At 42.4% G+C, this 246,081-nt stretch overlaps 7 protein-coding genes and 3 long non-coding RNA genes across 15 annotated transcripts; 4 read left to right on the top strand and 6 right to left on the bottom strand.

The window, feature by feature from the left end:
- Positions 1 to 22,841: 22,841 nt before the first annotated feature.
- plxna1b (plexin A1b) lies at positions 22,842 to 139,961 on the top strand. 5 transcript variants are annotated; one of them, XM_049734847.1, is made up of 33 exons: positions 22,859 to 23,002; positions 27,549 to 27,647; positions 46,101 to 47,512; positions 54,920 to 55,102; positions 79,621 to 79,761; positions 87,411 to 87,511; positions 89,250 to 89,373; positions 89,714 to 89,867; positions 90,572 to 90,671; positions 95,613 to 95,727; positions 104,921 to 105,121; positions 113,461 to 113,557; positions 114,726 to 114,916; positions 119,463 to 119,614; positions 122,110 to 122,233; positions 122,312 to 122,448; positions 124,909 to 125,076; positions 127,005 to 127,098; positions 127,719 to 127,955; positions 128,397 to 128,540; positions 129,320 to 129,554; positions 130,427 to 130,575; positions 131,150 to 131,406; positions 133,263 to 133,329; positions 134,011 to 134,157; positions 134,363 to 134,522; positions 134,617 to 134,720; positions 134,793 to 134,901; positions 134,989 to 135,179; positions 136,559 to 136,728; positions 136,818 to 137,030; positions 137,101 to 137,251; positions 137,592 to 139,961. In XM_049734847.1, exons 3-33 carry the CDS (start codon positions 46,331 to 46,333, stop codon positions 137,685 to 137,687), a joined length of 5,694 nt encoding a protein of 1,897 aa, XP_049590804.1. In that variant the 5' UTR covers positions 22,859 to 23,002; positions 27,549 to 27,647; positions 46,101 to 46,330; the 3' UTR covers positions 137,688 to 139,961. The 5 variants fall into 5 exon arrangements, with proteins under 5 accessions (XP_049590802.1, XP_049590806.1, XP_049590805.1 ...); XM_049734845.1 differs by lacking the exon at positions 27,549 to 27,647 and having other exon boundaries at positions 22,842 to 23,002; XM_049734849.1 differs by lacking the exon at positions 27,549 to 27,647 and having other exon boundaries at positions 22,842 to 23,002; positions 134,793 to 134,889.
- A 12,339-nt stretch (positions 139,962 to 152,300) lies between these two features.
- LOC125977465 (uncharacterized) lies at positions 152,301 to 156,325 on the bottom strand. Its single transcript, XR_007484642.1, has 3 exons — positions 156,181 to 156,325; positions 155,909 to 156,079; positions 152,301 to 154,560 (listed from the first exon to the last, which is right to left on the bottom strand). It is a non-coding gene; the product is annotated as an uncharacterized lncRNA (long non-coding RNA).
- Positions 156,326 to 160,221: 3,896 nt separating this feature from the next.
- On the bottom strand, positions 160,222 to 165,492 carry LOC125977158 (uncharacterized). Its single transcript, XR_007484561.1, has 3 exons — positions 165,207 to 165,492; positions 160,583 to 160,692; positions 160,222 to 160,454 (listed from the first exon to the last, which is right to left on the bottom strand). It is a non-coding gene; the product is annotated as an uncharacterized lncRNA (long non-coding RNA).
- A 21,914-nt stretch (positions 165,493 to 187,406) lies between these two features.
- On the bottom strand, positions 187,407 to 193,135 carry LOC125977415 (rac GTPase-activating protein 1). The gene is made up of 17 exons (XM_049733856.2): positions 192,959 to 193,135; positions 192,646 to 192,759; positions 192,140 to 192,342; positions 191,665 to 191,813; positions 191,431 to 191,500; positions 191,288 to 191,341; positions 190,925 to 190,999; positions 190,725 to 190,842; positions 190,495 to 190,631; positions 190,186 to 190,350; positions 189,994 to 190,089; positions 189,682 to 189,880; positions 189,280 to 189,385; positions 189,025 to 189,157; positions 188,824 to 188,932; positions 188,568 to 188,676; positions 187,407 to 188,453 (listed from the first exon to the last, which is right to left on the bottom strand). The coding sequence occupies exons 2-17, from the start codon at positions 192,728 to 192,730 to the stop codon at positions 188,384 to 188,386; spliced, it is 1,878 nt and encodes a 625-aa protein (XP_049589813.1). The 5' UTR covers positions 192,731 to 192,759; positions 192,959 to 193,135; the 3' UTR covers positions 187,407 to 188,383.
- LOC125977416 (uncharacterized) lies at positions 188,557 to 189,612 on the top strand. The gene is made up of 3 exons (XR_007484627.1): positions 188,557 to 188,695; positions 189,052 to 189,117; positions 189,288 to 189,612. It is a non-coding gene; the product is annotated as an uncharacterized lncRNA (long non-coding RNA).
- Positions 193,136 to 193,384: 249 nt separating the features above from the next.
- On the bottom strand, positions 193,385 to 197,443 carry minar1 (membrane integral NOTCH2 associated receptor 1). Its single transcript, XM_049733976.2, has 3 exons — positions 195,456 to 197,443; positions 195,083 to 195,295; positions 193,385 to 195,019 (listed from the first exon to the last, which is right to left on the bottom strand). The coding sequence occupies exons 1-3, from the start codon at positions 197,433 to 197,435 to the stop codon at positions 194,825 to 194,827; spliced, it is 2,388 nt and encodes a 795-aa protein (XP_049589933.1). The 5' UTR covers positions 197,436 to 197,443; the 3' UTR covers positions 193,385 to 194,824.
- Positions 197,444 to 198,993: 1,550 nt separating this feature from the next.
- LOC125977008 (evC complex member EVC) lies at positions 198,994 to 204,138 on the bottom strand. Of its 2 annotated transcripts, XM_049733110.2 has the most exons (21): positions 204,022 to 204,136; positions 203,765 to 203,865; positions 203,577 to 203,690; positions 203,407 to 203,493; positions 203,051 to 203,277; positions 202,878 to 202,962; positions 202,672 to 202,770; positions 202,415 to 202,543; positions 202,193 to 202,354; positions 201,900 to 202,116; positions 201,454 to 201,602; positions 201,194 to 201,292; positions 200,920 to 201,132; positions 200,718 to 200,827; positions 200,415 to 200,616; positions 200,117 to 200,341; positions 199,896 to 200,031; positions 199,715 to 199,817; positions 199,529 to 199,655; positions 199,358 to 199,454; positions 198,994 to 199,284 (listed from the first exon to the last, which is right to left on the bottom strand). In XM_049733110.2, the coding sequence occupies exons 4-21, from the start codon at positions 203,473 to 203,475 to the stop codon at positions 199,133 to 199,135; spliced, it is 2,601 nt and encodes an 866-aa protein (XP_049589067.1). In that variant the 5' UTR covers positions 203,476 to 203,493; positions 203,577 to 203,690; positions 203,765 to 203,865; positions 204,022 to 204,136; the 3' UTR covers positions 198,994 to 199,132. The 2 variants fall into 2 exon arrangements, with proteins under 2 accessions (XP_049589067.1, XP_049589066.1); XM_049733109.2 differs by having other exon boundaries at positions 203,765 to 204,138.
- A 224-nt stretch (positions 204,139 to 204,362) lies between these two features.
- LOC125977007 (limbin) lies at positions 204,363 to 211,439 on the top strand. Its single transcript, XM_049733107.2, has 23 exons — positions 204,363 to 204,830; positions 204,930 to 204,999; positions 205,143 to 205,318; positions 205,401 to 205,457; positions 205,531 to 205,717; positions 205,803 to 205,903; positions 205,979 to 206,044; positions 206,124 to 206,258; positions 206,433 to 206,572; positions 206,660 to 206,984; positions 207,068 to 207,307; positions 207,398 to 207,573; positions 207,671 to 207,830; positions 208,030 to 208,206; positions 208,300 to 208,592; positions 208,756 to 208,930; positions 209,163 to 209,291; positions 209,395 to 209,625; positions 209,704 to 209,927; positions 209,992 to 210,079; positions 210,155 to 210,330; positions 210,588 to 210,671; positions 210,857 to 211,439. The coding sequence occupies exons 1-23, from the start codon at positions 204,630 to 204,632 to the stop codon at positions 211,254 to 211,256; spliced, it is 4,011 nt and encodes a 1,336-aa protein (XP_049589064.1). The 5' UTR covers positions 204,363 to 204,629; the 3' UTR covers positions 211,257 to 211,439.
- Positions 211,440 to 212,118: 679 nt separating this feature from the next.
- Positions 212,119 to 215,012, top strand: cytl1 (cytokine like 1). The gene is made up of 4 exons (XM_049733111.2): positions 212,119 to 212,404; positions 212,477 to 212,521; positions 213,187 to 213,333; positions 213,420 to 215,012. Exons 1-4 carry the CDS (start codon positions 212,258 to 212,260, stop codon positions 213,519 to 213,521), a joined length of 441 nt encoding a protein of 146 aa, XP_049589068.1. The 5' UTR covers positions 212,119 to 212,257; the 3' UTR covers positions 213,522 to 215,012.
- A 3,364-nt stretch (positions 215,013 to 218,376) lies between these two features.
- msx1a (muscle segment homeobox 1a) lies at positions 218,377 to 220,529 on the bottom strand. Its single transcript, XM_049733112.1, has 2 exons — positions 219,923 to 220,529; positions 218,377 to 219,310 (listed from the first exon to the last, which is right to left on the bottom strand). Exons 1-2 carry the CDS (start codon positions 220,362 to 220,364, stop codon positions 218,892 to 218,894), a joined length of 861 nt encoding a protein of 286 aa, XP_049589069.1. The 5' UTR covers positions 220,365 to 220,529; the 3' UTR covers positions 218,377 to 218,891.
- Between the last annotated feature and the right edge of the window lie 25,552 nt (positions 220,530 to 246,081).

Genomic DNA, 246,081 nt, shown 5'->3' on the forward strand with positions numbered 1-246,081 from the left:
CTGCTGTTACCATGGTGACTGTTGGTTTGCGCTAGCAGCAAGGTCTGGAGCAAGCCTCCAGATAACCCCCGAGGTCAGCGCACAGAGGTACGACTAACAGCACCACGGATACGCAGGTGCGCACTTAACCCTTTCACCCTGTGTGTGAACGAACGTGAGTTTGTTCGACTTTGTTTATGAGATATATTTCTATTGACAGCAATGAAGGAGAACGAGGCTCTCCTGTGTTTACTTGGATTAAACCCTATGGACCACCACGGTGGTGGAGACATTGTAAGGTAACGTCATATGCTAACACATATAGATATAACCTACGCTCATTTTTGTCGTTCTTCCACCCACTAGGTATCAATTCCGCATGTTTGGATCCAGGCTGATCTGATATTTCAGGGTTCTAAAGGTCTTGGGCTTTGGGACCCTTTATAAAAAGAAAAGTTGACCTACCATGTGCACCCCTAAATACCACAGGTATCATTTATTCATTCTGTTGGAACATTCTAGAAAATGTCTGTCTGAAAAATCACAACACTATTTTTCGGGTATTTTTTACTGTATCACACCAAACAGTCCCACCTGTCACGCTCATAATAAGTTGCATTAGTGTGTAGCTCTTAATGGACGTGGTGAGAAGTAATTTGACCTCACGATCGATAGATCAGACGTATTGATCCCAGTTTTTCTTATCAATACATCAAATGCTACACAAAAGCACAATTGGTCCACTAGTGGTCCAATGATGTCATGATAATGATGATGATGGATTCAGGCTTGCGTACATCTTGTGTGTGGGTGTGTGTCTGAGACTCAAGTCAATACCTCCTCTTCTTCCAAACGCCACCAAGGATTAGTCTGCCATGACGCCCATATTGCCTATATTGAAGCCCGTGCTGTATTTGAGTTTTCTGCCTGAGATTCTCATTTCTCATCTCTCTCCTTGACATTTCTTTACAAATACCAGCCTCTATTCACGCTGTTATTGCCTTCTCCTACTCAGTCACCCTCCGATTAAACAAGCTTCGAAGAGCCCAGCCACTGCTGTGATGCCATTTGGTTTTTATTAGAAACACGTGGACTTTAATTAAATGGACTGATTTAGAGAAATAAGAGGGATATTCAGCAATATATATTCAATAGAGGAGCACAATGGGGAAAAATAGAATGGAGGACCGGCTCTTATTGAATGTGGAAGGGGTGTGAAATTAGGCTTGGTGTTTGCTTTTTCAGGGAAACTTAGTTTTATTCCATTCAGTCAATTAGAATCTCGTCATGCACATCACATGCTTGTCATCTTATGCCCCCCCTCTCCCTTCTAAGACTTTTAAAGAGATTTTGTTGTCTGCGCCTGCTTCATTTTCAACCATGTACTTTCTCCTCTGCGCCGTGAAAGACTTGGGACTGTGGTTGCCGTGGTAACCGGCACCGCTTTGATTGGAGGAATCAACTGCGTAGTGGAGCTCGGAAGGCATGCTTCTCTATGCAGCAGTATTGATTTCCAGTCTCGAACCGTTTGCACGGCCCAATTGACAGCAATAGGTATCGTAATTGTCGGAGAAGTGAGGGAGGGAAGTCCAAGATACTGTAATTAGCAGGTATTTTTTTTTACACTTAAGTGCAGCCATCTGACAGGTAATTGTTTGAGTTGAGGCGTGAGTTTTAACCTTTCCGTCTTGTCGTTTAATGTTCTATATGCTTCACCAGCTCGCCTCCGCACTCCTTTAAGTGTCTGCTCTCCCAATCAGCTGAGGAGGTGTCAAACAGCAAGAGGTGATGTCAGACTTTGACAAACCGCTGCCCTTTAAAGCACTTAATGGGGATCAATTCACGTGAAGTAAGACACATGCAGTCACATAAAAGTTCCGAGACGTTTCCACACATCAGTCTTCCCCTTCTTTGACTTAATCCACGCCTCCATTTCTCTCTCCTTCACCCCCACCCCTTTTTTTCCTCCTTCTCGCTCGAGTCAACTTGGCTTTGTGGAAGTGAGATTTTGCCTGTGATCCTAATTGAAATGTGTGACTCCATTAATGACTGTCACCATTCACTTGCACACATTTCCAGGGAGCGCCCTTGCTAATTGAATCGGCTTTTATTAAACACGCTAAGGCAGTTCTGTGATTGCTTGCCTGTTCTCCCCAAACTTCCTCCCACATTCCAATAGCATAGTTATCGACAATTAACAGTGGTCGATTCATCGATTGTCAAAAATAATGAAGTTAATTTGATTGTCGGGCAGTTGTCGATTAATCGATGCACCTCTACTGAATTTGTGAATCTAATATCAAATATGCTCCACAACATGAACTACTCTGTACATCAATTATTTTGCTCTTAGAATTATGAGTGTTCAGTTTTCATTAGCGCTGTTAAACATATTCATTTTGACTCCTGTTGCGTTTATAAACACTACAAACAAGTCTCACTTGTCTTGTATTAGATCCCATCATCATGTTTTTATAACGTCTTTGCCTCGGTCAGGGATGCATCACATGATTTTATGGCGCTATTATGCCTCCATATGGCGTGTGTGCAATAGGATTCTATTAAAGTTAGTGTAAGGGAGATGTGTGTTCACGCCTGTACTGCTATGCAATGTCAATTTAAGCCACACCTCAGGCAGTGCTGTTACTATTTATGTTGTCCACTGCAAAACCCAAATGCACAAAAAAACATTGCATAACTGCTCTTATCAGTCAAGAGCAAATCCTGCCTGTCTTGGATTACGGACAACAGGAGTCTCTCAAAATAGAAATAATCTTAACGTTATAGTAGACCTGTAAAAGCACTCTAAAGTGTTTGAAGTGTTCTTAATGCCTCGCAAATATTATTGAAATAAAAGAATCGTGCTAGTGCGGAATATGACGACGGCTGATACCTCCTTCCACATTCCCAAAACGTGTGTGTTGTGTTCATTGAAGACTAACTGCCATTAGTGTCTGAATCTGTCAGTCAAATTGACTGATGATTAGTCTGTTGAGTACTCCAAGGATCTCTTCAAGTCATCCATTACAGCCTCCAGCAAGGTTCTTTATTAAAATACTGAAGGATCCCTAGCATATTTTTGTTTTGGCATTTTTATTTAAAATGTTTGTTCTTTCAAATGATGGAAGAAAGGCTGCCCGAATCTTGACCTGTCAGGTTTTCATCCATGTCATTGATATTGAGCAATATATGCCGTCTCTCATGACCCCCCCTAGTCATCAGCCAGTAATAGCAGCAAGTAAGGGGCCCTATACGAGGGATTTTTGACATGCAGTGTGGAACGCAGTGCCACTTGGGAATTAAAAAACGTTTTCTGAATCTCAATTGTTTTATAATTAGATATGGGCCAATGTTAGCCGTCACTTGCGGACCCCTTCACCTTGCGATTGCCTTCCCCGTTGCAACGTTTCTGCCTTTGATTTTTCTTGTGACTTCCTGCACTGACCACACCATCTGGACAGCATGTCTCTCAACCCGCTTGCTTTCCAGCCAGCATTCGCAGACTGTAGACAGAGAGTGGACATCCAAAGGGTGCTTGGTCTTTGCAGAGGGTAGAGATAACAGCAGGGGACCTGACCTTGGTGTCTGGACCGAATCGCTGCCTGTCACTGCACGCGAGCCAAAGGTTGGCCGGTGCGAGAACCTGACGCTTTAATGCCTGACGCCGGAGGGGCAAAATACCTCTGGAGAATGACAATAAAAAAAAATCAAGCACAATGAAGTCAGTTTTACAAGTGGTGGGCGGGGGTAGTGCAGCAGGAGGCGGGGCCAGCTTGTTGGTAGCAGCGCCACACTTTCTAATATAGTTGTTATAGTTGGGGGGGAAAAATATCCACCAACCTTGTGTCAGGGGGCAACGCTGCTCCTTAACCCCTCTCAGCGCTCCCCTGGATGCCACTCAAAAGGCGATTGTATGATGATGATGCTAGCACATTCACCAAAAAAAGCACACCATTTAATCCTGCCCCACTCACCAAGATAAGGCAACAGTCTTATCATCCCTTCTTTCCTTGTGTGTCCTTTGCCTCTTATTTTTTTTAACTATTGAGGCATTTTCCCTTCCTCCTATTATTATGACACCGCTCAGCGCCACACTTTAAATGCCGTATTATTTTCTGTCAGAGCTCTAGAAACTGCTCCTGCATTAGCAAAAGGGGCAAACACATATTCTGGTTCTTTATTGCGGAATTTGAGAGTTTCTTTCCAGAGGTTTTTTTTTTTTTTTAGTAAGAAAACTTAAATTGAATTGCAGATGATGCATTTTATTTATTTTTTACCCTCGTTTTGTGCCAAGAGGAAAAGCAGGACATGGCAAACTGACAACACACACTCCATTACCCTTCTGCGTATTCTTTTCCCTCTTTGTCACTCACACACTGACACAAATGCAGTGTCAATAATGGCAGGGCGCCGTTTGTATATTGATGCTATCTCGCCAGAAAGACGGAGCGCTATCAGCTTTGTCTGTCACACAAAGAGACGAAACGCAGCGCGAGTATGAGTGGATCACCCCAACACACACACACACACTAAACCTCGATCATGGCGCCCTCTGACAGACTTCCCATGTCAACATTGGATTTCATTAACTACGAATGGGGGCCTGGCCTTTATTTCAATGGGCACAGAAGCAGAATTCGCTCAAGATTTTCGGTCCAAATGGTTGACGCACCAAAATGACGGCATCAGCACGAATGCTCTAAATGTAATATTTGATTATCATACGTGAGATAATACTAAAATTTTACTACCCATGATTGATACTCTGCCGCTGACTTCATTTACAAACCATTAAGAGAGCATAAATTAAGCACAGCCAATTTCCTGTCTGATTTCACCTTAAACTTCCAATTAGCTGCCTTCACTCAAGCCATCCGTCTCTTTTGCTAGGTGGTGAATTATTATTTAGCAGCCTGCCTGTAACATGAAAACAATCTCTTTTCAAGTCTTTTTCTTGTACTATATGTGTGTATGGTGTGTTAGAGGGTGGCGGGCACTCTCTGAATGATTCCTCCCGCCTTTTTACCTGCTGCCAGGTGAGCCGGCCAGTGGCATCAGGGCAGCAGAATGTCAATCAGCTCTGCCCCACAGGTCGCTTTTGGTCAGCTTGTGTTAGATGAGGACACTTTGAGGTTGCTATGTGCTTTGAATTCTTCATGAGCAGCATATTTTGGTTGTTAGACTGCAGACTATTTGCAGGTGAGAAGGTTTGAACCCTTTTGCCTATAGATGGCAGCAATACACTCACTCAGAGAAAAATCAGTCTATCAAGCTAAGCACTCTGTGACGGAAAAGCGTGTTTGTGTGTGTGTATTGTGTGTGTGTGTGTGTGTGTCGGGGGGGAGTTTAAACCCCCAAGTGGTCCCAAACAGCACATTTGTCTTACCTCTATGTCATAAATAAGTGATCTGTACTAACGGTTGCAAGACTTGACCAACTGGCATGCACGCTAACTGGACCACGCATTCTCATGCCATGGCTATTTTCATCCCCAGCTCCTTTTAAACTGAAGTCACTCCACATTAAAAGTGTTCAAATTCTATTGTGTTCTATCCTATTCTATTAAAAAAAATCAATCAGATTATACACAAGCTTGCAGAAAATATCCCAAAATGTTGGTACGCTTTTGATATTTTCAGAGTCCACCTGCGTACCACTTAAATGCAAACTTGTTTATAAAACCTGGTTAGATTTTTGCAAAATTGTTGACCAGACTTTTTTTTCTTAATTCTAGCAGTGCGTGAGTTTAAAATAAACAATTCAATTGAGTAATACTATCCCCAAAAATGCATATCTACTGTGTGTGTGTGTGTTTTGTGTGTGTGTGTGTGTCACATAGTCATTTCATGCTTCATTTGTCGCCTCATGAGCATCGTTAATAAACACGAAGCTTTGTTGCTTGTGATTCCGTGGGACTAAGTGTGGCACCCTCCTCATCAGCGTCACATCACTTAATCACACGCACGTTCTTTTCAATTCCGTGTCATTAGGACATAACTGCTGCCACTGATGACCTTTTATAATACTGTACGTTCCCTCGTTTAGGTCTCTTCGCGATAAGATTTTAAAAGGCTATTTTGTAAGGCTTTCATTAAAGGCGAATTTGCTCAAGGGAGGCTTATTCCTCCAGCATGTGAACCATTAACACGGAGCCCTTTTCCCCTGAAAGCTCTTTTCAGCTTTTCAGTAAGGCCACCGTTGAAGCTACCTTGTGATATTATTCTTACTAGTGAGTCATCCTCCGAAGGCGTATGTATGTAACACCTTTGTGAATCATATGCGGATACCTTCTGAAGGTGAACCAGAGCGGCTGCATTTCTGATAACCAAGGAGTGACTTTTGATATATACCCTTTATAGGAACGCAATCATTGATTGACTTTTCTTTCAGTCTTCTTTTGATAATTTCCATTTTTGAGCACGGCCGTATCGGGTGTGATGGTGTGTTTGAAATTATTGCTCCAAAATTGCATGCGTGCGTGTATGCGTGCGTGTGTTTGATCTGAGGCACAATCTCACGTTGTCATCTAGTGGAGGTCACACACTAATGTGTGAACATGGCAGGTCCTGGAAGGCGTATACCACAACAACACATCAGACAGCTGTTACGTATGGGCTACACATTCATATTAAGAGATGAAGATGAGAATACTTTTAACCTTTCATACTTCATGTCATTGTTTTGTTTTTTGTTTTTCAGAACCCTCCCCCCCCAAAAAAACTCCAGCGAATACCGTACTGGATATCCTGGAGGCATACCTCAAGGTTTGGTCCACCTTTATTTAACACACTATGCACTTGCAAAACTTGCATGTAAATACAAGAGTTGTGAGGATGAGAGCAGTCAGTGTAAGCAGGTATTAAGCGTCTCGTGGTTCTGAAGTGATATTGGCCAGCAGCCCGCACACCTTTATTCTCATTCTCTTCTCCCTTGGGAGTCTCCTCTCACACACCGCAGGGAAATTGACCTGTGAGTAAAGCTGCCATTTTGGGGAACGGCTATTTATTGAAATCCTCCAGATGAGGCCAGACGGTTTTAGTCCTACACACAGCCAAACACACACACCAGATCCAATCATAGATGTTCTTTCGATATCATGTTCAGAGTTACGGTATCAAGGAAACTTCACGCACCAGAAAGAATCTATTTGTTTTCTTGTGGAGTCAATATTGTTTGCCTCCCACACCACTTGTTCTCTGAGTCACAGCGTAACTTTCTGAAGGTTTGATGTGATCCAGTCCAGCGACTATTCTATAAACAGGATCTGCCCAGACCGGTTAAAAGTGTGTTATTCCACCTAGGATGAAATCCACTACAGTGGAGCCTCTGAGGCCGAACACAATTTTTGAGACACTGATTGATTAGGTTTTGGGGTAGGGGATGCTTTTCCATTGAACAGAAAAAACCCCAAAATTAGTTGCACATTGTTCCATTTTTTGTAGTTCTTGGAGCTGGAGTTTGTCACGGCTGGCACTATGATGTCATTTTCAGTTGCCAGCGTTACAAGGAAAAATGTCCGCCCCTGAGATAAATAAAAACAGGTCGATTTTTTTTTCTGCTTAATACATGTTCCTCAAATGCAATATTAATCAAAATACTCATGGGGACGCATAGATCATATTATTGCAAATGTTTGGCTTGATTTTGAGTGCAACAAAGACACAGTGAATACCTGAAATGCGTTTCGGTGATAGCATTCTTTCACTAATGCTTCCCGCTCAGGCCAGTGGCCCAGCTGATCTGATGCTCAGCGACATGACCTTCACGTCTTGCCCCGCACTCCGCCAAGCCCCTGGGGTGACCTGCCCCTCCCCCCTCTCGCTATCTCTGTTTCTCACCTCCCCCATCATCATCATCTCTACCTTCCACGCCATTCGGCTCCTCCCTTCCTCAGGGTTGTCTCAACAAGGTGCTTGGATGATGTGATATTTTTTTGGTGACATAATTATGATAACATTCTGGTGACTGGTCCTACTTGACAGCTGTTCAGCTTATGCATCGGCTGCGTGTTTTCAATCCGAGCAAGGTTCTTCTAATCAAGCGCCAAGACGCCTTGACCCAACATGAACTGGCCGCTTCACCATCCTGAGGACAAGCTCACACTGGCAGCTCACATTATAATTCATGAGTCCCTCACCAGCCCTATCCTACACACACACGCACACACACGTGCACACTACATATTTAACCTTTGATGCTTGTCAACACAGCAGAGGAATTGTAATGTCTTCATCTGCAAGTATACAGTCACAGTGTCAAAGGCAGCCCTGCAGTAATCTTGCATCCCCTCATTTTGTTTTCATCAGCTGGTGAGTAACAATTGCTCGCTTTGATATTAATAGGACATATTTTTGCTTCTCTCTGTTTGCTCTCCACAACTTTTGACTGATTTCTATCTGCTTCTCATGACTGGGAAAAAAAAAAACCCTCTTTGTCAAAAGCGAACAGTGCATTATTATAAGCAATAAGAAGTCAGATGGTTAAGAGAGTTATTATTTCTGTCACAAAAACACAACTTAATTGGACTCGAGGCGCTGGCAGGCATAGCTTGTATAAGCAGCTGCAGGCACGTGAGACCATAAAGTGAACTGGCCCCAGTCCTCCGGCACCCCGCTGTACTGCAAAGAAAATTGTCATTTTTCACAGAACTAGCGTGTGTCCACCAAACATCATCAGAGCCACATTTGTGGAGAACCCACTGACCCAACTTGGATGATAATGAGGATCAGGGCTATAATTTTTTTTCCAACTTTTGTGATCACAACCTAGTTTGACTCATTCCAACCTCTAGTCAACCACCAGTGGCTATGGTGTCGCCATCGAGCATGTCGGAGAGCGTGCTAGCCTCAGGCGTCTTCATTCCCTGTTTGCATCTCTGAGACAAGACACAAATTGTCAGTTATGTCTTAATCAGGCGTTTAGCCGTACAGCACTGCATATCCCCCCCCCCCCCGAAAGAATACTTAGATATTCTCCAGAGTCAACAAACAAATAGACTTATTCATGTTTTCCTGTGATAATGTTGCTCAGCTATTCACGGTTTTATCGTGTTTTTCCATTAAACTGCCACCAGATGGTGCTATAGCCCTGATTCAAGGAAAGTAGTAATTGTGGAGATTGATTGCTTCCTACACATGATGATCTTTACTGTTGCATAGTCACGATTTTGTCATACTTTGTATGCTGGCCTGTTGTCGCTCCAAGCAGAGTTTTGTTTAGTCTGATTCCTTTGGCCACATCAGGCCATACATAGCATGTGTCAAAATTTGTCAATAGTCGCTCATGAGTGACCCACTCGCCTAATTTATCATTCCGCCATAAAGAAAACAAAAAGGCAGATGTGTGTTTCGAGATTGTGTTTCTTTAATTATTTTGTCAGTGTTGATTTATGAAATATTTTGCTGTGACATCTCCATCAAGGGATAGTGCAGACCAGATGTGCAAGGCACAAAAACATCTTTTACGCCAGTGTCCATGTTGCCTCTTCAATTTAAGAAATCTGCTTTCCAATAAGTTTGATTGCTTCGCAGCTGTCCTGGAACGGACTTGTTTCTGCTTCCTTTTTTACGACGATGTAGCCAATGTGAAATTGTTTGGCTGTGTCGATAGAGTAGAGACTTGAATTATGGATAACGTGTCCAAGAGTGTCCAGAGTCAATGCAACAAAGGCTTTGCTTTTTACATTTGGAGTCTAGGTGGCAAACCGGATTAATTGGTGCTGCTTGGCAAGAAGCCCAGCCAATAAAAGAACGCATATTGACTAACACAACAGAACCCCCCCCATCATTCCAAATATTTCATTTGCAAAGAGACAAGAAAACCTCTGTTCACCCCGATCAAATAACGTGTTTTGTTTGCTGATAGAAGTCGTTTAGACACGATTGGGTTGTTATGTTGCTAAAAGGACAGAAAGGGAGAAAGAGTGATCGAGAGCATCAGTTTGCGCTTGGAGACAATTGCACTCGTCTCTACATCTCTGCTCTTATCCTGTCTGCGGCATTCAGGTGGGATGGTGACGCATCGATTCAGGCAGGTAGCAGCGCGCTAACAGGCAGCCTGCGTCCCCGTGGGGCTGAATGCTGCTGAGTCATACGCACACACACACACGCACACAAACACACACACAAGGTGCATGAATTCTACTAGAGTCCTAAACGTGTAGGCATCTCAGGCTGTGTGTGTGTGTGTGTGTGTGCGTGTGAATAGTAGGAAGGAGATGATGAGGATTTTACCTGGAGCTCCCTCTCCATCACCTGTACAGCTTGTTGAAGTGCGAGAGCAAAATAATTGACAGCTCATGCTCCAGCCTCATGTTAGCCTCACTAACGGTGCCATTCAAAACCAGGACACACACACACACACACACACACACTAATGGACAGTTGTGAAGGAAGAACTGACTTTCTCCTTCGTCCTCCTGAGAAATGACTTGTTCTTCATGGCGAATGTCCAAGTGAAGAGAAGAAGAAACATTTGGATTGCTTCGGTTGATGGATCTTCTTTGTAGGACATCGATGAATTAGATTGTTAAGAAGGTTGTATGCTGTTTGGAATTATCCGATTATGCGTTCGAATGTAATTGGGCGAAAATGGAGGCCGCTAATCGGCTACACAGGTTGTTGATTAACGCTTGGGTTAGGCTGGGCATCTGCCGCATTGTGTGTCACTTCTCGACACTCATCTCACACACAGGTCGGTGAGGTGCATCACTCGAGCAACAATCCCTCTCGGAGGTGCACTTACGTTGACTTTTTGTAAAAGTACTCACAGCCCAAAATAAAAACATTGACATGACCTTCAATGTTGACTGCTCAAAGTGAAGAGCCATAGAGGCAAGTGTAAGAAAGAATAAAGCAGCCAGCGAGACTTAGGCTGAAATGATGGATGAAGGCATGACGTGACTCAGCTCTGTTGTCGGCCGCTATTTCCATGACTGGCAATCGCCCGCACCTACCCGACGAAGACAAATGACCCGGCAATGAAGGAAAATGAGGATTTTATCACCCATTTCCCCCTCACATGACTGTGGGCCCCACGGATCGCTTGCTTCTGTGTGTGTTTTTGTGCACTGGCAGGTGAACCAATGGCTTCCTGACAGGCCATCTTCCAGTCATTCGCTTGCCCAAGGGTGCAGTTTAGAGAAATCGGTCTCTCCACTGGGGGCTCGACGAGAAATGAATGCCTCAGGTTTGGAACATATAGTATATGTTACTTAGGACTGTGTGTGTTGGGGTGTGTTTGTGTGTTTGCACGCACATGTTTAAAAGGACATCCTCTGATATAATTACACAGCCACAGGGGAAGGAGAAATCCAGTCCCTGTATGACCTGTGTAAAAAAAAAAATAGTAATATTCGTAACTATGAAATCCAGTCTGGCTCTGCTGAAATAGGAAGTCATTATGGGATTATGTTATTCCCACAGTATGGATATCTTCCTTGGAGCGCCACACGTGGCTCCCAAGGAATGAAAACAAACTAAAAGTTTGTTCTCCTTTCGCAAATACAACTGAAGATTGTAGTTCAGATTTGTTTGTTGATGCTTCTGTTTGTTCAAGCTAGCATAAAAAATGGCAATAACAGCATTGGCAAACACAGGAATTTGCATTCTAGGGGGTGCGAATCCCTCTGACCTGAAGGCATTTAGGTTATGACGCCTGCCAACAAGTCCCGCTCTCACACTCACAGCGAGATCAACAGTCACGGGCTGCTCTGAAGGCAAAAGGCAGTCAAACAGCCTTTAGAGGCTTTATAATGCATTTCCATTTGTTTGGCAGCTGGTTGCTTTCACTTTTACAGGCATTAACAGTCAATATAAGTCATTTTTCCACCAAGTAGTACAATGTGGTTTTATTCAGTTCGCTACCATTTGGAACAATAAAGCTTTATCTAGAGTGTGACATTTGTATTGCTTAAAATAATTGGCAAATGTTGTTAAACCAAATCAAACCGGACAAATCAAGTCAAGTACGGTGCGATTAAAAAAAAGTCAATGTGCGCCGTTGTGGGCGTGAACACAGCTGACGTCATTTTTTTTAATTCCCCTTCAAATGTGGCAAACTCACGTCTTGTATGGATGCAACAATTTCGGGAATGTTATCACTGCCTGTGTGGCAATAAACAACGTAAGCGGGTACTCATTAACCAAATTAGCGTTATTCCCACCCCTAAGTAGGCCCGTGATACCTTAAGGTGCTTGATTTAAGCAATGTTTGCTTAGAACCACACTTTAGACTTTGTTGAGGGCTGTCATTATATAAAATGTAAAAAAATAACACTAGACAGGAAGTAGACTTTTCTGTTGTGTTTGCAGCTTGTTCCCTAAAGGAGATTGGTGCTCCACTTATTTTTTTTCCCCTTAACTAAAAATGCCACGGGGAACTCTAAACACATACTGAACTGTGCTGCTTGGTGGAAACAATGTTGTAAAGATAAGCGGATAAATGCATCACTGTCATGTATTGAAGAGCACATTGCTGTGCTAATCCTGCTGGAACTTTTTTATCATTTATTGTCAAATAAAAAAGAAAAAAGTGGTGCTGTAAAAGTTATGGAGTCTTTGAAGGAGCCATCAGGCCGAGAGGCAGCGTTTCATAAGCATGCATTGTGGACAAGTCATGCTCACAGGGCCCTTTCTCAACTTCGCCAGTGTGCAGCTGTCTGTCGCCATGCTCAAGGGCATCAAGAATGTGTTGGTGACACACACACACACACATACACACACACGCTCGAGTGTTATGTTCAAACTCAGAAGTTGTCCAAATGGGGCCATGTGGCAGACTTCTCTTCTAAAGAAGCCATCCACATTTGGTAGCTGGCTGGGCATTTATCTCGCATAATGTGATTGTGCTGACGTGCCCTCGCTCTCAGTGGCGATGGGTCACGGTGGGCCGCACGGTTAGGGGCCGGCCCCTCCCCTGGGCCTTGTTTTTTACTCACAGTAGTGCTGGCCATTGTTAGTCCAAATGTCAGGCGTCAGAGGATCAGGCCTGATTGAAAGTGAAGCCTCAAGGTTTCAGCCACGCTTCCCTTCCCATTTCCTTCCCTCTTTGTCTTGCCTGGCCGTATGCTCTAATGAGGACTATCTATTTTAGATCAAATAAATGAACCTCAAGCATGCATTTTAGGCACTTATATGTTAGTAACTGGCCTTCAGCTGCTTTTGATGTTTTTGTGACGATATATTTATCGCACGACACTTGGCCGGCGACCAGTCCGGGATGTAACTTGCCTCTAGCCCAAAGTGAACTGCGATTAGAACAAGCGATGCAGAAAATGGATGGCTATTTATCGCTAGTTCAGTTGTACGGAAAAACTGGACCTCCTTAGTGTCCTTTACTAATTTTGTGACCCGCCCATCAGCTCATTATTCTCTCCACCCATTGCAAAGCTACTTTACTGGAATGTGCACCAGACAGAAATAAAACAGTTCCTGTGCTATCATCATATGATCTGTGGTATTCAGTTAATTTCAGCAGTAAATTCCATGTTCAATTTCCTTTACCCTTCTCCCTGACTTTTTTCATTAGATCAGCCGATCTATTTCCCCTGCCTGCTCATCTTACGTGCGGCCTGCTCCAAACTTCACTTCCTTCCTCGTGTCATCCTCCCAGCTTGCTACAAAGATTCTTCTTCTCATCGAGGGAGCGACGGCTCCTTCTGAGCGAACGTCTCAACGCTTTCATCTCCGAATGTCTCTTGAGTGACGGACTGGAAGAGAGCAAAAAAATGCCAGTCCGATTGCTGTCTGAGATTGGCCAGGGGAGCCAATCTGTTCTGGCTGAGAGTTGAGTCATTTCACCTCAAGTTGAGCCGGTACATGGACTGTGAAACGAGAGGCTACGTTAATGGTTGTTCCATTTGTTCTGAGGAGGCATATATATGTATATATATATATGTATCTAGATATATATATATATATATATATACAAATGTACAATTTATAGCATTAATATAGTATATATATATACTATATTAATGCTATAAAGTGTACATGTGGATTGCCTCCCCACTCTGTGGTGGCTTCAGTTCTTGACAAGGCCCCACATCCTGCTCGTTGCTAGATGAATTAATAATACATACATGTTATAGAAGTGCAGAGGTAGTGCGATGCTATGTGTGTGTGCGTGTGTATGTGTGTGTGTCAAGGACTGTTTAGTCTTCAGGCCCAGTATGGAAAGGCCACAGCTGTCAAAGAACTCAAGCTGGTCTCTATATACGTACATCGTCTCCACTAAGGAAGATGTTTGCATTGGACTCTCCAGTCCTTTTCTCTATACGGCTTGTTCTGCTCTTGCTCCCGGCGGGTTGAAAGGGCGAGCGGGTCATTAAGATTGTGATCGACAGCATCATTTCAGTCGTGATGCCCAATAATATGTACGATGCCTCGACTGCATCATCGGCTTCCTTGAACCCGGCGCACGTGCGCAGTGAAGCTTGGCCTACATTTTATCAGAACGTCTCCGTCACTTTTGACCGAGATCAAAGCAAGGCGCTAGCAGCCAGCAGAGCGTGCATGCATGCATGCATTATCAATCACGTGTGTGCCTCTTTCCGTTTATTGGACAGGGAAATATATTTCAGAGTAAAGATCAAAAGGAATAAAAGACATTTTTAAAATGGTTTGGGCAGATGCGCACCCCCCCTCCCCCCGTCCCCATCACCCCAAAAAAATTTAATTCATGCTTTGTTGTGCTGTGACAAAAATGCATGAGATTATTTTCTGGATGTTCAACCTTGAAATTAGCCATATGCGAGCGAATGGCTTTTAAATGAGAGAGTTTATTTCTACTCCCCCATTTCTGCTTCTTCAAAAGACAATAAATTTATGATAGCAGCATGACGTGTTATCTCAATGGACACACGCAGAGGCAAATAATTTGCGCTCGCTCCGGACTAATTTCGCTTTCATAGTAAAAATGAATCAAAACACCAATGTATGTTGGCTTATTATTGATCTTTTTTTTTTTTTTTTAAAGGTGGGAAATGCGAGCTCAGCTGTTTGAGCACACTTGAAGATATCTGCGTGCAGGTTTCTGACGGAATGCACTCTGACTGGACGTAGCTCACATGGACGGGCAGCTGAGGAACGTGTCGAAGCAGCTCAGCCGCATGCTGGTGCAAACACACACCGACATGCTGTTTCTAGGCAGTGCCCATCTTTGGCCATTAAACCCTTCCAATCACCACAATGTATATTATAGATAAAAATATATCGATACATTCAATGTAATAGTGCTTGGTGCAGCAATGTTGCAAAATGATTTATTAACTGGAGCTTTTTTTTTCCAATTGCAGGCTCTGCTGTGATGTGCTTGGAAGGCTGGAGTGTGAAGACCGACAAGAGTAGCCAGTAAGACCCTTTTTTTGGTACAAGAATTGGACAAAAGTTTGTTTCCATGGCAACTGTACTAGCATCCTAAGGAGACTGCAGAGAATTTGTCTGAGTGGCTGGTGTTGAATTGAAATACCACCTTGTCCTCTAGTTGCCCAAATGACCTTAAAGAAAAAGCATCTAGGTTGAGCGTAGGAAATCATTCTTGCTCTATCTTTTTTTATTATTTATTATTTCAAATAACCAATGAGATGCAGGCAATGTGCAGATTGGTGTGTTGTGGGAAAAAAAATGCTTGTGTGAGTCTCTCTCAGAATGTGCCAGCAGTTCTTCTGAGAAGTAAAACACTGCTGCTCTGTTGTTTGCGTGGCTCCAATCATTCTACATTTTTAAAAAGATAATCTGATATTAGAATCAGCTCTTGTTTACAAGCTTGCAGTCATTTTTTTGTATGCAAGTTAAGATTAATCCAACAGAATTTTAACTAACTCATTATAATTTGTCATGTGGTTGTTACACTATCTCTAATTTTCTCGTGCATCTACCTTAGGATTCCATACGTGTTGTCGGTCATGGTCATTGGCGACCTTGTGCCATCCCATAAACATCCCGCCACAGCTATAAACTCTGAATTTGCATCAACGCCGCTATTCCCCCGTTCACCTTTCACATCCCAAGTGTCTTTTAATCGCTTGTACTCTCTGCTGTCTTTGCCTCTCTATTTCCTCCTCCTTCTCCTCTTCCTCCTCAGAACCCATTGAGGATTTACAACAATGGCGCCGTAGAGTGGATTAAGCTGTATAGTGTCCGATGGGAAGGGGAGGGGGAAATCAATGAGCATGTGTGATTTCCTGAGCTGCTAACCATCCTCTGACATGTCCGCCAATTAGCAGTGTCAACTGAGGATATGTTACCGACATCTACCAGGTCATTAGATAAGTATTTGAACTGCTTGATGAGAGTCAGATGCTGCATGTTTGTCCACATTTATTTTTCTGTCTTGATGTCCCGCTTTTGTCATGTGGACGTTAGCTTGTAGTTTGGTCATTTTGGTTGAATTCATTTTTGCTGTGTGTTGGTGTGTACTGGAAATATGAAATGTAACGTGAGCTTGTGTGCTCCCTTTGTCTTGATTACCAGTATGCGGCGCTTAATAACATTTGGGATTACACCATGCGCAGCCTGTCACACTCAGTGTAATTGCATCCACTTTGGAGAAATGAATCGAGAAGCAATTTTGCAATAATTTAGATTTTATGACGCAGTTAGTGGAGGCTTTCCCGACGTGCCGACGACAATCAAAGACAAAGCGATGCCTTTTTATTTATTTATTTATTCATACCTGGAATTTAATAGCATTCCACACCGGGTAATTGTTGATGTGGGCTAGATGAGTTTTGGACCCTCCGACTTGGATGGGGTCATGTGCAAAGGTGCTTTACTATATGAACACCGCAGCTTGATATCCCAATCTTTAGTTGCAAGCATCAAATCGATAAGATCGCAACAATCCGTCAACCTCTTTCGCCATCAGCTTCATGAATCAGACGCCGCACGATCGATCCGAGCAGGAAGCTATGCCGCTGTTCCGGTGACAGCTAGCGATGTTTAGCATTTATATAAGTCCCCGTCAGTCCATCCACTCCACGAAGACGATTGCATCTTAGCAGCCGAGAATATAGTGTTCCACTTTCTCAGGTCTGAGTTGTGCTTGGCTGACTGATTTCAGGACAGCTACGAGTGAGGGCCACTCGCTGCTCTGTCAGGGATGGAATCAGAGGCACTGGACTGAGGCCTGCCATCCTCTGTTACTCCCACTTGTCAGCTTTTCTCCCTCTAATGGCTTCCCATGTGGAGAACGGTCCAAGTGAAGAGGAAAAATACATATTCTCCCCAACGCTCGGCTGTAGGTGGCTGTCGTGCAATTCTCAGTAAATGTCAAGAACTTAAGGTTGCCGTAGAATATATGCATTCACTTGGATTGTGTGCACAACGGAAGGAAAAAAAGCAAACACTTATGTTCAGAGAAGTATTTGAGAACACTGAAAATATCCATGAAAAGCACTCTACCAAGGTGGATGGTGGTGTGCATAACAACAGGAAGGAGGCAACAAATAGTTTGAAAAAAATCACTGTGACGTGAATGTCGATTTAAGAGCATTCAGTCAGAAAAAGAGTTTTACTCCAGAGTAGATTTGAAATCAACATGAATCACGTGATTGAAATTTTCATCCATGCCTCCATGGGCTGTTGTTGTTTTTGATTTGTTGTTTTACAGCAAGCAAAAAGCCAGCACAATTTCTCTTCAGCAGAACATGTTTCTGCTCTGTTAATACTAAACCTGCCAAATCCCAAACTTGCAGTTCAACTTTCTACTTGTGCATACCTGACAAGTGATGACTAAAACTTGTACTGTCACAAAAGCTGGCATGACCAACAGTTTGGCATAAGTTTGTGGGTTTAAAGTGAGCAGTAAGGCAGTCATTAAAAGTATGTTCTGACAAGCAACACACACACACAGGTACTGCACTCTAAGCAAGCTTCTTAAATGTCTCCTTCCACAACTTTCACTGTCTTAAAGGCAGTCATCTTCAGTCTGCAATAAAATAAAATAAAATAGGAACGATATTAAAGTGGAAGTGAACCTGCGAATCATTTTAAAGGGAGCAAGCATTGTTGTCTACGTCAAGGTTGCTTAAAAATATCACTTAAAAAACAGTCATAATGGCAAGGGTTTGTGCCTGAAGCCAATGAAATCCATATTTCCTTCCTTTAGGAAAAAATATTTTGACTTGTAAGTCGACCAGCATAATAGAAGACATTGTGTTCAACAGTATAGTTGCATCTTCTCATGATGTAATGCAAGCAAAATAAATGTCAAGCCCCCCTTTTTTTATTTTATTTCTGTGTTTTCATTGTTGTCCAAATCCCATGGCTGTGGCGTGAGAAACAATCCAGACAGGAAAAGCCACAACATAAATTCCCCTAATTTCATCATAATGAAGTGCGTTGTGTTTCCTCAAAGACTGAGAGTGTGTGCTGGCCTGGAAACCTTGCACGCCCCATGGCACAAGCATCAGAGGCTGGCAAACAAAGGCTACACAAAGTGTTTGATAGCTACCGTGAGATTACAAAAAGGTTGTTTGTAGCTGATTATGTGCCGAGATTGGAATCATGATGGGGTACTTCAAATATTTCCCCTTCACTGAATTTCAAGAGGGTTTTAACAGACGGAGGCTGGCTTAGCTGCTAACTAGCATAGCATAATGAAGTCAATAATGGCCTCCGCAATCACCAAATAACTCCTATATTTCACGTGTGGCGCATTATATTGCATTTTTGTCATATCAAAGATTTCCTTATAGCAATTCTCGAGCACACACAGAATATCAGCTGCAATTTAGAAATCTTCTAGTTTACACACCCCAGTCATGTTTCATCAAAACGATCGAAGCTGTTTTGGAATATCCACTACCCCCCTAGCATATTACTCTCATTAATTCTTAATGATGTCCATCAAAGTCAACATGACAGCCAAATGTCTTAAATTGTAATGTTCATCCATCTTGTCCAGTGCTTCTACCATCTAATTGGAGGAAGCACCCTCCAGGCTCACCCGTTAATTCACCACCATAGAAAATTTTGGAACCTACTCAAATTTCCAGCATTATAATCTTACGATATGCTTTGCCTTGTTTTAGTGTTCATTTATTATTACCATTAATTAATCACTGGATTAGTGTTATTGCATACGCTAATCCAAAGGCAAAATATGATTAGTGACAAGATTTACTCAACTTTGACAAGATAATATGTGATAATATGATAAAGAGCAATTTATTTGCATCACATTGTGTGGGTGTATGCAAAAGCACAAGTAAGGTGATGAAATTAAAGAGCAACGTATCATATGACACAAATTTGACATGACGCAAATCAAATGTATTTTCCCCAGTTTTTGAATAGCAGTTTAAGCTTCTATGCTAACATTGAAATAGTCTGACCCCACGACTGGGCACACATACACAATGCTCAATGCCGTTTTTGTTCATGATCTCTCCTTTGATTTTTTAAAATCATTCATAGCCATCAATGGACAGCTTGTTCTTTGATAATGAGATTAACTATATTAGGGAATGTTGTTGCTCTGGTGCTCAATTGAAAACAAGTAGAAAAATTAAATTGACAAAATCTAATTTGTGTTTACCACTATGTGTTGTGCAAAACAGGACAGACGAGTGGTCTAATGAGAGATGACATTATTCAATGCAAAATGTTTCCTTATTATTTAGCATGTTGGCCAACTAGAAGTGGGGAGAAAACCGGCTTATCGAGCGTTCTGTATATCAGAGTGGAAGAAGCGTCCCACTTGCACACATGCTGTGGTGGCTGAAATGGGATTGGAGAGATCAGACAGGTTTAGCTAGATGAGATCCGGTCACCATGCTAGCATCTCGATGGTAGCCAATTAATGGCTCGTTAACTGGTTAGTCTGCATGAGGCCACCCAAGGTTACAAGACTAGCAAATCTGCTGGAAAGGAGATTTTTGCCATTGGCTGATTCATGGGCTTTTCGCTCTTTTGTCTGAGACAGAGGTCCCTCGCTATGGTTTGATGCCCCTTCATACATGTTGGAGGGGGCGGACATTTTTCTAGTTGACATACGGCTAGTATTTTTTCTGGCAAGAGACATTTTTTCGTCAACGAGGAGGGTGCTGTGGATTCCCCCCTTAGGTGGATTCCTGAGGCCTTTATCCCATTGGTGCCCCCCCCCCCCCTTTTTTACACATCACTGCTCCAAACTGAATTTCCACCTTAATTGGCGTTTTGGATGCACAATTAATATGCAAGCCTACTGTGTGAAAGATCTATACTGTATACACCTGAATATACTATTCATGCATACTGTGTGAAATAATTATGTCCATCTCTCATCTAGCTTCAAGAATCTGCGTGCATTCAAGGACGAATAGATTAGTCAGTTGGTGTGTTGTCCAGAAATATTTGTTCTTCTTGCCAAACACAAGCCCATTAATTGTGCATGAATAAAAAATAGAGAGCAAAACAGCAGCCGAGCAGCAAACTGGCATGTGTGACTTGATTTAATATTCTCTGTGCTTTCAGCCCAAGCTGCTCAGCCTGTGCACTGTCTAGTCGACTCATGACAGCAAAGACTAATCTGGCTCATTAAAAAAGTAGTGAGCACTACTGTATATGCAAAACAAGTTTGGATGGAGTTAAGTATGCAAAGATGAAGGTGCTTTATTTAAGCCTCTTTAAGGTGCTGTGTGGTTTATATTTGGCCATCTTGAAAAGTTGCGCTGCCTTACGTATACCAAACACACTCAACAAAGAATGAAGCGGCTTTTGCACGCAGGTTTCTTATTTGCGAATGTGTTGTATTCATAAAAAAAATATTCCCATGAGAATTTATTGTACGCCTGAAGTGTAAGTCGATCAACGTGAGTCAATCAATGTGCTAATGTTTCAGTGTGGGATCATGAACAGTTTTGTCTTGGGGGCCTTTCACGTGGTAAGTGAGCCTAATATTTTTATATTAGTAAGACTAAAATAACCATTTCTAAGAGCGCACAAGGCCTTTGAAACCAATTGAAAGCAGAGCGTTGGGAAAAAACTCAGGGGAAACGTTTTGGCAAAGTACTGAAATTCAGCTGCCCTCGCAGTCGCATAATGCACACACGCATTTCTGTCTCTCGTAACCGATCATACCCCCCCCCCCTCCCCCTCCTGTGGTGCGTACACAACACACTGGATCAGGTGCTGTTGTCAGAACCAGAGCGTGCTCTCTGCTCTCCCGAGTGCAATCAGTAACCTGAGCTGCCTGCTTGAATAACTCAGTTACCCCTAAAGCTTGCTCACTACTGAAACATCGTTGCAAAGTGCTTCAAAAAACACTTTGTCCATGTTCGTATTATCGGCTCGTATTGATACTGACATTCTGCTGTCAAAGACACTTTCACTGACTTGAAGTTGCATACTGGTAAGAGGATATAAAAGGTGTCTGCGTTAAGACTTGTATTCATTATCTGTTACTAGAGTGTCGCTCAATTTAGATGAGGCGATGTGAACGCGCCGGCCGATGGAACATGACAGGCACTTCCGGAGCCTCTTTATTTAATTAGGAGAGACTCAAAAGTATATTGTCTCTCACTGTAGCTCAACTGAGCCTCCACTCAATATTATTGACACATTTTTCTGACAAAAGAAAGTTCAGTACATTACTACGAGCTGGGTTGTTTTTTCTGGCACCCGATCAAGTGTGCCAAGCCGATATTATGTAGGTCATGGGTCATCAACATGATGCCCGTGGGCGCCAGGTGGCCCCCAAGGACCACACGGGTAGCCGGTTCTAAAAGTAGCTCACCAATGATGGGACGTTGGCATTTTCAAGGAATGATATAGAAGTGATCATTTGAGATTGATAGAAATAAAGTGTTGCGTATTGGTATTTATGTTACCTCAATATTGTGAGAAATCATTGTGATCATTTTGTTAATGTCAGTGATTATTAATAACAACATCATGCTAACATGAATTAAGCAATTATTATTATTTTTTTTACATTATTAGCCAAGAAGCAGCTCTTAGTTTCAAAATTGATTGAGCATTTGAAGAAAATGCACATGGCAGGAAATGACAAAAATAAACACGTATGTTGGATGTGCTGTATTTTTATTACTGTATACACAACAGCTTTGATGTGGCTTCATAGGCCGATTCTTTTCCTGCACTGTTTTCTTTTTACTCCCAAGTAAAATGAGTACATGCTTCTCCACTTTGTGATTGACAGGTGAACAGTCCAGGCTTCCTTCCTTTTACCTGGAGTTATCTGGGACAGGCTTGAGGCAATCTGAATATTGAGTGTCAATGGAGTATCCGAAAAGGTAATTTCAACCACAATGATATCATGTCACTTTAGTATTGGTCAAAGTTCTAAAATACATTTTGGACTTTGATTTGTTAGGGTGAGACACAAGATGTACCAAGATAACATTTTGAAAATTTCTCAATTTGATCTTTAGTTGTACTATGCATTAAAACTGATGAGGAAACTAAACAAGGGTGGCCTCTTAAATGTAACTTTAAAACCGGCATTGGTTTTCTACGCCACTTATGGACACTCTTTTCTCAACGTTTGAGTTTTGCATTTTCCCCTCTCTTTTTAGATTATATATGTACAATTTTGTATAGACAAGCGCTCTCTTCTGGAATGCTTAATAGTTAAATTCATGCAAATATTCATACCAGCACATCTCAGTGAATAAATAATTTACAGTACAAATGACAACATTATTCAGGAAAATGGAGATCAACTAGAAATTAAACAGATTTAAAAATAGCCGAAATGAATAAGTAAACGTGTATGACAGAATGAAATTCGCTCAAATGTGACGTGTTAAAAGGGTGCCTTGCATGAACCACAGACGTCAACCAGGAGCGCCCTCTATGGACTGAGTGAAGCATAGCAGAGCGCAGCGCCTGCACCTCCCCTCAATCCTCCCCACTCCCACTCCGCGTGGAGCCGGAGCTGCATTCCTCCTCTCTCCAGTCACACGCAGGGAGCCACCGAAGAGAGAACCCCAGTCACCCCCGTGACAAGAGTGGAAATGTCCCCAAGTTTTGGAATTTAAACCATGGCAAGGATTCCTTCGCCGCGGATCACTTGACCGGTAAGTGGTGTGGAAACTCACGCGTAGGGATTGTTAGGGGAGCAATTTTTTTTTTTTGGTAACCGAAACCGGCTGCAGGATTGAGGTTATTCGGCTCTTGTGCAGCTCTGCTCGGCGCAGTTACTTGCTCGGATCCCCCAAACCAGCAAGGCGCAGCGTGCTTCTCCACGATCGGGTACTGTTTGAAATGCTGGGCGCGCCAGACCGAACCAGGCGTGGAAATATACATGAGGTCCAACAGGCAGAGTCTTATTCGACAGGAGTTGGGAAAACCGACAGCGAAGCTTTGCAAACTTCTTCCGAAAGCTTCGGGTTGCGATCCAGTGTCAGAGGTAGAGAATATGATTGACTTTTGTGTCCTGTCAAAATGTTGCGATGGCACAACGAGAATGCACCCGGTGTGACGTTTGTTGACACCGAGCAGCTAGCCGCCTTGCTGGCTGTCGAAATTCCACCACCGGTGTTTGCACATCCACATATTTGGTTTGCCACTCGAAATCTGTCTCCAAACTCACTACTTTAATATTTACGGTTGCAACACAAGTCTCCCCTGAATACGGGTTGAAGTCCATTACTGGTTTTCTCCTGAGGGACGTGCCGGTGTTCCCTTAAACCCCCCCAACCCCACCTACCCCCACCCAAAATCAATCCCCTTATTAGCTTTGAAATGATTACAATTGTGTTGGAGCGGCGTTAAAAAGGGGCGTTAATGCAATTTGTACGATTTGTTTGTCGACAATAATTGAGAAGGCTGCGATCGGAGTCTGTGGGTGTGTGGATCGAGTGCGCAATGCTTGGCAGCTCAGACTCATTGCTCCGGGAGGTTCTCCTCATTCCTCTTCTATTCAAACAATAAAGGTATTATTGGATTTTGCAAGCAGACACATTTTTGAATTATTTTGAGCCTAATTAAAATTCAATTTGGGTATCATTTTCTTTTGAGGTTTACCTGTAGCCAGAAATCACTGCAGCGCGCAAAGATGCCTTTCAATGCAATTTGCGGGGTTTTGGCTAATTTAACGTTTGAAATGCGTAATCGTGATGCCGGTGTGAAGATTTATGCACCTCACTATAAGTTACTAAGAAGGGACATGGCCCGATCGTGGCCATGTTCAGTCATGTAGGAGTAGATTATTGGCCCGATGCCACCGAGCACTCAATCGAACAGGTGGCAATACAAAACATGACAGTCTTTATAAGTGTGGATGTCCACGTCTCCAAAGATGTCCAACAATGAAATCATCAATTCGTCATCATCATCTTTGTTTGTTTTAACAATTGCATCACGTGCTCCTGCGGGTGGTAAATTCCCCACCCCTCATGGTTGCCTCCATTGATTATGCACTGCCGTTATCCACAATCATAATCCAAATCAGCAACCTTGCATGACATTTACATGACTCCTGCACCCCAGCCAGAAAATAACAAGCGGGTTGCCTTCATCTAGCCTAATTATGATACATATCTTCCCACAATAGAGCAGCAGTGTCATGAATTTTGCTGGCGCGTAAACTCAATCCGTGATGTCCAAACTTTGGAATTCTTGCTGACATGTGCACTTTGCACCCCCTGGCTCTTCTTTTGTTTGGTTGCGCGCCCCCGTCCCCTCCCCTCTCCATGCATTCCTTTGGAGTATTCAGCGAGCAGGATATTTAAGGTCCAATTAGATTGCTGATGGATGAGGAACCGTGCTTAGATGAGAAATGACGGCGTGAAACAAGAAATAATTTATGTTTTCGGGCCGTGCTCTGCTGTGAATAATTGTTTTCATGTAGGCCTAATATTATGTACAGTGATCACACTTGCGGGGTTTTGGGTGTGTTATGAGCCTGTAAAAGTCTCCTCGTTCTTTTCCAGTGTGCGTAATTGAAGCATTCTCATTCTCATCCAGTTGCCTTTCCCGTGCTCTTCTTCCGACCTCGCGCTTCCACTCAGGATTTCTTCAAGTCTTCTTCCCCTCACGCTGGTGTTTTTCTCTCCGTGCGTCCTGTCAGGAGCGTCTGCCTAGTTCCTTTCACGCCGACGCGCGCACGCCTTTTTTCTTCTTTTTGCGCACTCCCTCCCTCCCTCCCTCCCTCGCTCCTTTGGTTTCTGCACTTCCCACTCTGTCAAGTTACGCGCTGATTTCCCGACTCGCGCATGGGAGACGCAGTCATGCAGCCTCCCTTTTTGACTAGTTCACCTCATAGTCTAAAAAGTCCACCATGTCACCTTCACTGTTTTCTGGTGCACTTCTAGACGAAACTATGCTCTTGTTTGTCTTGCTACACGGAGAAACCTTGAGAAGGCTGATTTCATACCCAAGTGGTATAAATCACTGTCAGGGTCAGCTCAGTTGAATATAAAATCTCTGCTCACGTCACAGCCGTTGGATCAATTTCGTGTTCAGCGTGGAAAAAAAAAAAAAAATCTCCTTTTTGATTGTTGCCAGGTAAATTAGACAGTGGGTAACTTCAGATCATTAAGTTAATCCATAATCGGTAATAAATGTACTTATATAAATGATGAATAAATAAATGAATACATACACACGTTTAACTCAAAATGTTAAATGTTTTCTTGGCTTTTAACATTGCAACGCTATTCAGCTGCAATTCCAGTTTAGATTTGCAGCAAAACTACTGGCCACTCTTGAAAACTTGTTGCTTACTTCACGTGCTGGCCTCAAACTGATAACTGCGAAATCCCTCAAATTTAAGCTCCCAGTATTGTCCCAGACCTTGTGTACCATCGATGTCCCCCACCCCCCTTGTCCCCATGTTGGTGTGTTTTCCTTGAGTCTCTGTGGGGTTGTTGTGTGGTACCCTGAGGCAAGAATCCATGCAGCAGCAATATTAAAACACACCAAGAGGGACTAGCAGCAAAGCTAAAGGCCCTGTCATACACACACCCAGAAACACACGCACACACACAGCTCGCTTGGTGCTAACACAGCTCCAGTCGACAAGCCCCTAATATGAAATAAACTCACTCGCCAATACCTGGCGGGCCTGTCTTGACTGACTGTTCAAATAGGAATGACCTCCATTTGGACCAAATGAAGAGCTGGAATTGAGATTTGAGAGTCAGTGGGCGGCGCTCAAGTGCGAAATACTGGCACATTCCAAATCATATCTCAGTGTGAACACACAGGTGGGCCCGCAGCATCAACCCTCGTCAGTGCCAATCAGAAACAAATTTAAAGGCTACCCGAGCCTTCAACACATTTTTCAAGGCTTAAACCCGGCGGTTTATTTTGTTCTTCACAAAATGCCCGAATGAAAGCGTGTGCACAGTTGGAGTTCCCGTATGGAGAATTGGAAACGAAAACAGTTAGTATTATTTGATCCTGTGACCTTTTTTCCAAAAGATCCTTTGTTCAGTCAGTATAATAAGGACACGGCTCGAATATCGGCACCAGAGGAGGGCAGCTTTATTTTTTTCCCCCTCCTGTCTCAGACTCGGTCTTGCTCAGCCAAGTGAACTGTCTGTTATGTATAATTAATTTTCTCTCCTCTCCCAGTTTATTTTTATCAGCCACTTTTAACCATTCCTTCAAAGGACCCCTTCCTCGCTTCCGTCCTCGGCGGTGCCTGCTGAAAGTGACAGCTGCTCGGCTAAGGGGGACGCTGTTTGAAGCAGATAGTAGAAAGGTCCCTCAACTCGAGATGATTTGGAACAGAAACATCTCTCTCTGCTCCGCTGACAGTATCAAAAAGGTGCCTGCTAATCTGGCTGCAAATTGAAAATAGCATCCAGCCCCACTCAAATCTGCGTTGGCCTGTTGGGAACCGAATTTCCATGTTGAAAATGGTTGTTTGGTGGAAATTAAGTTTGTACCGTGAAGCAGGATAAGGATGCAACATCTATTAAGCCTGATAGACAGATTTTTTGGCTTCCCATTTTATTCGATTTTTTAAGGTGTGCTCTTTTCGATGCCGATTACGATTATGGTCACGGATTGAGTTAAACTCATATCTCAAGACATCAGTGTGTTTTTGTTTAGTGGATTCTAATTCAAAACAGAGGCCTGCTCTTCGAGGGTCTGTTAGCTATCTCATCCTTTGACATGTCAACACCGAGATTTAGTCACAGTCCAAGTGACAATTGTGCCTGAAGGTGCAAAGAGTCAGTATTGACTCTGTTTCCTTTTGTGACCCGCTGGCCTCAAGTCCAAATCCCAGCGCCTCCTGCAGCTTGCGGGCGCAGCTTGACTGCGCGAGGCTCCCTCGCTTGCATGCTAACGCCCTCGTCAGCATTCTGTCCATCTCGCCAAACTCTGAGTCAGGCTGGCCGCTTTGGTCCCCCCCCTGCTTGCGAGTCACATCAAAACGTCTTCCCTTATTTCATTTTCTCCACGGCTCGGGTGGGACCTTCCCATCGATCGTCAAGTCACAAGTTCTTCCAATAACAAACGCCGTGCTTGGTCATTTGTGTGGTTTTGATTACGTTAACGGTTTTATTTCTCATGTTGAGCTCCCACGGATAGCACAGTGTTTCGTTTTTTACTTTTGATGTTAAAAATAATACATAGAAGGCGTAATCAGGCTATGTTCTGCCTTTTCAGGTGGTCCTTTCCAAACACACCAAAATCTGCTGGTCTGGAGAAAACCTTTTCTTCTGAATGGATGTCTGGACCCACCTGTCAAGCTCATTCGCGGAAAGTGTGCGTTTCTGATGCTAAGATATTCTGAATGTTCAGTGGAGGGAGCCTGCCGGTTATTTACTATGCTCACTAGAGTCTGTCTGCCTCTTTAGGCATGTTTGGCTTGTTAATGAGAATCACCATGCGAGCGTGCGTGCGGGAGAGAGAGCGAAAGAGCGAGAGAGGAAGAGGAGACAGCGCAATCTGTGCAATGTGTGCATGTATTTGCATTGAGATAAGCAGCACGTCGTCGGTGTGCTCGCAGGAGGAAACGATACGGGATGCTATCCGAAAGTACACCGGGACTTGTGTGTGTAACGTAAGGCAACTATCACAGTAGAGGAGATGAAAAGGGAATCAGGTGGACAGCTATTTATCCTTGTGATTAATGTTAATCACAAGGAGCAACTCATAATTGCTCACTTATGATTTTTTCTAGCCTTTTCTCTGTCTCTGCGGCTTTCCGCTCCATTTCTTTCAAATATCATCACCTTTCCTTGTTGCACACTCAAGCGGCTGGTTTCTGTGGTGTTTACCAGAGGAAATGTTCAATTATTCAGCTACCTCGTGCACGCTTTACTCTACATAAGACTTATAGGAGGCGGGGCTTAAAACAAACGGCTTCACTGTGAAAAGCTAACCTACATATATATCTGCACCTCTTAATAGGACTTTTATCAGAAACTAGCCATCAAATATTGTCTTGTTTCACAAAAGGATTTAAGAATATAAATACTGTCTTCTTAAACCCTTTTGATGCTTTATCTTAAATGCTAGTTGGTTTTACTCTATTTAGAATTGATTAGCCGATCTACAAAAGACCATTCTTGAAACCTTTTGTTGCATTATCTTAGTTGCTAGTTGGTTTACTCTTTTTAGAATCGATTATCCTATGAGTTATTCCATCGATTACTCAACTGTGACGGAGAGTCAATTTGTTCTGTGTTAATTCATTTAAAACCACTAATTTTACGCAGCGTTGTTAACTCTTGCGGCAGGCGGCTGCTCAACTAGTCGGTCTAATGATAGTAATACAGAAAACCACATTTTTTCTCTCTTTTGTAGTCTTAAGTGAGCACACATTTTGGGTCAACCCTTGCGCATAGTTCACAAGTTCTGAAGTTTCCCATGCTCCGGAGAGCCCGTGAAGGCAACGGTAGTAAGGATGATGTGAGGGGAAACTCACTGTTAGCGACATTACACACCAGTTGTTGTTGTTGTTGTTGTTGTTGTTGTCTTGTTGTGGTTAAAGTCAACTGCAATTCATTAAAATTACACATGCAGTTGCCCATAACTGCCCAGATGTTACCAAAGCAACATGTGCAACATGGGCCACACATCCTCCTCCTTCATTTATTTCTACAGCCTCTTTGTCAGCTTCTTCTTTTGTGCTCTTCTCAAAGGGTTAAGGAGGGAGAAATGATGAGTAGCCCGCCAATTCGGGTCTTCTATTGTGCACTGGATGTCAACCAACTTTTGGATTTCCGTGGCTATAAGTGACCTTCCAAAATAATGTTAGAATCTTTCCATTCTTCTTCAACCAGGTCAATGCACCTTCCCCTCCCATCCAACGCCATGCAGCAGAAATATTCCTTTCTCCTGCCTCTGTGGAAACATGCACGTTTGGACCATAAAACACATTCCCCTCCCTTTCCTTCCTTCTAAAGCTAGTTAAGAAAAACCACACAGCGCCCCCGCCATGTTGTTTCAAACGCCGGTGACTGCTCAAGTCTCTTTTGGCAGACTTTGGTTGTCGCAATTCTACAACAGTGCAAGTCCCGGGGGGGCTTTTAAGTCCGCTATCCTTCCCTGACCCCCTGCCGAGGCGAGGCACGCAGAGCAGGAGGCTTCTGGGAATAAGTACTCCAGGCCAGACAATGGTGGACTGCTAGGATTGGGTGGGGGTATGGATTTTTAGCTAAAGAGCAGTGGGAGAAAGATGCCATAGATCTATAAGGAGGGTTGAGATAGAGGGGGTCAAAGGTTATACTGATCCCTTGTTTAAGGGTGGAATTCAACCACAGAGGTTTTATTGGCGGCCACGGGTGAGACACTGAATAGTATCGTGGGGGTTGGGCCTTACTAGGAGGCACACATTAATGTCCTATTATGATTGTCAGCTGTGGCCTGGCTTTCCAGACTAAGAGTCATTTGTGTCCCTCAGGCCAATAAACATTATCATTAAAACCAGTTCGAAGGATCGTCAAATGTTTCCCAGCATTTGTAAATCTGTGCCACCAAGTCCTTTGGTGATGGTGAATGAGCATGTGACAAAGCAGCCAGCGAGCACGGCGGCGGAATGCGCCAGCCATTGCCCTCTGAGGGCCACTGCATTCCAAATGAAATGGGCTGTGTAACTTGTGACTAGTGTGACGTGCTGATGCGTAGCGGCTGGGAGGAGTTTCCTCCTTTCTCGCCGTTCATCCTTCTCTCAGGACTCCCCCCCCCCCCCTTGCATCACTAAGATGTATATTTTCCATGGTTTCCATCCCATGCAAAGGAATGTGTCCCGGGCTCCTTTCCTAACGCCCACTGTGACCTCACTTGGCTCCGTAAATAAATAAGTGACATGGTGTGCCAGCGGTGTGACTCGCTGACTTCCCTTTGACAGCTGCCCAACTGAAAACTCAGGCAAGACTAAATGTTTGTTGGCGCCATGACAAGACAGCGGTATTGTGTTTTGAACACACCCGTTTGCGAGTAAGTCACATGTCACCAAGCTTTGTGCCATAGTTTGTCCTTCCAAAACTAAATATGTTGCTCACCACAGCCATGCTAAACGAAACACGCTCTGACTTTTTATATCGAAGAGGCACACCTCATCCTGCCCTCGGAAATCAGTCAAAACTTGGCCGCAGTACAGGGACCTTTGAACATCTCCCAGTTTGCCTGTAGGTGAATCGACATAAAAGCCTGGAGCATTTTTAGATTTGCGGATGGGCGGGAATGGGGAAATGTGAACAAAACGACGACGGAGTATGCACCTCGGCCAGGCACAGCTGCGCAAAACAGACAACAGAAGAGTGGGGGAGGGAACTTGGCACCATCGGCACACTCGGAGAGTCGGAGCAACAAGCCAATAATAATATTGTGACGAAACGCGCTTGTGAGGAAGGTAGGGTGGGGGAAGTAGAAGAAAAAGAGGGATGGCAAACAAATTAGAAGCGGAGTCAAAGTTGGAACTGATGCTTTATTTGTTTGATTTGGAGGGTTAACATTTTATCAGACCAGAAATTCACAGAACAGGAGGTATATAATGTTCCAGACCTCAAATTCAAGATTTCAATAATTAAATGTAATTTAAAAGCTTAATTTTTACCACTAGATGACACGTGTCAATGGAATGCCTTTTTTTTTTTTTTTCCTAAATGTGGTCACTCATCCATGGGTTAACGCTGCACATTCCCACAAGAACACAATACCCATTGTGATCTCTGCTGGTGGCAGCAGCTCGATTGATTTTTCTCCAGTATGAACCGCAGTCATGAACATTTCCAGAATTCCAAATATCAGTACACATTTGGAGCTTTTACAAGAAAGAAAAATCATATAATACCAAGTGGCTGAAAACAAGCTTCATCCAATAAGGTTTTAGTTAGAAATGATTTATTGCGGGCTCATTGTTGTATCAACACAATTCTTGTGCTTCACGTAACTTGTTTACCAAATGGTGAGTTCTCGTTTTCCTTGGCTCCTTCACCTCCTTATCAGCCGGCCTGTCTCTTCCCACCTCACGCTGTTACTCTGCTGTGGAGGATGTGATGAAAATGGCTGTTTAATCATGCAGAGAGGTCAACCAATCAAAGGGCCCGGCTGAGTGATTTAAGGGCCTATTCAGAGCACAGCTGGAGGAATAGGGAAAGGGAGAATGACACGGTTTGGGTTTTTGATTGCGGTATGGCACAGGTCGCCTCTCATCCACTTACCACCGCTTTTGTTTCGCCAATAATGCTTTGCGATGGATTGATATTTAGACAGACAGATGGACGGGCAGAGGGGGTCGACAACAGATTGACACCCAAAGTAGCGAACCGAATGACTGCTTATCCGACGTTTAACGTCATCGGCGTTCGTCTTATTTTTTATCAGGTTTCTTCTCATAACCACACAAATGCACTCGGATAATTACGATCTACATATTCTGGCTTTAAACAAGATCGTTCTTACCTGTATGTTAATAGTAGAGAATGACAGATGGTTGGCAAGAGCAAGGGAGGTTAGCATGGACAGAGATTATGATTTAGTTCTAAGTCCCTTTCAACCTCCCCCCAATATCCATCTCATGATTTATCACATGGCTTGTCATTGACTTCACCTCTACTTTAAACACACCGCAGCTCGGACAATCTTTAGTTAAATAATGTCTCCAAACAATTACTTGATTGTTTAATGCGATTAATTTGATAATCGTTTTGTTGTCGATTAATTTTGACACCTCTATAGACAAACCTTGTCTAGAGTAGAATGGATAACCTGTAACCCATTCACATTAACAGCTCTTAGTATTTTGAATCCTTATTAATTATTAGTTCCCTAATCAAAATGTGAAACTAGCTCACGAGCTGTAAAGTAGAGAAGAGTTTGAGATTACATCACTTTGAACAGCTGCAATATTCTGCAGCAGTAGTGAACGCATCTTCCGTCTTTGCGTGACGGATACAGCCGCCGAGTTAGCATGAGTGGAGTACCACTCCAGGAGATAGCTGCCCTCTTGCTCTGTCTCTCTTACTGTGCCACCTGCCCCCCCCTAAATTTCCCTGACCTTGCGTTGGCGTGTGCTGATGAGTACTGAGTGGATACACTCGTGAGTGGTGGTGTGCACGCACTCGTGTGAGAGTTGGAAAAACGTGGGCGATCCATTTGTTGTGTAAATGCGAGCCGCTAATTGACTGCCAGCTTCTCCTTCAGTGGCTGAACCCTGCCCTCCGCTGTGTCCCGGGGATCCTGCCAGGGGAATGCATGCCCCCCTCCTCACACACAAACACATTCAAAGCACCCTCCAGTTCTCCGCGTTCCTCTTTTGGAGCACGACTGGCACGGGGCCAGCACGAGGATGGTTGCACGGCGCGCTCATCTGCTCCCTCTGTCTGGCAGTTGAACTTCTAACGAAAAGCTGCTCAGCTTTTACGCATCATCACTCGCTGCTCTCTGACATTCTGGAGCACAATCAATTATTGCGTAAAATACAATGGCTGCTCGCTTTGCCGCTTTTGTGGTTTTTATAATGGTCAGAATGTTTGATCTTCTTTCAGTCAAGCAGAGGATAAAAATTAACTAATCTGACCTGTTGCAGTCATCGGAATTAAGCTCGAGTCTATTTAAGGCGCATTGTAGCTTTGGTAGCCGGATCACTTTTAGCATCTGCTCTGATGGAACTGTTGGCCCAACAGTTAGTTGGCTAAAAGCCCAGATATCAGAATAAGACATCATAACAGTGCAACAATGAGGTGTTGATATTACTATTAAGGTAATCGTCCAGCCCATTTAATTCTCTGATATTATCTCTTTTAAAATGTGCGAATTTATTTGGTCAAATTTAGCTCTTTTCTTTCTTTTTTTTTCTCTTCAGATTACAACATAAAAAAAATATTAAAAATGTTTTTGCAATGGTCAACTAACAACCATACTACCTTGAAAATAGCCAAACATTAATCATGGAACCAAAACAAAGTTCGACCTGGTTAGTGTTTGTATGCAACAACGCCGGGAAATACTGGGTGTTGTAAATTTAAGTTAAACTTAGCTTCACACATCTAGTTTTCTTGCGGTTGTCGTGACCGCTCACAATCAGTGACCAGTCCAGGGTGTAGTTTGGAACCAATTTATTGTGACTTGATTCTGGAAGACCAGACTAATTGTAGATGCTCCCTAGCAAGTCAGTCTGTGAGTCACTCAGAGAAGACATAGAATCTAATTTTGTACACAATGATGTTGAAGAAGTTGAAGAATGAAACGATTCTTAAACTGCAGTCAAAATTATAGCAGCCCAGAAAAGAAACAAACACACAAAGGAAGGATCAGGCTTTCATTGTTCGGATTCTCCCAGGCTAGTCCATTGTTATGCCGAGGTAAACATTTGGGAACACAGAAAAGAACAAACAAACAAAATGACACACTCTGTTTCGACTGAAAATGAAAACGAGCGACTGTGTTTTGTATGCAATGCATCACCGTAGACGACAGTTCTGGAAATGACGGCAAAGTGGATGGCATTGTATTAATGCATAAATCTCCACAAAGGCTGTCAATCAAATTGCGCCATTCTGCCATAGTGACATTTGGCCGCTTGGCAGCAATCTGCTCTTTTTAAAATGTGCAATAAATTCCAATAGTATGAACTTAAATCTGGACAGTTGTGTCTGATGTTAAGAGGCAGAGTGAAGAGCAAGGGTTTAACATCAAGTGTGCCACTTTGGTCCCAGCGACAACAACAACAATGGGATTAGCTGGCACGCTAAATACGCGGGGCCCAGGCCAAGCCTCTTAACCTGTCACAATGCACGTTTGATATATTTTGATACACTCACCTGTGATTTCAATGTGGGGTGGGACAAACCTTAGCTTCTTTTACTAAACTAAAATGAATAAATACATCTAACGCGAAAACGCCCCAAAATAAAGCCAGACGAGTATTCAGTTTGTTTCTTTTGGTCAGCGTAAGAAATTGTCTCGTAATCACAACATAATTTAGGCCTGCATAAAGTAAAGAGTAGCTGCTGGAAAAGGACTTTGGCTGAAACACAAATGATGCCGCACCCTTCTTCTCTTTTTCTTCGGTTTAGACAACAGAAACTTTCATGCAAAAATGTTAACGCTTGAAACGAAGTACTTCGAACATCATATGCATGCAATCATAATATCTTGGATTGGACATATTTGGAATTACATTGATTTCTTCGGTATGGTTCTCATCGCAAATTTTTGAGAGTTATCAATGACTAACAACATTTCCCCAAACCTAAAAAAAAGTGGAGTCAGTGGCATGACGTTCATCCCAGGATATGTTCGACTTTGTGCTTCATGAATCTGTAGACTTTATGTCTAATGTGTGATTTCCAGCTCAGCTCATCATTTTTAACCACTTGCCTCAAGTAGACGAGTATTGTCCCTAAGTCTGAAGATATATGAGGACGTGCTTCCGTTCTATTTTTATCTCGTGTTTATGTGCATTGGGCCAGTGGAGCAGTTAATTCCCAATGTTACCCAACAAGGTTGTCCGCCAGGTATATATACTATCCAAGACTTATTTGAAAAAGAGAGAAAGGAGATTGCTCTGAAGTATATTTGGCAAGGGAGTGTTAATCTATTGTGCAACATTTAGCAAATGAATGTCCTGTTTTGAGCTCCACTCTAATCCCCATGTCTGTGTCAGTTGCCAATAAAGCTTATTGAATCACTTGACTATGTGCTGCGGGAGGGAGGAAGCGGAGAGTGAGGATGTCAAATATGGGTGAAGAAAAGAAAGTCACACAGACACAGAAAGAGCAAATTGCTCTTCCCGCTGCCTGCTGTTACAGCAGTGTTGCAGCCAGAAAGGCTGTGTTGACGCTGAGTCAGCAGGACTTGAACTGGGGGGGCCTGGTCTGTAGCTGCAGGCTTGTCAGTAACATGTGCACATACAGGCATAGTGTCAGACATGTTGCCCTATTCTCCTCAGCCCTGTAGCACCGGCGCTAACTATAGCTACTCAGCCAAGCACTCTTAATTAGTAGCTGCTGCCGCCCGCCGGCCGTGCTCCGGCGCCACTGTGGTAAAGACCCAGCCCCGTGTGTGTTTGTGATGGGAGGCTTGTTTACGCTCTATACCAGTGTCAATGTTGACAGTCAAAGCGTGATCCAGCTTTCATTTGTGGAGGCCACTTTTTTCCCCCCTTCGATTGTAAATCGAAGGGCATTTTCTGACTGTTGTTTGTAGGGTTAGGGTTAGGGTCTAAAATGTGACGTCTGTAACAAGTTCCGTTCATTGAAAAAAAAATTGTGTATTGAATTCACTCAATTTAATTTCATCAAGTGATTGCACAATATATCTGGATCCAGACATTTTTTTAAATAAATGTGTAGTGTAATTACAAAAAGTGTCTCTGGGATCCAGATGATTTATTTCATGTAACCTTGATGAAATGAAATGGAGTAAAAACCACAGAAACTTCTTTCAGTTTAGGGTCTGGGTTTTGTTTTCTTATTAAGGTTTGAGTGTGTGCGTATGTGTGCATCTGGAACTATTTTTCTTCCTCAACTACTTCTGGAGACATATTATGGCCCATTTCTCAACCCCATGTTTTATGATACAAGGTTTTGGGGAGTGCTGATTTTGTGCTTGTCGCTATAGGATTTTCCCCAGAGGGCACCCTCTCAGATTTTGGAATAACGACCATTAGATCACCACGGCCAGAGCTCTGCCAAACGCAACCTAACTAACTGTGCCAGCAGACCACCACAGCCACTGATCTGCTAATCATGACTTGAGTAATTTTACCGCCAGACTGCCACAGCCACGGGGTCTGGAACCGCATGCAGCTGGAGAACAGACGTGATCGAACGGAAACAAAAGTGCATGCGCACACGTGCACACTGTCGGCAATATGGCACCACGGTAACCCAGATTAGCTTTCAATGAAGCTTCATTTAGGCCACACAAAGTCACAATTGCTGGATGAGACCTTTCAGGAGCCATGACAACCGCTTCGAGAGGTTTTTTTTGTTTGTGTGTTTGATGGACTTAGCAGTTGCGGTTGCTCTGCATAATCTCTTGATCTCGTTTAGTCTGGTTCTCATTTCCTTATCCCTCCTCCCCACTCGCTAATAAATCTGCTTAAAGAGGAGCTTGATTTTCAAGCGTGCCAATAAGTTTCTTTCCCTTAAATTCACACTTTGCTCTTCAAAAAATACAAAATGAAAGATGATTCCAATTTACACACGCAGGTTGGTTTGCTTTAAAGATGCTAATGTTGCCTTTTGGGTGAGCACGCTTACCCCCCCTTGACAAATCACATGATGTTTTAACAAGGCAGATCAGACCACGGAAGCCATTGTGCAAAACATCAAGGGAAGGGTCAGATGACCCGCAGAGGAAAGTGGATTGCACTGCTGCAATGGAGACCGGTTTAGCATTCAATCCCATTACCAAGCAGTGGCTGTGAAATACGAGGTCAATGCTCATTTGTATCAATGACATTTTTGGGTTTTGTTTGTTTAATTCACTCTTTGTATAGCCGATTATTTTCTTTGCCAAGTTTACAAATAAAATGTCCTACTAAAGTCATGCATGACATTGGCGTATTATCACTGTTGAGCGGAAATCTCCGAAATCCAAATTTAATATGTTTTCACAATTTTCACAAGAGCAATATTCGGATTGCAGATCAAATTTCTCTTTGTTTTGAGTCAGTTCTGTCATCAGAAAGTGAACTGCCTGTGTGCAACTTTAGTTTGTGGTTAACCCAAAAGCTATCGTTAGTGGCTTTTAGCCGTAGTAGGTCTCAGCTCAGTGTCATTTCCCTCTCCTCCTCTTTTTTTCCCCCCTCTCACTCTCATCTTCCTTAGCTACTAGCCATCTCTCCTTATCACTCTTCGACTCTGCTCACATTACTCCTACTGACATGGTTTTTAGTTTTGTCTCCGTTCTCAGTCCACCTGCACAATGTGGTCCCATACAAAGTAGGACCTCTGAGTTTCCACTGGCAGGAAGATAGTGACAAGATCTATGGACACAGTTTTGTTTGACTCAGATTGGCTTGTTTTTCCCCCACAAGTTAAATAAATCAATCAAAATTTACCTATAGGGTCCGTTTGTGTTCAAATCCGGCTTCCCCCGCCCTTTACGAGACTCACAATGGCGATGATGTTACTCGTCTTTCTGGACTGACCAGTAGTCCCGCTCCCTTCCTTTTGGGATTTGCTCCAAGAACAGGCAGGCACATCTCAAAAGGTTGCCATCGTTCCTCTTCACACAAACGTGCTAAGTGACTTGACAGTGTTCTAATTTGCGCCATCCATTTAGAAAATTACTCCTGTCAATGACTTTATAATCGAGACTTTTTTGACTGACAAGCTAAGAAGCGTCCACATTATGGACAAATGCGTACTTCTTCAAGTAGTCTCAAGTGGTCGAGCTATGTGACAGGCACTCAATTTCCTATTTGCTGTAGAGGGAAAAGCTAAACATGCACAGACTGTTCTGTTCTTATCTCTCTTCATTCCGTCCCGTTCTGCCTGGCTGGCTATCTGAAAAGGTATCGTTTGACTCTTCTCATCTTTCCCCCGCTTTCATTTTCCATTATTTTGCCTTTAATTTGCATCCCTTTTCCCTCTTGTCTCCTTGCTATTTTACTTTTTTTTGAAACATGCAATTGTATTTGTGAATCTCGATCTCATTGATAAATGCACTAACATACCGTATTTTCTGGACTATAAGGCGCACCGGACTATAAGGCGCACCTTCAATGAATGGCCCTTTTTAAAACTTGGTCCTTATATAAGGCGCACCGGACTATAAGGCACACCATTAATGCATCATGTCAGATTTTTAATCCAAATCAAATCATTCTCCATTTTCTCTTTTTTGATTTCAACTTCAGATGCAACAAATTACTTTATAATCACAAAATAATGATCCATAGTCTTTTTGATTCATGATTCATAGTCTTCAGCGGGCCACTTATGATTGATTTCATGACACAATGCTTCGGGCCAGTTTAAATTTAGGAATTTGGTCCATATATAAGGCGCACCGGACTATAAGGTGCACTGTCGGCTTTTGAGAAAATTGTAGGTTTTTAGGTGCGCCTTATAGTCCAGAAAATATGGTAGTTTTGAACTAGGTCAAGTGTACTTTCTCTCACAGTTGACTTTTCATTCCAATAGTGTGGAATGGACTTCCACTCAGTGACCGTCAGCGTGGATGCAAGTGTGAACGGTTGTCAGTCCATATATGCCCTGTGATTGGCTGGCGATCAATGCTGAGTGTCGTCTGCCTTTCACACAGTCAGCTGTGAGAGGCCCCAGCTTCCCCATGACCCTGAAAACGATAAGCAATAACAAACGGATATACACTATGGATGGATTTTAAACTGTGCACATCAGTCGGGAAATATAGCGTGTGCTGCTTTTACACAAAACAAAGTTTTCCAGGCTTTTTGTATAAACTATACAGATTATAGTTGCGTTGCTGGTTTTTCATTACAATGAGGCAGCGTTTTTATGAATACAAAAAAAAAGCGATGAAGGATTCCGTTATTCAGCTAGAGGAAATTAGTTGTAACGTGGTATGGTTTCTGTCTCTTTGAATATGCTTAATGAAAACAGACATATCACTTGCGACTGCAAATGAGAAGCTATGAGCCAGAGCAAGACATGGACATAATCCTTTTGTGGAATGTGTAGGTCAGCTAATGGCAAGCTACACCGTAAAAAAAGCTTTGAGTTTCAACTTCAGTGTGGTCCAAGAGCAAGTTGACCGTGCAACCGCTACAGATGATTTTTGGCTCAAGTCTCACACTCAATCTGACAAGGAGAGACGATATTTATAGGATCATTAAAATATCAGCATGGAAGGATTTTCTTAATGCCTTTCTCTTTGAAAGGACCCATTTATACCTGCTAGCTCATTGACAATGGTTCAAAAAGTTTACCCTGACAAGCAGTATTACCAAAGAATGTGCTTTTCTTTAGCTCCAGGCTAAAATCACACAGCAATTTTTTGCATAGTTGTGTGATAATAGATTTGTCCCATAGTCGCATCTTTATTTACGCTTAATTAAAATCTTTATATGCATCGTAATGTTCACTAACTAAACCTGCCACCAGGCATTTTCCGCCCTTTAACACCTATCCAACCAGCTTGGGAAGCTCAGACAATGACATTGTGGGAGCTATGAATAGCTTTTAGAAACGAAGGGCTTTGTGGTTGACCTTAATTGTGGCTAACATTCTTCAATGTTGATTTAAGTAATCGGCTGTCTTGTTTGAAACGAAGCAACCGTTCACACATGACAGGGGTGTATTTGCATGCAGTTTCCACACTGTTGTGTTTTTTTTTTGACAAAACTGTACCATGTATCGGTAATATCTTAGGGTTGCTCAAATTGAAGATGTTTAACTGGATTGGGAAAAAACACAACTCTTGACAGTCCAGATAATTGCACGAGTTTATTGAGATTTTTATTGAGACAAAAAAATATTTCTCCAAATCATGTGGGTTTGTTTACATTGAGAAAGTTTGTCATGATTTGTCATCGGTACCGGTTCATCTGGTTCTTTTAGCTGAACTTTTGTCTGTGCTACTACTATTTAAATTGAATCAGGCTTGCTCCGGCCTTGACCTACATTCTCGCCACCTTCTTCACACACTGACACAGACGCACACATTCACACAGACGGAGGATTTATGACACAGAAAGAAAGACCCAGTCGAGAGAGATTACAGCGTAAACCGCTAATCTGACGCTGCTTTTATCGTTTTGTGTGGCGACTAAAACGTGGGCCGGCTTTATACGGGTGTAGAATTGGCACAAACGGTGGTTGAAACAATTTCCACATCATTCTTTTTTTCGCATTGCAATAGTTGGGAATGATTTTTTTACAACTGTATTGTGTCCAAGAATAATACCTGAATTCTAAAAAAAATTTGAACAAAAAACAAATGTTTATTCTCCCATCTCATAAGATTATTTTTTGTTGTTGGTTTTACATTTGCATGGTGGATACAATCAAATGCTCTTGTGGGTCATATGTTCGTGGTTCATAAGACCACCGCATTGACTTTAAACTATGTGTGACTCTTCACTCAGGATTCGATTCAATTCGATTCATACTGTGATGTCACCGACTCAATTTGATGTCACGATTTTACTGGTTTTGCTTTCATCAATGAATCCAAACAATCCGATTTACTATAAGCTTCTATTTTATCTCAAACAAATTAAACTGAATGACATCAAACCTTAACATAAATTATTTGGATTGGCCTCACAAATCATACCAGAAATACTCGCCTCGCCCAGTTGTACTTGCGGTGGTGACGTTTTTTCCCGAGCTGTGGTTTCGTTGTAATGAGAAGGTATCACCTTTAATGTAAAGTGGTCACACGACAGAATCTTGTCGCGTCTCCAGTGTTCTTCATGGATGTTCAGTTGAGAATCTTTCATTATAGAGCCTCCCACAGCTCGAGTAGGTTGTGTTCCCGACATATCCCCCGCCTGTTGGTAAAATCCATAATGCGTCCAAACATCCGCTTTTAAAGTATGTAGCATCCTTAGCTGTTCGCTGGCAACTTCCACCCATCATTTTGTCCCGTCACTTATGTGATGAATGATGTCAGTTCCATGAGACCAAAAGCTATAATCATCTGAATAAAACTATCATTGACAACTGGCACAGTCAGGACAGACCATAAGAATATTTATCTAGCGCGCTGAAAATTAACAAATCATTATGATCGATTATTATCTGCCACGGCATTGATTCCCAATCGTTCATTGCCGCATGATGCCACCGCTTCGACGATATGATTGATTCCAACACCCCGAAGCTAACTTATCGTTTCATCGACCTACCACTACACACTATGTCGCGGTATTGTTCAAAAAAGCCAACTATGGGCTCAAGACCAATTCCTGATTGATTAAATGTCCTAATATTTCAGTCCATTTTATGTACCTATAAGGAAATATTAGGTCTCTTTAGGACTGTGAGTCTTAACAGGAGGAGAAAATTGGCGAAATGTGTGACTGGCACCACTGAAAGAGGATATATGAGGATAAGATAATTCAATGAAGCGAGATCCACAGGGGATGGAAGTCCATATAAAGATGCAGATGAAAACAATCTGTCTGCTTGCCATGTGTTATTGTAACCACAACAGCTCTATGCCTCGGAGATACTCGACTCTGTCTTCACCAGCCAAATCTGGCACGGACTATCCAAACAAAAAATTGAGAAACACCGGCACGGTTTTGCATGCTGTCAAAATGAATGTGAAATATGGAAAAAGTTCCATGCATGGATATACTTGTCACAATTTATCTTTCGCTTTTCATATTATGCCGCGGAATATTGGAGGTGATAAATTCCTCATTGAGGTGTGGCTGCAACACATTCCCTCTGCATTCTTGTTCGGGGCTGATTTGAGGTCAGCGGTCAGACTAACAGAGCTGACATGAGTGTGTTAAATGTGTGTGTGTGGCTCTCTTTGTCCTATATTTTGCACACGCTGGTGGCAAGGACAACTGTGCTCTGTTCAGACACATTTCCAACTGCCAATAAATCTACTATTTTCTCTCATTATATGTAAAGTAGCCTGTTCAGGCATTTCACTGGCTACGTCAGAGTAGAAACTGGAGTGTCAGGGAATGAGAGCAAGAGGAATTTATATGATGTCGTGCCCGCAGTCGGACTGTGGTCTTTTGCTGGCAGCTGGCAATTGTCACATGCACTCAAGAAGTTTCAGCTACCTCTCTGCGAGGGTTAGTTAGATAACAGGACGGTTTGGATACTAGTAGCCGCTAACTTTTTTTCAGGTCAGCGGAGCTGTAAATGTTATTTTGTTCTATCAACATCGATAAAGATGTATTGATACATACATTGATATAATTTATTTTTAAACTCTATTTCATGGGGCTTTAAATGTTTCTTAAAACAGGAATGAAGGAGTTCAATTTCTATGATTTTCTATACAAATATTTTTTTGGGCAGATTTTATAAATCCGGTGTTGACCAGATGGTGTTCAACCTTTTGGCGCTTTATTGTATTGGAGCGACACACTCTTAAGAAACACTTTTGCAGTTATTAATACACATGATGTAGTTGTTGGTCTAGGATCAAATGGCAAAATTGCACACTGACAGATGGGCTTGGATGATTCCTGATCGTAGTCCAGTGATCCTTTGCAATTATGTAGACATTTTCTGATAATCCCATGCCGTCAGGGTAATGGCTCTGTCGCTGTTTTCAGATATTAGTTTATTGCGTGCGAACTCTCTTACAATCCTCACCATCTCCTGGCTCTCTTTCTTTGAAACTGACTTCTTTATCGGCCATATGTTCCAAATACAAATGCAAATTTCTCAAATGTTGGCTCGGATTTGAATGAGACTTGTTCAAGGTAAAGAATAAAACAACTCGTGTTGATTTTTTTTTCTTATGCGATTGTTTGTCTGTCTAGGGATTGCTCTCCCTCTGTCATCCACTCGACAGTATCTTGGGGGATGGTAATCCATTCTTTCCATATGCAGATAGTGATTGCTAGATTAGGCAGACCCTGAGAGAGGATTATGGCTTCAGGACTTGGCCCCCCTACTATCTCACCTCCTCTCTAAGCATGCAACCCCCATCAGGCCACCTCCGTCCTTGCTTCCTGTAGTCTTCTCTTGCTCGTCTATCCTTTACCCTTCTCTCTCTCTTCTCTTGGGTAAACCTCCAGTCCCTGGAGTGTGTTGGTTGCTAAATGAAGAGGTGGGGAGTAGATTAAAAGCGAGAACTGTTTTTGGTTGAGCCATGTGTGTATTTAACGTGCACTCATTCATGAATGGTATCTATACAGGGCGCAAGCTTACGCTTTGGGGTGTGCGCACAAACACACACACGCATGACACACACAAACACAAACACCTCATGTGCCGAGGGCGTGCATGGGTTGGAGTGTGTCCAATCAATGCGTGTCTTTTAAGTCGTACTTTTTGCAGTCGCCTCTCCAAATATGCTATGGCAGGGATGCATAATTGACTTGCCCACGAGATATGTGAGTGAGTGTGTTTGGAATTTGCATTCATTATAAGACATTTCTTTATTTATTTAACCAATAGTGCACATTTTTTGATAAATACATTTACTGTAAGAAGCTGTGGTCTATTTTAGTATGTGCTAATTTTTGTTGTAATAAATTAACATCATATAATTTAGCCTGTGTACAGTGTAGGTGATTGTATGCCAATACCCCAAACTTTGGAACTAGCTCATTTTTAAATTGAGTGTAGATAAGGCAAAGTCTGTAAAAGCCCAACTTGGCCGAATCCCTATTTCTGGGTCATTCCACTCCTATTTTAGTCTACTTACTTAATCTTTGGCACTTAATGTTCTCCTGTACTCGACGTGATCCACATGCTGTGATACGGTGCAAGGGGCAGAGAATTTGTCTGAGCACCCTTCCATTTCTTCCTCCTCCTCCTCCTCCTCATCATCTTCCCTCCAGCGCAACCTTCTCCTCCTCTTTCTCCCCTCCAGTTGTGAATGCTGTAATTGATATGCCACTGGCAATAAATCAGCACTGCACCGGGGTGAGCAATGACCATTATCGGAGCGGACAGGTTTGAGGAAACTGGAAAGAGGGAGTGATGACTCCCCCTCCCCCTCGCCCACCTCTACTCTCAAGAGACTCTGGAACCTCATCACTTGACCTGAAACGCCACCATCACCTCCTTTCGGGATTCCCACTACCGTCAAGCAAAACAAATTTATCTCGGGTTAAGGCAATGACCCTTCGAGCTTTTCCCGCCTTTCCTCACCTCACTTTGCATCCCCCATTAGTACTCCAAGTGTGTTTTGACGTACGGAGGTTCTCCGTCAATGCAAAGAGCATCCGGATCTCAAATCCAATCAAGTTGACCCCTTACTGCCAGTTCACTGTAATGCTTTTCCCTGATGTGATAACATCTTCTTTTCCTTTGACACGGTGGCTGCACATTCCAAAGTGTCACTCCTGCCTTGGGATGATCGACATGTTCCCTGCACGGTGCCGGATGTGGCTCACAGTCAGCCAGAGTGCTTACTTGCAAAGCCAGTCATTGCAAAACGGTTTTATTGATTTATTTTAATTTGGTCTCCTCCATATTCACTCATTCTTTGTTCTGCTTCTAGTCTTAATTTTAAACTGTCCATCTGCCAACACTTGAGAGACCTTTTTTTTGGAGCTTGTTCGTTTTAATAATGTGGCAGTTTGTGTCCAAGAGACAATATGGGCCCCGGCCATTGAATATTTGGTAACTAGTACATCAAGTGTTGTGTTCAAGTGCCTCATCCTTGGTCTCCTTCTCAAGTGCATGTGGAGCGCTAATTAAAATGCAGGAGTTGTCTTTTGTTTGGCTCTGGCTGGCCCTCACCAATAAATCACCCACTCTTTTTTTTCCCTCTGTCTTTTTGAGCATCACCTGCTCCACCTTTTAGCGTCTTTATAGTTGTTCTTGTCTTTCTTGTGTTATGTGAGATGCACTCATAATTTATTGTGGGGATCAACCACAACAAATGAAATCAATTATTATTATTAGCTTTAAGTAATAACTTGATATTATTTTACATACTCACATTTACAAAATGTTTTATTATATTGAATTGTATTATATTTTATATGCATTATCTACTTACGTTGACGACCGTGGCAGACGCCTTTCCATCCAGTTCCGCTGCATTAAGTACGAATTGATGCCACACCAGCTGTGAGAAAACGCAACTATGTGGAAAACGCCGCCATTATTAGTCATTTAGTTTGCCATCACATCATTTTGGACAGTTTGATCAAAGTGAAAATCTTTACCATCTTTTCTCATTATATGAGTAGAATGATTGAAGTCTCTTTTTTCATTTAAACAACACAACGCTCTAATATCTTCGTAATATAAGTCGAAAGAAAATTCCCCGAAGCTTGTAAAGACCAGGTGGTTTGCTCTCGATCCACGTAGGACAACAAATGTAGATTTGACAACACGCGTTCAGTCCTCTGAGCTTGGTTAGCTGACAACTTGACCTTCTCCCTGATTGATTGATGCTAGTCAGATAGCCTTGCTCCCGCCACCACCCTTGGAGCAGGAGGCAGAAACCTGGGACTCCATTTGATTATCCCCTATGTTACGGCTTTTGCCTCCCCCCTCATCTTACCTTCCCGGACTCCATAATGATTCTCGTCTTTTCCGATTTGAAGTGGTCATAAAACACTGTTTGTGTCGACACTTTGATTGTCAAGGTAGTCGTGAATCATGGCTTCCCTGGGACTGAAGTGTTCAATTTAGCATAATCAGCATTTACAGTAGATCTCTGCTTGGTGGCAGAAGAATTGGTTTGTCAAAATAGTCGCGCACACATAATACCAACTCTAAATTTCATAGTTACAAGGTGACTATTGCTGTAATGTAACAATGCGCAGTGGCATGTGATCAAACATTTGCCTCCTCTGATTGAAGTTATGATATTACAGATTGGAATGTTATGTACGTTACTTCTTCCAGAAAGTCTTATGGCTTCAATAATTGGCTTATGCCTCCCCTGCTATCTTCCCTCATAATTAAATGCCAACACACATTTGCCTTCCAGACTTGATTTGATATCATTAATTCATCAAGGTGGCAAATGTCAGCTTTTTTTTTTCTTTCCCACCCGCCTCATTTTGTCTGTTTAATTTGTGAGCCTTTAAGGTCCCTCTATGCTTGATGCATAATCAATGGGAAATGTTCCTCAGTCACTAACGGTGTTTTTCTCTCTGTCTTGCAGGGCTCACACAGCGTTCCTCTGTGGATGATGTTCCTGATGATGGCGTGTGACGCCGCGAACAGGGCAGTGGATCAATAGAAGTGTTTGTTCCCCACTTCATCTTTACATACTTCTCTTGACAGTAGACCTGAAAGACTCCAAATCCTGACTTGGAAGTCAAGTTTGCACTCCTCCTCCTCCTCTCTTTCTCCTTCCCCTCCCCCCAAGCCTCTCCTCGGGACAAACCAAACATGTGCTCACAAGCTCGAGCAACAGTTTCCCCTGCTCTCGGGAACTTGTTTCCTGTGTTTGGGTTTTTACTTCTCATGACTTCATCCTTCTGCGGAGGCCAGCCGCCAGCTTTCAAACGATTTGCACCTGCAGAGTGGGGGCTTACGCATTTGGCCATTCACAACAAAACCGGAGAAGTCTACGTGGGAGCTATCAACTGGATTTTCAAGTTGTCCAGCAATCTAACCAAGCTGCGTAGCCACATGACTGGACCGGTGGTGGACAACGAAAAGTGCTACCCTCCGCCCAGTGTCCAGTCGTGCCCTCATGACTTGGCTCAGACACCCAACGTGAACAAGCTTCTACTCATTGACTACCCCCAGAATCGCCTCATTGCCTGCGGTAGCACTTCGCAGGGAATCTGCCAATTTCTACGTCTGGATGACCTTTTCAAACTGGGTGAGCCTCACCATCGCAAGGAACACTACCTGTCCAGTGTGGCTGAGTCAGGGACCATGTCAGGAGTCATTATAAGCTCCCCTCATAGTTCAACGAGCAAACTCTTCATTGGAACCCCCATCGATGGCAAGTCCGAATACTTCCCAACCCTCTCTAGCCGGAAGTTGATGGAGAACGAAGAAAACGCGGACATGTTTAGCTTTGTCTACCAAGATGAATTTGTTTCCTCTCAGCTGAAGATTCCATCCGATACTTTGTCCAAGTTCCCCGCTTTTGACATCTACTATGTATACAGCTTCAGCAGTGAACAGTTTGTGTATTATCTTACAATGCAGCTGGATACTCAGCTCACTTCTCCCGACGCCAGCGGCGAGCAGTTCTTCACCTCCAAAATCGTACGTCTGTGTGTTGACGACCCCAAATTTTACTCCTACGTCGAGTTCCCCATTGGTTGTACTAAAGACGGCGTCGAGTACCGCCTGGTTCAAGATGCCTACTTGGCCCGACCAGGCCGTCAACTGGCAAATTCTCTGGGTATCTCTGAGAACGAAGACATCCTCTTCACGGTCTTCTCTCAGGGTCAGAAGAATCGTGCCAAACCACCCAAAGAATCAGCGTTGTGCCTGTTCACGCTGAGGAGAATAAAGGAGAAAATCAAGGAAAGGATCCAGTCTTGTTACAAGGGAGATGGCAAGCTTTCCTTACCATGGCTTCTCAACAAGGAACTGGCGTGCATCAACTCGGTAAGTGTGTTTTGACTTTTCACTTTTGGGGCAGTTTTCAGCAGACAAAAATGTTTGGTTACTGTATCGTCAATAATTAAGCTTCAAGGTACTCGTTCTCATTCGTCTACTGTATTTTTCGGACTACAAGGCCCACCAACAAACCTAAAATTTTCTCAAAAGCGCGCCTTATAGTCCGGTGCGCCTTATATATGGACCAAATTCCTAAATTTAAACTGACTCGAAGCATTGTGTCATGAAATCAATCATAAGTGGCCCGCTGAAGACTATGAATCATGAATCAAAAAGACTATGGATCATTATCTTGTGATTATAAAGTAATTTGTTGCATCTGAAGTTGAAATAAAAAAGATAAAATGGAGAATGATTTGGATTAAAAATCTGACATGATGCATTAATGGTGCGCCTTATTGTCCGGTGCGCCTTATATAAGGACAAAGTTTTAAAATGGGCCATTCATTGAAGGTGCGCCTTATAGTCCGGTGCGCCTTATAGTCCGGTACATGTTTTGTGGACATTATGAATTTATTTTATTTATTCTTTCTTAAACCATATGAGGCAATTGCGAAGAGTTTATTTATGTCCAACCCCTGTTTTGGTTCTTCAACCATTTTACTTTTTGAAAGCATTCTACTCCACCAGCATGCTCAATTTCAGTACATTATAATTGAAATCCCTTTTGAGTTTTTTTTTTTTTTCTACGAATGCACGTGTCCTTCATTTAGAAGGCCTTTTTGCACATTAACTACTTTCCACTCTGTTGTCTAAAAGAGATGGTTGCTGTGCCGCAAGCCTTCTCTTTATGCTCGTTCATTTGCCTGTGTTCAGATTTGTTTTGTTCGCTCGCGTAAGTGATGTGAAGGACCCAGCCAAGTCCCTATTCACCCTCCTTTATCCTTCTTCATCATCAAAACCTCTGTAACTATCTTTCCAGTTCAGTGGTCGTCTCATTCTTTTCTGGTGGATTTTTTTATGGCCTGCCACACAGACAATAGCTGTGATTCAGAAAACAGGATCTCATTTATTTCAGTTGGACCCTTGCCCTTTTGCAAAAGAAACACATAAGTGTGTGCTTGTGTCCAAAGTATGGAAGTGTAAGGAGTGCACGTTGAGTGTGAGGTCTATCGGTATAACATTCAGTATAAGATCACGTGACTCTTTTGATGATCAGGTCCTGCACCTAGTGCTCTCATTTAAAAAACAAAAAAGATATATACTGTGTGTGGTGCTGAAGGCTTGGCTGTCTTGTTCCATGAGCCTGATTACCCTGACCTCATATTTTATTCATGTGGGTACAGAGTTTTGCTCATACATGGCATCAGAATTACCGTAGGTAATCTAAAAAAAAAAAAAAGGGATTTGTTGACCCTCTTGTTAAATGACAAAAACATTAAATCAGTATTAATCTGCGTAATCTTCTTTAATCAGGGTATTTTACATTCTTGGGAGCTTTAAATACTTATATCCCATCTTGTGTTCCCCATCTTGTCTGTCGCTCAGAATTATTTTGCTCATATCTTAGATACGATATGCTCGATATCATAACCCCACAGCACAGATGGATAATATTGGATCCAAGATGGCCGCAGCAATGATTTAAGATGAGCACAATGGCCAAGCCGAATGACAGCAGTGAGGCTTGAGGGTCAGCTTCAGGTTAATGATGCCTGCTCCACTGCCCTCAAGCAGTGACCTCATGTCAGCTGCCCACCACTGACTGGAGACCATAACCACACTCAGTGGACCAAAGGACCTTAAATCTGACCTCACATAAATGACCGATATAATTTTCCTGTGACTGGGACCTGGTGTAATCTAAAAGAATAGTCAAGACACTTTCAACCGGTTTGCCAGGCTCGCTAATGGTGACAGACATTTTTTCCCCACCACTATACCTTCAACTCCATCCTCCTTTCCAGTTCTTGAACCCTTAAGCTAGTCTCACCCGCTGTTTCCCGCAACTTCAAATGTGCTTCCGTCCTAAGTGCCTCGCCTAAGACTGCGTTTGACTGAGCTGTGTGGGAAAGCTGTTTAGTTTGACCCTGCGTTACAGCAGCACAGACGGCAGGCCAGGGAGGAGAGCGGGAGGCCGGCACAGCTGCTAGACGACGCACAGTCGTGATTGATGACCCCCCGAGCTCCACCAGTCCCAGCGTGGACTTCCTATTTGTGCTGCATCATAATTTCTGGCCTCTGGCAATCATTAGTGTGATGTGTTTATGGGCAGAATGAGATGGTGGCTGGTTCCTGTTACCTGGAATGGTCTTTGGTTTTTACACACACCACCTTCATGCTACGACCTAGCTATTTTTTCCCCTCCTTGTAGGCGTGTGTTTGTTCTGTCTTTTTGTGATTAGTGAACCTCTGACCTTTTCTTTGGTTCGAAAGTGGATCGATACAAACCAGTTCCACCGAGAAAGTGCACATGAAAGCGAGACAAAGTTAATGTGGAGCAAAAAAAGAAGAAAACAAGACAATTGTTGAGTTTAGAGAAGAAAATAAGCCATGTGAGTAGGAACTTTAAATAGTCAGAGAGCACTGAAGAGCTCCAATCACAGCGGAGATGAAAGACAATTTTAAGGACAATTGTAACATGGCGAGGCTGAGAGTCAGTGAGTATGATGAAAAAGCAAATCATGGACTCTCATTGCAATATGAGTCATGCAAGTGTGTGAAGTGGTGAAGTCCTTACATCAGAGAATCCCTCACTAGCCGCGTTTACATGAAGCTTTGTATTCTGATAGGAACAAAACCCAAAGGCAAATAAAAAGCATCCATTGAAACGATTGTATCGGAATAAACAAGCCAAATCGGAATTACATTTCAGTCTGATTCAAAGGGTTGGCATATCCTTCCTTCCAATCCAAACAAAAGTAATTTCTTGCCATCAATCGGTACGCCCTGTAATGATGCGCAGTGATGTCATCGCTGGTCGGTCAATGCAGAATTCTCCATAGCAACGCCTCCCGGAAGGTGGCCCACCTCTGATCTTGGTGCAGAATCCGTACGGTGGCATCAGATTCCGTTATCGTCAACCGGTAGTAAAACAGGCCTACATGTCGTTGAACTAAACCCAAAAAATAGGTCGCCATTTAGGAGATGTCCTAGCAAAAATCAAATCAAATGATCATTGGCGTTATGCAACCGGATCCTTTTTCTTACTACGATTATCGATCTCACAAGTACAAGTTGAGTAAGCAAGAAACATTGCTAATGTTGTCCCAGACAAAGTGAAGGAGAATCGACTGTGTGAGACCCGCTCTTAACCTGATTAAATCCATCATGATAAATATCATTTAATGGGTGTAACTCACTTGTGGACCATGTAATACTCAACCCGACTGGAGTGGAATACCCAGAATGCATGTGTGTGGGCAAAAGTGTTGAAGTAATTTGCCTTGATTAATTGAGCCCGACTTGATGAGCAGAGTTAATTGGCAGTCTAAATGAGGTGAGCTCGGAGAACACTGATTGTGCAGGTGGCTGTTTATGTTGCCGCTGTTATTAGGTCACCTTTTAGATTCATAATTGTGGAATTTGGTTTTTTTTTACCTTCACAAGATTGATTTAGATGAACATCTGAGCACATGAGAAAGCCCCCATGTGTGAGCCAACAATGTCAAAGCCGCTCTGCACTCCAACCTTCTTCTCATCTCGTTTATTAGGGGACATTTTGCAAGAGACATCATGCAGCTAATGTGTGCGAGCAGCTCAGTTCTTCATGTTGTTTGACCTTTCTGTTGGTCTCTCTGAGGAGACTTTAGCTCAACAAATCCCCTTTCCCTCGCCACGCTTTAATGATACTAATTGTCAATGTAATTGGGTATTGATCTGTGTTGTATGTGTGTGTGGGTGGCGTGTTGCTTACATCGTTATCAGGAGTAATTAGAAAATGTGGGCCAGACAATGCGCCTGCAGGGCTGACATTCAACTGTTTTTAAATACTTCTTACACTATTAGTTCATTTTTATCTTTTGCACACAGGAGAGATATTTTTCATTGCCTACAGTGGTTCCTTGAGATATGAGTTGAATTTATTCGCCTACCACGCTTTTAACTCGAAACACTGTCAAATTGAAATGAATGTCATTCATTCATTTTGTGCCCTGGCCCAAACTTTGGCGTCAAAGGATTGTTGAAGTGGACAAACGTGTTGGCAGTCTTTACGACACAACAAAAGCAGCCTCCAGTGGGAGCTTAGAATACACTTGAGTGACAGATAACTGAAATGGGACATATCATCGGGTGTCACCCCGGTAACCGGAACTGGGAATGTCTGGGCAGCCATTGACGGCCACGCAATTGTTACCTGATCTCCTTTTCACATGCAGATTTTTCAACGTCTTCATTGTCACGTAGATCAATTTATTAGGGACACAATGTGGAGTTCTCCCTATTAAATTCATTATATTGTTTCTATAAAATGTAGCTGCAAGAAAAGTTCTTCTAAACACATTGAAAACCAACGTTAGTCATCTCAACGGATTTGCACGCAAAGAAATTCAGCATTATGAATATGTATTCTCCTTACCATTAGATGCTGAGATGTGCCTTGGTAATAAATCACTCGAGTGTTTGTTGTAACACACACACGCACACAAGCACACACACACACTGCAGCACTTCTTGAAACAACTCTAGCAATTTCTCTACAAGTTCAAGGCTCCCGCTGAGACTTCTGGGTAATTTATGAGGCGGCCTCACCCTCAATTCTTCACTCTGCTATGCACATTCAGGTGAAGGCACCTGTGTGTGTGTGTGTTCTGTGAAAACTTTTGCCATCTGATAAGAAAACAATGTGAGAGGCTGCAGAGGAATTGGCCCTGTGTTTGTTGCCAGATAATTCATTTCCTGTCAAACCTACGGCACGCACACACACAGACACACACACACACTCTCACAGAAGAGGATTATGTAGCGTACTTAGCGGCCTTATCTACAACCATCATGCTATACCGATGCCTGTTATGATGGTCATGAGACAGTGGCCGGAGTTGGGTGTGACCTCGGAGTGAATTTTTAAATTTTATTTTAACCAAATGTTATGCTGTTTCACACGTAATGTGTACACAGCGCAAGTTATTTCTACTTTCTTGATTCAAACTAATATTTTCCCTGCAATTTTAAGCTTCTGGTATGTTTTTCTTTACACCGGCATTGGTCATCAAAATCACATACACAAGACCCTTGCTGTTTCTTTTCAAGGAGCTGACTATTGATGAATTCCACTTGAGGTGGGCGTAATATTTGCTCACGCATATTTTACTAGCATGAAATGTAAAAGAAATAGCAATCTCCTTTTATAGCACGACTTGGCCCGCGTGCATCCGTAATCAGTGGGTCTAATTGCGGGCGGTTTTTCGTGTACTGTCCTTGAATATTTAGTGCCGCGTGAATGACTACATTTCATTGGTGTGTTCTCAGTGTGATGTGAGTACAAATAGCTCCTTCCAAGAAAAACTAGACCAGTGACCATTTGCTAACATGTCTGACTGAAGATCTCAAGTTAATTTGAAGTAGGCAGAGAATTCTGGAACAAAAGCGTCTAAACGAAATCATGAAAAGAACAATCTAGGTTATAGTGTGACATGTAAAAGAGATGCAAGATGAATAATAAATGTTCTGGGCCACTATAGGAGAAAAGCCGCAACAATGCAAGCCGCAATGCACACACGGAATCTGTCTTTATTTGTTTGTAAAAGCCCGCTGTTCAACTCAGCAGCAGGTTGTTGGCTTAACTCTTTCTTCCCTGCTGCTTGTTGTGCGTCCTTGAGAACACAGCAGAACCTTAAATATGCTCTCTCATCAATAAGAGATCACAGAGGGGAGTATTCTTTCCAGATGGAAACTCTTTTTTTAGATGTGGGTGCTGTCGTTGTCTATTTTTTGCTTGGTCATTTTTTAAAATTGATTCCATGTGCAAAATCAATGTTGAAATTAAATGAAAGCGCACATGCAATTTTTAGTTCATCCTTCAGAGAATGTTATGGGACTTTTCCCCACCAGTGCCCCATATAGCACCATGTATACGTGTGTTTTGTGTATGTTAGGCCTTTATGGACTTCAGGGAGTTCTGTATACAGCATTTCTGAGACTTGGTCTGTAGAAAATGGATTAACCCTTTAGACGTTTTCCCTTGGGCTGTGAAGTCATGGCTTTACTTTGGTGCACGGATGGGGCGTGCTTTCCCATAGCTATACGTTGAAAACTTTTGCCCGCTGTCTTGCTCTCTGACATAAAATGGCTTTTTAGCTTGTTAAAGTGTCTATATACACAGCAAAGTAGCTCACAGGTTTCTGCAGTCTAGTTTTGTGTGACGATAATCACAAGAGAAAGTTGTTTGAGAAAGGGGCTGCGAGTCTCACTTACTTGAACACACAGCCATAAATATCCATCAAACAGTCCAGAATTCCTTCGCACCCTGAGACAGAGGTCGGCAGAGATCAAGCTCTCTGTTGATTTTAGAAGACAATTGACTCTACCCATACGCATGCGCACATTTGGACTCCAAAGTGGATGAATGATAGATGCAGATTTGCCAAGAAGGGATGAAACCGGAAATAGAAATGAAAAAGAAAGTATAATAATAATAATAATAATAATAATAATAATAATAATAATAATAATAATAAACTGATTAACAATGTGTTGATGTGTGCTTGCTCAAAAGGCCATTTAGTCAGATTGTGAGGGTGTGTGTTGCGTGTTATCTTTTCTTCTCCGTGGATCAATTAGATAATGTGTAGCGATAAGACTATGGATTACGCTGCCAGTTACTCACTACCCAAGTGTTTGTGAGAACCTCGTTTCCTGCACTTTGGCACAGTTATGCTAAAACAGCAAAGAACACATTTGATATTAATGATAATGAACATAAGAAGACGAATGAATGAGTAAATAAATAAATAAATAAATAAATAAATAAATAAATAAAAAAAATTTGCATTTCCCCCACCCCAACTCGTTTTAATGCTGAAAATACATATGACAGCTAACAAAATGTGGAAACGTGCTTTTTGTTGGACAGCAACCAACACGTGACTGTGTGCGAGCACGCCTGACTGTTTAAGGCGTCATATGGGTCAACGGAGTGCCTGGGGTGATCGTCTCTCTGGTGACACTGGAATGCTCCAAATATTGTCACATGGTCGCCACCAGCATGTCTGGGCACTTTACAATAAGCTTCAGCCATGATAGGGCTCTCTTTCTGGAAGGGGTGGGGGTGGGGTCGGGTTTCTGACTAGATAGGCCGCTTAACATGGAGCATCACGGAAAGTTGATTGTTTAAGTGATCATTTTGTATTGCTTTTGAAAAATAATTACAAAACATAGTGACCAATACAAAAAATAAACAATTCTTATGCTATACTTGCATCTATACCAACTATGCAATTTTTCTCTTACCAGCCTTTGCAGATTGACGACAACTTTTGCGGCCAGGACTTCAACCAGCCTCTTGGTGGCACCAGCACCATCGAGGGCATCCCCCTCTTTCTTGACAAAGAAGATGGCATGACCTCGGTGGCAGCGTATGACTACCGTGGCAACACCGTGGCCTTTGTCGGCACGCGCAATGGCAAACTGAAAAAGGTATGAATATGATAATACGATATGTCGATTGTCTCTTGCTCAAACTGATTTGGATCAGTACTGTGTGTGTTTTCAATCCCCCCCAACACACACAAATGCAAAGATTGAACACAGCCAGACTCATTTTCCTCATGACATTTCAGGGCCGATTTGAAGCCCGTTAGTTTAATGAGGCGTTTGCAGCAACTCCGTGGCTTTGCTTTCATTGATTGTCATGTTAGTCACGCCAGAGTGTAAAATGTTACCGTTACCGCATTCTGGCTGGCCTCTAATTCAAAGAGCTCGCTTTCAATCAATCCATTGGCAGGGAAACTTAAAAAGACTCTTTGCTTTCGTCAGCTCTGTGATCAATTAAGAGGATGACTGAAAAATAATAGAAGCGACTTGCGGAACAACCCGAGTGTGTGTGCTCGGGTTTGTGGGCTCATTCCATGAACGAGCACCCTCTTGGGAGTCATGGTGAGAATTTATGCCGGTTTTGCTCAAGACCTGTCAACAATTAAAGATCATGAATATGAAATTAACTTTGTTGTTTGAGGACTTTTGAATGCTTCTTTGCGACCCAGCAAAGCATCTTGGGATTTGCCATGTGGTGTTCAGGAGGGTGGAGAACAATGCACGCCCGACTATGATTTAGTGTTGCACATTTGTCAAAATGACAGCTATTCACTGTCTTTACTTTGTTATTCTTGTGGCCTTTTTCAGTGTGATTGTGCTTTCTGCTTGATAGATGTGCGTGTACGTACATCATGTCGGCCAGCAAGGTGTGTTTATGGATGCACACGTGCACAACAATCCCGATATTGATTCCTCGGAAAGTTTAGACTTTAGGAAAAATTGAATAATGAAGGGGAAAGGGAAAAGAGATGATTGAGCTAGAACTTTATATTCTCTTTATGAAAGTAGGACTGGATGAAAACAAAAAATCAATCCATAGTGTGGAATTGATTGATGACTATTTGGGGTTTAATACAACCTAGGCAAAATGGCGCCGTTGATTCAATCTTGACACGAAATGTCGCAAACCTCCACTGTCGCGTAGATTTGTCCGTTTTTTTTCTGGTAAATAGAACTCTGGTTTTTCGACAAACATTTAATCAATTGGAGACCGAATGTTTAACTCATTTAACTTCCGTGCATTCAAATGATGGCATCGTTAAAATGGCGCAATGTTTTTAGGTGCTGACAGTTTTGTGGTGGTTCATGCAGAAAATACAGAGGCTGTCCCTGTTCTTTATGCTTCCCCCTGGGGAACACGGCTGTATAGTCATGTTTATATAGCCATGCCTGAAGGCTTCTCAAAAGGGGGGAGCAAGAATATCTGTCCAATGGATGAATAGACTTCTAGAGGGCATTTTTCTGGTGTTTTGTACAGTCACAGTTTTAGAGAAAGGGCAGGAAAAGATTGATAGAAAGCAATTACACTCACAGTGCCAGTGGAAAAAAAATACAATTGTATACGTCTGTATATTTCCCCACTTTTATTTCTATCAAAAGAATATTTTACCTTTGATATTTTTTCCCATTTGGCTTGTTGGGAGTGAAAGAGAGCAAGTCCATGAGGGATAGAAGTTCTGAAAGTGTAGTACACTGCTGTGATGAACTAATTCCAGCGGTCATCTGGATTCCACCGCAGTCAAGGACACAGCGGTGGACCAGCCATACGCCGCATTTAATATTTCGGATTAAAAGTCTCCATTTCATTTGGCTGCTTCATTATCTGGAACTGCTCGATTTGGCCCGACATTGGTCAGCGTGTGTCCTCATCTGTCAGCACCCAAGCTTACATGGCTCCTTAAGTGCAGATCACGCCGTGTCGGCTTGGCAAAGTGAGACGTCGGCTCTGTCTCTCTGGGAGTTATGGCTTTGGACACCTTGGAAAATTAGAGTCAGGTACACTCACTTTCATAGTGATGACATGACCAAATAATAATTAAAATATTGCTTGTTGATAGATGATGTGGTATTTTCATTTATTTCTAGTGGATAGAAAAAAGAGGTCATGTGTTTGACAGAAGAGGTTCTCCCGTTTTTCAGCTATGTTCATTTATTGGTGGTTTTGGTGAGGGGGCGTTCAAATGTGAGCCATCTGCTATGCGTGTGTGTCCAGTAAGCCGGATGGAGGGTGATCCCGTAGCCCACTGTGTGCTGCTAGTTGTTGCGCCAGGCTCAGTTGGGTTAGTGCTAAGGTTCCTTCCAATTCATCCACCCTGAATGAAAAAAGAAAATAGACATGAAAAAATAGCTGCCAATAATCGGTGGCATCGTGCCCCGCCCACTCCCCTTACCCTGCACTTGAAAACAACTTTTTTTCTTTACATAGCACACCACTTTATTTGATGCTAAAACAGCAACGTTATACTGTTGGTTGATCATTTCAAATCAAAATCGAGTTTAGATCCCATGTATGGATGGGTGTGCATGTGTCATCATTTGGCTTGAGCCACTGAGCCACGAGTTGTCTGACCCGGGCAGCAGCACAGAGGTTGGCTTTGTGCGGGCGTTTGTTGGCTTTCGGTCATTAGTTCACACAACTGCATGCGGTCGCACGCACGCACACGCACGGAACGGATGAAAACGAGACGGGAAATGCAGAGAATGATGAAAGGGATCAAATAGTGCTCAGACATACTGCTCAAGACAAAACAGATAATTTACACTTTGCTTAAGTACATCTTTTTCCAGTTAATTTAACTCCTACCCGCAGCGCCATCAGTCATCCAATCTTATCAGGATGTTCCCAAATTAACAGCAAAATGTGTCATTTTCTCCAGTTATTTCTTTTTCCTCTTGACGGGGCAGAGACTTAATGGCATTTTCTTATTAGATACAGCCCAGTTAAGCCATAATGCGAGTGTGACAAGTCAAGCATGTCAAGCGAGTTTCTCTCTCGCTATCTCTCTCCGTGGCGATCTCCTTTTCTTTCTTTCTTTCAGTCACTCTCACGCCCACTCAGACAAGAGTTCTCTCTTGGCATACAATCTTGGATCAAATCAGCTCAATCACATGAAGTCACAAGCTGACTATCTGCTCCAAAGCATGCTAACCCAGCACAACACACCACACTGCATATTATTCCAAATTGAATGAATTTTCTGTGTATTTTCATATTTGCATCTCCAGATAATGATTTTATTCAGAAGTCACCATAATCTGCTAACAAAAGTACAATCTACAACCCCTGACAAAACTTACGGACTCATCGTTCTCAAAGGATGATCATTTAAATATTTAATTTATGCGGGAAAAAAAACCCCCTCAACTTTATTTATAGAGCACTTAAAAATAACAGCAGCATACAAGTGCTGTATATGAAATAAAAATCAGACATGGTTTACTGTACGATAAACTTTTGCGTGACTCAAAGGCAATCTCATTCTTGTTTAAATTGCCATCGTGTCACCACAGTTATAAATTAATAAACCGGCTTCTTAACATTGTCTCTGCTTTTGCTCTCTCATTTTCTGTTCCATCCACTGCTGTTGTATTCTCTTTCCACTCACAATCAATGACTCCGATTCCTCTCTTGATAACGGTTGTGTAATGTACAGTACGCGTGGAGGTGTCTCGTAATGATCGTCGCTCCCCCATAATCATTTCCTCCAATTAAAGCGAGCGGCTTTTGTCGCTCCAAAAATCATTGACGACCATTTTACTAGTTCTTCCAGCACCCTCATGCCATCTTTTTTTAAAGCACGTGCTCATTGTTCTGGCATTTTTACCTCTCTTGTGACCGCACATAGCACTCACTCACTACTTTCGAATGCCAGCCGTAATTCGCCACTTTCAAGGGTTAATGAGGCACAATGAAGAGACCAGGCGAGAGGGAGCCTGAGAAAAATCTTTTTGAGAAGAGGAGATGAATAATGAATACGTCAGGCTAGAATCCAATTTGAAAGGAAGATCAGATGAGTGGATACAAGCTGGAATATTCGCATGATCCCAGCAAGGCCCTGGATGGCATTTTTCTGGGTCATCTCCATCACTGTTTTCATCGTATTTCTGTAGCGTGTTGTCAAATGACATATTTTGTATTAGAAATAGAAATTTTACGTCATCATTTTATGTTTTACTTATTTTCATGTTTCATGTATTCAAATGTTAAAGAACGTGAACATATCTGCTCTCAGCTAAATAACCAAAACTCATGATCAAATTCTAAGTAAGGTGTCCATCAGTCATGAGACTCAACCGTTCCATTCTTATCAGTTGGAACGTGGTGTACTGGAGCAGCCAATTATAAAAAACAGGACATCATAAAATGTGATTTCAACTGTCTTTTGAATCTGGTGTGTCAACAAGACGTGGGCGACAAGCCTGAGATTCAGGTAGCATAAAATACCATTGGGCAAGTACCGATGCCAGTTATCTGTAACGGTCATATTTCAAGGTATCGGTACCTGCAACGGCTGACATTTTAAAATCAGAAACTAGAAATTACATGAATGCAAAATGATGTAATTGTCTGGAAAATTGTATTTGGTACAGGTCTTGGTATCAGTGATTAAACCCGATGGCAAGTTCAAAGAATATGTTCCCACTGGAATGTACAAAGATTCACAGTGGGAAAGTTGGACGCTAGCAATGTCCAGAGGGTCAAGCGCAGTAGGCCGAGATTACCTTTGGCCCGCGCTCTCTCTACCTCCTCGATGTTCGTGCATACTTATTTCCTTGCAATTAAACCCAGCATCTCACCATGTATGCTTTTGGCTAAGGCTACCTTGGCTGCACACCTTCCATCAGCCCTTAACTAGCACATACTGAAATTACATAAAGCTTTTCGTCTCGGCACAAGATTTTCGTGGTACATTAGCATAGAGGTAGGACATAAGGGAACGCAAGATATTTAGGCATTTGCTCACAGCTTCCTGATCCTTCCAAATTTGGAGTGTAAATGATTGTAAATATGTTGCTATCAAATTAGTTAATCTAGTGTGAAGAATGCAAAGAGACAGAGACGCTTAGGGATGCAACAGGAGCAAGCTTTTCAGATTAGCCATTGCCACGCTAATAGATTTACAGTAGATCATTTTGATGAGATCTTCTGGGGTAAACTTGTCAGGATGATTACGCTCCTTTAGGAATACGTGCACATTTGTATACACCACTTTACACTCAAGTATTTTATGTATGAAATTAAAGCATAGTTAAAGCTACAGATTATATGCTTACGGGTGCGATTGGTTTTGAATGTTTAACTGTGGCGTCATGTGGATGACATCTGCTCAGGGACCATTGTATGTGAAAGCCACAGTGTTCTGAGCAGTTATGGTGCATGCATGAAGGATATTACCCATGAGGTATGGCTCCCTCACATTCATCATTCCGCCATAGTGGTGTAGTTGAGTCTCTTGCTGGTGAATTAATTACCCCCCCCCCCCCCCTTCCCTTGGGCCCCCCAATTGGAGAATACCTTAAAGCTACCTATAATTTAAATGCATAGCATACATTACTTCATAGCACCACTTCTTCTTCCCACGTTACATTCTGTCCTCACATTCTTGCGTGCATTTTAAGTAGAACACTTAGCCCTTGAATTAAATGGGCTAAAATTCACTTTAAAGTTTACTTGCGTTGAACTCTTTGCCCAAATTTGCAACCAAAATAAAATTTCAGAATGAATTCCTTGCTTGGTATTTCAAGGTACTGGCTTCTACTTCTCCAGCATAATGTATATACTACTGCAAATAGGAGAACCCGATATAGTTTTCATCATACTGCGCTAAACTAAGCTAGGAGATGTTTGCCTTTTGCAGACTATTTCTTGGCAATACTCAAAAGTCATCACTAAAAGGCAACTATAGGGTTAGGGCCTTGTGTCACGAATGTCCTCTTGGGTTTGCGGTTTTGGAACTAAAAGTGGACTAATTATGTCCACCAGCTTAAGGCTTTATTACAGCATTAGTGGACCAAGGAAAAAAAAGATCATGGCATTATTTGTGCATTAGTTGACTTTGTGGCGATGTGATTTTCACCCATTAAGCTGTTAGTAATTAAAAACGGCTCAGTCAATGTCACGCAGAGGGTGGTTTTTGTTTTCTCATTCCCTTTTGGAACTTTTTGTTTTTATCCTCCTTGCAACAGCAAATTTATTAAATTATCACTTTTATTTTTCAAATAAACATTCAATCATTCCCGTTTCAATGACTTTGATTTATTAGCTCAAAAGCAACCACCTTCGTCGCGTCTTCCGCTTTGGCTGTCCCTCATCACTTCTCGTGTCTTTGACCCAGAGCCTGTTTATGATTTTGATTCATAGACATGCATGTCTCCTTTCCTCTTGCTACGCACTTCCCCTGTGGAATTAGTCATTAGCTGACTGACTGAGCTGATTGCATCTATTCCCAAGACTAGCATTTGTGAATCATCTTTCTTCCTATTTTTTTATGCCTGTCCCCATCTCACCACTTTACCTCTCCCTGAGCATCTTACGCCCTTTTCTCCACATTCCAAGTTTTCTCCATATATCCTCCATAGCTTTAATTGCACGTCATCCTAAATTGGCGAACACCAATTAAGCCACAGCTATTATATTTAATTGGTCATTTAGCTTGGCTTTCTCTGTGACTGCAAAGTCTCTCTGGAAATGGTTTCGCTGGCCTCCTACAGCACATGTGGTCATTTCAGAAACAGTTTCCACCTCCCTGCAGGTTTAACAATGGCTCGGCCAACGACCGACGCTGCCAAGACCGAGGGGTGCTTTGTGTGTGCGCGTGTCCGTATGTGTGTGGTGTGTTCGGGGGGTAGAAACAAATGGTGGAAGAAGAGATATTCTCCTCTGTGTATCCTCAGTCACCTCGCCTTCCAACTATCGTCAAACCCCTCTCATTCACAGCTCCCCCATCCATGTGTTGCTGGTGGATTAAGCTAATTAAAGCACTGCAAACAGCGTCCCAAGGGAAAGGCCAAACACACACACGCACACACACACGTATATGTTCGCGGCCGCGCACCCTCATTAATGACAGAAAGCATACAATGGAATAAACAAGGAGGAAACATGAGAACGGGCTTGCATTCATATCAACTAGCGCGGATCACGTTGACTCGTTAGGTATAGGTTGTACATGTTAATAAACCTGGCCACATTTCTTTTCCATGGAGACCATCCTAAATCTGCAACCCATCTGCAACATTGTGCGTGTTGCTCGGCTGTTCAAAGCAAATGCTCAGTGTGTGATTGCTCAGAGCTTCAGCCCAAGGCCTCTCAACTATGTGTTATCATCCATAACAGCCTTGTGCTGCCAATTTGTGGGTCACTGGCAGTGAACTAGTGGCCTAGAAATAACACAAGACCCACTTTCTTCAAATTTGATACATGCTTTTATGTGCCCAATTTTGAGGAGTCACCATGCGTGCATTGCAGGTATATTTTTGTGGACCTTTTGTTACTATACTCGTCTCTGCATTTTCTAAATTCATAGCATGGCTTGAAAACATGCTATATCTGTAAAATGTGTTTCGTGGAACAACTGAAGTTCAAATATCATTATATATGAAGTCAACATTAAGTCACATGACTTTGTTTTGTTATTTCTATGACTTGGAAGTTGACTAACGTCAAATAATTCACACGTATGAATCATCGGTTTGTCATCAGCGCCAACAAGAAACAAGTGGAACAAATGGAAGAAATAACTACGGCCAGCAGGAAACATTTCATCCTGTCACATAGATGGACGGGAAGAGAGCAAACGCTGTGTCACTTAGACGCGATTCCTTCCGGATGTTTCCGCTTACAGGATATTGGCTGCGTCTCTGGAAACTTGCCCGCTTTCAGCAAAACCTATTGGATTACTGATAACCTTGGAATGGAGAGGACCAGCACAGATGGTGTGTACATGCACATCTAACATCGTCTGGAAAAAGACGAGCCCGTTGGTTTGGCCACTTCTGTTCTCATGTCGTTAAATAAACTGGTTGGTGATTTAGTATTACATTTAAATAAGTAGGTGATATTAGACTTGCTCCTCTAGTCGCCTTTAAATTGTATTCGTCCCGTGGTTTACGACTGTGTCAGTGGACCTTGAGAGACCTGCTTCATTATTGCGGGGAAGACGTCAATGCGACACACAAGTCGCACCCAAGCACACACCCAGTAATAAGCCTCCAATAACACGGGGATCTTTACTCCAACTTGCCTGAAAATCCCTCGTGGCGGGGCTTGCTCCTTGGTTGCTATGGCAACAGTAGTCAGGGCAGCCATAGATACAGATAGTGAGGAAGAGGTACAAGGAGAGAGAAAGAGCATTGATGTTTTGCAGTGCAAGGTAGAGGGATCCAAAACGTTACTGGGTTGAAGTTAGTGCTAGAACTAGACTTTCAGATGGGCTTGGAAGTAAGTGGGCTTGTAGGTCATGTTTACCCCGAAGTGCGCATGTGTGTGGATGGGGATGGGGGGGGGGGTGCGAGCGAGCAGGAGACAGTACAGAGATGAAACTGCAGAGACGGCACACTTGCTCATTAAGTCCCTTGGCATGTTCGTTCCGTCTCCGTGTTTGTGTGCTGGCAGATGAGCTTCGTCTTTGTGCTCATTCATGCGCAACGCAGTGGTTGTGAACAGGATCCAGTTCACCCTCTGCGCTTCTTTTGATCCCGCTTGTAATTACAGCCACAATACGGGCGTATGCATGAAAAGACACCCTATATGTTGATGAAATGTAAATGTTCGGTAACCGCTCAGATGCCGTTCGATATCATTCACCGGTGACTGAGATTTTCCTGTGGGTGTGGATCTTACTGTAAACATTTTTTTGAAAGCTGCCTCCCACTTGACTGCAAATCAATATATAGTATATGGTTATTGCTATCAAGCTGACAAACCATTGCCACTGGCAGAATGATGTGAAACGAATTACAGAAGCACAGTTGAAATCGCCTCTCCATATACAGTACAGAAGAGTACGGCGGCGGGGACTGGATGCACGGCAAACAGGCAGTTAGTGTCGGGACTCTGATGGAAAATCCATAGTTTCATTACAGACTCAGTGGTATGAATGTGGCTGCGAGGCGACCGAGGCTCCATCATGGGCCCTACGGGAGCCCAAATGGCTGCATTTAGTGATGCAGAGGAGGCACCGGGGTCAAGGCGGCCGCTGCCGCTGCTGCTGCGGCGAATGAAGTGTGTCCGAGTTTAGAAAAGAAGATCTTATGGTGGCCACTTTTTCAAATGCACTCAGGCTAACTGTCGCTAGGTACCAATTACACTTTCTTTGGAGGCATTTGAAGGCAGGTCATGTCAAAATGGTGTGACAGAAGCCCACACCCCCCAAAATAAATCTGATTTCAAGTTCTCAGTGAATTTTAACACTGCATTTTGTTGTGTCGCTGAAAATATGCAGCCACCAGAAGTCGTAATGCTAGACCAAGGAACATTCAATTTGTTTCACTGACAACGCAATTGCTCTACTGTACAATACTGTTTGTAACCAGGATCTTGGGTTGGGTTTTAGTTCCTTCTCATTTATAGCTACTTGATGACGGAGCACGCTATGCCGCATATCAGTATAAGCTTGCACCTCCTACACACACAACATACACACACACACACGTTTAATGAGCATATTAAAGGCATAGAGCTATTAAGGGATGTTGAAATGGGCCTTAGGTGAGTTAATCTGCAGCAAGGTAGCTCTCAGGAGCTCCAGGCTGTTGTTTGCTCCTCTAGGTGATTAGAGTTTAGAGGCTGGCTTTAAGGGAAATTAGCTTTCGATTGGGCCTTCTGATAAAGAGGTGCGCTTGTAATCGTTAGCGACCCCGAGGACTACAGAGTAAAGATCAAATGAGACTTATTGTTCAAAGTAATGTGGATTGATTTGAAAATGTGGTTTATTTTGTCTTTAGGCCTCGCACTGCAAAGACGCTTTAAATAGTTGCAGTTGGCTCTCCACGTTGTCCATTTATTGGCAAACAACAAATAACAGCTTCCATTTAAATCTGGCCCGCTCGGTTATTTACTAAGTCTCTCGTCTCCGAGTCGCTACCAATTTGATCGTTAATTTAGTTCCCAGCCTTGGTAGGTTTGCATGTTCGCATTATTGCTCATTTCGTAATAGTCCGTTTGGAATAAACCGTCAACTCCCGGCACTTGATTGATTGACTCTTGTATTTTTGTCACACTTGCGTGTTTCCCCATCTACCTAACCCGGTGGTTTTGTGTCAAACCTCAAAAGTACAGGCAGGGAATCATCGCTGAGTGGCATGGAGGATAAAATAGATGACACAACACACACACACACACACACTTAATCAGACTGATTGCTGCTCGTGTTGCATCATTTCTCTAATGCATTGGTCCTACATCACTTTCTCCCTTGGTGTGGCAATTCAAAAAACATTCTGGGGTCTCGGGAGAATCAGAAGCCACAGGGGGCAAGTTCTGGCGTGCAAACCTCACCTGTACACTATTTACACTTGTACACATCAATTTCAGTTGTTTATAGTCAAGGCTGCTTTAACATTGCTCTTACTAACATTACTACTTTTTGGTTGCACACTTTGATTAGGTGCCTTTTAATCCATCATGACTGAATGGCTGGGCATATGAAGCATTTGCTTTGCAACAAGAACCCCCAAAAATCTTTTGCTGATTTAACTGACAAACATTCTACCATGTTCTCCTTGGTAGAGACATCCAAATGAGACAAAAACATTCACACGCAGATATATACACTGCGTCGACTTCGCTCCACCCAAGGGAAGAGTGATGAAGCCAGCAGCAATGCAAATTGGGTAAAATGTTCCGGAAAGTGGTTTTTCCCGCCGGGACTCATCCACTCCAGCTTTGGGTTAGAGCTCACTCAGCTGATAAAGAGACCTTTGTTGGAAAGAAAGGTAAAGGTAATGAGGTAAAGGCAGAGTGATGGAGTGCTAGGATTTGTCGAAGCATATTTATTACATTGCTAAGTCGTGTCTTTTCAACTTTGCTATACAATAAATCCTCTTGTAAAAAAATATTGAATAGAAATTATTTCTATCCTCCATTGACAGCGTTTATTACAACAATTACAGAATTAAATAAATCACATTCATCCAAGTGGTGGTTCGAGTTAAACCAGTGAAAAAGCAGCCAAATTCCCGTCATCGTTTAATTGAAAAATAGCATCACATGCCTTTCTTGTGAGCGCTATTCAACTTTACCTCCATTTGAACTCTGGGGCGTGCAGTTTTCTCTGGCATAAGCCGTCAACTCCCACCTTGTCCGTTGCGGGGGGCGGATTGTACTGGATTCAATTTATTGCCTTCCGTGAACTGTATGTGAATGCGCGCGTGTGTGTGTGTCACTTTATGTGTGTTAGCCCAGCGAGGCTGGACAGTGAAGCATTTCCAGTCCACAAATGGGCCATGAAAAACCTACAGGTTGCACCATCTGTGTTCTGAATGGAGCGGTATTGTCAGTAGAGACTTTGTGCCTCGGCCAATAGCAATTTGAGCAAGCACACAAACAGTCGGTCGATTTATGCGGAGGCTGACTCAACAAACTTGGCATCACAGCACCTTGAGGATAGCAAAGAGGAAGTCAATGTGAATATGATATTTAGTTTTGCAGGAAATGACACAGTCCAGGAAGAGAGACAATAAGAGTGAGTGGATGTGTTTTCGAAAGAGCCGCTTGTAAATACTTGCAGCCCTGTCCAATTGTGAAGGATGGAAAGAAAACAGTGTTTGCCAAGATGCAGTGGCTTGGCAAGTCAACAAACATTATCAGAGGGATTTCATGCAAAATAAGAGAATTTGTTTTAGTATCTAAAATGTGTTGCTTGGATGCTGCATATATCAGGCACTTATCTTAACAGCCTGGCAGACACCGCACCATTAGACATATTTACATTTACTCCCTCCCTCCTTGTTACCTCTTCCTTGTGCTGTCTCCTGGGGAAAATATTTTGTCTCCCTTTATTTCATGCAAACAGCTTGAAACACAGCGTGTGACACGTTTTGTAAAAATATAAGTCGATTTGAAATTTTTAATTGTTTCAGAATCCAAATTCTGTGCGTTTGTGTTTTGCATCTGTTACAAGTGAATGGTTCCTGTGTTTGTTTGTGTATGAGTCAGGAAGCAGGCAAACGGGAAACTGTCAAAGAGCCATTCATGCGCTTGTTGGGTGCGTTGTCCAGGTTTTGTTTTCAACCAATTCGAACCAATTTACTGTTTGGTTACCACGGAGGCAGGTTCATATTCACAAGAGGTTCCATTTACCCTCTAGCATGTCGCATCAAAAATGGCAGTAACTCGTATTCTTTAGTTGCCTTCAAATCAGGTCAGTAAAACTCGTCAGTAATCAATACGTTTATGTGGACCTGTCTAATTACAAGTACGTTTTAATCAAGCCTTTATTATTTTGATTGCATCTTGGTGTCATTCTGTGATCTCCCCATGTGCGTGTGAGAGAAAGTAATCCAGGATAAAGGATTTCCTTTAGCCTTCTATATGGACAATTTCCCAGACTCATACACACTTCCTGTTTCTTTCTGACAAACAGTGGGAAAGAAACGATAGGAAGTGACAAGGTTGGGTAAGAGTGTGTGCGTGTGCGTGTGTGTGCTGGATGCAACGTCAGAATAAGTAGCACTTCTATAAAAAGCTGTCTTGTGACAATCAAGCACACTCAGCTGACTGTCTGGAAACTTTACCGTGCATTCCTTTCAGCTCACCACATTTGATTCATGGCAAGCCTTTTCCTGATTTTACCTTTTTTTTTTAAGTGTATGGGGAAGGCTGACGTAGGTCATCGGGCTTTTGCTCTATTTTAAGCAGAATGACCAGTATGCAGGTGGTGAGAAAACGGGCTCGAAAGCAAACTTCCATGGAAGCAATAAGCCATGTAATTCAAAGAGACATGTGTCACGAGCCTGTATGGTGTACACACACACACACACACACACACACACGCTCACACACACACACCTACCTGAACTCATTTACACAAGGGTCCTTCTCTTACATATTGATGGCGGTGCTCGGTACGCTGTTGCACGTGTCGTTTTATATTAAGTCATTCATTATACGGCGGACCCTACAACGCAAGTTGTTAATCCCCAAAGGGAATCATGCTAAGTGAATTAATTTGTTCTAGACTCAAACCATCTCCAGTCGTAAATCATTTATTCACTGTTCAATTTTTTAAGTAACCTTATAACATTTCTTGCTGTCATCAAAACACTGTGTAGGAACACCAAACGGAACTAAAATGAAGTAAAAATCAAAACACTTGTGGAGTTAATGCTTAAGATGTTCACTAAAGTTAGTCGTGATGGTTCAAACTCCCAAGTTTGGTTTTACTTTTATGGTGTGATCTCAAAACTCTTGATTGAATTCCAAATTGTAGGAAATGAAACCAGAGGGGTCCCTACTGTTTTCATTACATAACATGTTACCATTTTCTTTAAGTAATAGCAAGAGTAAAGTTCCTCAATTTTTTTTTTGCTGCTGTGATGTTTATATGAAGGTTACATAAGCAACATAAAGTATTTATCCTGTCTCACTTTCTTTCAGTTGAAGTCAATGCTGTGATTTCACCCCGTTCCATTGCTGAAGCGAAAATAACGACCAATCATCTTCATGTGCTTTCATTGAATTTGACAGTTTTATGATTATTTGCTTCAGACTATCCTGGTTTCCCTTCCTCTTGCTGTCCCCCATTCTTATCTTTCCGCATACCTCTTTTATGTCCTCCCTCATGTTGCTCTTATGTGAATTACTGAAGCCAGTTCGCCGCTCACATTTACCGCGTTTAGTTTTTGTGACTTCCTGTACATGGAACACAAAACTATTCAAGTGTTATCGGTGTATGTGTTTGAGTTTATCCCTCCCGAAACGTTCAACACAATTACACAACATGTTGGGTATGTTCCTTTGTGGGGAGACGATCATTATTAAAAATCAAGGTTCGGAAGCAGTCACATCCGGGTGTTCCAGGCTTGGTCCCCGCTGATTCAATCATTGCCAGATTTGTTCATGCTAATTGCACGCATGCTGGCCAGCCCTGGATGACATCATGCGCCCACATACAGCAAGTCGGTTACAGCTTCTTATTGTCATAATCTGGCAAGGCTCTGGCAAATGTGGGTGAGCTGGATCATTTGATTCGTCTCCTGAACCCATTCACATTCCTCTCCAGAGACCACAGCAATTGGTCGGACACCATTGTGTTTCCATGGCTACGGTCCAAAGCAGAGGCGGGGAATGTGTCACCACCTGGCCATACCAGCTGCTCATGCACTTCTGTTGTGGCATGACAGGAATATGTGTGTGTGTTTGTGTGGCACCCTCAGTGAGAGCCGAGGATTGTCAATGGCATTCAATGAACATCCTTGGCCTAAATCTATCCCAATCCTTGCACTCGTTGACCTCTCGGTTACGCAAGGTGATGTCGTCCAGTTGTGTCGTATTTATAGATGTGTTTTAGTACAGCACAGCAAGTTTACGACCCACAGAAAGGGGAACTGTTTGATGTTGTCCATGTATCTTGTCTCAGAGACTTAAAATGTGCAAACCTCCTTATTGTTCTTACAGACTACCTACTTTTTAATTCTTGTTTGACATTTAGAATTTGGTGTGAAGTTTCAGATAATCACAATCTGTCTTTCTTGTGCACCATCATGATTTGTGCGTGTGTATGTGTGTATACTGGGTGGAGATCCAATCATTCTTCCGACCCAATTCCTCTCATTCCATTCCGTTGTCTGTTTAACAGATGAAGTCTTGATTGCTTGCTGCAATCTGTGGTGGTGCATTCATAAAAATTCAAGTCTATTGAAAGTGCAATGCAGAGCTGTGATCAAGATGAATTTTGCTTTGATGCATTCATTCCATGGGATTTTGATCCTTGTTAGTTTTGCTTCACTACCTTTATTTGCCAAGTGTCGTTCTGCTCCAAATCAGCTCGCTGACCTTGCCAGTCAGTCGCAGGGCACAACCATTCACACTCACATTTGCACTATCACTGGGTGGGAACTGAAACCTCACGCCGTCCACACAGAAGTCCAACCAATGTGTCACTACACCACCAGTGTTCCGAAATGGAAAAGTACTGACATTTCTACCAAGCAGCAAATGAAGGCTTAAACAATCCACAAAAAAGACAGATTGGTCGTTTCTCAATATAAATAATGCAAAGTGCGTTAAAGTGAACTGGTCAAGTGCATTTTTTCTCGAAATGTATTGTAGAACGTCGTCTCTTTGTAACTCCTGACGTGTTTCTGTGATAGCAGCACAAAATCCATCTTGGGATGTATTCCCTGACAAGTCTTCACAAGTATCCAACCGATGCATCTTTGGTTTAAGCTAGCAAAAAAAACATCCGGGTCTCCTGTGGGTTCTTGGTTTATTGGTACTTTCAATTGGAACCGTACTTAGGCCGCAACATTTCAAGAGACCGCAATAACGTAAGAACAGACAAGAACGGCCAATTGAGAAAGATTTGGGCTTGACTAGCACAGCCCCTGACGGAAATGATGAAAAGGTGTGTCTCCAAACCTTTGTCTATATACTTTTCGTGTGGCTGTTAGTCCCAGTCTTTCATTCACAGCTCATTCTTTCTTTCTTTCTTTCCTCCCCTCGTCTGTCTTTTGATTCAGCCAGGCTTGTTGTATTATTGGACCGCGGCCAAGACTGCCACCATGGACCATTACAGAACACAGTATGAACTTGTGAGGGAGGAATGAGATGTAAAAATGTAAAACTGGGACTATTCTGAATTAACCACGCGTGGAAATGAAGTCAGTGAATGAACATGTATTTAAAGGTGTTGCTACATTGCTCCAAGTTTTATTTCCTGTCTGTGGCCACATTGCTGTGCTTGTTTTCCCTCCCGTTCGTTAGCTTCAAACTATTTCAAGCACAAGGCCTCAGATCCAAGCCAGGGACTTTCCTTTACCTCACCATGGGCTGAACAAATGACGAGTTCAGACTACACTTAGTTTTCTCGGACTTTAGAAATGGATATTTTACTGACAGAACATGCTGTAAACCAACCATAGCGTGCCGAGCAGCCTGGACAGTCATCGACAACAGAATGCTACGTCACAGTTCCTGGTCTATGGTCCTACTTTGTTTACGTCTTCCATTACTGTCTCTTTTCACTGATGATGTCACAGAAATGTCAAAACAAAACTCAGCTTACTTCTTCCATGACGATGGTACAACTATTGAAGGAGGCATATTTGAGTCAAACTAAAAAAAATAAGGTGTTAGATTTTTTACTTTATTTTCGTCAACATTCCAAGTTCATTTCGAGTAATGCCCAACAGATATTTCAGCATATTTCCACCCAGACTATCCATCTCCCTGTCCAGATTTGGAGCGTCCATAACTCTAACCTTATCCATCAGGACATTTCTGTCCAACTCACAGCAGAAGGCCTTACATTCAGCCCCACGCCAAGAAAAACAGTTCTGCCTGACAGAGAAGCACAAATACGGTCTGGCTGTTAAGCAAACAGCACGGACCCCACCAGATGTACAAATCACATACCGCATCACCATTTAACACAACACTAAGACACAGGTCATGGTGTTTTTGACTCCAACCCAATGTTAATTCTTCCCCAGGCCCCTCTGAAATGTGAAGCTGACACAACACATGCACGCGGACCTCCGTATCCTCCTCTGGTGATTGCCATGCCGATACCCGTTACCCTTGAAACATATGGCGTGCTTTGTTTGTATACTGGATCGCTGTCTACCTCCACTGTGAAATGTAGACTAACACAGACGCAGAGTTGTTGAGCTAACAGAAAGTCGTCGGATTGCATTTAAGAGCACGCGTGTCAGGAATGTGCCTCCCCTTCTCTACTAGTAACCAGCAACAACACACACACACACACATGGCATTGTACACATATCACATGTCCTGTATGGTAATCTCATAATTTCTGTCAGCAGGACTGTCGGTCTTTTGTTTAAATGACAGCTCATTATTGCATTTATCACAATTCTCTGACATTTTAAGATGAAGGCCAAGGAAAAGACACAGGTCGCATTTGAATGGAGAGGTTAATCATGCGTGTAAGAAACACATTTGAAAAAGTCTTCAAGCAGTCTCACACTCTCCAAGTAAACACACACACACACACACACAAGTTCGGAGCCAATAACTACCAGCCCACCACTGCTGTAAATTCCTCCAAACCACACCATAAAGCTGATTTTAAACACCATCTGTATTTCTTTACAGACAGACGTTATTTGTGCCCGTGTATGTGTAACATGTGTGTTCTTGTTTGATTAAATTATCTCATCTCGTACTTACCAAGATTGTCGTTGTTCCCGCTGTAATTCTTCACATTGTCAACTCATGACTACGCCAATTTTGTACCCAACGCCCACTGTCAAATTAGTTTCTCCCAGTCACAAACTCTGTTTTCATTTTTTTGCCATGAGTGTCTGTGGTTTTGGTAGGAGCTGAGTGAGGATTTAAACTTTTTTTTTTGCTTGCAAGGCGGAAAAAAAAACGCTGTTGAAAGAAAAGGCAGCAGTGCAAAATACTTGAGGATTTAATGCTTGAATGAGTGTTGAAGTATTGATAAAGAGCAATGTAAAAAAGGTGTTGAAAATCTCATGTTGGCTGTTGAACAGTGAAGTGGAGTGAAACAAATGTAAAGAAAGATTCAGAAAAAAAGGAATTTGAATCCAGGAGTGGTTTGGCACACATTATGCTGAGGTTTAGTTTTGGCCTTACTCCCTCTTGTGTTACATCCAAATGCAAACATCTTCAAAGAAACACATGCTCACTCACTAATAGTCAAAATCATTCATACATGCTGAATTGGTATTTTCTTTTTTATCCTGAAAATGTCACAGTGAAGAACTAGTGCGAGTCGATTCGATTCGATTCGATTCCCTATGGTACAGCAGAGGATATGAGACAGTGTTCTTGTCATTTTAAAATATGAATTAACTTGTAAGTACTGGACATGTGGGCTTTCATTTAATAACATATCCCTCCAATAAAAGACCAATCGATACATATCTCTGTTTTAAAGGGGAACGATTCAATTGGGTTCACTTCAATACACTCCCATCTTTTAAATCGAAACTGATTTTCTGTTTCAAATTAGTTTTCTACCACATGCCTGAAAACTTGTATTATTTTACACATCACGTTTAATACTGTAGGGATAACCGTTTTGCTGTTGGTAAAACTATTTTTAAATTCATCTGAAAGATTAGTTGCTTCAGATAGGTGGCTAGTGGGTGACACTACTTGCGGAAATCTTTTTTTATGTTTTTATCATCTCAATGTATTTATCTATTTTCCTGAGTCAAGTCAAAAAAGAAGAAAATATCTTGCGTAGATTTTATGTACCGTAAAATTCCTCACCATAAATTTGGGTTCTTCTCAAGAAAGATGCAAATCACTCATCACCCTCTCTCCCTTTCTCTAAAAGATGCTATTAGAGGCACCAGTGGCCATGTAATCACTCTGGCTTTCCCACAGGAACACATACACGCACCTACCTCGGTAATTACCGCTGAAGATGAGGTCCATAATCAGTGTAATCCCAGAGAATTGAGGATTTAGTCAGTGAATGGTGGGTCAAGTGATGCTGCGTGGCGCACCATCAGTTGTGGGATGTTGTTTGTTTTATGTTCTTAATGCCTTCTAGTTATTAATTGATTTAACGCCGCTCGCTCAATTGGGTACAAGCATCCTGTCTAACGCAGTTTGCAGACACGCACTCGACACAAACACCCTCACTGCTGCACAACTCGCTCTCCATGTAGGGTGTTTTTTACGCTCTGCAGATCTCTCATGATCCACCGACGATAGCGTCTGGCCCTTGAAATCAACTTGCTTCCCATTCTTTGTCGTTACTTCCCACTTGCCAGTGTCTGATAAAACTAGCATCTTATTAGCATAGGTCAGTATTTCATCCGGGCTTAACTCTACTTTAAACTTGCGCCGTAATCATATTCTTATTGCTGGATAAATACAAAAGATGGCCTATAAATGTATGCATGCAATATCCTGTACATTGATATTCGCTCAGCAGTTGTTAATGTGTAATGTTGTTTCAGCTGACATATTCCATAAGGGAATTTGTGCTCCGCCTCCGAGTAAGAGAAGGTCTTTCCTCATTTGAATGGCGCCGCTAAAAAGGTTCAGTTGGGACGCTCAATCTCATTTTATTGTATATGATAATGTTGTGGTGCAATTTCTTCCACCGTTTGCGAGACGGCGGATAAAATCAGGCATAGTAAGGCGCCATAAGATGCGCGTGTGTGTCTACGCATGTAATTCCTTGCAGGTGATTGAGTTAGTGTGATATAGTGCTGGCTGGAAGATGAAATGCCTCCACCATGCTGTGTGTATAGTGACTCGCTGCGCTCACTTTATCTGACAACTACTAGCTAAAGATGCTTAATTTGAACGGGAAGACGAAGGAATGGGAAAAACAGGTAGTGATACTTGAGAGACAAATGAGGGGAAGAGAGAGTGTGTGCAGCAGTGATGATAAATTAATGACAAGATACGTAAGGCTGGATTTACTCTGCAGGTCTTCTGGAGGAGCTTTGTTCAAATGTAGTACTATTTATGTTGTTTGGCAACAATTTGCAGCAACACATGGAAGTTCCATCCATCCATCCATCCATCCATCCATCCATCCATCCATCCATCCATCCATCCATCCATCCATCCATCCATCCATCCATCCATCCATCCATCCATCCATCCATCCATCCATCCATCCATCCATCCATCCATCCATCCATCCATCCATCCATCCATCCATCCATCCATCCATCCATCCATCCATCCATCCATCCATCCATCCATCCATCCATCCATCCATCCATCCATCCATCCATCCATCCATCCATCCATCCATCCATCCATCCATTTTCTACCATTTATCTGGGTCGGGTCACGGGGGCAGCAATTTCAGCAGGGAAGCCCAGACTTCCTTCCCCAGCCACTTTGTCCAGCAAAAGGTCACAGTCTCGCACATGAATAAGTACAGTGCAGATTGGCAGGTGAAGAGCCAAGCCTGTCAGTCTGAGTCGGCACGACAAGTAAACAAGAGAGGACAAAGGGATTCAAGTCACCCTTTTGGACTTGTCAATGGCTTAATGGTTGTGAAATTTGTCAGAAAGTAGCTGCTTTGGTGTTAACAAGGGCTGTCCAAATGTCTTATTTTGTCACCTGTGTCGTCAAATGAAGTTGTTTCAACTTTACTTTTGATCCCTGTGTTGCGTTTGTCCCCTGTTAATTGACAGCTCACTTATTTTCTGAGTTTTGTCATGTGATTTTTACAAGCTGAGCCAAGTGGCAAAATGGCTGCCTCTAAGATGGATAAAAACAAGTGGATTGCACTGATTAATTTTTACTACGCAAACACAATATTAATCAGAATACCGTGTTTGGACTAGTAGACTATGTTGTAATATTTTTGGGAGAAATTAAATGGTAGCGCGTAAAGATCAGGGTTGCCTGATCTTAAAATACCCTCAGGCCGAGACTGTTATGATAGCTGTCACACTAACATTCCACAGAGTGTGTTCTTGTGTGTTTTATATGTAGATACACACCACCTCCATCATTTGTCTGTCATGACGCTGTTGAAAGAAAGGCCGCGTGGTCCGGCTGACCCACATATGGTGCTAGTTTACCCCCAGTTAATCCAAGTTGGCTGTATATGTTATAAAAATGTGTACGTGCATTTGCTTGCATCTGTGGGGTGCGTGCGATGAGGGATTTGTCCGAAAGATGTGGAAGGTTGAGCACTCAAGCGTGATGCTCCATCTGCCCTCATCTTTTCACCATTAGGACATAAGCACACAAGCCGGCAGAATCGTCAAATAAACACCCTTCCAATTATTGAGGGCATCAATTATGTGTTTGACCTTAACTGCACAGACAATGATGGAAAAGCTGTGCTTGCTCATGCTCCGTTTTGAAACTGATATTTTTTTTGTATTGCGTCTTGCTCTGCCCAAGTCCAAGCTCGCAATGCGATAGGACGTGACTGATTTCTTTGCTTTATCGGAACGCCTGCTGAAGACAACGCTGCGTTAAGAAAAGATGGACACGAAGCTATCATTAAGCGGTGAGGTAGTGCAAGTCTATTCATTAGGATTTGTGTGGAATAACCTTGTGGAATAGATCGGCGACAATGATAGCAAACAAGAATCAATGGTAGAAAATGCATGTGCAATACAGCCTTGAGAGGGAGGGGGGAAAAAAACATTAATGGCCGTGCACAATACTATCTTGACAATTGCGCAACATAAATAATACACACATGTCCTTCATGTTCATTTGTGTATGAGCAAGGTTTGAAAAGCGTATTTTCTATTATGTACAGATCAATAACCTGTTTGGATTTTTAAATATCTCATATAATGGAAATAGAAAAATCCCTGTCCAGGGTCAAATTGTGTTGCATAAATATTTCTGCCTGATTCTGGCTTGATAAAGTTTGTAAAATATAATTTACCATAGAACTGGGAAAGCTTTCAAGTATGAAGAAACATTTTTATGGATGAGGACCTGGTTTTAAGTGTTTCCATCCATTGGTAACTCTTTGATCCTCCTCGTGGCTCCGAACATAGCACAGGTCCTATAGAACCCTGACACATTCCCTTTCTCTGTCCATCACGCTCTTACTGCTTTCCTTTCTTCCCCTTTGTTCTGTTCAGGGCCATAGTGAATTCCCCTTTCCACAAAAAAAAAACACACTCTCATACATGCGGGGCCTCCTGCACATCAAAGTCAGGAATGTGAGGCCTTCCGCAATTATACGGGGCCAGACGTGCTTATGTCACGTTTAAGGTGTTAAATGTGTGCATGGGTACATTTATACCGAGCAAAATATGCTTTATGTTCATCCACATTTTCCAGATCGGTTTTAAAATGTCACAGCCGTTCCCTGATCGACATGCAAAGGTTAAAGGTAACGATGCGTTGAAGATGTTCAGCAGACCTGGAACACCTGGACCCTTTTATTCCGTGTTGTTCTACGCGAGGCTAATTTATGGCCTTTGAGAATTTCACAGTTATTTATTTCCATCCCTTTTTTTAGTTCTCTTGTTTAGAATTATGGAGATTTAGATTTTTAACTGATTCGAAATTTCCCGGCCCCTATTTGTTTCTTCCTAGCATATCTCAAGTTTTATTTCCACTCGGTCCATCACTTGTCACTGCCGGCACTGACAGGCATCATTCTCATCATTTTCATGCTACTGTCTTATCAGCCAGCTCTTTCGCTGTCATGGCCCGGCCGCCCCATCACTAGCTTGCTATCATCGGTGTCTATCTCAGCCAAGCAGGCCTTGTGGCAAGATATCTTGGCACTGGGTGGGTTGGTGGGAATGAGGAAGGTTGGAGGAAAAAATCCAGAGGTCAAATTGTGGCCACATTGCTTCTTGGTCATGTGGCGAATCTCACAATCATACTAAGCAGTAATTCCCAACTGGTGTTATCGGAATTCAGTGACCAGTGCAGGAGAAATTAATTCTGTTTGTGATCAGGTTTTGTGGACTGTCTTCAGTTTTGGAGGTTTCAGATGGCAAAAAAAAGGGCTCCACCCAAATGCTTCTATGTACGAGTCTGCGAAAGCATCCATCAAGTATTTACTGGAAAGCTTAGCAATGAAGAGGAGACAATGACTGAGTAGCACTGCCTCTGGACGTTGCATTGATTTCTTGACTTGATAAACATGCACAGCCACATCATGAATACGCCTTCAATTTCGACACGCTAAAAGAAGCGACGCTTGTAGATTGATGGGGCAGACGCGTCGATTTTTAAGGCTCCACACACAGTCATATTTTATTTTTTTCTATTAAGTTTGGCTGCCTTCTGGTAAACCGGTTAATAGATTGTGTTGCTTTTATCTCTTGTGCCGTTGGACTCAAACAATGTGTCCAATTCCTTCATCCGTCCATCCATCCATCATTGTGTCCATCCCCATGGATTATGTCGTCAGTAGTACACTTAAGTCTTCTTAGTAATGGTGTTCTCCTGCTGGTTTCAATATTTTCAGCTTTGGCTGTGCTCCCTTTTGGATAAATGGATATGAAACAATTTATTACTTCCTTTCACGGGTGGACTACCTTCAATTGCTTCCATTTTTTTTTTCCTTATACATTTCTCACTTTCCACAGTTGTGTTTTCACTGCATACAATATTCCTCTTGAGAGCGAAGGTTGAATGAAACAACAGCAGTAGGCAAAGGAGCAATTTGTCCCATGGTAAACTGGTACGCAAATATTTGCTGGCATTTCGATGTCGATGGAAATCTTTGGGTTGACGGTCACGATGCGCTAATGAGAGAAGCCCGCTGACAAGCTCGTCCACCCCAGCGTGTCATTCGTTGTTTTTTCTCATTTCTTCCTATCTCTTTAAAAATGATATTGTTATTCATTTCTAGTCCAGATAGGATCCATAACGCATTCCTTGTTTACTGCTCCATTATCTTGAAAATATTGTCTTTATTTCCGCTTATCGCCAGTGCTTTATCTCTCTTTTTGTTTGGGTTCTTTCTCTTGCGGAAATAATAGGACGCCTGTCTGTTCGTTTGTAAACAAATTTTTTAATATTTATATTGAGTTTTCCATCCACTATATTTCTGAGTCCATTTACATCCTGAGATACTTTTTACGGTGTGCATATCCAGCAATAACTGACTAATATGTTTGTTTCTAATCATGCTTTATCTTCTATATCAGAGCGAGCCTATTTGTCTGCTTGTCTTTGTATACATTTTCCAACTACTCATTGCCTGCTGTCCCTTTCTTGTCATTGTGAGCTGATAGCAGAGCGACTTGACAATAACGGAGAGATGCTACCCCCCCTCCCCTCCCCACCTCCCTCCCTCGCCACTGCTTTGTGATTTTCATTTGCTGCTGAGATGACTTTGGCTCACAGCCATCCCAGCCAGACAATCTTCCATCCTCTCTCTGCTCCATTACTGTTCACGTCTTGTTGAACTGTTCAGCAAAGATCACAAAGACACTTAGACTTGCAAGGCGCTACACAATGGTCATCCCTTTTTTTCCACATCAAGATTATTAAAGAGATTAGCGTGAGTCTTTCTGAGCAATGTATACTATTTTCCACTTTGTTTGATTTCATTTGCTTGGGAGATGTGTTGTTTCTTTGAAAGGTTGAGTAGTTTCCCTTTCCATTTATCTACTTGTGTAATCAAGTCTCCATAACTATAATCAGTAGCAATAGAATCAACACACACTATTGGCAAAGGCTTGCAATTAGGCCGATTTACTATGTCGAGCAGCCACTTTTCAATCAATTGTCAGACTGCATGGTTGCAGCGCCAGCGAGATGGATAAATAGCTGCTTGTGGATACGTGTTGCATTATTGACATTGTAGAGTCTGAGTTATGAGCTACAGTTTTCAGATGGAAGGAACATTTGTCTAATATCTAAAGGGCATTGTTGTGCTTATATATGCACTCTTGATTTGGAACAAGGAAATATTAAAATGATCCCCCCAAAAATTGCACCATGATTTATTTTCCATAATTTGTTGCATTGTCTGTGTTCCTCTTTTTAGATCTTGGTGAACTCTGTGAGTCCAAACCGTCCATCAGTACTCTATGAAAAGGTGACTTTAAGTGAAGGAGGAAGTCCCATGCTGAGAGACATGCTCTTCAGCCCGGACCAGCAGTACCTCTACACACTGACTGACAGACAGGTGAGTTTGTCCTTCACGTCTGTTTAAAAAAAATAATAAAAGCAAAACAGAAAAAGACAAAAAACAAACAAATAATAACAATCTGAGAAGAAATACACCAAATAGAAAAAATGTCTGTACGTCATTCTAAGGTTAAGCCATATCCAGTTTTTTTTCATGCTTATAGTACACGATATTATTTTTATGGACATTAATGCCTACATGCAGACGTAACACTTTCTTTTCTTCGGACCATTATCAACAGATAACCCCCCAGCCGCATTAAACATACACTTCAAGCAATTTTAATGCTACCCATACGAGCACCTCCCAGCTATATGGACCACACGAGCCAGCATGACCTCTAATAATGAACATGTACGCACACACAGACATACAGAGGGTGAGCGGTCACATGTGCTGTGTGTGTCTACACACCTATGGTCATTACCAGCCCCACCGCCGATGTCGACTCTGATGGTAGGACTCAGAGAGCAATAAGACGGGGGATTGGATGGTGGGGGGGTGCAGGCGGAGGCGAGCGTGTCACAGCTCTGTCGCTCCCCAGGCCCAGCTGCTCCCCTCATTTGTCTGTCTCATTAGCGCGCAGTGAGTGAAGGAAGCAGAGCCGGTGCTTGCATGATGCAAAGATGGCCTTTTTTAATAGATCTAAAGCGGCTGTCTGATTAAAACGGCCGAGATATATGTGTGATGTTTGCTTTTATGGAAGGTGTTGGAGACTTGGCAAATCTCCTCTGTAGCGAGCCAAGCAGAGGCTATTAAATTGAATCATATTTCTCAGTTAAAGACCCGTGGGCAAGGGCTTTACAAGAATTGACATGGTCATTTGTGGTGAATGAACTTTTTAGAACTTAGAACAAACTGCACTTAGTTGTTGTACTTTCATGTACACACATGCTTGTCTTGCTTTTTGTTAAATCGCCATTAATGGCTAGCAGGCTTGAGTTAAGCAGAGCAGGAGAGCGAGCGGGTTGCCAGGCCTGCTTTTTGAAGCCCCTCCCATCACTAATGACCTCCCATCACTAATGACCAGAGGGGAGCAATTCCTCCCTCTTGCCCTCCACCCTCTCCTGATTTTATCCGCTGCCCCCCCACCCTACTTGTACAAATCTGTCTCGACTGACACACACTCACACACGTTTCTAACTAAGCCCAAATTGAGTCCTCCCCTCTCAGCTGCCTTATACTGATCCCATTGCCGTGTTTTTAATGATCTCTCGCTATTACCCCCTTTTGCACCTCTGCTCAACACACAAATACGGCAATGCAATTGACAGCGCTGGATTTTATTTGCGACACACTGCAGGTTACTTTGCATGAGTCCGACGGCCATGCTCTTCTTTTCCTATCTGCTCATGACATGGACGCGCGTGCACACACGCAGTAGCTCTCTGCTGATCCTCAGTGGAGCGCGTGCGTGTCTGCGTGTAGCTGGTTGCCTGCAGGGGCTCCTCAGACAAGCCAAGAACATTAAGGTGTCACTGGACATATCCACCCGCGCGTAGCCCAAGTCAAGTCCTCCCTTTTCTCCATCCCTCCACACACACAGACACACACACAGACAAAGACACACACTGGCCGGTGAATCAGAGTTAGGGGCGAGGCTCTGTGATTTATGACTTGCTCAATTCCAGCTATATTCATCACTGTCATTATTATTGATAGAAGATATGACATCAGGAGAGGGCAGTCTGCTGAAAGTGTGTGTGTGTGTTGTGTGTCTGTGTGTGTGCGTGTGTGTGTATGCGTGCGTGCGTGTGTGTGCGTATAGTCGAACAGGGTGCTAATACAATACAAAGTAGTAAATGTCTTTCCATTAAAGTATTTTATATTGTTATTTTTGGACTGGAATTGATGTAATAGCCCTTTTGAAATATGTTGCAAACCAAGTCAGCAGCACCTACCAAAGCTTGTAAGCAGACTTACACGACATGAATTATGGAGAGATTTAAGACCCTTTTTCACTGAGCTGCGAACAAATGCGAGTGTTTCCCAAGATAGCAAACGTTGCGCTCTCGTCGGGGTTCATTCAAGGTTGCCCACGACTGTATCCCCTTTTTTTTAGTTTGCGTCTCGGAGGGAAACCAATGTGTTGTATTGTCTGATAGATTCCCCACAACGAGGCGTAATTATTTAATGTCTCCCACATATGGTTTCATCACGCATCAGTCCGGGGTGCTCGTGTTTGTGTGTCCGCCGATCTGTTTACATTCCCGTATTACTGGTCCGCCGCCAATCTCGTTAGTACACACATTAGCACTGGCTGACATCAACACACATAACAAGGCAGCTGGTTGTATCAATCAAGACTGTCATTTAGTCAAGTCAATACAGCTAATCAGTCAGGTCTAAGTGGCTCCGAGATTAATTTGCCCTATTTATCAACATACATTCCGATAGTTAACAATCGGACAAAAAGTAGTTTAAAATAACACACATTTGGCTGCCTCTTGATCTATCCATCTTTTAAGTGTTTCACATCTTAAATTCTTGGATTTATTTATGGATAGGGTGGATTTTACAAATAATAATCAAAATATTTATTTTAATGACTTCCCGCCACCTCCTTTCAACTCCCTGGTTTATCCATGCAAGGCTTGAAAGAGCACAAACATCATACATTAGTCGCCCAGGAGTGGCTATGCACAGCGAAAGACTTTGAACAAGTCGGTGGTCTTTGTCATGTAAATGTTAATGGACGTGGCGCGGTGAGGCGAAGGCAGCTGTGAAAAGGACAGAGCGGCAAAAGCGAGTGCAGCGTTTTACTCGATTCTAAAAGTTCAAACCATTATTGCTCTTCTTCTCGCACAATGTCGAGCAGACACGCAGCAGTTTATTCAGTGGTGTTAATCATAGTGATTAATGAATGAATTTGGGCATTTTGTGTCTAAATGCACTTTTGATGATAGCTCCTGAAAATATACAAAAGCTGAATAGCAAGCAGTTAACTAGCTAGTATGCCCACACCCAAGAAAATACATTATTTAATACTACTAAGAATAATACTGTAAATAAAAATCATAGAGTTCAGTCATCATAATTCATTTAAAAACTATTTTCTTCCTTTTGGCACAATATTTTTCAATAATGTCCTTTTCAGTCAGTACCAGTATTTTCCGGACTATAAGGCGCACCGAACTATAAGGCGCCTCTGAGAAAATTTTAGGTTTTTAGGTGCGCCTTATAGTCCGGAAAATACGGTACACTATATTCGGATCTTAATAACACAATGGAATCCTAAGTATCCAAAAGGTTTGTTCAGCTGGGTAGAAGTTTGCACCATTTTGGTTAATACGATGATTTTATTGAATAAGTTGCAAATACTTATTAACAGTCTCACATTTCAGAAGATTGAGCAAGGCGTTGATCAAAAGAGAGAGATTATTTCTTGCGGCCTCGCCCCCCGTTACACTTTCCCGTTTTATCTCTTGTGGGATTTTGCGGCATCGGAAAAAGTGTGTGCAGACGCGTCTTGATGCTATCAGTTCTAACGCAAGTCTAGCTGTCACTAGATAGCTCTGTCTTTCTCTCATCTCTTGCTGTTTTACTCCACTGTTGTCTCCCAAAAGGACGGCGCAATTGTCCAGACTGATAGGGTTGGAAAAGAAGGTGAGATAGATAGGGAGGTTAATGGTTTCTCTTCCTCTCCATCTGGCCCTACTCCTCAATTGAACATACAATTGGCGATCTTGTAGCTGGATGGCGATGAGTGGGAAAATGTGCTTCTGACTGACTGCTATGGAATGATGCCAGCCCAAAAGTTGATATGGCCTTTATTGTGTCACATCACACATTTGAGCCGAGTGTCTGTTCAAAACTTGGCCAATTGTTCTGAATTGAATTCTTTAGATGAAATATAAAACTCCCTAGCGAGACGCTTTTCAGGTCAGGTTTTACACAACGGCAGCGTTATAGAGTCGAAATAAAAAGCAACCGGGTCTCAAATTGGAAAAGTACTTTATAACAGAAAGAAAAAATGGCGGACCAAGGTGCTATTGAGTGATTGTGTTGCTTAAGAGTTTGATAACACTTCTCTAGGTAAGTGAATGTCTTTTTCTCTGTGCACTGTCAGTTTTTATTTTTAAAATAGTATCTCCTCAATAGCTATCGGAAACAGTAAGAACATTGTCGCCATTTACTTCTTGGCATGTGACCAATGGCCATAATAGAGGAAAATAATCATATTTGAGGTGGTACTTGAGGGAACCAAGAAAATAGATTGCTTCAGCAAAGTGGTGTGTAATTCAGGAACATCACAGAGACACTTGGTGGAGGTGGTGTACAGGTTGCCAGCCAATCACAGGGCACTCAAAGACAAACGAACAAAAAAAAAACATTCACACTCACGCTTAAGGAGAATTTTGAGTCTTCATTTAGGCGTGTCTGAAGACCCATGCAAACTCTGGACAGCAGGTCGTAAATGTAGCAGTGAAGCTAACACAATACTCCACACTTTAAACTAACAATATATATGATAAGAAGGTTATATATAAGTAGCGCCACCTTGGAAAAGTTCTTAACCTTTTACATCATCAATCGCCAGGCAACCAAAGGATTTCTGAAAATCTATTCACTGGTAACCGATTCTCAAAAATTCCGATTTCAAATTCTGATTCCTAGACTACATTAAATCCATTTATATAGCTGCAAGATTCAGATCTTCCCAACTTCCACAGCTCATCCAAACACCTTTGAGGAATGACTGTATTGTCTTCCCCCGTCTCTTCTGCTGGCGACCTGTGTACATGGCGCTGGGTCGCTTGGCAGTGCTAATGGAAATGCCAGCTGTGTGGCTTCTCACTCCTCACAAAGTCCATTTACTAAAGTGACAGAGTCATTTACCAGGCAGCCGCTCTCTCCCATCCGCAGTTAATTAGAAGACCTCCAGGCTCGTCTACCTTCGCCACTCACATCTACCCCGTCCGTCTCTCGCTTTTTCACCCTCTGACTTTTTCACACCTTTGTTTTGGCGGCTTTTTCTTCTTCAGTCCCTGTCTTGGTCTGTTGTTTTGCTCTCTCCACTTTATTCTTCCATCTCCACCACATGCACCAACTGGCTTCACAAAGGACTGTGGAGTCGACTGACCTATAGTGAGAGATTGAACTTTCCTGGAGTTAATTGGAACGTCCATATAACAACAGCCGCAATGAAGACTGATTTTTAATTATTTTTCAACATTTTTTTTCCTTCTCATACAACCACACTTCTGTTGTCGTTAGGCTTAGCTAAAAGATATTACAGAATCCCATAAATAAATGCCCCAAGTGGCCACAAGGGATATGAAGATTACCATGATGTAATCTGTAATCAAATGTACAATATATTGACATATACAGAACAATCAATGATTAAAAAAGCAACATGTGTTCTTAATAATGGTGCGAGACAAAAACAAAAGACTAACCAATACTCTCTGCTGTCGTTTTTAATGTATATAAAAAACAGCCTCAACAAGGCAGGGCCTTTTATGTGTTTAGATTTAATAAGCAATGAAAAGCCGCGTTAAAAGCTTTACACGTCCTTTGGGTTTGGGGGTGACCGTCACAAAACCTGTTAGCTGCACTCTTAAAAGCAGGTGATAGCCCACTGTAAAAACAGATTGAAGAGGAAAGGTGGAAAGTTCACAGGCAAAAGAAGACGTCAAGACACTTCAGTCAGCCGGGCTCGAGCGGTCGGAGAAGGCCGAGAAAGGAGGGACTTGAGTTACCGTGCGGAGGCCATTGTAAATAAGAGGAGATGGCAAGAGAGAGGAGCATCCAGTCTTGCTTTATGAGGTCATTTAAAGGAGTAATGTGCTACGCAGCCTGAAATTGGCTTTCATTAAAAGAGCCATCGGGAGAGACTGGAAGAAGGGAAACTGAGAATGTGTGGAGGCAACTCATATATTATCATCAACATGGAGTATGTGTTGATTATTGGCTTGCAAGTAGACTTCAGTGACGCATTTTCCAATCCCATCAGACTAGTTCACCATAACGACTTTCTATTGCATCAATATTTTCTTTTTCGTTGTACCACATTTGCCTCATCACTTGGGATGGACAATCGGCCGTGTCTATCATCACAGCGCAATGACAAGGTGATGTAAGATCACCACGGCCTGGTAGTGTAAGCGGGATTTACGGCCCCATTGTCTTTAATCATCATCATCGTGATGTATGGAGAAGAAGAGCTGTGATGAATCCTTCTTGCGTTCCTCCTCTTTGTTAAATCACAATTCAATCTAAGAAATTGTGTCTTTTTTGCCACCACATGCTTCTTCTGCCCATTATCTGCTTATTCGTTCACTGTTGTTCTTGTAGACATTGTTCAGCTCGCCTTTCAAATGGAATCTGGCTTCAGACTCATGGCGACAATGACGCATAGTAAGCGTCTGCCACCGTAAGCCATCTCCTCATAGATTTCCCCCTCTTGCGTGTTTGTCTTCCATGACGCTTTCATTCATCCAACCAACCGGCCGCTCATGTCTTCTCTGCTCCACACCTTTGCTCACTCGTACCATTTTCTATGGACTGCTCTCTGGACCTAATTGTGTTTCTTTTTATTTTGCCTCCCTCTGCGCCATATTGTTCCTTTAAAAACATTGTAGGCAGACTTTGGGGCGCACAAATGAGTTCCATTATGTCACATCTGTCCTACATATCTGTTGTAGTTGGAGCCCACGTGGGACTCTTGGCCTCAAGTTTAATATTTCATTGCTGTTCCTTTGTGCTCCTGGATTCTCTCCTGCAGTCTGTGTTCCTCTTTTCATTCCGCAATATCATACACCCCGGTTGCACTTCATAAGAAGAAGCCACGCCCCCATTTGCCCCCACATTCCATTGAAAGCTGGTTCTCATAACATCCCTGTGTGACCACACTAGTTAGCCGGGGGATGTTTGTTAGATGTTGTTTCTCCCTAATAAGCAAGTTAAGTGCACTGCTTGATTTAAAGTAGCCTGCAGTAGCAACTCGATACAAGCGCAGGCACACACATGTTCACACACCATGACACAGGGATCGAGTTACTCAGCAACCCGGGGACCCCGTTAGCGAGGAAAAGTTAATCACGGTTCCGCTCAAATCATGTTCTAATACACTTTTTGGGACACATTCCAATATATATATTTTTTAAACAATTTTATGATCGTTCTGAAACCTCGAAACATTCACGTGCACACAAGGACATGTCCACTTTGTTGCACATATGCTTGTGATTTTCCTGTCAAACATCAAGTGAGAAATATCTTGAAATAGTCCTGCTTCCTGATCCGCAGGGAGCATGTTGTGAATCATCTTGTAACACCTTTAAGTGGAGTGAAGGACACTTTTTTGTGTCTCTGGCACCTCAGCAAGCCCACACTTCTGGCATGCATCTGAATGAGTGACACACACAAACACACATTGTCACATAGGACCTTGTTACCCCGACTTTGTTCAAACACTTGAGTCTGTCTCGCGACGTGTACACACTTTGGCTTCCCTGTCTCCCAATGTTTTTTTGGAGGTCACCATACAATCTGTGACTACTTGTCATGTGTCCCAGTATGCATTGCAGGGGGCTCACCTGCGTACGCTGTCAATTCCTCCTCATGAGCCAAGTTAATGGAGAAATAATGTCTGGACTAACCTTCTCTTTCTGTATTTGTGCCGCTTGGTTTCTCTGCAGGTGGTGAGAGTTCCAGTGGAGAGTTGTGAACAGTACACAACATGCGGGGAGTGTTTAGGTTCCAGAGACCCTCACTGTGGATGGTGTGTCCTCCACAATGTGTAAGTACCCACACTGATTATTGAGGTTTGCTAACAGTCAAAAGACTTGTGCTATATTTATCTAAACTACTTTATTAGACAGTTAATCCTGTTTCAATTTAGGATTAATTTCCCCGACCAAAGTTTTGAGTTAATGTGAATTTTTTTTGTTGAAAATATGGCTGGTTCCCTGGAAGTGTGGTCCAGAAGTGTGCCATGAGAGTCAAAGACAAAAAAAGGAAACAGATAATTCATCTCAACTAAACAAATATACATTCTGTATGCATTCAGATTTTAAATTTTGGTTAAAAATTTCCCTTTACATCCTAACACAATCTCCTGCTTAATTTCTACCTTTACGCCCAAATAATTCACCTAAAATTTGGTCAATAACTCAATTGAGTTACAATACTTACTTGAATATTGTTTTCACTATTAACAGTAAATAATTTTAATGGGGTTTGGTGCAGGGTTTAAAATGTTCTAAATGCCAAACAAAATACCAATGATGGCTTTGGCAAGCTTACCTATCTCCAATTTTTTCCAACTAAGTGAGTGCTAGTGAGTGTCAAGAGCAATTACACGTTATTGCAAGGTGACAGGAAGTTAGACTACATCCAGAAGACCGTGAGCATTTTGGCATAATGCCGTTTCCGGTCGTGTTAATTAAAACTACACAACTTATCAGCAAGCTCTCTTTGCTTCAGGCACACACAATCACACGTGTGCCGCCCCGCCATCATTAAAATGACAACATGGTGACGGGCTTGAACCAGTGATAACCTGCCATTGGGCCACATCTCGACTGTGTGTCATGAACGCAGCTCACTCATTTTCTAGCTGACTGTGTTGCCAAATCTGGCAAAGGCCCTGCGGATAAAAACGGGCAAATCTTAATCGGCAAATTATTTATAAGCCTCGTTTCGGGCCTCTGGTGCCTTTAGCCACATCTTATTAATAGCCATGGTAGTTTCAATCAACAGTAGAATTGAGCCTGGCACACATGCAGGGGTTTTGAGGAAATACGCACGCTCTTTGTGTGTGAGTTTATGAGTAGTCGGAGGGGCTTCTGGCGATCGAACAAACGCCTCGACCAGACTAACTAAATGAGAGGACGGGGGCCGCTCACGGAGGGAAGCAGTTAGCATTTTTTCCCGCCTCCCCATTATTGTCAGTCCTTCTCAGAGTGCCACATCAGCTCTTTTCACTCACCTCTGGGACCAGTTGTTGTTAACGCTGAGGTGAAGTGATAGCTAATGCATTATGAATAGCTAATAGTAAAACTGCTGCACGGCGATGCTTTTTTTTTTTTCTCCTCGTCATCAGCTGCCTGGTAATAAGCAAGGGGGAAATTGCTGACCCTTTTTGCTATGCGCTGGTTTTGAATTGTATCATTTTTACAGCTCAGTGAAACTTTAATGGTTGCATATATATCTCCTGACAAGTTGAAATTGGGCGGTACTGTAAAGTGAACAGATGAGGAGCTGTGTGGGTGTACACAGCTTAGTGTTTCTTGCACAAATGTCAAGGCCACCAGGGTAATGATGTTTAGGCCTACCGTAATGGCCGTGGCGAGCTATTAGCCAATTTGTCTTCTATTATTGCTCTCGTTTACCGCGTGAAGGTGATTGTTCTGCTTCTTTATCATGTTTAAAATGATTGTCATAACATCAAAACACTTATCTTTACCCCTGTCTCTTTCTCGTCACTCTTTTTTTTCCCCTCATCGCTCCACCTTTCCTTTGCCGCTGCTCTAAAGATGCTCACGAAAGGACCGTTGTGAAAGGGCGGGAGAACCTCAGAGGTTCGCATCAGACCAGAGACAGTGTGTGGAACTCACCGTTCAGCCCAGAAATATTTCCGTCACTATGTCGGAAGTGCAGGTACGTGTTTTTATATTTGAAGTCTCTTTGAGAAGTTCTATACAAATGAAATGTGGTACCCATTGTGATTCTAATATTGAAAATGGATCCCAACTGGTTCCTGGTGCACAATAACACACACATTAACCTTGCTATAATTATAATAGCTGCCATTGTAACAGATGCACACACAAATTACCGGGCCCATCACACACCCACACGTAGTCCAGCTTCACACACACACACACACACACACCCTCCAGTGCCCATTAACCCCCATGTCATATCTTATAACAATCCATGTACACCGTGTCCTTCCATTGATCTTGCACTGATTGCCTGGCTCTCCCTCTCTCAAAAGCTGGTCCTTCAGGCTCGTAACGTGCCTGATCTATCGGCGGGGGTCAACTGCTCCTTCGAGGACTACGTGGAGACCGAGGGACTGATCCAAGGCGGACACATTTACTGCCTGTCCCCCTCAGCGCGTGACGTCATCCCCATCACACGGAACAAAGGTCGGATATGTTTAGCGGGGTGATGAAATGACTAATCAGAGGATCTTCCATTTTGCTTTTGCTGAGTCTCTTTTAAAGTTTTGTTGCATATGCTCCCCTCTGCATTGTGCCCAGAATTTATTTGCTGCTATTAATTCATCAGCATGGGCTGATGTCTCCTCCTGAGGGGTCTTTTTTTTCTACTGTGCAATCTGAGAAGGATGCAGCTGTGCAGCTACCAGAAAATATTTTTAGCAGTATTAGATGATTTGCTGAGTGTGACTCTATCCAGAATACCTTGTCATTACCAATAATTCTTGGCCGTTCCATTTCAAAGCCTCCTAACTCAAGTTTGCATTTTTCCCCTGAAAATAGCCACGTTTTTGAATTCCCATTATCATGCATTATGCACCGTTGTCAGTTTCACTTATTTATTTTTTCTTTCCTTCTAAAGGACACTGCTTGTGCCTCTAACTTATTTTCAAAGCCAGGAATCGGTGATTATGGCTGTATTTAGACGTATCCGCTTCCTCTTGTTTTAGCAGAGATAGTGCATGTCAGCTTCTATTTTTGCCACGCAAATGATGAATGTATTCCAAGCACCAAAATATATGCAATGTGGAAGTTTTCTCCAAGTGGCACTGTATTTTTTTAACTCCAGCTGCAGTATCCAAACGTTGCTACTGTTATTTATTTATTTCTTATTTTCTATATTGTTCATTCAGGTGACAAGCGTGTGGTGAAGCTTTATCTGAAATCCAAGGAAACAGGCAAGAAGTTCGCCAGCGTCGATTTTGTCTTCTACAACTGCAGTGTCCACCATTCGTAAGTTCCCACATTTTATTAATCGTGCGGGCATTTAATATGGATTTGCTCATGGGTTTCATTTAGTTCTTCCCTTCTCGCTTTACATGTTCCGTCCCTCTGTCCTCTTTTCCCATGGGATGACTCACACAATAAACACCCGTCTTCCTTTTAAGTCCACACGGGTTATCGCATTACCTTTAGAGTGAAAAATCGAACATGATGTATATATGTAACGATTGTGATACGAGATGGTAATTCTAGTCTCATTATCATAACCCATGACACACTAATAAATCTTGTATTATTAATTCATTGCTGGGCGACCTGTTATACAAACCATGTTTCTCACTAATTCTTCTCTTTTTTTTAAAAGAGATGCTCCATCTGGTTCTTATTTATACATAAAAGACAAAATACTGTACTGGAGAGCAGTGAATTAGTCAAAATTAGTCTCCTCTGCAGCAGGGTGCCCTCCGTTTTTTTGGGGTTTTTTTGCACAGTCACAGCTCTCTAACTAAGTGTTCAGTCCAGTGTCTGATGGCGGGATCAAATAATCCTTCAGCTCTGAATCAAATCACCCCGATTACCCGCCCTTGAGTCTCAGACTCTCCCTCTGTCCACCCATGGCTGATCCAATGGAGGCTAAAACGTCTGGTGGGGTATTAGCCCCAGGGCAGCAGATGGCCAGTAGACCCCCGGGATACCGCAGGGCTCCATTCTGACTTCCCTCTGGATGTTAGCTGAGCCTCCTTCGAGGATTGCCCACAAACACACTCGTACATTCACATGCACAGCCACACTTCTCCCCGCTCAGTCACTTACTGCTCATTTAAGCACCGAATGTCTCGGACACCTTATCTGTCACTTCGACCTTTGACCTGGTTGCACACAACTTCTGTCGCTGTATGTGAATCCCTCGCCGAAACCGCAGCGATTAGCCCAGCTGGTTAAGGGCGCCGCGGTTTACAATGTCTAATCACGCTTAATTCATCTCCCATAAGGACACGGTGATATTTGCTTTTAACTCTACGTGCCTTTTCATTCCCAAGGTAGTACAAAAAACCTTTATGCTCTGAGAAAGTATACTCAATTAAAATGAAAGGTGTCACTTGGATGTATTGCAATACAAAGTCCCATTAAGGTTTATGACGTTCCTTCTCGTATGGAAGCAGCCTCAAACAAGAAGCGATGTAAGAGAGTCTCCCATTTGAGGCTATTACCCCAATGAGCTGATTAAATCTACTCCCAGGGCCGATCTAATATGGCCTTTGAGGGATGTAATGGACATGTTTAATTAAGTTACAGATATGCCACGTTGCATCTTTGCCACTGACTTTTATGGTGAGCGAAGCTGCAGAGATAAGAATCCCATTTCAAGGTGGCACTCTGTCCCATATAGGCGTAGTGGCCCTTGGGCATCAAGGTAAAAGGTATTAATGATTTCAAGTCCCTGCATTAAAATGCCAAGTTTATATATGCGCCATACTTTCACTTGCCATTCCTCTTGCTCCTTTAAGTGGTGTGGAGGAAGACACTCTCAAAACATTGACGCACATTTGCAAGCACATGCTCTTCATTAATATTCCTTTATACAGTTGTGCCGAACCCTGGCATTATCCTATTATATTTTTTAATAATTTATACTGCCACTGTTGCACAACCTCCCATCTCCAAAATGTATACACCCCTCCTGCCTGTTTATACAACTGATTGTTTCAGCCCTTGCCTTTTCAAAAATGCCATACATTTGCATAGTGCATAATGTAATTAGAATTCCCACTGTTTCAGTTAAAGGGTTGCTGAGATTGAAATAGAAAATCACCCACGGCCACGATTGCGCTGTAATTAAATATTTCCATAAGCATTTTCTCATTTCTCCTCCCTCTGTTTATTAAGATTGGGAGGATGGAATTGGGGTTATAATGATCTACAGTACCTGTCGTGGTACAGCTCGGCATATTTTGTGAGTTTATTACAATGACCAAATTTCCTTGATTGACCATGGGAAAAATGATCAAGCAAGTAACTGTCATTTTAGGCGACAGGAACTATTTAACAGTTCCAATAGTACTGATCAGAACTGGAGGGGAACTGGCTGATCATTTTGCACCTTTCTGAGACAGCACCCTGCACAAAATTCGATATTTGTTCCATTCAGCATGTCAACTGTGTATTTACTCACGAACTCACTAGCTGGGTAAAGGGATCAGATGTAAATCAACCTGTAAATTATTAAACTCCCCTTCCAAACGGTAGTCGATAAATAAGTCATTTTGGTGAGAGTAGTGCTGTCAAACAGACCTCATTAGGTCAGGTGATTGTGTTGAACACTCCAAACTGACTGCGGGTTGAGGAATGATTAGGTATTTGTGTTGTATTTTTATTCCAGGTCTGCAATAATAGTACTGGCGCTCTCGAAGCAGTGCTGGTGGATTAGCATCTGAATAGGCATTAGCATTATGAGCATGGGGCCTGTCTGCTGCTTCTCAAATCCTCTGAGTAATAATAGCTGATGGCCATTCAAGGGGTAGAAATAAGGCAACACTTGGGGGTCTGAAAGAATGAGCCCACCGCTGATACATGAAAAAATATCAAACATTCCATGATGCGCCTTGGTAGGGCTCAGGGCGAAGTTGCACCTAGGCTAAAAGAGATCTGAGATCCCAAGGAAGGGAGACCCCTGGTCACTTGAAGGGAGCAAAGATTGAGCAGCAGGGGGTTGTCAAACAGAGCTTAGTGGCCCTGGGTGGCACCCGTAATGACTCGGCTCTTATTTCAAAGAGCACAACCATAAAAGTTGGCATCGGCAACCTGCTGACATTTTGCTCGTTATTTCCATCACTGGGACACGAGCGAGGCTGATTTGACTTAAATAAAAGATGAAAGTCAAATATTATCCGGACATTGTGACAGATGTGTGTTGTTGCTGACGCTGCTGCTCGTTTTTTTGATACTTGTTAAATTGGCAAGCTGCTGAATTTCATTGAAACCGACTCTAATGGTGGGCCTTAAAAAAAAAACCAAAAAATAAGAAATATTTTCCTCATGAACTGGCATTGTGGAAACAATTGAAACTGATATTAGATGATTGCTTTAAAAGCAAAATCTTAAATGGGCTCATCATTTTGAATGTTTTGAGCTCCAATTTTGAAGCCATTGGTGAATTGTGACCCCAAAACCAAGGTAGACTGTACCATGGGTTACTTTTACCGTAACCCACCTATTGACATCCGTTTTTCTTGACAAAACTGTCTTAAGAAGCCGGGTTTAGTCTGGTGGCTTTATGCTAAGCTAAACTAGTGTGCCCTACTCATTCCCCCTCCATTTATTAGTAACAATGATAAATTCCTATTTGCTCTTGTGCGGTATTAAGAGGCCTGTTATTTCCTTAGCCGCTCATCCCTCATTGTAAATGGACAGCTTCTCTCAGCACAATGCTAAATTGGTCAATTAAAGCAGCAGTGGGATTGAATTAAGCCCCGGCCTCTGATCTTGCTCAAAAGGAGGGGCCCTCACTGGAAACGATCGCTTAAAGTGCGTACCTAACAAACGAGCCGCTCTAATTGATTCAAATGAATCCGTGTCAGGGTTTGATGGATTTGTATATAGGCTGGAGATGAAACTCAAATTTTTCATGCGGATAAGTGGAACGGTGGCTAGCGTTTCACGAAGGGTTAAAAAATTTTGAGTGCTTGTTGGAAGCGTACTCAAAGCAGCTCGGACGTACGTACTGTGGAAAGTGTGCTTGAATACAAATCGGCATGCATATTAAACATCTCTTTTCTTTTATTGTCAGAAATCCAGGTTTGTAACATTTGCCTCATTTTATTACATTCAGAATAAACCATATGCTCATTTAGTTTTGTGAACGCAAAATAAGTCATACAGAGACAATGTGCACTGAAGACGAAATACGTTACAGACCTTTGTTATTAAATGAAAGTTTTATTCATAGAGTCATATTGGTTACATTAAACTTCGAGGTTTGCATGTATATGAGTTTCTGGAAAGTGTAATATGTCTCAAGGGCCGAAAATGGCCAATAACCCGAAGCTGTGTTGATGAACTGTGCACTTGAAACTGTCACACACCACCGTTAGTTCCCCCCTCACATGTGAGCACACTTAGAGCAGCCAAATAACTTGCAGGCCAATATTTCCTCCCTTTGCCCCCCTCCATCCCCTGTGAGATCCCCACACGGAGCCCCGCAGGCTACATACCCCCTCCATGTTTTCCCTCTCCCACGATAGGATGGCGTCTCGGCGTCTATCAGGCAAATCCACCTGCTTTTGATCTCTGCTCCGTTTCCATCTCTTCTTTCTCCCATCATGTTCTTTCAGCCCGTCTATCTCCACCTCACCTCTGCCGGAGCCGGTGAATTAAAAATGGTGGAGGCATTATAGCCTCGCGGATGAAAGAGGGCTTTAGACAAAGAACATGGGGAGGCAGAGCCTATAAAAAAAAAAAAAAAAAAAACGGAGTCTGTGGCAAATGAAAGGGATTGGAGGCATGAAATGATGAAAACACAAAAAGAAAAACTCCTGAAATGGATGCACAGCAGAGGGGACATGTTGCAACGAGAATCGCTGAGCTCTTAGTGATAAATAAGGGTTGCGGTGGGAGAAAAACGAGGTGGGCGAAAGGTGTGCGGAGCAGGTCAGACAAAGTGCACATTTGACAGCGTGTGAGAAAAATATTTATTTTACCCAAAAATCGGAGAGAAATATACTCACCTTTATGTTCCATAAATACTCAAATATAAATGAGCAATCAAATTCCAGGATTTTTACTCACACACTAAATTAGGCTAAAAATGTCAAATGTTGTAAATTGCCGTAAAATGTTCAAACCAGGTGTAAAACCTTAACTGTGTAAAATTGCTTTGAATTCCATCTTTTGCTCTGTATTATTATTTTTGCCTCAGCAACATTCATACCGTCTGTATTTTGTATTTTCCAGCTGCCTCTCGTGTGTCAACGGATCATTCCCATGCTACTGGTGCAAGTACCGACACATGTGTACCCAGAACGCCAACGACTGCTCCTTTCAAGAGGGCCGAGTTAACATTTCCGAGGTAAGTTTAGCCCCAAATTGTACGTCCTACTTCCTCTGCAAATATTTTTGTCTTTGTCTTCTACCCTTGAACGTGTTATGAATTTATCCTACCCCATATGCATACCAAGGATGTATCATATTTCCATGTCGCTACCTTCTCCATAAATACTGTCCATGGGGAGCACTTTACCCACATGCTAATTTAATCTCTAGAAATAAAACCACAAATTGTTTTCTAATGCGCGCACCCACTTTAATTTTTGCTTCAGCTTTCCTTTCATCACACCGCTGTGTGTATCTGCATCTGTAACACAACAGTAATAATTCCGCTGCAGCCCATAAAGCCATAAGCAGGCCGAGAATGAATAAATGTCTGTAGAAATATTGCTTTGCTTTTACATAAGCAAATGTTGCATTAGCATAAAAGCTAATATCAATCGTGCCGAATAGCTGCTTGAGCAGGCTGCGTGTAAAACATAACAAGCGTTAACAACTGCTCAAATGTATGCACCAATTTTAGTATTGTACACAGCGCTGTTTGATCCTTTTCCTTTTTTCTTCCACCTCATGAATGTATTCAATGTATGCATATCTTCCCATTTTTAAATCAACTTCTGAATGGAAATGCGTCTCGCTCCTGACCGACGGACAGTCGTGCCTTCATCTTATCTGATTTAGGCCACGCGTAGGCTATTTGGACTCTCCCTGTTATCTCAACGTAGATGAAAGATGTTACATCGGCCTTTATTAATTGGCCAACCTTTATCCAATTACTTCCCCCTTTATCTCCCCTCTGAACCGACCCAAGGGAGAATGTCAAACACTAACATCCAGAAGCAAAGCCTCGGACTTTATCCGAAACAACACGCAGGCCGAGCCTTCATGCCTCACAGAGCCGACCGACGTTTGCGGATTAGTGCACCCATCTGCAAGGCATGAGGAAAGCGTTGCTGAGCTGAGAGAGGCCGGCGGCCCGACGGATGGGTAAACAGGAAAGGCCTGCAGTGATCATGGGAGAAGTGCGAGTAAACATACAAACTAATTGAAATTGGCACAGAGACTGACTTTGACAAAATCAAGACACAAAAGGGAGATTGCGAGATTGAGGACGAATAAAAGAGGCGAGCTGGAAAAGAAGTGATATGACCAAAACATCTGCTATCGTCTCATTGGCCCAAGAAACCGGCGGTCACATTCTCCACAAGGAAATCCATCATGTGCGCTGTCTATCTCCCGCCCATGCATGCACACACACGACAACGGTGCTTTGTGTCTTTCACGTGCTGAATTGTAAACACTTTGACAGTGACGGGCACGCACACACACACACAATCATCCATCATCCTTTTCCGGGCTGCCATATCCATTAGTTGCACTCTCTGTGGCCCGACCGGTACACCTCTTTGCTGTAGGCTAGACCTAGCCCGCCCTTCTCCGAGGCCCATCTTTCTCTCTACTCTGAGTCTCTCCTTCCTCCCTCACCTCTCCTTTACCTTGCTTCGCATGACCTGACATTATCCCCACAAATCCCACGACAAGTTGTCTAAAACACACACTTTTCATTTGCTACCATATACTTCACCCAGACTGTTTTCTGTGACTAAAAAAAAAAAATGCTCACAGACATTCCTTCCTTGCTTAACACCATAATTCAGTTTCCACTGCTCTAATGAAATGTAATCATTGCGTCTCACGATGGTTACATTGGCAATGATAAATGAATATCCAACATTTTCATTTATAAACTGTAACACAATTTGTTTCTTACTCTAGTCTTTTCCTCATAGCTTTCACAGTATGTGTTGCCATGGCAACATAATTCAGATGTCCTCCCCTCTTCTTGCACATCGCATGTGTTAGCCGTGAACTTTATGAAATGGCGTATAATATATTTTAGTAACTAACAGGGAATAGAACCTGAAAAAGAGAAGCGTAATTAAATAAGCCTACTAGTAGTAGGCAGTAAAAAGGAGGTAGATATTGATGGAGGGGGCGGGGCTTCATTTCTTCCCTTCGAGTTGCTCTTTTATCATTTCCACACTTCTCTCTTCACCTTTTGTCATCCCTGAAATGAAATGCTACAGTCTTGATGAGTACCAGACACAATATTAGCTATTTGGGCTTAGCTAATTTAAGACATGTCCTCAATGTGTGTTTGGCTGCAAAACACAGTCCGGTCTTGCACGAGCAAACAAGGCGAGGCTTAATTGTATCCTGCTCGGGGAAACTCTGGGGATACTGTGCATTCACAGTCAGTCGTCCACTGCAGAGATTGTTTGGGGCACTCAACACAGGTCAGCATTGTGTTCGGTGTTAGTAATACTAGAGATCTCCACTGATGCAGGACAGATTTTTTTTCTTGGTCTTAATGTTGTAGAAAGTCAGTATATAATAGAAGAAAATGACAAATTTATGGCATTATTGTTTAGCTTGAAAAAACTTTGATGTGTATAAGAATCCCAGTAACATCATTTGATTTATTTTAAACCAAATGGATCTAAAACCTTGTTCTTACTTTCTTTTATCTTGACATTTAGTTACGGTCTTTTTGTTCTTTCGAGCCAAGATAATTTTGTGGCTCTCCAGAACGTCACCTGCCTTTCATCACTACGAATTGGGGTTAAGGACGGTTTACTTTGACACACTAAAAGACACACACATCACCGCACACCACATGCGAGAAGCGAAATCATTTCTGAAATGATCCTGGTAGACACATGCTTACGCTCACAAAGTGCTCCTATCTGTTGCCAATTACACCCATGTAATGCTTACGTATGACACATTGCTCTTTGACACTACATGAAGCGAGGCTCCGTCTAGTCTGCGCTCTGAACAAAACATGAGCACATTTTCTCAGCCTCTGTCTTTCTATCATTCACACCCTTTAAATAAGCACGTGCACTTATAGCTCACAGCCTACCCACACATTCTTCCACAACCATAGAAATACTTTTTAACTCTCTCTCAGACACACACACACACAAAAACACACTATAGCTGAGCTGACAGGGCTATTTGCGACAGAGGTGTGAAGGCCCCAGACCGTGACATTCTGGCACACTCAGTTTACTCTGCCTGGTAGTCACGTACTGAACAGGGCAGACACACACACACACATTGTAAGCCAAGGCCACTTGAGGGGCTTGACTCTGTTTGCACGCATATGTGCAGTCACACATGCACACGTGTGACTGTTTCTTATCAGGGTACAGCACAACCAGCAGCTCAGGGCTGCGGGGTCCATCTGGGTTTGGGAGAAGGTGGTCTGGGTTGGGGGGGATGTTTGTTGAATGATACCCGGCCATTATATCCTCTGCCTGCTTTTTCCTTATTCTTTCCGTTCATTCTCCCCGCGATCATATCATGTTTGAGGTGCCGTCATTCAATCCCTTGACCACCATTCCAATGATTTTTCACTCCTTTGTTTTATCACTTCACGCAGCTTCCTATCTCAAAGCGTCAGATGTCTGTGTTTGGGCACTTAAGAGTTTATTCCCACCTAAATGTGAGTCACTCTCATGTGCGTGCCTCTGTGAAATATTAAAAACATAGTTGCCATATTTCATGAAATATAAACAAAGAAAGGAACAAAGAAGTCAATCACCAACCATGGAAGAAGTGAGTTATAATATCGCGCCATGCAGCATGGGTATTTTAAGACAGACATACCAGCCATAATTGAAACCAGATGGGTATAAACACAATGAAATGGGGGGAGAAGGAGGGGGGGGGGGGGGGGATGAAGACAATAGCAAGAAGCCACGTCAAGGAACTGTAACAAGCAGGAGATTACAGTCAGAGTGACGCAATGCATTTTGCAACTGCTGCATGTGCTTACAGAGAGAGAGCGGGAAGGGAGAAGACATGTGGAAGTGGAAGCTTGAAGTAAGCGCGTACTCTCCTCGCCAGATGGATATTCACTGGACCGTATCTAGCCAGTATTTAACCCTTGCTTTGGTAGCGGTGCACCACCTTTAGCTGTCAAGCCACTTAGACTGTTACAGCATACTTCAGACACCTCTGGAAAGTTAGAATGACATACGCATATATAGTCCATGTTATTGGAATTTGTTAATAGAGGATTATATGGGAGGGGATTAAGTGTATTTGTATTTTAGCTCTGTAATGTGTCACACATTGTGTTATGTGTGATTTGGATCTTCTCCCCCCTCTGATCATCTCGTGCATTTGAGCACGTGTTGTGTGTGTTACACGTACATGTGTCATGCATGCAGGTGTGTCTCCTCCCCACCGTCTCTTTTTAAGCTATTTATAGTCCCACAGCTTATCCGTTGCGTTTTCCTTTGCAGCTCTTAAAACATTTCCACTGCAGATTATTTAAAATGCATGTATTATTCCAAAGATGACACTGGGCAATCGAAAATGGTGTGTTCTCTTTCCACCCTGTCGTGTAGACAACAGGGCTAGAAGGCTGGAGAAATGATGCACTTGTTGGAATGGCTGCCAGCATAATGATGTTTAATTTTTAACTATCATGGACTCTCCCAACTTGTAATGAAGATGAAAAGAAAGAAAAAAAGGAGAAATGAAAGGATCAGCCAGTGTTTTGAATAGCGACTGAAATCAGTGTGATCTTACAGAAGAAAAAAATTGAGGACGTTATATAAGCACGCATATCCCAGCAAAGGAATTAGTAACATCATAGGTTCGGAACACGCATAAGTGTGTTTTAATGCGAGTGTGTGTCTGTGTCAGTCACCGGTCCCCGCGGTTTAATTATTCAGACTGTATTAAATCTTCATCTCTGCAGCCTGCCTAATGTGAACACAGATGAATTTTGCATTTTCTCGATCCAACCCAGAGAGTGAGAGGACGAGATAACTGCACAGTCACTGAGCGAGGGGGATGATGTTAGACGAAGACGGGCAAATAATACCGCAATGTGAGCCGCAGGAAAAACAAACTCAAAAGGAGGCAAGAATATGATAATAGGTAGCAGCGACTGCCTGCTGAGATGGAGAAGTATTGCAAAAGAGGGGGAAGGAGACACTCTGCTCAGTAATGAATGCGTCATTCAGCCTTACAAGACTATTTGACCTGTCTGTGTCATCTTGTCATCGTGCTGAGTTCTGAAAGCCATCAACAAAGTCAGCGGCAGTCGCTCGAGTCTGCTGCCACTGTGATTACGGGTTTTCCAGTTAATCAATTGTTTTAATAGAATTGTATCAATGTAAAAAAAATAATAATAATTTTGGGGTGGGGCTAAAACAATTTTAGTTAGAACATATATTATTGACATTTTTGGCATGTTGCTGCGTTGTTTTTACAATCTAAGTTGGGGAACAATACAAAGGACGTCATTTAAATTTGAATCAGTTTGTTGCCTTGGAATTTTCAGTTCACCCATTTTTTTTTTCCTACAGTGTAGAAACAAGAGAAATGCAAAAAGGATTCTGGGCCGTAAAGTGAAAACCTGAAAGATGTTTTTAGTTAACTCATTCACTGCCATTGACGACTCTAGACATCAAACGTTTATTTTAACTGGTCTGGCACTGAATGAGTTAAATATACATACTGCAAGTGATGCATGGAGCAGAATTCATCCATCCATCCATTTTCTGAACCGCTTAGTCCCCACGGGGGTCGCGGGCGTGCTGGAGCCTATCCCAGCCGTCATCGGGCAGTAGGCGGGGGACACCCTGAACCGGTTGCCAGCCAATCGCAGGGCACACAGAGACAAACAACCATTCGCACACGCACTCACACCTAGGGACAATTTTGGAGTGATCAATCGGCCTACCAAGCATGTTTTTTGGGATGTGGGAGGAAACCGGAGTGCCCGGAGAAAACCCACGCGGGCTCGGGGAGAACATGCAAACTCCGCACAGGGAGGGCCGGAGGTGGGATCGAACCCGCACCCTCCTAACTGTGAGGCGGACGTGCTACCCAGTGCGCCACCGAGCCGCCTTGGAGCAGAATTAAAAACTTAAAAGCGTATTTGGTCATTATTTGTGCGTTCAATTGGCTCATTTAAATCACCTAAAACCATAACGGCAGTCTATAACGATCGTACCAAACACAAGCTTGGCTAATTATTTTGACTCGTCCCTTAGAGATAAAATACGACGCCGAGAAGAGTCATTGCTTGGAAACATCACCGCGTACCTCTTGAATCAAAGTTTGTCTTTGAAAAGCATGCGACGTGATTACTGCTGACATATTTGGGTTAGCATGATAATGGGGTGCCAGGCCCCCACCCACACCACAAAAATCCATAAGGAGGAAACAAAGAATCTCACTGAGGGTGGAAAAAAAAAGCACATTTCTGCATGGCCTACATGTATGTTGAAGAGGATCAACTGTGTATTTTTTCCCAGTATGTCAAGAATAGAGGATTATAGCGGAGAAGATGAAATCAACATGTATGACATTAAAGCATGGACACACATCCGGATGCATGTTTAGGAGGTAGACACATCACAAGCTTGTGCTCGGTGTGACTTTGATAATCCCCCCCCCCCCCTCGCTAAATAGCATTCATAACACACGTTCTTGTTTCTCTGTGATTCCTCCGCACGCTGTTTTCCCTTTCACTCCTGATCTTTGGCGCTCCTTCTCCCCGCTCGGTTCTGCTCGGAAGCGAAGGGCGTAGGCGGACAATCTCAGTCCCTTTCAAGGTTCAAAGTCTCCTTTCTTCCTCGGCTTCGCTCGCTCCTGCGCTGTTCTACATGTCGCAGCCTTATTAAGTTGTTCCACGCTCTCCCGCTCTTTTTTTTCCTCAGCCCTTCCCCACATTAAGTGTCGAGCCGGTCGCAGAACATCTTTCTGCTTCCTGCCTGCTAATGAGACGACCTCCGCATTCACACCTTTTTGCACGCGCACACACTTCAACACTACAGCTCATTTTTTTGATGACACGTTTCATGTCATTTGTCATGATTGTTGTATGTTTTGCACATACCTGTGTGCGGAGGAGCATTTCTTCGTAGGACCGCCCTAAATCGTTTTATAACATCAAGTCATTCATTTTCGAGATAATCATTTGGAAATTTAAAAGTTGAAGCTATTGTAATCTGAGCAAAATGGCGGGTGTCGTTTATATTGTCCTCTGAGGTGTTTACCGAAGTCTTTACAAGGTTTTGACGTTGAATCCCCACCGGGGTTCCTTACAGCTTGCCCGCATACATTAATGTAGGACCTTTTGTTAAAAGCATGCACCAAACACCACGGTTAATGATATCTTGTTAATAATATATAATGGATCGTAACCAGCTGTGGCTAACATGTTTAGTCACCAGGGTGCAGGCGGCTCTTTCATTTTTTCTCTGTTTGCTTTTTTACGGGGGTCACTTTGACATCTGAAAGGGGATCATCCAACATGTCATGTTTTTCTGGACGCGCCCGTCCCGGTTATGGTTTTTGTACCCACGTGCCCCTCGGTCCAATCCTTTGTGACCATCCGTGCCATCTCATCCCTCCCCCCGGGCTCTCCCCATATCGCTTTACTTCATTATTTAGTGTGTTATTTTTTTTCTCCTCCCTGATCTACAGTCCCCACATCACAAAGGCAGCTAATTAATTATGGATGGACTTTGGGAGGGGAGGGGGGTTGAGGAAGATTAAAAAAAAAAAAAAAGAACGACCAGACAACCAGCCTCATTACATATGCGCAGTGTTTTTGGTGCTTTATTAATTTATATCTTGTCAGGCTATGCCAAAGCCTTCAGAACTCTTTTGGCTTAATACATTTATTTATGTATATACTATGCCGTCCTGGCTTTGGTCTTTATTCTGAAACCTTGCACTCTTCACCCTCGTTTCATTATATCTCATCTCACTTCACTTTTTTTTTTTTTTTTTTTTTTTTGGGAGAGAGGGCCGGGTATATCTCACCACTCGCATATCAGCAAGCAGGCACACACGTACGCACTCGCATGTCAGCCAACTGTCTCATTATCTGCACTTGGCGCATGTTAAAAGGTGTTTAGCTCACCTGCGAGTGTAGATTATCTCATTTGCCCACTGAACACTTGTTCTATTGAATTTTCCACATCTAATTTTTTAGTTTGCAGTGGTAAAAGTGTAGGCCGATAGTTTTAGAACGATTTGACCTAGAACGACAGCTGCTTCTGTTTTTAGAATGCTGGTGGCAATGTTCGATCTAAAATGGCACAGATTAGCAAAAAATTGAGGTCAAACTGTTGTGAGTGACAGACGGAGACAAGGTGATGGGTTTTGCCTGATCCAATACATTTTCAATCAACTCACAAAGACTGGTTGGACACGTTTAATGGTGACAAGTAAATGACATACTTTACAGAAACTTGTGAGATGCAGTCAAGTTGGAACAGAAAAGGGCCTTCCCCAAACTTTTCCCATAATATTGGAGGCATATTGCCCACAATGTTGAAGTTGAAGAAGCATTTGTGGAGAATGAAAGGGTTTGATTATGAGATATCTCGATATTTTTAACTTCAATACAATAAATGTCAGTGCTACCCTTGGGTAGCAAAGCAAACAAGCACACTAGGGTAATCAAAACCATCTGCTTACTTGGCTTAGAAGAATCAAAGTTTAAACATATCAAAGTTGAGTCGTTGCTGAATTCGATATAGGTCACCCTAGTTTCCTTTTCTGTGTTTATACTTTGGCGCCACAGCCCTCAAAGTTACTCTATATGGTCCCGTTACAAAAATAAACTCACCTAAGCTTTGTGCAAATAATCATCTGACAAGACTTGAATTGTCACATTCGCTTGGTTTTACCCAGCTTCTAAATCTTTAATCATTGTTGATTTATTTTTTTGGACCAAACACTTTTTTTTCTGCAGTGAGATCAATGGCAAAATTATTGACTCAAAAATGTAATTATTCGGAAACGATGCCATGACATTACCCTAAGGCATCTAGATTGCTCCGATTCCACACATGCACCGCTCGCTGTGGAGCCTCAACGATGGAATGCCAATTGAATTTGGAAGTTTCGCAATATAAGAATCCTACCGGGATTGCAGAAAAATTTTCAGTGACTTCATGCATGACATCAACACACCTCACCAGTTGTTATTAGTATTTGAGCATTGACGGTTGTTAAACATTAATGAAAATATCTACTGTAGTTTCATAATATGGTGATTTTTGCAATCAGAGAACTGTTTCAATTATTTTCTGACGCTCATTTGACTTCACCCCAATCCAACATTTTTTTTAATAAATAGTTTTGAGTAATGTTGGTGTCTCCCTCTACAGGACTGCCCCCAGATTCTGCCGTCAACACAGATCTACATCCCAGTGGGGGTGACCAAGCCTATCACCTTAGCTGCCAAAAACCTTCCCCAGCCGCAATCGGGACAGAGGAACTACGAGTGTGTTTTCCACATCCAGGGGGAGACGCACAGTGTCCCCGCACTGCGCTTCAACAGCTCATCAATTCAGTGCCAAAAGACAGCGGTGAGTGAGATGATCCAAAAAACAAACACATAGAATGCTGTTTAGTGATGCTGGTCTCCAAAGAATTCAAGCGACTGACTTTGTGTTTGTTTTTGTTTATCAGTAACACCATTTAGATTTGATGGATGACTTAGCCAAGACAGACTTTGTTGTTATTTCAATTTTGAAGAATTTAAAAGTCTGGCAAGAGAAAAATGATGTGCTCTGCGCCCCAGTCACCGATAAAGACATCCAATTCTTTTTGAAAACATCACATTGTGACACAGAACTCCATCCGCTGCTAAGAATAACAACTTATTCTTTGTATCGTCACTAAATAGTCTTGATTTTATCCGCTGAATGCCGATTGTGAGCTAAATCATGATAACACTGAGCACAATGACTAAATTAGGATTGCGATAATTGCCACCTACATCTATTGGCGACTTTGGACACTCATTGTTTTGGCTTGGACATGAAACATTCCTCAGTCATGGACAGACCTGCTCCATTCAACAGTGGGACACCTTCCCAGAACATTTTAGTGGGTGTTCTCATATTTGTGCCTTGACAATGGCAAATTGCAGGTTATTTTACATGTAGAATAAATAAGGAAATGAGCTTGATTGAAAGAAAGAAATGAAGTTCAACATCCCAACACTGGAGCTTTTAATGTACAAATACCGTATTTTTTAGACTATAAGGCACACCTAAAAACCCAAAATGTTCTCAAAAGCCGACAGTGCACCTTATATATGGACCAAATTCCTAAATTTAAACTGGCCCAAAGCATTGTGTCATGAAATCAATCATAAGTGGCCCGCTGAAGATGATGAATCATGAATCAAAAAGACTATGGATCATTATTTTGTGATTATAAAGTAACTTGTTGCGTCTGAAGTTGAAATAAAAAAGATAAAATGGAGAATGATTTCATTTGGATTAAAAATCTGGCACGATGCATTAATGGTGCGCCTTATAGAAACGCTCATCTTTGCACAAGTCGACAAAATTGTATATTTGTGTGTCAAATCCAAGTAACGTCTGTGTGTCGGTGTGTATGAGGCCTCAAACTAGCATGACAGATAAGAGGTAGCTAGCGTTGCGCTCCACTGAGGCTGAAAATGTGAAAAACGAGTGTTCCTATGAAGCTAGTTTGGAGCGGATTGATCTTGTTTACACGTCGACGCTATACTTCACCTTTCTTTCCGCGCTCTGCCTCGAGAGCCCATCTTTCTTTGGACTTCCACTTCTGTCAAATGTTCTCCTTCCTGCCTGACTTCCTTTGTGCCTCTTTCTAGTGTCTCACATACAAGATGAGAATTTAGTTTGCCGTGTACAGGTTGTAGGTGAGCTGTCGGGAATAGTAACACACAAGGGAATGTTGACAGATTTAAGGTTTGGTTCATGGTAGTTGTTGACGGCAGGAGCTAATTAGTTACTGACAGGGTTGTCCACATCAAGATGTAGATTTGTATTAACTGTTGATTGTACGCGGCAGCAGCAAAACCTTTATCTGGCCAAGGTTCTCTATTTAGTGTCCACAAAGCCAGACATACTGCTCACAATAATTAGCCTCGGGTTGTCAGCGCTTCTCCCTTGCTAGCAATTAGCTGCTGCACCCTGGCTTCATGACCAAGTATTGATGAAGAGTAGCCTGTCTTGTGTACAAGATGGGGAAAATTGGATAGCTGTGTTTACTTGCCGTACTTCACACACAATTATTTTTTATTAATGGCTGCAATTAGCACATGAAGAATGCCGCTTGCTTTCGGCTTTCAACATCCTTCCGCTTAGGATTAGTAACTGATCTGTGACACACTTGTAAGGTCTGATACAGTTGGAATTCTATTCTATTGGACTATGCTGGTCCTCCTTCTGGATTTCTTGTTGATTCCTGATTGTAATTTAATGTTCAACAGGTGAGGAAGTGATTCATTTGGTTTAGTTTATGATTTTTTGATTAATGTCAGATTGTAAAATTCTGGATTTGATTAAATTTTAGTTTCCAGATAAGTGTTTTAAAAACAATCTACTATTTCAATCTGTCACTAAATTCAACTAACGACTAATTTGAATAATTTTTCCGTCTCCCATATTTATTTCAAGTCAGCCCAAACACAAGTAATTCTTCAATTTGTATCAACCAGTTTATACTATGACCTAGCTCTCTAAAAAGATTTGAATTGCCTCAGTAAGACCCAAGGTGAAGGTGATATGAGTTATTCATTTGGCAGTTGTGTGTCTACACCGCACCCTTCGGAATGCCCAAGGCTATGAAGCCCACAATATCTTTGAAAGTGCGTTTGGTTCCACTGTACCACTGTTACAAGACTGAGGCGGCGAGGGCTTCCCGATCAATAAACACAAGGATGCTAATCCACAGTTTAGCCTTGTGTTTTAGAAACACAGATACGTGCTAGGAATAGTGGCGAAAGACTGAATTTTGTGTGTGTGTGTGTATTCCGATTCCTAAAAGAGCAGGTACTTCGAAAGCTTGTGAAACACAAAATCACGGGTGAAGAAATGTATAACTGGAGAGGTAAGACAGAAAGTGGACTCTGTAGAACCGAGATGGGCCCAGACAAGACCGACCGGTGAAATTGAAGTATGACTGAACAGAGCAGTGAGAGGAGGAGTCATATTGAAAAAAAACAAGAAGGAAGGGAGAAGATGATAGAATGTAAGGAAGAAAATTGTCTCAAAAGTATCTCCTGAGGCCAAAACTCAATCTCATCTCTTTCAAACACAATCCAAAAGGATACATCGAAGATGTACCTTATGACCGCAGTCGGATCATGTTTAAAGTCTACTTTCCGATTCTTTACCTCATTTCCACTGACTGTAATAACCCAATACTCCCATGTGGTATGCCCTAACAGCACACTGCCAATAACCGTATAAATGTATGTGACACACTTGATATATGATAGTGTAACATAAGCTGCATACTGATCCGGTTGGGTATCAGCGATCCATAACTGCTTGCATGGGAAAATATCAATATCGTTTTTTCTTTCCTGAACATACAGTAAGCTATAATGTACATCTGATCCAAAGGGGGGAGGATCGATCATGAAATTTCATCTTAACAAAAGGTTGGCTAGAACACATTGGAGCAGTTAAAGCAATTTTTTGGGACGTTACAGAAAGGCTGCTTTGCAAATATGTGTAGGAGCCAAACAAGCCCTCATGACCAGCCGTTATGCGAACAGTTAGCTCCAGTCAACAGCAGGTAAAATAACAAGCTGGCGTCTGAATCCCCTTTGTCCATTTCTTTTAACTCAACCTAGGAAGGTTTCTGCTGTGTGAACCAATCATAGGTCAAGGCCCAGGAGGCAGAACCAATGAGAGGGCAGTTGGTTGGGATATTGTGCTCAAGAGTGGCAGGCAGGTTAAAGGTGCAAATAAACACGGGTTCACACAATGCCTGCTCGGAGCCAGCCTGCTCACATGACCAGATTTTGGGGTCAGAAGAGCCGATGGACCTCAGCCGAGTATTATGTGAATGTCAAAGGTGAGGGAAGTGAGTTGGATGAGTTCACGACTTTTTACTCACTCTCATCCCATCTGCCATTTTTCCTCTCTTCAATTTTTAGCTCCCCTTTACCTCTTATTGAGGTTTCTCCCTGGAGGGTTGGAATGAGTGGACAGATAACATCTGTGTGGGCCGTACACCATTACCTTCCATCTGATAAACCATTGGGCCACTCCATCACCCTCTATCCCTGACTCCTTCACCAGTAAGAGGAGAAGGAGAATGGGGCGAAAAACAGATGCGGGAATGAGAAGAAATCTACTTTCGGATACATGTGTCTGTGCATTCTTCTTCTGTGGGGAGCAGCTGTTAGCTAAAGGAGAGATGGGAAGTATCAGGGGTCCCGATGGCATCCAATTAAGGGAGATAAAATGATGATGAATTGCAGTGGAGGCAGCCACTAGTATCTGTGTGCACTATTGTTCCGCTATTGTGCATGTACACAAAAAAAGAGGAGGGGCCTAAAGTAGATTGGGGGAGAACAGTGAGAGTCATACAGTAAAGTTGAATCGAGAAGAACAAGATGTAATCATTTGGGATTGTATCTCTCACACACTACTATTACTATAATCCCTGAAATACAGCATCCTTTCATTTTATCTGTTCTTCCCCCTTACCTTCTCTTTGCTGCCCCCCCTCCTTTATGACAGGTGAAAAGTAGCTCCCTCATTTTTCCTTGATAAATAAAGATTAATTGCTGTTTAGCTGAAACTATATGTCAGCTTCTCCACCCATCTACTGTCTCATCATCTATTTCTAGTAATCGCTGACCTTTACCTGACTTTGCTTTACCCTTTCGTAGCATCGTCCCACCCGTCCATGTCAGCTTTGATGGCCAATTATATGAGCAAGGAGTTCACACCATGATCTTTTCTTGTTATGCTGTCTGAGGCATTTGCATTCTCTTCACTTCTATTGTTATCTTCTCTACATGACTGGAAACCTTATTGGAAAGTCAGCCGGTATAATTTGACTTTATTTGGCTACAGTCTGTAGGGCTGCAATCAAGGGATGGGAGAATCTGTCGGAATGTTCTCAACTCCTGTTTCCATGTCAGTATTTGATTGTGCAGTTGTCTGTCCCCACCCATGTAACCTTGTTGGTATAATATAAACACCACTTGGTGATGATGATGATGATAATAATAATCTCCAATGTTGGTGTGGGGCGAAAAAGCAGTGATGGATGTTTCTGCAAATAATTAGACAAGTCTGGAAATCCTACACAAGCTTAATTCATATAACTACACTACATTTTTCCCTTAAGCCAGCATTTCTGTAACGCCCCATGCTCTTTTTATACGCCATGAATTGTGTGTGTGTGGTCCACTCCTCTGTGTGTGGAAGAGATAAGCTTGGTAACTGGGTCCGGCCATGCTCCAATCCTGTTAGCATTAGCGATTAGCACGGGCTAACAGGCCTCCATTATGAGCTGGCGCTGATTTAACAGAGCCTGATCCCCCATACACGACGTGCACACACACACACACACACACACACACACACACACACACACACACACACACACACTGGGCTATAGGACGGATTAGCACTTGATCCTTGATTGGGAGGCCACATCAGTCTTGTGCATGCGTATGCAACAGGAAGGTGCCATACGTTGATAAAAAAAAAAATAATAATAATAAAAACATAGTCCAACAGCCTGCTTGCCTGAACATTCCCGTGACTACATTCGTGTTGCATGGTGGTTTACCAGAGGTCACACTTTTTTCCCTCCCTCATCACCTTGCGAAGAACGAGTAATTCTAACCAACTCGATCTCGGCTTTGAGTTTGCCCTGGGCTGGTTTGGTATTTTTAGCGGTCCAGCTTGCACACACACCTTCAACATGACTAATTATCAGGACACGACCCCGACAGAAGGTGCCCGACGTACCGAGTGTTACTTCTTACCTGTCTCTACTCTCTATCCATCTATGCTTTCCTCTTCACCGCCACTGGCGCAGGCCATTTTGTAGCTTCAGTTTGCATCTGCACTCTGTTTTTGTTTAAATATCAGCATTTTCATTTAATTTAGTTTCAGTCAGGTGAAAGCCTTTCTCTTGATTTTTCTTTTCTCTTTGCACATGTAAATCCTGACCTTTCTTGAAATAACCTGTGTAATGTTTATATTTCCATATTGAAATTGGTTATGCAGTGAGTACAACACGCGCTATGCCTATTCCCTGAATGTGTTGCGCAAAAATACTTGGTGTGGTATGAAAGTTTAATAAGCCTTTGGTGCAATGAGAGACGATGAGCATCGGATCGTAACCTAACCTCTGTGATGCCTCCAATGCCCATTAAACACAGATGCACACACATAGTGCTTGCAGCCTTACATATTAATGTGCTGCCCCCAAACACACACACACACACACACACACACACACACATACTTGTACATGGCCAAAATGGGGAATGAAGGCAAGCTGTTGGACTGTGCTTACTTGATCTCTGCACCTACACACTGCTGCTGTGTGTTTGTGGTGTTACTTTCCAGGGAGTCTTGTTGGGATATAAAAGCAGCAGGGTGAAAAAGTTAACATGCATCTATCTATCATTTATTTTGCTCTCAGCATGTGATTCATTGTAAGGACAAGGTCACTGACTGACCAGATTAGTCAGTGAAATAGAGACGCAAGTAAAGGAGTCCACCGCTGTGTGACTGAGAGTTAATACAAGAGATGTGACTCATGGAGTCACAATACAATATTACTGTATTGCTCCTTAATATATGTTTTATAGTAGCACAATACTGCAATATGCAGCGAACGGTTTTATTGGGCAGGCTTGAACCAGATGGGTACGATTACTAAGATCATCAACTCCAAACATTATGTGATGATTCACATTCCCAAGCATGCTGGGTGGTCCCTTAGGGGGTCATGAAGAAGAGAAGAACACATTGAAAACATGTTTTAAATGTAGAGGACAGAAATTTTAGCATCCTGTGCGTTTGTGTGTTCTATTCATAATTCATGTTTCCTGTCCAGACGTGACACCTTTGCTGGAAAACCCTTTTTAAAGCAGTTCTCTTAGGACATGAAGGATTCTTCTCTGTGTTTTTTTTTGGTAGGCCTTGTGTGATGGAGGTTGGAAAGAAAGAATGGGATTCCCACAAGTGGGTGTTTGTTAAGAAGCAGAGGGAGGAAGTAATCAGAGGGAAGAAGAGGAAAAAGGGAGTGTGAAAAGACCAAGCGGCCAGACATGTCAGGGAACAAATTGAAAATGCCAATTTCACTTTAGAGCCCACCGGCTCAGCCGTTTATAGCGTAGCCGCAGCCTCTTATTCCGTGTGTAAATGAATGGTGTCCACAGAATAACGCACAATAACCTCTCTCGATCCATCTTGTGCTTGGCCATTTCTCCTTCACCCTTGCTGCTGTTATCCTCTCACCCTTTCCCAATTCAGATCACTTCACTTTGAAATGTTCTCACGTCTACACCACCACCACCATTTTTTTGTCTGGAATATTGAACACTTTTATTGTTGGCGCTAGACTCGTCAAACAAATAGCAAGCAGAACATTGTCTGAGGAAAAAAAAAGACAAAATTATTTGAATAAAATTTCAAGAGCAAACTAGGAGTTCCCATGAGATGCATGGCGACATTCTCCCTAATTTGAATATCGCTATGCCTTTAGAGCTCACTCAGTGTAAATCATCCAATCGCAAATGTGAAGAATGAATTAATCAGCCACTCGCACATTGTGACATTGCTCTGTCCTAGCTCTCATTTTCTTATCTTTTCAATGCACATTTCTCATACTTGAGGGTCCTCCCCCTCTCAAATACATTCCAATTCACTATATTGTTATTGATGTCACGATAAATCTCCCCAGTATCACGTTGGAGTGGTTGATATCAAATGGTGACAAAGTTGTTGCGAGAATAGGCCTGTGTCGTGCCGCAGCTCCGGGCACCAGACTTTCACATGGGATTTTATCGCCACTCCAGTCGAAGATAATAGTCGTGCTATCTCTCATCCAGAGGGCACTGAAGGTAGTGACCATAGTAGTGGTAGCGAGAGTGGATAGCCGTTGACTGTTAGCATGGACTGACTTCCTCGCCATCGGCCAAAATGTCATCGAGTGTGTCCTTTATTGCTAGTATTGACTATGAGGATTGTAGTCGTTCAAAAATAAGCAACACAAAAAATAAACTATTAGGTAGCTTAAATAACATGCCAGCTCAAACTGACATTACATCACACAACAACACAAACTGTATTCGGAGGGAGGGTGGATTTGGTTAAAGTTATTAACGGCATTTTATCTATGCGTGATATTCAGCATTCATGATTTATGAGTGTCTCATTAGACAGATTCTGGTTGTCTCGCCATCACATTGCTGCGTTGGAATCGTGTTGTCTCATTTCAAGTCATTCCATAAAACTGATTATGCCGCCAAAGAGTCAATTACATTTCAGCTGTTATTAGTTCAGGATGCAAAAATGAAATTAGATGTGAATGTTATTGTGGGAGATATATTAGGCATTTCATTCATCACTGAATGGAGTGAGTCATCCGGCGGTGAGGATTACAATCTCTTAATCAACTCCGTGCTCCGGCAGGCAGCGCGAATGTGCGGTGTGTTAAAATCACAATATAGCCTGTCTCTCATCACTCATTTTTATGGCCCTTCAACTGGTGGTGCAGCGCAGGTTACGACATTACCACCAGCCGCCAGCTCAACTGAATTGTCTTGTTATTTTTGGCACGTTTTCTCTTCATTTCGCAAAATTGGAGTTTCTTCTGTTAAATGTATTGTATCAAATTCGATTTGAATGAGAAACCTGAATTACTGTTTTTTTTCTTTCAGTATACGTACGACGGCAATGACATCAGTGACCTGCCTGTGGATTTGTCTGTGGTTTGGAATGGAAACTTTAACATCGACAACCCATACAACATAAAAGGTATGTTTTTCTGGTTTCAGCCAGCGGTGGCGTTGTATGCATTCTTTGTTACCCAATTTAAACATTCTTCTATTTTTTTCTTCTGTAAGAATGTAAACTAAACCCTTGCTCATCATTACGTCCCTTACGAGACATTACAGTGTATACATTTAAGACAGGCAGTTCCAGCTGTATCCGGTCAAAAAGTCTTGTATTCCCTGGATATATGATTAAAACTGAATGACGCCATGCCTTCAAGCTTCCTTGCCAACCCAAGAATGATAATGTTTAGGGTTAAAAGGTATACCCAAAGCAGACAATGAGATAATGTCTGCTGGATGTAATTGCTCGTAGGAGTGTCTTTACAGCGCTGGCTTCAAAATTATTACTGTCCGTACCGCACAGCAGGGGGGGGTGGCATTCTTCCCCTGCTGTGTGGTAAAGTAACATCATTGCCATTGTCAAGATGGCCCGCAGATAATATGTAAAAACAAATCAGTATACTTTGCTCTGTCACAGTTTGATTTTTGTGACATTTCATTTATAATTGAAGTATATTTTATTATTATATCTAATGTGTTATCTACTTGCTGTCCCAAATATTGCATATATCTATATATCTAGATATATTTCAGTTGTGTTCATCCATCCAATGGGAATTGCTAATACGACCTGTTGTCCTTTCAAGGTCACAGCATTTCTAAATGGCATATTTCATGTTCCTTCCTGGCAGTCTGTACAATTTATATGGCATTGTGCTTCCGAAAACGACAGCCTAAAGATATTTTTCTTCCTCCTGCATATCTTAGTACCCCGCCGGTCCCTATCCTATTTCTCAATCACGATAATCATCTTGTGTCGCATGAGAAATTTTCAAAAATTCTGATATGTTAATGTAATTAGGAAGGAGTCATTTAGCAGACAGTAATTGGTACGGGGGTTGCTTTAAAGCTGCTCCGTGACCAATGGGATTTGGGGATGGAATAGCGGAGAGAGAAGAAAGGATTGCACTGTACAATTCCTGGGGCATTTAGGGAAAATATTGCTCTCAGATGGTGACATTGAACCACTTTTTGAAATGCTAACCAAAAGTTGATAAGAAAATGTTTTTATCTTCAATCAAGTTGTAGCCTTCAGGATGTTTAGTCTCTCTTTTCCTGCAATCAAATATTCCACTTGTTTTCCACAGCTCACCTATATAAGTGCTACGCACTGAGAGACAGCTGTGGGATGTGTCTGAAGGCCAACCCCAGATTTGAGTGCGGCTGGTGTGTGCAGGAGAAAAAGTGCTCCCTCAGGCAGGAGTGCGCTCCCACAGAAAGCACTTGGATGCACGCCACCACGGGAAACAGCCGCTGTGCACACCCCAAGATCACCAAGGTGAGCCGTGTTCCCGACATGACAGACGATCACACATGAAAGAAGTATGTAGCGGAATGACAATGTTCCCGAGTGAGGTCACAAGAACCGCTGACAAAAGAGCATGTGAATGATTATCACAAGATTCAAGTATTCTAAAAACATTTCAGACAAGAATGTGTGAGGATCCGCCTCCAAAATACTGTGATGTACGATTTTTATGTTGCCGCAAAACTTGAATCAAACTGTACGACAGAAGAGACGTCGGACTTTCAATGTTTCTACAATATACCGTTGGATAGCATCTCTGCCTGTATTGTCTCCTGTGATATTGTATTCTCTTAGTTTCCTGTATAAACCTTTATCTCCTATTGGTTGTTGAAATAAAAGGCAGATAAAAGGGACATATCCTGGAGCCCCTAAATTGAACAAATACTTATCCCTCGCCTCCTTCCAACTTGTGTTGCTTAGCAACCGCAACATTCCAAATAACAAACATGTCAGCTTTGTGCAAGGGAGGTGGTCAAAGAGGGCAGCCCTGTTCAACTGACAGTTTGCACTTTGTAACCCAGCTTTGATTGCCTCTTGCTCCATAAAAACTCCCAAATCCACAACTTGCTAGTTGACAGAAATCCCTGACTCCCAAAGGCAAAACATTAAAAGGAGACCAAAGTTGAACTCTCCTGCCTTTGCATCAGCATTGTTTGGCCCCAGTGAGGGAAGCGAACACGGTCGAAGGCAGCGGGGAGGGTCGACGCCTTCGACACCATTACCATGACGGCGAGCACAACACAGATGGGCCGAGCGGGAGGAGGCAGTTCGCGCACACGCAACAAATCTGAAACACACGGCTGTGATTAGAGACGAGGAATACCGACCGACACAGCAAAGAAAACAGATCTTGTTTGCTTGGGGAGTGTGTATGGAGAAACAAAGTGTATGGGGAGTGTGTTAATTGGGTCTCACTATGAGTTCTGAATGTGTGTATGTGCTCGACATCTGACATGCCGGGTGGGCTAAGGCGTATAAACACTGTGGTGCACCCATCTGTTGCCATCCATAACTGTGGAGGTGGCCTATGTCTCACTGTGACCTGGGTCACTACAGCTCACCATAGGGAATGGCATGCTGTTCATCAACACACACACACACAGTGGTGAGTTTGAGGCCTTCCAAAAAAAAAAACGAATATTCATTTAATTTGGAGAGGAAGTGCTTGGAAAAAAGTGCCCATTTTCTCAAGCTAAATGGCGTGAAATATGTCTGCATACATATTCCTTGCTTGAACCCCTCTGTATATTTCCTGTGTGACTTCTGCTTCCTCTTTTTGAATACATAATGAAGGTACTGGATAATTGGGGCACGAGCACATTGATAAATCCTTTGATTAGTCATCTTTCTTTCTCTCACACTCAGTTATCTCTTTGAAGCAAGCGAACAGAGCCAAGGCTTGTGAGTGCGTGTACATGTGAGAGAATTGGCGGCGATGGGGTTGCGGTGTTTGCAAGCATGCGCATATTGAGACAAATCTTGGCCTGGGGGCAAGATGTTGGTGGCAGTCAAAAAGCAAGCGTAGTAGTCAACCAATAACGGCAGGAAGAGGAGGAACTTGGCTTGAGCGCAGCAGGGATAAAGAAAAAGAGATTCACCTGTGAATTGCTGGAGAGTTGTTTATCAGCAAGCCTACGTGTGAGGATCTCATCTCCACCTTTGACATTTACACTGTGACATTTAGTGCCAGAAGAAGTTCCACAGGCGACAAAGAGAATCCCTCCTCTGTAGCCATTTCATTGAACAGCACACAAACTGAATATCACTCCCCATTTGCTCTCTTCCCTTTTTATGCATTTTTGCCAATTTTTTTTTTTCTCTCAAGAATAAGCAGTTGGGTACTGTTCCACTAATAGCATTGGGGACGTACAACAGTCACCAAACACAGCAAATGGTGATTAAGGGCTCTTATGATTGGTGTGGCACTTTTCCAGTAATCGTTGTGAACACAGTTGAATCAGCTGACAGAGAATACGGTCAAGAAAGGTTTTGATTTGGAACGATACCGATCAAATAAGCTACAACACGCACACACACATAGACATCGTGTCCTTAAGCGTAGAGCAGCATTGTCCTAGTAATGGCCTTGGTTGCTGCCTGGTCCTCCATCATCCATCTTTTCAGGCCTGTTCTCCCCTAGGAGAATAAAAAAGCATTCAGGTTAGCCCTGAGAAACCAATTAAAACAACCCATGCCTATACTTGTGGTGGTGGGGGGGCGCCTATTTAATGTGTTTGCATGCAGCCCAGTACTTTTTGCAGACGCATTATTTTTACTTTGTGTTGCAAAAATATACCCTACAAACTGTAATGTAAGTCAAATTTTTGTTTTGAAATATTTGTCACATGTGCATTGTAGAGCTAAATGAGTTGTCTGCATTGAAGCCATCCCTGAGGAGGGGTGGGCAGGGAGTGAATTAAGATCTTGTGTCAGCACTTTGGTCAATGAAGCTGACTGGAAATTACCTTGCATGTTTGTGGTAGTCGGGGGGGACGTGCAAACGCCACACGGAAAGTTCCCAAGGTCAGGCGTTGAGACGTGTTAGAAGCAGAACCAGGGATGTTCTTGTCGTGAGGCAGCGTGCTAACTGCTCTTAACCCCGCTGTTCAACTAACATTGTAAATATTTTTAGACTTGCATTTTTGTTTTATTTTTGACCGAATGACTCAACACTAAAGCAGGGATTGTAAGTGCTAGCCCTGTAGTGGTCCGTGGCGGTATTGCAAGTGGTCCGCAAAATTAGAAATGAAAAATAATTGTAACAATTTTAAAAATAAAATTGATTAATTCTAGCAAATTTTGTGACTCATTTACCCATCCAAATTATGTGACATTCCCAAAATTGACATACAGATGAAAATAAATAGCCCGTACAGGTCTATCCTCCTTTGGTGCAAAATACAATAATATTCCGCCAAAGCAATGATCTCCGAGTTGTTTCTTGGTTATAATGGTGGTCCAGCTAACCATTCAGCAAGTAAAAACATAACGCAGGCTCTGAATATTTTTTATATTTTGCAGAAATGTCCCATGAGAAATCATCATCTGCGAACTAGCTGATGAACTTGTGGAAAGCCTCGCAGTGTCTTTTTACAGTCTGTCCCTCCTGTCGCATCAATATCCCCCCCCCCCTTTTTCTAACCAGTCGATGTTATCTCTGCACTGTTGCTCGAGCGGGCTACAATATGTCTGGCGTAAAAGCCTTTGACACAACGGGACAAGTTGTAGATGAGAATGAGAAAAAGCCACGTTGAATGGAAGTCAAGAGCTGTGACTGTGAAAGGGAAGAATAGAGCGATTGTTTGAGCTGGTGGCTTTTATGAAAGTCTGCTTTTTGTTTGTGTTGTTTCAGTGTGAAAACGACAAGGTTTGTATTTGTGTGTGTTTTGATAAGCCCGGCTGAGCAGAGCAAAAGATTTGATTACCATATCTGGAGACTTTGGATGACGCCACCACTCTGTGCCAATCATTCTTTTGTCTAATGCTAAAACACACGCCATTCATGCACGCTGGAAAAGAGGCGAGGGAGTTGAAAAGGCACAAAGGCGGGGAGGAAGAAGAAAAGGCCAAGGGGGCGAGCAGAAGATATTCACCATAAGCTTTGTTGGCATAAGATAAAGAACACTCCATCGTTCTATCGCCTCGGTGGCCTTTTGGATTGGGCCTGCGTGCCGTTGTGCTTCTGCTCAGTGTCGTCAATGTGGGTGAACGTATTTTTTTAGCAGTATGTATGCTAAATGTTTATCTGAGAATGTGTAGGTGGTTTTGCGGAATTGTGAACCCCATTCGCATCTAAAGTCATAAAAATGAGAAACTTTACTTCGGTGCTACTAACTATAAAGACACTTGCCAATGGACGTAATTATTTTATTTTATTTGAGTTCATATTGAGCAACGGGAACTTGTATGTGCTAAATCGCCACGTTGCACATTTGTATGTACTTACACTTCTGTAATGGTTTCACAACAAAGACAAACTGTACCCCAGAAACAAATCAACTTTAACTAGTGTCCAAGTGTTACCTCACGGGAACGACATGAGCACCCAACTATCAGCATATGTTTTCCCCTCCTCCCATATTGTGACAGATGACCCCACCCCCATCAATTTCTAATCCAATTAGTTTTAACCCTAATTCTCCGAGTAATGACTGATTACCAGAGGGACTATTGTTTGCGTCCATGCTGTGGCATAATGGTACGGTGATTAGCGACATGGTTCATCTTGTCTAGCCATTAGCACCCCTGCACACCTTTTACGGAACTCAAGAGGGAAACGGAGGGATCGGAGGTCACGGTGTGCTGTAATTGCGTTCAGTAAATTAATCATCTCAGGGTCAGAGAAGTGACCAAAGTGAGGCCGGGGGGGTCATGTGCCAGTGATTGACTGAGCAAGAATGAATCTGTCGTCATTTTCATTGAAATTTTGTCGCAAAGAATCTCAAGTCCTACCAAAATGAACACTTGTGTCCATGGATTTATTTATTTATAACGGTGAATTGTTCTCTGTCTGCAGCTATTTCCTGAGACTGGGCCAAGGCAGGGAGGAACCATGCTGACCATCACTGGTGAGAATTTGGGTCTCCAGTTCAAAGACATCCAGAACGGAGTCCGTATTGGAAAAGTGGCCTGCAACCCTCAAGAAGACCAGTACATCAGCGCTGAGCAGTATGTTGACGACATCTTTACTCCTTTTTTGTTTTTTACGTCTCTGTTAAGCTTCTCTTCAGGGTTCCTCACTTGCTGTGCATTCAGACCAAAAATCGGTTCTCGGGCTGTGCTTATTCAAAGTGCTGGTCAAAGTTAAGACAAATGGCAGCCAATTTAACATGAAACATTTTCTTTCATTATCAATCAGAATTACAGCCCAATCACAAGTGGATTACCTCATTTAACCCCCTTCATCACACTAACTCCCCTTCTGACAGCAACGTAATGACATTTGAGTGGGGCGATTGGTATATATATATATATATATATATATATATATACTATATATATATTCATGAAAGCTTCGCCATTTGTACACTCCGTCTGATTAATTTGTGTTTTCTAGGAAATCTCTGAATTACGATGGCCTTACTTCCTTTTAGTAACTACAGCATTTTATTAAGGACGAATGATTATTTGAGCTGATAGCATGCAAAGTTTGTTGTTTAGTATATATTTCACCGTAAGTAAGACAAACAAATGCAGGAAATGTATTCAGTCCACATTTTTTATGAGCCTACTCTCATGCAGATGTTAGGGGAATAACATAAGGTGGGGGTGGCTGCTTGTCACCCCCACTTGGGTGCTGGTGGTGTCCTCAATATTCTATTTTCAGTACTGTCTCTGTCATTTTACTCAAATGATGGTCTTGCTGAGTTTTGCACAAGTCCCAAAAGATTTGTCATCTTTGGCTCTGTCACAAGGAAGGAAACATCTCAAATTTGACTTTGATGCTTTGACAGAGGACAAACAATGCTGTGCGGCTCAAGACGGGGATGACAGGTGTCCCCGAAATGGCTTTAGAAATATGCTGTTGACATGTTTGTGTTGTTTTATAATTCATAAACTCATATTATCATATTCACGGGAAACATCTCCCGTACGTACACGGGTGCTATTTTTGGCAACTCGCTTTCACTACCACATGTTCATTTTGTCTTCTTTAGCATATCCAAAAGCACAGAGGTGTCAATTTTTAACCCTGTCATGCCGTACTGGCTCGTTGTCATAGCACCCAGAGGATGGAGGAAGGGAAGGGGGGCAGTTGGCAGTCAAGCTGTCCCGATAATTAAAAGTGATGTTAGCCATGCGACGCCATTAGCGGCCCGGATACTCTCTTCATTCCCGTGACCCTGTCGGAGCTGCCTGTAACACACGAGACGCAAGATTATGCGACTGACGCTGCAGGGCCAAGGTCAGCTGCTGGAAGGAAAGAAATGATGTGCACTGATAGTTAGGCAGAAATATAAACAGGAGAAGCGGAAAAGTGAGTTGGATTCGTTCATGGCAGCAATGACACGAGAAAGTGACAAATAAAACTTTGACGATGTTAAAAAACATATCTAATATAAAAAAAATGTTATTTGTCATCTTATTGGACAGTTTTGACATCTCTTGAGAGGTTCCAGGAAAACCAAGCCAGATCCCGCCTGGTCACAGTCACCGACTGTGCTTTGCTGACTTTTATGAAGCCAAAATAAAAATATGCCGTGCTTGTATTCTGTGATTTTCATCCCATAAATAGACTTTGACATGTCCAATGTCATGAAATCTCAATGATGGAATAAAATATCGCCTGTATTTCAGCGACTTCCCATCAATTTATCATGAACTTTCTTCATGGAGATTTAATAACATCCCAATTCAACAGATTCTCATTCCGGCAAACATGATGCAAGAGAAGCCGAGTTTTTAACTGAGAGCTGTCCAGCATTTTAATCACAGCCCCTAGTGGGGGTCCAGGGAATAAATGAAAGGAAAAACAGAAACAATGGACATAGAACATACTGCATCAGAACGTGAAATACTGCAGCACCGCAGTTGCCATGACCACGTGCTGGGCGAGTACAAACAGGGGAGTCAACTCATCTCGGGGAGGCGAGTAGATGTGTAGGATATGAGCTTGTTCAATTAATAAGCCTCGCTCATTTTAACCCGCTTACTCTCCCTGTGTCTTCTTTCTCGGTACTTTCTTCTCGCGTTGCCTTTCATTGGTCTTTCTTTCTGTCTCATTCTTTCACACTGGTTAATTAAAAGGCAAGCATGACTTCATTGGGTGAAATGTGTGGAAGCTTTTGTCCCTCTGGGATAGACTGCAGTTGTTTCTTCAGTGGATTTTTGCTCAAAAGGCCAGCTCATGTTATGCGATTCATACAAATATGTACTTTAATAAAGTGTAATTGCACATCCGCCACAGTAGATGGCAGTGCTGCTCTTATTGGTGTTTTCTTTTTATTTAACGCTGAAAGAAAAGGCAAAACATAATTTTAAAACACTTTCTACATCTATTTCTCTTTATTTTAATGTTAATAAGGATGCAATGCGATACAAAGGTCTGCTCAGAGCAATTTCATAAAACAATACTATTCAAACTTCCGGCGGAGATTTCCTTCTTCCTGTGCCTTGGTCTGATTTGCTCATTGTAATTGAAAATATGAATCTGTCCGTTGCAGGATTGTGTGCCGATTGAATGATGCCACGGGTTACCGGGTGCAGGAAGCTCAAGTGGAGGTGTGTGTGAGGGACTGCATCCATCCAGACTACAAAGCAATCTCCAACAAGGCCTTTACGTTTGTGGTAAGAGTTGAGACTTTCCGATAAAAGCATCTTTCGGTGCCACGGCCATAATTTGATTCTTTGTGTGTCCATTCTTAGTCACCATACTTCAGCCGCGTCAGGCCGTCTACCGGCCCGCTTTCTGGCGGCACGAGGATCACCATAGATGGCAGTCATCTAAACGCAGGCAGTGCCGTGTATGTCAAGATTGGACTCCATGCCTGCCGTTTTGAGAAGTGAGTGAACCCGATGTACTCTAAATATTTGTCCTACTTTACTACATTGTCATACAAACACGCTATATCATCACTCCCTTTGTTTTTTTTAAAGCCCAGCTACACCAGTTATTAGTTGAACTATACTTTAGTGTTTTGTAATTATAGAAACATCACTTTGATTTGCTGCAGATTGCAAAAGAGGTAGGTCTTGGTTAGAGCATGACCTGGAGCAATTGTAAAAATGACAGTGGAGCCTATTTTTAGCGTGATGTGTGTGGTCTACAGTGAAGAGAAATTGCTCAAACTACGGTGTTGAAAACGTTTACTTTGCTCTCTACGGTGTTATTTTGTCTTTTTCTTACATGTATGTAATTGCCAAGGTAACTTCCTTCCTCTCATAGCTCACCCTGCACTCATGTCTGCATGTAAATGTCACAGCACACGTTTGAGTGCACTGCAGATACTTTAGCTTTGTGGATTTAAAACAATAAAATGGATTGGGGATTTTTTTCCTCACAAAAATCTAATTTCCATTTTTAATCAACCACCCCTCCTACCTTGCTTGTGTAAAAAATAATGACGAGATTATTAAAATAACTTCCATAACATTACACAAAAATAATGGAAGTAAACACATTTTTTATAACCGCTGCCAAAAAGATGCCTTGTATGCTATCCAAGCTAAAACACTTTGTTCTGATTCCAAACTGCATACACGATTTGATAAATTCATATTTTGAGGTTCCTTTTTCAAAATAAATTAGAACTGATGATAAAAGCTTTCCCATCTTATCTTGTGCTTTGAAGCTCAACGTTTGACTTGTATCGGTGTATGCGGCATTTATTTTTCTCATATTAGTTTTCCTTTCCAGCCGCAACAAGTGACAGGTCCAACTAATGAGCTCGGACCTATGAAGTTCTTTTTATGTCGTAGCAAAGGCCAATTTAAAGCTTGGTAGCGCACCCTGAGAAAGGTGAACATAATAGTCTTGGCCTTTCATCCACTGAGCAGCAATAACCTTTATGGGCAAAGTAATGAACTGGTTGCGTCTGTCTTTTTAATGTGTCTTTCTATTCAGCGGGGCCTCAACTTTAATCAAAACCTATTTACCCCGAGTCACTCATCCGCTTATCTCCCTCTGCAACGCGTTTTCCTTCTTTGGTGTTTTCTTTCGCTCCGTATTCCCCATTGGCTTTCTTTTGTGTTAGCCGCAACCTTGTCAGAAATACATACGTGACACCACAGGCACTCTCAGCAGTGACAGTGTTGTGAAAATAGTTACCATGGAAACAAGGGACTAGTGGAATGTGGAAATTTATTTATTTTTTTTTTTTTAAAGAAGTCATCTTCCTTTTCTTCTATATTCAACCCCCATTTCAGTCCCTTCTCAGTTTGAGTATGCACAGAGGAAACTGTTAAAATTGCCTCCCGAGCGACGGCAGGGATTACATTCGTCGAGAGCAAATATGTTTTGCAGATATGTACTTTATATATTTTTTTATTGGGCGTGTGCATCTCTCCAATAAAGCGGATACACGGGGTGAGATACGATTCATTTCAAATCGGATCAATTCTGTTCCCTTCGATTCAACGCTATTATGATTTCACTCAAGATGGTAAAGTTTGAGCTGATGTCATTTTACAATATGAATCAACTTGTCAGGACTGTAAATGCACTTTAATCCACTTTAAGGTGGAACAATTCAGTTTGATCCACTGCCGTTTCCCGAATCAAAACGTTTTTTTCCTACACAGCTAATTTTGTCTCCATCTCACTGTAAGTCGTCAGGCAAAAGCCACACGATCATCCTCCCCATCATCTCCTTGCTCTCTGTGGATTTCAGCCTCCCCACGGACGCGAGCGGGGGATTTGCGTCTAGATCAGTGTGTTCAATTCCTATTCCGACTATCACACTGCGCCACGTGCCACTTGGGCAACTTGTTCACATTTGCAGGAAGCAAAAGCTTGGGCGGCAAGAGACTCTACCTGCGTTTAGCATATTTATATGCTAATTCGCCGACCCCCACGCTGTGCACAAGCACCTTTTTACACGCCCCGACAGATGGACTCATGGGAGGCCAATCTCCCTATTGCTTGTGTTTCACCCTGACATCACAGGACACCTAAAATAAACCTCTGGAGTGGAACACAAAGTTTCCCTGCAGGTCACAGCCGGTCGCCTGTCTGCTCGCGATGCCGTTACATCACACACAGAGACGACCAGCTTCATCTGTCACATTTGATCTTTCAGCAAGATGGAGCACAGTAGGGAGGAGAGAAGCTGACATATGAGACTACTGCTGCACAGGCTAAAAGTTGTTAGCACTTAGGCGCTACGCCGATGACATGAAAGTGTGTTTTGGCTGCAAATGTTGAATCATAATTCAGTAGGAATTATCCGTGTAGCTCTTTTTCTTTCACCAAGCAACCTTTTGTGACTAACACATCTCTCTCCCACTCTCTCCTGCTCATTCAGGCGAAACAGTAGCGAGATAGTGTGTGTGACCCCAGCCGGACAAGCTCCAGGCCCTACCCCGGTCATGGTGGACATCAACTCAGCTGAGCTGAGAAACCCAGAGGTCAAGTTCAACTACTCGGATGATCCCACCATCCTGAAAATTGAACCCGACTGGAGTATTGCTAGGTGAGAGAAAAAAAATAAGAATACTAAATAATTACGAGCGGAGTACTTTCTGCTCACTTCATGATCTATATAGAACGCAATAAAATTCCCATTTTATATGAACTGTGTTTGATCTACAATGCTGCTTGATGCATCCAAATAGAGCAGATACTACCGGCCCAATGCATTATTAATCCTATCTGACGGTTGCGCTATACATTTTCATATGAAACTCGCCAACTCAACTGAGATATGAACTCTGCGTGTGAACTCATTCATGTCATAATATTCCAGCAATACTCCCCGGCCGCATTTCGGTGAATAGGAAAACAAACATTGCGCTCAATTTTCAACCTCATCTCTCTTTTTAAAGACCTCTTATTTATGTTGTTTATAGTTCTGCATGAAAAGTAAATGTTTGTGAGCAGCGACAGCAGTAAAGGAGAGCTCCTGGAGCTACTTGATGAGTTGCAGCACAGATACTAGATATACAGTGTGTGTAAATATTACTTTATTGAAACGAGGCTCTATAGCCAAGGGAAGCATTCCTGCTCGAACACAAGCTTGCATTTGTAGGGTGTGGAAAATAAGGAAATAAAAAGATGTATAAATGAATAAATAACTTGCGGCAACCAAACACTAATAGGCTCACTAATATGACCTAGAAACTGTTCTTTGGCTCACGTGGTTGTCATTGACTCCAGCGAGAGACTTCTAGGAAATGTTTGCGCGTTATTTCCTGGCCTTTCAATTAGATTGGCATACATTAAAAAAAAAAGGAGCTGATAATCATACTTTGTGTTCCTTCAAAAAGACTTATCGACGTGAAGTGTCATGCTACAATAACAATAAAGTGTAATGCTTACCAGTCTCTTTTGTCACCCTGTTCTGAAACAGAGCTCATCCAAAACGCCCCTCCCCTATTGAAAGTCATTCTTGGGCTAACAAATGATTTTGGAAAGATTAGGCCGTATTTCAGCAATGATGAGGATTTACATCCTTCACAATACATGGTTTAAATCGCAAGTGTTGCAAAGCTTTACTCTTTTTCTGCTCTTTCTCCTTGAAAATGTTCTTGTGTAAAAATCACTTCTTGTCACTTTTACCATTGTTGTTTTTTATTGCCACTTGGCCGCCCGTCAGCCGCCTTAATGCCATTCAAAACCCCCTCAAGCCTTCTCTCCACTCTGTCGTTTTTTTCCTTCCATCTCAGCGCCCGCTATCCAGGCTTAGAGATAAGACACTGGAACTCCCGACTCGTTGGAATTTATATTCTGTTATTTATTGAATGTTCTCGAGCTGGTCCTCCCGCGATGAATACACCTGCCTATGCTGTTTCGGGCCTTGCCGAACGCTGCTCCATTTTTAAGTTGTATGTTAACTAATTTAACCGCTGTCAGAGTTGTTCGCATCAGCTAAAGTTCAGCGTCTCGGGCCAACGGGGGCTGTTAAGAAGGCAGCGCAGAAAAGGGAAGTCTCTCACCCGTGTTACCGACGTCTCTGTTGGTCAGCGTCACATGGACCCGAATAGGTCACAGGTGTAAAGGTTACACAAAATGTCGGATCACTGACAACACAGCCCTTTCTGAGTGTACTGTATATCTCATGCTGGAAATACCACAGCAAAATTTCAGTGCCTACATTTTAATATCTTCCTACAGGCGCTGTGCAGAGTTCATTAAATATTGCAAGTAGAGGTCAGACGACAGGTGATGAGTTAATTACAGGAGCAATTCGCTTTGCAGTCATTTCTGGTTGAAGCGCGCAAAGATGCTGGTCACGTTCCTCAGAGGATACAGACTGAAGTCAATTTACTTTTATTTTTGGGACGTGTTTGTAATATACACTGTGGAGTCATAGCAAGTGCCGTTCAAGACTATTTTCAGCCAACGTTTTTGCTGACGTGGCCTGTAATCGTTCTCGCTCATTTGTTTAACAATCTCTTTTAGTGGCGGGACCATGTTGACCGTTACGGGAACCAATTTGATGACTATCAAGGAACCCAAGATGAGGGCCAAATATGGAGCTGCCAAGTCAGAAAATGTAAGTGAAAAAAAAAAAGGGTGAATTGAATTCACACCGGTATGGTGTCTCTATCTTTCCTTTGTACATTCTCGTTCAAAGTAGTGATTTTCAAATGATGCACACACTCTTGGGACACATGCACACTTTAGCTGTCAGTCAAGCAGCCAAGGGCCTATTTTCTGTTTGTTTTTGATGTTGAATTTCCTTTTAGCAGCTTTAACCTTTGAAATGTCAAGCAGTAATAAAGCGGCTCTGGCAAATCCCCCCCCTCCCCTCCCCTCCTCACCTATAGCACCATGGGGCTTAGCTAACCTTTCCCCCTCACCGGCTCTTTGCTCAAAGTGAAAAAAAAATATCCCTTTTTGCCTTTGTGGCCACTCGCTGCAGTTGGTTTGGTTTTGCTTGGTTAGTTTTCCAATTGAGCTATAAATAGAATAATTTTTCTTGTTATTTTTTTTGTCATCTGACGATCATTGCATTCAATTTGTTCTGACATGACTAATCCAGCATTCTTTTAACGTTATAATGTCAACATGTTCTCTGATATCATATAGGCCTCTGTTAGCGCTACTCAATATGCTAATTGGTTCTTTGGAATGAAACTGTATGACTAATGTGCAATTTGTGTTGCTCCTCAGAACTGCACCGTGGTTAACAACACGGTGATGGTGTGTCTCGCTCCCTCCGTGGCCGGGTCTGACAAAGTTTTCTCCGAGGTGGGCAGCAGTCCAGATGAAATTGGCTTCATCATGGATAATGTGCATTCGGTGCTGGTGGTCAATGAGACATTCAGCTACCATCCGGATCCAGTGTTTGAATCACTCAGTCCCAACGGCATATTGGAGCTAAAGCCCAGCTCTCCACTTATACTCAAGGTAAATTGCCTTTTGCTTTTAGCATTGATCTGTTTTTTTGCTTTATTGTCTCTTTCTAAACCTGATTTTGCTTTACATCGTTTTATGTCATGTTTTTTTTTTTTTGTCAGCTCAACTGCTTTCAATCTATAAAATCACCTGTTCTGGTTTATTCAAGATGTCAGACATTCTCTTGAGTTAAAAAAATAATAATAAAATATTGGACCGTATAATTGCATGTTGTACTTTACATCCAACCCTTTTTATCCAAATTTATATTGTGAAATATTATGTAGTAAATTATTTTGGACCTTATCATTCTGCGGCACTGTTGCTATGGTTACCCACCCTGAACACAAATTCAAATCAATGCGTCCCACTGTTGATACATACCTGTTCGTAAAACAGAAGCCATGACACAACTGTGATTGCAATTGAAAATTACATTGTGTACTTTTCTAGGGCCGCAACCTAATTCCCGCAGCCCCTGGAAATACAAAGCTGAACTACACGGTGCTGATCGGGGACACGCCGTGTGTTCTCACCTTGTCTGAGAGCCAGCTGCTGTGTGAGTGGCCCAACCTGACTGGAGAGCACAAAGTCACTGTGAGTACTGTGCTGCCGAGCCAAGACACACCTTTTAATATCTTTCATACTCTTATATTCACTTTATAAGTAACTACTATTGCTAATAGACTTGTGTTTGTTTGGGAAATACAGATTGTACGGTGTGTGTGTTTTAATTCTCATCTCCTCAGTCTGCGTTCTTCATCTCTCTCATTTAGCTCAATCCACATCCTTCCTCTCATTCTTTGCTCCCCAAGCATAAAACGTAAATCTTTTTAGTCATTCTACATTCCTCATCCCCATTCATATATCCACGCCCGTAAAAACATACATCCTGGCTTTAATATGGCTCGGGGTGTTTGCAAAATGTATTTATATTTTAGCGGCTTTTCATTGGTCTTGGCTGGCTGGTATACTCCCGGAGGCTTTCGGCAGTATTGCTTTTCAATAGACTGGGACTATTTTCATTCCGCTTTGCTTTTCGTATTTCTAGATATAAGCCACTTGAAGAATTAAAAATACGTTAAAAATTGATAGAAACGTAATCACTTTTGTGTTTTTAGTTAAATGTGCCTCGGGGCACAAATATTTAGCTGAAGGGGTTCAGGTTGGTCTGGACTTGACACAAGTGAGAATTTTTCAGCCAATGCAGCAATCTAGCATTGTGTTGTTTTTATTGATTTATGTTGAATTCAGACTGGTTTCAGCCCATCATCACAATATATTTAATAGTAGCAATTTTTTTTCAGGCCAGTAATGTTGATTGTATCATTGGTTTTCTATTTTGCATCCAAGCGTCTACTTATTCCTCTCTCTAGGTTCGTGTCGGAGGCTTTGAACACTCACCGGGGACCTTGCAAATCTACTCAGACAGCCTTCTCACCCTGCCCGCTATCATCGGCATCGGAGGTGGAGGCGGCCTGTTGCTGCTGGTTATTATTGTGGTGCTGATTGCCTACAAAAGAAAGTCCCGCGATGCAGACCGCACCCTCAAACGACTCCAACTGCAAATGGACAACTTGGAATCCAGGGTGGCCCTCGAGTGCAAGGAAGGTAAGTTGACATCGTAGAAGTGATCGCCATCAGACCTCGCGGTGCTCTCGCAGCTTCCCTTCTACCTTCACTTGAGCGTTCCCTCTAAATAACTCCCGTGTCCCGAAATAACCGACTGCAAATCTTTCCCTTGCTGCAGCTTACCTCAAACACTGCGCAACCCCAATTAAACATCGCTATCCATTTTAGTCTCAATTTCCTCGCTTGCTCTGCCTCCCCCTCCCTCCCACTTCCAAACAGTCCCTCCTGCTGTTTTGTGGCAGTAAAGTGTGTGTGGGTGTTGGTGTGATTCTAGAGGAGTACTTTGATCTGAGCCAGCCACCAGATGTTGGCTCTCTACCCAGCGAGAGAGCCGCCTGGCTGGCCTCACGAGTGTCCGCGGGTGTGAGAGAGGCAGAGATGGAGGACAGATAGATGCGGGGAGCAGAGGGTGGGACAATGAGGGCAATAGTAAGGAAGGAGGGGCTTGGCAGCAAAGAAAGAGGGAGCCAAAGCAAGAGACTTCCACACCAGCACATTAGCATAAATTAATTTGGCAGGCAACTGCGTGGATTGAGCAAGTGCCTATTGATGCTGCTAAATGGTTTGTCTGCTATGGAGGCAGATGGGAAGAAAGAGTCGAATAATGATAATCATGAGCGTACACATCCATACTGCCTCTAGTGATCAAATAAAACATGCATGGTGACAGCTAAAAAGCATATGCGGGTTTACCAGTTCAACCAGTGCAATATAAAATGAAGCCATTTATTGTTATTCTTAATTATTTCGGTGAACCGGGTTTCAGAAAAGCAATTGAGAGATTTGTTTGAGCAGTGGATGGCTTTCTCATCCCATACACGGGCTAATAATCATTTTTTTATCTTACGCAGCATTTGCAGAATTGCAGACTGACATCCATGAGCTCACTCAGGAGCTTGACGGAGCAGGAATCCCCTTCCTGGACTACCGCACCTATGCCATGAGGGTCCTCTTCCCTGGAATTGAGGACCACCCTGTGCTCAAGGAGATGGAGGTACTGGTCAGTAGAGAGATTGCGTGGAAACACACCCACACATTTGTGTGCTGATATGCATGGAAGGTGTCAGGTACATTTCAGTATCTGCACTCGGCTATCAACTGTATTCCAAAGGGATAGTGTAGCGCGACATTGGATTTTCATTTGTATGGCCCAGGCAATCACAGGCCACAGTAGTGCAGTAGTAGGCAGATCAATTTCTTATTACAGCGCCAAGCTCACATCCACGGCTGTGAAGAGAGGAAGAGGCTAGATGGAGAGTGTGTGGGAGGGGAGTGAGGGATGAAGGGAGTGAAGGAGAAAGATAAAGACAGAATATTAGGTAATGAGAATAAGTGAAAGGGGATGACAATAAATTGGTTTATGCATGTAGCTGAAAGTGAATCAATTTGTCTGATTTTCTTTGTAAGGAGACAAAGAACAAGTGGATGTGAAGGCACGCATTGCTCCAATCATTCTTTTGCCAGTGTGTCCTTGTGTAACTCACTGCAAATTAAATTATACTCTCTTGCTCAAGCTTGCTTTCTTTCAATTTTTTTTCACTTCCTCAACTTCTTTCTTAAATCTTCTCCCGTAGGTCCCGGCGAACGTGGAGAAGGCCCTGACACTTTTCGGACAGATGCTGACTAAAAAGCACTTCCTGCTGACATTCATCCGCACTCTGGAAGCGCAGCGGTCCTTCTCCATGCGAGATCGCGGCAACGTGGCCTCCCTCATCATGACGGCGCTGCAGGGGGAGATGGAGTACGCCACAGGCGTCCTTAAACAGCTCCTGTCCGACCTCATCGATAAGAACCTGGAGAGCAAGAATCACCCTAAGCTCTTACTGCGGAGGTAGGTGCAAAGGGAGGATTTCCTTATTCTATACCTTTTGATAGAGACCAACGAAGGTAACAAAAAAAATTAGTTTGCCAAGACGTGCATTGCTGTGTGTTGTGGTGGAGTAGGATGGCAAGGGGACTCTTTTTAGAAGCATATGCGATGTTTCGTCCTCTCTCTCTGTCAACCCTGTCGCTGTCAAAAAGGATTACACCCCTGAGCACACACATTCCCAGTGGAGTTGCAGACAGACAGAAAGAAAGAAAGACCTCTCTCTTCAGCACACACACACACAGGTAGTGGGGGGGGGATTCAAGGGATGGAGTGAATGTCAATGGATAGAGGAGAAAGATTTACAAAGGTGTGTGTCAAGGTTTGAATGAAGTCAGGATTGCTAAGGGTGCAGCAGTGTGCAAGAGGAGTGAAATAAAAGGCAAAATTGAATTCGGGCTTTGTGTCGTCGGAAGTGAGAGCGAGGCGGATGGAGTGCCAAAACAGAGGATTCACACATTTATGAGGAGATTTGAGCTGGAATCAAACTGCTGGAGGAATATGGAATATATAATCCGCATCTTTTGTATTGAAGTTTAACTGTCACCCTAATGATGATGCGCGAGATGGACAACACAAGAGAAGTGAGTGCACCACTGCTACGTGTGCCACCATTCATCCTTAACACAGATGTTGCCGCCATTCCCAAAGTGGAATATTGTTTGTACGCCCCATTAGGTGTCCGTGCCATTTATACGGAATGATGACCCGGAATAAATACCGGTTTAAAGTGGTTGCACTATTGAAAAGGTGCAACATAGGCGGTCTTAATGAAGAAAAGGAAAAGAAGCAGGATGGATAGTAGTATAGTCACATTTGGAGACAAATAGCCTTTCTCCAAAGAAGTAGGGATTTGACATTAAATAATCAAAACTTCTCCCCCTTGTCGTTTCCCCCTCTCCCTGGAGAGATATTTAATTAAAAAACAATCTAATCAAATTAATGACTTTCCACCAATGTGCCTTTGTAAAGCTTTTTCTAATCCCATCCAGCGGGGAATGGTCGCAACATGCTGCCCTTGCTAAACACACAAGCTTCTGGAGATTTAACTGCTGGACGAGAACTTTGGGCCCAAAAAAAAAAACTTTAGCATTTGCTTTCCGGACAGGAATGCTACGGCATGTGTTTGAGAACAATAAGTGCTGGCACGTAGTTTCCCCTGAATGAGAGAAGGAATGGTGTCACCTTCTATCAGGACCTGACATGCCCACAAGCATGTACTGTCCAGGTGTATTCACCTCCCTCATCCTCCAGCTCTCCTTTACCCGTCGCCTCATCTTTCATGGCTTATATTTGGCTGACAGCCGTGAAGAAAGAAAGCGTTCCACATACATCAAACAACAGTCAAACAGGAGGCTGGTGGAAGGAAGCGTAGGAGTTCACGTTCCTGCTACAGGCTTTCACTGGCTGCTTTCTTTGGCCTATTTTCCCATCCCCCCCCCCCTACATACACTTTTATTTTTCTCTTTGTCCTTCGTCTTGAACAGAAGGTGGTAAAATTACATTTTCGGCGGTGTCGATTCTCATCGTGTTGAGCCCTTTCGAACTTTGTAAAGCAAATAGTAGCATTATTAGCGTGAGTCTATTTAAAGACACAAGTGAGATAATTCAACAGCAATAGTGACAATGAAGTGTTGAAGATAGCAGGTAGAAATTGGGGGCAGGGTGTTTTTCTTTCTCAGAGAAAGGACTCTGTCGTCTAATAATTGGCACGATCGCAATCTTGACGTTGAAAGTTTCACTTGGGGATAATGTTTTTATACGCTTTGAGATTGAATTTTCATCTCCTCTCATCCTTTATCATCTTTTGTCTTTCCCAGGACAGAGTCGGTGGCTGAGAAGATGCTCACCAACTGGTTCACCTTCCTGCTTTACAAGTTCCTCAAGGTAAGAAATACTCTCTCGCGCCCACAGGCACACAATTTTTTTTGGGAGTGATCCCGCTTGCAGTAGAGTAGAAAAATCCCCGGTAAACGTGCACAGCTGCAGCGTTAGATAAGGCGGAGGCCAGCGGCTACCTATCGTTTACCTCCGCCTTTCATTTGCTCAATGCTCCTCTCTTCCGAATGGACGGGCTCTGAAGCCGTGTTCAGACGCCGTCGCTCGTGTTCGTTGTGACTGCCAAAGCGCTTCACCAGATTCCCTTCCTGTCCGTCACTTCATTATTTTGGTGGTAGAATTTGGATGCGGGTTTATTTTTTCGGTGTTGTGTGGAGCTGTCTGTCTCACTTTGAATTCCTCTTGATACAAGATCAGACATTCATGGAGGCTTCAATTTTCACTAGCCCACCTACTTTGCATTCTTTTCATGTGCACATTGTATATTGCTGCCTTTAATTTATGAATCCAAAACTGTCATTTTGATGAACTTTAACCCATTCAAAATCTCAGTTGCTTCCAACAAAAACAGTCTATGTTGAGCCAAGACAGACAAAAGCATAAAACTTCAGAATACCTAGGCTTGAGTTCTAAGTGTTTATTTTGGGATGATAAACTTCTCGTCTGATCATGGTTTAGAAGAAAAATGCGAAGGAATCTACATGATGATTTTTTTTCCCTCTCTTGCAGGAGTGTGCCGGGGAGCCGCTCTTCATGCTGTATTGCGCCATGAAGCAGCAAATGGAGAAGGGGCCGATAGACGCAATCACCGGAGAGGCTCGCTACTCCCTCAGCGAGGACAAGCTCATCAGACAGCAGATTGACTACAAGACTTTGGTCAGTGCATTGAATCGTTCGTATAATCGCTTGGCGGGCAAGCAGGAGAAAAAGCTTTTTTTTTTTATTCTTTAACTAGATATTGACAGACGGATATTAAGTAGAAATTGACTCACTGTATCGTATGCATGTGCTCGGAAAGCAAATTGGGAATGACTGCAGGTTTTACAAAATCGCCGCTTGAAATGTTTCCTCCCATGTACAGACGCTGCACTGCGTGAACCCAGAAAATGAAAATGCTCCCGAGGTGACCGTGAAGAGTCTCAACTGTGACACAGTCACACAGGTGAAGGAGAAGCTCCTGGATGCCGTCTACAAGGGCACACCTTACTCGCAGAGACCCAAGGCCTCCGATATGGACCTGGGTAAGAACAAGAACTATGTCAGCGGGGATGTTTACTGGTTAAAAAAAAAAAAAGTCACAATTAATCATAACGGGCAATGTTTTGTGTGGATCAGAATGGCGGCAAGGAAGGATGGCTCGCATCATTCTTCAGGATGAAGATGTGACCACCAAGATTGACAACGACTGGAAGAGACTCAACACGCTTGCTCACTACCAGGTACACTTTTGCTTTGACTCTTCTTCAGATAGTTTTTTTTACAGCGATAATTGATCAGATATGTCGTTCCAGGTGACGGACGGTTCAGTGATTGCCCTCGTACCCAAGCAGAACTCGGCCTACAACATCTCCAACTCCTCCACGTTCACCAAATCTCTCAGCAGATACGGTACGAGAGAAGGTGTGTGAATGTGTTTTGTGTGTCTGCGAGCGGGCAACAAAAAAAAAAAAAAAATGAGACAACTCACTCTTGCTTTGCTCCTGGCAGAGAGCATGCTGAGAACAGCTAGCAGTCCGGACAGTTTGCGCTCCCGAACCCCAATGATCACGCCCGACTTGGAGAGCGGCACCAAATTGTGGCATCTGGTCAAGAACCACGATCACTCGGACCAGAGGGAAGGCGACCGAGGGAGCAAGATGGTCTCTGAGATCTACCTGACCCGGCTGCTGGCCACCAAGGTAAGAAGAAAAGGATCTTGATCACCTTGAACTCAAAGCTGACTTCCTCAGCATAGCACCTGTTGACCTTTGTTTTGTTGGTCTCCGAGCTCATTAACATTGCTCATAACCTTTCGCCCCAAAAAAATGTGTGCGTGTTAATTAATAAGTTGACCTTTGACTATCGAGTTGTTTGTTGGTGTTACCGGACGGTCTCCTGGTGGCCTCGGGGCTTAGAGGCCCAGGCCTTTACCCCTGCAATCATTACTCTCCGTATTTCCTCCATGACCTCCAGAATACACTTTCTGCTTGCATGTGGACTCACTTGCTGAGATGGTGTTTTTTTTTTTTTTTTTTTTGCGTAAAACAGCTGACATCACGTTTGTTTCATCCGACGGTTTGATTGACAGCCTGTCACTTTTATAAACGTTATCTGGGAGAGCAGATGTCGTGCTGGAGTTATTTATACATCACTGTTGTGCAAAAATGGGATATGTTACATATAAAATACGTGAGAATTTATTTTACAGTACTACTTTCCTTCCGTTTTATTTATTGACAATCCATGATCTAGTCAGTTACTTTTTTGCAGCCTCTGAAGGACATTCGTTGCCACTTTAAATCATGACATCTTCTGATTTTAAGTTCCCCAGCCAAAGTTGTGACATGCAAGGTTGCGTGCTGCACACCCACGGACACTTTCCTGCCTCCTGCCAGCGGTGTTGCGCTTGGCATTCCTCAGTGACTCATCTCACACCGATGCTTCCTCTCCCCTGATGTTTCCACTCATTAACACCGCATTCCCATTGTTCACGCGCTACGTTGAACGTTATCTGTGTTGCCACAATCAGGAAATCATTAACAAGGCGAGTCGAGGGAAGGCAACGACAAAACGCTGCTGTTTGTGCGTGCTTACGACATCCCCGCGGCTTTGTGGAAAGTGTGAATGGTTTCAGAGACACTTTTGTGAAATGTGGACAGGATGTTTGAAGATAAGTGCGTGTGAGCTTCAGGATGATATTATTTTGAGGACTGAAAAATTCCAGGAAAAAATGGGTGGGGGGTGGGGCGTTATAAAAGAGCCTAAGGCTGAACTCTCATTGGGAGCCATCTGAATGACTAAAAAGCAGACTGAGCTCTCAGCACGTCACCAAGTTGGGGTATTAAAAGCGAAGCGCACTCGCAACACCTGCCACTGACAGCCATCGCCTACGGCAACACCATTAGCCGTGATGTGATGCCTAATTAATGATTGCGACGCTACCTTTCCTTAATTTCCGTGTAACCGTCAGAATAGTCCACCCCCCAATCTGTGTCTCCTTTCTCAATTATCTGAACCAAATTGTTTTGTTCTTTCATTTTAGTCACCTTTTCACTCCCACTGCCATTCTCCTCCTTAGGGCACGCTTCAAAAGTTTGTGGACGACCTTTTTGAGACCATCTTCAGCACAGCCCACAGAGGAAGCGCCTTGCCGCTCGCCATTAAGTACATGTTTGACTTCCTGGACGAGCAGGCCGACAAACATTCCATCTCGGACTCGGACGTCCGGCACACTTGGAAGAGCAACTGGTGAGTCGGCGTGCCTTCAACGCCGTTGCTTTGCAGACACGAGTGATTCTGCAACTTTTTTTTTTTTTGTTCTCCCTCCAACCTCGCAGCCTCCCCCTGCGCTTCTGGGTGAATGTGATCAAGAACCCGCAGTTTGTGTTCGACATCCACAAGAACAGCATTACCGACGCCTGTTTGTCGGTGGTGGCCCAGACCTTCATGGACTCCTGTTCAACGTCCGAGCATAAATTAGGGAAAGACTCGCCGTCCAACAAGCTACTTTACGCTAAAGACATCCCCAACTACAAAAACTGGGTGGAGCGGTACGTTGGTCAAATGCGGGCTCTCGTTAAGACTTTCATCAATGAACTGGTCTCGTTTGCGTCCCCGCAGGTACTACTCTGATATCTCGAGGATGTCAGCTATCAGCGACCAGGACATGAGTGCCTACCTGGCGGAGCAGTCGCGACTGCACGCCAACCAGTTTAACAGCATGTCTGCCCTCCATGAGATCTACTCTTACATTGTCAAGTATAAGGACGAGGTAAGCGCTAACAGAGCTCTACTTTTGTCTAAATGAAACTCACTTCAACGTAGTCCCTTGGTCCCCAGATTCTACAAAATGGTGGCAAAACATTACTATTGTCTGAATGAAGCTCCTCAACTTACTTCAACCGAATTTATTTTTTTAATCATAAAATATTGTCTGCCTGAAAAACACAAATTATTAATTTACTCTGATAATTTCATTTTTTTCTTATCCCACTGTAGTCCTAATATTCTTTTGTCTGTTGAGTCAATTTTTATTTTGGGTGAAATTACTGCTACATTCTCATGAGAACAAGCACAACCACCTCAAGCCGGTCGCCCCTCTCTGTCTTCAGATCTTGTCGGCGCTGGAGCGGGACGAGCAGGCGAGGAGGCAGCGGCTGCGGAGCAAGCTGGAGCAGGTCATCGACACAATGGCCCTAACCAGCTGAGGACCATCCGACGTCGGCCGTCCGTCTGTCCATCTCCCTCCCCCCCCCCCTCCCTCCCTCACAGACAAACTGCAAAAGCATTGAGGCGGTATACTGCAAAACGGAGCGGGGTCGGCAGAGGTGGGCGGGTCTGTGTATGCCTACGTGTGTTCGTGTATGTGTGACAGAGCGGACATTTTCACACGCTGCGTTCATGGAGAAAGTGTCAGTGAGAGCTTTTGGCTTCCTGTGGATGTGATTGGAAAGAACTCCATGCGGGGCCTCTTGTGCACAATGGAGAGAAGCTTTGTGGCTCACGTGTCAGGATGTTGGCTTTTTTGTTTTTTTTTGGTTTTGTTTTTCAATTGTTTTGTATAACTGTAATCAACTGCCCACTCTCTGATCTCTCGCCACTTGTATTACTGCTGAATTTGCACAATTTACAGAAACGCTACAAAGGAAGAATATATAGATGTTATATATAAATACAGCTACGTTTTTAAAGATTAGGGAGAGAGCAATGTTTCCCCTGTTTTTTTTTGTTTTGTTTTAATCAAGAGACAAAATCCAACAATACATTTGATAGTTGAAGTGCAAAACGCTACAAACAAAAAAATAGAAAAGAAGAAAAAAAAAAGTCGTACTGTGCCATGTTTCCTTTGAATGTTGTTTAGTGCAAAAACATTTTGTTAGATGGAATGTGCTACCGTATGATTTTCTAAATATGAACATGCCTTGTGACTGAAATGAAACGTTTTGCGACCGTCAGAAGAAGACAAAAGACAAGCGGGAGGTTAGTTTTGGCCGTCCGTGACGCTTTTTGGTGGGGAACTCCAAATATTCGCTTTACAAAAGCTCGACAAGATGACACAAAAAAGTATGCGGGTGAGGTCAAGCGGCCAGCGTTTACTGTCGTGTCGAGCAAAGTCGGGTGGTGTCTTTCCTAGCCCGAAGCCACGCGTTTTATTCATGTTCCAAATGTTCCTGGCTGGACACAGATGTGCTGAGTGTATATTGTCTGAAGGAGGTCATCATGCTCCTAACCTGCAGCTCTTCTTTGTCGAGCTGGCCCATCGCCACCGGTGGCTTTTAAGACTCTCCTCCCCGACACTCAAGTCAGCTTCTTTTTCACTTGCTGGTGAGGAAAACCAGTTTTTTATTTTTATTTTTTTTCTGCTTGCCCAAAAACCAAACTGTGGTATTGTGTGATGTTTTCATTTGTAAATTTGTATACTTTCTCACGTGTTTATTTTGTAATCAGGTTGTTTTTGTTTATTCCCAACATGTAAATTGTACATTTGATGGTACGCTGAAGGCAAAAAAAACAAAACAAAAAAACACAAGAACTTTCTTCAATTTGCCTGATGGTAAAAAGTACTTGATGGGACTTCAGTGGGGGGGGGGGGTCCAAATGATTTGTCTTTGTGATGGAAATGTGACTTTGCTGCTTTAAACTCTTGACATTTGTTTTTCTAGCTCATCTTTTTGGGCTCATTTAATGCTGATCAGGAATGCTGTGGCTCTCCAGATTTTTTTTTTTTTTTTGGGTCCCTTAATTCAAAGTCAACACTTTGTTTACATGAGTCGGAACTTCAACTGGATACATGTTTATCTGTAGTTTACTCGCCACACGACGCATACACTTTGGGAATCATGTAAAGATATCCGGTCGACGACATTTCCCATCTGTAAGCATCAATCACCTCATTCGTACTTTTTTGCTTTCGTGAACGACGAGTACGGATCGGTAGCGCGCAGAAGATCCCCCGCAGAAGCACACAGAACAAGTGGCGACGTGGCAAACATTCTGGACTCATTCTCTCTCAGGTTCATGGTCCGCTTGTGTTCTTCTTCTTCTTCTTAATGCTTCTCGTTGTTGATCAAGTGACATCGGTTGCTTTGAATGAAGCATCAGTCATGTTTGCACTGTTGGGCTGAGAGCGGACTTGTTCAAAATGTGTCTTCATAAGCATTTCTGTCTCCACGACGTCATGCTTTTGTAAAACACTCCTAAGAAAAAGTCCCATCACCCGCCTCTTTGATTTCCTGTTCCTCTTTTTTTTTTTATTTCAAGTCTTCAAACTGAGCTGCATACCAAGCAAGACAACCAGTTGAGAGCTAGTGGCAAAGGAATTTTAAAAACATTATTAGTGTCTCAAACTTGAAGCGACTGTCATGGAGTTTGCAGGTGAACATTCATTGTGTAAATATTCTGTTATTTCCTACTTTGCAGATTTACTACTTGTAAATAAACACGCATCAAGGAGAGATTAAACATGTTTTGCTAAATAAAAATGTGTCTGTTTTTGAATGATGATGGATTTGTGCACTATTGGGGTGTCGATTAGCAAGGGCCTTTGTTTTTGTTCACGATACAAGTGTGTTTTATTTTCCCTTTTTTTTAAAATGGGATTTTAATTTTCATACATGAACATGGACCTGTCTACTTCGGCATGTTATGTTTTGTTGATTTTTTTTCTGGGTCAACCGGTGGCCATCCTTCATCATCTTCACCTGTGGCCAGTGAAAAGATGCGATGCATGAATGCTTGCCCCTTTTAAGTGGTCGCCCTTTGGGGGGGGGCCACATGGATCACTGCAAATCAATACAAAGTGTTTTTCCATGTCCCACCATGCAATGCTGTCCATCCTGATGACAGGGGCCTACTTTGGCATGAGCATTCATCTGGCCCTGCCCCCCTCACTGCCATAAAGAATCATGTTGCTATGTGTACTTTAGCCCACATTAGCATAGTGCACGTCCATTAATCTCATCTTAATGGCTGCTCACATGTAGCATCAAAGTAACTAGGAGACACCTTGTTGTCAGCCTGCAGCGTGATGGCGCCCCTCCTCCGTGGCCTTTCCAAGCGTGACCGCCATCATTCATCATTCCAACAGCAACATGTTTACCCCCCACCCCTCCCTCCACAACGTTGCTCCCAGCTTCCTCGGGCACTGACATGCAAGACAGGCTGAGGGTCGCTAAAAGAGGGAACGAAAGTGAGCATATTGCAATCGGCAAAAAACACCTTGTCTTTTTTTTTCTTCTTCTTGGCCTTGTTAAAAGCGTTAACCCACTTCCACCAAAGACACCAAATGTTATCGTCGGCACCATGTGTAACCAGCCGAGCTAATTCAATTAAAATTCCACACAAGGAGGAACGCTGAAATTGCGCAGCGGTGGCGAGAGCCCTGAATGTCATAATGATCCTGTCAAGAGGCAAATGATCTCGCCGTGCCGACTCTGTGATAAATTCCTTCTCCAAGCGCAACATGCTTGCCCCCCCCCCCTCCACCTCTCCATTCATGCACAATGATGTTGCTATAGTTAATAGAGCTATGATCTATATTTGCCCCACTTAGCCTTTCCCCCTTAATCTTGTTGCTGCACAATAAAAGAGGCCTCTGGGCTTTTTTCTAAATTCTACTTTGGCAGATCTTTTTTTCTTCTTTTTGGAGGGACGGGGTTTGAAAGAAAATCATGGCAGAACCAACGCCACATTTGATGCTGTCTACGGGTCCTAAAGACACAGTGAGGGTGCACTTGTGCCGCTGAGGGCAAGGTGACAGCCGTGACTACTTCAATGGATGCTACAAGATGGATTAGCATCAAGCAGCTTCACTCCAAGTTCTCTTTGGTGTGTGCGTTCTACAAGTTAGGGTTAGGTCAGTTTGTCAGGTTAGGGTTAGTCGTGGAATTCTCCAACACATTTGTGTGTCATGTGACGTGATCCACAACAGTCCCTCAGAAGGCACACATTATTGTTTAGTTAGCTCAACGAAGAGCATGTGCTCCATAATGACGGGGTGGTGTTCATGCTGGTTGGACTGATTGGGTCATAAGCAGTAGATTGAGTCATAAGCAGTAGATATGCTGGTTGAGACTGTCTGCAGACATTCACTGGTGAATAGCATCATTGGTTTAAAATTTCATTTACAGGTAAATTCAACGTGGCTTTAGGCTGTCTAATATCCAAGACTCTACATTTAAAATGAAAATATTGAGGTGTTTGCACACAAAACATTAAGTTCATGTGATCGATGAAGTCCCAGGTTTTCAACCAAATGTCTGATTTTTATGTTTTAATTGGCGAATATAAAAACAAGGAATACAACACCAGACAAGTTTTAACATAAATGTTTATTAAAAATAATAATATTAAAAGTAAATTTCAAACCAGCAATCCAATGTGAAATTGTAGTCGATATATTGGATAACAATATTTAGGCGTATATATGCATACACGTACGTTTTATTGTTCTACCACTTGAGAGTGGTTACCAGCTCAGTGGCCTAAGAGGAGAGTGTCCGCCCTGAGATTGGGAGGTTGGGGGTTCAACCCCCGGCCGGGTCATACCGGAGACTCTAAAAATGGTACCCATTTCTTCCCTGCTTGGCACTCAGTGTAAGGGGTTGAAATGGGGCCCCCCCCTGCTGCTCATGATCATTGGGACTTCAATTTAAAAGCTCAAGAAGATACATAGTTCACGCCAGGAGACGCAACACGTTCACTGACTGATCCGTTGATGCGCGGAAGGAAGGCAGACCCATTGTTCGCGAACGGGAAAGTCAGGATTCATAATAATCAAATAAAGGGTTAATTGCACAACAAATTTTAAATTGTACTTTGCTAGGTGTTCGTGTACACAACGTGTTGTGATGACATCTGCTGTGGAGTCTTCACTGATCTAGTCGCTTGTGAGCTGATCCATAAAACCATACACGTTCCATGCACTGAGAGCAAGGCTTCCATAGGGTAGTGGTTAGTGCTCTGGGCTTTCACCCCAAGGACCCATGTTCGAATGTCAGTGGGACCAAAAAAATTTATCATAGAAAATTTGCAACACAGTTGCTCGTGTGACCATAAAACCATACATGTTCCATGGACTGAGAGCAAGGCTTCCATAGGGTAGTGGTTAGTGCTCTGGGCTTTCACCCCAGCGACCCGGGTTCGAATATCAGTGGGACCATAAAAATTTTATCACAGAAAATTTGCAACACAGTTGCTCGTGTAACCATAAAACCATACATGTTCCATGATCTGAGAGCAAGGCTTCCATAGGGTAGCGGTTAGTGCTCTGGGCTTTCACCCCAGCGACCCGGGTTCGAATCTCAGTGGGACCAAATAATTTTATCATAGAAAATTTGCAACACAGTTGCTCGTGTAACCATAAAACCATACATGTTCCATGAACTGAGAGCAAGGCTTCCATAGGGTAGTGGTTAGTGCTCTGGGCTTTCACCCCAGCGACCCGGGTTCGAATCTCAGTGGGACCAAATGATTTTATCATAGAAAATTTGCAACACAGTTGCTCGTGTGACCATAAAACCATACATGTTCCATGGACTGAGAGCAAGGCTTTCATAGGGTAGTGGTTAGTGCTCTGGGCTTTCACCCCAGTGATCCTGGTTCGAATCTCAGTGGGACCAAATAATTTTATCATAGAAAATTTGCAACACAGTTGCTCGTGTAACCATAAAACGATACACTTCCTTAGAGATAGGGTTAGTTTAAAGTTAGGGTTAGCCGTAGAATTAGGTTTAGAGGTAGGATTAGGGTTAGAGGTTGGGTTAAGGTTAGAGCTAGGGTTATGGTTAGAGCTAGGGTTAGAGCTAGGGTTAGGGTTAGAGCTAGGGTTGGGGTTAGGGTTAGGAGTAGAGCTAAGGTTAGGGTTAGAGCTAGGGTTAGGTTAGGGTTAGCGCTAGGGTTAGAGCTAGAGCTAGGGTTAGGGTTAGAGCTAGGGTTAGGGTTAGGTTAGATTTAGGGTTAGAGCTAGGGTTAGAGCTAGGGTTAGGTCAGGGTTAGGGTTAGAGCTAGAGCTAGGGTTAGGGTTAGAGCTAGGGTTAGAGCTAGTGCTAGGGTTAGGGTTAGGGTTAGGGTTAGGTTAGGGTTAGAGCTAGGGTTAGGGTTAGAGTTAGAGCTAGGGTTAGGGTTAGACTAGGGTTAGGGTTAGACTTAGAACGACAGCTAGGGTTAGGGTTAGGGTTAGAGCTAGGGTTAGGGTTAGAGCTACGAATGAGTCGTGAATTGCTTTGAGTGAGTGAGTGAGTGAGTGAGTGAGTGAGTGAGTGAGTGAGTGAGTGAGTGAGTGAGTGAGTGAGTGAGTGAGTGAGTGAGTGAGTGAGTGAGTGAGTGAGTGAGTGTGAGTGAGTGAGTGTGAGTGAGTGAGTGAGTGAGTGAGTAGTTGAGTGTGAGTGAGTGAGTGAGTGAGTGAGTGAGTGAGTGAGTGAGTGAGTGAGTGAGTGAGTGAGTGAGTGAGTGAGTGAGTGAGTGAGTGAGTGAGTGTAGTTGAGTGTGAGTGAGTGAGTGAGTGAGTGAGTGAGTGAGTGAGTGAGTGAGTGAGTGAGTGAGTGAGAGAGTGAGTGAGTGAGTGAGTGAGTGAGTGAGTGAGTGAGTGAGTGAGTGAGTGAGTGAGTGAGAGTAGTTGAGTGTGAGTGAGTGAGTGAGTGAGTGAGTGAGTGAGTGAGTGAGTGAGTGAGTGAGTGAGTGAGTGAGTGAGTGAGTGAGTGAGTGAGTGAGTGAGTGAGTGAGTGAGAGTAGTTGAGTGTGAGTGAGTGAGTGAGTGAGTGAGTGAGTGAGTGAGTGAGTGAGTGAGTGAGTGAGTGAGTGAGTGAGTGAGTGAGTGAGTGAGTGAGTAGTTGAGTGAGTGAGTGAGTGAGTGAGTGAGTGAGTGAGTGAGTGAGTGAGTGAGTGAGTGAGTGAGTGAGTGAGTGAGTGAGTGAGTGAGTGAGTGAGTTAGTGAGTTAGTGAGTTAGTGAGTGTGAGTGAGTTAGTGAGTGTGAGTGAGTGAGTGAGTGAGTGAGTGAGTGAGTGAGTGAGTGAGTGAGTGAGTGAGTGAGTGAGTGAGTGAGTGAGTGAGTGAGAGTAGTTGAGTGTGAGTGAGTGAGTGAGTGAGTGAGTGAGTGAGTGAGTGAGTGAGTGAGTGAGTGAGTGAGTGAGTGAGTGAGTGAGTGAGTGAGTGAGTGAGTGAGTGAGTGTGACTGAGTGTGAGAGTGAGTGAGTGAGTGAGTGAGTGAGTGAGTGAGTGAGTGAGTGAGTGAGTGAGTGAGTGAGTGAGTGAGTGGGTGGGTGGGTGAGTGAGTGAGTGTGAGTGAGTGAGTGAGTGAGTGAGTGAGTGAGTGAGTGAGTGAGTGAGTGAGTGAGTGAGTGAGTGAGTGAGTGAGTGAGTGAGTGAGTGAGTGAGTAGTTGAGTGTGAGTGAGTGAGTGAGTGAGTGAGTGAGTGAGTGAGTGAGTGAGTGAGTGAGTGAGTGAGTGAGTGAGTGAGTGAGTGAGTGGCTGTGTGAGTGAGTGAGTGAGTGAGTGAGTGAGTGAGTGAGTGAGTGAGTGAGTGAGTGAGTGAGTGAGTGAGTGAGTGAGTGAGTGAGTGAGTGAGTGAGTGAGTGAGAGTAGTTGAGTGTGAGTGAGTGAGTGAGTGAGTGAGTGAGTGAGTGAGTGAGTGAGTGAGTGAGTGAGTGAGTGAGTGAGTGAGTGAGTGAGTGAGTGAGTGAGTGAGTGAGTGAGTGAGTGGTATTTTTTTTTTTTTAAACTACCATGTATGGTAGTTTTTTTTTTTTTTTTTTAAACTACCATGTATGGTAGTTTTTTTTTTTTTAAAACTACCATGTATGGTAGTTTTTTTTTTTTTTAAAAACTACCATGTATGGTAGTTTTTTTTTAAAACTACCATGTATGGTAGTTTTTTTTTTTTTTTCAAAAAAAAAAAAAAAACTACCATGTATGGTAGTTTTTTTTTTTTTAAACTACCATGTATGGTAGTTTTTTTTTTTTTTAATTTTTTCTTTTTTTTTCAAAAAAAAAAAAAATACCATACATGGTAGTTTAAAAAAAAAACTACCATACATGGTAGTTTAAAAAAAAACAAACTACCATACATGGTAGTTTAAAAAAAAAAAGAAAAAAAAACTACCATACATGGCAGTTTAAAAAAAAAAAAAAAAAAAAAACTACCATACACTCACTCACTCACTCACTCACTCACTCACTCACTCACTCACTCACTCACTCACTCACTCACTCACTCACTCACTCACTCACTCAACTACTCACCCACTCACACTCAACTACTCACTCACTCACTCACTCACTCACTCACTCTCAACTACTCACTCACTCACTCACTCACTCACTCACTCACTCACTCACTCACTCACACTCAACTACTCACACTCACTCACTCACTCACTCACTCACTCACTCACTCACTCACTCACTCACTCACTCACTCACTCACTCACTCACACTCAACTACTCACAATCACTCACTCACTCACTCACTCACTCACTCACTCACTCACTCACTCACTCACTCAACTACTCACTCACTCAACTACTCACTCACTCACTCACTCACTCACTCACTCACTCACTCACTCACTCACTCACTCACTCACTCACTCACTCACTCACTCACTCACTCACTCTCAACTACTCACTCACTCACTCACTCACTCACTCACTCACTCACTCACTCACACTCAACTACTCTCACTCACTCACTCACTCACTCACTCACTCACTCACTCACTCACTCACTCACTCAACTACTCACTCACTCAACTACTCACTCACTCACTCACTCACTCACTCTCTCACTCACTCACTCTCACTCACTCTCACTCTCACTCTCACTCACTCACTCACTCACTCAACTACTCACTCACTCACTCACTCACTCACTCACTCACTCACTCACTCACTCACTCACTCACTCACTCACTCACTCACTCACTCACTCACTCACTCACTCACTCTCAACTACTCACTCACTCACTCACTCACTCACTCACTCACTCACTCACTCACTCACTCACTCACTCACTCACTCACTCACTCACTCAACTACTCACTCAACTACTCACTCACTCACTCACTCACTCACTCACTCACTCACTCACTCACTCACTCACTCACTCACTCACTCACTCACTCACTCACTCACACTCAACTACTCACACTCACTCACTCACTCACTCACTCACTCACTCACTCACTCACTCACTCACTCACTCACTCACTCACTCACTCACTCACTCACTCACTCACTCAACTACTCACTCACTCACTCACTCACTCACTCACTCACTCACTCACTCACTCACACTCAACTACTCACTCACTCACTCACTCACTCACTCACTCACTCACTCACTCACTCACTCACTCACTCACTCACACTGAACTACTCACTCACTCACTCACTCACTCACTCACTCACTCACTCACTCACACACCCACTCACTCACACTCTCACTCACTCACTCACTCACTCACTCACTCACTCACTCACTCACTCACTCACTCACTCACTCACACAGCCACTCACTCACTCACTCACTCACTCACTCACTCACTCACTCACTCACTCACTCACACTCAACTACTCACTCACTCACTCACTCACTCACTCACTCACTCACTCACTCACACACCCACTCACTCACACTCACTCACTCACTCACTCTCACACTCAGTCACACTCACTCACTCACTCACTCACTCACTCACTCACTCACTCACTCACTCACACAGCCACTCACTCACTCACTCACTCACTCAAACTCACTCACTCAAACTCACTCACTCACTCACTCACTCACTCACTCACTCACTCACTCACTCACTCACTCACTCACTCACTCACTCACTCACTCTCACTCACTCACTCACTCAAACTCACTCACTCACTCACACTCACTCACTCACTCACTCACTCACTCACTCACTCACTCACTCACTCACTCACTCACTCACTCACTCACTCACTCACTCACTCACTCACACTCACTCACACTCACTCACTCACTCACTCACTCACTCACTCACTCACTCACTCACTCACTCACTCACTCACTCACTCACTCACACTCACACTCACACTCACTCACTCACTCACTCTCACACTCAGTCACACTCACTCACTCACTCACTCACTCACTCACTCACTCACTCACTCACTCACTCACTCACTCACTCACTCACACTCACTCACTCACTCACTCACTCACACTCACTCATCCACAAATCCGTTCATTTGGAAACTGGAAAAGCAATTCACGACTCATTCGTAGCTCTAACCCTAACCCTAGCTCTAACCCTAACCCTAACCCTAGCTGTCGTTCTAAATCTAACCCTAACCCTAGTCTAACCCTAACCCTAGCTCTAGCTCTAACTCTAACCCTAACCCTAGCTCTAACCTTAACCTAACCCTAACCCTAACCCTAACCCTAGCACTAGCTCTAACCCTAGCTCTAACCCTAACCCTAGCTCTAGCTCTAACCCGATCTCTAACCCTAACCCTAACCTAACCCTAGCTCTAACCCTAGCTCTAACCCTAAATCTAACCTAACCCTAACCCTAGCTCTAACCCTAACCCTAGCTCTAGCTCTAACCCTAGCGCTAACCCTAACCTAACCCTAGCTCTAACCCTAACCTTAGCTCTACTCCTAACCCTAACCCCAACCCTAGCTCTAACCCTAACCCTAGCTCTAACCCTAGCTCTAACCATAACCCTAGCTCTAACCTTAACCCAACCTCTAACCCTAATCCTACCTCTAAACCTAATTCTACGGCTAACCCTAACTTTAAACTAACCCTATCTCTAAGGAAGTGTATCGTTATATGGTTACACGAGCAACTGTTTTGCAAACTTTCTATGATAAAATTATTTGGTCCCACTGAGATTCGAACCCGGGTCGCTGGGGTGAAACCCCAGAGCACTAACCACTAACCTATGGAAGCCTTGCTCTGAGTCCATGGAACATGTATGGTTTTATGGTTACACGAGCAACTGTGTTGCAAATTTTCTATGATAAAATTATTTGGTCCCACTGAGATTCGAACCCGGATCGCTGGGGTGAAAGCCCAGAGCACTAACCACTACCCTATGGAAGCCTTGCTCTCAGTCCATGGAACATGTATGGTTTTATGGTCACACGAGCAACTGTGTTGCAAATTCTTCTATGATAAAATTATTTGGTCCCACTGAGATTCGAACCCGGGTCGCTGGGGTGAAAGCCCAGAGCACTAACCACTACCCTATGGAAGCCTTGCTCTCAGTCCATGGAACATGTATGGTTTTATGGTTACACGAGCAACTGTGTTGCAAATTTTCTATTATAAAATTATTTGGTCCAACTGAGATTCGAACCCGGGTCGCTGGGGTGAAAGCCCAGAGCACTAACCACTACCCTATGTAAGCCTTGCTCTCAGATCATGGAACATGTATGGTTTTATGGTTACACGAGCAACTGTGTTGCAAATTTTCTGTGATAAAATGTTTATGGTCCCACTGATATTCGAACCTGGGTCATTAGGGTGAAAGCCCAGAGCACTAACCACTACCCTATGGAAACCTTGCTCTCAGTGCGTGGAACATATATGGTTTTATGGTTACACGAGCAACTGTGTTGCAAATTTTCTATGATAATTTTTTTGGGTCCCACTGACATTCGAACATGGGTCCTTGGGGTGAAAGCCCAGAGCACTAACCACTACCCTATGGAAGCCTTGCTCTTAGTGCATGGAACATGTATGGTTTTATGGATCAGCTCACAAGCGACTAGATCAGTGAAGACTCCACAGCAGATGTCATCACAACACGTTGTGTACACGAACACCTAGCAAAGTACAATTTAAAATTTGTTGTGCAATTAACCCTTTATTTGATTATTATGAATCCTGACTTTCCCGTTCGCGAACAATGGGTTTGCCTTCCTTCCGCGCATCAACGGATCAGTCAGTGAACGTGTTGCGTCCCCTGGCGTGAACTATGTATCTTCTTGAGCTTTTATATTGAAGTCCCAATGATCATGAGCAGCAGGGGGGGGCCCCATTTCAACCCCTTACACTGAGTGCCAAGCAGGGAAGAAATGGGTACCATTTTTAGAGTCTCCGGTATGACCCGGCCGGGGGTTGAACCCCCAACCTCCCAATCTCAGGGCGGACACTCTCCTCTTAGGCCACTGAGCTGGTAACCACTCTCAAGTGGTAGAACAATTATAGTAGTTTTTAAAAAACGTGTATGCATATATACGCCTAAATATTGTTATCCAATATATCGACTGCCATTTCACATTGGATTGCTGGTTTGAAATTTACTTTTAATATTATTATTTTTAATAAACATTTATGTTAAAACTTGTCTGGTGTTGTATTCCTTGTTTTTATATTCGCCAATTAAAACATAAAAATCAGACATTTGGTTAACTGCTTTATATGACAATATGTGTATATATATCTACTGCAATTTCACATTAGATTGCTGGTTTGAAATTTACTTTTATTATTATTATTTTAATAAACATTAAAAACCTGTTAAAACTTGTCTGGTGTTTTATTCCTTGTTTTTACTTTTTTGGGCATGAAAACCAAAATTTGACATTTGGTTAACTGCTTTATATGACAATATGTATATGTGTTTTCCGTTGTGTAATATGTGTTGGTGTCCCCCAAAATAGAGCAAGTCGTCAAATTACACATTCTTGACACTAGTAATGTAAATGAGAAGGCTTATATGAATAAATGAAATAAAAATGAAATTGTTGCCGGCGGTCCATGTAAATGTGAATTGAACCTTTTAGTTAATTAGCAATTTAATATTATTATTATGAAAAGTGAGGCAGCTCGGCTCTGGAGGCGTTTTTGATGCCTACTTGCGTTAAAGCACATTTAAGGGGCTAAACATGCAAAAGTTTTCCAACTACAAAATAGACAAGGGGCTGATATCTGATAAGAGCATTTTAATGAGCTGATTTAATTAGCTGATTTAGCATACTTGTGTTTTGCTGTTCTTGTTTTTCTGTTCCTCTGTATGTTTTCTTTAGGAGGCAAAAAAAAATTAATAACTGTGAACGGGGCCAAGCTTTTATGAGATAAATGACTGGATATTTCCCTCCAAAGTTTGGAGATGCAAAGTTTTGCAACTTGTTTTGCTACTTTAGTGGAAGTAGCTGTGCAACAAAATAAATTTTTTCAACTCTTGTACAACACATGCTTTTACTTCTTTTGTTTTGTCAAGCCAAGTGGAGCTTTTCAGTATTCATCAGTGTCAAAGATAGAGTTGAAATTCCGTGGCTGATCTTTTATGACGACTTTGTTAATTTCTCCACAGGTGAAAAAAGCATTATGACACCAAATCCATCTCGCGCTCCACTGACCTTTTGTTCCCTGATGTGACTTTAGCACACATGGCTTGATACACTGCAGGATTCTCTGAAATTGAACGCAATGTGTTCTCTGAGTGGAGTCAATCTTTTATTTGTTCCCATTTTGTCACGAGTTTTAATTTGGATAATACATTTTCCGGTGTATGTATTAAAGACAAAAAAAATAGAAGACAATAGAAGTGTTTATTTTTTCCTCGAGGCATAAACATTACCATTCAATGATGTCACAACTACAGAAAAGAATCCAAGATGAAGTGCAAGAACTCATTTTGTACATTTTGTTTTCCTCACAAAAATCAACTCATTTCCAAACCCTTCCAAATTTAAAAAAACATTGCTTAACATAAGGACCCAGGGGCTGTAGGCTAATTCATGTATGCTTCCACTTCCTTTGATGTCTTTCATGGTCAGACTTGGGAGCTCCCCCTCTCCGTAATGGGTCACGTCCCCTGGGGTCTTCCTACGTCTACCCAATTAGTGCCGCCGCCTCCTCACCGGCGTCTACAAGGTTTGCAGGCTTCACGTATGCGCTCTTGCTATCGACTGTTGCGTGCGTGCACGCGAGGTGGAGGTCAGTGATGCGCACCTCCCACGCGAGACACCGTCGGTCAATTTGATGAGTCAAAGAGCCCGTGAATATAATTCTTTACAATCGCTGCTAATAGCTTGCTTATGTCGTCCACATTGGCTGTTTTGCTTCCTTATTCACACACAATGATTGACTTTGATGTCTCCTAAATGATTTTTTTGCATGTCTGTTTTGCAGTTCCACTGAAGCCATGTTGAAAGGCTGCAAAGAAGGAATCAGTCGAGGTCTTAAGCTGCGAGGGGCCTCAATAGATATCTCCATATTTTTGCTTGTTTTTCTCACGGAAATATATTCCAATTAACGTTTCTGAAAAGGAGATAAAATTGCATTGCGTGTTCTTCTATAGATAACGCTTGAAAACGAAAATGTTGTATTCATATTTTGTTAGATTTTTTTAAATGCTAAATCAGACTCTCATAAATCATCAAGGCCGGTTAACTTAAAGTTATCTTAAAACACCAGATGTGTCCTCAACTAAGCCCCTCCAACGGTTTGCGTTTACCGTTGACCTGTTCTGACTGTGTTGCGTGTCGCTGTCACTTGTCGGCGACTGAATTTATCAAGTCGCATCCCAGCACAGCAGCTTGTGATCAAGTGCATTGTGGGATTGAGATAAGGCAATGGAACTGACACGAGGACCTGTAATTAGTTCAATTAATTAACAGTTTGAAGGAAGCTGTATGTGTGTGTGCGTGTGTGTGTGTTAGCAAATGTCAACTGTGTATATGCACACCGTGAACCACAGGGAGTCATTAGTCATGACATCATGGGACACTCAACAAGTGATGAGACACAGACACAAACACACAAACACACACACACTTCCAGTACACTGTCCGTGTCAAGTAGACTTCACGCCAACAGATTGAGTCCACACTTGCACAAGCACAGCGTTTTATATCACATTTGCAGTACACTCGTTTGAAAGCCCACTTTGAAACCCGAACCCTAGTTTAAAATGTGAATTTGAAGCCCTAACCCTAGTTTGTAACCTCCTTTTGAAACTCCAAAGCTAGTTTGAAATAGAACACCAAGCCTCCATTTTGAAACCCTTCTATGAAACCCTAACCTTGATTTGAAAGCCTAATTTGAAACTCAATTCTGTTGTTCCAAATGTTTGCTGTTTTGAGGTTTCAAGTTGCATTGGTGAGAAGAAAACGAGGAGGCTGAGGAAGCAAAAGGTGAATGTTCAATGTCACGTTGCCATGGCAACTGACGTGTGACGTGTCAGACAGCCATTACCATTGGGATTGCTGGTGTTGACAGCAATAGCAGCAAGTCTTTTAGCACATTTTCACCTTGCACTTTTGTTTCTCCTCCTGCCTTCTACTCAACTGATCAAAAGAAAGAAAGTGGACTAAAGCAGAAAACGTTTTACACCAAGTACCACCTGAAACATGACACACTCAAAAAGGAAAGAAAAGAAATGGAATTTCCTTCACTGTACAGTGCATGTTTTTCTATTTTAAAATAAGATGCGAAAGGTGGCGGATGCTGCAAAAGCCTGACAAAACATCTCCAGGAAGGAAACTCCATGAACGTCAGCTTCTCAACAATATCATACGGTCGTATTACTGGAAGGAAACGTGGTGTCGAGTGTTTGCCCATCCTAAGTGAGGAAAAGGAGAAGCTAAGGAGGGCGACTTAAATCCAAAAGGACGCAGTTGTGTTTTCTGCCTGCTCTGCTTTCCGCTGCCTTTTTCAACACTTGCACCAGCTGAGTTTGTCAAAAACTCGGTCCCCTGCCAGATCCCAGGCCAGACACAACATGGTGCCTCATTTGCTGCCAGACCTAAATAATTGTCCTGCCGAATGCAATCTAATACACTGGAGGAGAATCTCACTCTCTCTCTGGCACAGTTTTGCAAGCACAATGGATGTCATTGAAATGGAATTCAAGTTACTGTGCCTTCCGGGAAGATGCATCACACAATCCAGTGTACCCTGATTCGCCGATGAAGGTTCCCCGAAAGAGAACGAGCGCTGCAGAAAAAAGAAGAATGTTGTCATCTCTGTTAACGGAGCAGTAAATTATTTGATGACTTACATCCCTGCATACATTTGAACAGAAATAGTTCAAATGTAAACTTTCCCCAAGTTTTCACGTCTGCTCCACGTTGTGTTTGTGTATTTTTTGTCTTGCTCTGCTTTCGACAGCACTGTCATGACTAAACTCCAAGTGCATAAATTAGCCCAGAAGCAGCATTTACAAAGTACAAGCTAAACGAATGCTACTCAATCTTTGACGGGTGAAATATTAGAGGTTTAAAAAAAGAGGTTTAGATGTAACGGGAGAAAAATAAATGTGATTATCAAACCAAGTTTGAAGGTGTTGTGGGTTTTTTTGTCACTAGAATGTCTTTTTCTTCTTGTTTCCAGGGACCTCAGAGTTTTGGTGGTGTCGCAATCTTTGACAAGTCAGTGCTCTGTGCCTTGATTGTTTTCCTTCCCGGCAGATATGATGTTTCTTCTTCCCCATCTAACACCCACACAATCCTTTGCTGGAAAGTTTCTTATGTATGCTTTCAGTCATGTATCGGGAGCAGGGTGGGGTTTGGTGTGTTGGCGCACTCATCACAGGCAAGTTTTTCTTTGCTACACAAGACAGAAGAAGTTTGTAACTGAGTAGAATAAAGCAAAGATATGATGTCACTCACTCACTCACTCACTCACTCACTCACTCACTCACTCACTCACTCACTCACTCACTCACTCACTCACTCACTCACTCACTCACTCACTCACTCACTCACTCACTCACTCACTCACTCACTCACTCACTCACAAGCTCTCTTTCTCGCTCTCTCTCTCTCTCTCTCTCTCACACACACACACAGACAGACACAGACACACACACACACACACGTGCACTTTGTCAGTGGCATTCCAAAAGGCAGCTGCCTTATCATTGCAGCAGGTTCAATTACACGCACTTACACTCAGGCACACAAATGAGGGCATGCAATGCAGTCGGGGGGGTATTCTGCTGCCATGCTATTGCTTCTTCCAAAGGGGCGGGCGTCGTAATGCAAAGAGACAGATCCAGGTCACTCACTCCGTGCGAGGATGATTCCGGAAGGAGAGAAGATGCCGCTTGGAGGCGAGGGACGACGGCAAAGCATCGGCGTCTCAACGTCCTGCAGGAAGATGAGACGCGGTAAACATGGTGAGGGCGAGCGGGAGGCAGAAAGTGATCAAAAAAGACCATGGTGGAGGGCGTGAAGATGCCTCCAAAGGAAACGATGAGAAAGAAAGACACTTAAAGGACGAGCTGCTAGGAGGGAGAGAAAACATTGTGGCCAAATGTAAAAGGTGTAAGAAGTGTAGACAAAAGGGAATGAGAGCGTAATTGACATGGAGGGAAAGTGACAAGCAGGAAGATGAGAGCCGAGTATTGAATGAGGCCTGTGGGGAGAAGCAGGCAGATAAGAGAGAGGACACGTTGTCATACAGGCTGCCATTCAGCACACTCACAAGAATCTTAAATCATTCAACACAATAGCCTGTGTAATGACAAGGCATTGTACTCTGCTCACACATTATTCATACAGCGTGCCGCCTCTTTTTTTTCCCCCCCTTTCATACAAGAACACCAACCACACCCAATGCGCTCTTCATCTCTGGCAATGATTTTGATGTGACACCCCCTCAAAGGTGCGTATTTAAATGAACTTGACTGGAAGGCTTCTTTCTCCTCCAGGCGTCGCAGATTTGGTGCACCTTTTTTTTTCTTTGTTCGACACAAAGCGTCCCCTCCTCTTGTCTTTGTCCTTGTGCATGAGAGAAGATGAGGAGGAGTGACGAGGGTCAAAGCATCTTTCTTTTTTGGTGTTCTCCCGTGTGAGGATGATGCTGTATGGTGAGGAGGCGGGACTAAGTTTGTTCGAAAGACAGGTGGAGGAAGAAACCCAAACTCTGCTTCCTAATTCCCACCAGGAATTGTCATAGCGATAAATCTGAATATATTTTGAGCACTCACAACACAAACTTTAAGATTTTCTTCAAGGAAACTTTGACAAGCCAAGACAGCCAGCAGCTGCTGTTGTGGAGCAAGACTTAACTTGCTGTACTCATTAAAACACAACAATAACATAAAAGTCTTGTGGATGATGTGTCAGCCACCCATGGCTTCCAAACAAACTTTTTTTTTTTTTTTTACATGACTTGAGGCTTGAAACGAGGTATTTCATTCAAACGTATTTGCCACCCTAGTGACAATTTGACAGCTCGACTTACATAAACTTACAAGGACATTAACAAGAAGTCATTTTCCACTTTTTATCCCAAGGTGATGCAAAGTATTTCTTTCTTCCCAAGCTTTCCAGTTGGCCCAGCGCCAAAAATGAAACAAACTATTTGGTATGCACCGCAATGCACAAAAGGAAGCCAAAAGTGAAAGTCAGTCACAACACAAAATGTTATGCGTTTCAAAAAAAAAAATCCAACTCAGTCGACGAGTTGCACTCAAATCTTTTGTTTCCTCACCATCACTTGAATGAATCTCTCTTTGCCAAAAGATGTGCACACAAACTTTGACGTTTAAAGGCTGTTCTCTCCTCTGCTCACGTCGACGTCTTCAACATGACTCGTGACATAACATCAACGACTTTGCAGCCAATTATGTCAGCACGGCATGGCAGAGTGCAACTGGCAAACCTGAGAACAAACTCAAGTTCAGTCAGAATCATCTTACTTCATGCTTGAAATGCTGCACTTTTTTTTTTTTCTTCCACAAGGGAAGAACGTCATGTCCTTACCAAGCGTCTCTGGATGTCTGCTGGGAATTCTGAGCATTCACTGTGTGCACGTCGCATGTCCAATATTGTTTGATTTCCTAGTTCTCGTCCACTGTTGCGTAATACAAGACTTGTTTACCAAGTATTTTGAGAAGACTACTTTTTTTTTTCCTCTTGTGCATTCAGCTAGCATATTTGTCTTTTTTTTTTGTCTGCGCCAAGCTCAGCTTTGACTCATTCTCCATTAAAATGAATCATTAACGTCTATGGTAGTGAATGAGTTAATGCTGATTGCTTTATTTATCTAACTGTCCTTGTTCACCACCCACGTGAAATCTGTCCCAGGGCATCCAACAAGTTCAATAACCTCATTCTATTCTTTAAATGGCTTTATGTTACACTCTTTACATCCCTGACCAGACGAGAGATGCAACATAATACAAGCTACAATACGTGAAACAATATCGCTCTGCTGGGATCATACTACACACATGTCATCAGAGCACTACTCGTGATGTGGTCATGAAATTTGATCAAGATTTACTGCCCTAGAAGAACAGAGCCGAATTGTCGATTGGCTAGAATGTCAACGTAAATTCAGCCGCAGTCACGTTTAACAAACGTTTTTATTATACGTGTCCTGTCGATCTGTGGGCTCAACCGGAGGCAGTTTTAATCAGACGTTTTTTGATATAAATCAAAATAGATGTAAGACAGACACTTAGCTTCACATTTACTTGATGTTTTAAAAGGTTAATCACAAGTTAAAAATAACAATAAACGCGTGCGTGTGTGTGACCAGTCCAAAAGCCACAGGTGATCACAAGAAAGAAAATCGTGACACTGGTTCATCGACTCATCTAAAGAACTTTTTGGTCTATTTGGGGAAAGCAACTTAAAAAAAGATTTAGCTCTACTTTGTTAGTGTGAAATCTTTAATTAGGCTGCTGATGTTTTTTTTTTCTTACCATCAAACACCTCTCGCTAAATGAAGCAGCATTTGATGCTAACTCAAATTAGATTTTTAAAGTGTTGTTTTCATTAAGCACCTCGGAAGTACTCAGAGGAGAACAGTACAAAGTTATCTGTTAACAAAAGTGGGCGAGGCGGGGGCGGGGGGGATATTCGGCAGACAGTGGAAGAAACTCAAAGCAGTCCCTGTCAGGATATTTTGTCATATTGTGTAAATTTGTACCACATCCCTGAATGAAGGGATTCGGACCTTGAACTTGACACACACGAAACACAACAAAAAGAAAATTATTTGTGTGTGTGGATGAAGCTGTGACCTCTGGCTTTTTGACCAAGAGGAATGAGGATGAGTGCAAGGATGAAGAGATGGGGTGATGAATAGTCCTGCCTTGAACGAACACATCTTGGACACACAGAAGAGGAATGAGGTCATTATCTCTGTCCTCACCTGTGGCCTCCAATCCACACACACACAAAAACAAACACACACATCATCAACTTGGTGTCTCCTCGTTGCATTTCCTCTTTTTATTCCCAGACAAAAACTTTGTTCCGTCAGCGTGCAAACAGCCACAAATCTTTGTCTCCTTGTCAGTCCGACACTATTCTGAGTGTTTGGACTCCGCCCTTTCTGTCAATTTTTCCATCAGGAGAATTCTGTAATTTCTCTGCTTCAAGCATGACAATTATATTCGCTTGTACCAATTCAGTTTCCAGGCCTATTACTGTTCAATTTACGCCCCCCCCCCCCCCCTCCTGTCCCACAGCTCCTTTTTTCCTCACAGTAAGCTGTAATCACATCCATTGGACCCTGATCACCCCTCTTCTTTGTCACCCCCCTCCGTCCCCACTTTGACCGAGCGGATCACGCCTCTTGAGGCAGCAGAGCAGAGAAATTGCCTGTTATCAAGGGTCGATTTTTCATGCGCTTGTAAATTGCTTTGTATTGACACTCTGTCAGTGTGGGGTCGTCACGGCGGCCCGGGCCACTCGCCACCTCAAGACCGAGATGCTGATCCCGGGATGCTTCCGCCAGAATAGAGCAGGTTGGGTGGGGTCTGGGATGGTATGCGGAGATTACCAGTCATCCAGGTCTTGGGAGTCCACAAAAAAGTGGTCTCATACTTTTCATCCACAGGTAAGGGGGGGGCGGGTTTTGGCTTAGGGCCTAACGTTAAGGAAATCTTCCAATCCCACACCAGGGGTCATGGTAATTTTCTAAAATGGCACAAATCCCTTTTTTTATGGCGGTCCATTTGGTGCCATTTTCTTTTCAGTTCCAAGTTTGCGTTTTCGGACTGTGCCAGTACAGCCCTGTTTCGCCGGAAGGGAAGGGAAACCAACCAAATACACACCAGGGGTCATGGCCAGACTCAAAAGTGGCATTAAAAACAAAACACTAAAAGGATTCCATTTTTGTCAGTTAATTGGTTCTGTGCAAAATTGTCTTTCTGGAACTCTTTAAAAATGGTTTGACTTGGAGGTTTTAACAATTACGCTTTTAGGCATGCTTTTCGCTTGCTCTCTCGGGGAGAGTAATTTGGGAAACGACTATTTTGCATGTTCTTCTTGATGAACTCCTTCAATGTTTTAATGACTTCTGTGTTTTCTTTTTTAACCCCAGTCTGCCACCAAAGAACCAGTAGCCAAAAAAAAAATTCAGTCCAGTGTGTCCAGGAAAATACACCAGCAATTCTTCAACAATCCATCAAATAAAGCCTTTCTACATAAAAGGAAAATAAAGGTAGGCTATGAAAAAAGAATAGCTTATCTTTGCTAGCCTTAGCCTCGCCACATATGAAATTTTGAAACCCCATAGCTATACGTTTGTAGTTTTATCTCATGTAGATAATTTTTTTTCCAGAGCAAAGAGATCCAAAATAATTCAAACAAGAGATGAGTGGGTGGCAGCAGACAGAATGTATTCATGTTTTTTGCAGCCATCGGCTTGGATGTGGTGCCATCTCACTGGCACACTGTGGAAATGTCTGTGTTTCACACCCACTCTCTTGGTAATGTGGCACAATGTAGACGGCACTGGCACACAGCCCATGCCAAGTTCTTTCCTGGTGAGGAAAGTGAAGCCAAAAGAGGACTGACAGAGGCAGAGAAGGAAAAAACGGTGTTAAGCAGAGATAGACCATCGTGAAAGGCAATGTGGAAAAGGATGCGTGATGAGTATTGAATTTGGACTGGGAATGGAATCATGTGAGGAATCCAGCGTGAGCTGGAGTGAGTCCAGACGCAGTGTGAAGAAGGACAGAGAAGAAGACGGACTGATAAATGAGCAGAGAGAAAAGAGAAATGCCTGTGAGACTTTCCTTTCTTCCTTCTGTTCCCTCCAAAATCGAGCCAAGCCCCAACGGTAGTAGTCCTCTCTACTCCTCCGATGGCCCCACCTGCTTCCCCTTCCTTCCACATTAGGTCCTCCCGCTATCTTCCTCCGCTGTCCTCTGTGACACACAGCTGCTCATCAGCTCACTTTACATTTATATTCATCCAGCACATCATGATGGAGCCCTTCAAGTTGCTACAATGACACATTAAGACCGCATTGGGCAAAACACTCCATGTGTAAATGCGCCCAGATTATTAAATGCAAATTCTTAATTAGTGCAGCATCTGATGTTCGAGTCATATTGCCACTGATCAAAAGAGAATTTATCTCGTAACCACACTATGGAATTCACGTACAGTCCAGATGTGCTTACTAAAAATGAGGATTTAGATTTGTATATTCGTAAAGTTTCCAGAAGATGCAGTGAGGTCAAGTTTACAAGGTTGTTGGTTTACTGTGCATTATATTGGTCATATTGTGTTTTTTTTTTTTTTATATGACTTACAACAGATGGTATTTGATGCTGCCAATTCACAATCACACAATAAGTGACTACAGACGCATACAAATGACATCAAGACACAAACAAAACCAAAGATTGCTGCAACCAAATATAAATGACATGACAAAGCCTTCATTTATTGACTGACATACGACTTTAATATAATTTGTGTCTTTCTCAACAAAAGGCTCATACACAAAAACGCAAATGTGATTAGACCATTGCCTAATACAAGATCATCTCCATGTCAGTTTTCATTGCTTATGGATGCAGAAAGAGGGGTGCAGTGGGAACGAGAGAGGTGGCAGAGAAGCATGTTTTTGAACAGGTTGCCGATGATCACAGAGTCTTGGGGCCACCGTTAATGACTTATTCATGGACCCTTCTGGCCCCTCACGGGCCCCTGGGAACACCGTAGATCCAACAGATGCGAGCCGGAAAGAGAGAGGGGCCGGGGAGGCGAGAGATGTAAGGGAAGCGAGACTGTGTAAGCGGAAAGAGGAGGGAGACAATGTCAGAGGGCAGCGACGGTGGGTTGGATGCGGCTTTGCATAAAAAAGCTGAAAGAGAACAGACGAAGTGAGACGTCACATCGGTGACCAAGTCGTAACCTTCTTGCCTGCCGCTCGGTGGAGGGAAGCAAAGGGCGGGGCACAAAGGCTTCCTGGTCGGCTGAGCAGGTGACGGATGGTTGGCGCTCATTATCAATGCTCATCTGGAGCTGCACTCAACAAAAAAGGAGATTGTCTTTCATATTCAACAACAATGTGGATCTTGATTTTATAAAGCCCAAATGTACCGAAATAAACCCACGTAACCTCGAAAAACATTGATGAGAATTGAAGACTCCTCCTGGAATTTCAGACCTTGTGATGTTTTGCCTTTTTGTTCAAATACTTGTTTACAAGGCTCCGATGGTACAATACCTCAGGTTGTTTATCTGAAATCTTTGTCTCCATCAAAGTTGTGTTCAAAGAGAAGATAAGTGCTGCGCAAATCCTTGTTAACCCGCCAGCGTTACAATTCACACAAATTTGTGTGCTTCATGAAAAAAGAAAGTAGCTGCCTTTGTGTTGATGGAGTGGCAGATAGCCACTAAGAAGTTCAAGCCTTTGTTTTTTTTTTTCTTTTAATTTATTTTAAGCGACAGTCACACATAAGACTGAATTTTTGTACTATTGCAACATTATTGTGCACTACACATAGCCTCAACCTTGCTAACCTTCCCCTCAGTGTAGCAACTTTGATGCAAATCCTTGAAAGGGAGAATTGGCAGGTTCACTGTGTATCGCCATGGCGATGTGGAACTGGGAGAAATCAATTTTTCATAGACAGGCATTGGCGGCTGGGCTGCTGGGTGCAATGCATGTGATATCAAGAGAAAGGGGAGCCAAGGGGGGCAACAGATGCACTCAAACAGCCGGGAGCCCGCCAGGAAGAAAAAAAAAAAAAAAAGCTTCAAGATGCAACTTGAAAAGGTGGTGCTCTCCAACGTGGGAGGACGGCCAGTTGGCCTCTTTTTGCGAAACTTGCACACGTGAAGACACTTACGGAGATGAAAAAAAGATTTACAAGTGTCTTAGCTTATATCATTATAGCCACTTTGAAGACGGAATATATAGTCAGGTCTTGTTTATCGTGGAAGATACTTCCTACTGTGATTGGCGAAACTCAATGATAGAGAACTTAGAAAATATTTTTTTAAATATATCAAAGCATGCTTTCCACAGAGCCAGCAGAGAATGATGAAATAGCAGAGGATCCTCATATCCTCCACATATATTCTTTTAATATTTAATCATATTTCAGACTATTCTCGCATGGGGTGTAAGCATCTGCTTCTAACCTGGGCATGTTGTGAAATCAATGCATTCATTGCTCTTGTTAATTAATCATGACAATAGTCCTCTTGCATTATTGAAATCATCATCATCATTCACAACACGATAACATGAAATAGGATTAAAGAACCTTCAGCAATGAAATATTAAACTTTATTTATTCTGCCGATTGTATCTTTTGCTTAATGAAGGCTCATTTATATGACGGTCGCCTTGTTTCTTTTCAAATATTGAAATATTAATTTTTCAGATTGGAAAATTATTATTATTATTAACTCATTGAATTAAAAAATAATTAAATTAAATTAAATTTGAAAATTATTATTATCATTATTAGTAAGTCATTGAATAAAAAAAAAAAAAAGACCAGGGCCATTAATTTATGTCACATATCTCCAATAATGCGGCTTAAAGTGCATGTACAAATCATATGAACCATGTCACCCACACATGTGTGTAGTTGTTAACACCTGCTTATATAAACATTAGCTTTGCATGTGCACTGGTGCGATGACTGTAATCCATCATGAGTTGTGCCACCCTGGTATCACAAGACACGCCTGCAGATGTTGGGCGCACTTCCAAGGCCGATGGAGACAGCTCACCCTCCCCACACGCACACACACTGCTTAACAAACAATGCCTCCTCCCTGTTCTGTTACACACACGAGAACAAAATCACACGGATGCAGAAACAGGACAATCACTCCCTCACTTGCACACGTGCTTAAGTTCATAAATGAATTCAAGTCTTGTATACAAAGAACACTGGCAAAAGTTTCCATGGATAATTAAGTCACATTAGAGCATGAGCTGAGGCTTTTGCTATAACAACACTGAAATCAAATAGTTTTAATTGCTGCCTTAACTCACATTTTACGTAACTATGCATGAATGTAGCTAACCACTCACAACCACACATACAGGCACTAATGTATGTTGCCACCCACCTACAAACTGGCACCAGTTCTTCACTTGCACACTTGTGCATGCATACATACTTCTGTCGCACTCATTTGTATGCAAAGCGGCCCGCTGCATGACAGGTTGCCATGGTTGCAGTTGCCAGGTTATGTGACAAGAAGCAACTTGCTTTATTTTTTATTGACGGCAGTGTAAAAATGTCAATGCCGAGCTCAGCTGAAGCGGCAATTGCAGCGTATGCTGTGATGCAAATAAAATGAGATCATTAGTCACGCTGAAATCAAAAACGTTACAGCAAAGGAGAATAGAAAATAGTTTAACCTGCTCTACTTTCCAGTAGGTGGAGTCAGGTACAGGTAGTTGAGGAAATATTTTTGTGGGGGTGATGTGGGGAACGTGAAGTGCTCAGACTGACTTTTCTTGTGTATGAGAGAGAGCGAGAGAGACAGATAGGCAGAGAGTGAGAGAGTTTATCGAGATGCTGCATGAGTCATACAGAAGATAACATCGACAGCTTAAGGTCAGGAAGAAGGGAAGGGCACATCCGAAGACTGTGAACTTGTGTGTATGAACTTTTGTGTTCTGAGGAAAAAGGTGGTGAGTTTCATTTTAAGGTTTATCTGTAGAATATTAAAAATCACCCCTTTCTAGCCCCATTTATTGCTTCTAATTTAATTTCTTGACACGGCGCGACAAAACTAGCCAATCACAGCCTGCAGAGACGGAAGGTGTGACCTAATAGCCTGTTGGCGATTATTCTGTTTCCATCATCTCTCTGGGGCGGAACCATCTGGCAATTCCAACAGGTTAGCTTTGAGGAAAATATTTGTATCTCTCCTAAAGTGTGTTTATTTGTCTATTTTTATTTGAAATAAATGTATGGAAATGATCTCGGCCTTGTTACATTCCAGTACATTAACCAAAAGCTAGCTGACTGCGGTGTGCAAATAGAAAATGGCGAGAAGGGGCAGCAGGAAGCGATGTCATTTATCAGCAGTGCGACAGAGCATGAACCGAGGTGGCCACTGTATTATTTGATGCTCCCTCTCATTTACCTTATTATCTTCTTATCTATACGCATCATTATGGAGGATATAGCCTCTGTGATGAATAGGCTTTGTGATTAAGAATGCATGCTTCCTTTTGTTTTAACACACACACGGGAGGGGAGGGGGGGGGGGGTGGTGTTGCCGCGCTGCATGTTAACGCTCCGGAATAGTTTGACCTTTAACCATGAGGTGTAATTATTTAGAGTTTTCCTCACCCATTATATAAGAAGGAAATACAGGGTATGTAAGAAAAGTACCCATATCATAAAAGATTTCAAATCCAAACTACAAATTTTCCCCATCATGAGATCCTGTAATGTAACCATGACAACGGGCCTGTTTCACAATGCCCTGAGCATCTGACAGTTCCTTGCACAGAGCAATCTTTCCAGGCTTGAGGAAACTTGCATTACACCCCGGGAGAATCCTTTGAGGGCTGCGTGATTGGGGAGACCCTGACTAGAAGTCTATAAATGGCATTTTCAGGGGTTTGGAATAAATGGAGACAAACATGATCTGATTAGCAAATGGCATTAGATGGCCTTTTACAATCAGAATGTTTAGAACTTGAAACGTGCATGCTGTGTTTCTGACAGATGATGTGTGGAGCAGGGCTCCGCTCAATGGCCTGATGAAGCGCTGGCCACTAATTAGTTTGTTGCAGGAAAGCAAATCATGCTGGAGCTGGAGCTGAAGCTGAAGCCCTGTCACTGGAGCAGCGAAAAGAGCAGAGAGCTCCTCTAATGAGCCCTCAGCGGTGTGTTTACTGTTAACCAAAGTCATGGCTTTACAGTCCGTGTCCCCGCTCAACCCCCACCACCAGGTGGTGCTTGCACACACCCACAAACACTCTTGGATGTCGGACAGTCACCACATCTGATGATCTATATTCCTAATTCATGAGTGCAAATACATGCACAGACAGACAGGCATGCTTGAAAGCACCTCCGCTGTATGCCAACCATGGTGCCTAATTAATGTGGCTGAACTGCAAGTCGTCATCGTGTGCGCAAGAACATGACATGATTGACTTAATATAAAACACATCACCTGTGGATGACTCCGCAAATATTTTTTTTTTCATCTAAAGAAAAAGATGGCATGTATAGAGTATATATATATATATATATATATAGCAGGTTTGAGGACCAAAATGCAAGAAAGCACAAAGACAGGATGTACTTAAAACCAAAATAAATCACTAACAAGTCACAGCTAGCAACACCCTAACACACAACATAACAAGACAAGGGCAATGAACCGACAAGGAGTGAATGAAACCAGGAAACTAAATCAAAGCCACACACACAATTGGCTGATGGAGCTGATTGAAAGGCAGGTTGACAGGCACAGTTGGAGGGGAAAAAAAGACGTAATGAATAGGACACAAACCACAAGACAAAAAACAACTGCAAACACACCTGTAGAACGTTGCACTCGAGTCACGCCTGCACACAGTTGCCGGGCACCCCACATTGTGATCTTGCCATGTCTGACCATTAGTGTGTGTTGAAATGGTGTTTAAAGAAAAGAAAGTAGTTTTACTTCAGCCTCTTCTGCAAAGTCTTTCAAGTGTCCATCCTTTATTGATGTATGCTGACGCTCCCATTTGTTTCATCGTGCAATGTCCCCAGGTGAGTCAGGACAGATAACGGCCCTCTCTTATTCATGGGCCTGTCGGACTCACTGACTGGTGACCTCTGTAGCTCGCCACAGGAACTGAAAAACAAAACGGGCTCATTCAAGCACACAAAGTAGGATACAGCCATTTCCATTTCAATAGAATCTGCATTGCTTCACTCTCTTCAAATGCAACTCTAGGGTCATTTAGATTCTTATGACCACAATGTTAAGTATAACTTTTGAACTTTGTCATACTTATGCGGTTAAATGAGATGGAGCGCCACACATGACATTGGGAAAATAATATTGTGGCCAAAATATAGCACTGACAAAATGCTAATTTGTGGCCATGAAATAGGTCTAATGTGCACAAAAAAACCTAATTTGTGGTCACAAAATTTAAATTTGTCGATAAAATATCATTCCCATAAATGTACTGGATGCCTGGAGACCTCCACAAGTAATTCTAATAGTTCAACACTTTCTTCTCATGTTCTCATCAATTTGCTGAGGTATCATTTTCTTTTTTCTCTTTTTATATTTGTGTGATTAGTGTATCAAAAGCTTTCAGACATTGCTCACCTACTCCTGAAATCTTGTTATAGACATGTGAAAAGATCAAGCCCCCCGACACACACACACACACACACACACACAGACACACACACACAGGACATAAGCAGTGGACCCAGACTCACGTCTCCAAGCCGCATAAGCGTCAGGCCACCGCATCCTTCCACACCTCCATGTGAGGCCCAGATTATTTTGTCTATGACAGTTTGTGAGGTGAATGCAAATATCCACATTTCATGGGGTGGATGTGAACTCAGCAGTGTGCGTGCAGGTGGTGTAATGAAGCTTCACTGCGGGAGACTGAATATGAGTGTTTCAGGACATACGGAAAAACACAAACATGTCGTCTGACTCCATTCAAAGTGCACGGTGGAAATGGGGCCCTCTTTGTTATTATTATTATCATTATTACTATTAGTCATATATAATATTGACGATACATTTTATTTATAATGCACTTTACATTTCAAAGAAACCTCAAAGTGCTAAAATTTTATAAATTATATTTAGTTTTCCAAATATATATATAATGGTAAAGACCAGATCTTGGCGGGCGGGTAAGGGGGAGTGTTCTATAAAGTGACCACACAAATACATTTGGAGCATTCTCATTATGGATGCAGCGTGGGCCACTCGCAGCTGTGTTACCAGCGACATTTGGTGCTGAGGAGAGTGACCAGACATCCGTGAGTCTCCAGTCCACACGGCACTCTTCAGCGCTCGCTAATTATTCTTCACACCTAATCAGAGAAGAAGAGCAAGGCAGATGATGGGGGAAAACCGGAGTGGGAAATGGAGGAGTGATTAGTGGCCAGTGCATTTTTGAGCGTCCTTACAGGAGCAATTAATCACATGTAGCCACCAACTGTCTCGTGTTGTCCCTTCTGCTGCTCCCAGCATTGCCTACAGCGGGGCGGTGCTTGGACGGTGTGCAGCCGGCTGGCTTGCGTGTCTTCAAATGGGCGTCAGGTATGAATAATAAACTGGAGAGAACGGCAACTGAACAACGTCTCTATTGACTGGATGAACTTCACATTTTCCCATGTTGACATACAAAAGAATGTACTGATCTTGTTTTTTTTTTTTTTTTTTTACATAAAACAACCTAGTGGCCTTTTTTATGACAATTTTACCTGAAACAGTTTTTGAATTCAAAGCTGTTAAATTGGTATTTGATGAGACACGGGTGCATCTGGTTAAACAGGCTTTTATCTTCATCTAATGTCAATGAAATTGAAGGAAATGTCAAGTGTGTTTTGGGAGGTCCAAATACTTAAATTCCTGACACTTGACACATTGAAATGTCATTAGTTTGCTGTTGTTCCCATCTGTGGCATTAGCGCTACTGAGCAACACGTATCATTGAGCGGTTAATGAGGTAGTCATATTTTTGTCGATAATCAGATGTGCTTGTAATTCAGACGGTGACAAAGTAATGTGATCCCTCCCAGTTGGTTTTTGTTGCTCCTCTCAACCTTGGACAGCATCCCGTGGCAACAGGGAGACATGGCCAAGGTGAAAATTCCATTTGCAAATTCCCATCATCCCTGCAGCATATGGACACACACTTAGGCGCCGCCATTGCCATCATCCCTCATTCTGCCCTGTCCATACTCAAAGCCCACTCCCCTCTTACTTGAGAAGGCCTCAAAGAGCAAATATAATTACAATCAAACACATACCCTTTGTGTTGTCACTTTCCAACCTCTTTGCAAAGAAGAGAGTACGTTTCCATGAGAACTGAATGATGCTGATGGAAAAAATGGCCACTTGCAAAACAAGAAAAAAAAAGCTTTAATGGGACATGTTTGTTAACAATTATAATTATATATCTTTTTTTATTTGGGGGGGTATGTGTCAAAAGTACTGGTTGAATATCCCAATTAATGACATGTTTTCCCAGTTTATGTGTGAAAGTAACCCACTATAGCGCTTCGATCGCTAATTGCAGCATCACCATGTGCACAATAGAACTTAGTCAGCATGAATGCAGGTGAGACGAGACCATGAGTAACACACGAGAAAAAAAAAAAAAATACCAGCGGTAAAACTTGACAGTGATAGGAAATTAATAACAGGCCAAGAGGCTCAGGCATTTGTCAGACGTCATCGAAATTCCGCATGCAGCCAGATGGTATGCATTGACGTCGGTTGCACGTATGCCAAAAAAAATCTGTAAGGCGGTCTCTGTTTTAGAGAGAACATGAGAGAGTAACTTTTGCAAAATGGGTACTTCTAACACACTATGTTGCACTAGCCACCTACCTCAACGTTTGAGTAAGTCACAGAAATACTTTTGTTTCCTTATCTTAAGGCTTTGGCTTAGCTAGTGGTAGCATGATGTACAGCAGGCAAGTGTACACACATAAATCCAATCTAGTCTACTGTAGATCATACTGCCAGCTCTGTTTTTTTTTTTCTTTCTTTCTTCAAAAGCTGTGGTTTATGCTGACCCAAGTCTGATCAAAAATGATGTATAGCAGACCCTGGCAGTAGAGAACTATTATCGCCTGCCCCAAGCTTTTAATACAGTTTCTCGGTTTCAGCTGGGTGGACAATTACACGCAGGTTAAATACATCATTAAAGTGCTGTTTCCTGAAGTGCCTCTTGCTCCCTGTCAAAATAACTTATGATGCTTTGACAGGATTGATTTTAAATGGAAGCCTGCGTGGTGCCTGAAAAGCCTGGACGCAGGCATCTGTTTTCATTATGCATCACATCGAGTCCAACAAATCTTTCTTCCCCTTTTTGGATGAAACCTTGGTGATTTGTCATTGGGGCTTTTTTTTTTTCCACCCTCTCGTTTTCTGTCAAGCATTTCTTTTAATCTGGAGCCTCATTGATGGACTCGGTTGGAATTCTGCAGGCACCAAATCAACTGCGGCATGTCCAACATTAGTAGCATGCTATGCAGATGCCACAGATCGTCCATGTTTGTCCAAATCATAACAGAAGGGTTGAATGGAAGTTGACTCCCTGATACAAGTTGATAACAGTTAAATTAATTTAGCACACTCCATTGCAGTAAATATCAATGAGGGACCATTTTATTGAGCTACTTCTTCTTTTTCTCTCTTTCCATTACGCAGTGCAGCTGAAATCGTTCACTGTGTGTGCTAGCGCAGGCTGGGAGCGGTTCTGATAGCAAACATTGATCCTTGACTCCTGCGTATCTTTAATGAATTCATGGAACAAAGTGACTGAGATTAGAGAGCGGAAGAGAAGAGAACCAGAAAGACAGTAACGGGCGGACAGAAATGGGAGGGGGCGAGTCAGAGTGCAGAAAGAATAGGGCTATTAAAGAGAGGGATGAAATGGTATTGTTCCTCTTTGCCTTCTGGGAGTTTTCCTGTCTATGTGAAGCTTTGCCAGTTCGCTGAGCCCAACCGTGTGCTGCAGGGCGCGAGTGCCGCCTGGATGCTTATTTGTGTCTATTGGGGCGGGGGAGGATATTGAAAAAGAGACGGTGGATGCGCAAACTTTTAGGGGATGAGAATTTTCCACAGTGTCAGAGGACAGCCTTAATTACAATCGCATAGCAGTTCAAGCCATGCTTAACTCAACAGAGGCAAGCTTGGACCGAGTCTACTGTAAGCCTCGACTAATTGGCCCTGGAAAATCCCCACCCCAGCTGTGACGGGCACCGGGTGGATATGGAAAGAGCGAGAGGAAGATTAGGTCCTCCTTGCATCTATTTACATGAGCACTCGCTGGATCAGTACCGTTTTGGAGTCGGGCCTTTTTTGACAGCCTCTCCGCTGTGTACGCGCGACCCTCTTTGTGGGCTCAGCTGTTGAGCAGCCCAGATGCCGCTGTTGAGTTAAAAGCCACGTCTGCACACGATCAACATCCAGGCAATCTGGGCGACTAAATGGAAGGATGCTGTCGAGAAGCTCACGCTGGTTATTGCAGAGTGTTGTCCTGCCAGTTGGTCAATTGAAAGATAGGGATTGGATCTCGCAAGTCCACCTCCCAGCTGCCTTGAGCAGCAGGGGGTTCCCCGGCATTGCCAAAATGGTACGAGATGCAATATCAGTACCGCAGATTTCGTCATCTTGTCGGAGATGTTTGATTCTCTAGATTTATTGCTTTTGCGAGTAGGAGTTAGCATATTTTGAAGGTGCACTTAGAATCGACAGCACGACTTATAATCGGATGTATGGATGATTGTAGACAATATGCATGTGTGGCAAAAAGGTTTCGCCCTCAAGGCAAATATCGAAGATGCAGACGCTCATGCATGACACACAAAGACACATACGTATTCACCCCCACCCCCTTCTGCATTTGGCCGGTGATGTGACAGACAGCATGACAACTGCATGCACCGACTTTCTCCATTATTCAACAGCATTAGCCGGCAGATGAGAAGCAACAGAAAAAGACAAGACGGGAGCAGAAGAATAGGCTGTTTGTGCTCACCCATGATGTGAGGATGCCAGAAACTGTTTTTGAAAATAATGGAGTCCGTCGATAATGGTTGAAGATGCAATTTGCTCTGCAAAGAAAAACAAACGAGAGAGAGCAGCCATTACAACATGGAGTAGACGTGGATGAAGACACAACCGAGAGAACAAAATAAGTCATTATCAGTCAGAAATGACAAAGTATAACGTCAAGGAAGGATTTGTATGAATTAAAAGAAATGTTGTGTTTAGTTATCTCAGATCTGAAGGCCGTAATGAAAAATTGGTTGTAAGACGGTCTTTCTACCTTATTTCCTGTCTCAAATGTAGGATAGGCTTAGGTGATATGCTCTCACTGATCCGTGTGATTAAAAGGTCATTTTGATGAAATGCTTGTAGATAAACCTTTGCATTTCTACCCTGGGGCCAACACTGACCGTGTCGTTACAACCATTGCTTAGGGCTGTTTTTTTTTTTTTTTTTTCTCGCTCACATTGATGAAACAGTTTTGATTGAAAGATGAAAAGATATGGCTGATCAGAAAGAAGCCAAATTCCAAAATGGGTGGTAATTTTCCATCATAAACCGATCTCACATCTTTGCAGAGTGTTTATTTACAATTATATATATTATAATGACTTTTATTATATGCAGTAAATGATGTAACTGTCAGATAATGAAATTAATTGAGCGGTGTTAATATTCAATTTCATATGTCACAATGTGACAGGCCATAATGAAAACTTGTGTTTTGTTTTGTTTGTTTCATTTTGTTTTTTCTTTGTATGAAAAACAAATTCACCATTCCTTTTGTTGCCAACATCATTCTCCTGTTCAGTATGATAAAAACAAGCGCAAATCATTTCTGGTGAGCATTTGTCTGAAAATGGCTTTTGTGCCTCTGAAAGGCCAGACCGTGATTGAGAACATCGTACACAATACATTTGTGTGATTTCATATTAGCCGCCACCCTCCGACAAACAATGCTTGCAGTCTGAGTGGGTTCGATTGGATCGCAACGTTAAGCTCCACTCTACAGCGCTGTAATTATGTAAATGTGATGCGTGTTTCAATCGAATTGGGTTCATGAAACTTGCTCATAACGCTTTTAATTAATCACCCAGTATTTACAAACTTGGGGAAATAATTGAGTGCGAAAAGACGGTGGCCGGAGAGTGTGAAACAATTTTGGAGACTCTGAGTGATCTGAGGCATTGTTTTGATAATGAAAAAAGAACAAATATTTAAATTTTTGTGTGTTTTGGGTCAGTTTAGGAAGGGAAGAATTACATTTAAATTGGCGATGGCTTTGGCGACAATGGAAATTGAAATTCCTTCGAATCCAGATGCTCACTCTACAGTAATTTTGCATGTGGCTTTGGCTAAATTTACTTTTGCTAAATTTGCTATACAGTAATTATACCTGGTGATAATTAAATATGATTATAATATTTATTGTTCATTGTATGTCACTCAGTCTATGATTGAGCAGCAATCACTGCAGGGTGTGCCCAAATTTCAAGTGCAATAGAATCAAACCTTGCAGAGAAGCAATATCTATTTTTTTTTTTTGTTCCTTCTAGAGGAATGCAACAGTTGTTTTGCCACATAGGTGAGGCTTTGGCTCCTTCATTGGCTCTTTGTCCATCTTAACCTACAGCAGCTTAGTTGGGTGTGTCTATGTTTGCAAAAACATCCCAGAGAAAGCAATTTGGATTTTATGACAAGCCGTGTTAGTTTCAGCGGTGTGTAATAACTTTTCCATGACTTCTGCAAAACGTTATCTGAGCAAATTCCTTTTGAAGTTCTAATGTCATAAAAGCATATCAGAGGAGGAGAAAACATGTCAATAAAGGGTGCCGTGGGAAGTAATTTATGGAATGAGTCCACATTCTTCTGGTGTTATCTAATCACTGGCTTCCACCCTAATTCCGGCTGTTGTCACATTTGATCCGATGGAATATATCAAGACCTGACAACCTCAAAACATTACATTTCATTTTACTGGAGTGAAGAAAGTATCATCATAATCATTCAATCTAATGTGTCTGCTGCAGGATGTTATGTCTTCCAAATCAAGTCACACTTAGCTCCAACAAGGGCATGTTGGAAATTCTTCAACGCCCCATTAAAAAAAAAAAAAAAAAGGCATGGAACATAATTTTTCATCAAAAACAGACTGACTTGCATCATACTTTTAACTCGAGGATAAGAATCCTGTCAGCCAGTCTTTGTTCCTGATGAGAAGCACATCAGAACATTTCAACTTAAATCTCCGTATACTGATTGGCTGACACGAGTGTGAGAAACACGCTGACACTCATGATGCACTCAACTACTTCGCTGCGTGAACTAATCATAAGCTATGGTGTCAGAATGCAGCAGGATACTAAATATGTGACCTAGAAATTCTTTACGTATGTGTGAAATTCTTTTGAAGGAGATATTGATGGTAAAGTACACATTCTGTTCATTCCATCTTTACTGCGCTTGCAATTATGAGCAATTGTGCGCTGTTCTTTGCTCTTAAGAGTAACTCAAAAATAAGACGCATTGATTTTTTTTTGGGTATATACTAAATCAAAGGCAACAAGGGTGGTTTTGCTTTTAATTATTCTCACATGGAGCGCTTCTTGTCACTGTGGGAGAACATGTAATGAGAATAAGAGTTGGAGTAGAGCTATCCAACCGTGTTATTTATCTCCCCGTTGCTCACAGCTGGATCCATCTGGATGGAATTATTTAGATTCATTTAAATTCAGCAGTTTAACATCCCATTTTTATAACTCAACATTTGTCCCCACCCATCTTTGATAAGCACGCCATTGGCCAAATGTGTCAAACCCTTGGGACGCATCTCAAGGTCCTCTCCAACTCCATGTCACGACAATTTCCAAATTCCCCGAAGCAGTTACCGAAAAGCAACTCCTTTATTAACCTTACGTTCCTTGATCAGAAACACGCCCGAGGACAGTGTTGGCTTGGCTTGGACTTAACCCTGGGAAGGAAGGAGAATGTATATCTTTGTAGACACAAGAAATGTGCTGTTGGAAATGTTCCGATTTATCATTTCAGACTGAATGGGCCAATCGAAAGCCTGACCCCAAAGGTCAATGCTGATGATTGTAGCGAGGACAATCGGAAGGGTAATCTTGACATCATCAGAGTACAGCATTTGATAGAGATTGAATGAGAGCAGGAGAGAAAATGGGGGAAAAGGAGACCATTGCGCCAAAAGAATCAAAAATCAAATGGAGAAAGAAAATATACGTTTGTATAAATAAAGTCGTATCGTATTGTATTAATCCACTTTAAACAGTTATCCCTTGGCCTCTTTCTAGTTTTCTACAAAGCTCTTCTTTAATTTACACATGTGCTGACATATATGAACCCATGCACAGTGGGGCTCTCTTTATTATTGAAATGTCTAGAAGTGCCCTCCAGGCCATCAATTCACCTGGCAGCTCTCGTACACTCTCACAATTTGACAGCTATTGTTAGTTGTATTAATAGAACACACGTACACACGCGGAATACCAGGGGGGCTTGACCGAGTGTATATTATTCTAATACTACTTCGTATAAACTGCTGATTGATATGCTAACAATGCGCTGCTAAAAGCTCGGAGGCAAAACGTTAATGACACCCAAGAGACCAATGTCCACTTTTCAGTTCTTAGTCTGGTCTGGCATGACTGTTGTTTGGCTAAAAGTAGCAGAATGTCAAATAATTGCCAAAAAATATAGCGGACAAAATCAGTCTTGGGTATTTTCATGGTATGTGCAGTATATTTTGTTAAAGTAGGACAATATTGGTTTACTTGACATGAATTAACTATTGTAAAGTGTCAACTCACATATTCGGAGCCGTGCAACTCAAGTAGGCAAGTCAATGTTGAAATTTGTATTTGACTGTCTTACCCACTATGGAAAATATTTGCAGTTCTTGCTGCCCAATCTGTTGCAAATCTGTCTTTTGTTCCAACGCAAGCTTTTATGTGCGCTAAAGTGCCTCTTAGCATACTCTTGTGGTGAGACGCCATTCAATCACCTCTCCGTGCTTGCAGCAACTAACAGGCGACAATGTTCCTTGATTCTTTTCATAAAGCTCCATTTAGGGATAAAACATTTCCATTTCTGCTTCCCATTTGAGACTAATGAATGGCCATTTGATGAGGCCTCTCATTTCGCCTTTGCACAAAGCTGAGCGAACAAGAGTGAGTCGAGTGCGTGGAGGTTTGAACTATGGGTGATAAATAGCGTAGAAAAAGAGAGTGCCAATTAGAGTTCACCTTTCAGCTGCAAGTTCCTCTTTCCGTTCCTATTCACCAGAAAAATACATTAAAGACTCAATGGTTACCATGGCAATGCACATGTAAATGTTTCCAATCACATCTGACGCTTGTTAATAACCTTTTTAATAAGCATGACGGAGTTTGAAAAGGAATTGATTCACAATTGAGGTTTAAAGGCCTCCACCCGAGTGCGTTGAGGTACTGTCGAGGTAAGATGGATAGTGAGATAAGAGGAGCCAACTGACCACATAATCAGGATGCACTTTTCCAGCTTTTCTCTTTGCACACTGCTGAAGTGAGCCTTAGGAGATCAGTGGAGCAGACAAGTTGTGCTCACTGGTTGGAAGAAGAGAGAGGAGAAAGTCAATAATGTCTCGGACTGCGCTGTGATCCTCCAGAGAAACGGAGCAGAAAAAACACAAACAGAGCAGGAGATGATAAAACAGCTGCAGAGGAATGCATACACCCGTATACAGGCATGGATCAATAATTCAAAATTGAAAAATGAATTTTAAGTCACATTCTTATGCCAAATGTCACCGGGGCAACAGTGTAGAAAAAGGCCAATAAAGATGGTGAGCGAGAAAAGAGAGAGAGAGAGAGAGAGAGAGAGAGAGAGAGAGAGAGAGAGAGAGAGAGAGAGAGAGAGAGAGAGAGAGAGAGAGAGAGAGAGAGAGAGAGAGCACCATTCACCTGCATTAGTTTTAAATGCCACATCCAATATGATGGTCACGGTGACATGCTGCTGCATTGGGCAACCATCTAGTCTTATATGTCTATATTCACCATTTCATTCAATTAGATGGGGTTGTCATTTATTCCTTTTATGCCTGAGTAAGACAAGAATTGGTGTTGAGAGCCTGATCTGTGACATATTGCAGTCAGGACATATGAGATTGAGAATAGCGTGTTCATTAGACATCATTTCTTGACCTTGTCAGTCATGTGACCCGAGCATGGCCCTACCAGTTCCCCTGCCTGTGGCGCTAACATGCAACAGGTGCGGTTTCTCCAAACCTCTCTGTCTCCAGCTTCTGTCTTCTGTCGTACGCTGACAGCGGGACGGGTGACCGTCTCCTCATTGTCATTCGAGGAGTCAGATGCGGTATGAAGGTCAATACTTTGAAAGAGGGCATGAGAGGAGCAAGCCAATCAGAAGACAGAGATGAGACAAAACTGTGATTGATTGGCATGATGGGGTGGAGGGGTGAGTCGGCCTAATAGAATATGCATACCAATGAGGAGTCGGGAGAGGAAAGGTCTTTGTTGCCACAGCAACACACCTGCCATTGCAGAGTATTGCTGTGCTTCATTGATTTGAAGACTACAGTATGTGGTTTTTAGGCTGGATCAATGAGTGACTTGTTTTGAGCTTTATTAGTGTCTCAAATCTTGCCTGTCCATTTTTGGCTGTGTTGCTGATCATTTACGACAAAGTCAAATTTATTTATACAGGAATCAAGAAGTATAAGATTCTACAGGTGATAAATGAATCATCAAATTGGTTAAAAATTAAGTTTAAAAAATTACCTCTCTGGTGCATGAGGAGACTGTCTGTGTTTTCAATCAATTTAGTTGCAAAATTTAGTTTTTATCCAATTCCGGTTTCTTGACAAATGCATCAATGGGAGTGATAGTGATCGTCTGGTGACTGCTAAAACAGATGGATAAAAAAAAAAAAAAACACGGCAAAATGGTGTGAGACAAGATTGCCAAAAGATAGAAACAGAGATATTAGGAAAAATATCCCCCTTGCACAAGCATATGGAGAAAAGGCCTCATCATCCTACTCCCCCCTTTTGCGTCTCTTCGTCTCTCATTTATTTCAATTTGTCATGCTTTACTTTTCCCTCTGGAGAGCACGCTAGCTGGTGAGCGACCCCATATAGGCCGCGAAATTGTGTCTGCGCTCAGTCTGTAATGAAACATTTAGATGCAGCAGAGAGTGATGGTTACGCATTAATGCAAGCGTCGGTGTCACCCGTGCAAAAAAGAAAAAAAAGCCCCCAGCGCCAAGCAGCCGGCACAGCTTGCCGCTCCAAACAGCATGCGCCGGTCGTGAGAGGCTTCTCATCAACAGCCATCTTTTTAGCCCAACTTTGGGTCAAGTGGTCTCTGAACAATATTTCACTTTAATGTTTGAAGCAGACACAAAATAGAAGTTTCCGTACAAGATTTCAAAATAATAAAGGAACAGTACCTCGAGCTGATTGCAAGGCGACATCATCAATGAAAATACACAGCGTGTTTTACATATGTGAAGATTTTCTATTTTTAGCCGGTGAGTAAAATTAAATGAATGTGTTACAATGAATCCCCACCACATGCTAAATACCATATGCTTTGTAGGTGTTTCAAAGCGATGCATAATTGGGACAGAAATATAAAGCAAGGCCTTTCCTTGCCTTAGGTTGCTCTCGCTAAACAGCTCGCACTCAATTACGGATGACTGCGGCGTAGAGATTTTGGCGTATGCAAATAAGCAGCTATTATATGGACCAAAGGGAAAAGCATTGTCAATATATTAATTGAATTGTTAATTTGTTTTTCTACGCACGGTACAATAAATCTAAGACCGGCACGAGGAAACATATTTAAAGCTCGATTTTGTGTAAGCGTGCAGCTGCAAGGGAATGATTGCAATTCATGTATTTAAATCCAGATGTACGCTATTTGTGCAGATTGTCATTCAGAGCTCCCTTTGATTCAATTCCAGTTTTCCCTCAGTGCCATTCTTCATTCAATATTTCTGAGATTCAATAAAACACTGAGTTTGAGCTATTCTACTTTTTCTTTTTTTTAATTTAGAGCCAGCTGTATGTGTCGTGGGAAGGCAAGGACACACACTTGTGTTATTGGGAAATCAAAGAAAGCCATGTCTAATTTTGCTTTTGGGGAAAAAAAACAGACTGGTGGTAACTAGTCCGTTGTGTGGCGCTTGTAAGATTGCATGTGTTACACAGATACCGAAGCAAACTTGAGGAAAGGGACAACCACAACAATAAACTGTTATTAATTTAATTAAGTGGGCCGATAGTATCGTACTACGCTGAAGCTTTTATTATCATCATATGCAGAATTATATGATATTTGTATCGGCTCGCTCATGAAATTTTGTAAACATCGTAGCTATTGACTGTGAACATAATTTCATTAAAGCGGACAAAATGTTACCTGCTTAATTCAAAATAGATGGAAAGCAATTAAGAACAGAAAAAAAAATCTCTGACTGTGGTTAAATTAGCATTTGATGAAAGACCGCACAAATGAGCTTGTCAGACATTTTTCATCCCAAATGACTAATGTCCTGCGAGTGACACCATCCTGCAGGATCATTGCTTGTGTCAGCACCATGACCTCGAGCTATTGTACAAGTTCTGCTCCACGGGCTTATAAATTGCCTTACTCCTTGGTGGAATCACTCCAAGTCCATCCATTTACACCATGCATCCAGCAGCCTTAATATAATTAGCTTCTAGTTATAAAAAGAACGCCGGTAATGAATTGTTTAATTCTGGAGCGGGAGTAATCCGTTTTACAACATAAAAAGATCTTATTGTATTGAGCCGGGATGTTACACTTGCTTGTTGAGTGCTAAAAGTGTGATGGACAAATCCTACATTAGCGCATGAACACATCCGAAGGAATAAGTCTCCGTCCTATTGGCCCTGTCAGTCTTATGCAGCCGGGCGAGCACCAGTGTGGGTGGGAGTGCCTGGGGTGTTTCACCGAGGGGGTCCACATAGCCTCCCCTGTCTGCTGGAGGATGAAATGAGCCCAGGTAGTGCATACTGAGTAGCGGCTGTTGTAGTGAGATGGGTTTTCCGCATTTATGCATGTTTTGCAGCTGGTAAATTGAATTTGTGGAAAGCAGTTGATTTGTGAGGATGAGAGGTTGGAAATTATATTTGTCTCTTCGGAAATTCTTTCAAAGTAGGCTCTTGAATGCTTCTCAGATAAACAATCTTCTTAGATGGCTATTTCTTGGTAGGTTTTGGCTGCATCTTGCAAACATTCCATATTTGAGTGATGGATTGAGAAATGCTCAGTGAATCTATTTTTTTTTTTTGTAATCTGAACCAGCTTTGAAATTCTTCACAACTTTATCCCTGGCAAACTTTGAGCAAAGCAATTGGTTGCGCTGGATTTTATTTAGGAGAGGCAGGTCAAGTGGGTTGAATAGTTTTGCACGCTGCGGTTTTAAGACTCCACTTTTTTTTTTTAATGTATTTTTTATTTATTTTTTTAGATATAAAAGCCTATTGGTAAATGTATTCAATATTTTTTCTACTTCACAATTTTAAATTATGTTGAATTGGTCTGTCTCAGGAAATCCCCGTAGGACATGCAAATCACTTGGTTCAAATAAAACTTCCTTACCTTAACACCCATCTCAGCTCCATACAACGGACCAAACACCCCCCATCGCCCCACGGGAAACAACAACACCCCCCTCCCCTCGCATCCCTCCAATGAGCGCCACTTTGCAAATTAAGCAGAGTGTTTGTGACAGCTTGATGCTAGCGGAAGCAACAGCAAGCGGAGCTTTGGATTGCAAATGTCCCCTGAGGGAGCCGGCCCCGGCTTGATATACTTAATAAACTTCAAATCCAACAGACTGGCAGAGGCGGCATGCTGATGCATTTTTTTTTTTCTTCTTTCCCTACCCTTGCAATGAGATATGGGGCCTTGGAGAAATCGGCATGGTGAAAGTTAGAACACTTTAAAAAAGAGGTCAGCATGGTTGCATATGTGTGACCGCTTGGTTTGAGCGACTGAAAGGATTAAACCATGTTTCATTAAAGCAAAGCTGAGTACCAGTCGATTCTTAATTTATTGATTTAAAATCGATACTTTTATCTGTGACGTACTACTGAATGAATTCATATTGTGGAGAGAGTATAATCCTAATTGTTGACAAACTTTTAGCAGCTTTCGTAAATTAATATACAAGCGGGAATTTTGATTGCAAATCGTATGACCTTTCGAGAGTTTGGCTTTCAACACAACTTAGTGTTTGACCTTTTAATAGCTGTTAAGTTCAAGCTGCTCTCACTTGCTCCTGTAAGAAGACAGATTGCAATGAAGTCTTCCACACTTACTATTGTGTTCTCATTAAGTCTCTGATAATTAGCAGCGCAAAGCATGGGGGCCAAGGAGAAATAAAATGACTACTCCCTTGTAAAACCTCCCTTTGCAAATTAAAGTGAGAAATTGAATTAAAAGCTTTTCTTGGGCAACACTAAAGTATCTAATGGGGTAAAAGCGGTAGGCTAAACTGACGACTGATGACGTTACCTCATACGTCTCATCTCATGCAATTTTTGATGTCCAATTAACCAGAATGCTCGCCAAATGTCCCTTGAAATCTCATTACCCAAACAAGGCAAATGGCTTACTAACTCTGAATTTTACTGCCAAAATTCCCATGAGACACCACCAAATCTCGGTGGAGGGTTTTGTGTGTCCCGATGATCATATGAGATAAGTTGCGTGGGGCTTTTTAGTCAGGAAGAATCATCCGTGGCGAACAAGTGAAAGACCTTGAAATTGACAGAGTGCATCCTTGAATTAGTACACAACATGTAAAATCCATAATTACCATCTTTGTAAACTGCATTTTGCACAAAGCACATCTGCTGCAGAGCCACTGCAGAGTCAGAGGGTGGCAACGCAATTGTGATAATTGTGAATCTCTCATTTCTCTATTGCTTGTTGTGCTGTATAGAACGTACGCTAGTGTGCTGAGGTAGTAGCAAGCCAAACCGTTGCCTCTAATAAGGCCCGGTGGGAGCGAGATGAACGCAACTGCAAGTAGATGCGAGCCGTCTGCAGAGTGAGAGCAGCAGATACTTTTAGCGAGGTGCATATCAAGGCAGGGTGTGAAGAGTGACTGCTATAGAATAACGATCCTGTATCACTTTCCTCTCTGTTGGGGGTTATTGCTAAACACACCGGGGTTATATTAAAATGTGATATCTCGTGGCATTCTGGTACTTGTATTTTACTCTCTCAAAGTTACCCATGATTTACTCTGAAACTTTCCAATTGTTTTTTTTTTTCCCATATGTGTATATCGACTGACGCTGATACCAAAGTCAGAAAGAAACTTCTACCTCCATTGTTGAGGTATTGCTGCTATAAGGTAGATGGTGCCTGCTGTAGCTGAATTTCTCAAACCTATTGCTGACTTAGCCATCAAGCTGAAGAAGGAGTCCTATCGGGCCTTCTTGACATGTAACTCCAAAAGCAGTTGATGGATACCGGCAGGCCTTTTCCATTGTATTGAAAAGCTCGCACTGCAGTTAGGTCATTTCTTCGAAACTTCATGTCAGGGGGTAACACATCAGTGTCAAGTTTATGAAGAGCAAAGGGAGAAAGTTGTGTGAATAAAAGATGAAGAGGGATTCGCTGCGGTAGCGGCTAACACGGCTTCTACTTAACCCTTTTTGTTGATACACAAGCCTCTTGTCACAATCGCCACCCAAGGATGCCATCAGCTGCCGGGGAGATCTTATAGGGGGCCTCAATGTGATTAATTTTCCTGGAGGCTCGGCCCCTGGAGCTGCAGAACCTTTCAATTTCTATCAGGTCCATAGATCTCCTGCCCTTTATAGCTTGTGATTCTGTTTCTGGGGTCTTGGGCCTTATCTGTGTTCCCGGTCTTATCTCCCAACGTGTCCCTGTAACATGACTGCAGGAGGATTACCTCCAGACCTTTTGTTCGCTTCAAAATTTCCTTTTAGCCAAGACGGAAAGGAGCCCGACGTAAGCCGAGATTAATCTGGTTCTGAATGGGCTCTAACCATGTTTTCCCAATGCTGGGCCTGATATGGTAAAGGTCATTCCCTTTTTTTAATTTAAGTAAATTCCCCTTGCAGAGACACACAACTTTGATAATGAGTTCAGTCTTTGAAGAGTAAAAACACAGTAGAGCCAATTTACAGTACATTTCATTGGATTAGTCGCTTTAAATGAAAGAATGGATAATGAAATTGTGTTAAATTGGTGATGTTGACACATAGAGTGGATCGGGGTCAGTCAGCCGCTCTACACGCCCTGACCAGAAGAAAACAAAACGCAGAAAGTTGAAGACGCTAGTGAGAAGACATTCTGGGAGGAATCACAAGCGCATCCAATTAGTTGCTGAAAGGCCAAGGTTGAACTCTGACCTTGTCTGCCCTACGTCCATTCTACAGAGAGCCCTCATTAAGTTTGGTGCGAAATATTGTACTTCCTCCTGTCTACAGTTGAGGGTTATACACGAGCATCAGAGGCCACAAATGGGCCAATTTCTGCTCAGTGCTTGGACATTTCTGACAGAGGGAATAGGAAGGGGAGAAGAGGTGAATTGCTCGTTTCCAGATATGACTGAGTGGATGAATGGGTCTTGAATCTCTTTAAAATTCTTTTGTTTTGGTCCTCAGCACAGACATTTGGACAGCATAGCAGAGTTGACATATTATTACCACATATTATATATATTTTTTTACATTTTACAACATTTGAAAATCATTTATGTTTCAACATGCAGACCATTAGTCAATCTATTTTTCTCAAATGAGAGGTATATAACGCAATTCTACACATATGCATTAACTGGCTTCGAACTACAGTTACAATAGAAAAAAAGGAGCCCCGTGCAGTAAAATATTGAGCGAAAAAACACATAACAAGCACACTGCGCTCGTTCCACCCACACTTCAGATCTTGGAAATGGAAACAGACGAAGCACAAAAGAAACTGTCAAATAAGTTTTTTTAAATCCGAAATGGCTGTAAGAAAATTACAATGGCGCTGACAGAAAACGACATGGTTACAATAGATATGAGTGAACTTAATTGGCTGTATTGTTGTGGTATGCTAGTGTTCAAAGTGCACTTTTCTTCCTTCCACCCTTGCGATAATAAGCGTATCATTTCAGCTCCATGTGGAAACTGCCGAATTGCTGTGCTCTATGCATTGACGTTTAAGTGCAATGATTTTTCAAATCACCATAATTACGCTAAATACATCATTACAGCCCCCCCTTCCAAGTCTTCAACACAATTTCTCAGTGTCAAAGTGATTAACCTAAAATGAAAGGAACATAATTTATTCGGCGTTTGCATGGCGGGTCACCAAACAGCCGAGGCGGCCGTACACATGAGGTTCTATTTTGAGACGCGGAGGCAAGAAGAAAAGATGATTGACACGCAACAGCTGGGAAGGAGGATAACACAAGGGTGGAATGCGGGAACATAGGTGTCAGTCACCACGCTTCATTAAAACAAAGGCTGCATCTTAGTGAAGATAGCACGCTCTCGTGTCTTTGACAACTTTTCAACACACAAACACTTTGTTCCATATAAAGACTATGAAGTCACACACAAACACACACAGTGCTGTTGTATTAGTAGACTTCACAATTACATTTTATTGACAGGAATGTCAATTTCAATATAACCACTAATTAAAGGGGACATTGATTATTTTTAAAGACTTGTACACGTATAGTTGGCTCTATGGACTCCTTGCCCACAATTAAATAACCAAGTAAATAACCATAGCTGAGTGTCAGTCATGTGGTGGATGTGGGAAATGCTAAAAAGAATCCCATATAGACCCACAAATCAAAACAGTTGTAGACAGCTCGGATTGAAGTGTGAGCAAGATTCTTATATTTATCTAATCAGAAATGGCTCCAAATATGCTCTCTGAACTACCTAATTTCAAGAGTTCCTCCTAGGGGAGTTCAGGGAAAGATCTTGACACCTGTCATATCTGCAGTCTGTCAAAGTGAAATGTTATCATTTCTAATTAAAATTTCATTTGGGACTAACGATAAGCATATTGCCATTGCCACTTTCATGTAAATGATAGCGTTGGGGAGAAAAAGAAGGGGGGGCGGAGGAAGAAGTTGTGTCAGTCATGACTACTGGGTAGAATACAGGGAGCAACAGTGTCTTCTAGTGGCCACTAGTGAAATTACACAAGTATTCATCAACTGGGAAAAAAGGGGAGACTGTTTTACCGAAACAATAGTGTTGGTGGTTATTTACTAATTTGGTACTGCAGCCATGCGGATCTTCTTGCCTGGATGCAATGTTGTTTGACTTCTGTTAAAAGACATTAAAGAGCCTGCTTTGCCGTCACACGAAGAGCTCAAAATCCTACGCACTGTGTAAGGAATATTTGTTACATCAGACTTCAACGCTAAGCTAAACTGACATCAGCCATTGGTAATGGCAGTAGTGCGGTTGTAGCATTACGAGTGACGCTAATGAAAAGAGACTGCTAAAAATAATATGATGGCGATTGGTATGTGTGTTTTAAAGATAGATGTATATATAAAAGCATGAGAATGCTACTTATGGCCGGGTCTATCCATGCAGAAAAAAAACACTGTAACACAGACTCACAAACAGTAGTAGGCTTGTCATAGAGGAAAAGAAAACATTCGTGCTTACTCCGCTATTCCATATCACGCACGCCTGCACAAACATTCACATTCAATCACAAGGACTGGGAAGCACTCATGTAAGAAGGAACACGCAAACATCCACCTGCACACTTACAGGGGTTTGCATTTGTATGTGCATCATTTACATGTGAGGCCATAGCGTCTTAAAATGTGAGCTCCTTTAAATAGCATTTTTAACACCTTTAGCCGTCGTACAAGGGTAAAAATAAACTAACCATAACTAATGATAAGACATTAAAACAATAACTTGCAAATTCTGGCATTCAAATTGTAAAAATGTTCTGTATTTCATCTTTGTTCACATTTGTGAAAACAGATGCTTTCGAGTGGGTGGTGGCTTGTCTGCGAAAACGACTCTGGATGATCAAAGTTTCATCAAGTGCAAAACAAAAGGGAGCGATGCGGGACAGCGATGTCTTGATTTCAAAGTAACTTGCATTTGCCTTTAAAACAAAATGCTGGTATTTGAATGACATTTTGATTTGAGCACTCAGCTAGCTGAGCGAGGAAGGGGTAAAAAAAGAAAACATCAAAGCGCTTGTCATTTTTGTGACAGTTCATCAGATTTTTGCACAACAGCAACAAATGGGAAATTTGGTGTATGGGGGGAAAGAGTGCAAAAGAAAGTCAGTGTATGGAGCAGCTACACAGCAAATCTGTTTATTCTGCACAATTTGGCATCAAACACAACAGAGTGCTGAGGATCTGCTACTGCTTGTGGTCCACCATTAAAATGGAATTTATTGCTGCCTTAAGAGCAAGCAAGCCCTCGTTTACTTTCTATCAGGCTGTGGTAATGGGCGTGCTATGAAGCTTTTTTTTTTCCCTCCTCGCCACTTCTATCAGCAGGCGACAGACATGTTGTCGGGGGCGCTCATTAAAAACCCAAATGGCCTCGGTTTGGGAAGGCTGGCGTGCCCACGTAGCCGTCAGCCATTCCTGGCATCACTGCCATCTCTCTTGTCACCTGAAGGAACAACGCCCGAACATCAAATCTAAAAAGCCTCCTCTGCCCACGTAGGCGGCGGCGGCGGAGGCATTTCAACGCAAGTGCCACTCACTTTGCTGTATAGCCCCAAAAGATGTCAACTGATTTTTTTTTGTGCTTTAATGTCCACCATTTTCCCCAGCACAGGCCGGTAATTTTTGCTTCACTGTTGTCATCATAAAAAAGATTTTTTTGACGTGTGAGGCAGGCCGATGGTTTGATGTCACGCTATAGAGCAGGTTTTATGTTGGGGGAAAAAAAACATTACATTCAAATATATAATTTTGTAGCAAAAGTCCTTGGTGATGTTGAACCATATGCTTTTTCCTAATTTTTTCAGCAGACATGACAAAAAAGTCACTCTGGATTTCATGGAACATAAATGGCCTACTTTTTTATTATTAAAAAAACATGTTTCTAGACTAAGCTAAGCATAAACACATTTTCTATACTGTCTCTTTTAACCTGACATATTCAACTCTTTGTACTGTCATGGTAAAACTTCACATTTGTTATAGACATTGTTTCTAAATACAACTACAAAATGCAGGGAGGTTCCTGCATTAGTCACAGCTCGACTTTGTAAAGTTTAAACGTACACTGCTGCATCTCCAAATGTTTCCTTGTAAATAATTAAGCACTGATTGGCTCAAGAAAAAAGTGGGAACACATTCATTCATGTTCCGAACCGCTTATCCTCACGAAGGATGTGGGCGCCTATCCTGCCAGTCTTTGGGCGGTACACGGGGCACACCCTAAACTGGTTGCCAGCCAGTCGCAGTGGAACACGTTCTTCTAGTCTTAAAAGGATGGCATCATTTTACTGGCCGAATCCTTTCACTGCCATTTTGGGCACACATCATTACAGTCATCATTGTCATGACAATCTGTTTCCCTTAGTTGATCATAGTTTACACTAGTAGCCAGAGAGCGTGAACTCGGGGCCCCATAAATCTCATCAGCCAATGATAAATTCATATTTAATGACTACGGTCATTGTCTGGAAAGAAGGAACATTCTTTCATTACTGCCGCCGACGCCTGCTGCTTGGTCGAGATAATTGATTTCTCTGTGGTAACAAGGTATCGACCACGCGTGGTAGCCGACTAAGATGGCAGTTTGATTCAAAGGCGTGGAGAAGGAGTTTGTGTGTGTGTTGTTTGGGGTGGTGGCAGTTGAGCGATAGGGCCTAAGAAGAGATAGTGAGCGAGCACTGAAAGGCAAACAAGCCACACATCTACAGTATTAGCGGTTAGCGTGCCAAGTATGATTTGGTTTTTCAGCATTTTGTACATTTAACTCACCAAGTGGAAAGTATATTGATTTCATAATTCACTGAACGTAGAAACAAATCAGTGGGAGCACTTTTTTTTTCTCTCCTCAGAGACATGCCTAGCCTGCAAAGAATGCAACAAATACGTGTTGCTCCTCATATTGCATAGAAATATCATGATTGTGCAATGTTTGCTGTAGGATAGCGCATCAACTAGCTTTGACTGGCAGTTATTGAGTTGACGTGTCACAGGTGCTGACTTATCGGCTCTAAACTCGAGTAGTCGACAGACTCCAAGCCATAGAGAGCTCGAGGATGATGAACATAAACTCAATCTGCAAACAGTCGATAAGAGCAATAAGCAAAGCTTAGGAATACAATAATGCATTGATTGCATTCATCTCCCGGAAACTGTAATCATACACCTCCTTCTCCACAAGTCGCATTTCACTATATAAACAGAAGTCTTTGATACTGTTGTTTACAAGCTTACAATGTAATTTATCTAAGCGCTCTTAATTGGACTAGTTTCTCTTTTGGCCCCTGCAGTCCCGCAGCAGAGTGGAGCTCTAACAGCGCTCACTCTGGCTGGAACATGGAGAGAACCCCACGCACACATACAAGGCCAGCTGTTTGACGCCTGCAGCGGGCGGGCTTATGCTGCACAGTACGCCGTAAATAAACACAGCGTTCCCACGTGAGGGGACACATCCACACACAGGAGGCCTCATTTCAGGCTAATGAACTATTAATGTTGATTTGAAATGCAAACATTTTTGAAGAGTCTCCTCAGCAAAGAAAAAAATATAAAATAGATAAACTGGCACATATTTTAATATTTCCGTGGCACAGCTAAGAGGGGGGCCAGAAATTCAGTATTCAATGAGATTAGTAAAAAATGCCGGTCAATAGTTGTGCTGCCAGGATTGCAGCTCACACATCATAATGAGTCTCACCTCAAATGGCTTGCAAATACATGAACACCAAGACGAGACCAAATGACATTTAATGCTTTATTTCTTTTTACCTAAACTGTGGATTGTGTTCTTTTTGGAGTGTCGCTCGACACCAGTTAGGGTTAGCAAAAACGGGTATAGAACAGATATTTGGAAGAAAAAAAAGCATTAGAGTTAAATTTCTCAGACATGATTTCCCAACACACTTCATTGAAAAGACTGACAACTCATTTGAATCAAACGTTTTTGGTCAAACTATAACATAAAAAGGCACAGTTGGCATATAAATGTGTGAAGTTTGAAATGCTTATAAAAATGCAGTATTGGCACTTAAGGGTTGAGGAGGATATCCCGTCAATAGCTAGTAGTTACAATTGCACGATCATAATGGAAGCATAACAGTAATACAACAGCAGCCTCTAGTGGTGAGCACATTAATTCAATTTCTTGCATAGATACAGTGCAAAATACTGCGTGATTCTCATTCGAGATCAGTGTTGATGTTAGTAGTGTTACTTAAGCATATACATTAGTCTGATTACTAATCAGCCTTACCACATAAAATAAACAAAAAAATACAGTGTTAAGTGTGTTTTAAAAGTAGGTTTCAGCTCAATCACACAAAATTCTGAAATCAAATAAATGATTTTTTTCTCTTTTCTCCCTTTGGCCCAGTTTCATCCCTGAGGTTGTGGTTACAACCACACATTTATCAATGGATGATTGAGCACACAAAAGAAAACATCCTTCGGGCTGCAATTGTTTGGTCATTAAAGCCTCAAAACCTCATTAGCACAGTTTTGGTCCTTAAGTCAGGACTTACTGCAGTAACCAAAGAGGTAGAAAAATTCTTCACGAGTAAAAATCTGATTAGAAAGTCAACAACATGTTGATATAAGGCATATTTCATATAAAATTGCACGTTAGTTTTACTTACATTCTTGTGGAAACAGAGCTTGTTATTGCAGCTAGTAATACAAAACTCACGCATCAGCTTTGTTTGCCAACTCCAGTTGGCCGTTACTTCAGTTGTGGTGATTCGAAGAACCTGGGCCGGGGGCTGGCAGTTGTTTTATTCTTGCCCGTAAATCTAAGGATTGGTTTTGAACAACATGTTTAGAATATTGTGCACATTAAACCTAATATGTTGCTTTATTCTGCATGTTATGCATATTAGTAACATGTTGTCTGTGAATGCACTTACAAGGTGGTGCTGGACAGGGTCTGCATCATCCGCTTTGACAGCGAGCTGGAGGAGGGCGTCTTTGTCATCAACTGGTGTTCAGGAGTGGTCAGTGGCCCAAGCATGCTTACTGCCAAAACCACATTAGGGTGAGTTCATACTAATTGAAGGTGCAGTTCAGCTTATTATACATGAATGCTTGAAAATGATTGGAGGGGGCGGCAACATTTGGTTTCAACATGTAACCATCACGTATGACCTGTACTGATTTATTTACCATCATGTTTTGGAGTCTCTGGAAAGTTAGTATCCCCCATGTCTATATTATCTGGATGTGCATACTGACTCCAGTAGCTTGCTGGGATACTAAACAAGCGCTCAACTACCTGGAAGGTGGGAAAAAAATGAGTCCAAGTGAATTCAGAAGAAAATAATGACACTCAGAGTATGTTACTTATGAAAGAAGAATATACTTTACCCGTGGTTGTTTGCTTGTGTCACTCAGGATAGTCACTGCGTCTGGGTTTGGAACAGCGTGGCCCACAAGGGTCGGTCCGAACACCTTGGCCAGGTTTGTCACGTCCATCTTTGTATCTGAACACTTTGATACTCTGGGAGGGAAATTATGAAATGCCTGCTCACTGTTTTAATATTGAATAAAATACTTGGACTCACAAAATCTCACAGGTGAAGAAGAGTTAAAAGTTGCGCTTGAAAACGTAATGAAAGTTACTTCTGCAGATGGATCATGATGCAGGCCAGAGTGTCTCGGTTGGGTTGAGGCAGCTCGCTGATGGTTTGGCACACCGAGGCAAGACTGTTCCCATCATCCTGGATTTCTACGATGACATCACAGTGGGGGACATGTTATGGAAATGAATGTTTTATTGTATACACACGGTTGTACGTGGAGTACTGGACAAGCCTATTTCTGAAAATGTGACTGTGAACGAGCAGTTCTTCTCTTTCCTCACTTACGATTTGTTTAATTTGTTTATTCACATTGTATGAGCTAACTGATTTCTTTATCCTTGGTGTATTTTGATTAAAGATGTCAAAGACCCTCGTCATTTGTCATCGCTACATCACACCAATTGTTGTCTACAAACACAGTGGATTAAGAAAGAACACTGACCAGCTGACGCCATGAAGGTTTTGTTGAGGCGGAAGGTGAGAAGAGGCTCAGGAAGGTTCCTGAGGAAATCTTTGAGAACGCCAGTGATGACATTGATGTCTTCTACTTTGCTGAGCGCTGGCAGGGTCTTTCCTCGAATCAGCTTTTCCTTCAGCTCTTTCACCTGACGCTCCTGGCCAGAGATTCTGTACAGGCCAACCTGGGAGAGGTTAAGAAATCTGATGCTGTGATACAGTGAACGGGGAATTAACGCAAATATGAATGAAAAAAAATGTTAAAAAATAAAGCAAAATCTAAAAGAGGCTCACTCACCTCATGCAGGCCTCTGCGTTCAATCTCTTTAATACAATAGATGACCAAAGCTGGGATCTTTGGAGAAGTGGCTGGCGCAAAGTCAGCCAGGGTGCTCTGCAAACACACAACGTGAATTGTTTGAATTGTGTGTCAAGTTGTACGAAGACTGCTGACTAGAGATATCCTGTCTGAAAGACATGCTGCACCTACCTCTGCAGTCCGGATGGGAGTGCTGATGGACACAGGATTGCAGGGCAGGGGGCAACAGTCGCGGCACTCTGGGTGAGTCACCATCCTGCAGTCCTGGCAGCGAAGATACATCTTGCCAAACTTTGTTCTTCTCCCGCACGGTGCACAGAACTCTGATTTGATCACCTTTGTGGGTAAAAAAAAACAAACGTTACACAAAGCCAGAGGAACAGAATGAGAGATCGCAGTATATTTCAGCAGTGACCAAAATTGGTTGTACTAAATCAGAGCAAATTGCTTGATGGATACAAGGTTATGGTAACAGCTCACTGTTTTGGGGACAAACACGTGCTGCTTTCCTCCTGTCTGGGCTTTGGGGGTTCGGAGGTGAGCGGGAAAATCTGAGACTGGTGTGCCGGGTGCTTCACTGTTGGTTTCCGAGGTTGATTCAGCCCAGACTTGGCCAGCTGTCAGCAAAATCGCATCGCATGATTTTATAAGAGCAAACTACATTTGAATTCAGTTACCACAAGTGAAACGAGTCATCAGGAATTTCCTACCACTCTTCTTTCTGCCGCGTGTCGCGTAGGGGATTGTCTCGATAGTGGAGACAGCCTCGACAGCACCGCCATTTACCGGCACAGTGATGGTGGTTTTGGCAACGATGGAGTCGTTTATCTAGATCCAATGACATTTTCAGGAAATGTTTTTAAAAGAGAGAGCAGACACACAATAAATGTCAAATTTGAAGCACACTTACTCGATCAGATGGTCGGCCCGCGGAGCGTGGTTTCTTCATGGCTTGAGGGGGAACCTCAAGCTTTCGAGAGGAACGCTGTGGAATACAAAGGACGTTTTAAAAGTAGTCATCTGGTTTGCCTTCTGAAACGGCTGAAACAATGAGGGGGAAGCAACATTTCACATTGATAGATTGAATACTTTCAGGTTTTACCATTTTATTTATTTTGCATCTGTTAAATAGGATTACATTTTGTGTTTTGAGTTTATGAACATTTTCCCGCAATGTAAAAAAAAACAAACAAACAAACCATGGTGTCATTTTGGTGCATCACAAAAATCTGGTTACCAACACTGTTATGTTGATTTCAAATTTTAGACTCACTCGTTTCGGACGTTTCTGCAGTCTCACTGTCTTCATGACAGAAGCATCACAGCCCTACAGAAAATGGGATTAGCGGTAAATCGCAGCATGTCTGAATGTACAAGTACAAAAGTTTTAATTCGTATAAGATTGAATATATGTACCAAGGAGTCATCTGTTTGATCAAAGCTGATGTCTGACATGATAGAGGTTGATTCATCAATGGTCATCAACCTGCAAGACAACCAGTGTCAGTAGTTAGTGACAGAATTTGTGCAATACGTCATATATTGATCAACACTTCTGAATTATGTATATCTTGGCATTTAGAATGAAGCACACATTTGTCTCTATTAAAAAAAAACTCTTAATGGCAAAACACCGATAGAAAAGCTAACCTTCTGCTGGCGTTAAGGTTGGACATAGCAGACTGTGCAGCCTGCGAGTGCGCGCTGAGGAAGGCCAGGGCAGAGCGCTGCTCCTCACTTAGGTGGATGCTACTGTTCTCTGTTGTCAGCATGTCCCGGATTAGCTGTAGTTGTCGTTCCTGGTAAAAGATCAGAGGAGTGAATCATTTTAGTGATACCTACTTATCTAGTATTTTAAATAATGTGTGTCTTCCATTCAAATACAATGGAATATCCAAAGTCAAGCCCCCTAGAGAGGTACAATTTGGAGCTCTACACAATTTTTCTGGAAAAATATGGCAAAAAATGATTGTAATGAGAGACTTCTATATTAAAGCCAAAAGGTAATGTTATAGCGCCTTTAACATCACAAGGTTCCATGACGGTAACTGTTTAGGGCTGGAAAGTGTTTGATTTTGGAGGTTCCACTGCACATACCAAGCTTCATGATTCAAATGTTACAAACCAGCTTCTCATAGACAGCTTCAGCCTTCTGCCGCCGCCTGATCTCCACGTCCACTTGGTTGCGTGCATGCTTCAGTCTGACCTCTAAAGCTCCTCTCTCGGTTTCAACTTTAGCCAGCATCTCTTTGCAGGATAGCAGCTCCTCCCCTGACTGCAACCACTTCTTTCGGCAGTCCTCAAAGTTGAGGGCCATCTGGAGAAACTCTATTTAAACAACAGAAAGAATATCTGTCACAAGTGCCGACAACAGCCTCTGTGCAAGAAGCAATGATGGCGCTGGTTTCATGTCACGTGCACATCAACTTAAATTTAAGACTGCAAGAATAACTACCATACAATTACAACAAACAAAAAGCAAACACGTACAAAGCATTACAACAATGCAGTAATGTTTACTCAGCTGTACATATTTAATGCAAAAATACATTTGTGTGTTACTCTGTACTATAAATATTGAAAATGTAGATTTCAGGTTGTTGACACTGGAGAAGAGTTGCAGTAACTTACGTGGTTCTACGCTCTCATTCAGGGCGTCCATCTGGCTCCGCAAACTTTGGAACTGGTTGTAAAGATTGACCACTGCCGACTCCATTGTTTCCTTCTGCGGCTAGCAACGTTAGGCTACATGAAACCAACATTAGGTGGTAAATCGATGACTCGGTTGACCAGGAAAGTACAATTACTACTCTGGCGTACATTAAAGTAACACATACACTGTTTTAACCACAAGATTAAGAACCGCATCGGCATGATTTGAAATCACATTTATGCAAGTTGTACCCGCAACGCAGATTTACAAAAAATAAATAAAAGTAATTACCTGTGTAACGTATCTCTCACAGTAATGCACGTGACATGTAACGACCTAGGCAACGTTGAAAGAAGTTAACACAAAACGGAGTTAATTCCCACTCCGATCTTGCAGTGCCACACCTGCCTGATACAGTTTACACATTCTTCAGCAAAATTCAAAATCAGCGCCGGTTTTGGATTTCTTCTTCGGTAAATAGACCAGAACCTTTACACTCTAGCGCTACTACAGGTCTATTGATGTAACTACAGCAAGAATGGCTATGATCCTGTAGCTGATGCGCATGCTTAAAAAAGTTGGGTTCTCTGGCTTCCTCCCTCATTCCATAAACATGTTACCTTAATAGAAGAAGAAATTGTCCAATTGTGTGAAATTGAGTATTAATATTTATTTTGTGTGATAAAAACTTAAATACATGACGAATTTCCCCCTCATCTTTTTTTTTATTTCACCAATATTTTATTGTTTGTGTGAATCATATAATTCAATACAGTGCAAAGGCATTTTCATTCAGGCAACATGAACTCATTTGTGCTGTTTTCATCAAGCATTGCCAACCACCAAGTTGTGCTGCAATATTCTGTTTACAGGCTTTTTTTTTTTTCATTTACAATAAGTGCCTATTTACCTGAGACTGCAACAACAATGTCTAAAATTCATGAAAGCGTCTCAAGGGGGAGAAAGGGCAATAAGAGACTAATGCACACGAGTTTTAGAGAAAGCACCTGCATATTGTGCTGACTACACTTTAGTGGCAACGTTGGTATAATGGATCTGCAAACACTCTCACGGGGAACGCATGGTGGACGCACATCCACTTAGTAGGATGTGCTAAAGCAAAACACACTCTCATTAGACCTTGTGCATATTTGTGCACTCAAAGCAAGAGGCAACATTTTAAGTCTGGAAAGAGAAAACATGTTTTGAAAATGTGCACCGTAAACTGATATGCATAGTTGTATCAAAAATATTGGATACAGCACAGCATTCTTAAAGAAAGAAAGTCCATCATATCAAATGATACATAGTGACATTAACAATTGCGAATTTTGTTGTCTTTCTATACAATAAACAAATAGTAAATGACGGTGTCTTTAATGCAAAATTAATTAGTCATATAAACACACAGACCATGGTTTGTAATCATATCACGATTGGAAAATATGTACAAGATTCATGTGTATTTGTTGGCCGCATTAAGTCACGATTAACAGCCTGGCACTGAAAGTCAGTCTAAGCCTCTTGGGTTAACTGGACGTTTTAACAAAATGGACCTTCACACAGTAAAAACCACATTCATCACTGTGAGGGGAGGTTAAATGAAATTGTTATTGAGTCGGCATGTTGGGAAAAACCTTGGTCCGGTGAGTGGAGGGAGAAGCTAATGCGCCAGGATGCACTCCAAACAGCCCATCAATTGAATTACAAGTGGAAACTCCCTCTAAGAGAGTTTCCTGGAAAATACTTCCTATCCTCTTCCATTCATTATCAGCAGCAACATCAACAGCAGCAAGACATAATCTTCTTGAAACCTGACGCTAAAATACAAATATTCCTTGTGCAGATTTAATACTTGCGTTCTCCGGTTTAATAGATGAGGCTTATGAACACAAAACAAAGAGAAAATTGTATATTTGAAACGCATGCTGATGAAGGCATTCATACATCTGCGATAACGGCTCAGTATTAAATATATTACAATATCGCATACATACTATATTTGAAAAAATGTATGCACTTGGGAGGGATTGGGAAAATGACTGATTGCTAAGTATTACAAACTAAATTTACGCAGCCTGTATAAAGAAATGAAAACTGTAGGTGAAAAGAAGCAATTCTTGCAGAATAATGTGCAAAATGTCCTCACGCAATTTCTCATGATCTCATGGTGCAAATGGGAATGACAATGATGAGTATGATACCAAGTACAACAGCGATGAGCGCCAACAACTTGCAAACTTTGGCCCGGCGTTGGCCAGCCTCTTTACGCCTGAGTAACGCATCATAGCCCGGAGTGTAGATGTCGTCCATCCAGAACTCCATGTTGTTAGGATTGAGAGAATCACGACCCTGCGTGACATTATCATTTCATTTTACACAATAATCTGGAAAGAGTCATTCAATTAAAACTACCTGCAAAGGGGAGACTCGTGACTCTCGCTCGTCTACGGTCCACACGGCTCTTCCTCTCGCTTCAGCCAGTCTGGGGTCCATAATTTTTCCTGCGGCGAGGCCCCCAGTCAGGCTGCTTTCTTTGTTGCCAAACAAGGACGAGCTAAATACTTGCTCCACCAAGCTGGACGACTTCTGAGAAAGAAGTCTGGCAGTTCGGCTTGGCTGCTCTTCCTAGAAACAGAATTACCCTCAAATTGTCATCAAATACTATAGATTTACACTTTTACGACTGTTAATACTGTTCAAATCTATCCAACCATTTTTTGTACTGCTTGTCCACTTAGTCACGGGTGAACTGGAGTTATCCAAATATGTTAGAGAAATACTTCACCTGTCCAGTTTTCTCTTGTGATTTGCCACCTTTCATTTTGGAGAAAGTCACCATCCAGTCTTTTGCCATGCTTGACACATTTGATCGCTTGGAATCCGACGGCCCTTTCTCCCCGGGCTCGTTTGTCGAGGCGCGACGAGACGCTTTTCCGTCTTTGCCCGCTTTTGTCTCACCTTGACATTTACCACTGTCTGTCTGTTCCCCAGGAGCTTTCCATTTGTTCCAATCCAGACTATGAGTGCTGGTTGCAGGAAAGAGATGCTCGGATACAGATAAAGGCTGAGGCTCAGATGATTCTGAGGGGGTGATGGGGTGGCTCATGAAGGAGGACACGCCGCTGAGGGGCTCCAGCCATCGGTCACCGCTGCTCTGTGCGCCATCGATGGCGGGCTGCGGGATCTTTTCATCCAGTCGCTGCAAAGCAGACAAGACCTGAGAGATCTCGGCTTTGACATCATTTAGCGATTCCAACTGTCGCTCGATCTGGTTCATACGGAGCAGCAGCTTGCACACGCTGGCTTTTAGTCCATCATCGCTGCTTTCCAGAGAATGGAAAAGCCTTTGGAGTTGGCCTAGGCGGCCCCGTCTGGCCTCCGGGGTATCCTGGTTGAGCGCCCCGGATCCATCGTTAGGGTGCAGGACTCCCGTGGAGCCACACATGCTTATGTCATCTAAAAAGCGGAAGATGGCACTTATGTCATCATCGGCAAAGTCTGGATCATCCAAAGAAGTCATGAAGGACAGGCGGTCTGCATGGACCAAGCTACGGAGACGCCGGGTGTCTGGAGGATCGGTCTGGGTTCCTTGAGCCTTCATTCCGTCAAATTCAATGTCCCCAATCTCGCCCCCCAAAGAACCCCCCATTTTGCTCATAGCGGGCCTTGATCGCCTTTGTAGTTTTCCACCACGGGTTTCAGGTCCCATACCAACGCCGGCTGGGCTGATCCGGTCCTCCAGACTGTGACTCTTGTTACTCCAGATGGGCCTTTGCCCTCGGGGAGGCTTCAAGTGTTTCTGGGACCGCTCTGGGATCGATCCAGGTCCGAAATAAGTGGAGTCCTGCAGGTCATCCAGACTTTCATGTTTGGTCCGCTCTTCCGGAGCCTGCTGGACTGCGGTGGGCGAAGGGTAAGGGTTAGGGATCATTTCAAAGTTGTGATTGTCAAAGCCTTTCTCCCTCTTGGGACTGGGAGACTCGCTGTTGACGGTCACCTGTGGTATGAGAGGTGGCTGATTGTGGAAGTCCTTCTTAAAGATGTTTCTCTTCTGGTCGATTGATGACTCCTGTTCGGTTTCAAACACCTCAACCGGAGCTGAATCGCCACTTGACTCGCTGTCCGTTTCCAAAGGCAGGTAAATATCCTTCATGGTCTTGGCGGGGATCTGTCCACTGGAATACAAAAGTGTGGTGTGAGGCAAGTCGAAAGACACAGCCCGCGTCCTGGCGGGAGGGGGCGATACAAGTGAGATGGGATCGGGGGGGAGACTGCCACGCTTACGCACTGAATAATTGGAATGTGGAAAGAGCAAGTGCTTGTCGATAAGACTTGCACTGGAGTCAGAGTGAGTGCGTACTCTCTCTCTACTCGGAACGTTCAGGTGGTGGATCCCGGGCAGACTGGGACCTGGGGACTGGTCCACAGGGAGGACCGTCTGAGTTCTCATTGGTTGGCTGTCATCAGTGGCCCCACCCGTCATCTGAATAAGGTTAAAAATTGTCACGATGTCAGCAGCGACACCTATTGGTGACAGCCCTTGTCCCCTGGTGGAAACTCGATCTCTAAAAAGAGTGGCTGGAAAACAGGGGTCCTGGCTAGCAGCAGCAAACAACAAACTCCTGAGCTCAATGAGGTGTTCCAAGTCAAAGCGGGTGCTGACCATACGACAAAGGTCCTGGAAGGTCAACCACTGACGCATGGTAGCCAGTTCTTCAAGGATCCCCATGAGGACTCCAGGGTATTCTTGCTGCAGGTTTGCCATGGCTGCCCACCTGAGAAATAAATCATAGCAATCTAAAAAAACAAATAATAATTATATACTATTCACAGCAATGTGCCTTATTTAAAAATGATGATCCACTTTTCTTGTGTGTACTATTTCTTTTTGAAATGCAAAAATGTATTTGTAAGAAAAATACAGTTTGTTCATCTGCATTGACAAAATATGTGTGTATTTTGCTGTAGGCTATTTTGCCTTAGAACGTGTTGATTCTTTTAAAAAAAAACTCAAAAACAGAGCATTACCACTTAAATTTAGTGGTGGAATAAATTGCAAAATAAATGAAACTGATGTTGAATTTTTTTTTTTTATCAGATGATAGAAAAATGGGCACTACCTCAAAAAACCTTTCGTGTGAATTTAGACAACGACCTTATTTGGGAGCCCTAAAATAACTCCAACACTGTGACGCGTTGCAAGGTACATTCCTATTTCATTTGACATAAAGTAAATGCTCAAGAATGAAAGCGAGAGTATGTGCAGCAAATTATATCATTGAATGTTTCGCAGATGATTCATAATATAATATAAAATATAAATGTGCTACATACGTGCAGTCCATTTGCCACACGCGCATAGTGCATTTAGTGCCGTCAGACACACGACGACGTTGTAAACATCAAGGACATACAAACGAATATCCACACTCACCTGAATATTTTAAATACCGACTTCAGCCTCTCATGCGTCCGTCAAAAGTGAAAAAATAATGCAATTAGATCCAGTCCAAATCATACTACCCTCCTTCTTTGGTGTGTCTCTTGTGTTTGTAGCCGTAGAGTCCGCAGCTCAAGCAGGAGAGAAAATTAGAAATCAGGTCATCTTCCCACAAGTCGCTGCAGTCCCCTACGGGACCTCAATATACATGCAAAATGGTTTCCCTTGCCACTATTGAGTGTCATTACCTATAAAATCAGTGCAGCCACTTTGTGGATGACTTCAGAGTAACACACCCTCTGACAGGATGCCTTACTCAAAAGATTATCTCTCCAAGGTGTCATCCAGGTCATGCGAGCAATTTGCTAATATAAAAAGAGCAGATTAAAATTTGATGTCTTCTAATTGACACACTTTACACACCAATAGACCATCAATCTGGGCTAGATTGCCTGCTGGATTGCCATCTCCAAACACAAGTGTCTGCCTTGCTCCAGTCGTCCCAGACCTCACCATTACTCTGCATTATAGACCATAAAGTGTTGTACTTAAAACCCCATTAAGACAAGGGAGGGTCAAGGCTTTCATCTGAGTGGTTGCACTCTCCCACAATCCGAATTGACATTGCTAATTTGCTTGGTAACTCAAGAGAAGTACATCCAATGGGAGAATCAATGCAGCAAACAAGCTGTGGAATGAGACAAATGTTGACAAAGTTGCAATGTGTAATGAGGACAATATATATGCAAGTCTCGGCTTCCAAAATAATAGAAACAGTTGAGAGAATATTGTTTTGTTCCTGTTGTTCCAAGATGGCTGTCCACCAGTGCATAAAGCAAGAAACATAAAGGATGTGTTTGGTGTGGAGGAACAAGATCAAACATTTCAATAGATTCTATATTGATAGGATGGATGGAAATACAGCAATAGGAAAAAAAATGCATGGGAAAATTGTATTGTATTTAAAACATAACCCTTTCAGACCAAGTAGACTGTACAATACCAAATATATAAAAACATTTTTAACTGATATGAGCTTCTGGATCTCTTTTTTTCTTTTTTGTCAGTTTTGATGAGGCTGGAGTGACAACACTTGGAGTCAGTGATGGATTCAAGGCTGGATCTAGGGCTGGGTTCCGGGCAAGAAGGTCCATTATAGAGGCATTCACTTCCCCTGTGGAACATGAATTCATGAAGAGCAAGCAAAGCATGAGCGTGGTTTCCCCCACCAGAGAACATGGGCTTACCCGCGTTGTCATCTTCATCGCTGTCTTCTATGTCTGGACTGTGGATGGAAACCCGAGCCAATGCTGCCAAATCACTTATGAAGCCTCTTTCTGCCTCCTAATGGACACGAGAACACGGTGCTCACGGAACTGATAAACATCTTATGTCTGATCTGCTTTATATTGACTAACCTGTAGTAGTCCATTGATCCTTTCTAACGTTTGAGTCTGGGCTACTTTTCTTCGTCTCAGTTCCTCACACATCATCTCCTGCTCCAGATCGCAATGCTCTAACAATTTCCTTTTGTGGACCTCAACCCTAAAAGAAAAAAAAAAACGTCATCGATGCCACTTAAACAATTATTATGCTTCTTGTACCTCTGTTGAAACTTAGCAGAGGTGGGTTTCCTTCCCCAGTTCTCCAATTCCCGTATCAACGCTTTGTTCAACCGACTGCTACTGGAGGCTTCCTCGGTCACATCTGCATCGAAATCATATGATTCAAACCAAATTTTCTGTCAAAAGATGCAATAAGAATTTAGCAGTGTGGTCGTCTCACCAAGATTCGTGTTTGACTGAGGTGGCTGCAGTTTTTGAGCAATATCTTGTAAGCTAGCATAGTAGCTTTGGACGAGAGCAGTAAGAGAATCTTTGGTCACGTATACACTCTCAGAAGCAGCCTCTGTTAGATGATGCTAAAAGGGGAAACGGTATTAAGAAATTATTCGTCATTATGTCAGGACTGGGAAAAAAAAAATCTGTAGTTCCCTGAGAAAACACCTTCAAGTCGTCTTCATCCGTAGAGCTGCTTTGTGATTCCGAGAGCCGGCTTTCCATCAGTTGTAAGATGCCGTGGCTGAGGGCGTTGCCGAGCACCAACTGCGCATGATTCTGAAGAATCTCTGTCCCTGTTTCCAACTCCGACAAAAATTCCTGATGGAAACTATGACTCACCAGTTGACTCTCTGGAACCAGATGCTTCTCTGCTAGGCTAGCACTGCTGTCCTATTGTTATGAGGTCACGAAAACAAAAAGTAATTCAAGATGGTCATGGATGATTTCTCAATATTCTCCCTACCTTGAGAGCTGAATCAACACAGGAGTGGACTGTGGCAGGCTCCTTCATCAGCAAAGCCCGAAAGTCGGTCTGAGACAGAACCTTCAGCTTGGAAAGTCTCATCTCTTTAAGCAGGTGTAGACAAAAGTGTCTGGCCATGAAGTGGCGCTGCACGCATGCCAGCAGGTGCTCATGTTTCTCATCCAGCAACTCCCCCACTTGACTGAGAAAAGGTCCGATTGGACAATAATATGAACATAACTTTAAGGACTGACCCTGGAGGATGCCATGAGCGTCTCTCTTTTAGTGGTCGTTCAGTATTACCTGTTAAGTGTGTAGCTCTGACTGACCACCATGGCTCGTAGGATTTTCATCTGCTGGTTCTTCAGATGCTTGAGGCTGGCATGCATTAGAGCTGTGGACTCAGTCCATACCTTGAAAAAAATGAGTCAATGAAACCTATGGAGAACAGTCCAGAAAATGCACAACAATTATAAATATGGATTGTGCAGTTTGGTATCTGTACCTGTCGTTCTTGATCAATCTGAGCCTGCATTTGCTCCATTTGCAATCTGGCTGTTGTCTCCACCCGCTGCTGATGTGCAGAAAACTGCTGCTCTACGTCCATCCACAGCGCTTGGCAGCGTTCAGCAGACAGCTTGCACTGGGCGGTAACAGACGTGCAAAAGATGTCTTTGGTTCGTTCTTGGAGCCTCTTTGACCAGCTGCTGCGGAGTTTCTGAAGAGAAGATGTGGTCGAAATAAAATGTCTACTGTGACAAATATTGTGCAGTACTTACTGTCCAAACGTTGCAGAGGTTGTCAGCCATCCGGTCGTTTTGTTGGAGTTCCAAATCACAAAGCTTCTGCCTTTGTTTTAATAATAGCTCTTGAAACTCCTAAAGGTGATGAATAGGGTGAAAATATACACAATTAATATCAACAGCTATTGGAGCTGTGTGGTTGAAAAAGGACATTAACTTTTTGACGACTTGTATATCGTAAGAAAAAAATGGGTCTCTGGCATGACTGCGCATTTGCCATCCAAATATGTGCTTACCTTCGAAAGCTGCTCTGGGTCACTGTGAGTTTGCCTTAGCTCCAGCACACGACTTCTCTCCTTGTCCTGGCTCCTCTGAAGCTTTTTTCGCTTTGCCTCCATTTTGCTACACTTTTCAGCCAGCAACTCTTTTGTTTTCCTTATGTAATCTGGATTGTGCCCAAAAGATTTAAATTGAACATGACAAACTGAGAATGACAATATTATTCAAATTAGAAATAAATATTAAAAATTAAAGCTTATGAATGACATTAACTGAAAAAGACAAAAACAAATTAAGACATTTTTGTCGTATACATTAGAGGGTTTTTCAGCTTTCAGTTCATTTTTACTTATTAATATTTATTTTTCAGTATTAATTTTTGTGAACTATAATAACCTTGGCTGTCACATTTTTATGATCATACACACAATTCATGCCGAGTACACCAGAGAATTCACCCCACCCTCTCTGCACAGTTGAAGACTTTCTGTAAGCGCGTGCTGCACTTGAGAAAGTATCGTTTCCATGCAGCTGAAAGTCAAAACATCCTCGCTGGTCAGCTGCTCCAGGGCCGTAGCCATCAAGCTCTGCCTCAGAGAAGCTTCCTGCTGGACTAAGGCAGGTTGGGACTGGAGAAGCCCTGTCAGCTCCTCCCACCATAACAGCTTCTGGTAAATTTGCTGGAAAAGAAGAACACCAGGTTAGTCAAAAAAAAAATTAAATTAAATAAAAAATAAAAACCAGCCAACTGGTAACCATTATTTGAGTTTCTTGAGCTTTCATGAGGTGATTCTCGACCAACACAAGAGTCTGGTTGAGAGCGACTGTCGCATCAAGTGCTTCATCTGCAGGGAAACTGCTGGTCCTCTTCATCACATGCTGGCAGAGCTCCTCCACCACTTTGCTGAAACTTTTGGACTGCAAAAAGGTTTGAACATCACTAAGAATCTCGTTCCGATATGAATAATTAATTATTACCATTTGAAGGCTGCTTTCTAGAATATTCTTTTGAGATCTCTCCATTTCCTCCAAAGTACAAGGAGCATCCAAATGATCATCACTGGTAGTATGGGCTGTTGGCAGCTGTTTCTTTAGCTCCTCCAATTCCTAAAATAACAGTGCATGCTTTCATACAGATTCAAAAATCAATCCTGGCTGTATTCTTTCAATTTCAAATGCAGTTATTTGTTGAAACTTTGAATTCCTTTTGAATTGCTTTTAATTTAAAAGGTTACCTTTTGCTGCACTTGAAGAATACGCTTAGTGAAGTCTGCATCGTTTTTGTCTCTTGGAAAATGACTGCAAAATATTTTTTTTACCATTTGAAGGTAAATCTAAGACAGGAAAATGTTATCCCATGTAAATATCACCAGTACTAAGACATGTTCATGAAATGCTGCCTCTTAAATTATGTAATAGGAATAAAATGACAAACACTCACAGTATATTTTTCTTCCAGAAGTTGAGCGCAGAGCTGTTCGACATCCTTCAGGGCCAAACAATGGAGGTTGATCCTTGCTTCAAAACTGCAACAGAAACATTTAGCAAGACAAAATCACTCATACATCCTGTGAATGTTAACATCTTTAATTCTGAAAGCCTCACAAAACCTACCCTTTTTGTGTCAGTGTGTAGGAGTAGTGGGAGACCCTGACAAAGCTCTGGTTCTGCAGGTTCTTGGGGACCGATGAGGAGGAGATGAACTGGCTGCCGTCATCGTTGTCCAGATCTTGACTTAGAGAGTCTCCCTCTGTGAAGGACGACGACGAATCCTCTTTTGGCATTGTCGGCAACTTGGAGCATTCGTGAAGAGAAGGGTTGGATGCTCCGTCTGCTAAAGGCTGCCACAAAGATTGTTGAATGAAACAAGACACCATCAGATATTATAATACAAGCACGACTGCAAACAAATAGAGAAAGTGGGCGGTTATCTTTAAGTGTGCGAATAGATTATGCAGTTATAAATTTACTCTGTATTTTTGGTTGATGGGGTAGACCACTTTTGCTCTTGATGCAAATGCTGCAACATCACTGTTCATCGGTTCCTGTTTCTTCTCCTGTTCCAAATTAAATGAAAAAATAAAATGAAGACACACGGTTAACCATATGACGGGTTAAAAATCTAAAAGACATATAATACTTTGTCATTAGTTGCAGCAGGCGGGGCTTCTTTTCTGTTGTTGCTCGCATGATCACTGGTGATGTTTTCCACTTCTCCATCATCAGATTCAAGTAGCCTTCTTGCATTGTGCCCCTGGTGGAATACAATAAATGCGCACTAAGTTGAAATGCGTAAAATGGGTGGAAAAAATGTTGGCGATTGCTTACCTGTCTTGTCAAAATTAAAGTTTTCAGGCAAAACGTATAGAAAAGGGCAGCGGCTAATATTCCCGTTAGTCCACCACAAACTGTAGCCACTGTCAACAATCCTGTGTAGACGTGCAGCGACTCAACGTAATTGACTAAAACGTCAGTACCGCATTCGACTAGTAAATTCTGCTCGGACATTTCTCTGTGGGCGCAGTTCCGCACAAAATAGCATATTGATGAAAGCCTCACAATAAAATCACGATTCTAATTGTTACCTTAAGCATATCCCCACCTTCATAATGTTAAATTCTTACAAAAGAATCCAGCAAAACTAATGTGCATCTTCAACAAAAGTTTTACCAGCTCAAATCTCTGCAACGTTTTCGACCAACCAGCAACTAAAATACATTAGCTTTCAAAATAAAAACATTTTCTTGGTCATGCATCAGAAAAGAGAGGCTACTTTAATAGATAAGTTTAGTGAGACTACGTAAAATCCAAATATTAAACGCTTATTTTTGGATGTGGGCTTGCATCTACTCCATTTAGTTTTAATTAGCGCACTATTTCGGACTATGCTGTTTTAATTTGAAAGCACGACAAGATGTAGATGCTGAAATCAACTTTTTAAAAGCCTCTCCTTCACGTCTAAACTTTCGGAACTTTTTGGGTGAGCAGTGATTTGCAAAACGGAGCAGATGTGCACGGAATCGCAGAAGAGTGGACGTTGACTGACAGTTTTATTCTATTCATTAACTATTTTGTTTGACCCATTTACAAAAATATGGAGTTTTCCGATTGTATTTCTGCAGCAGAGCCGACGCGATCATTGGCGAACGGCTTTCCCGAGTGACAGTCAAAACAAAAACTTGCGGTACATTTGATGGCGGAAAATGTGACAATATGGTCTGTTTTAGTCAACCTCCAAGTGTCGTGTTTTTCTCCGACGAATCCATCGTCAAATTGGTGTCCCATCGCCATCCAAAGTGAGACACCAGGCAATGAACTTCCATGCAACGGATCAAGTCATGATACGTGCTGGTCCTGCGAACTGCCGACAAGAAATTCGTGCAACGAATATGCAGTGAGTAGCCCGTTAGCGAATATTTGACTATTTGTGTCTTAAGAGCACCTATTTTACTTGAGTCTAATGCATTTACTTTGTGTGTTTTGCATGTTGCAGAGCAATTCCAGCTACCTCGAAACCAAAGACTTTGGAGGGAACCCAACAGGACTGCAGCTGCATACACACAGTATGTAAACAAATGTTCACTGAATATAAAAAATACGAACATGGCAATTGTTTTAAATTGTAAAAAAAAGACTATTACGCTTACATTTAATTGGTCAAGCATTTTAATGTTAAGCAAAATGTTCCTGCACTGTGACATCATAGGTCAAATGGATTTCCATCCTCCATATTCAGCTGAGAGAGCTGTTTCTTCATCTGCTTCTCCTGAACCATGGGCACATTCCCTCTACAAACCCTTGATTCGCATGAAAGCCATTTTACAACCTCGAGATCGCAGAAGCTCACTCACCAGATACGATCCTGGTCACACTCTTCCTCAGGTGATGCACTAGAATATTTAGTCTATTACTGCCCATTCGAAACAAAACACTATACATAACTCTATCATTTGGATTTCTGCAGTTTCAGAGTTTGACGCCACCAGCAGCTTTTAAAGTCAAGTTTCACAAGTGTGCACAGGTATATTGTTTACATGTATTTATCCTAATCTGCTTTTGGAAGTGACCATCAACCCATGTGACCACACCCAAAGGTGCTGGCTGAAGTGGACCCGCCACAGTTGACATTCTTCCTGCTGATTCACAACCTGAGCCCAGTGGGTGGCACTAACCTCTCTCAGGTGGCCATCCGGGACTCCATATTTGGGATAGTACCCCTAAAAACTGAAGGCAGGGTTGTGGAGAGAGGATACCAAGTGTTTACCATTGATGCTTTATCTGGTATGCCTGACTGTTGGTTCATAACTATAAATAAATAAAGTATTTTATTCGTACAGCCGTATTGAAGTTTATTTAAACTTTTCAGCTGGATCCCAAACGATTCTCAACTATACTGCACAAATAAGAAGTCATAAGAGTGGAGTTCTGGACCTTCCAGCTTTTCTCACGTTCTCTAACTTATCACAGGTAGCTTCAAGTTTCCCTTTTTGTTGCAATATTGCCAAACAGCAATAAAATGCTTTCTTGTTATTTTTCCCACAGAACGATGTCAGCATGTTTGGTCCCTTGACCGCTAATCTGACACTGCGTGTTAATTCCACAGACAGGGTAAGTAGTGCTGCATGGTAAATAAGCAGAAGTTGCTGCATTTATTTCTTATATGCACATTTATTTTGTTTTGTTTTAGATTTATCCAAACCATGGTGTGCACTTTGCTGGATTTGTTGCTGGGTTCTTCGTTGCGTTGGTGCTGCTGTTGCTGGGCTTTTTAGCCGTTCACACGATTGGTCCAAGAACCAGACTAAATCTTCTTCAGCAAAGGGTAACTACATACATACCGTGCTCATAAAATGAGTAGAATGTTTGTATGAATGAAACAAAAAATTAGAGTTAAATAAATTTTACAACTATGACAACCAGTCATCACTGTACAGTTGCATTAAAAATAATTTATGCCAAAGAAGAAAATATTTTTTGTCGTATTTTTGTTGCTCAGAAAAACAGAAGTGACCCAGACCCAGAGTATGCAGACTGCAACATAACAGAGACTGTTAAAGATGAGGCAACCTTTGAAGATAAGATTGTTGACATCATGGTGCTAGAGGAACCGCAGAACATGAATCAGGCGCTGGAGAAGTAAGGGAATAAAGCATTTATATGTATTCACTTTTTAAAATAACAATTGACTTGACTGTCATTTTCTCTACATGTCACTCGTGATAGCCTAGAAATGTCCACACTGCTGCACGCCACCAACAACTTGGAGGCCACTCGGATTCAGATCTACAAGGATGTTCTGTCTGTCCTCTTGGGAGGCCTGCGGCATCGCGGCCAGGTCAGCCTCCAAGCTCAGCAGCGGCTTCTCAGTGTGCTTCATGGCCAGCTGCTGGGTATGGAAGGTCGGCTGAAGGAGGAACGAGGCGCTCGCATGGCTGCGCTTGCAGGCAAGTGTAACCTGGAGACCCGTGAGGAGATGGAAGCAGAGCATCGAAGGGAAGCTGCAGAGAAGGCCCAAGCTGAGCTGCTGTGTCAACATGCCGAACAACAGGTTGAGATGATGGATGCTGTCGTCTGCAGATAGTTGCTTTCAGTTCAATTTGGTTCAATTCATTTTAATGTTGACTCCACTAGGAGCTCCTCCAATGTAGTGTCCTGCTGGAGAAGCTGCACAAACTGAGCCAGGCTCACCTGCAGCGCACGTTGTTGGTCCGCCACGAAGAAGCCTCGGCAAAGGTCCAGAGGGAGATCATCGAATGGCGTCGCGTGGAGCTTCATAAGATCTTCTCTGAGGAACTGGATGAAGCCACAAAGATGGGCGAGTTGGACAAGACCGCTGCCAGTAGTCTTCATCACAGTTACTTTGAGTGTCAGGTCAGCAACCAGCGGCTGTGGTCACTTTGTGGTCACATTTATGCCAGTCCGTCTTCATCTTTTGCAAGTACATGTTCTATCTGTGTCCAGGATCTTCTGGAGGAAACTCTGGATGTGATCCTTGCCAACTGGCGTTATGTGCTAGCTGAACGTCATGCACAGAGGAAATTCTTGCTACACAGCCTGCACAGCCTGAATAGTCTCATTTCAGACACCTTCGCCAGCACCTCCAGCAATTTGGACAGCATGTTCACACACATCAGAAGGTTGGGCTATTACAACATTACCATCTGTTAAGACTCAGAATTGCATTGCATTGTGATTGTGCCTAGCTAATGCATAATATTGAATATTTTCCACCAGAGGGAGCACGGCGTCTGCTGAAAAGCTGACTCAGCTGCAGGAGAAAGCCCAGAAGGATCTTGTAATGGTGAGGCAGAGACTAGATGACGCTTTGAGCCAAGAGAGGAGAGCCATGCGCTGTGGTCTCATCAAGAAGCGGAGGGAGCTCATTTCTGACATGGTTTGGAGCGTTTGGTTCATTTGTCTGTCATTTAACTCTATACTGTACTCTAAGGTGAAAAGAGCTCAAAAAGAAAAATCTGTCTTTCCAAAGTTTATATAGGTTCGTTTTATTTGATACTGAAAAATATACTGATGAAATTATGCAAATTTCCTACAACTTATAATGTGGCTCAAATAGCATGTCCTCCATTCTTCAGCTCAGGGTCCACATGCAGAGACAGAAGGACTTGTCTGGCCTGTCTAAGAATCAAGATGGAAGCATCAAAGTAGCCCATCATCTGCAGTGTTGGCAGGAGCTACTGACAACTTGTAGCTTGGAGCTTGCTGAGCTCATCAATAATTTAGACGAGGAGGCGGCAGCTGATATTCGGAAGGTACAAATAATACTACACACACTTTTTTTAAGAAAGCACACATAGGGGGCATTCAGTCCATGCATTGTTTGGCTCCCCCTGTCTGTCGTCAAGGTGACCATGCGTGTAATCCAGAGTTCCATGGCAGAAGTCAAAGCCATTCAGCCTTCCACAATGCAGGCCCTGCTCACAATCCTGCCGCCAAGCGTGCAGAGCTCACTGCTGCAAGTCGACCCAGAAGCAGGCCAAGGAGGGAGTGCGCTCCTGCAGGGCCAAGAGATGCTACACCAGGAAGGCAAAGCAGCCTTACACACGCTTAGCACCACCAGGGAGAGCCTGAACAGAGCCATGGAGAGGGAGTTGCAAGAGCAGAAGGAGCTCAGGGCTCATTGCAGAGATTTCTTCAGGTTAGTCGAATAAAGTTGTCATATGGCATCGGGGCAGATGGATCTACTCCACAAGTCCAGCTGCCAAAGTTCAAGTCATTTATTTACCTGAATTGTAAATAAATTGTGGCACAGTGTATTGTAAATCCAGTCTCCTGATTGTCTTCGTATGTGTCCTTGTCAGATGTTTGTGCTCGTCCCAACTGACTCTCTCTGGCGATGAGCGCCTGGCAATGAAACTTGAATTCCAGAAATGTCTCTCTGTGATGGACCGATGCCTCATGCTGCCCCACGCCGTGTCCAGAACAAAAGTCCACAACTGCCTCGCAACTTGGAGGGAGGACAGTGGGCAACAAATGGTGAACACATCATAAGCACCGTAAACTTGTTTTTGTGATTTGCTGCTCAAGCCCAGTGGCTGAGAATTTTTCTTTTTTCTTTTCAATGTTGCCCCCTCGCTGTGATCAGACTCAATTATGAGCCTGCTGAGCAAAAGTGCACACAGAGTGTTTTCATTTCTAATCACACCGGGACAGCAGGCCTGGATTCCTTTCTAAACTTCATCGTGCACATTTTGTTATTTTATCACAGATAAAGTCACATTTCAGCGGGAAAGCACAAGCTACATCCGATCTGGTTCACTTCCAGAAAAAACTTCAAGACCAGATCCAACTGTTAGAGGAGACGGCTAGGGAGATGGATCACGGGGTTATAAGTAAGGTAAGAAACAAGGGAAGGGTAACGTGCAGTTCTTCAATTTGATATCTCGTATAAAACCATCATGAGGTCATTTGAGGTGATGCTTGCTGAACTGTAAATGCAGGTAGAAGAGGAGATGAGGAAGGAGAGGGAAGACTACTTGCGTTCTCAGGCCGACAGTCTGGCAATGCAAATGGCCGCCGTGCACTACCAAAAGGCTGACAGGAGGGCCAAAGTCTTGGAGACGTCCCGAGCACTGTACAGCCTTCACGGCCTGCTAAGTCATCACCTTCGAGAGACCAAGAAGAATCTGGCGAGACAAGAAATGGCCCAAAGTATAAAGAGGCACTGCCTGGTAAGAGGGATTGGATGTCAACTAGAATTGTGGGATTGTGTCGCTTTCACCCCTAAATTGTAGTTGGTTAACCAACAGGGCCTTGAAGAAGCAGAACGTCAGCTCCAGGAAGAGAACGGAGAGCTGGACCAGCTGGAAACAGTTCATTGGTCAACCCAAACGCACACAGAGGACACTGATGCGAAAGAGCAAGCCCGTAGGCAGGAGGAGCTGTTTGGCCTGGAACTGGAAAGCCGAATGTCATCCATCCTCCAGGGCGCGCTCAATAAGTGTCATCAAGTCAGCACAGCGTTGACGGCTAGGTAGGTCTGTCGTGACCCTGGGACAAATTTTTTTTTTTTTTACTTATTAAAAGTCATGTTTTAGGTTGGACAAGATGACTGCTGGCAATCAGACTATGGAAGATCTCAGAGAAAAAATGGCGCTCAAGAGACTTTATTCCAACTGTGACCAGGTTCAAACACTTTTCAAGCAGTTTTCCTGTGTGTGTACCTCTTTGTTATCCTTTGTCGTCACTTCCGTGTTTCAGGAGCTGCTTTTCGCATCAGAACTGGTAAAACAATGTCGGATGCCGGTTGAGGTTCTCCTTGAGCTTCTGCGTCTCCTGGTCCCCACGATGCCTGAGAGTGAACTTCTTTCCATCACTGATGCCGTCTGTCCTAAGCAGCATCTTGGTTCCTCGTCTACGGAGCAGGAACATTCTGGGTAAGCATTTGGATAAGAAACATTTTTATTCAACTAGTCTGAAATTGGACTGCTTTACATGTAAAGAGGGAATATAACTTTTTAGTCTATCTCCAAAAATGCCATTTCTGAACAAGTACAAGAGTGTACCTCATGAGCAACTACCAGTACATAGTGTACAGTACTTTTTTTTTTTGCGCTATCCTATTCCAAAGTTGTTTAGAATGTCCGCTTTTTCCAGTACAGCGCATTACTGACATTAATGCCTCTCTGACCAGGCCTAATCTGCGTCTTCCTGTCAAACTGAAGGACGACCTTGTGCACAGAAGTATGCTGAACATGCCGCGTGTGGAAAAGGAAAGGTGAGTAAGCAGCTGCCAGATTAAGACGTCCCAATATCAGGGGCAGCGATCAGCTCGGTGGCCATGAACGCCACATACATGATCCTTTTAGAAGAGGAAATATGTATGTCGTCAGAGGCGCGTATGGGTGAGGTAAGCACATGTTCTCCGACAGACTTTCAAACAGCGACTCCTTTGTATGTTAGATCTCACGGACTCCAGGAAAAGAGGCAACATTTGATGGAAAGACTTCTTCCCAGCTCTCGTTTGCTGCTTGTGGAAAAAGGGAAGGAGAGCTTTGCGGAGGAAAAGTTACCCGAGTATAAATCAGCTGTAAATGAAAACACCCTGCAGCAACACGAGGCTCCCAACCAAAGCAACATGGAGAAAGGGAGTGAAACGCTGCATAACTCAGTAGAAGAAGAAGAAGACATGATTCCAACCTCTGCCAATGTGGAAGTGATCTGCCAGGCCAACGGGGAAAGGCTGTTTGTCTTTCGGGATCCACCTCAATCCCACATTAGTATCAACTCTACCAAGAGAAAGAGAAAAAGGAACTTCCTCAATTTGAAGAAAGGCTGTGTGGCTCCAACACCACAAACTTGACATTCATAGAATAGATATTATAATAAGCAGTCTTGGCCAAAGATTTGGGCACTGAATTAAATTTGTTTCACTAACTTTGCTGCTTTAAAGGATACGTTTAGAATGTTTCTTAAAACAATTTCATAAACAGTGTAAATAACTATGTGACATTGGCAATTTTATAAAATAATTTTGTATTGAAAATTATGTTGGCCACTCTCTCAAAACCTTCCATTATTCATTTTAGATGGATGATGATATATTCAGCACAAATGAAATTGTAATGAAACATCTTATTACTGAAGAAACGGTATCAGTCACAATCCTGACATTTGAAGAAGCATAATGGAAAAACAAGATTTTAATCATTTCTAACTAGGGATGCATATCTTTAGGATTTTAGCGATGTCAATACTGAGCATTTGGTACCGGTACCAAAAAGTACCGATCCACGGTATGCATCCCTATTTCTGACATGTTGGGAAAAAAAAACATTGATTAACATCAGATGGGTAACACATCCTCAAACATTGTGATTATCCTTTCTCACTCCTTACAAACAGATCTTTTGTTAAAAGAACAAATTACAAAGAGCCATACGACAGGCAGGTACCAAACGCTCCAGTATAACATTTGCCGATTTGGCGTTTGAGGTTTTGTGGTTTGGGTGTGAAACTTACACAAGGTGCCTGCCTGTCTGCAAATCCTGACTAAATTCTCCACACTCTTAAAACACAAATTATGCATTATTACATTCCCTGTGTCGTAATTGTGTTTACTGGCGCTCCAAGTTGGACCACTTCAAATGTGTGCTCTCCAAAACACTGAAATATTTTTCTCCTCACCGTTGTTATGCACCCACGTCATCCTCCACATCTTTTTCTTTTTTTTTCAACCTCGACCCTTCAATTTAAAGTGCAGCAAGTCGCCCTCCGCTTTGCAACCGGGGTTTTTGCTGCTGAGCGCACAAGCGTTGCGCACATATTCGAATCACCCAGCGAGCGAGCGGAACCATCGCAAGCATGAGAGTCGGCTCGGCAGCCGTGTTCTGTTTCCTCGGCTTTGTGTGTCTGTCTGAATGCGCGCCTCCGACTTGTTACTCCAGGTCGCTGAGTCTGAGCAAAGAAATTATGACGCTGCTGGATAAGATCCACACTTATCATCGCACGGTAAGCGCGCCTAACTGTGTTGCATTGTCAGCTTCTTTTGAGTTTCTCATCATTCTGTTGTTTTGCCTGCAGAAAGGGTGTGCTGCGGCGCTACCAACCATCTTCCTTGATGTTCATGTAAGTTCTATAAATGCATTTAAATAAGGTTTCAAACATAACCTGGGGCAAGCCAGACTAAAATAACAGAATCAGTGTTGCCAACTTTGTGATGTGGTTATTGTATTTAGCCATTATTGTGACGTCACCGACGATTATATTCCAAAACAGTGACTTTAACTAAGATAATATGAGCAGAACAATTTACCCCAAAAACTCTGTATGGCAAGAAAGGGGTAATTTGGAAGAAACTAGTGGAATCAATAATTCTTTGTCTGTTTGCAAGTTTTAGCAAAAGCATGAAAATGACCTTTTGGAAACTTTTGACCCAAGGTATGTTCCTCCAAGTTGAAAGTATTTTGCCTAGGTCGCCTTGCTTGACCTGTCCAACTCTACTTGAGAAAAAGAGCGGCAGAACTAATAATGCTTACACTGATGCCAGATTAGCATCACAATCATATTGAGAGATTTTAATTAGCCCAAAACAAAAGTCTGGGCTTGTTCTAATATGTACAGTCATTGGAAAACAGTCATGAGATCCTTTTAATGTTGTGTTCCACTGAAGGTGTGTCACGTGACTAACAAAGGAGAAGAAATATATTTTGGTGGTCATGAATGTGTTCAGAAGTGAGGCCAAGTGAGCATGCCTCAACAGCAGCCTAACGGCGCTGACGTTATCGTTGTAGAATGCCTGCATCACAACCAAACTCCGTGACTTCCTCTACGTGCTTCTGAATCATCCCAGCCAGTACTGCAGAGAGCGACCCAGGATGGTGCTGCTGAAAACAAAAATCCAGAATTTGTACACCATTGTCACAAGAATTTGCTATCGGGTGAGAGCATCTCAAACCTCTGCACGGACTCCGACACACTTTTTACAGGTCAGACCGTGACCTTGCGTCTTTGTTACTTTTGGCAGGACTTGGTGTTTTTCACAGACGACTGCGAGGCCATTGACACTGGACACAGTAGGCCTCACTTTGCGGAGGACAGACTTCAGCTTTTGCAGGAGGAGAGATAAGCAACACGAGGAAGTAGCCGCCCGAAAGCAGCAATAAGCATCCTAAAGTAAATAGCATTATGTACATAAACGCCACACCTTGCGGTGTATTCAGTCGAAAGCAGCGCGGCACACTGTGCTGACTCGTGCGTGCTCGTGTTTAGTGGATATGCATCATTGCATTCCTGCAAAAAAAAAAAAAAAAACGGCAGAACTTTCCACAGGAAATTTGCTGAATGCCAACCGTGCCGAGACAAACCTTAAAATAATAAACCAGTAAGAGATGCTTGTGAGTGCGCCTTTGCCTGTGTTGACTTAGCGCTGCTGATCAAAGTGTTGTGTGTCATTAAGCGAAATTGGCTGTGTTGCCATAACCCTTGCTCTGACTAAACACAACTTGAAGGAGCACTATGTACAACATTTTGGAGATATTTGTAAAGTTGAATCCACTGCTAGAAAATGCTATGTAAGGAATTCTATGATCCAATTTTCGCTCTCATACAACACAAAACTGCCACAAGCCAAGACTTAATTGTGCTTATTCAAATATCGCCTAATAAGTCATATTACATTACATTATAGTGCAGCTCGTCTATTTTTCTTTTGCCCTTGTTTTGATTATACACCTCTCTCCAAAAATAACTGAATATTTTTTTTAGTATGACCATGATAGCGTGGTTGATTACTTACCTACTCAATATTAGTTTGGTTTTGAAAAGCTACAATACTGCTAGTTGCCACAAGGTAGCGTTGCCTGTCAGCATTTGTCAACAGTTTGAATGCAGGTTGCAAATCACGTAACTGCAATTTAGTTTCACATCTTCATGAACAATTTTAAACAATAGTAAAAACATAAAAAAATGAGACGTTTATTATAAACGTTTTTTATTAACATTTTATATTGTTATCTTTATTGAACTAATCTGCCACAATAAATATAGCCTCAATTTGATTCCTATTACTAATATGTTTAAATAAAACGAATTACCTCACTTTTTAGAATATTTTTCGCTTATTTCTGTTAATATTTGATATACTGTATAACCTTGAGTTGAAGTCAAGTTACTGTTAAAGCAAGTATGATGGTTGCTCATAATGCAGAATCGGTTTCAAATGTGCCTCTTAACCACATGAAGCTGGGAAACTCCTCCATTAAAGGAACCCTGCCAACACCAAAATGTTAGTGAGCAGCATGAGGCTTGTTTGAAAATAAATGCAACGATAAAACGTAATTGCTGTGCTTATTGATCATCATCATTACAGGGCTGCAGAATTCACATTGTTTTGTATCATTAAGGCAAAACGAGGATAAAACATTCAGTCAGCGGGTGTCCAGATAATTTCCCAATTTAATGTTCTGTGACCCTGCACCAAAAATGTTAAACGCTGGATCATAAAATCTAAAAACTTTGCCTTGGGGGGGTCACAGTAATCATTCTCTGCTTTGTTGAAATAAATGAGCTTGTAAAGTACAGATCAAAAAGCTATTTACATTAAAGCATCACTGATGCACTTTGTGATTCACTTCTGCTTTATAGGCCTTTCGGGCAATTTTCCATCACATTAAGCCCTTTTTATTACATCTTAAAAAGACGTGTTGCCTCATTAGTCGACATAAGAAAATAGATTAAAATAGATGTTTGGAAAACGCGGCACTCTAGTTTTAATTATGTTACACAGTCAATGTGGCCACACATGCCAGGTCTATACTTTTACCCAGAGTGGACTGAAGTCATGCCTCCTGTCGACCATAAAGATGCTTAAAAAATGCCACACTAATAAACAAAATAAAGCTCCATTCTTCGTCTTATGTGGTGGGTAATTACTCAGTTGAGGGCAGATCATGAGAAATTAAGACTGTAAGTCTTATTATCAACTTGGAATTCTGTCAGTCTTTAAACATTCTCACAGTGGTGATGGCTGTAACTATGGCGTCGGTTGGGAAAAGTACAATGGCTGTAAAAAGTCTACACACCCCTGTTCAAATGGCAACTTTTTGTGCTATAAAAATGGGACCAAGATCATTTTAAAACTTTTTCCACCATTATCACAATAAGCAACTCATTGTTTGTTTTTTCAGTCACGTGAAAATTTGTTATGGTTCAACTAAACTATAGTTTATGTCTTTGGCCATCATTTTAAAAGTACAATGTGCCATTTGAAATTTCAATCAGTGTTTGAAGAAATTCCTTCAAGCTTCTGATAGAATGACCAATGTCAAGAAAAGCCTACTAGAGCATCTCAAAAGTATTTAGAGTTATTGGGAAAAACTTTAAAGGGTGGTGTGTTCTGACTCCCATTTAGGTTTTGAAATTTATGTACTAATTGGTCAGTTTTGCTCACGCTTCAGTATTTTACTGCTCTCTTGTGGACACTGTCGGCCACTGCACTTAAAAAAGTAGTGGGGGGACGTTTAACAGCCTCCCTCATTCCTCCAGTGAGGAAATGTTGTTTGTAAATAAATAAACATACAGCAGAAATCAAAAGAGAAATGGTGATATAAAATTTCCACTTAAAATAAATTATATTGTAGAGACACTATGTGCAATAGACGTTCTCATCATTTGGAGTTGTAATGCTGATGGGAAACCATTGAAAAAAAACAAGAGCAAATATTAGTTATTGAAAACATTCATCTCGTAATTATATACACAAAACAGTGAATACATTTTAAAAATAATTAGTTTGCTTGGACTGCTGCATTATAACTTGATATATTGCTGTTGTCAACGAAAGTTAGGAACAGCTGCTTTTCTTTTGTGCTGTGCTTTTTAGAAGATATTTCAGAAATGTGCATCATTTGTGCTGATGTCTTTATTAGCAGATGTCTGAACATTGATTTATAAGATAGCTACTCCATTACTAATAGTAGCTTTGTTTTGACATCACAGGACTCAAGTGCAGGCCTGCCAGTAAAGAGCAATCTGAAAACATACCTCAATGATTTAATTCGGGGTATTTATAATCATTTAAGATGTCGAGATGAAATATGATTTTTTTTATGAGCTGACATTGTGAAAGACAAATCGAAACAGCCTGTTAGTTGACCTTTTCTGCGTAATAATTCAACATCATCCTTTCAATGAAATGTAGTAAAATACAGTCCATATGTGTCAGGTGAAAGATTCCATAACGAAATGCAGGACAGAAAACTGCAGCCGTGTCATTTGACGCCAAAATGCAAAACAACGGTCGTGTGTGTGTGTGTCTGTGTGTGTTTATTTGATTTAGAAACTATAAATGTCAAATTTGCAACCTGCAACTCAACTCGGCTGAAAGAACTACAGTAGTTTATAAAAGTGCTTAGTTTGTTTTTTTAACATTGGTATTTACCTTCCATAGATCTTGCAATTATAGAATATACATATGAAGGAATACAAATGGAGGAAATAAAGCTTATGTGTAAAATATGCTGCCTCTTTCTAACTGATCGGGCATATAACAATAAAGCTAACAGTATACAAGTATTAGTATTACTGTATTTTAGAGTAACCGCTGAAGTGGTTTAAAATACGTTGACCTGCGAGACTGTTCGAAACAAAACGGCATTGCAATAATGTTCTGTATAGTAAACTGATTTTGCTTATCATTTTCAGGGCAATAGTAAAAAACATAGAATATTATAAATATTAAGTAATACTAAATGATATAGTATGTGTATACTTTATACTTACTTTCAACCAATATTAAGTATGTCCAAATTTTTTCACATGACTCATCAAATAACACATATAAGAGCTTTTCAGGCATGCCTTTTAGACATGAATGATTTCCAAACCACCAGTAGATCACGAGGAATGCTAAATGGTATCTAATGAGCAATTGCACCAAACAGCAGCCCGCTGATCATCATCGGTGGTGGAGATTTTGCCGGGGGCCAAAAGATCTTAAGAGACAAAAGCATTTTGCAGAATAGGCGCATCCCAGTCACGTCTCTCCGCTTTTCACATGACGCGTTCATCCGTGTGATTCACTCACAATCAAAAAGTGACTTTTTTTTTTTTTTTAACTGGCTACAAGCAGATTTCACGCAACGTGTTAAAAATAACGATTGCTGGAGCTGCTCATGAAGAAAAAAACAAACTTCCTGTTGCATGAGCCTACTTTCAGGGCAGCATATTGTCATCGCGCGGAGGAGGAAATCCCCGCAGCAGAGTGTCCCAGTCCTCCGCTGACATTTTAGGAATGATAAAAGTTCCGCCTTGCCTGCAGCTACAGCCGCTCTGGAGCCGGGCCGGGCCTCCATCCGCCCGCGCTCGTTACAAGCAATTATTTTACTCCTTTTTAACCCTTTCTGGCTCACGCGGAGAAAAAGAGAGAAAAGATTTTTTTTCTTTTTTTACTGCGACTACACGCTCTGTAATTTGCAACAATCTTTTTGGATGATTCGGTCAGAGGTTTCTTTTCAGGTGCTCCATGAGGAATGTGCCTAACACTCATGTGCTACACCTTAATGGCCTGTCATTTGGCTCGTTTTACACCCCTTTAAGCCACGCTAATGACACACGAGGGCTAGTTAAAGTCCCAATATTTATCAGTGTGTTTTGAAGTGGGTTCGTCAACGTGCACCCCCCCACCCCAATCCTCCACCTCCATCCACCACATGATCCCCACCCCTAAACTCTGCTGGCGCCATCACAATCTAGGTTAGTCGTCTCAAAGCAATGGGCAACAGCTGTAGCAATACATTCCTGCAAATAACATGTGACAAGTTGACATTGCTTGAGCATAAGTAGAGAAAGTAAAAAAAAAAAAAAGGGGGGGGGGGGGGGGTAGTGCAAGAACTTGCATGCATAAATGTAAAAGAATATTGCCAACGTCATTCTTTTCTTCTTGCTTGCCAGTTATTACATAATGTCAATTAAGACAAGTGAAATGAAAAAGAATAAACAATTTATTAAGTTATGTCACAAATATATTCATCATATAAATGAGGATATTTTTCCAAATATACATTATTTTACAGTACACGGATCCCTTGCGAAGGGAATCATTGCAACAACAGACACTAGTGCTGTTTTTTTTTTTCTTTAAATGCCGTTGTTTTTCATATTTACAAAAAACATTGACACTGTTATCCGGTCCAGTTGGATAATTAATGTGAATCCAAAAATGCTTTAACAAAAGTATTGCAGCAGCCCAACAATCCTGCTGCATAATTGCATTATGTGTCCATACTTGTATGTCCTGTTTTAATGGTTCTGAAAAATAAGAATAAATCTGATGCATCACTATGAGCACAAGATTAGATATCTTTTGGGAGGACTTACTGGTGAGATCAGACATCAGGTCCTCGAAAGAAGACACTGCGGGGGGGGGGGAACTCCTTCAAAGAGGAGTCTTACCCCATGAGCATGATTTTAAAAAAAGGTGTCCATCATCTGTCCATCATCAGGCTAGGTGGTACATGCTGTATCCGACGTGGGCGGCGTAAAGTCCCACGGGGGACACCGGCAGCGAGTGCCTCTGGAAGGCGTGCGAGCCCGCGTAGGACCCCGGGACGTGCGCACTTAACGGGAAGGAAATCCCAAAAGCAGGAGGCAACATGGGCTTGGCTGCCATTTTCAGTTTCTCCAGTTCTGCTTCTTGCAATCTCTTGGCTTTGGCTCTCCGGTTCTGAAACCAGATCTTGACCTGGGTCTCTGTCAAGCTAAGGGAACTGGAGAACTCGGCACGCTCGGCGATGGACAGGTATTGCTTCTGACGGAACTTTCTCTCCAAGGCCAATAGCTGGGATGTTGTGAAAGGTGTCCGAGGTTTTCTGTTGGTCTTGTGTTTCCTCAGAGGACATGCCGGGGGACTCAGCCTCCCTGAAAAAAACAAAAAGAAGCAAGCAGGTTTTAATCTTGCTAGACACTTTCAGCTTGTTCATGCATGGCCTTTTTGACTACAGAGATTATTATTATTATTATTATTATTATTATTGTTATTATTATTGTTGTTATTATTACTATTATTATTGCTGATGTTTTTTCATTGCAAACGAGATTTTTACTATAAATTCTTGTCATTGGAATATTACACCAATCTACTTCCCGTCAAATTCCAGTTTATTCACACTACACATAAATTAATTTGTTGATTCTAGATTGAAAGATGTTTTACCCAAATTGTACGATTTAACCCATTAACAAGGATGTCAACAAAATGTTTTATGGGTTACAACTGGCCAAAAGTGGCAACAATGGAGGCAAAAAGTACCGTTGGATGTAAACAGTAGAGCTATTTATTGATACTGAAAATTACAAATCACGCAAAAATCCACACCGTAGGGAAGTCTCGGTACATTTGCATTAACAAAATAGTCCGAATAGAATTCAACGTGGATACGATGGTCCATGCAAAGAGCCCAGACTGGTCATTTTATGAGTACACCGTGCGTAATAGCGCATCGAGACCCGGAAACAACAAAGCGGACTTACGCGGAGGTGTGGGAGAAAAACGAGGACTCTGGATCCAAGAAGTTCTCTCTTGGCTATCTGGACTCTCGGGTTTAATCAACACGTCCTCCTGCATGTTCATGAGTTCGCCCACTGAAAAAGAGGAACCCATCGCGATAGCAGGCACGGGAGTATCCAGACCTCCGAACGGACCCATCCGAAGTCCCTTCCCCAGAGACTGGGACGTCCCGGCCACGGATGGGCCATCAGGGGAAGATAAGTCTCTGCTCGGCTTGCGATCAGCCATCAGAGCCTCGACGCTGAAGGGCAGGATGGCCACTTTGGGCTTCCCGGCGTCCTCTGCAGGGCTCAGGCTGGTCTGCATGTCGCCTCTCGTGACGAGCGCCGAGCGTTGGGGGAGAGCTTCACTTTTCAAACCCGTGGCGGCGGCCAAAACTGACATCGACACCGACGATGGGGCCATACAGGTCCGACTGACGCCGCGGAGCTGTGGTGGTGACTCTCGTGGTAAACACTAGAGAATAAAAACAACTAAGTGACTTTTTTTTTTCTTAAAAAAAGAAAAGGAAGAAATTGGTGCGTCAAGGTGTCGACATCCTCATGTTTATGCGAGCTGAGTGCAGAGCGGAGCTATAAGACAAGGCGTGGAGTGGGAGGCAACCAATCACCGACTACATGGGCTGGACGAAAAAAGTCCAATGGGGAAAATTAACAATGCTTTTCCCCCCACGAAGCAACTTCAAATAAACACGACAAACCGTTAATGGGCCATGAATATCTTTTTGTTACTCGCAAGCCTTGCTGATGCCTACCTGCGATCAAAAAGTTATTTTTTGTTATTCTGTTCCACAAATTGACTTGGAACTATTAAAAACAATTACAGAAGTGATTTAACCATAATGTGAGCATTTGATCAATTTTATAATTATAGCAATTATGGAACATCGTGACTTTATCGTGTGCAATACACGTAATATGTATAATTTTCTTGCAATCAATAAGGTATGTCTGTGTTTGACAAAATTTATGATATGGTGACACGCGTTGCGACACATGCGGTGACTCAGTGCTGAGTGACTGTTGTCGACTGTTGCCCTATAGAAGAGCTTCCTGTCCCCCGGTTTTAATGGCCCCAGCCCCTTGCAGCATGCTGTTTATTGATAGCTGCAGGGCTCTATAATCAGATTGCAGCACACAGGCCTTTGCAGTCGTTTAGTGCTAATTATTGGCCTTGAGGGAGGGATCACTGAGATTCTTTCCCTTTGACTATACATCCATTAAAAATGATGGGGAGTGCAAAAGACAAGGGGGAGATTTAATATATAACACATAATGACATAATGAGCTCATGGGCACACTAAAATAAATTTGTGCTCTTTTGTTGGCCGATTATTACTAATTAAATTTAAAAAAAAACAAGTTTGGAAATATTTGCTTTGGTCCTTGCAGTGGCTGTAGGAAAGCGTCTGCGTGCTCGCTAATTGCCAAGCCTAAACAATCTGTTTTGATTTGTCAGTCACCTTAATGGGCAGACAAGTTATGCTGGTTTTAGGCGCCAGCAGGCCTGATCAAAGCCTTCGACTCAGCGAGACGCGTTCAAGTCGAATAGAGAGAGCAGCAGCCTCCTCCTCCTGATCTCCATCCTCCTTTTCTCCTCCTCCTCCTCCTTCTCCCCCTCCTCCTCTTCCTTCACCTCACGCCCAGGGACACTGAGCCATTCAGGCTGAAAAATTAGCCTTTTCTCAGCCGATCGCACGCCATTTGAGTCTATTCAAATACGCGCCACAGTAGTGTCAACCCTAGAGTGAAGGAAGAAAAGACTCTCCTTGCTCCGCTTCCAAAGAGGCGTCGGGGTTCTGGGACACAAGAGACACTGACATTATTATAACTTATTATATAATGCAATATATCTACGATGCGTGTACGCGCCATGTGCGCGATGGTTGCGCACCAAGTGATGGTTGCGCAGTCTTCTGGGGAGTACCTAATTAATGTCCGTAACTGTCTCTTCATTCTGACACGGAGAGGCAACAAAATGCGGCGTAAAAATGATGCGACGTGCATAAAAATCTCCAGTGCTTTGGTTTTTGTTGGTGATTTCCTGTTTGCATGCAGGTAAATATATAGCAGGCTGCATGTGTGGAGACGCTTATTAAAACCCCCTAACGTGGGTCGTGAAGCAGCCTTTTGAAGTCCGTGGGATCCCACGGCCGTGTGAAAGCTGAAGGAGCGTGCGTATGAAAACAAACGGGAGAATGCATTAACGTGATGACTTGGAGGAATAGAAAATAAGAGGATGAATTTAATTGTATTGATGATCAATATAGCATTTTTTTCTGAAGTGTTGGGTGGGAGGTTGGAAACAACTTTTGATGACAATATAGCAACACAAAGAGCAGTCTTTTAAGATACCCGATTTTGCATTCAGAGAGGCATTACAATAGCAGCGTTTTAGTTGAATCCCTGGGGCATCACATGAGGTAGAAAACTGTAAGGCTCATCGGGCTTTTATTTGACTTATAAACTAGCTTTGATTCCCAGTCAAGAGGCAGGGCTCCACACAAAGGCCCATTGTTGCTTCCCCTCCAAGTTGTCTTAAGCCTTTTCATGCACCCACTGTCGGTGTGCACTAGAAAGAGGCAGCCTGGTCCCCAAAGGGCATCCGCAGGCTAAATGTTTGCACTTGGTACAAGCGAAAAGGCTGTCCTTCGCACACAATGACTTGGCCCCTTGTCGCATGCAGTTTTATGATCTGCGCTCCAGAACTATGCATTAATTACATCTCATACCGCAGCGCATATATATTCCCCTCACTGTAGCACATGTCTAAGACAAAATAATAATAATAATAATAATAATAATAATAATAATAATAATAATAATAATAATAATAATAATAATAATAATATTTAAAATGCCGTTGTCTTTTTTCGGCAGACTGGTCGCACGAGCACGTCATTATCAGCGGCATTGATTCACTGACATTATTTTAAGTCGAAGTGTATTATTTAAAAATTCCTTTTAAGTGAAACTGTTATAAAATATACCTATGTGCTTGCTATATGGCACCGAGAAAATTTTCACTTATAAAGCAAGTGCTTCTTGGTTAAAATACGATTAAAATACAAAAAGGCAGTTTTTGCGATATGAGTGACGATAATTAATTGATGAATTCTATTCGAATTATTAGCCCACCACTAATATTAATATTATTGTCAAAGGTCGGAAAATACAATGTTAATGCATAAAAAAAACTTCTGTGCAAGAACCCACGCACGCGCATGGGCGCGCACACTATCATATCCTGACCTCTAGACGACTGTATTAAATAATACATTAAAAATACCATCGCGTGAGAGGTTTTTGGGGCATTCCTCTGTTAAGCTTCGATAAAAAGGTACCTTTTACAAGATTTCCATCGTGAATGTAACGCCTTATTTGCTGTGAAATTGAGTCATCGTCTTTCCATTTGTTCGCACCATTAAACAATAAGCACAGTAAAATCATTTGCTCATCACTGGCTCGGACAATATGAGATATACAGACCTTCCTTCCAAGTCGATTGGCTGGCCTGATGATTTATGTCGATAAAATCATCATTTGCCCGAGTGGGCTTGTTGATTAGAAATTAAATGAAGTCTTGAATGAAATGCTTAATAAGCGCGTAACAAGCAATCATTTTGGTCACACATCATTTTAGTGAACCAGAGGCAATTAAGAGAGCAAATTAATGATGCACTAATAACAATATCGAAACAAATATACAGCAATAAACAAATATAATAATAATAATAATAATAATATCAAATTAATTTCATATTAGATGAGACACTATTTCAAAAGCTATCTGCCATCTTAATTGTTTTTAGTAACAGACCAATTTCTCACAAATATAATAATAATGCTATTTCACTATGAGAGAAATGATTACTACTACTACTACAAATTATTATTATTATTATTATTATTATTATTATTATTATTATTATTATTATTATTATTATTATTATTATTATAAATTTTATTATTGAACATTGACTTTGTGGTATTTGTCATCGGTTAGAAAAGATGATTAAAATTCTGCACCAGTGTGAGGTGAAGCTATTAAAAATATCACCGTAGAAACCTTTGCCTTGCCCTTCCAGTGACACCATGTACAAGAACCGTCTTTCTTTCAAACTTTAAACCCATCACTTTTGACTCCCCCCTCGTCTTTGAAAAAAGTGAGACCGTGCATGTGGGAAGTTACTGTGAGGATGGCGGGCTGCTTCACATCCAAGTCTTTGGGATCTCCACAGCAGTGCTGGCTCCATGTTAATCTCACAATGTCTACAGCCCAAGTTTATCCAAAGGGGGCTTCTTACAGCTCCCATCGGGAGCCCACCACTGTCCTCCTCCTGCCCAGAGCAGCACTCTGTCAGTGACCCTCAACTGACTCCGGCTGTCTAATCCTTTAAACATTAAGCAAAGTCAGAAATGATGAGGAGCTAGCTCTCCTTCTTCTTTTTTTTCTTCTAGTTTGTTTTTTTAAATACACCTGATGTACTATTGATTTGTACGGTTTATATATATATTATATTATATACAATTATATATATATATATATATATATATATATATATATATATATATATATATATATATATATATATATATATATATATATATATATATATATATGTATATATATATATATATATATATATATATATATATATATATATATATATATATATATATATATATATATATATATATATATATAAATGTGTGTGTGTGTGTTAAAATTGGGCCATGGACTTTTATTTTGGCACAACCTTTAGTCACCTGGTCAGTCACCTGATCAGGCACCTGAGCAGGTAAAGATGGCTGCTCCCTCACAGTAGTCAGCCTCAGTTTGGCAAAGGAAGACAGTAGTGATTTAGTTTGTTACAGCTTCAAGCTTGTATCGTTTGGAATTTAGGATCTTTGAACTTGGAAAACAAACTTTAGTTTACTTCTTGGAACTCTTTCTGTTGTATTCAGATTATTTATAGCCATAGTTGGATTACAAACAATTTGGATTGGCTGTATCTGTGTGCCACCTGTATGTCTGCCTGCCATTGCCTACCCTCTCCTTGCATGCCCGTCATTGCCTACCACCTTTGCCTGCCTGCCATTGCCTCTCTATCTCTGCTGCCTGCTTGCATGTTGGACATTCTTCCTCCATCTTCAACAAGGTATGAGCAACACCTATACACAGTGTTTTAAGATAAGCGTGTGACAACTATACAACATTGAACCTTTGAAAAGATTGAAATGCAACTGACACTCACTATTTCTTTATTTCTTTATTTCTTTATTTATTTATGCATTTATTTATTTATGCATTTATTTATACATTTATTTATGCATTTATTTACACATTTATTTATGCATTTATTTACACATTTATTTATTTATTTATAGTGGTCATCTATACATTATCATTCCTGACATGGAGAAGAGTCGATTTTAAAGGACAGTATGAGAATCCTCCTCCCTGTAATGACATAATAGTCACAGATTTAAGGCAAAAAAGGGTGTTGTCAAGCCTGCCTAATGCATCCACTGCAGTGGGAGCGCCTCATGGCGTGAGCTCACTCGGGCATCAGCACATATGGTGGCACCCACCCACATCTAGCAAAAGTCCAACCCTCTCCTTTGGGAGACATATTTAATTTAATTAAGGCCTGTCAGTGATATTGATTTTGGCACTTTCAATTATGGCTCAGCAGTTTATGAGCTCCATGGGTTGTGGATCTACTGATCTGTGATGAGGGGGCCCTATCAGTGCGGCACCACATGGACGAGGAGCCTCTTTGTCTTCCTTATGGGCCTGCGCTGTCTGTCGGAGACGCAGATGTACGGCCGAAGCCTCTGCCGCCTCTCCCCTCCCGCTTCCCATAATTAATCCCTCATTAGACAGCTCTTTATTGTTTAATTTGTGCACTTCATAATCAAATTGGGCAGATTAATTGCTACAGAATTCAGAAAACGGAATGAAAAACAACCTTTTTTAATTACCTAGAGCTTTTATGGTGCCCGGGGATATTTGGCTGGGAAATATTTCACACCCTTAAGAATTTCCGCTATCACTTTTTGAGCGATGAACCGCTATTGGGATGCTCGCTTTCGACAGCATGACTGCCAAGTGGAAGCTCATTAAAATGTTTCTTGCACATATATTTTCCCTTGCCGTCCTAATTGCAAAAGTCAAGCTTACAAATTCTTGTGCTTATTTATGGTGGTGGCCTTTTGCCTGTGCCTGTTTTTGTCACCACTGGCTGGTCAGTGCTGCAATTCAAGCGGTGATGCAAGTGTGCACGAGACAGATAAAAACACAATAAAAAAAGTGGGGTAGTAGAAGAAGAAGAAAAACAGCCCATTCTCGTTATTGTTATTTATAGCCACCCAATTTAAAGTTAGCCCAGTGAAAGAAAAAGTGGTTTGGCTGAATAAAAAAACAAAAAAAATAGTCATAAGCTATTTGCTTAACACTTTTTTATTGCTTATATTTAAGTGGTGACTAAAACACTGGTAGCCTTTGACACTTACTAAAAAATATTCTGTACGCTTCACACGGGCACCTTGTAAATTCCATTCCGAGCCAGATTTAAATGAAAACAGGAATGACGAGTGCAGTCACTTGGACACAGCGATGGCAACATGCTTTCTGCAAGTTGCAGTTTTGAGACAAATCAAGCCAATTAAATAAATGGACTTTGGTCTTCTGTCTTTTACAGGCCGCATATGTGCATGAGTAAAACCAAGGCCGCCTGGGTGTGAGTGCAATGAGTCACATTTCAATGACATCATTTGAGTTGAGAATTGATGTCAAAAGTTGGGTAATTGCGCTGACCATCGTGTCACCGTACACCTTTGCAATTACCGCGTCACTCACCCATTAAGGCTCATTATCTTTCGGAGAGCCCGGCAGTCTACGCACGCACCCTAACCCAGACACCAAAAGCATTCGTGCAAACCTTTATGCTAATTGCTAACAGGCACACAACGTGCGTAGCCCGCCGAAGTGCAATAGATGGAGCTTCTGTTGAGTGGAAGGGAACGCTGAGAATGACTTACACAAATATGATGATTGAGTTTCACGTGATGGACGCGTGAGCATAGTGAAAAGTACGTTCAGAGATGGGGCGGGCTGGTAAATGAAAAGTGCGGCGGCGCAGGGTTGGATGGCTTACTGGAAAAATACTGAGCGCCACTTGAATGGTGGAATTAGGGGCAATTCAGTGTCGGAGATGGGGCTTCGGCGTAGTCACCCTTTTACGGGATCAAAAGGTGGAAAATTTGAAGGAACGTTGCCTCTAATGTGACTCATAAAATCCAAGTGTGACACAATGGAATTCTCTTTGTTTCGCAAACTCTTACTATACTTTTCACTTTCCTTGGAGAGAGCCGACTAAAGATGAAGCCCCCTGCCACCTTTCCCCATTCACCTTATATGGCAGCTTGAATCCCTCTCGCCTCGAAGGCTTCATATTATCTCCGCGATCGCTTATTCAATATTGCCGATGACTATCTCTGTTGACGTAAAGCGCCGTGACCAGCGGCCGCAGTCCTTTTATGAACAACCGGCACTCCTTTTATGCTTTTATTTCACAGTGTAACAATTTCTTTTTGCTTTTGTTTCCAACAGGTAATCATAATTGACTTAATAATACGATTTAAGTCAACAATGTAAGGCACCTTATCTTACCTTATTAATATGATCTATTTAAACAATGTATTTGGAAGTATAAGTGAGGCACCTTATCCTTTCAGCTCACTTCATATTGGTCAGAAATACTCAAGTATCTTTTTTGTATATGCGTTGAAAATATTTGATTCACATTGAATAACGTCCCTCTAAATGCTTTGCTAATTACAAGTGCGTCAGTCTGTGCTGGTGTCCGCTCTCACTGTGTGGTGGAGCCACGGAGGCTGCACAAACATCTCAGAGGCCACCGCGCTTCTTGTTTAATGAACATTGCAGGGGCCCGCTCAACACACACAGAGCCCAGCTCGCAATCTGACAGACAGTGTCACGGGGGCCATGCCAATTATGTTTTCAGCGAAGGTCCACTCATGCCTCCTTCATCTAACCCCCCCCCACCCACCCAGCTGTTCCCGCACCCTCCTCTGAGCCTAGACATAGAATAACAGGACAGAGATATGATTACTAATCTGCCCCCCCAAAGCCAAACACTAAAATGTTCAGATTTGTTAGTTCAGCCATCAAAAAGTGTTTCAAACTGAAGTGGGGGTCTTGGGCTCTGATGGTTTAATGAGACTTTGGCGCTTCAGATGTTTGTTTTTGTTCTGATTGCACCGCGTAAAGCTTGATGCGTCTCTGAGTGCTCTCTTGTCTTACTCTGTGCCCTGCGATCTACTTTTAATAGCCCTCATTTGTTGGCCAACGTGGGCCCGGTGCCGGCGGGCTGTGTACAACATGGGTAGAACATGAAGCGTGTATTTATGTGTGTTGTTTGGGAATAAATCCCACAAGGAGCGTTAGTGATGATCTGTCTCGGGAATTTGCGCACTCCTCCCGGGATTTTCTATTAAGAGGCCGCAGCCGTCTTGTTTGTTTCCCATTTGGGATTGATGTGATGGAGCGCTCTCCTTGTGAGTGTATTCTGCTCGTGAGCACAGGTACTGCATCCACCAGACACGGAGGGATAAAGTTTCCATTTATCTACATGCCAGACATCACGTTTAGCTGAATACAGAGCAGGAGGCGGCAAGTCCAGCTTTGATTAAGAGCATCATCACAGGAATTAATGTTGAGCGTTATTGTCAGACAAAATCCTTTCCGTCAGCTCCACTAATTGTCTTTCCTGATTAATGTTGAAACAAGCCAACCCTTTTCTTTGTCTTTTCAGAAATAGATGATCTTTTGAGGGGAATGGCTGAAGAATAAAAGAATAAAAAATAGACCCTGTCCAGTAACAAAAAAAAAAGCTAGCTTCTCTTTTGGAATTGTACTTCTCGATGCAGAACCTGCCATCTGATTTATTCTTACATAACTTTTTCCATCGCCATGATTGAAATTCAAATCAATCTAATAAACCAGCCCCTTTACATATACAAAAACAACACGGCCTGTGAATGTCATGTTCTTTGTTTTTTTTCAGCATTTGCTTTTTTTGTTTCATTTAGATGAAATATTTCTTGACTACAGCCCCGCATTCTTGCTTCCCTGCACTTGGGTTCTCCATCCCCCCCCCCCTCCGATTCGTGACAGTAAAGCAACAGCGTGAGAGCTGCGAGAGGGCGATGTGCTTATGTCTTCATTTTGGGGCTAAGAGGATTATGACGCCCTTGAAAGAAGCGGCATGCAAAGTGACACGATTACGGGCGGGGTCACTTTCAATTTACAGTTTGAAGAGTTGCTGATCTTGGGCAGTCTCAGTGGCGCTCCGATGAGATCTTCTCGTGAAGCCTTGAAGCGGGGCTCCGCTGAAGACCTCCTCCACACACGCACCCCCTGCAGCACAAAGCTCTTTGGGCATAAGGAATACAATTAAATTCAGCTAAAGCGAGACCGAGGCCTGCTTGGGTGCAGCCTAATAGGCTTAGGATTGGAAAATAAATGTAATTGCGTGTTATTGGTCTGAAGTTAATCCGCCATGCCTTGATAATAGAGTCCAGCTCAGTGAGAAGGGTCGAGCTCTAAGAAAGCCAACAGGGGGCTGCACTTGACTCTTAACAAGAGCCTAAAACGCCTCCTAAGTGCTCTGTGAGTCTTATCAAGTGCATGCTCTTATGTCAAGAGAGCGCACGGGCAGTGGCGTGATGATTTCAGGACCACAGTGCAAAGTCATATAAGGTTTCATTCAAGTAAGAAGCGGCGGTGTGAGCGGAGCGGCGAATGATTATTTTGTAACGATTATTACAGTTTTCAGACGTATTAGACGGGATTAATATGCAATTACCCTGTCCGCCAATGACACCGGATCCGATTTCTAAGGTTGCGTTAAACGAGGCAAAGCGACTTAAAACGCTCCACTTGCTGTTTGCGTTCAGAAATGGCTTCCAGTTGCAAAGCCATCCTGTGAACAGATTGTATTTTTCTCCTTTTCCCACCATAATTGGAAGCCCACTTTTGCCCCTTTTGTACATATTATTAAGTTGTTAGGACTATCAAGTCAGAGGTTGGCTGTTCAACCGCATTCAGCCACACGCATTGTTAATCCATTGGCTGTTATTCCAAGTCGACAAGCTTTGGCCTCTCTCAAGGTCGTACGATACCTTGCAGCTGTGCACACGGTCATGGATGTGCTGCCACGAGATGGCTAAATTGCTCACCGTGTAAATAGGACCCAGATCATCCTGCCTCCCAAAGTGCATGGAAACAGTTTTCTAACTTATTTCGTTTGGAGCCATCAGGAAAACCACGCACTTAATTTGAAGTCTCTCTTCTTAGCGCGATTTGAATCTGTCTTTAATTTAGAAGGCACTTACTTTTCCCGACGTGCTTTTCCGAATGAGTACAAATAACCTCGGAAGGAGGCGTCATTTGACGGCTGCGGCATTGTGGCGGCTTCCGCTGCTACAAAAGTACACGCACACACACTCACATCTTCATTCAGTGGCCTTCACTTGTTACGCTAAAACAGTTTAGACACACATGAATAGAAACTAAACATCCAAAACACAACCTGGATTCGGAAAAATAGAAAAATGACTCAAATACAAGATGCTGCCTGTTTAAAAAAATAAAATAAAAACATGTATATATATAATTCATCTATTTCTCTCTCCCTTCAAGTAACAAGTTCACCCATCACAGACAATGTTTTTGTTTTTAATTTTTATTAGTTAGTCATTACACGTTATACGCTATAAGAGGATATACATTACGGACAATATAGTAGGCCTACACGTTTTTCTGCCATGACGTCTTGATGCTGGAACAACATCAGTTGACGCTTCAACTTCCTCTGAGACATTAAGTGCTTATCTTGTTGAACAAGAACTGGCATACAGTAATTAGCACAATCAGTTGTGGTTTTTTTTTGTTTTTTTTTTAAAGCAAAGAATCTCTTTGGCTGTATTGTTGGCTCTTTGATCACGTGCTGATCACCTGTCTGCCCATCTGGAATGCTGCACACGCAAGGCCTCTGTTTAGTGTTGTGATTGTGTAGCCAAGCGTGCGGCAGATGAGCCTGAAGAACGAGTGGGGAGTTGGACGTTCGCCTTCCACCGCACAGTCTAGAAAAGCTGATAAAAGCCAGATTTAGTGGCACTCATAAAACACAAGGCGAGGATCTAATTGTGCACTTATATCTACTCCAGGGCCCGGTAATAGGACCACTAAATTTCCATCTCAAATACCACTGCCAACTGATGGTGATTCTTTCTGCCCTTTTAACTCTCTATGTGGGTTGACATTTACATCTTTAATATTCTTTGCCAAGGTACAGAACTATCATGAGGATTTATGGATAATTTATTTAAAAGAACAGAGCACTGGTTGACCATACGGTGGAATATTCTCCTTCAGTATAAGCAATTTATCTGTTTTAGAATGACACCAAATATTTCCACAGCTTGGCTATAAAAGATAATACGTGCTGCCGAAATACAGACGGACTCACAAAAGGATTCTGCAAGTACGATCGAGGTCATTACATGATTAAACAGGTCCAAATTACCTTTCAGCTCTCAGGGTCATTTCAAGTACAAATGACGCTGAAGTGAAAATGATTTGAAATAGAACAATATTTTTTTCCCCTCATTATCTGCATGTGGAAAAACAGACAATTACACAACAGTTGCGTTGATAATAACAAGTTAGATCAGCTATTGCACAATAATACTATTTTAAATGCCAGTGAGCTTGTTGTTTTATAAAACTACAGAATTATGGATATGCTAATTTGGTTTAAAAGTATTTTGACTGGCCAACGCATTTGAACATATGGCTTAAAAAAATGGTGGCTTCATGGGTAACATGTTACATTTCTGTCTAGCATTTAGCCTCCGAGTAAATTTCTTATTTAAGTACTAGTTGTAGACAACCACTGTGCTTTGTCATGACCTTTGAAAAGGACTCCAATCGTAAAGTAGACGGCAAAATAATAAAATAAACGTCAGTGTCCTTGTGCATGCATGAGACAAAAAGAGAAGTGGAGACGGCGAATGAGAGCGGGAGAGCAGACAGGAACCTCCCGGCCTATCTAAATGATTACAATGAGCTCCTTTCAAGTCGCAGTGGCCAGCGCTGTGACTTGATATGATTTTTATCAGATGCTGAAATGCCACATTACCAAGTGGGCAGTAAATTATGTCTAAACCAATTACAGCGGGTCCCGGTGCGGCCCGGCGGTCACAGAAGGCCAAGCCGAAGGGGAGGGAAGATGGAAGAGGAGAGGGGAGGGGTCGAGGGGAGGGAAGTTGCAAGGAGGGGGCAATGGCTTGAGTTTGTCTTGATTAGTGGGGTCTGGGGGCGCATGAGAGTCTGGCGATAAGCCCCATCGTGACGAGTGTGTCGTTGAAATACACATAAACAATGACATGTATGCGTGCCTGACAAATCAAAGGCGAGTATCACAGGGGAAAATATGTTTCAAAGCTGCCCCCAATAGATGCGAAACCTGTAAATCATTCGTCCTCAGTTAGCAAATTCTCATCGGTCGAATTGGTTTCATATCTCTGGCCAAAAATATTTTTCACTGTCAATATAAATCTGAGGAAAGAAACAATTGTACTGTATCCTTCACGTTATTTACGAGACAAGAATGAGCTTTTCTTTACGACAAATTAGCGTTGCGACTGAGAAATTCCACTTCATCGAATACGTTTCACCTCCGAGAAATGGGCATGGACGAGTATGTGTGCCTTATCATGTCCATCCGACATAATTTGTTTATTCCGGTGTCTTTTTATGCACACCATTAGACTCTAAATTGGTGACTATAATCACATCATTAAGATAAAACGAAGAGCTCCGTTTTAGACTAATGGAATTGTTTTACCTTTTTTGTGGATTGACTTCTTTTACTATGTTTAATCTCTTCATAATTATGAAGTCTAGAATAGATGCCCTTAATCCTTTCATGTCTGCCGAACAAGATCGATCTTGCCTGTCATCATGCAACAATGGCGGTTTGAACTTTAGTGTGACTTATTTTGGTTGAATTGCAAATTGTACCACTTCTAGGGCATTCCCCTGCAGAGGTTTCACTGTATTGTATTGACTCAATCCCTTGACAGTTTAATGATTCAATCACCTAATTGACAACAGTTTATCATCCATCATTGTGTCTTCTTTGAATTTGGGTCAACGTCTATGGTAATAGAAAGACTTTAAAAGTGATATGAAAATCCCCTTCTCGTTAGAGTGTTTATTCTGCCGATTCCCATATCCGTTTGTAGTCCGTTTCCCTCCCCATATTCCCGGATGCGAGCGACGTGGAGCCAGGAACAGACCGCAGATGAAAGCGGAGACCGGGGAGGGGGGGAGATGGTAATGAAGTGGAGGGTAGAGACAAGGGGTCTCGGCGGGGACTCTCATGCCCCTCGGGACTTGTTTGACTGTCAGACCGCGCTGGCCCCCACGTCCACAGCTCCCTGTGGAGAAGATGTGTCAGAGGATGTTGTGGGTCAAGCATGGGAAGAGGCCCAGCCTGCTCAGATAACGGCTTTCTGCTAAATTAGCGATGCTACTTTTGATGTTTTCAAGTAAATAATAAACGGGGAGTTTTCTCCACGGAGCTGTTTGTACGGGACTGTTTGGAAATAAAGTATTTTTCTTCACTCATTCACATGACAGTAGTTAGACTGAAGCCAAAGCTTTCCAAATATCTCAAACTGGAGCATTTTATCTTTTATCTCCAGTAAACAGTAAACACATTCTAAAATGGAGAGTATGGTCGCGTGTGCTAACTCGTCCTACTTTTGTAGCTTGTGAATAAACGGTATTCTGGTCACGCTCAGTGGGATCATAAACCGAGAACGCTCTTGTGTGACAAAAACACTTAAGAGGAGCTCACGCACACAAACAAAGAACATTGGAAATAAGGAAACTCTGATGATTGGAGAGTTTAACACTCCAAAGTTCCTTTGAAAAAGATTTGCCCCCAGCGGTGTTGGTCTGACAGCACTCGTGAGCGGCAGACGATCGTTCCATAGCGACATCATCCTGCACGCAGCTCTGCTTTTGCTCAATAATTTACCACTTTGAAAGAGCCAATGGCCAATCTGCAGACAATCGTCCCCTGTAACATTATCTGGGCCCTGCTGATAAAATGCAGATGTGGCTCCTCTCAATGTGAATTTGTGACCCATTAAGAGGAGCCCCTCCTTTTTCCTCACGACTCCATCCGTCGTCTTGGCACAGACTGCCGGCCGCCTTTTTCATATGCATTCCCCCCGAGCAGTGCAGGTATGTGGATAGTATCAGGCTAACTAGCCACAATGGTGAATTTGTTCAACAAGGAGCAGCGCATTAGTTCAATCCAAGTGTGGCTCTCCCTCGCTTGGAGATCGGCGGGCTAGATTGGCGCTGCCTCCCCAGCGTCTCGTTGAGGGCTGGACAAAAGGTGAATTCAAGCTCTCCCTTTGAGCTTCAGGAGACCCGAGTCCGGTCTATTGATGCCGCCTCCTCATTCGGCCCCCCAAACGTCTCCATTGGGCCTGTTGTGTCTCGGGAAAGCCGTTGCGGGGTTTGGTTGGACCTGTCCTATAAAAACGGCGTCATCATGAATGAGTGATCCATTCACATGACTCATCTGAACTTTCCCACAGCAGTCGAGCGGCATTTATTTAATGGTAGGCTAACGTGATTGTTCTGGATAATCAAGCGGTTTAATTGCACAGCCGTTGGCGGTGACAAGTCACGGAACCAGTTCATCGAGGTCATCAAATGAACAAGCTATCATTAGTCACCTGCGCTGGCAGCAAATCTAGACTAATTTGTGTTCCAAAATTGTAATAATTTTAACAGTATCAGGATTAATTGGGGTAATGATGCAGAAATGGCAAGAAGCCACACAGCACAGTTTTGGTCTTCAGTCAGTCTTGTCAGCTGTTTTTCTCTTCTGACAGTGGAAAATAACTGCAAAATGGTGATCATGTTCACATTACTATTAACTTGTGTTCATTGTTGTCACACATTTTCAAGTGAACCCAAATGAAGCAATTCATTAACAAAATGTCTAATTCTAATCTCAAAATATATATATATTTTTTTTACAATATGTGCCCCCACTAGTCTAACCATGGCGCTCTGATTAATATAATCAATATATATATATGTTAATATAAATAAAGTTGCATTGAGGTGAATTAAGCCAAGTTGCTGTTTTAAAATAAAAACTTGAACTCAGTTCTTCCATTCTCTTCTGTTGGAGCTTCTGATGAATACAGATTTCAGAACAGTCCCTGCATGTATCCTGCTTTTTATTGTTTTATTATGAAAAACTCCAGCTGAGAAAAAGACTATTCATACAGAAAAGTGAGTGCTCGCTTATTGATACACATGATGAGGAAATTATTGATAAGTTGTATCAAGTTTCTATTTACCTTTTGTCAGTTTGTCTCTAAACTGACATCTTTTGATTTACGAGCAGTTGAGAGCATCTTGGAGTGTTTGTACAGACGTTTTTATGTTGGAATTGTAAATCTGTCCCTTCATCTGCAGGCAGTATTGCCTCTGACGTCGCTTTTACCTTCTCTGTGATCCTGCTTCACTGTGAATAGAGTGAGTTAAAGTCAAAGCTCTGGGCAACAGAGGCGAGCATTATGGATGAGCAACTTGTGAAAAAGGCCCATTGAAAACAGGCCTGTGACAGTTTAATTGGTCGAATTAGTCACGATATTCAAATGGCCTCTGTTGACCAGCCAATGAGTGAAGTGTGTGCTGCTGCGGCCTGAGCCCGACCACAAAACTATGCAAAGCGGAGACACATTAGGCTTTCCCTTTCTTGCCAGCAACCCCAAGTCCGGCAGCAAAGCACTTTCTTTTTTTTTTTTTCCCTCTCCCTGAAAAAAGTTTCATTACCACTTTCTGGCTACATTGAAAACTTCTTCAGAAAATCTGTCAGTTTGCTCCATCTCCAACATAAACAGGTGTTACACCCAAAGCGCTGTGTTTGCTTATGTCAAGGCTACGCTTACATATACAGACACTCAACACACTTTTAACATTCTCCTCAACGTTACAGTCGTGCGGAACTTGGCTGTTTCAAGAAGACAAATTAAAAGCATATAATTTTTCCGCTGAAAGACGCTCACTGTATCGCAGGTGTCGGCATCCAAAGCGGGCCTACGCACACACATACACGGAGAGTAAGCCAAATGAGACATACATGCAAGACAGCCACAAAACATATTTGATGGCGTCACTTCAGCGCCAGGCTCACATGGTTATAAAACATGCTGGCTGGCCATGCAGGTGGGCTGCAGCACGTAATAATAACTGATGACAGCTATATGACTTTGTGGGAGTCGATGTGTGTGTGGGGGGGTTGAAGTCGATAACATGCTTTTGTCTTTTTGTAGGAACAGAACACTAACTCCAAAAGCAATGCTGTGAATTTGAACTGATTTGTTCTGCCTCGGCTGGGGTAACACCCATGGGAATAAACTTTAACATCTAATAGGAGACGATGTCGCTACCATGACATCGCCTATTGGTGTCCGAGTCTTGAAGTTGACATTTTGACTGGTGCGTCAATTGAATTTTAGAGGAAGGATGGGCCAGCGTAACATCTTCTGCCTCTACGTTGCCTGAAAGATTATCATAATTCACACGTGATTCTGTTTTAATAATTGGGATCATAAGCTATTCAAGAAAATGTTTTACAGAGTCATTAATCTAAAGCACCGCTATCTATTCCTTCAACAAATATCCATTCACCCATTTTCTATAGTGTTTGTCCTCATTATGGTCATAAGTGAGCTGGAGCCTATCCCAGCTGTAACCATTAATGCTACCCAAAATAATAAATAAAAATGTAAGTGGTGCGAAGTGTAATTTAGCTCAAGGGCACCAAGAAGTGGAATGACTCATCCATTTGGAAACAGCCTAAAGCTAAATGGACCAAAGTATTTGTTTTTGTTTAATTTAATCTTGCACGCTAGTTAATTATTTTTTTTTTATTACATTTTGGGTGTCTGATAAGAATAAGCCAAAATAGAAAATGGATGGCCATATTAATACTGTTTTCATAGCATGTCTTTGCTGTCGTGAACCGTCCTTGCTTCCCTTTTCATCTTCCTGATCGAGTAAAGCAACCCACAAAATAATAACCTTAAACGAGCGTATTGATGAAAAACAGTCAACTTTAAACTAGACGCTGTTGCTCGACATTAGTACATGTGTGACTTGGCCTGGAGCCACTTGACTCAGTCCAAGCTCCTCCAGAGGCCGTCCCGTCCACTTTCCTCCTCCCGCCTCTCTCCGACTCTCTCTATATAAATGCTTGGCAGTTTTACGCATGGCTGGGAGCAATTTCCCACAATGTGTAAATTAGTCAATCTCCCAAGTCAGTAAAGTGGCCTTTGATGGGGAGGACATTAATGAAGTGTACCATTAGGCCTCACATTTGTATTCTTAGGGGCTCTCCGAGCTTTTGATGTCGCGGGGGCCCCATGGCTGATTATCCACATGCCAGCGCCGCATGCCTCTGTTACTTGGAAGGCAAGGAAGGGAGGGAGTCCGAAAGGGGAGAATGCAAAGGTGCTGGATGTTTAATGTCCTGGCTCTTCTTTGGCTGCCCCGCGGGACTGTTGGTGCTGGATATTAGCAATTGGCAAGAGAATGAAAGAAAGCGCAAAGGGAGAGACGGACCACTCAAAGGAGACTCAGGACTGGAGTTGGACTTTTCCCTGACACTTCAAAGTGCTGTCTGGGCTAAATTGCTGTGGACCGCTTCATTCAGCCTAGAAGGTCTTTCCCTCGGCAGATGACAGTTGCATGGTGACAAAGTTCAATTGGCACTGGTAGGAGTGGAATGGGAGGGGGGCCCAGATCAAAGAGGAACCATTGTAATGGTTTTGTTCCGTGGAAAATTGCTTTTTGTCTGCGGCCTTTTCAAGCCAACTCCTGGCTCCAGTCAGAGTAAATGGGATTTTTAAACTCCCTTGTGTGGGTGGAAGACTGGAGGGAGGGGCCATTCTTAGCCTCAGGCTAAGGAACTCACCCCCCCCCCCACACACACACACACACACAACCACCACCTCTCCAAAGGCGTCCCCCACCTCTCTCTGCCCCTGACAATACAAGTCCGACTAATGTTGATGTTTTTGTGCCTTTCATCTGAACCCGGCATCAAATAATCTTCAGAGAGAACATTTAGCTGAGTAATTGTGCAATTATGCTGATGCCGTCGACCAGAATAGTGCTCGGCTTTTACGTCTGAAAGTTTAAATGTATTGTATCTACACTTTCCCTTCATAGTCACATGAGTTTCAATTGCTTTATCAATTCGACACTCATTTTCTCCTCTCCTGATAACAGGATGTGCAACTTCATCTTGACTCCTTACTGATATAAACCACAACCAGTTTAAATGTTCTTAGACTATTCGTGTACTTTTTTGCCCCCCGGGTGCTCATGGTCTGTGGATGATGTCGCTTTTCTATTTGTTCCGCAAACATTCAATACATACTTTGCATGACCGACGCTGAATTACCCAGGCTGGTGTCACGTAGTACTTGTTGATTGAGGTGGGGCACACCCCAGAGTTGCCCAGAACATCTTCGAGCACACCTGTGCATCTTGGCAATTGGAGTCTGCAATTAACCCCACAATGTGTGTTTCGGAATGTGGGAGTGCCCATATGTACGTTGATCACAGTGTTCCAAAAGCATGACAGCCATTTAAAAAAAAAAAGATGCAAAGTTAGGACGTAAAGAGAATAATGTTATTTTTTATACATTTACATTTATACATTTACAAAAAAGATGCAAAGTTAGGATGTAAAGAGAATAATGCTATTTTTTATGAGGGCAATTTACTGCGATGTCAATGTGTGTTTCTAAATACTGCATTTCATTTCCTCAGTTCTAGTTACTGCTTGCATTATTATTCTAGTGTGTGTGTCTGTGTGTCTATCTGTGTCTGCATTCTACAACACATAACCCAGACAGACAGACAGACACACACACACACACACTCACAAGCATTCACAGAGTTACGCAGAGTCACAAGTTACGGGACTATTTTTGTAGCCAAATGCGTCAGACATAGCTTGAGGCGGACGCGTATGATTGACTGCGTAAACTATGGGCCAAATGTCTCCGTTATTTCCCTCGCGCTGAGGGAGAAAAGTGTTATTTCTTCAAAAGCCCCATTTGAGAAAGCCTGCAAGCCTGTAATTGCTAAGGAAAAGGCTGCGCAACATGCCAAGCCAAACACTTGAGTGGGAATTTGAAATATTGTAAACAGTAGAGTAACCCACTCACTGGGTGGAGAGAGGATGAAAGATGGAGTGTGAAAGAGACACGCTTTTGGATTTATAATAGTATAACTATGACGAGAACATTTTGACAGCTCTTTTAAAATCGAATAGAATGCGCCTTTATGAGTCCCATAATTGGGCAAATTGTTTTTTACAGCAGCAAAGTGGACAGTAGCGGTGTAGAATAACGTCGTAAAATAATTCAAACCGAAAAGTGTGATGAGAGAAGACCTTCAACAATCCATCTTTGTACAAAAGCTGTTGTTTTAACGGTCACTCCTGTAACGCCTTGACAGCTTTGAACAATCAAGTGTAACCCTTATAATGTGTTGGCTAATATTTGTTTTAGTGCTTTCCAATAAAATCGTGCTTTATTATTCCAGTGTGACCCCATTTTCTCCACCTCTAGCCCTGCAGAAACATCAGAATCCAGTTTGCTTTCGAAGCAACTTGGCAGTTTTGTGTGCTTAACCCCCCCCAACCTCACACTCCCCTTAATCGCTCTTTTTTTTTTTTTTTTTAAACTCCTCCTCCTCTTTAAAAAACCCAAATCCCCCAACACCAATTAGAAGGCAAAAAAGGAAACCGTCAAGCAAACATGACATTTACAGGCTCCAGCATAACACTTGAACCACCCCCACCTTTCATACAGTACCCACAAATGTTCATTTTACTGCACTTTTTACGCACTCCAGTGTTAAGTTTCATTGTCGCATCGGTTGCTGTATGTCAAAACGTAACAAATCTACAACTGAACTCTCCTTTCACTCATTTCATGTCGTGTCAGACGGCCACCCTCCGCGTCCAACTGTGCCAGTCTCCTGCAAATGACTTCTGCATGTGCACGTCCAGCCTGCGCTTTAAGCAGAGCGGACCAAAGCGTTTAATTAGGATGGAAACACATCATTAACCCAGATCCCGTCTCCTCCCCGACTTGGTACACGCAAAAACAGCGGAGTAATCACTGACAATTAAACCAATTACACAGCCTCGATCCCTGCTTTGCCAGGATTGATCGGTGGAGGTCTTGCCAAGAAAGTCCAAATATTTGAACTGCAAAAATCCAAAAAGGTTTCGTCTCCCTGAGTTGTTTTTCCCCTTCAGAGGAAATCACGCGCTTTGGCGCTGTCCGCGTGGCAGCCCGTGATGAGCCGCTAACATCGATGCCGAGGTAATTCGTCAGCTTTTCCGGCCTGCGGAAGGCGCTCGGCAATTGCATCCTTCAAACTGGTTTTGCACGACTGTGTGAAAAAAAAGTCAATTAAATTGTTTTTGCTCTTTGCTCTTTTCTCTCCCCCTCCCCTTCCCCAGATGATTATGGTGCTGTTGCGGTTATGGTTGACAGCAAAGAGATAAAATGGGCAATTTACTGCACTCATTTGGGGGTGGGCTGCTCCAGACCAGAGGAGCCAGAGCAACTGGCTACGTTGCTACTCTTTTTACAAAACTCTCAGAAAAATAAACTGTTTCAAGTCGTGCATTGTGCAATCGTCTTCGCTTCGGGGATTGATATCTGCATCACAAACCAGAAGCTCAGTTACTGATTTCAATTTTGTGACAAGTCAGGCAAGGTCAGGACTGTGGTGCCAGTAAAAGCAACCTTTTGCATGCTTCCGTGGGGCATCATTAAGTTGTGTGTGTGATGTGGAGTAGTGGGCCGTGTGTGTGTGTTATCAGATTCAGATTTGTCGGGTGACGGGAGTGGCCCAGTATGTTACTGCATGGTTTTGATAACGATAGCGATTTATTGCTCCTCCAGCCTTTCTGCTGCTGGACCATTGTGTTACTGGCGACTTGTGTCGCCTCCTCTGTCTCGACAAGCAGGGCGGGTGAGGTGTTTGTGCGTTTGTGTTTGTATCATTAACTGCACCCATCTCCTTTGGTCCCGCCTCTTCTATGATATCGTCATCAGCACGCCAAGATCTGGCCGAGCTGATTTGTGACTTTGGTCATTATTTCTTTATTATTAGACTCCACAAATTGGACTTGAGAGGCTCCATATCAGGCATTTCCCTTCACGAGGCCTTCTACAACAGCCTGAATTTTGAAAACTAAAGGCAGAAGAATCCGTAAATTACTGCAGCCTACATGCACGTATGTCAAAACTTCCAAACTTGCATGTGAATCAGACACTCAGTATGGCAGTTCTGCATTTTTGCAAGTCATCATCTCATTTAGAGATGTGACAGTAATGTGACATGTTTGTGGTCATGACGGAGAATCATGATTTCCTCATTGACGGTCGCAGCTTGCACATTTGTTGCAGACGGTCTACAGAGATTTCATTCGGAAGAGTGGGGGCTCACCGCCAAGCGGGGGGGCGGAGGAGGGGGGACAGCCGTGCCTCGTTGTTCCTGTCCCCTCTGGCTTATTGAATTACCTAAATGAGCAGAGGAGCCCGAGCTGGGGCTCTTTACTCGTTTGAAGTTTACAAATCATCGTGGCTGCTCGGGGGCTCGGGGAGGGATGTCGCAAGGGGAGGGTGTGTGTGGGTTGCCAGGGGGGGGGGCTCTTTTGATGCCTTAAATAAAAACATCAGGGACACAAACAAACAAAGCGGGAAATAAGGGGGATGAAGATGTGAAGAGGTGGTAAGGAGACACCATGTTAGCCATGCATGTCACCTTGAGCTTGGTCAGAATTTGCAGACCGTTTCCTGTGCACGTTGGCAAAATTGGGCTCGTGCACTGCGTCGGCACCGCGTCGTCATCCACCATTCTGGAGGCTATACGGTGAATGTAAACAAAAGCTGACTGTCGTGCTCTTTACTTGCTGTGTAACATGTTAAAGTGCAAGAAAGAACTCAACATACAGGCTTGACAGTTTTTCCTCCAACTTTATTGGCATATTTTCCCTCAACATTTCTCAATTGTCCAACTTTAGGAAGTTTTACTTTTCTCTCAATCATCATGTTTAATGCCCGAAGGATCATTTGCACAACAGCTAAACGACGGCTAAAATAACAGCCTGGAAGGAATATTCCAGTTTTTTTACAATATCTCTGTATGCCAAAATATACATAAAAACCACAGACAAAAACATTTTTTGATTCAATCGCTGTAGAGAATCAGATGCGCATTCTTCAGTTTAATAAATTCTGGCAATTCAAAGCTCCTCCCATGAAATTATCTAGTCGATTCCAAGTAGTCATCTGAGGAAATCAAAAGACATTTAAGCAAACCTCAACATGAAATTTGTCTTCATGGTGACAACTGGAGCCATGTAACTTATTTAGACAATGACAGGATTGTTTTGGCCACCAATCAGTAATTGATTGTGTGTGGATTTGATCGCATGTTGATGGTACAATCAAGGCTTTGCCAAGCTATTAAGTGGAACAAATTCATTACGCCGTGAAAATGGGTTAAAATGTCTCTCTCCCGCTGAAGACGACATTCATTTTCAAAATGGGGAAAGCTTGAAATGTAATTCGTTACACAATCACAGCAAAAGAAGCTTGTTTTTATTCAAACCACATTGTCCACAATTCCTGAAAGCAACCTCGCATTTAGTTTCGATATTCATCCATGTTTTTATGGCCAGGATTTATGATGCAATCGGACACAATCATTACTAAATTAAAAGAGAAATGTGTCTTTAATTGAGTGATTTTAGTAAACAGATGACGGCGGAGTCAATCATCAAGTGTCTGGGGATGGCAGGAATCCAGTTCAACTTTGTGAGTGCGCTCTAATTGGACGACACAACGTCTGGGAGTTGTGAGACTGGACAGAACCCGTAGCAAATTACGGCTAACTTCCTGTTCAATCCAGTCGTCAAGGGAGCTGTTGCACTTTGAAATGTGTTTGCTTAGCTTGGCATCTCGTGACCCTTTTGTAATGAAGAATGGTTTGCGCAAAGCTCCTTTTGTTGCATGCCTTATTTGAAAGGGCTACACTTGAGTGGCTCTGTTGGATTGGCAAGAACATTAATTATCATATTAGGCTTCACAATGAAAAGGCAAAGGCTTTGTTATTTTTTTTTTTTTAAAGAGGGGCCATTCCCTCCCTAGACACAACATTGCGCAATCCAATATAAAATACATATCAATACAATCACATTACTGTTATTAGTTAGTGAGCATGAATTAAATTAAGAAATAATTGAATTAAATGGCAATAATACATACCTTATTAAATTCATATTTGTGCAGGAAATTACCACATTTTTATTGTTATAGAAGCTGATTCGCTGGTTGTGCATTTGATTTCATTTGTTCCATTTTTTGATAGGGAGAAAATAAGATCTATACTAAAGTGTGTGTTGTAAATTACTTAAACAAAACCGTACTCGTAGCATGTTGCGTGTTTAACATGCAAATGGCATGCCCAAAAGCGAGGCAATGGACATCATTTCAAATGTCAAGACGTGCCATCTGCTGCTGCTGCTGCCTGGTGAACGTAGCGTCCGGCCGAAAAGGATTGGGAATGACATCTGGCAGTTTGATAAAGTGGATTTGGTTTCTTAGGGCCGCTCTCCGTGGGCGCCAGGCCTTCTCCCCTTAGTATATGACTTACATGTGTAGGCCACTGAGAGGGAGAGAGTAGTGTGTGTGTGTGCGTGCAGTATAAAGAACATCCATGCAGGTATCTGTGTGTGCCTCACATGCTGAGTAAGAAAGCGATTTGAACAAATGGAAAACAGCCCCCCCTCCCCCTGTGTACTTTCAGGCAAGTCTTTCATCAACAGTTGCCCTAAAGCTTGGCTTGTCTCCCTTCTAATTGACTTTAAACACACATTAGCCTCATCAATGAACACTCAATGAACAGACCCCCAGATTTTTCCCCCAATGAGGAGCCTCTGAATTTAATCCATTGATGCAATAACAAAAAAACACAGGAAACGGGAAATCTTCATGTCGTCAACACAACGAGAAATTCGATTATTCATGAATGATGACGAAGATGCTTTGCAGTGATGAAAGCCATTTTGACATATATTTTAATGTAGAGGAATCTCTACTACACAATTTTTCCGGCCCATGTTTTATTCTTTCTCTGGCTTTAAGAATGAACTATAATTTCTGTGTGTGTCATCAGTATGTGATTTATGAGCATGTTGTGGCTTTTGCGGTCAGCTTTGGATTTGGCCATATGAAAGTGGAGTTGGAGGTCATTGGAGGGCTAGCAGGGAGGTGTTTTCTCACGGGAGCATTTTTATTACTAGTGTCCATGACTGTGCAATTTCTTTCTTTCAATTATTATTGTAATAATAGTAATATTGTCCTTTTTAATGTTGTCTTTACTTGTGAACGATTTGATAAATTTCTTTTGTGTGTATTAAAATAACTGAATTTTGACAACTTTAATTTGAGTCAAATTTCTCTATTTTGTAGTTGTGACTAATATGTGACTGATGTACGTAATTGCTGACCTTAGTACATACATCATTTAATCATAAAATTACATATATGCGCCTAATAACGACAACAATAACAAGCCTGCAATAAAAGAAATTGGGCTAAATCATTTTGGCATTATTGATTCATGTTTTTTATAATGATGGTATTAGTAATGGATTGCTTACTTAAATCCATACATTGCTGTTGTGTGTAAATCATAGCCATGAGAAAAATTGATTTCCATACAAATTTTGACCGCTTTACAATTTATGTAAAATGTTATTATTCATGATTTAGTTGAAATTCTCCATTCTACCGTATTTGTCCTCCATCTCCCTCATGCTTCTCTCCGGCTGTGTGTTCTTCTTCTCTTGCCCTCAGATCCTTTTGGAGTCGGGCCTTACCTCACCCATTGCAGCATTGCAGAGGGAATTACCGAGCTTAGTTCTCTCAACTTGACCTCGCTCCTAATTACTTGTCGGCTAAGTCTTTCGGCTCCTACTGGAGTGTTGTCCTAACCTCCACTTGTCTGCTGTGTGTCCAAACATGGAGAAAGGAAAACACGTTCCAGTGGAGCGGGGAGCTTAGCCTCCGTGCCATATTCTCACAGAACCCCCCGAATGGACCCTCGCTGACGCTCACATACCTACCCGCTTAAATGTTAAATGTTGAAGTTGATAAAACGTTTTATAGTATGACATGTTAGGATATTTTATTTTCACATTATTTTCTGTGAGAAAATATGTTTAGATTTTCAGATTCAGAATTCTGGATATTCCTTTGTAGTCAAATTTTTTTTATTACTCCCAAATTTAAACAGGTCTTTAAGCCATGTTTTCGGATTACTCAGACATTTAAACAAGCACAACACTTTATGAAGTTTAAAAAAAAAAAAAAAAAAAGGAGTCAGGTTCCAGATAAGGTGCGGTCGTTGAAAAAAAAGAATGACAGGCTAGAGGGAATGGAGACAAATTTGTCATCGTCAGAACATATTGTCTCCCGCATTTCAAAACCTTTCTTGGCACGCTACCGTGTAATCGGCCTCTTCAGGGATGATTATCAGTCCAATAACTTATTGTGTAATAGACGTTAATGATGGATAATTGCTGTGGTGTTGCAAGGACGACGCAACGCCCGCAATCTTCATAGCTTTAAAGCGTTCTTGTTAGATCACTTTCTCAGCTGGGCCTTATTGTTGGCTTTTGATTGCGACCGTTGACCTAGTTACAATCGGGTTAAAAGTCAAAAATACAAAAATAAAACCCTCATAAATAAATCAAAATAAAACCCTCATGAATTAGTTGAAGATCATATTCCATCCCTCCTGCTGCTTGTATTCTGGGAATATTCTCTTTCGTAATGTGCATCAAACATCAAAACAGGATTCATCCTACTCAGAGATGAGCTCCCAA

The sequence above is a fragment of the Syngnathus scovelli genome, chromosome 11 (genome assembly GCF_024217435.2).
Source record: "Syngnathus scovelli strain Florida chromosome 11, RoL_Ssco_1.2, whole genome shotgun sequence".
In the NCBI taxonomy this organism is placed as follows: domain Eukaryota; kingdom Metazoa; phylum Chordata; class Actinopteri; order Syngnathiformes; family Syngnathidae; genus Syngnathus; species Syngnathus scovelli.

What these genes read in the sequence shown, in the direction of transcription:
- LOC125977008 (XM_049733109.2), bottom strand. Translation starts at nt 203,944, where the DNA reads ATGTCCGAGCAGAATTTACTAGTCGAATGCGGTACTGACGTTTTAGTC. An exon ending in TTCTGGAAGAAAAATATACT is followed by an intron (nt 202,771 to 202,877) that starts GTGAGTGTTTGT and finishes TTCCTGTCTTAG; the next exon opens with ATTTACCTTCAAATGGTAAA. An exon ending in GGATCAATGGACTACTACAG is followed by an intron (nt 199,455 to 199,528) that starts GTTAGTCAATAT and finishes CGTGTCCATTAG; the next exon opens with GAGGCAGAAAGAGGCTTCAT.
- minar1 (XM_049733976.2), bottom strand. Translation starts at nt 197,435, where the DNA reads ATGGCAAACCTGCAGCAAGAATACCCTGGAGTCCTCATGGGGATCCTT. An exon ending in CACAAGAGAAAACTGGACAG is followed by an intron (nt 195,296 to 195,455) that starts GTGAAGTATTTC and finishes TTCTGTTTCTAG; the next exon opens with GAAGAGCAGCCAAGCCGAAC. An exon ending in CACGAGTCTCCCCTTTGCAG is followed by an intron (nt 195,020 to 195,082) that starts GTAGTTTTAATT and finishes AATGTCACGCAG; the next exon opens with GGTCGTGATTCTCTCAATCC.
- cytl1 (XM_049733111.2), top strand. Translation starts at nt 212,258, where the DNA reads ATGAGAGTCGGCTCGGCAGCCGTGTTCTGTTTCCTCGGCTTTGTGTGT. An exon ending in CCATCTTCCTTGATGTTCAT is followed by an intron (nt 212,522 to 213,186) that starts GTAAGTTCTATA and finishes TTATCGTTGTAG; the next exon opens with AATGCCTGCATCACAACCAA. An exon ending in TCACAAGAATTTGCTATCGG is followed by an intron (nt 213,334 to 213,419) that starts GTGAGAGCATCT and finishes TACTTTTGGCAG; the next exon opens with GACTTGGTGTTTTTCACAGA.
- plxna1b (XM_049734845.1), top strand. Translation starts at nt 46,331, where the DNA reads ATGTGCTCACAAGCTCGAGCAACAGTTTCCCCTGCTCTCGGGAACTTG. An exon ending in TCACTATGTCGGAAGTGCAG is followed by an intron (nt 89,374 to 89,713) that starts GTACGTGTTTTT and finishes CTCTCTCAAAAG; the next exon opens with CTGGTCCTTCAGGCTCGTAA. An exon ending in CAGATACGGTACGAGAGAAG is followed by an intron (nt 134,902 to 134,988) that starts GTGTGTGAATGT and finishes TGCTCCTGGCAG; the next exon opens with AGAGCATGCTGAGAACAGCT.
- LOC125977415 (XM_049733856.2), bottom strand. Translation starts at nt 192,730, where the DNA reads ATGGAGTCGGCAGTGGTCAATCTTTACAACCAGTTCCAAAGTTTGCGG. An exon ending in ACGTGTTTGTCCCCAAAACA is followed by an intron (nt 190,351 to 190,494) that starts GTGAGCTGTTAC and finishes TTACCCACAAAG; the next exon opens with GTGATCAAATCAGAGTTCTG. An exon ending in CTCCCATCCGGACTGCAGAG is followed by an intron (nt 190,090 to 190,185) that starts GTAGGTGCAGCA and finishes GTGTGTTTGCAG; the next exon opens with AGCACCCTGGCTGACTTTGC.
- LOC125977007 (XM_049733107.2), top strand. Translation starts at nt 204,630, where the DNA reads ATGGCGGAAAATGTGACAATATGGTCTGTTTTAGTCAACCTCCAAGTG. An exon ending in ACAGTTACTTTGAGTGTCAG is followed by an intron (nt 207,308 to 207,397) that starts GTCAGCAACCAG and finishes ATCTGTGTCCAG; the next exon opens with GATCTTCTGGAGGAAACTCT. An exon ending in CATTGCAGAGATTTCTTCAG is followed by an intron (nt 208,593 to 208,755) that starts GTTAGTCGAATA and finishes TGTCCTTGTCAG; the next exon opens with ATGTTTGTGCTCGTCCCAAC.
- msx1a (XM_049733112.1), bottom strand. Translation starts at nt 220,364, where the DNA reads ATGGCCCCATCGTCGGTGTCGATGTCAGTTTTGGCCGCCGCCACGGGT. An exon ending in TTTTTCTCCCACACCTCCGC is followed by an intron (nt 219,311 to 219,922) that starts GTAAGTCCGCTT and finishes TGTTTTTTTCAG; the next exon opens with GGAGGCTGAGTCCCCCGGCA.